At 39.9% G+C, this 288,358-nt stretch overlaps 2 protein-coding genes across 15 annotated transcripts; one reads left to right on the forward strand and one right to left on the reverse strand.

Annotated features, from left to right (window-relative positions):
* Positions 1 to 20,334: 20,334 nt before the first annotated feature.
* AUH (AU RNA binding methylglutaconyl-CoA hydratase) lies at positions 20,335 to 236,154 on the reverse strand. 14 transcript variants are annotated; one of them, XM_023539400.2, is made up of 13 exons: positions 235,900 to 236,010; positions 234,001 to 234,093; positions 224,590 to 224,675; positions 222,433 to 222,600; positions 216,335 to 216,402; positions 216,140 to 216,227; positions 179,339 to 179,425; positions 145,808 to 145,900; positions 144,057 to 144,113; positions 37,301 to 37,488; positions 23,795 to 23,845; positions 22,064 to 22,111; positions 20,336 to 20,966 (listed from the first exon to the last, which is right to left on the reverse strand). In XM_023539400.2, the coding sequence occupies exons 5-13, from the start codon at positions 216,335 to 216,337 to the stop codon at positions 20,889 to 20,891; spliced, it is 693 nt and encodes a 230-aa protein (XP_023395168.1). In that variant the 5' UTR covers positions 216,338 to 216,402; positions 222,433 to 222,600; positions 224,590 to 224,675; positions 234,001 to 234,093; positions 235,900 to 236,010; the 3' UTR covers positions 20,336 to 20,888. The 14 variants fall into 14 exon arrangements, 13 of the variants coding, with proteins under 13 accessions (XP_003420479.1, XP_064147106.1, XP_010598270.1 ...); XM_023539402.2 differs by lacking the exon at positions 224,590 to 224,675; XM_064291038.1 differs by lacking the exons at positions 234,001 to 234,093; positions 235,900 to 236,010 and adding an exon at positions 225,125 to 233,969.
* On the forward strand, positions 236,145 to 238,505 carry LOC111747782 (xylosyltransferase 1-like). The gene is made up of 3 exons (XM_064290956.1): positions 236,145 to 236,179; positions 236,230 to 236,580; positions 236,845 to 238,505. The coding sequence occupies exons 1-3, from the start codon at positions 236,145 to 236,147 to the stop codon at positions 236,852 to 236,854; spliced, it is 396 nt and encodes a 131-aa protein (XP_064147026.1). The 3' UTR covers positions 236,855 to 238,505.
* Positions 238,506 to 288,358: the final 49,853 nt, after the last annotated feature.

Below are 288,358 nucleotides of genomic sequence, written 5' to 3' on the forward strand. Positions count from 1 at the left end.
CCATCCTTGCTTCTAAGGAGCATTCTGGTTGTACTTCCTCCAAGACAGATTTGTTTGTTCTTTTGGCAGTCCGTGGTATATTCAATACTCTTTGCTAACACCACAATTCAAAGGCATCAATTCTTCTTCGGTCTAAGCTAGACCAATCAGAGATCTCCCCTGAGACTTTTTGAATTGGAATTAAGCGAAGGGAGCTCCCCTTCCTTTCTGGTGGCAAGGCATGAGTCTGGGGGTTGCCACTGGGTGAAGCCAGTCCACAGACCCAGGACCAGAGGATGGATGAAGCTGTGCATGGAGAATATGTGACAAGAAATGGAGAGTGGCCCTGAGCACTGAGACTCCAGCTCCACTTGGTGCTGGGAGTCAGTGAAGTTTCCTTGGCTAATTTTTTTCAGTTTCTGCCACTCACAACCAAGAATCTTTACGTACCAAGCATCGAAGGTATAAAACACTTCAGGCTGCACTCAACTGACAATATTATAAAATCTTAAACATAATGCAGAGTTTTAGTTTACCTTTTAGTTATATGCAATCCATAAGAACCTCACTGTAACTTTTCCATCATATGTGGGAGTGTGAGTCCCTGGGTGGTGCATTAAGAGCTCAGCTGCTAACCAGAAAGTTGGCAGATCGAGTCCATTCAGAGGTGCTTTGGAACAAATGACCTGGCAATTTGCTTCCAAAACATCAGCCATTGAAAACCATATTACGGAGCACAGTTCTACTCTGACACACACGGGTTTGCTATGAGTTGGAATCAATCTTGTGGCAGCTGGTTTTTCTTTTTGGTGGGGGCGTTTGAGAACGTCCTATTTTTGTGGCCCAAAAATGGTAATTCAATATTTAGTTCACAAGATGGAGCATTATAAAATAGACCTGATGTATTTCACAGCAAATTGAAATATACAGGTGTGAAGGTAAAACTAAAATACAGGAGAAGAGAGTGTTAACACACAAACCAAACCAAACTCATGTGAAAATCCCACTTCTAAAGAAAAAGAAAAATTCCAAATGGGTTTCCCTGTCTCACTCAGTGGCTTTAAAACCGTTGTTAATCAGCAACACATCAAGAAGCCAGAACACACTTCGCTGTTTCTGAAGCATATGATTTTGAACCTCTGTTTGAGTCTTCCGCATTTGTAAGATGAGAGTTATGTCACAAAGTTAATCATTCCCAGGATGCTTGCTTTCAGGGTAATGAGAAACTTCTTACGCCAGTGGCCATTAATCAGCCCGCGAGGCATTGCATAACGTGTCCTAAGCTTGTGCTGTGGGCTCAGGGCACAAGGCTGCAGCTGGAAGCCAGCGTATCTGCTGCATGCTGACCTTCCCGAAGCAGAACTGGAACCGTGTGATGCGGGCTGCTTGCCAGCACTCACTTATTGCCAATAATTAAGTTGGATGATATGGGGAAATAGAAATTTCACTTCCCTTGTAGTTCGAAAAAGAAGACACTTTGAAGCCCCTGGCCCCTGGCACAACGTTGTGGCTGGCTTGGATCTATTGCTCTTGACCATTGTACAAACTGTCCATTAAAACTGAAATCAAATTTTTTGCTCAAGTGGTTCCTGGCATTTGTGGTAGAAACAATAGACATGGCCCCTTAATAAGATTATTTTATACGTAAGAAAAGGCAAAGGTCAAAGACGCTAGGAGCCAAGGATGAACGCGTAATACATCAAATCTCAATTCATCATATTTGCTGTTCTTGAGCAATAACGTTAGCGAGAAGCCATAACTTAATCTTGCCAGTATTATTCAAAGAGAACACTTGCGAAATACTTAAGACAAATATGCTGTAATTATTACATGAATAAAAAGCTTGTGTAACAGAAAGTGTTTTTGTAACTCAATACAAACTCTAGTGGAGCCAACTGGTAATTAGCCACAGTAGCAACAATGGACACTGCGTTCGATATGCTCCTGTGCACAGCTCCTGGGCTAGCAGTGCCGTGGGTGTGATGACCAACTGCCATCTTCTGACTCATGGGGACCCCCTACCCCCAAAGTGGCCTTGCTGTGGAGGGGCTACTTTCAATGACTTTTCTTCAATCACACCTTATCCTGAAACTTCTTTCGTGTCTTAACCAAGGGCCAGTTACACGTTCACATAATCAAATAGAAATGTATCGTATCTGGTTCCTGAACATATTTTGGAAATAACAAATCATCAATTTTTTAAAATAACTTATTTTGTTACTGTTGAGAATATATACCAATTGAACAATTTCTACATGTACAATTCAGTGACATTGATTACATTCCGTGGGTTGTGCAGCCATTCTCATCCTCCTTTTCCGAGTTGCACCTCTGCCATTGACATAAACTCACTGCCTCCTAAATTTCCTGTGTAACCTTTTGAGTTGCTGCTGTTGTCAGTTTGATTCCATGTAGACAGACCTTAAAAGAGCACAATGCTCAAGGCCATTCTTTACTAGTTAAGCTAAACTTTTGTTTGCTTTTAAGATGATTTCAGGGGATGTTTTTGGTTTAAAGTTAAACATTATTTTAAGGCAATAGTATCAGGTGTTCATACAGCCCTCCATGGCTCCAAAAAGTCTAGATTCTGTGAGAATTTGAAATTCTGTTCCGCGTTCTATAGAAGATCAGGATTCTTCTATAGAATCTTTGCTCAAAAACAGTAATGGTAGCTGGGCACCATCCAGTTCTTCTGGTCTCATGGCAAAGGAAGCAATTAGCAACATGTTCCATTTCCTTCTCCTGTTCTTGACTCTCCTTCTTCCTTTGCTGGTCCAGGCGGATAGAGACTAATTATTGTAACTTGGAAGGCTGCTTGCAAGCTTTCAGAACTCCAGCTACTATGCAATAAACTAGGAGGGAGAATAGAGCACTAAACATGTTATTAAGCCAATTAGCTGGAACATCCCATGAAACCATGACCCTAAACCTCTAAACCACGAAACCAAATCATATGAGGTTTATAGTTGTACATAAGCAGCCCCAGCAGCTACTCTTTTTTTTTTTTTTTTTGTCATTGTTGTAACTACACCCACTTCTCACTTATTCACATGATTAGGTTCCAAAGACAAGGTCATTATGTGAAAATTGGAATTATGCAAAAATGGGGGCCACCACATCAGATCACAAAATGGAGGATGACCACATCATTATATAATTGCCAAATTACATCATTACATAACTGCCAAACCACTGAGGATCATAGCCCAACCAAGTTGACACATAACCTTAACCATCCCAGCCAGTGTTACTCTCACCTCTCACCTTGGAGTTCATTACTGCCAGATGTAACGTTGTTAATGTGCAAAATAGATAGTATGTGTTTTACTATTGTTGTAAATGCGAAATGTTGGATAACGAGATAGTCAATAAGTGAGGTAACTCGTTGCCGTCAAGTCAATTCTGACTCACAGCGACCCTACAGAGCAGAGTAGAACTGCCCCATAGGGCTTCCAAGGAGCAGCTAGTGGATCTGAACTGCCAACCTTTTGGTTAGTAGCTGAGCTCTTAACCACTGGGCCACCAGGGCTCCTGTTAAGTGAGGAGTAGGTGTATATCTATCACACAACTTTTGCCAATTCAACTTTTTTTTACAGGTGTACAATTTATTGACAATAATTACATTAATTTGCTGTGCAAACCTAAGTTTAATCAATTCACTTTTCCATCAATGCAAACTGAAACTCAGTGCTCCAGAAGTAATAATCCCTGTCTTAGGCTGGGTTCTCTAGAGAGGCAAAACCAGTAAAGTATATAAGTATATATAGAGACAGATTTATGTGAAGGAAACAGCTCACTTGGTTGTAGAGGGTGGAAAGTCCCAAGTCCCTGGATCAGGCTGAAGGCTTCTCCCCACTCACGTAGCTGCAGGGGCTAGTGAAGCCAAGATCAGCTGGTCACACAGCAGGGCTCTGGCTCACAGGCTGCCAGAGACCAACAAATCCCAAGATCAGCAGGCAAGACGGCAAGTAAGCTGCTAGCTTGAGTCCCAAGAATGGGAGATCAGATGAACAAGAGCCAGCTGCAGGATCTAGAGCAAGAAAAGCTCATGAGCCTTGCCAGAAAGTCCACCTATATTGGATGTAGGCCACATTCCCAAGGAAACTCCCTTCCAACTGATTGGCTGCTCACAGCAGATCCCATCCTGGAGGTGATCACATTATATCAGAACTCATCATGGAGGTGATTACATCATTATACAACTGGCAAACTACATCATAACTGTCAAACCACTGAGAATCATGGCCCAGCCAAGTTGACACACAACCTTAATGATCGCAACCCGCCACTTGTTTGCTCCTCCTTCCTGCCCCTGGTAATCAATTTCTAATTAACATTGGTCTCTATACATTTGCCTGTTCATGTCTTTTTATATGACTGAAGTCATACAATATTTTTCCTTTTGTAAATGACTTATTTCACCCAGTATAATGTCTTCAATTTCATCCACATTGTAGCATGTATTAAGACTTAATTTCTCTTATTGGCTGAGTAGTATTACATTGTATGTATGTACTACATTTTGCTTATCCATTCATCTGTTGATGGACATTTAGGTTGTTTCCATCTTTTGGCTATTGTGAAGAGTACGGGCACACTATATTGAATAGTACTTTGGTATACACGTATCTGTTTGAGTCTGCTTTTAAGTCTTTTGGGTATACACCTAGGAGTGGAATTGCTGGGTCACATGGTAGTACTATTTTTAGTTTTCTGAGGAACGCCATGCTGTTTTCCACAAAAGCTATACATTTTTGCATTCCCATCAGCAATGGGTAAGAGTTCCAGTTTCCCTACATCTTCACCAACGTTTGTTATTTCCTGTTTTTATTTATCTTAACCATTCTAGTGGGAGTAAAATAGTATCTCATTGTGGTTTAGATTTGTATTTCTCTGATGGCTAATGACATTGAGTATCTTTTCATGTGTTTGGTGGTCATCTGAATGTCCTCTTCAGTGAAACGTCTATTCAAGTACTTTGCCCATTTTTTGACTGGGTTATTTGTCTTTTTATGTTAAGTTGTAGAAGTTTTATATACATATATATCCCCAAAAACCCATATATATATGTATGTATATGTTATTAGATTCTATCAGATATATGGTTTCCAAAGATATTCTCCCAGTCAGTAGGTTGTCTTTTCACTTTTTTTTGTAAAGTCTTTTGATGAACATAAGTTTTTAATTTTTATGAGGTCCCATTTATTTATTTTGACTTTTGCCATTTGTGCTTTTGTTATTGTATTAAATAATCCATTGTTGAAAGCTTGGCCTGACAGTGTTGCTCTGCATTTTCTTCTGAGAATTTTAAGGTTTTAGTTTTCACATTTAGGCCTTTAATCCATTTTGAATTGGTTTTTGTGGATGGTGTGAGGCATGGATTCTGTTTCATTTTTCTGTATGTGAATATCCAATTTTCCCAACACCATTTATTGAAGAGACGCTGCTTTCCCCGTCGAAGAGACTTAGCACCCTTGAAAAAATCAGTTGACCATGGATGTGTGGGTTTATTTCTGGGCTGTCAATTCTATTCCATTTGTCTGTGTGTCCATTATTATACCAATACCAGGTTCTTTTGATTACTGTAGCTGTATAATATATTTTAAAAACAGGAAGTATGAATCCTACTTTGTTCTTCTCCTTCAAAATTTCTTTAGCTATTCAGGGCCACTTGTCATTTCATATAAAGTAGAGAATTGTTTTTTCTATCTTTGTAAAGAAACCTGTTGAATTTTTGATCAGGATTGCATTGAATCTAGGGTAGTGTTGACATCTTAACCATATTAAGTCTTCCAATTCATGAACACAGAACATCTTTCCATTTATTTAAGTCTTCTTTAATCTCTTTTAGCAGTGTTCCATAATTCTCATTGTATAAATCTTTCACATCTCATAAAATTTTTAAAAATCTTTAAGATTTATTCCTAGGTATTTTATTCTCTTAAATGCTACTGTAATTGAAATTGTTTATCTAATTTTTCTTTCAGATTTCTCGTTGCTGGTGTATAGAAAACCAACTGATTTTTCTTTGTTGACCTTGTACCTCACAGCTTTGCTAAATTTCTCTTACTCTAGAAGCTTTTTAGTGGATTTTCTTTTTCTACATATAGGATCAAGTCATCTGCAAATACAGATAATTTTGCTTCTTCTTTTCCCATCTGGATACCTTTTATTACTTTTTCTTTTCTTATTGCTCTGGCTAGGACTTCTAATACAATATTGAATATAAGTGGTGAGAGCTCACACTGTCATCTTGTTCCCAATATGAAGGTGAAAACTCTCAATCTTTTTCCATTAAGTATAATGTTGGCCATTGCTTTCTCATATATGCCCTAATCATGTTGAGAAACTTCTCTTTATCCCAATCTTGTTGAAGGTTTGCATCAAGAAAGGATGTGGATTCTATTAAATACTTTTCTGCATCCACACAAATGATCATGGGCTCTTTTCTTCTATTGATGTGATGTACTATGTTGACTGATTTTCTAATGTTGAACCATCCTTGTATTCCTGGAATAAATTCCACTTGGCCACGGTGTATGACTATTTTAATATGCTGTTGGATTCTGTTCACTAATATTTTGTTAGTGTTTTTGAATCTATATTCATAAGGGATATTAGCCTGTAGTTTTCTTTTCTTGTGGTGTCTTTGTCTTATTTTGATACCAGGGCTATGTTTGTTTCATGGAATGAATTAGGGAGTATTCCTTACTTCTCTATCTTTTGGAAAAGTTTAAGCAGGATTGGTGTCAATTTTTCTCTAAATATTTGGTAGAATTCCCCAGTGAAGCCATTTGGTCTAAGACTTTTTTTTTTGGTTAGGAGGTTTTTGATCACTGATTCAATCTCTTCACTTGTTATGGGTCTGTTGAGATTTTCTATTTCCTCTCGAGTCAGTTTGGACAGGTTGTGTGATTCTAAGAATTTGACCATTTCATCTAGGCTTACCCAGTTTGTTGCTGTACAGTGGTTAATAATATTCTGTCATAATTCTATTTATTTCTGCCAGGCCAGTTGTAATGTCTTCTGTTTCATTTCTCATTTTGGTTATTTGTATCTTTTCTCTTTGTCAGTCTAGCGAAAGATTTGTCAAATTTGTTGTTCTTTTCAAAGAATCAGCTTCTGGTTTTGTTGATTCTATTGTTTTTCTTTTTTGCAAATCATAAATTTCCTACTGATTATTTTTATGTTGTTTTGATTGATTAATTGATTGATATAGAGAAAGGACTTTCGGATTCCATCACTATTAAACTCCTACTGTACTTGATATCCTGCCCAAGGTCTGACAACTTCACATTGACAAACAGTTTTGTCATTATAGTCCAAGCGTCTAACAGTGGAAATGAATTAAACAGTGGAAGAAAAGTTCATACTTTTCCTGAAACATAAAAGACTTACAAATGCTAGCAGTTCAATAATTAATTCTTTATTTTTACTACTTGAGTGCTGTACTTACGGATTGATTTGCTTTGGTTTATAGCTATTAATTTAGCCTCTAAGGGTTTAAAGAGCACAGATCTCTCATAAATCAACCCAACCTCATGATGAGGCAGAGGAAGCCTCAGCTGTAGCAGCACATTTCTGCTTCCTGGGCCTGTCTTCATGGGTCCTTAGGTACTGTAAACAGTTGAGTGCTCAGCTACTGACCAAAAGGTTTGCAGTCTGACTCTACCCATAGCTGCCTCAGAAGGAAGCCTGGTGATCTACTTCCAAAAGGTCACAGCAATTGAAAACCCCAAGGACTGAAGTTCTACTCAGACACACGTGGGGTCACTATGAGTCACAATCGCCCGGTGACTACTGATTTGTTTTTGGTTGGGCCTATCCTCAGAGTGCAAATGCCAAAGACCACACAGCAGTAAACCCTGGTCTTCTTTGATTGCGGCTAACCTTGACATTGCTTCAAAAGACCTCCTTAAAGTGGTAAAAAGTGAAGATGTCACTTTGAGGACTAAAGTGTGCCTGTCCCAGGCCATGGTATTTTCAACTGCTTCGTGTGCATGTGAAAGTGGACAGTGAATAAGGAAGTCTGAAGAAGAATCGATGCCTTTGAATTATGGTGTTGGTGAAGAATATTGAATACACCATGGACTGCCAGAAGAGGGAACAAATCAGTTTTGGAAGAAGTACAGAGAGAATGGTCCTTAGAAGCAAAGATGGCGAGACTTGGTCTCATATACTTTGGACATGATATCAGGAGGGACCAGTCTGTGGAGAAGGACATCATACTTGGTAAAGCAGAGGGTCAGTGAAAAAGGAAGATCCTCAGCGAGATGGATTGACACAGTGGCTGCAACAATGGGCTCGAATGTAGCAAACATCGTGAGGATGGTGCAGGACTGGAGGAGGCCTGGTGGTACAGTGGTTAAGCACTTGGCTATTACTGAAAGATGAGTGGTTCGAACCCACCACCTGCTCCATGGGAGAAAGATGTGGCACCGTGGCATCACGAGGGCTGATGTCACCCAGTGCAGTAAGCCATGGTGTTATCCCCCGCATGGACCTCCTCCCGTACCAAACCATACAGAATCCTTAGTAATTTTTTTTTTTTACTAATGTCACTCATAACTAGTAATTTCTGTATGTTACTCCTTCTTTTCCTTTAATTATTACTTCCTTCTCAAAAAAAGTTATTGCTATAGGTTCACAAATACTAATTACCACAATATTGTAGCCAAAACACCAGAAAATTTGACAAAATCATTGACTATAAAAACACTGGCAACATGCTTTTAGTGCCTGCAGATGGAATCACGTGATTTGAAGCATCCTTGTATTTGGGTAAAATGATAGTTCTGGGAATGAGCCTAGATGTGCAATTGCTGGGTCACATGGTACATAAGGAAAACCTGGTGGCTAAGTGGTTAAGAGTTTGGCTACTAACCAAAAGGTTGGCAGTTTGAATCCACCAGGCGCTGTTTGGAAACCCTATGGGGCAGCTCTACTCTGTCCTACAGGGTCACTATGAGTCAGAATCGACTCAACAGCAATGGGTTTTGGCTTGGTTTATGGTGTAGCTACTTTGAAAACCAGTTTGGCAGTTCTTCAAGTTAAGCATTGAGTTACCATTACAAAAAAAAAAAAAATCCACTGCTGTCGAGTTGATTCTGACTCATAGCGACCCTATAGGACAGAGTAGAACTGGCCGATAGAGTTTCCAAGGAGCCCCTGGTGGATTCGAGCTGCTGACCTCTTGGTTAGGAGCTGTAGCACTTAACCGCTACGCCACCAGGGTTTCCTTGAGTTACCATATGTCCCAGCAATTCTACTTCTAGGTACATAGCCAGAACTAATAACATATGTCCACAAAGGAACTTGTAAATAGATATTCACGGAAGCACTATTTATAATAGGCAAAAAGTAGAAACCAACCAAAGTAAATTAGTTGTTGAGGTGGAGTGAGGAGCTGGGGTGGGCGGGGGGTGGGGGGGTGGGGGGGTGGAATGGGGGTGACTGCTAATGAGTATGGGTATTCTTTTTGGGGTGAATAAAATGTTCCTTAATTAGATAATGGCGATGGTTGTACAGCTTTGTGAACATGCTAAAAACCTAAACTCTACACTTCAAAAGTTTGAATTTTATGGTATGTGAATAATATCTCAAAAAATCACCTGAGTGGCTTTTTCCTCAATCCCTATTCCAGGGCTCCAAATCCAGAATCTTCCAGGAATCCAATTCCAGGATCTTCCTTTACGGGTACGGAATGGGATCCGAGAATTTTCCTGGGGCTACCTCTTCCAGGTGCCAGCATCCTTAGGCATCCCTGCTCTCGGGCTTGAGGAACAGACCAGATTAGGTCTCTTTATAGAGTCATCTTCCTTTTGCAGGTGCTCAAGGTCATAAAGTGAGAGAGGCAGGTCCAGGGCCAGGACTTGGCTCTTCTTCTGGTATACTTAACCACTGTGAAACTCCTCACATCTAATCTCCAAAGCTTGCTATCACTGGGGGAAACAGGATACAGTTAAAAATGTCAGGCCTGCCCAGGTTTTCAGGAAATTTAACATACATTTCCATATCTTCACATGCAAATGTTTTTAAACACACATGCAGAGTATGTGGGAGTACGTCATGGTAACAAAAGAGCACACATTGCTTGGGGTTTTGAGGCGACCAGTTCATTCTAAGCATGGACGAACAGACGCAGCCAGAAGCCACAGCGTCTAAACGAGCACAGGAGGCCAGGGCCACGGAGGGGCTGTTCAAACACCTGCTTTGCTAGTCTGCCTTTTTTAGAAGAGTGGTTTAGCAATCACAAGTCACATTATACATTGCCACAAATATCAGAGGAAAAGAAAGTAACTTTTCAGTTACATGCAGACCCATATTGGTGTTAAGCAAACATATAGCAGAACTATTGATAAGTATTGAGAATAAAAATACAAATCATACCTCTTCAGTAATTAGAATTTCTTTCCACCTAGTCAGATGTGGGCTGCTATCTCTCATAAAACCCCATTGCTGTTGAGTCGGCTTCAACTCATAGCAACCTATAGAACAGAGTAGAACTGTCCCATAGAGTTTCCAAGGAGCAGCGCTGGATTCAAACTGCCGACCTTTGGTTAGCAGCTGAAAGCTCAACCACTGCACAACCAGAGCTCCAATTTCTCATACCATCTATATATTTTTTGTATTTTTAAAGCATTCAAATTATGGCCATTATTAAGTATGTTTTAGGCTTCCAAAAACGTATATTTCAGAAAAGCTTTGCTAGACAACTCAAAGGAAATGTTACTCAATGCAGAAGAGGCTGTCAGGAATCTGAACTTCTCTCGCTTGCCAAACAGTTCTTCACTTTCTGTAAATTGCACAGTTCAGAGGCTGAAAGTGAAAGTGGTTCAATGCTATTTTTGAAAAGGCCAAGAGAGTACACTTGCCAGTTTTCAAATTCCTCTGAAACCTTTTCTTGTGAACATTACAACTAGAGGAGAATAATCCCCGAGCGGCAAGCGGATGACACGGTCATTTTAATACTTCTCTCCAAAGTGTTCATTTACTTAATCTGTGAAATGGGTACATGAGAGAGGGTATTTACACAGCATTTTACAAATCAGTCTTTTAAAGGCATAAGGGGAATGAGCTATTTAAAGGAACCTTGGCAGCAAGATGTTGGTGATGAGCTGAAGTCTGGGCAGGAAGCCTGCCCTGTTCGTGGTGTGGCCATGGCTCGCCGTAGGAGGCCCAGATTCTGCCAGGGCTTCACTGACAAGGGAAGACATCTAGGTGTCACATGAAACCTAATAAGGTGATGAGAGAATGGTGTGCTTTTCTCAGGGCAGTTCCCCCAAACAGCCCCCAAACTTGGTACTATAAGCATGGCATTCAGGCATGATGAAGGTTTTTCCTAAAAGATGAGAAGAACTAAGATGGCTTAAGCTACGGCTTATCCAAAGGGCCAAGGGAGACAACCAGATAAATCTTTGGCAGGTACCTGTTCTCTTTGCCTCCTAAGACCAACTCAGCAGTGACCAGCATTTGTAATGAGACCCTATAGTTCATATTTAAGGGGGTGTGATTTGGTATCATGTCACAGACGAAGAACCTTCAGGTTAGAACAGCTGCACCCCCCACCCCCAAATTCCCAGCGTAACAGCCCAGCCCCAGGGTAGCCTGATTTGTCTCTAACACTTTGGCGGCAGGAAGCAGTTTCTGGAGCAGAAACACTCAAAACAGCTCCCACGCTACTGACTTCAGCACTTATCTCTTGTTTCTCTGGACTGAGCCCAGTCTTTCCCCGGAGACACCTCAACGTCCGAGTTCCTCAGGGAAGTGCAGTAGCAAGGAGGTTCAATGGGAGCTGCAGGCAGAGTGGCAGTGGGCCCTCATGGCTTCCTCAACCCACCTGGCGGCCTCTGTGGCACCTTTGAAGGTCCCAGTTCCAAAGACTAAACTGGGACAAAGACTGTACTGAAGACAGCTACCACGCTTCCTTAGACTTCTTGTTTTCAGGAGCTCAGCTCAGGCTCTTATGCAAGTCCCTGCTCTAGACATGGTGGCGAGACCTGCTTCCACGTCCCAGCTGGTCTCTGAATGTATGAAATAAATAAAACACTCCCTCACGTCTGTATTAGGTCTTGCAAGTTACAGAGAGAGATACATCACATCGAATCTGATTGAATCTTTGCAATGATTGTCAACAACTAGTAAATTCCTTCACAAATGAAGACAGGCTCCAAAGGATGAAATGCTTTTCACAAGGCCTCACTGCATTTTGGAGGAGTTGAAACTTGACCAGAGAGCCCCCATGTGCTTTCCAGAAAACCACAGAGCGAGCCTATGACCACATAAAATTGTGACTTTGAGACCAAATACAAGAGTCTAGGTGAGATTGCTCATACAGAATGGAGCAAGACACTTGAATTTCCCCAGAAGTAGCCTGGGATCACAGTGTATTTCTGGAAGCTCCCTCATGCACTCACCTTCCGTGGAGTTTACACTTGTTTCTCTTTTTACAGGTCTTGCAATCAAAGCACAAGTCCTCATACTTAAACTTAGGAGCTGGCATTGGGGGAACTAAGACTAAAGGTCATACACTGATCACTGCGACCATCCTAACAGATTTGATGCGGCATTCACACTTGCCAGGGTTATCTCTACATAAACTACTGGGTAGTCATTAAAAACGGGCCCTAGATGCAGGATAACCCATACCCCACTTCCATCAAGTAAATTCTGACTCATAGCAACCCTATAGGACAGAGTAGAGCTGCTCCTAGGGTTTCCAAGGAGTGGCTGGTGGATTTGAACCGCCAACCTTTTGGTTAGCAGCTGCTCTTAACTACTACGCCACCAGAGCTCCATGCCTGGCATAAATTTAGCTCTCTGCCTCAGTTCCTTAAACTATACTTCGATGGCCTCTTTTCTTCAGGTTTCTGTGAGTCTCAGATGTGAACACACATGTGCAGTGCCTTGTACAGAGGAGACCTCAGTGGGTGTTGGCTGTAACCATTACACTGCCCGGGGCTAGGTCATCAGATCCTTTGATAAGCATACTTTCAATATCTTTCCAAATCACAAGAACATAGCTGAAGAAACCAGGGAAAAGGACATTAGTCCCTCTGGGTTGAGGACACACAAGTCGCTAACCTTTGGTTATGTTGTTCAGCCATTTTTAAGCTGAACAGCAATCAAAAGGTCATTAGGCCTGGGTTCAAATCCCAACTTCGCCACACATCTGCTATAGGGCTTTGGGCAAGTAATTAGTCCCTGCTCCAGTCTCTACCTCTGTAAAACGGGAATAATAATAGCACCTATCCTCCCAGGGATGTTGTGAAGATTAGTAATGCATGCAAAGCCCCTAGCAGGTATTAAGGGCTTCATCTACGTTAGTGTTATCATAATACCCAGTCCTTACTCCTTCGTCTTATTCACAAGGGTATCTTCAGTGACCTTGTCAAAATGTTCCTTAAATCAAAACTGCTACATGTCCTAGTTATCTAGTGCTGCTGTAACAGAAATTCAAGAAGGTGGCTTTAACAAATAGAAAAGTATTTTCTCACAGCTGAGGCCAGGAGTCTAGAATCCAGGGTGCTGGCTCTAGGGGAAGGCTTTCTCTCTCTGCAGCCTCTGGAGGAAGGTCCTTATCTCTCTTTTGAGCTTCTGCCTCCTCTGCAATCTTCATGTGGCTTGGTATCTAGCTTCCCCCTTCTCTGCTTGCTTAATCCTTGCTTAATCTGCCCATTTATATCTCAAGAGACTGATTTCAAACACACCCTACACTAATACTGCCTCATTAACATAATAAATAAAACCCATTTCCAAATGGGATTATATAGAGGTTAGGATTTACAACACATATTTTTGAGGGACACAATTCAATCCATAACACTGCATAATAATGTGTTTCTATATTGAAACAGGCTTGTTCCTGTGAACTCCCTTTGCTTCCACCCCAGGAACTGTCATTGCCTGAACCAGCATTACAAGGGCCAGTCCTGGAGAAGGGGTGTGGGTCTTGTTTGTCCTGGGCACCCAGTTCTCTCAGGCTGTCCTAAGACTTCTTCTGAAAAGCAAATACCGCACGCAATGTTGCTTGAGGGTTATGTACTCTCCCTCTAAAGGGCACCAGAATTTGTGGAGTTTCCCCCCAAAAAAGAACTACGAAAATACAAAGACAATGAAAGCAGTAGATCTTTAGATTTCAGACACACAGATATTTTAAGCAGAGGGTTTGATACTTTCTCCCAAAATACCCCAAATCACAATCTGTAATCTAATAAGTAATCTACACAGAAAAGTGGTCCTTACATTATTTCAACAAAATATTAACAACTGAGTAAGTAACTTTAAAAAGCTTAGGTATTTTTCTTTTGTGACACTATTATTCAAATTTACCCACCAATCACTAGGGCCAAAGATGAAGAAACTGAAGATTTTTACCAACTTCTGCAATCTGAAATTGAACAAACATGCAGTCAAAATGCAATGATAATTACTAGCGATTAGAATGCAACAGTTGGAAACAAAGAAGGATTGGGTAGTTTGAAAATATGGCCTTGATGATAGAAATGATGCTGGAGATCACATGATAGAATTTTGCCACACCAATGACTTAGTCATTTCAAATATCTTTTTTCAACAACATAAAAGGCAACTATTCATGTGGATCTTGCTGGATGGAATACATAGGAATCAAATTGGCTACATCTGTGTAGAGAGACAATGGAGAAGCTCAATATCATCAGTCAGAACAAGGCCAGGAGCCGACTGTGGAACAGACCATCAATTGCTCATATGCAAGTTCAAGTCGAAACTGAAGAATATTAGGACAAGTTCACAAGAGCCAAAGTAAGACACTGAGTATATGCCACCAGAATTTACAGACTGTCTCGAGAATAGATTTGATGCATTGAACATAAATGAATGAAGACAAGTTGTGGAATGACATCAAGGACATCATACATGAAGAAAGCAAGAGGTCATTAAAAAGAAAGAAAAGACCAAAATGGATGTCAGAAGAAACTCTGAAACTTGCTCTTGAATGTAGAGTACCTAAAGCTAATAGAAGAAACGATGAAGTAAAAGAGCTGAACAGAAGATTTCAAAGTTCAGCTTGAGAAGACAAAGTAAAGTATTATAACGAAACGTGCAACGATCTGGAGTTAGAAAACCAAAAGGGAAGAACACACGTGGCATTTCTCAAGTTGAAAGAACTGAAGAAAAAATTCAAGCCTTGATTTGCACTACTGAAGGATTCTATGGGCAAAATATCGACTCATGAAGCATCAAAAGAAGATGGAAGGAATACCTAGAGTCATTGTACCAAAAAGAACTGGTCGATGTTCAAGCATTTCAGGAGGTGGCATATGATCAAGAATCGATGATACTAAAGGAAGAAGTCTAAGCTGCACTGAAGGCATTGGCGAAAAACAAGGCTCTAGGAATCGACGGAATACCAGTTGAGATGTTTCGACAAAGAGATACAGCGTTGGAAGCACTTGTTCATCTATGCCAATAAATTTGGAAGACAGCTACCTGGCCAACCTACTGGAAAAGATCCATATTTGTGCCCATTCCAACAGAATCTGGAAATTATTGAACACTATCATTAATATTACACACAAGTAATATTCTGCTGAAGATAATTAAAAAACAGTTGCAGCAGTGCACGGACATGGAATTGCCTGAAATTCAGGCCAGGTTCTGAAGAAGATGTACGAAAGGATATCATTTCTGATGTTAGAAGGATCCTGGCTGAAAGCAGAGAGTACCAGAAGGATGTTTACCTGTGTTTTACTGACTAGGCAAAGGTGTTTGACTGTGTGGATCAAAACAAATTATGGATAACATTGTGAAGAATGGGAATTCCAGAACACTTAACTGTGCTCATGAGGAACTTGTACATAGAATAAGATGCAGTCGCTGGAACAGAACAAGGGGATACTGAGTGGTTTTAAATCAGAAAAGGTGTGCATCAAGGTTGTATCCTTTCACCTTACTTACTCAATTTGTATCTGAAAAAATAATCTGAGAAGCTGGACTATATGAAGAAAGGTCAGTGTAAAAGAGGAAAACCCTCAACGAGAAGGATTGACACCGTGGCTACAATGGGCTCAAACACAACAATTGTGAGGATGGCTCAGGACCATGCAGTGTTTCGTTCTCCTTTACATAAAGTCACCGTGAGTCAGAGCCGACATGAGGGCACTTGACAACAACAGTGTAGACTTAGTCTTTAAAATACTGTGGGAAAGAATTATCAGTGCTATTTTGATCCCAGTGCCATTGAGTCCACACCGACTCACAGCGACCCTATAGGCCAGAGTAGAACTACCCCGTAGAGTTCCCAAAGAGCGCCTGGCAGATCTGAGCTGCCCATAAAGCCCAGTAAATACTGACATACATATTAGTTACTATTTAACTAGGTTGGTACACAAACAATAATAGTTTGGTTAAATATTTTAAAAAGAAGTCTGCCTGCCGGGGTTTTTTTGACCCCAAAGAAGAGAATATGTAAGTCACTCACCAGAAGTGGGTGAAAAAGTCAGGTGAGGAAAAGGGTAAATGGCCGACCAGTTACAAACTCACAGGAAAAATATAGTTTTCTCTAAGTATCACGTCCGTGAATTGACACTTCCCTACCTTGGCCCCATGTACAAAGCCTCTTCTAAGGGCTTTTAGAAAAACAACACTTGGTGCCAAGCCAATTTTGTGCTAGCTAGGAGAGAGCAAGAAGGGCTTGATTCTTGGGAAAACCAGGCCCATTTACCGTTGAAAACAAACTGTCACTGAACTATATCACAGAAAACCTAATTCTTATTCTGCCTGTTAGAACTTTTCTCCTCTCAGAACCTTAGTAACTCAGAAACCTCTCTCTTTCCAAGTTGTTGTTGTTGTTAGGTGTCGTTGAGTCAGTTCCAACTCATACCGACCCTACGGGACAGAGTAGAACTGCCCCATAGGGTTTCCAAGAGCCCCAGCTCTTAAGCACTGTGGCATCAGGGTTTCCTGAAATAATTTAGTGCTGGTTAATTTATAACTTCTCTACAAAAGAGAATCAGAGCCCTGGTGGTGCATCGCAACCGACTTGATGGGAACAGGTTTGGTCTTTTGGTTTCAATTATTTCAGGAGGAGCCCTGGTGGCACAATGGTTAAGGGCTTCGCTGCTAAGTGGAAGGTTGGGGGTTGGAACCCACCAAGCTGCTCCATGGGAGAAAGATGTAGCAGTCTGCGTTTGTAAAGATTATGGACTTGGAAACCCTATGTGCCAGAGGTGCTCTGTCCTATAGGGTTGCTATGAGTCGGAATTTGACTGACGGCAATGGGTTTGGGGTTGAAATTACTTCAAGACCAGTAGGTCTCATGCTCTGATAAAGCAAACTGTTTTTCTTCTTTATATTTAGCTTTCATCCTCTGAATTACATTCTGCTCAATTAGTTCTTCTCCCTGAGAGTTTTGTTTACTTTAATCTGGACAAGTGAGTCTGTCCACCACATCCTGGCTCTGCTGGCTTCTGACATGGTCTCAGCATAAGGATGCTGGAAAAGCTGCCCTGGCTGACGCACCCCAGGCAGGGGCAGAGCCACCTCCAAAGCCCCCAGCTGCCAGCCTTGGGGAGAGAGTGTTAAGCCTATCCTGTATCAAAGGGCTGTCTGTGCTGAAAGAAGATCAGACATTTATACAGACAGTTGGGCAGACACTTTCCTTCTCGCTGTCTCTGAGGTCACTATAGGATGGTGTCTTAGCCTCCACGTGCTCCTGTGACTTAGTCAGAACTCATTGGGAAATTAAGTGGTGCTCAGTCAGCAACAGTGGACCAGAGGATGAACCCAAGTTAGGAGGGACGGACCATTCAGCTCACTCTTAGTATTTCCCCCCATGAACATAATTATTTCCCACTCGGTTAAAATGGAAATGGCATTTTAACATGTTGCAGACAAAATGGCCCTGAAATCCTTAAAAGACTATCAAAACAAGTGTCAGCATTTTATTTGCAAAATTATCATGCCTGAAATGAATAGCTCAGCGAGGTTATCAGCTAACAATTGTGGGTGCCACCAGACAGGATCACCAATGAGCCGAACGTAAATTTTAATAAGCCCCTTTGATAGTACGCTGACCAGCCGAGCAATCATCATCAATCTGCATAGCCTCAGCGGCTACGGGGAGAGAGCAAGCTGCACTCTCCATTGAGTGTGCTGTACACATGTATTAGGGAAGGCAACCGGGCCGCATCAGTTAGGGTAAGCTCATGTTTGTCATCTTGAGAGCTTAATTTCCCAAATTGAAAAAAGTTCCAGTGATTTTAAAAACTAAAAGTCCATACGCTTTCAAACAGCAATGAAATCACCATGAGTAGAAAACCACACAGTAAAACAGGCAGTCGCTCAGTGTTATGGATGGAATTGTGTCCTCCCCAAATGTGTGTCAACTTGGCTAGGCCATGATTCCCAGTACTGTGGGGCTGTCCTCCATTTTGTGATCTGATGTATTTACCCTACATGTTGTAAATCCTAACCTCTATGATGTTAATGGAAACCCTGGAGGTCAAGTGGTCAAGAGCTAAGGCTGCTAACGGAAAGGCTGGCAGTTCTAATCCACCAGGCACTCCTTGGAAACCCTACGGGGCAGTTCTACTCTGTCCCATAGGGTCACCATGAGTCGGAATCGACTCAACAGCAACTGATTTTTGTTTTACTGATGTTGATGAGGCAGGATTAGAGGCAGTAATGTTAATGAGGCAGGACACAATCTATAGGATCAGGTTGTATTTTCAATCAATCCCTTTTGAGATATAAAAGAGAACTGAGCAGAAAGGAGAGGGACCTCGTACCACCAAGGAAGAGGTGCCAGCAGTACCTCCTTTGGACCCAGGGTCCCTGTGCTGAGAAGCTCCTAGACCAGAAGATTTATAACAAGGACCTTCCACCAGAGCTGACAGAGGAAGAAAGCTTCGCCTGGAGCTGGGGCCCTCAATTCAGACTTCTAGCTTCCTAGACTGTGAGAGAATAAAGTTCTGTTCACCAAAACCATCCACTTGTGGTACTTCTGTTATAGCAGCACTAGATAACTAAGACATTCGGTATGCCAGCATCTGAGAGGAGAATAATTTATTAGTGTGTGTAGACATCACAGGGATGAAGCACGGCTGCAGTGTCCAGGCTGACCACGGGACACCAGGGACTAACACATGGGTGAAGCGCAGGTCTGCAGTGTCCAGGCTGACCACAGGACACCAGGGACTAACACATGGGTGAAGCGCAGGTCTGCAGTGTCCAGGCTGACCACGGGACACCAGGGACTAACACATGGGTGAAGTGCAGGTCTGCAGTGTCCAGGCTGACCACGGGACACCAGGGACTAACACATGGGTGAAGCACAGGTCTGCAGTGAGCTGGGCTTCTCCAGGGCTGCCTGGCTCACATTTGGACATATGCCCCAGAAGATGGTCTGGTTTGAGAAGATGCACAGAAAACAAAGGTATCTAACATCATTCCAGGAAGCTGTAATACTCTCTTCCTTTTCACATTGAATTTACACTTCACCATCTCCCACACGCTTCAGAGCTGTTTTGCCTGGTCAGCGGCATTCTGTCAGAAGAGGAAGAAAGCATTCTAAGCTCCTCTCCTCTCACTGAAATCAGGTAAAAACGGCTGGGGTAAGGAAGCAGAGAACTCTACTCTTATCCATGGTCCTAGGACAATTCTCAGGGTCCAACCTTGGCTGCAAGGAGCCCTGCTGGTGCAGTTTAAGCACCTGGCTGCTAACCAGAAGGTTGGTGGTTCGAGCCTACCAGCTGCTCCATGGGAGAAAGATGTGACAGTCTCCTTTTCTAAAGATTATAGACTGGGAACCCTATCGTTCCCTATGAGTCAGAATTGACTAGATGGCACCAGGGACCTTGGTTGTATCATTTTCTTCCTTCCTTTTTGAATCGATCTGGCTCTTGGTTAAGGAGCCCTGGTGGTGCAGTGGTTAAGAGCTTGGGTGCGAACTGAAAGGTCGGTGGTTTGAACCCACCAGCCACTCCACAGGAGAGAGATGTGGCAGTCTGCTTCCATAAAGACTTACAGCCTTGGAAGCCCTATGGGGCAGCTCTACTCTGTCCTATAGGGTTGCTATGAGTCAGAATCGACTTGACAGCAATGGGGGGCAACGAGGCGTGGAGGGACCCTTGGTTGGAGTAGAATGCTAGGTAAGCCCAGGCCACTTCCTAGGAGGAAGTCTCAGAAGTACAACAGTTCTGGGCTTCACAAGCCTACTGGCACTAGTCTCTGACTGGTTTACATCCTCTCCTCGGCCATCCTGTATTCTAGCACTGACTATGTAAAGAAGTTACCTGACAGAGGACGGGCAAGGAAAGGTTGTTTCTTCTAAAATCCAACATGCAACCATTCATTCAATTCAAAAAGGAGAAAAGAAAAAGTTTCAAGTTCGTTTTCTTTTCACTAATTTTATTTATATTTGGTAATTTGCACTCAGAATCAGGTTGAGATGTATACATGTAAATGTCTGCATATGTGTGCGCATGTGTATGATCCTCTGGAAACTTTATTTGGTATAACTTCACATTTTTGGTATACAGAAATCATGTTTGTTTTCTTAATGCAGCACAGTAGACATATAATCAATATTATTTCCTAGAGTGTGCAATGTATAAATTATTCACATTAAAATATTAAAAGTAGAAAGCTTCATACGCAGGAAATTTTTAAAAACATACAGCGAAATCTGAACGTGTGATTTTGACAACATACACTACTAGCTTTATACAGCTGCAAGAACATGGCATGATATGCTTTTGGACAAAGTACACAACACAGGGGTCCATTCCAGAAGTTACCACACTGCAGGAATAATTCGCATTTCACTTTGGTTGGTGGAATTCCATGTGCTGAGGCATATAGGGCATCCGAAAGATACTTCCGCAAGTACACTTATTATGTTGGCATTTTAAAGATCTCCGTTTCTTCTATTCTCCTTTAAAACGAGGGGGTCTTTTCTCTTTAAAGGCAAGAAGACCTTCAAGTCTGTCTTTTGTTGGAATGGTCTAAGAAAAAGAAAACAGTACTTGTATCAAAAATTGAAAACACCTATAATAGTTTAACATGCTTTATTTGAGAAAATAAATTAGGAGCACAAAAAAAAAAAAAAAAAAAATTTTTTTTGTTTTTTTTTTACTAAAGGTCAGTGGTTTGAACCCATCGGTGGCACCGAGAGAGAAAAATGTGGCAGCCTACTCCTGTAAAGATTTATAGCCTAGGGCACCCTATGGGGGCAGTTCTACTCTGTTGTTGGGATGGACTTGATGGCACACAACCACAACAACTAGTCATTTGAACAATCTTCCTCATTATGTTACCAGATTTATCATTCTAAGTCCAAATACCCTTCTCAAATTTCTCTTCGGACTCTGAGGCTGTCCATTTCTAAGACACTTGTAACGTACTTCATTCATGGCACGTCTGCACTAATGACAGGTGGCGATTTATCAGCACAGACTGGGCATGGAGTGGAAGTCTGGACGGTGCTCACGATTTAGGACTCCTCCATGCCTGAACAGGAACAGATGTAATTTCCAAGTCTTAGGGAAGGTAAAACAAAACTCTTTTGCTACTCTGGATGCCCTAAAGCAAAGTTACATCTTTCAGAAAAATAAATAAATGAAAGCATTGTGTTCCTCTACAGAAAGCCTTAATGCCTACAAAAACAAAGCTGTGTACTTTAATTGCTGAACTTCCAGGGGCAGGAGATGAGGCTCAGACCTCAGGAAGAGCCCACAAGCCTCACACATGGAAGCATGCACGAGGCAGCCACACTGTTCACGGCCTCCTCCCACCAACACTCTACCATGGAGTCAGGACTCAAGACTACACCACAAAATACAAGGGCTACAGCGAATGGCACTGAAGCAATTACTCTCCTAGTTCTCTCAATTATGTAGACAAGAGTCGCTGGTCTGCTCTGTGCAACAAATCTGTCATTAGCACTGTAGCTGTCAACAGCAGAAGCAACCATCTGCATGACTCTGGAATGGGCATGAGGGAAGTTTGCTCAGGCCACAGAATTCATCTGGATTACACAGAAGGTAAACATTATCCATTTCTAAGAGTGCATCCTCACTGAGCCTGTGATTATTTTACATACCTGAGTATAACAAGCTTCTTCTATGGCTAATCCTGTTACCAAATCAACCTGAGGATAAAAAAAAATTCATTTCAGCAGGAAGTACCTTTAAAAAGGTGGTATATACAATATGGAAACCCTGGTGGCATCGTGGTTAAGAGTTACGACTGCTAACCAAAAGGTCAGCAGTTCGAATCCACCAGGCACTCCTTGGAAGCTCTATGGGGCCGTTCTACTCTGACCTATAGGGTCACTATCAGTTGGAATTGACTCGATGGCAATAGGTTTTATACAGAATATGGATTCAAATTTAATAACCCTATTCCAAAAGAGTGGAAACCCTGGTGGCATAGTGGTTAAGTGCTACAGCTACTAACCAAAAGGTTAGCAGTTCAAATCCACCAGGCACTCCTTGCAAACTCCATGTGGCAGTTCTACTCTAACCTATTGGGTCACTATGAGTCAGAATTGACTTGAAGGCAATGGGTTTGGATTCCAAAAGAATGGACCCCTTTGATGTGGTATGGCAGATCAGAATTATGACCAGTACCAGAGGCTCTGGAGCTAGGCTGCCTGGGTTCAAATCCTGACTCTATCACTTAGAAGCTGTGAAACTTTAGGTAAGTTATTTAGTCTCTCTGTGCCTCTCGGAATCGACTCGACAGCAGTGGGTTTTTTTTTTTTTTTTTTTGGTGCCTCAGAGAGGCATGTCTGAATATCTGGCTAATGGTAATACCTACCAAATAGGGGTGCTGTGAAGATTAAATGAGATAACCCAGATACAGGCTTTGTAAAAACACTTAAGATATAAATACATACATATATATATATATATATAACCTGGTAATTATCAAGAGCTATATAAGGTGTTTGTTATTTTAACTGTTACTATTATGTAAGCATTAAAACAAAATCAACTACTTTGTAAAATTATAAAACTATATTTATTGCTAACAAATGAAACCTCTTTTTACTGCTACGGAGGCCGGAAAGATACAGTAGCTCTTAGATCTGAAAGAAACAGCTTTCTTCAAAATTCCCATAGCCCTGGTGGCACAGTGGTTGAGAGCTGTAGCTGGTAATCAAAACGTCAGCAGCTTGAATCCACCAGCCGCTCCGTGGAAACCCTATGGGGCAGTTCTACTCTGTCCTATAGGGTTGCTGTGAGTTGGAACTGGCTCGTTGGCAACAGGCTTGTTGGTTTTAGTCAATGGGTGCCTGTGGTTCTCCCTTTCTGCGCCTGCCTCTGCCCTGGCCTGGGCTCCAAGCCTTTGGAGTCAACTCCCTGGGAACCTAGGATCCCTACAGATTTGCCTTGTCTATGTGGGTCTCCCTGCAGAAAGCACACTGAGATGTTAAAGGGGAGACAGCTAGAGTCGGCTCTGAGCGAGGACGTTTTCCTTGGTATGTTTTTAATACTATGATACCCGTGCTGAGAATACACAGAATGACTGCTGTTTTCTATGAACTACTAACTAATAAATCTATTAGCTCAATGGCAAAAATAACAAGCATGTTATAAACCACAGGGTACCTGTGAAATTACCAAACTCTGTAACTATGACACTGAATCAACAACACCATGAGCAGAATGAAATCAGCGATGTAGCTAAGAAGAACCTCAGTGGCTTTCAGTAATAGCAGCAAACAGCTATACCTTAAAACATTAAAAAAATATGTAGACATTTTAACAGGGTTCATTTAAATCACTCTCCGTTCCAAAAATAAAAAACAAGTGATACGGTAACTTACCTCCATCCCTTGATTAATTGCTAACTTTGCCACTCTCATTGCAACTGGTCCCTAAAATTCAGATTACAGAAACACAGATTTTCATTACTACTTATGCAAATTATGTTGTATATGCCAGTATCATTCAGAAATTCCCACTGCCGGATCCACGGCACAGAACCAACAATGGTTGTGGGGCAGCAGGTGAAGAATTTCCACGAAGTGGCAATTGTGAAAATGGTATTGCACAGCAAGTTATTTAGATTCCACAGGCATTCTGCTAGGCAGCGAGCTCTAGACTCTCCAAGGTCAGCAGGTAGTGCGTGTCCCCTAGAGGACTTACCATTCTCGAACGAACAATTCCCCCTAGAAGTTAGGAAGGGAAACGAAAAGGGACAGAAGACTGTTTGATCAATACCACACTGCTGAGTGATTACGACAGAAGCTTCGGCTGGAGGCGAGGCTGATGCTGTTGACTGATATGAGGTTCAGAAATAACCTATTCCAACACTAGTTCTGTATCCTTCCTCCATGAACATCAATGCTCAACTGACATGATGGTGTATTGGTAAGGATGTGTTGTACAGGCAGTGCTCCACATTACAAAAAAGCCTAAGGTCTAAATAAGTTCTTTCAGGATGTATAAAATCGACAGAGGAAAGACCTAGGATAGCCTCTGCGAGAAGAAAAACATCACTCTGGTCTTGTGGAAGCTGAACTGTTACCAAACTATCCTACAGAAAACCACAACCTCCCAGATAGAATCAGCTATTTTGTAAGTTCCTAAGAGTTGTTTATGGGTAGTAAACTTGAATTCAATGTCATATTTTAAATAGTCTTTTGAATTAAAATACAAAGTGGGCTTAAATAGCAGACCCAACAAAAGTCTCTAATGCCTGCTAGGTGAACAGATGAATTACTGAATACATGAAGCATGCCATGTTTTCTCATCTAGGGATTCCTATTCTCAAGTCTGACCTGTGTAAACGCTCCTCTTCAATCACATGCTTAAACATCCTTCCACAGGCCACAATTTTCCAAGGCTATGTTACTTTGACAAGAATCTCAGTCACGAGTCTTCTACATATGGTTGCGTTTTTTCAGGACCATCAATCCTTTTTAAACCATGCGCTCCTCTGCATGAGGACTCTTGTCCACTCGCCTATGATCCAAACAAAGAGCTCACCCACTCTCTCATGCACAGAATCCTGGAGCCCTCGTTGAAGTGCAGATCCTGATTTAGGAGGTCTGGGGTGGGGCCCGGGACTCTGAGTTTCTGTTAAGTTCCCAGGGGATGCCTGTGCTGCTGCTCCACTGTGGGTAGCAAGGTTTAGAAAACCTTGAAAAAACAGCAAAATGAAAAACACTACAGTAGAGATAACACTCGATTTCACTAGCTTCCCTATTAAAACGTAAAACTAATGCCTCTTCTTCATGGCCCTTTCTTAAAATGTAGAAGTAATATAACACAGAAATCATCTAGGAATACTAATTTTATAAGAGCTTTTTTTTTTCTAGTTATTTGGAAAGATAATCTCTCAGTGACAAACTAATGGTTATAAAAATAAAGACTATTCCATCTCAACTCTCATTTTGTAACTTTTACATATAGCTTCTCAGTTACACATTTTCTGAAGTCATTTAACATCTTATAAACCTGTTTGACCTGGAGAAAGCTGAATGTTAACAATTAGGAGTTCTCGGAGCAATATCCTTGAGATGAAAGATGATGAACACATGAACCAGGATGGATGTCAGCATGCGTTATCACATGGTGGAGGGTGGCTTGATGTCAGCTTACAAGTGGCAGAGGAGGAGGAAGGGAAGGAGATGCCACTGGTTCTCAGGCAGGGTGATGTTGTGGACACTGACGTCATTAACCACACTGAGGATCCTGGACAAAGAGCAAGTTCACAGAAATGAAGATAAATCTGAACTCCAGACGTGCTAGGGGGCTGGTGAGCTGTCTATGTGCAGCTCCAAATACGGGAGCTGAAAACTCAGGTAGGAAGATCAGGAGGGGCCATGAGTAATCAGAATTGGAATTATGCCACAACCTTTCTTAAACACACCCTTTTATTTCAATTGAGATATGTTTTGGTAATAAAGTTTTAAGGCAAGGGATGTCACTAAACCAATATTTAGTTAAACACTTAATTCTCCTGATTTAGTCTCTTTTTAGGTATACATTTTGCTAGTATTTTGAGGATAATACTAAAGCTACAGTGAATCTCTGTTTTTTTTTTTTTCCCTAACCAGTGAAAATCTTTATTTGCTCTCTCTACATTCATTCAACAAATCATTCCTGAACCCCTACTACTGAATGTAAGGCTCTGTCAGCTTATATAGGCAATAAATTATATAAGCTTCCTGCCCTAAAAAGCTTACAGCTTGTAAGTTAATTAAGAAGGACCAAAGTAGGGGCAATACCAGGAGATGTGGTTTTAGAAAACAAACTCAACAGTGAGCTCCCAGTCTGAGAATTATCAGGGACTGGCTGGATCATGGAAGAACTCGGTCTTGTCTGATTCCAAAAGGTGGCAGTGGGTATGGGAGGCAAGTATCAAGCCAGTGGTCATCACAAGGTAAGCCAAAGTCAGGAAGCCATTGACAGTTCAGCTGGCTGAAGTACAGACTTTCCAACTACGGTCTACGAAGCGCTACCTACCATCCCAGGAGATTTGAAAATGCTTGTTAGGAACTTAACTCTTCATAAGCTAACATAAAACGACCCAAAACGCTTCTGCTACATGGAAGTACAATGGTATTCGAGAGCACCACTGAGCAGGTAGGCACCCATAATGTACTAAGTCAGGTTACCTGACTGACAGGCTTTAGGATAAATGGCATAAATTCAGGCTTAAATATTAACAAAGCAGCTTTATCTGTTGGGGCTCCACATACAGTATCATCAGTAAAAAGGGAAGACTCTTTAGTTACTATTGGTTTAATGGTATACCAGGCACTTTTGATGCCTCTGGACCTCGTAGGTAGTAAATAAGTCTGGTTTCACCGCATTTAGCGCCAAGGTGGGTCCCTTTTGAAATGTGTGTAGCTCAGCAGATCAGAGTTAGAGCCTCACTGTTGTGTAGGTTGAGCGTTCTATTAGGTGATGCTTCCTGGATGTGTTAGTTTTGTAAACTTTATTTCTGTAAGATAAGGCTTGCAAGCATAATTACGGCTTTCCTGTGTAATAGTTAGGGTGCCACGATGGGTTTGTTTTGGCTTTTGTGTCATACTTGGAAAACCAGAGGTTCCCCACATAACCTAATGGAAAGGTGCCCACAATAAATTCTCTATGTAGTTCTTAGTGGTATATTGTCATAGCACAGATCAATGGCACCAGAGTGCCACTTGTCTTATTGGTGGCTTGTATTCCCAGATTATACTTCTCGAAATTTCTATTACCAACTACGATAGTTAAGGCTGTATGTCAACCTCGCTGGGCCATGATTCTCAGTGGTTTGGCAGCTGTGTAATGATGTCATTTGGCAGTTATGTAATGTTATAATCAACTCCATGATCAGATCTGCTATGAGCAGCCCATCAGTTAGAAGGGAGCTTCCTTAGGGGTGTGGCCTGCCTCTAGTATGTAAATGGATGTTCCTGCAAGGCTCTCGTTCTGGATCCTACATCCGGCTTGTCATCATCTGACCTCCAGTTCCTGGGGCTTCGGCCAGCAGTTTACCTGCCAATCTTGGGATTCAGCAGCCTCTGCAGCCTGTGTGCCAGTGGTCTGCCATATGACATGCTGGTCTTGTGTTTCTCATCCCCTGCAGCTGTGTGAACCTGGAGAAGCCTCCAGCCTGACAGCTGACCCACAGATATGGGACTTGCCAGCCTCTACAACCACGTGAGCCATTTCCTTGAAATAAATATCTCTCTCTGTATATACACACATACACTTCACTGGTTTTGATTCTGTAGAGAGCCCAGCCTGACATTTGGTACTGAAAGTAGTTCTAGAGAAAGAAAATTCTAAGGATGAGTTTTCTAAATTGGTTCTCAAGTCTTGTTAGTTTTAAAAGTGTTGATGGCTCTGCTTCCAATAGATCAAGTATTGGTGAGAGACAAGGCTCTGGGTGATCGTATGTTTGAAACTTTCCTACAATTTTGTTGGAATGAGAAGTATAAGGAAGCAGGTCGATTGGCCCTACTTTTGCTAGACAAAGTGGTGAAAGAAAGAGATGCGCTCAGGGCTTCAGAGTCCCAGCTCAAGCACTACATAAACAACTTCATACTTGCCACTTGTGGCCTGAAAGAAAGCTTTATCTCTTGTAGCAGCAGAGCTGATACTGCTGAAAGCCAAACCCAGACTCTTACTGTAAGAGGGGCTGAATTACAGCACCAATTGAATTCCCAACCTCAAGTGGCATCTGAAGTCAAAGTGAGAGCATTTATTAGGAAGAAATGGGATCCTGAAGCTTGGGATGGAGATATATAAGCAGATAATCAGGAAGCTGGAGACACTGAGTCGCTAAACTCCATTGAATGACCCCTGCCAACAGAACCAGGCCTCTCACTCCCATCTGAAGAGATTACTCCATCTTTGTCTACTAAGCCACCCTTCCCAGTAAAACCATTAGTCTCCCCACCCCCAAGTGATATTAACCCAGCTGTGTCTGAAGAGCCTTTGTGTGAATCATCCCTTGTGCAGGCTTCCGAGTCATAGCCTGCACCATCGCCTGAGGCAAAAGTCTTACAAGACATTGATTGATGTTCTCAGAACACATTCCCACCACTGATTTTATCTTCTAAACCTACAACTGGACCTAAGTCCCAGCGAGCCCCAAAAGGTGAAGTACAAAGCGTGGCCAGCAGGAGGTACACTACATTCTGAAAGAACTGCTTGACTTTTCTAATATGTACGAAGAGAAGCCTGGGAATATGTATGGGAATGGCTATTAAAGTAAGATAATGGTGCAAGGAACATAAAGTTGGATCAGTCTGAGTTTACTGATATGGGCCTACTAAGCACATATCCTTCACTTGATGTTACAGCTTAAAAGGTTAGAAAAGGACCTAACAGTTTATTTGGTTGGGCTGCTGAAGCATGGATTAAGTGGTAGCCTACACTAAATAAAGTTGAAGTGCCAGACCTGCCTTGCTGTACTGTAGAAAAAGGTATCCAAAGGCTTAGGGAAACTGGCATGCTAGAGTGGATTTATCAGGTTAGACCCACAGACCCACACAGAGAGTACCCAGAGGACACATCTTTTATCACAAAAGCAAGGTACAAACTTGTGAAGGGACCCTCAGCACCCTTGAAGTCTGTGATGATTGCTATTTTATGTAATTCAGATATGACAGTGGGAACTTCCTCAACCGGATTAAGACACCTAACTACAATGGGGCCGACTGTGGTAGGGGACAAGTGGGAGCACTCAATCGACAAAGACAAGGTGGGCACGGTTACCATAATGGACAGTGGAGTCAAAGCAGTAATCAAAACAGGCTGACTCATACGGACTTAGGGTGTTGGCTACTTAGTCACAGTGTCCCTAGGGGTTAAAGAGATGGGAAATCTACTAAACACTTATTTGATCTGTACAAGCAGATGAATTCTAGGTCAAGTAAATGGCACTGTAACTTCAACAGCCAGAATAGACAGTCATGGCCCCTCAATCAATTCCCAGACTTGAGCCAGTTTACAGACCACAACCCCTTGGATGAAGGACCCCATTGCACTGCCAAAATTTTATACTGTCTCCCAATCTTCCCCATCTACAGTCTTTTATGAGTGCAGTTCATCAGGGAAAATGAAATTAGACTCTCTTGGGATTACTGGACATTGGCTGTCTTAGTTACCCAGCACTGCTCTAACAGAAATACTACAAGTGGATGGCTTTAACAAAGAGAATTTTTTTTCTCTCAGAGTCGAGTAGGGTAGAAATCTGAATTCAGGGTGCCAGCTCCAGGGGAAGGCTTTCTCTCTCTGTCAGCTCTGGAGGAAGGTCCTTGTCATCAATCTTCCCCTGGTCAAGGAGCTTCTCTGTGCGGGAACCATGGGTCCAAAGGATGTGCTCTGCTCCCAGCACTGCTTTCTTGGTGGTATGAGGTTCCCATGTCTCTCTGCTTGCTTTTCTCTTTTATATCTCAAAAGAGATTGGCTCAAGGTACAATCCAATCTTGTAGACTGAGTCCTGCTTCATTAACATAACTGCTGCTAATCCCATCTCATCAACATCATAGAGATAGGATTTACAATACATATGAAAATCACATCAGATGGCAAAATGGTGTACAATCACACAATACTGGGAATCATGGCCTAGCCAAATTAATACATGTATTTTTGGAGGACACAATTCAATCTATAACACTGGCTCTGAACTTACACTATCCCAGGAGACCCAAAGAGTCAGTGTGGCCCACCAGTCGGAGGGGGGGAAGGATAGAAATCAGGTTATTAATGGAATCTTAGCTCATATCCATATCACAGTGGGTCCGGTGGGTCCCTGAACTCATCCTGTAGATTTATTTCCCCAGCTGCAGAATGCATAATTGGAATAGCTATACTCAGCAACTGGCAGACACCCCACACTGGACCTCTGACATGTGGATAAGGGCTATTATGGTAGGAAAGGCTAAGAGGAAGCCATTAGAACTGCCCCTACCTAGGAAAATAGTAAACCAAAAGCAATACTGGTTTACTGGAGGAACTGCAGAAATTACTGCCACCATCAAGGACTTGAGGGATACAGGGGTGGTAATTCCTACCACATCCCCTGTGCAAAAGACAGATGGATCTTGGAGAATGACAGTAGATTATGGAAAACTTAACCAGGTGGTGACTCCAACTGCAGTTGATGTTCCAGATGTGGTTTCACTGCTTGAGCAAACTAATACATCTCCTGGTACCTGGTGTGCAGCTGTTGATCTGGCTAATGCCTTTTTCTCCAGGCCTGTTTCAAAGGAGCATTGGAAGCAGTTCGCCTTCAGATGGTAAGGCCAGCAATACACCTTCACTGTCCTACCTCAAAGCTATGTCAACTCTCCAGCACTGTGTCATAATTTAGCCTGCAGAGACCTTGATGGCCTTGTCTGTCCACAAGACGTCACACTGATGATATTATGCTGACTGGACTTATTAGGGAAGAAGTACCAATGACTCTAGGCTTAATGGTGAGACATTTGTGTGCCAGAGGGTGGGAAATTAAACAAGAAAAATTCAGGTGCCTTCCACCTCAGTGAAATTTCTAAGGGTCCACTGGTGTGGGGCATGTTGAGATAGTCCTTCTAAAGTGAAGGACAAGTTGTTGCATCTGGCCCCTCCTACAACTAAAAAGAGGGCACAATTCTTGGTGCCCCCTTTGGATTTTGGAAGCAGCATATCCCTCATCTGGGTGGGCTACTCTGGCCTATTTATCAACTGACTTGAAAAGCTGCTAGTTTTGAGTGGGGCCCAGAACAAGAGAAGGCTCTGCAACAGGTTCAGGCTGCCAAGCAAGCCACTCTGCCACTTGTGTGATATGATCCAGCTGATCCAATGGTGCTTTAAGTGTCCAAGGCAGACAGATGCTGTTTGGAATCTTTGGCACACCCCTAGTGGTTAATCATAGTGCAGACCCTCAGGGTTTTGGAGCAAAATCCTGCCATCCTCTGTATATAATTACTGTCCTTTTGAGAAACAGCTTTTGGCTTGTTACTGGGCTTTTGTGGAGAGTGAACACTTACCCATGGGCCATCAAGTCACCATGAGGCCTGAGCTGCCCATCACAAACTGGGTGTTGTCTGACCCACAGAGCCATAATGCTGGATGCGCACAGCAGCACTCCATCATTAAATGGAAGTGGTGTATACGAGATTGGGCCCCAGCAGGGCCTGAACGCACAAGTAAGTTGCATAAGGAAGTGGCCCAAATGCCCATGGCCTCCACTCCTATCACATTACCTTCCATTTCCCAGTCTGCACCTATGGCCTCATGGGGAGTTCTTTATAAGTTGAGTGAAGGAGAGAAAATTAATGCCTGGTTTACAAATGGTTCTGTGTGACATGCAGGCACCACTCAAATGTGGACAACGGCAGCACTACAGCCTATTTCTGGGACCTCCCTTGCAGTGTGATCGGTTACTTTTGTGTGGCCTTTCTCACCATGGGCTTGTAACACCCACCCAAGTGACTGGGTGGGACTTTGTTAATAAGGCAAGTGTGGCCCACCAAACGGGCTGGTCAGTTGTGCCATTCTGCTCGGCTTGAAATGAGCCATCCCAGAGGTGTGAGGAGAGGATCTCGCCACCACCAAGGAAGAAGAGCCAAGAGTGGAGCATGTCCTTTGGACTTGGGATCCCAACGCTGAGAAGCTCCTGGAACCAGGAGGCCCAGAGAGAGAGAGAGAGAGAAAGAGAGCTGTAAAACCGAAGATGGTGAGAAGCAGTGGAAGAGAAACAGTGGCAGGAGAGACCAGCAGGAGATAGCGTAATGGGCTTCTGGGCCCATGGAGCGAGAAAGATGAGTGCCTTCGGGCAGGAGGCATGCTGGTGGAGTAGGGCACCTCCAGACACTGGGTAGAGCTGGGTTTGCTGACCTGTGGAGCTAGCGCAGAGCACCTTCAGGTTGAGGCTCACTGGCAGAGTGGAGTGCCTCAGGGCACTTAAGGGCAGAACTAAAAGAGCTTTGTGACACTTACCCAAGCAGGGCAGAGGGCTGAGGGCCAGAGAGGCAAGCCTGGAAGCATAATTGAGAAGAAGCTATCTCAATGGAAGAACTGTATCCCAGGACATCCTGAATCTGAATTGTAACCAGTTACTTCTCTAATAAACCCCGTAACTGTGAGTACAGTCTGTGAGTTCTGTGGCCATTGTAATGAATTACCAAACTCAGCAGAGAAGTAGAGTGCTGTGGGAGGGACGGTCGGTGTCAGAACTGGTAAAAAAAATGCAGAAAGGAGGCATGTCTGACTTCTGCCTCATAGGAATCAGCCTTGGGCTGTTATCTTGATTCTCCGTCTCCCTTGTGAAGAGAGAGGTGGTCAGAAACCGCCTCCATGCCATTTTTACATCCCTGAAAGACAATGGTGAAGGGAAATCCTCCCAATGGGCAGAACTTCAAGCAGTGCACCTGGCTGTTCACTTTGTTTGGAAGGAGAAATGGCCAGATATGTGACTGTATACTGATTCATGGGCTGTGGCCAAGGTCTCACTGGATGGTCAGGGACCTGGAAGGAACGTAATTGGTAAATTGGAGACAAAGGTTTATGGGGAAGAGGTATGTGGCTACAACTCTATGAATGCACCAAAGAGGTGAAGATATTTGTGTCTCGTGTGAATGCTCACCACAACTTGACCTCGGCAGAAGAGGATTTTAGCAATCAAGTGGATAGGACGACAAGTTCTGTGGAAACCAGTCATCCTCTTTCCTTAGCCACCCCTGTCACTGCTCAATGGGCTCATGAACAAAGTGGTCACGGTGGCACAGATGGAGGTTATGCCTGGGCTCAGCAACATGGACTTCCACTCACCAAGGCTGACTTGGCTACAGCCACTGCTGAGTGCCCAGTCAGTCAGCAGCAGAGGCCAACACTGAGTCTCTGATAAGGCATCATTCCTTGAGGCTATCAGACAGCAAGCTGGTGGCAGGCTGATTACATTAGACTGCTTCCATCAAGGAAAGGGCAGTGTTTTGTCCTTACTGAAATAGACACTTCCTCTGGATATGGATTTGCCTTCCCTGAATGCAATGCTTTTGGCAAAACTACCATCCACGGACTTACAGAATGCCTTATCCACCATCATGTTATCCCACACAGCATCGCCTAGGATCAAGAGACTCTCTTCACAGCTAGTGAAGTGCAGCAATGGGCCCATGCTCATGGAATTCACTGGTCTTACCATGTTCCCCAACATTCTGAAGCAACTGGCTTGATAGAATGATGGAATGGCCTCCTAAACTCACAATTACAGTGACAGCTAGGTGGTAATACCTTGCAGGGTTAGTGCAGTGTTTTCCAGGAGGCTGTATATGCTCTAAATCAGTATCCAATATATTGTGCTGTTTCTCCCTTAGCCAGGATTCATGGGTCCAGGAACCAACGGGTGGAAATGGGGGTGGCACCACTCATTATTACCCTACTGATCCACTCGCAAAATATTTCCTTCCTGTTCCCACGACCGTATGCTCGATGGGTCTAGAGGTCTTAGTTCCAAAGGAAGAAGTGCTTTTAGAGACACATCACTAATTCTGATGAACTGGAAGTTAAGACTGTCCTCATATCTCTGGGTCAAGAGGCAAAGAAGAGAGCTAGCATTCTGGCTGGTGTGACCGATCCTGATTACCAAGAGGAAATTAGATTGATACTACATAATGGTGGTAAAGAAGAGTATGTCTGAATACAGGTGATTCCTTAGGACATCTCTTAGTACTGCCATGCCCTGTGATTAAGGTCAATGGAAAACTACAACCCAATTCAGACAGAACTACTAATGGCCCAGACCCTTTAGAAATGAAGGTTTGGGTCACCTCACCAAGCAACGAACCACAACCAGCTGAGGTGCTTCCTGAGGGTAAAGGCAATATAGAATGTGTGGTGGACGAAGGTAGTTCTAAATATCAGCTACTACCATGTGACTAGTTGCAGATATGAGGACTGTAAGTGTTATAAAGTATTTCTTCCTTGTATCACCAACCAAACTCGTTGCCATCGAGTCGATTCCGACTCATAGTGACCCTATAGGACAGAGTAGAACTGCCCCAAAGAGTTTTCAAGGAGTGCCTGGTGGATTCGAACTGACAACCTTTTGGTTAGCAGCCGTAGCACTTAACCACTAGACCACCAGGTCCTTGTTTGTATGCATCAAATATTTTTGTTTTCTTTACTTATAAAATATAAGATGTAAATGGGGCTAGTGTGCTTTCAATTGTATGCATGTTAGCTGTATTATGTTATGCACAGTTTTAACTTTATAACTATATTTACAGATTATGTATGGTTTAAGGAGATATGTACAGGTGCCAAGTTGACAAGGGGTGGAGACTGATGCTAAAGGTTGTGTGTCAACTTGGCTGCATCAACATGATTCTCAGTGGTTTGGCAATTATGATGTAGTTTGGCAATTATATAGCGATGTAATTTGGCAGTTATGTAATGTTATAATCAACTCCACGATGAGATCTTATATGAGCAGTCAATCAGTTGAAAGGGAGTTTCCTTGGGGGTGTGGCTGCCTCCAGTACGTAAACGGATGTTCCAGCCAGGTTCTTGCTCTGGATCTTGCATTTGGCTCATCATCTTTGACCTCCAGTCCTTGGGACTTGAGCTAGCAGTTTACCTGCCAATCTTGGGTTCATCAGCCCCTGTATCTATGTGAGTCAGGAGAAGCCTCCAGCCTGACACACCTGACCCACAGACTTGGGATTGCCGGCTTCAACAATCGGGTGAGCCATGAGCCATTTCCTCAGGATAAATCTCTCTCTCTCTGTTGCTGTGTGCTGTCGAGTCAATTCTGACTCACAGCGACCCTACAGGACAGAGCAGAACTGCCCCATCGGGTTTCCAAGAAGTGGCTGGTGGATTCGAACTGCCGACCTTTTGGTTAGCAGCCTGAGCTGTCAACTACTTTGCCACCAGGGCTCCCTTCCTCTCTCTCTCTATGCTTTTTTGGTTTTGCTTCTCTACAGAACCCTGCCAAAGACACCAACCCAAAATTTAAACACACTTAAATAGTAAGTATACATTCTACACTGAAAACACATGCCATGAAAAAAGTAATAAAAATTTGGTAACTAGAGGGTTAAAAGAACTGAAACTCTAGGGCGGAGTCCGTCCAGGCTGTGGAACAGCCTGGGACAGAGCTATGTGGGGGCTGAGGTGAGACTGCAGGACCCGTTGAAGGCCAGGTCAGACCCCAACACTGAACTCGCTATCAGTGAGAAATGAGCACGGATTTTTTAAATTGAAATTTAACTGCACAATTTGATGAGTTCTGACAGATGTATATACTGCATAGCCATCTCCTCAATCAAACATTTCTATCACTCCAGTATGTTCCCTTATGCCTCTTTCCAACAAATCCTCCCCCGCCCCTGTAAGTAACCACTGACCGAGCTTCCATCGCCATCGACAATGTGGGCTTATCACGGGTTTTGGAGAATGGAAGTGGTATACTTTGCAGCAGTCTTGCAAAAAGAGTAATGTGACAGGAATGTACAGGAAAGACTTGCGGCAGAGAGAGCAGAGGTAAGTTGGGAGGCAGCCGGCACAATCAGGCAGGCAGCATTCCTCCACAATGGAAGGCATGTTGTGGTCAACTAGAAGACAGTGCTGCCACTGTAGGATACAGAAGATGGCAAGGGCTTCCTGGCACCCCTGTTTTTGGAGCCTGATCTCTGTCTAACGATGTAGTTGTGCCACTGCACAAAGATACCAGGGATGGTTTGGCAGTTTTGTGTGCACTCAAGCATGTGAGATCAATAAACTCAAAGGGCAGGTGTGTGGGATGTCACCAGCCCCAGAGCCCTGGTCTGCACCGTGCCCCTTTCTGAGCACCTCTCGATGCATGCCAAGGTTCTCACGCTGAGGTGCAAGAGAATCTTCTGAAAATGGAGCAACACTTTGAACAAATGGGTGACTATATCAGTTTTTCAAGGGAGACATTTCATTAGATTCTCAAAGGGATCCATGGCTTAAAAATCAAGATTACGAATCCTGTTTGAGTAAGTGACCCTCAGTAAGAAAGGAAGTTATTCTGAGTCCAGAAATGGGTGAGAAGTTTATAAAACTTCAAACCCCATGAGGGGTGAAGAGAAAGCACTAATTTCATAGCAAAAGGCTCCTCCTCCTCTCAAGTTAAAATCCTTTAATCCATGATTTCAGACCAAAGGAGTATCTGAAAATACACCTGAAAGCATGACAGAACAAGGGAATCCTTAAAAAAGGACCACCAAGGCGCTGTGACTAACATCAATCATTGGCGTAGTCACGCTTGAGTCAATGGGAAGCGAGGTCTGGATTTTCATGGTGTGAATGTGATAAATATGCACAGAGGAGCTGACAATACCGATAACACCATAAAAACACACAAAGTAAAACAAGCAACTCCTGCTTTTCAAGCAGATTATCTCAAATTAAGCCACTGTAATGAAAGGCCACTTCGCCGTAACAGATTGGGGCCTCCTTACTATTAGAAAACAGTGTATTCTCAATGTGTTTCAACTTGGGGATGGTCCAGCACAAGGGCCCACCCACCAGTCTCTCTCCATGTGCACGACTCAAGTTGGAGGTTTCAGCTGATGAACCATTTAAAATAATTTTCTAGGAAGTTTTGCCATGTGTGATAAATGCTGTTCACGTGATGTATTGTCAAAGCACGGCTACAGGAGCCCTCAGGTCATCTTCAAATCTTAACTTTAATCCTGCAACATCTTAATGTTAATCTAATATGATGTGTCTAAAGTCTTAGAGCTACCATATATTCCTTTACCTGTAACAAGCCAAGGAGTTCTCAGATATGTGGGATGATTTTTTTTTTTAGGTCAATTTGTTATTGACAAAAGGAAAAGAGGGATAAAAGGAAATATGATTATAAATACCTGAGGTAAAAATTCTCTTGCTAGGTCCAAGGCCTTCTTGTAGGCAGCATCCCCCTCTTTGTTCTGTTCTAGAACGTGGCTAATCAAGCCTATTGCTTTGGCTTCCTGGCCATCTAGCACACGTGCAGAAAAGATGAGCTCCTTTGCCAGCGACATTCCAACAGTGCGTGGCAATCTCTGCGTCCCCCCTGCAGGGTGGAGAAAACAGAAAATGCATGCAATGATTTCATACCTGACTAGCTTTAACACTTCAGTGTGTCATTTTTTTATTTACAAAAATATAACAGGGCCAAAAGTTTACATGTCAAAATCAGTAACTGGAAAACTACTTTGAAATAGATCTAACTTTGTAATTAAAGTGGACAAAATTAGTAACACCAAAAAAGCACTTGAGAATCCGACATCATCACTAAGCGATTCCGACACTGAATGTTCCCTGCAACAGCACTGGTATATTCCCGAATTCAGTCCTCAATCGTTACCATGTCGGTGACCACAAGATGAACAGAGCAGAGAAGCAATGCTGGCCATTAAGACCACTTATCATAGAGAAGCAGAGTTCTCTCCAACTTGCATTTGTCTTTTCAGTTTACATAAAACTTAGCATGTCTGAGAAATTTAACTTAAGTACTTTTAAAGAATAATTTATGGTGAATGGATTTTAATAAAAACAAAAGCAGATAATGAAAACAGCATGAAGACAGACTTTGTCCAGGTAGTATTTATTTTCAGGAGATGCTCTCTCATACAGAGACATACTTTCCTTCCAGTCACAGGGGAAAATCCACTGCTTGAGGAATCGGAAGCCAGGAATTTGGCTTTGACGTTTCCACTTACATTTTTGGACTCTGAGAATTGGTTAACTCTTAAATATCAGTACTCAGATTTGTTGGACAGGGGCAATAACTACTTTTAAAGAGAAGTAGTAAGAATCAATGAAACCCTGGTGGCATGGTGGTTAAGAGTTATTGGCTGCTAACCAAAAGGCTGGCAGTTCAAATCCACCAAGCACTCCTTGGAAACTCTATGGGGCAGTTCTACTCTGTCCTATAAGGTTGCCATGAGTTGGAATTGACTCGACGACAATGGGTTCGGTTTGTTTTTTATTTTTTTTAGTAAGGATCAAATGAGGATATGCATGTACATTTGGAAGGTACTACATAAATACGTGAAAGGCTATAACCGGTACAAGCACAACCACTCTCAGATGCCCAGATCTACTCTGCTGATGATGGGCCTGAGTTCTTCCATGTATGCCTAAAGCCACAAGGGAATACAGTGGTATATTAGCATGGTTTAGGGTAAAGCTAGGTCAGCACAGTTCTACAGCAAAACATATCCGTTCTGTTGAAGGCTGCCTGATCAATTACGTCCACCTATCTATGTCTGGAAACCCTGGTGGCATAGTGGTTAAGTGCTACGGCTGCTAACCAAAGTGTCGGCAGTTTGAATCCACCAGGCGCTCCTTGGAAACTCTATGGGGCAGTTCTACTCTGTCCTATAGGGTTGCTATGAGTCGGAATCGACTCGACGGCAATGGGTTTGGTTTGGTTTGGTATCTATGTCTATGTATGCACTGCAGTTCCTGGGTGGAGTAAATGGTTAATAGGCTCAGCTGCTAACTGCAAGGTTGGCAGTTTGAGCCAATCAGAGGTGCCTCGGAAGAAAACGCTTGGTCGCAAAACTTCTACTTGCAAAAAAATCAGCCGTTGAAAACCCTACAGACCACAGCTCTACTCTGATATGGGGTCACCGTAAGTCAGAATCAACTCAAAGGCAACTGTTTTTTTTTTTTTTTTTTTAATTTATTCACTATAATTTCTCCTAGTGACAAAGCCAGGATCTCATTAAACAGAAAGTGGGACAGAAACAGGTGATACAGGTATAGTCTCAACGTCTACCAGTAAGAATGTAAAAACAGCACAGGATCTGGGTTAGTCTCAATGTTGCCCTTAACATGGCTGCTGAGCTGCCTGGGGCACTTGGTGGGCAGGGGGCAGAAGACCGGTCAACTGTCAAGCTTCAGAGAAGAAAAAGCAAACTGGTGGCCCATGGTTCACACAGCCCACTGCAATTCATTTGGCTCACAAAGTCTGAACTGTTTTTTGTTTTTTTTTTTCTGTATGAGTTGCCAACATTTAAAAACTGGGTGATTTCATGTAAAAACCAATTTCTGCCTGGGAGTCAGCTGTAGCTGTGCCTCTTAAATGCAGTGTTCTCTATCCAGATGGCCCCAGTCTTCACCACTCTCATTCCCAACACCATTGACTGAGCAGGTTTGCTTTCCTTGAAGCATACTTTAGAGGAAAGTGAATTTTTTTTATTCACATCTCTATCAAAAGTGGGAAAGTGAAAAAGGAAGAGAAGTTTCAGGAAAGCATGTCTCTTCGGTAGTGATGCACATTCCTACGTTTAACAAACCAAATGTTCCTGCATTAGGAACACAGCTTAAGATGCTGCTATTAAACCAACCACATTAATAACCATGACCGATATTTAGAAAACATGGATTAAAAAAAGATACACAAAAAATGAAGCCTCAGTGAATTAGAAAAGGACTGACATTTTAAATGGAGAGTGTTTTCAAACAAATAAAATGAGGGTTTCCATGAAATGCAGTTATTATTAAGTGTTTAAACTGCCCACGCAGTTAGAGATGGTGAGTTTATAAGGATGTTTACTAAGTATGGCAGAAAAAAAAAGTGTCTACAAAGGAAGGAGCATTGACAAATTTAAATCAAATCGTAAACACTGATTTTGCTCAGGGCAGTAAAGGTGTGTCTGAGACCTTAGGCAAGCTGCATGAAAAAGATAAGTTATTTATGATGTTTCCAGTGGCAGCTGATGAGAACGCAGGTATAAATAATACAACCCAGGCAGCTATATTTATTCAGAGTTGAGCATTTTGATGGGATTGAAAAACTTATGGATATAGTATTAATAAGCACAATATTAGGAAATGATTCCTATCTTGTGTACTGTGAAAAGTTTAATGGGAAAAGTAGGCTGGGCAAAACCAGTAAGTATGAACTTCAATGGTTACACTTAATGTCATACTTGTCATTCAATTAAAACGCAATGTTCCACAACTCCATGAGGCTGAGGCCCATTCATCCTATCGTTCAGTTTATACTATCATTCTCCAGGAATGAGGATTTTGCAAAAAGATAACAAAGGAACAGATCATGTAGATGGCAATTAACACCAGGAAACAGATCCACTCCCTTGAGCTGAACAGCACTGCAATAATTAACATTATGTGTCAGCCTGGCTAGGCCATGATTCTCCATAACAGGTAATTATCCTCCATTTTGTGATCTGGTGTAATTATCTTCCACCTTGTGATGTAATGTAATCACCTCCACGATGTGATCTGATGTGATCAGCTGATCACTCTTAAGGGGATTTCCCCCAGGGGTGTGGCCTGCACCCAGTGTATATGGATGTTCTGGGACAGCTTGCTTGATTGTGCTCCGGATCCTATTTCCACCTCCTCATCATCTGACCCCCAATTCTTGGGACTTGAGCCAGCAGCTTATTGTCTGAGCTGCTGACTTTGGGGTGCGCCAGCTCCGCAGCCCTGTGACACAGCAGCCTGTCATTTGATTTGCCAACTTTGGGACTCAGCAGTTTCTGCAGCCCCGTGAGCTGGCAGCCTGCCGTCTGACCTGCAGATCCTGGGCTTGTCAGTCCCTGAAACCTATGAGTCAGGCGAAGCCTCCAGCCAGTACCTGAGCCACAGACTTTGGAACCTGCCAGTCTCCATAACCTCCCTCTCTATGTGTATATATCCATACACTGCACTAGTTTTGCTTGTCTAGACAACCCAGCCTAAGACAAGCACACAGTTCAACACTGCCAGATGAACTGGATACACACCACGATAATTGAGTCGGCCAGGCGGCACGTGGGGGAGGTCAGGGCTGTGGTGCTTGGCGAGCTTTCTCACCTAAGAACTGAGGAAAAGTCCTCAACCTCGCTCACCAGCTCACCCTGGATGACATCCTAAGTCATCTTATCATTCTGAACATCGCTCTGCAAGGGCATTCCTAAACAGTTAGACAAATACATAATCTGGTTCATTCATTTCTCCTGCAATCATATATTCAGGGAACCTGTTTGGTAAGAAATTATCCGGCCTACTTTCCTACGTGGAAATCAGTACACAGAAATCAAAGATTGATGACCTGAATGATTACTTCTACATTTGTGGAATTGAAGGTAACTGTCCCCTCCTAACTCCAGACACATAAAACTTGTGATCTCAAACTTTATAAAAAGGATATGTTTAGTTTGCTTTTCTCAATTAATACTGATAGTGTAAGCAAAGAGCTCCAGTTCAGTAACTGAGCTGCAGTGCAACATGACAGCACACGGCTCGTGATTCACGGGGCATCCCAGAATTCTACCAATATCTCAGCAATGGTCATCCTAAACTAAAAAATCTATTATGTCAACATTCTACTCAGTTTGGAAGTACTTATGCTTGTGAACAGCTATTTTCTATTATGAAATTAAAATATTACTGCCCGTTAAAGGGCATCAAGGTTCAATTCAGCCTTGCATCCTACAACCTGAAATCCAAGATGTGACACTGAAATCTTGGTGTAAAAGAAAAAAACATCAGCTTTTAAATTTCAAATGAAAGGAGAAGTAGTATAGAAAATTTATTTCAATTGGTGTTTTATTAATTCTGAATATTTAAATTAAACTATAATATTAAAGTTAGGTACAAAATGAAGACAATACACCGTATTTCTGCCAGTGGATGTTCTTATACCAAGCTTTCTTTACTAGTTCACATTGTCTGCCTTGTTCCCTTAGGCATTTGAGTTTGGGATCCCTAAAGTGTCATCTCTAGACACAGTCCTGGAGATTGATAAAAATAACGCTGTCCATGTGACAGCAGCCCTCATTCAGGACGATGGAGCTCAACACTATTCAAATAGTCACACTATTATCTATCCCAACAGCTTCCAACACTGAGCCCTAGTGCTTGGCTGGTGCTGTTCTGTGAAATTTACATTCCTGCCATGGGAAGGTGCAGAACCCCATTTTACAGATAAGAAAACTGAGGCACAGAGTTTTAACAATGTGCCCAAAGCAACATTGTTAGGGTGCAGAAATCTAACTCAAACGCATCTTATTTACTATGTGGTAAGAAAATAAAAAGAGCAACTTACAAAATGAATGCATGGCTTGAGCCTATTTTGTTTCAAAAAAAAAAAAAAGGTATATGTGTGGTGTATGTAAGTAGGTACAAACATATGCCAAATGTATTCAGAAAGTTAATGCTCACTACTTTTTTTTGACTTTGCAGTATTTCTAAAACTTTCTGCAATGTATAGATAATATCCCATTGTACCAAGAATGAACGTGTGTTAATTCATTCATCCTACTGAGCACTAAAGCACACGTTTTTGTTGTTAGCTGCTGTTGAGTCCATTACGACTCATGGCAACCCCATGTGCGCACAGTAGAACTGCTCCACAGGGTTTTCAAAGCTGTGACCTTTTGGAAGCTGATCACCAGGCCTGTCTTTCAAGGCACTTCTGGGTGGGTCTGAACTACCAACCTTTCAGCTAGTAGTCTAGCACTTAACCATTTGTACCACCCAGGGACTCCTTAAAGTGTTAAAAAGCAAAGATGTCACTTTGATGACTAAGGTGCACCTGACCCAAGCCATGGTCTTTTCAATCATCTCATATGCATGCAAAAGCTGGAAAATGAGAAAGGAAGACTGAGTAAGGATTGACACATTTGAATTGCGGTGTTGATGAAGAATACTGAATATACCATGGACTGCCAGAAGAATGAACAAACCTGTCTTGGAGGAAGTACAACTAGAATGCTCCTTAGAAGCAAGGATGGGAGACTTTGTCTCACTTACTTTGGATATGTCATCAGGAAGGATCAACTGCTAGGGAAAGACATGACATTACGCGTGGTAAAGAAGAGGGTCAGCGAAAAGGAGGGAGACCCTCAATGAGACGGACTGACATAACAGCTGCAACAATGGGCTCCAATCTAGCGATGGTTTTGAGGATGGTGCAGGACTGGGCGACATTCTGTTTGTTACACATAAGGTTGTTGAGTTGGAGCTGACTCAGTGGCACCTAACAACAACAACAAGAATAAAAGTACTAACACATTTGGAGACCACATGACAGACAGTCAAAGAGCCAAGACACCAAGGTGAAAGCATTCCAGATAAGCTCCTGTCCCTGTTTCCAGAAAGCTTTCTAAGTTTTGGAAGTCTCCACTTTCCTGGACTGTAGTAGTCTTACTCAGTGATCATGACACCAGCAAGTAATACATTCAGTGAGCAATCCAGCAGGGACTCCATCAAACAAAAAAAAAACCAAACCCACTGACACTGAGTTAATTCCGACTCATAGCTACCCTATAGGACAGGGTAGAACTGACCCAGAGTTCCCAAGGAGCGCCTGGTGGATTCGAACCGCTGACTTTTTGGTTAGCATATTTCTTAACCACTGTGCCACCAGGGTTTCCATAGTACTAGTGAATAACAAGAGGAATATGCGTGTGAGACCAGGATTCCAGGGTTTGATAATCACCAAACTCACAGCCTTCTGCTAAAAAATAAGTACCTCAAACTTTCCTGGTATCAGTGAATTTATAGCATGCTTTTCTTCCACAAAAAGCAACTATTTCTGAGTCACTTCATCACCTAGCAGAAAGTGGCATCCTGTGTGTTCTAAGACTCTGCAGCAGGGCACACCTGAGCAACGAGCATAAATGAAGGTCCAAAGCCATATTCCTATACCATGAAGAGAACGAAGCATCACAGCCACTGACCCTTTATAATGTGGGAATGTGCACAGAATGCCAGACTACCTCCCAGGCCTTGCTGTATTTCTCTCTCTTTCTTGCTCAGTTAACAAGCAGATTCTGAATGAACTGATCTGAGCTGGGATCTAAGTTCTGCATTTCTGGCAGGCTCCAACACTCAGCTGAAGAGGCAGTGAGACCAGCTGACCTGCTGCTGTAAAACATGAGGTGGGAGATGATTCTTTTTAAAATATATCAACGGAATTTACAGAACAAAATGAGTATTAGTCACACAGAATAGTCACGTCAAAACTGTGTCCCTGGTATTCACGGCCATTTTGGAATTCTTCTTTTAGAACTAATTTCAAAGACTACAGCACATCTGTTCGCTCATTTAACAAGTATTTATTGAAAACCCACCATGGAGGGGCCATGTTTTTGGTATGCAGATACAGCTAAGAAACAAATAAAGCCCCTGCCTTCCTGGGACCTACATTCTTGTGGGGAAGCCAAACAATGAGCAAGCAAATAACCACTGTCAGACAGTATGAGACAGCAGAGTGACTGGAGGTGGGGCTGGAAGGTCAGAGTTTAGATAGGATGGCCAGAGAGGGGCTCTCGGGCCAAGGTCAGGATGGAGGGAGGGAGGGAGTCACACACAGGGGTTTCCAGGAGGCGTGCACACAGGGCACAGGTTTTGTGGGGGACATGTCTCACTCACTTGAGGACCCAGGAGGCCAGTAAGGCTGGAAAGCACGGAGCAGGAAGGTGAGAGCAGCAGGAAGTGTGGTCCCAGGGAACAAGGTCAGATCCTGTGGGTGCTAGGAGCCAGGAAGAAGCTGGGCTTACTCTGAGGGTAGCAGGGAGACACTGAGCACCCGAGAGCATCTCCTACACAGCACTGGGATGGAGAACTGTTGTTCTTTAGTAGTAGATTCGGATTTGAGGAACAGTCACAGCCATTATGAGTCCAGAAGATGAAGGTAGTTGGGAGATGTTCATGTGGTTTTTGGGAGGCCTCCAACTGGCTCAGAGAGAAATTTCAAAACAAGTTCCCCAAATGTTTTTAATTTCTGTCATATGTGGCTGCCCAAGACACCCTGCCCCCGTTAAAATCATGGTTTTACTTCTGGAGAACGCACTACGGTATGCAGCCTTGGACAGTCGAGGATACCTCTAACTGAAGAGGCCAAGGGGGCAGATCCTCCTTTTCTCTGCCCTGGCACAGCTGGGCAGGCATCTAGGTCAACCGGTCAATTGGATGTTATTTCCCAGAACTGTTTTTTTAAGTCCTGAATGTTCTTGTATCGGGACTGCTGCCACAGTGTGTACTGTCTGGCTTCCAGGGGTCCTGGGTTCCAAGTTGTACTCTAAACCTAGGTCTCTAGCCATCTATTAATTCTGGGACCCTCTCAGTACACTTTTCATTTAGGGTTGTTGTTAGCTGTTGCAGTCAGCCCCTCACTCATAGTGAGGATCAGACTGTTGTGATCCATACGGTTTTCGTTAGCTGATTTTTTAAGAAGATTGCCAGGCCTTTCTTCCTAGTCCATCTTAGTCTGGACCTGTTCAACATCACAGCAACAACATGCAAACCTCCACTGACAGATGGGTGATGGCTGCTCCTCAGGGGCACTGGCTGGGAACCTAACCCCTGGAAGGCAAGAATTCCCTCACTGAACCACCACGTTTAGGGTAGCCAGGGTCAATTTCTATTGTTTGCTTTTCAAAATCATGAGTGATACAGTAACATAACTAGCAGTTGTATTGTCTCTCTCTCTCTATATATACAATAGTTAGATGAAGTCAATTGGGAGTTTTTTTTTCCAAATAAGATTCATTTGTCTAATCAGTAATTGTTGGTTGAATGACCTAACATACACCGAGCACTGTCCTAGGTGCTGAACATACCGTGGTGAACAAGACAGGCCACCCCTGAGATATGACCATCTTAGAGGTAGAGAAGGGAGAAAAAAGGCAATAAACAAGCCAATGGACAAGAGAGAAAAGAGAGAGTAACAAGTGTTATGGAGAGAAGTAAGGCAGAAAAGATTCTGAGACAGTAAACTAGATGGCTAATTTAGACTGCGGGTAGGGGAAGGCCTCTTGGATAAAGGTAAGGCCAATGTCTGAACGATAACAAACCAGCCATCTGACCATCAAGAATATGCCCAGTGATAAAATCAGGGGCTGTAGAGCCATAAGGGCAACCTGAGCTCACCATGTTCAAGGAAGAAAAAGAAGGTCACTGTGCCTAAAGGGAAAAGGGTGTGAGTGGAACGGTAGCAAAGGAGGGTGAACAGAAAGGCAGGTTCAGAACCCAAAGATGCAGGTAAGAGTTCACGTCTGACTCTACATGTGATGCCTAGGCACTGGAGGCTCTGCGGTGGTAAATGTGTATTTCAGAAAGATCCTCTGAAGCTTGGTGGAGAACAGATCATAGGAGCAAGATCGAAGCAGGGTGCTCAGCAGCAGCTACAGCTATCGTCTCAGTGAAATATGATGATGGCCTGGGACAAGCAAGGTGCAATGTAGGCAGGGAGAAGTGGGGGGATTTTGGGTAAGTGTTGTCCAAAACTGCTGATGAAATGGGTGGGGGGAGAAAAGAAAATCAAAAGAATGCCTAGACCTCGGGTATGAGAGAGTAAGTAAAAGGTCAGTGCTGTTCACTGACACTGGAAAAACTGGAGGAGAAACACGTGTGTTTTGGTCATGCTGGGCTTGGGGTGTCTTTTACGTATATCTGTGGAGCTACCAAGCATGTACTTGGATACACAGTCTAAGGTTTATTAATGATATCATACAGATGGCAATCACAGCCAGTGTTCCAGATACGATCACCTAGGGGTCTCATCCTCTTGGACAGAAAGTGGCCCAGGTTGGAGTTCTAAGGCTTTTAAAAAAATTAGAGGCTGCAGAGGGGGAGTCAGCAAGACCCTGAGACATGCCCACTGAGGTAGGAGAAACGGAGGAAGAAGGTGATGCTCAGAGGTTACAGCCAACCACTTCTGCACACCTACTCAACCAACATCCACCCCATTTTCCCTTAAATGAAGTCTGCAGGGGTCTCCTATGAAAGACCTTCTTCACCAAAACAGAGAAACCCAGGAATAAACAGGTCTTCTTCCCCATGTTGTCATGTCTGCATGTGACACCTGGAGCTATGGCAGCCATCATGTCACCCTGATGGAAGCCAGCAAGGGGAAAGTCTTCATACTGAAGATGGCACAGCAGAAAGATGCCACTAGCTGTTGACTTTACCAATCCTGAAGCTGCCCTACTTCGTGACTTCTAGTGACATAATATTTTCATATTGTTTAAGCCAGTGGAAATAGTTTATTTGCAGCCAAAAACATCTGCAAGTGTAGATGGATTCAGGAAACAGATCTGAAAGACACATTTTGGAGACAGGAAAGGCAAAAACACTCCAGAGGCATAGTAGTATGCTGGGCCAAACTGATTACACACTTGAGATGTGTGGTCATGAGATGAGTTAGCATAGTTACATGTTTTTTCCAGCAATGTCTAACCATTTGGGGCAGGAAGAATAGGCAGATAAGCCAGGTTTAACCAAAATAGGACTCTGCTGGACAAGCACAAGGAGAGAGGGGATTCTAACTAATAGAAACAGTTGACATTTCTTAAGCAGATATGACATAACAAACTATTCTAAGCATTTTAAATGTGTTAACTCATTTAAGCCTTACAATTTCCCTACGCAGTTGGGGCAGAGGTAGTTGAGGTCTTTTGTAAAGAAGTGATTATCACAAATGACCATGAAGTCAAAGCTGGGTGAGGATGGAGGAGAAGTGAGGAGAGAGATGACTGAGAGTGAAAGTGTCCATGGACTTGAGGTCTAAGGAGAACTAGAACGTTAGGATACTGCAGAGTGAGACACAGGAAGCCTACGTTCAGGGTGAGGCAAGTATTAATGACATAGAAGTCTAGGGTACAACCGTGGCGGGTGGGGGGGGTGCTGGACTAAAATGGGAAGGAGAAAAAGACCCCTGGAGGTACAATCCCAGAGAGGTGAAATTCAGTTCGGTGGATGGTGTGAAATAATGTACATAAAGTACATATCACAATTCCTGGCATGGATTTTCTGTGTTCTAACACTTATTAAATAGTAAATACTTGGAGAGTGGGAACTTATCATTCTAATGGGAAAAATAATAATGCACTTAGCTCATCTAAAAGCTCCAATTTTCCCAAATATTAGTAAGTTATGAAAAACACTCAAACTATTATATAATACTCACAATTTTTATGTAATATCTAGAATTTTTAATACCAACTACTTAATATTTAACACTTAATGTGAATAAGCAATAAAATATGCTAAGGTAACAACAAATGCCCATAATGCTTAGCAAAACAAACAGATCTAAAACTGTTTACGTATCAAATGGGAGGCTGAGTGGTGAGAGGAGGGAGGTAAAGGCTGAAGTCCTGTTGTTGCTGGATGATGGACTGAGGGTGAGCCAGAGTGTGCTGGTGCACGGTGAGTGAAACTATAAAGATCCATCCTGCACTCATATCCAAATCTAATTCTCTTCTTGGCACTTCAGATTCTTGAACTTAATGGTTTTGAGCTAGTATCTGAAGCCACAGACCAAATAACAAGATTAAACACACACACAAGATGGATGTCTTTGTTCCTCTTGCTTGTGATCATATTAAAGAAAAAAAAACAAAAACAAAAGCCACTACTGTCGATTCCTACTCATAGCAAGCTAATAAAAACCCAGTGCCATCGAGTCGATTCCAACTCATAGCAACCCTATAGGACAGAGTAGAACTGCCCCGTAGAGTTTCCAAGGAGCGCCTGCTATTCATAATATAAAAATGAACTTAGAGATGTTAACATATTTGATGCTGGCAGTGGGAACTTACTCAGATTGGCTCTAGAGTCCTTCTGACAACGACCCTTAGAGTCTGACAGCTTCGTTGGTAACCGGTATGACACAGATTGGCTCTAGAGTCCTTCTGACAACGGCCCTTAGAGTCTGACAGCTTCGTTGGTAACCGGTATGACATAGATTGGCTCTAGAGTCCTTCTGACAACGACCCTTAGAGTCTGACAGCTTCGTTGGTAACCGGTATGACACAGATTGGCTCTAGAGTCCTTCTGACAACGGCCCTTAGAATCTCTGACAGCTTCGTTGGTAACCGGTATGACATAGATTGGCTCTAGAGTCCTTCTGACAACGACCCTTAGAGTCTGACAGCTTCGTTTGTAACCGGTATGACACAGATTGGCTCTAGAGTCCTTCTGACAACGACCCTTAGAGTCTGACAGCTTTGTTGGTAACCGGTATGACACAGATTGGCTCTAGAGTCCTTCTGACAACGACCCTTCGAGTCTCTGACAGCTTCGTTGGTAACCGGTATGACATAGATTGGCTCTAGAGTCCTTCTGACAACGACCCTTAGAGTCTCTGACAGCTTCGTTGGTAACCGGTATGACACAGATTGGCTCTAGAGTCCTTCTGACAACGACCCTTAGAGTCTCTGACAGCTTTGTGGGTAACTGGTATGACACAGATTGGCTCTAGAGTCCTTCTGACAACGACCCTTAGAGTCTCTGACAGCTTCGTTGGTAACCGGTATGACATAGATTGGCTCTAGAGTCCTTCTGACAACGGCCCTTAGAGTCTCTGACAGCTTCGTTGGTAACCGGTATGACACAGATTGGCTCTAGAGTCCTTCTGACAACGGCCCTTAGAGTCTCTGACAGCTTCGTTGGTAACCGGTATGACATAGATTGGCTCTAGAGTCCTTCTGACAACGACCCTTAGAGTCTGACAGCTTCTTTGGTAACCGGTATGACACAGATTGGCTCTAGAGTCCTTCTGACAACGGCCCTTAGAGTCTCTGACAGCTTCGTTGGTAACCTGTATGACACAGATTGGCTCTAGAGTCCTTCTGACAACGGCCCTTAGAGTCTCTGACAGCTTTGTTGGTAACCGGTATGACACAGATTGGCTCTAGAGTCCTTCTGACAACGACCCTTAGAGTCTCTGACAGCTTCGCTGGTAACCGGTATGACATAGATTGGCTCTAGAGTCCTTCTGACAACGGCCCTTAGAGTCTCTGACAGCTTCGTTGGTAACCGGTATGACATAGATTGGCTCTAGAGTCCTTCTGACAACGACCCTTAGAGTCTGACAGCTTCTTTGGTAACCGGTATGACATAGATTGGCTCTAGAGTCCTTCTGACAACGGCCCTTAGAATCTCTGACAGCTTCGCTGGTAACCGGTATGACATAGATTGGCTCTAGAGTCCTTCTGACAACGACCCTTAGAGTCTGACAGCTTCTTTGGTAACCGGTATGACACAGATTGGCTCTAGAGTCCTTCTGACAACGGCCCTTAGAATCTCTGACAGCTTCGTTGGTAACCTATATGACACAGATTGGCTCTAGAGTCCTTCTGACAACGGCCCTTAGAGTCTCTGACAGCTTTGTTGGTAACCGGTATGACACAGATTGGCTCTAGAGTCCTTCTGACAACGACCCTTAGAGTCTCTGACAGCTTCGTTGGTAATCGGTACAACACAGATTGGCTCTAGAGTCCTTCTGACAACGACCCTTAGAGTCTCTGACAGCTTCGTTGGTAATCGGTACGACAAAACGTTCCAGGCTCATCCTGCACACTTCCTCCTCCTCCGACACGGAATCAGCCATTTCCCAAAGTCTCGGTGCCTTTTGGTGGAGCTGCACTTTTTATGGAACACTTCTGCTCACATCATGACCTGTTTACATATAACACCCATGGTTTCATATGCAGACCCTAAATATCCCTTTAAAAGACTTGGATTCAGTTTCATGGCTCCTCCTCTCTCAATGAATGATAAGCATCAAGAAGTAAACTCCTTGGTAGTCAGGACTTCACTAAGTGATATTACCAGATCTTTTTAATGGTTCCTGTCGCTAAATCCAGTCTCTTTAACAAGACCTACAATTTTATTGCTTTGATTTAATCACTTCGTTGAATTCTTGGAAGTGAACAACAACATTTTGGGACCAGTGTTCTCAAGGCTGCATGACTTAGAGATCACAAGTGAGCTGTAATGGGTGCTCTATGAAGTTAGAACCCAGGTTCCTTCCATCTTTCTCCTTTGCTGTCCTCAGCCTGCATCTTCTATCCCCCAGGTTATTTCATGGCCCCAAAAGGCTGCTCAAGTCTTGGCCATCCTGTCTGCAAACTAGGGAGCAGGGAAGAAGAAAAGAGGGCAGGCGAGAGGGTGCTCTGTTTCTGGATCCACAGATTAATAAGTCCTAGCCCACAGCTTCTGCTTTCATCTCACTGTAGAATGCAGCTACGTGCAGTTGCAGGGAGGCTGGGAAATGTAGTCTTTGTGCGCAGTGTTTTACCACGGCATAAAGAACACAATGGAGACTTACTATTGCCAAGGGAAAATGAAAACGGATGGGCAATGGGCAATTGGCAGTCACTACTACATTTTTACTACAGGTGGCAAAACTTTTCTAGCCGTGGAACAAAAATGCTTTCATATTTATGTATTATTTGGATAGAAAGAAAAATACACTTGAAATGTCATATTCCTGTTCATACTTTTCCCATCATTCAATTTAATATTGTGAAATGGTATCAAGAAAATTATTTCCCTAGATAACAGTCTTCTGAGATTATAATTAAAACAAATTACTCTGAAGTACCACTTTTTATATCAGCAGAGGCTTAAACATAGTCAGCTTGTTTTTGTCAGAGAAGGCAAGAAATGACATTTTTAAAACCATCTGGTGACCTTCTTCTAGGAGGGGTGGACCTAGATGACACTGCCCCCCAGACTAACCTCCCACCCCTTGGCATTCCCTGCTGCCTCTGGGGCACCCAGACCTTCGCTGCCAACTACCACTGGCCCTTCTCCCAGACCAAAATCCTAAAGTGTGACGCACCCCAAATACAGGCGCCTCTTTCCTTTTTTTACACTTATACATATTAAATCAGTGTAAAGCAAGCTTTGACACTTCACAATCAATTATAATGTAATACTTAAATATCTGGACATAAATTATGATCTTGGATTATAATTTATGCCAAGCTGTTTTTTTTTTTTAGCCTGTTTTTTCCCTTCTCTTATGACTTCACAAAGAAAGAAGCCTACTAACAGTGGAGTCATAGCAAATTCTCTAAGTTTAAATTCACACAGACACTGGCTCAAGGGCATTTAAATGATGTGATCAGGAGTGACCTCTGGCTTCTAGAATACCATTTTTTAATTACTTAGAAATAGAAAGCTCACAAAAGGTTATTTTTTCCTTGAACTGTGGAGGAAACATTCAAGTAGAAATGTTAGTTCTGGATTATAACGTCCTTTGCAACTGATTACTATGGCACTCTGTCAGAGGCTGCAGGCAAGGGCTCTCTTGATAGCTCAGGGCTGGACGCTTAGAAAGCTGACTTCCTCGCACTTCTACAACAAAAGCATTAGGGGCGCTGAGGAGGTTAACTAGGAGACAAACATGGCATGTTTATGGGCCTCCTAACAGGCTGTGTCACAACCACAGAAAAGCCATAAAAGTATTTATCCTTAAATATGCGGCCAATGTTTAAAGTGCTACAATACCTTCTATTCCCTGAGGCTTTTCACATGTTTGAAAGCACTAAAAGTATGTACACACACACATACACACACGCACAGAAAATGAAGGAAACAAGATAGGTGAGTATGTGCGGACAAAACCTAACAGGCCAAACCCTAAGAGAACCTGCCTGAAATGTCAATTTGAGTTCTACATGGTATATGGTAAAGGGGTATTTGGCAACAACTTAAAAATTTGTAATAGAGAACTGGGGTGGAGGAAGAAGGTTTGGACATCAAATTTTTCCCCCTAGAGCAAAATAAACTGACTGTAACTAATTAAAGCCTCTGTGATACAGTTTTCATTAACATTATAGAAAGCTTTCTCAACTATCATTGAATTCACTGTTAGAGCAACAGATATGCCAACATTACATTCATTTTAAACAAAATTATATACACTTAAAAAATGTTTATATTCACTTTTTACACCAAATATTTGCTGAAGCATTATAGTTTTTAACTTCTGAAAAATAAACTAACTTACGTATACCAAAAAACAAAACATATCTGTTGCCGTTGAGTCGATTCTGACTCATAGCGACCCTACAGGACAGAGCAGAACTGTCCCATAGGGTTTCCAAGGAGCGGCTGGTGGATTTGAACTGCTGACCTTTGGTTAGCAGTCAAGCTCTTAACCACTGCGCCACCAGGTCTCCATATTGTTATATCCTGGATGAAAGACAAAATCTTACTTTTTAAACTATTCTAAAGGCTGTTGTGGTATGCGTCTGTTCATTCTGGGTCACCCAGCGTCTCCCAACAGCACAGCACTCCCCTCTGGTGTGAGCCCAGGTGCTTGCCTTTCCACTGGCTGGGTCCAAGGGGTTGCTGAAGACTTGTCCTGTTCCACACCCCCATACAGCCAAGGGATGGGTAAATGATGTAAGCCAGACCCAGCAAACACTTTTCTTGCAACTTGGATCTTGAATGAAGTGATGTAAGAATAACAGAAATGACTGGAGTTCATAAATTCATGCAAAGGCTTTCAGGCAAGACTGTCTAGAGTGATGCTGACAAATGGACCTCTCTGTGAAGACTGAAGCACACCGTATCTGCGCTGTTCAGTCCACTGCTCACTAGTCACATGGGGCTGCTGAGCACTTGAAATGTGACCAGTGTGCTAAAGGAACTCAAGTTTCCATTTTTTTTAGTTTTAATTAATTAAATATAAATTTAAAAAGTTTCCCGTGATTGGTGGCTATGGCATAAGATGGCCCAGGTCTAGAGTTTCCTGCCACAGAGAGCCTCTGGAGTGGCCTCTTCAGTTTCCCATCAGCTCCCCCTTTTGGTTGCAACATTTGTTTCATTGTAAAAAAAACCAAAGAAACTTTGATACCATCTACGGTTGATTTCAACATTTAAAGTGTCTTAGTCAGTGCTGTGGAGTCCCTGGTGGCACAAATGGTTACATTAGTGCTTGGCTACTATCCAAAAGGTTGGTGGGTCAAATCCACCTAGAGGCACTTCGAATGAAAGGACTCGTGATCAACTTCCAAAAAATCACAGCCACTGAAAACCCTATGGAGCGCAGTTTTACTCTGACATGGGTCATCGTGAGTGGGAACTGACTCAACGACAACTGATTTGTTTTTTCGGTTTAGTAAATGATGTAGCCAGCGTGAAGAGGACTGCATGACCCTTCCCACACCCAGTTCACCTGTCTCAGTAGGTGCTTGCTGCTTGGCACAAAAAGGGGACAGAGAAGAAAGAGTCAGCAGACATCCAGTGATAAGAGCTGTGTTCTACAGTCTACGTAACCTCTGTCAGGCCAAAACCAACTGGGGAGAAGGGAGACGTTCCTACGCCAAATGGCTGATCTGGTCTCACAACACTGCTGCCCCTACACGCAGAATGAGAGCTTTCTAGCAGCCTTCAATGTAAACCTACACCAAGTTTGCCTGAAGTCAAATATGGCCACTGCCCAAAGAAAATAAAACTAATAAAAATAAATGATCTAACAGACTCTTCTATATTTCAATTTCGACCTAGTGGCATACGTGTATCAGAAATACTACTGCTGCATTAACGGAAATTTCCTACATATACTAAACATTTTGTAAAAGCCACAATATGCTTTTACAACTGTGTCTGTTTCATATATGCTGTATTGTTTCCCTTTTAATCTCTAGCTATTTATATCTAAATCTTACATGTATTATATATACATATGGGATTTAAAGTCATATTACTATCTGTAAGTATATCCCAGGATTAAGCCTAGGTAGATTATTTCCTTACTTTTGAGATTTGTCTTTTGGTACAAATATACGTATGTATTTGTGATGTGATACATGTATATATATGATAGTCTTAAAAGAAAATCTTGATTAATTTATTTTACTACAGTTATATTTACTAAAAATACAATGTTACATGTTTGCCTCGCTGAATAAATCATATAATTACTAAAGCAAGCTGACAAAACTTAACAGCTTCATATCTGTAGGCATCAATAGTCTACCCCTTCATGAACTGTTTACTGTTTTATACTTTTCTAAAACATTTTCTGATAATTTCTTTACTGTCAATTTATCTTCACTATCCTTTGCAAAGGGGCAATGGGATCCTTTGCAATGGTATCATTATGAAGAAATGTTGAAAGCAAACCAATCATGCAATGATTATTTCCCAGCCCAAATGGATGTTTATGTACATAAACCATACAGCCCGTGCTTTGGGAATAAACAGTCTGATCACCTCTAATGATTAAACACTAAGGTCCGTATTAGTTATCTATTTATTGTATGTTACAAATTACCTCAAAACTTAGTGGCTTCGAACAACAAACATTTATTATCTCCCAGTTTCTAAGGGTCAGGAACGCAAGAGAGCTTGGCTGGGTCTCTGGGCTAGAGGTCTCTCGGGAGGCTGCAGTCCAGCTGTGGGTTGGGAGTGCCCTGCCATGCCGGCCCACCTCCACCTTCACCTGGGAGAGTAGGCCCAGTACTGCAGGAAAAGCCAGAGACATGCAAGGTGTGGAACTGAACACGAGTGCACAAACCCTGCCAGGAGGGTGCCTGAGCCAATCTGGTGATGTTCCTATCCTGGCACTTTTGGGGTGTCTCCCAAAGAAGATAGGCCCTGTGGCGTACAGCCCACTTTTTTTTTTTTTTTTTTAATCTTTTTAAGACTTTAAACAGAAACCAAAAAACAAAGTAAGCAAAAATAAAACACGCATGGTATTTCACTGTGAGTGAAACCATAAAGATGAATGTATCTCCTTATTGGGAGAACTATCAAACATTTTGTGAAATGACAGTGTAAAAGGATTTTGTTATTTAGGGAGCCAGTAAACAACTGTTGCATATTAAGACCCATTCTTCAGAGCATATCCAAGTGAGATTAAGCAACTCTAATTTACTGGAAACAAGTTAGTCTCGTTAAATATGTCCAACATCCAGTTAGTTTTTCAAAACTCTAAGCCATGTCGCAATAAAAACAGAAAACCTGTCAAATAGAAATAATCGCCTGTATACTCAAAACAAATAATAAACACATCCATAAAACAACTAAAACCCCTACCTAAACCAGCATATTATGACAACATGAATACATTCACACTTATTGCTTTTTTCATGTTCAGTTGGCTCATTTTATAAAAAGCACCTCATGTGTACTATTCAAATGTACGCTGTATAGTATGTTAATACAATAAAGCAACATTGGCCAAAATTATAATAAAATGTTGGGAAAAAAACCCCACAACACTGGCCACATGCAGACTTCCCAGTTACTCCAGTTTGCTCATAAATGAATAGAAACTGAAGCTGCAGATTTAACCCACATATTTTGTATATTTTTAGAGTTTAGTACTTCAAACTACTTAAAAGGCATGGCAGGAAGTAAAATATATTTAAAATTATTTCGTCTGAATTACTGATGTTCTTTTTTCTTTCTCAGCAGCGTATCATAACTAACTACCTGTTGAGTGTTTGGGCAAATACGTGAGGTTACCTACTTCCTCCTTCATCCCTTTTACCAGTGTCCTGATGGTTACAGAGGATGTATCCAGGAGAATATCTTAAGGGAACTTTTGGACATGACAGGTATTAAAGGTCTACAGGTATTACTTTAGCAAGAACAACGGAAGTTCTGTCACCATCACTATACAAAATACAGCTTACGTCAACAATGGATCTATAAAGGTGTCCCTCTGAAAAATTAAGTTTGAGATATTAAAACCAAGCCATTTTTTAAAAATTAAGCTATAGTGGGTGTATTTTAAATGGAAAACTCTAAACACCGAAAACATAATATGCATTCATTGTGAATTTAAAATGTACATTCAGATTTTTCTGGGGTAGGTATTTAGCTTTTTTTTTTTTTTGGTATTTAGCTAGTTCACAGTCAATTCCTAGATTCAGCCTTTAAACCCAATAAAATTAATAAAAATTATTCAAAAAATCAATAGGGGGGTGGGAAGGGGGAAAGGAAGGAGCAGCGAGCAGAGGAAGTGGCACAAGTTAGCTTGTGACATAATCACAGGGGCACAGCACAGTGTCAGTCTGAACCTATCCCGCCCCCAGGAGTCTTCCTGGGCACAGGGAGTGCACACAGCAGGGGCCAGGTGTGGGCACAGCATGGTGTCAGTCCTCCTGGGCAAAATTCCTAAGTATCACCACTACCACAACTCCCTTTCCCAGTGAGGAGAAAGGTGTGCGAAGACAGTCCAATGAAAAACAACAAAACACTTTTTGAGAGACAAAGCCCCTTTTCTCATCAGACTGTTTCACAAAATGGGGAGACAGCCATTTCCACTTCTGTTTTTATTTGGTAAGAGGAAAGTCAAAGAAAGAAGGCAGAAAATATCATAATCATCTAACTACTTATCACTCCTAACAATTAACAAGGATTTAGTAAAAAGGATGGCAGATTAGGACAACAGGGTAGAAAAAGCACAGGAGTGAGTGATGTATGAAACATTAATGCCTGGAGCCAACATCTCCTGAGAGCAGCAAAGTCAGGGATCCTGTGATTTACAGCTTTATCTTATTTAATAACCACCTTAGGACTGTAGGAACTATCATTTTTCCACACAGATATGGAAACTGAGGTCCAAAGAGGCCCAAAGTCAGGGCTAGTAAGGCATAAAGCCAGGACTGTGACCTAGTAAGGCTGGCTCCAGAGTCTGCTCTCTTACTCTACGTGACAGTGCAACCTTAATCCCCAGTCCCTTCCCAAACATACATGCTGGCACACACATGCACACATGTGGCTTTCACCCACCCTTTCTATCCAAAGCTGGAGGCAAGTATAAACAGCTGCCAGAGGAGGCAGAAGGGACTAGAACAATCTGTTCTCTGAACATTCCATTCCATGAGCTAGGGAACCCTGTGAAGCAAAGGTACTTATCATGGAAACGGATATGACCCTACCTAGGTGGAGGGAGCCTGGAACAGGGCTTTTACAAAAGTGCCTAATGGGCTGCATCCAGCTCCCCAAGTGATTCCTGCCTCTCCACCACCAATTATCTCAGGCTAAAAAAAAACAAAAAAAGGAATCCCTAGCCCTCAAACAGAACCTCACTCATTGTGCAATGGAAGAAACAGAACGTCCTGATAGAAGCTCATGTTAAAAAACACGTGGGAGATAAAAAGCCATGGTAGAGTAACTCTACAAAATTATGACAACTTCTTCACTCCTGCAGCCAAACACACCGCCCACTTCACCAAGTAAAGGAACATATCTTGTGAAAGATACAGCCCGTTATTTAAGGAAGCATAATGCAATAACTAAAGACAAGTTCCCATAGTGCTTTTACTATAAAATAATTTAGAGACTACAAGAAATCAAAGAGTCAATGATAAATCAAGAGACTGAAAAGAGACTGCAGAGCTTAGAAAAACACTGAGGACCAAAACATCATAACAGAACCAATAAATGATTTAGAAACAGCATCCTAAAACATGTGAGGCTGAAGACAGAAACCTTGCTATAGGCAAAATACTTACAAAAAAGGTAGCATATGCACCGAAGATAGAAGTAAATAAACCTAAGGGAACAGATACGGAGGAGAAACAACTATTCTGCCAAGAAAATTGATGTTCCTAAAGTAGAAAATCCAACAAATTGTAGGAACATCAGGCAACAAGTCTAAGGGTGAAGATGACAAACAGAAGGCTGGAAAGAGTTCAGGCACTTCAATGTCACCCCTTAGCAGCTGAATCAAGGCCAGCAACTGCTTCCCCCAAATTTCTTCTCTTGTGAAAAGCTAGCCCCTTGTTTAAGCCATAGTTAGTGGACTTTTCAGTTACCTGCAGCCTGCTCTGCCTCTCCCCCCGCAATCCTTCACCAGATCATCCTTCTACTCCCCCTTTCTGTTCATCCTGTATATCCACTGCTGCAACACTTTCACCATTGTCTTGCCAAAACCAAACCAAACCCATTGCTGTCAAGTTGATTCCCACTCACAGCAACCCTATAGGACAGAGTAGAACTGCCCCATAGGGTTTCCAAGGAGTGGCTGGTGGATTCGAACTGCCGACCTTTCGGTTAGCCGCCTTGGCTCTTAACCACTGCACCACCAGGGCTTCATTTTCTTGCCAATACCCTTAAAATCTCATTTCCTTAATCTTTGTTGCACCCAACTGGCAAACTCTTCACTTTGCACTTAATGGCTGGTTCGCTTTCTCTGATCCTTCATCTGGACAGTACAACACTGCTGCAGGAAATCATAGAATCTTATCCAGCGGCACCACCCTGAATTCAGTCTCCAGCACCAGAGAAGCTCTGGTGGGCAGCTCACTCTCTCCACCCTAAGGTTGTTCTACATCGTAGCACTTTCCTCATGCCCAAGACCAGCAGCGTGGGTTCCCATTGCTGTCTCCGCCCCAGCCCCCAGCCCCTTGGCTCTCACACATGTACCATCTCAACTCCCAGCTTCTCCATAACCACAGCTCCCATCTGCTCCTGTCCCTTTCCTACCTCCCCACACCCCTGGGCTCAGGGGGAGAAGTGTCCCTTCTCCAAAAACAAATTCCCACCATTTCCTCCAGGACCAGAGACCTGGGTTCACCACATTCTCATCTTTTCTACTGTATACAGACCCCTCCTGCTCACTGGCTCTTTCTTCTCTGTCTGTACGCATGCGCCGCTTATTTCCACAGTTAATGATTCACTAGAACACTCTTCTTCCACGACAGGAAACAAAATGTAACTGTGCAAACTGGCAATTATTTCCAGAATGATTTTGGGTTGTCTAGCTGCAGCAATATGACACATCCCCGTTTACGTGAGCTGAACTCATGAAAACTAAATTTATACTTTTATTGTTTTGAATTTAGTTAATGATTTGTCGTGATAACAAGATGTATGAAATACTTTAGGTTGAAAATGACTATTTTGGGAGGAAAGAAAATATTGGGCGGGAAATAGTTTTCTCCAGATACATTCTGCAAGTTAATTCTAAAAAGGTTTCCCATAAAACAAAGAAATATAAAATAGCCAGTTCTGGACTAAAATCAAGAATGGTATAACAAAGGGATTTTTGGGAAAGGTGTGTCTAAGTAAAACAGAAATTAAGGCTGACCACCTGGCTGTCCAGAGAGCCCAGTGTCAGTGAGCCTTGCTGCTAGTCCACCATCAGGGCTCCTACAGCCATCACAAAGCTGCCAGGAGTGGGGGCGGGGGGGGGGGTCCCTAGACAGCTACATTGTTTTAGTCAAGACACATAATTTCAACAAATGGGTGCTCAACTTTGAGCTATTCTTGAAGAGGGGTCAGACATATGAGTCCCTTACTATTTTCTTCTTTCTGAGTTCAGGAATAGATACAAACTGTACTTTTAGAAATATCTGACTGCATCACAGCCCCACATCTTCCTCCTGGGTCCCAGAGTGGACCTGACTATGTCACAGCCCACGTCTTCCTCCTGTGACCCAGAGTGGATGTGACTACATCACAGCCCCATATCTTCCTCCTGTGTCCCAGAGTGGACCTTGCTGCACCACAGCCCCACGTCTTCCTCCCTGTGTCCCGGAGTGGACCTGACTGCACCACAGCCCCATGTCTTCTTCCTGTGACCCAGAGTGGATCTGACTACATCACAGCCCCACATCTTCCTCCTGTATCCCAGAGTGGACCTCACTGCACCACAGCCCCACGTCTTCCTACCTGTGTCCCAGAGTGGACCTCACTGCATCACAGCCCCAAGTCTTCCTCCCTGTGTCCCAGAGCAGATCTGACTGCACCATAGCGCATCTTCCTCCCTGGGTCTCAGAGTGGACCTCACTGCATCACAGCCCCACGTCTTCCTCCCTGTGTCCCAGAGTGGACCTCACTGCACCACAGCCCCACGTCTTCCTCCCCGTGTCCCAGAGTGGACCTCACTGCACCACAGCCCCACGTCTTCCTCCCTGTGTCCCAGAGTGGACCTCACTGCACCACAGCCCCACGTCTTCCTACCTGTGTCCCAGAGTGGACCTCACTGCACCACAGCCCCACGTCTTCCTACCTGTGTCCCAGAGTGGACCTCACTGCATCACAGCCCCACGTCTTCCTCCCTGGGTCCCTTATTGTTGTAAGCCACTGAGTTTTAAGAGTGGTTTTATTACACAGAATAACTCAAATACACATAAAATAAAATTTAGGGGGAAAAATCACTAGAGATGAAGAGAGCACTGATGTGTTTTATTTTTCTTAAAACATGTGAACCTGTCAACAAATCCTGAAAAAATAAAGAGCAAAACCTGACCGGCTTACAAACAGAAACAGACAAATCCACACTAAGGGAAGTTTTACTACACTTTTATCAGAAATTATGAGATGAAGCAGACAAAAAATTGTTACGGATATAGACCAGAAGTTGGCAAAATGGGGCCTGTAGATCAAATCTCGCTTGCCACCTGTTTTTGCAAACAGAGTTTTGAGACGTGGTCACACCCCTCACTTGTGTACTGTTTAGGGCTGCTTTCACACTAGAGGGACAGGTAGTTGCAACAGAGCCATGTGGCTTGTGAAACTTAACATATTTATCATCTGGCCTTTTAGAGAAAAAGAGTGCCCACCCCTGATATAGGCTATTAGAAGCATACGAATGACAAGCTTGATCTAAAGAACCCCATACCTCATCTACTACTGTTGTTAGGTGCTGTCGAGTTGATTTCAACTCATAGCCACCCCATGTGACAGAGGGGAACTGCCCCACAAGGTTTTCTAGGCTGTAATCTTTACAGGAGCAGATTGCCAGGTCTTTCTCCCCAGGAGCTGCTGTGTGGGTTCAAATCTCCAACCTTTCGGTTAGCAGATGAGTGCTTAACCATTGTGCCACCAGGGCTCCTAACCTCATCTATTACTTCTAAGTATACACAGTGAACTCGATGGACTGCCTTGTGGACTGCCTTGTTTTTCTGGGTCTCGCAAGTTTTCTGCCTTTGACAGGATGCATTCTTTCCACTTTATCACTCTCTAAAAAAAAAAAAAACTTTTAGTTTTTTTTTATTAGTGGGAAATATTTGACTTTCCCTTCTTTGACAGGTTTCTACCGTAAACAGGTTCCAGCTTTTGCAGGTTTCACTGCACATGCAACATATACGAAAACTAACTATATGCTAAGTCTCAGAGGACATCTTGACAAATACAAAATAGCTTGTCTACATACAAATAAATAAAAACCAGATACAAAACAAAATATCTCCAAAGCCATCTGTTTCAAAATTAAAAACATTTCTAAACAACTGACTTATGAGAAAGTAATAAACATGGTAAATATCTCAGTTCTTCTAAATTTATCTATAAATTTAATAAAAAACAAATAAGTCTAATAGGTTGGCTGTAGTTCAGAGACAGGAAACCCTGGTGGCGTAGTGGTTAAGAGCCGCATCTACTAACCAAAAGGTGGGCAGTTTGAATCCACCAGGCGCTCCTTGGAGACTCTATGGGGCAGTTTTACTCTGTTCCATAGGCTCACTATGAGTCAGAATTGACTCGACATCAACGGGTTTGATTTTATAGTCTAGGGGCTAGGTTATTTGGATCAGACAATTCTTCCACTGGAAACAATAAAAAATGTTGGATTTAAGGATTCGAAAAGAAGTGGACACGTTAAAAAGTGCTGGGGATTCAAAAGGACAGTAAGAAACTCCCACGTCATTTTAGGGATGGAATCCAGTACTCACAGCTATAGGGTTGCTATGAGTTGGAATCGACTCAACGGCAACAGGTTTGATATTTGGTATAGTTGTTTATATCCTGAAACAATTTATGAATACTACACATTAGGCTCTCATCCTGAGATTCCAAGGTCACAGGGACAGAGAAGAACAGAAGTCAAGGCACAGAGCCTAATCAAGGCGAGGTTACAGGACACCCACTCACTATTAAGTTGAGACTTCAAAGGGCTATATATTCTAAGGAAAAGGGTAAATCAGATCTCTAGCCTCATAACCTGAAAGGGGTACAGAAAAGTCTGCCTTGGTACTGAACCGTGCAAGAGGGAGGGGAAAAAAAGAATGAGAAAAACTCCCTGAGAAGTTGTGGCCACAGAACTGCCATGTGTAGTTTTGCATAACAGTTTTGCATAGCCTGGGTACTCCAGAGACCCTCAAGAACTGAACTTGATCTGATGGCTTCAAACTAGTACTGCTTGCAGGCAAATGGCACAAATGCAAAAGCTCTCTGGCGGAGGGTGCATTCATCCTAGATCAGGGAACCCCCATGAATAGTTTCCCAAGGGTAATGACTAGCAAGCAGTCAAAGATACTCAGACACAAAAAGAAAAAGATAACATGAACAGGAACCAGTAGAAACAACAAACAGAGTAAAAAGGTCCAGGCAGACTTCAGAAACTGAATGATCAAGGAAAAATTTTAAAGCAACTATGTTTACCGCATTTAAATAAATGACAAACTTGAAGATATCTGCAGGGAACAGAAAACTAGAAAAAGTGATGGCAGATTTTAAAGTGAACCAAATAGAATCTCTAGAAAGGAAAAACAGAATAACTAAAATAAAAACTTGACAAATATATTTGACAGCAAACTGAACACAACAAAATAAGGCGTAAATTGGGAGATAGAGCTGAAGAATTATCCAAAATACAGCATACAGAGAAAAGATAGGTAAAATAAAAGAGAGGTTAAGAGACATCGATAGAGTGACAAGGTCTAACATACATTTGATCAGAGACTAAGAAGAAATAAAAGAAGGAAAAGGCTAAGGTATTATTTTCAAGATAATGGCTGGATATTTCCAAAACACTGAAGGACTCCAATTCACATATTAAGAGTGCCAATGAATTAGAAGGTAAGTAAAATGAAATCTACATCTTACTAAGCTATAATGGAACTTCAGGAAGCCTAGGACAACAACAAAAAAAGACATATTACCTTCAAAGGAACAAGAGTTACACTAAAGCTGACTTTTCTGTAGCAATACTGGAAGACAGAAGAGAGTGGAATATCTTCGTTGTGGTGAAAGAAAATAAATGCCAACCTAGGAGTACACAACCCAACAAAAATATCTTTCAAGAATGAAAGCAAAAACCATGAGAAGATAAAATAGTTAAATTCAAAATAGACTGAGATTTAAAATATAAAGATGAAGCTATACAAGTATTAAAAAAAATGTGATGAATTTTTAATAACCTGGGTTTATGTCTCAAAATCTAGAGTAATAAAAAAGATCAATACATTTTTATGTATTAAAAAACTTATGAAGTAAAACAGAGAGGAAGGCGAGACAGCAAACAAAAATAACAGTAAAAAAAATTTGAAAAAAAGAATCACAGATAAAGAATTAATTCATAACATATAAAGGACTAATAAAAATTGAGAGGAATAACCCATGAAAAAAGGAAACAGGGCAAAATATATGAACAATTAAAAATGCTCTTAAACATGAAAATTATCAACTTTGCTTATAGAGAAATGCAAGCTGTATAACCCCCAAGATAGCCCTTCTCATCTGTCAGACTGGCAGATATCTCACAGTTAAACAACGGGTCTGTTAGTGTGGCTATGGAGAAGTACGTAGTCTTATACACTGCTATTGGGAATGCAAACTATTACTACCACTGTGAAGCAAAGTTTGGCAATACTTCAGAAAATTTACACTTTGGCCCAGAAATCTCACTTCTGGGAATCTAATAAAAGATGTTATTTTGTTGTGGTTAGGTAGTCTTGAGTCAACTCCAACTCATAGCGACCCTATCTATGCATAACAGAACAAAACAACGCCCGGCCCTGTCCCAGCCTCACAATGATTGTTGCTTTTGAGCCCACTGTTGCAGCCACTGTGTTAATCCATCTTACTGAGGATCTTCCTCTTTTTTTGCCACCGCTTTACTTTACCAAGCATGATGTCCTTTTCTAGGAACTGGTCCCTCCTGATAACCTGTCCAAAGTACAGAAGACGAAGTCTCACCATCCTCGCTTCTAAGAAGCACTCTGGCTGCTAATTCTTCCAGGCTACAAGCGTTCGTTCTCCTGGCAGGCAGTCCATGGTACATTCGATGTTCTTCGCCAACACCGTAATTCAAAGGCATCATTTTTCTTTAGTCTTCTTTATTCACTGTCCAGCTTTCGCATGCATATGAGGTGACTGAAAATATCATGACTTGGGTCAGGTGCAGCTTAGTTTTCAGCGTGAAATCTTTTTTTTTTTTTTAACACTTTAAAGAGATAGATTGGTAAAGATGTGAAATAACACATGCACAAGGTTTTTCACTGTGACGTTATTTGTAATAACAAAAGAATGAAAACAAGCCAAATATCTATCAATAGAGTATAAGTTGAACAGAGAAAAAAGAAACGAGGAAGATACTTACGCAGTTGTAAAAATAAATAGATATATATAAATCGCTACTGCGTTTTCCTACATGCTTACTGTATGGGTCACATGGTAGGTGTATATTTAACTTTTTAGAAAACCGTTTGGTTGTACCATTTTACATTCCTACCAGCTGCATATGAGAGTTCCAGGGGCTCCACATACTAGTCAACACTTGGAAGAGTCAGTCTTCTTAATTTTAGTTATTCCAATGGGTGTTATAAGTTCCTGGGCGGTGCAAGCGGTTAGGTGCTCAGCTGCCAACCCAAAGGCTGGCGGTTCAACTCTACTCAGAGGCACCTCAGAAGAAAGACTTGGTGATTTACTTCTGAAAAATCAGCCTCTGAAAACCATATGAAGCACAGTTCCACCCTGACACACGTGTGGCTGTCAAGGGTTGAAATCAACCCAGCAGCAATTAGTTTGGTTTTCTGGTTTACTAAGTGTTTAGTGTTATCTCACTGTAGCTTTAATTTGCATTTCCCTAAATGATAAATGTTACTGGACACCTTTTCATGTGCTGACTTGCCATCAGTGTGTCTTCTTTAAGGGGACCTGGTGGCACAGAGGTTAAGCACTGAAGGATTAGAGGTTTGAACCTGCCAGTTGCTCTGCAGGAGCAAGACACGGCTGTCTGCTTCCATAAAGATCACAGCCTCGGAAGCCCTGCAGGACAGTTCCCCTCCGTCCTGTAGGGTCTGCCTCGGAAGCCCCGCGGGACAGTTCCCCTCCGTCCTGTAGGGTCGCTACGAGTCAGAATTGACTTGATGGCAATGGGTTTTGGCATCTTCTTTGGTAAAATGTCTGCTCAACTGTTTTGCCCATTTTTTAAGTTGGACTGCTTGTTTTCTTACTACTGAGTTTTGAGAGTTCTTTATACATTCTGGATACAAGTCCTTTGCCAAATATTTGATTTACAAATATTTTCTCCCAGCCCATGGCTTGTCTTTCAATTCTCTTAACAGTGTCTTTTGAAGACCTGTTGTTGCCAGTTGCCATCGAGTCAGCTCTGACTCATGACAACTTTATGTGTAACAGATTGAAACGATGCCCAGTCCTGTGCCATCTTCATGATCGCTGTTATGCTCGAGTCCATCGCTGTTGCTCTTTTGAAGAGCGGATATGCTTAATTTTAGTGAGGTCCAATAATTCACTTTTTTTCTTGTATGGGTTGTACTTTTGGTATCTTATCTAAAGAAATCTTCACCTAACCTAAGACCACAAAGATTTTTTCCCCTAGGGTTTGTTGTAGAAATTTTATATTTTTAGGTTTTATATTTAGGCTGATGATCTGTTTTGGGTTAATTTTTACATGTGGTGTGAGATATGAATCGAAGTTCCTTTTTTTTGCACATGGATGACCAACAGTTGAAAAGACTATTCTTTCTTTAATGAACTGCCTTGGCACCAGTCTTTATGTTAAAATGCTTAAATTTGTTATTATTTGTTATTGTTCTCTTTAAGGGGCCTACTAAGAATCTGCCTCAAAATAAAGAGCATATATGTCTTCTTCCTGAAAAAAATGCCTAAAATTATTAGGAGAAAAAAAAAAAGGGAGAGAGAGAAAGAGGACAAATTTTTAATGATGGTGGATTTTCTGACAAAGGCATCTATAGCCTAAAAGGTACCACGCGAGAATGCCTGCGGAGGGCAGCAGCAGCTATAGAAGCCTTGGATAAATGGCCCAGGGGATTGTCAGGGCTATGGCTGAGAAACAGGAATTTACACAGCTGTCAGGTAAGCCTTACACTTTGACTGCCTCGCGTTTATATAATACTAGTTTTTACCCTCATTGATTCACATTAAAAAATAGTAACATACACACATCTGTTACAATTAGCAGGCGATTACAATGGTGTTTTTTGTTCCTGGTCAAGAGTTTAACAAAGCCTTCATGTTTGCAGTGACAGCACCATGTAAATAATGAAAGAGAGAACACTAGAAACAGCAGAAGAGTACAACATTTCTAAACACTGACCTTGAGTTCAGTAATAGCTGGCTTTGGGAATACTAGAGCCACAGTGTTTCTGTGACACAACTAAGGAAACAATATTTCATAAATCATCTTGTCAGGCTCCTTTTTACTGTAAACTTACCCCTGCAGCTGTTCTTTCAGCTGATTACACAAAAGTTGTTTTTTCAATAGACTTTTTCTCTAGCAGTGACATAAGGTCAGTGTACTTAATGCTAATATATCCTTTATATCTTTGTTCGTGATTATTAATGTGACAGACAAAAGTTTACTTAAAGGTGGCGTTCAAAACATGTTTATAAACTAAACTTTTTTTTTTTAATTTAAACAAAAAAGACTATTTACATAAAAAAAAATCCGTTTTCTCTGAAAGCTGTAGTCTCCACTAACCTCTTCTTTTAGAAAGAAGAAAAAAACTAGAGAAATTTAAAAACAAAAACAACCTGAGTCAGTAGAGATGGAGACCCTGGAGCTCCAAGGTGCACACACTCTCCCCACTTCACTGGACCCAGGGCATCCTGGAAATCCATCCTCCCCACTCGGCTCTGCCACCCCTCGGCTCTGCACCCTGGGGACTCTACCAAGCCCAGCTCGTCACGCACATCACTGGAGGGTTTTATATTTAAGGTGTGTATGCTGTTCTCACTCCTCTGAACAATGCTTTTAGTATCACGACCTTATCAAACCATTCTGGAAAGGGCCACAAAGAACACTGTATCTCTCAGCAAACATTTATCACGTTTTTAAAGCTCCTCTTCTGTGCCAGGGCCTGTCCCAGGGTCAGGAACAGCAGGAGAATGTTCCCTTCACAGTTTCCACACGTGAGTACAGTGGGATCTCCTGTATTCCAAGGAGCTGCAGGGTACCTGACTCACTGTTTTAAATGGCATGTTTCACTAGTTTTTGATTCTAGATCACTATAGAATATTTTTGTCACTGCTACATATTTGTAGCTATCTAATCATTCTTCTTATTCTACTGCCAAAGAAAACTAGTTAAAAACCTAAAAAAAGAAAAAGTTTAAAAAATGCTGGACACATACATTATGTTTTCTTCTTTTTGGAAAACAGCACCTATAATTTTAAAATCATTAAATATGAGAAAATTTCCAGTTTCCAAAATATTTTTAATCACTGATCTTTGCTCCATGCTTTGACAGTAGATGGAGCCACCCCAAGACAAACATTTTATCATAAGGTGGATGGCTGAGATGTGTTGATCCACGATCCAAAGGCTCTTTGTTTCCTTCAGCTCAGAAGGGGACAGAGATTTGTGTTCTAGAAGATCCCTAGTATTATTTCATCAACATACCCTCTGGGTGTTTGAAGGCAAGTAAGTGCCGGATAAAGAGAAATCAGCCACAAACAGATCAGTGGCTTCCCTCAGCACACAGATCAGCTGTCTGCACGTCAACACGTCTGGTGTGGCAAAACAGGAAGTGGACTGTCCCAGGAGTCAGAAGGCGTGGGTTTGAGACTCGGCCCTGCCACTTCAGTTGCTGTGCTACCGTAGGGATGACATTTCACCACATGTGTCATAGTTTCTCACCTATCATGTGAGGAAGATGGAATGAGCTTCCAGTTGCAAATATTCTGTGAGGGCAACACTGTCCACTTCTTACAGTGTCCTCTTATGTGGCAGCAACAGTGCCCTGAGGCCCCCCAAAACGGTGAGACTAATGGGTCTTTCAGTCTTTGGGATGCACTGACATCAGTTTAAGTTCAGGGTTCTCAAGCAAAAAACATAAAAATGAGTTCTCATCTTCCAATTTTAAATCAATTCATCTCCAGTAAAGAAGTTTCTCTTCCTCTCATAGGTCCTTCTACAATGTAGAGGTTGCCAGGGTGGTATTTATGCCTATGTTATGTGTTATTGGGGTGTAACTACTCATATAAGATTTTACTCATGTTGTCTTTACTACTTACAAAGTAGCTGGATTTCTGAGAGGAGTCACTGGAGAATGGTAAATATAAGTCAATCAGTGGTTGATCATGTATTCATTATAAAAGCCAGAAGCTGTGGTTTCCACTGACATAAGCTCCCAATGAGCCTGTAAAAGAAAAAGGAAAAGGGGGCCAAATGTCGACTGCATGTCGGGATAGAGTAAAATTTCCATTTACTCCTGCTCTCCTGAACATTCTATTTCATTCTCTGTATATTCCATTCAGCAACTTCCAATAAACTCCTACAACTGGTCAAGCAAAGAAAAATTCACTTTGCCCCTCTAAGTACTGTGATTATGTAATGTGGTATGGGATTATGTAAATATTTTCTCTACTCCAGTTCCTTCGATGTCCTCTCTACCCTTAAATTGCTCTTTATGTGTACCTGAGCCAGAAGAGCTGTTGATCTGGCTGTCTACCAACCAATCTTCCTTCCTTCCTTTCATTCTTTCTTTCAGAACAAGTAGAAATCATTTTAAAACACTTTTACATGCAATCAAAGAAAAGCTACAGGACAATAATGATGCCTGGGGCAGGGGGCAGGGACATGAAGCAGCAAGTAGGGGACACTTCTCTGGTGTTTTTTATGTGCCAGGCCCTGGTTTAAGTATTTTATAAACTCATTTAATTCTTACAACTCTTTGAGGTGGGTCCCACAATCCCCACTTTACAGATGGGGAAACCAAGGCACAGAGAAGTTAAAGTGGCTTCCCCAGGCCCCAACGGCCCTTTCCAGAGCTAGGTATTCATACACAGGCAGTCTGACTCTGACGTCTGTACTTGTCACCATGACGCTGCTCTACTGTCTCTTACGACAGCAAAGATTATGTGTGGTGGTAACACTGCTGAATCCCAGCTCCATCAGGCTGGGGAGTACCAAGGGCAGAGGGTACTTGGATTATGAAGGAAGTAATATATGCCAAACAAAACGCAGGGGATCTCAAAAGAAAGGATATTTGAAGTATAACACCATGAAGATTAAGATATCATTGGCTGTGGCTATAATACAAGTTTTGACTAAACTGAAACAAAGGTATCATGACATAGCAAAGAAACGAAGTCATTAAAATTGATCTTTTAATATAAAAACATCAAAATGATCTTTTTTACTTTTATTTTTCAACAATAAATTAATCGCATTTGGTAGAGTTGTATAACTAAAATAGGCAAATTTTTGCTTCTATGCCAGTTATTATTAGTGTGTGTGTGTGTGTGTTTAATTGGGGTAAGTATATACAGAACAAACCATTTTTTACGTGTATGATTCAGTGACATTAATTACGTTCATCACATTCTGCAGCCAATACCACTATCTGTTATTACACTAGTGTTTTTTATTTTTTTACTTTAAATCCAAAGTATGATTTACAATTTTAAAGGTAAGCTACAGTCCATTACTCCTTAGGAAATAAAGTCATCATGCAGTTCCTTAAAAAAGGTCCTTTCATTATCTGAAATGATTCAAGTTTACAAACATACGATAACAACTACTCAGAAATACAGAATGAAAAGTAAGCTAGTACTTAATAAATATTTCAATCTCAGACTATATAAGCGAATTCTGTCACTTAAGGAAAAGTTGGGAAATTAATTTGGCAGTTATCATTCTCATGTTTCATAGAGGATGCAAACATTAGGGCTTCCACAGGGTATAATGTGAAATCAGTAAATGACTAGATCTCTCAGAATTTCAGAGCAAAGGAGAATGAAGAAAACCAAGGACACAAGGAAAATATTAGCCCAAAGGGCTAAAGGACCACATGAAACACAGCCTCCACCAGTCTGAGGACAGAACTAAATGGTGCCCAGCTACCACCACTGACCGCTCTGACAGAGATCATAACAGAGTGTCCCAGACAGAATGGGAGGAAAATGTGGAAGAGAACTCAAATTCAGGAAGAAAGACAAGACTTACTGGTCTGACAGGGATCAGAAGAACCCCCAAGACTACACTTCCCGGACGCTCTGCTAACTCAGAATTGAAACCACTCCCAACGAAGATTAGACAGGCCTATAAAACAAATAACACATGCAAGAAACACACTTTCTAGTTCAATAAAGACCAAATGGGCAACTCCTGCCCAAAAGCAAGATGACAAGGCAGGAAGGAACAGGAACTGGAAGAATGGACAGAAGGAACCCAAGGTGGAAAGGGGGACTATGCTGTCACATTGTGGGGACTTCAACCAATGCCAAGAAACAATATGCATATACTTTTTAATGAAATATTAACTTGAGGTGGCCAGGATGGCGGAGCAGTCAAACACTTCCTGTGGTCCCTCTTACGACAAAGACTTGAGAAAACAAGTGAATCAAATATATATGACGAGCTACAAACCCTGAACATCAAAGGCAAAGTTGAGGAATCGAACTGAGCAGCAGGGGGAGGGAGAAATGGTTCAGAAGCAGTGAGGAATTGCCAGACCTGACCTCGCGGGAATCAGCTCCCCGCGGGCCAATTCTGACACTGCCACAAGCACAGTGAGCCAAGCACAGGCATTCAGGACACGTTCTCCACATTGGCAGAGGCTGAACAGTGGAGAGTCTGCTCAACCCTCCAGAACAAGTGAGAAGAAGCCCACAATCGGCAAACGATAAGTACCTGTGTTTAACCTACCGCAACCCAAAAATACCCCTTCAGGAAAAACCTCTCACCCACTTACCTGCTCCCTTCCCACTCTGCACTGGGCCCCAGATGGCGGCATCCCCTGGGCTAGTAGAAGGATCCTACACTCGCCCTGAGCCATTCTCCCAGCCTTGAAGAGGGAATAAATTAACAAACAGGGAAAAAATAATCTGTCGGCTCCCCTAAACGGGGAAGTCAGAGCAGAAACAGCTCCTTTGCCTAGGCACAGGCATAAGGGGTCCACGAACTCCAAATGCCATCCATCCCTGCACAGACCTGTGTGGGCCCATTTCAACAGCGTAGGCCCTAATTAATTAGCACAGTACCACAGGGTATATACCTAAAGTCTAAATTCAACTGTTACAGGTACATGGTGGAGAGGCAACTTTGTGTCATTTGACAGCACTCTGCCTAGTAAGCAAGGTCCTCACTTACCCACATCAGGGGCCTGAGGGCTAGTGGCTCTATCAACAACACCTAGCCACTTGTAACAGGGGTCCAAGGATAAGTGTTGCTTCAAAGTCCTTTAAAGCCAACAGCATTTGGTGCTCATGGTCTGGCTGTAAAACCCACTAGGGAACAGGGACATGCTTTCCTCACACACTTTCAGGGGCTCCTGTCAGCCTCCTGGCTGGCTCAGGGTATGACCCCCTACTGTAGCCAGATACCTGAGCCTATACCAATCACCCCTGCTCGTCTAAGACTGCAAGTGAGATACTGCATCACACACTTGATGACCAACTACCTGGACACCTGAGCTGAATCCACACAAGAAAAGTAAATGGGCTCTTGGGCTTACATACCTAGTAACAGCTCTAACCATCTGGTGACAGGATGTTAGCGCTTCAAAGGCACCAATAATCAAACTAGCTCACTCGGGCAACCTATTTGGGCATATCAAAACAAGATGCTAAGACACAGTAAGCAAATATAAAATAAACAAATACAATAACTTATTGATGGCTGAGAGCCAAGAGTCATTATCGAATCACATAAAGAGACATGCCATGATGGCTTTAGCAAGCCCCCAAAACAAAGAATCAAGAAACCTTCCAGATGAAGACAACTTCCTAGAATTACCAGAGGTAGAATTCAAAAGATTAATACACAGAACTCTTCAACAGATCAGATAAAATGTAGAATAAGACAAGGAGCAGGCAGACAAAGCAAAGGAGGAGCTTAAGATTAGACAAGGGCTTAATGACAAATTTAACAGGCTGCAAGAATCCACAGAGAGAAAGCAAACAAATTCAGAAGATTAACAATAAAATTCTAGAATTAGACAATTCAATAACAAGTCATACGAGCAGAACTGAGGCAATGGACATGAAAATTAGTGAGATTTAAGATAAAACACTCGGCACCAACATATTAGAGGAAAAACCAGATAAAAGAATTTAAAACAATGAAGAGGCCCTAAGAATTATGTGGGACTTTATCAAGAGGAATAACCTAAGAGTGATTGGAGTACCAGAACAGGAGAGGATAACACATAACACAGAGAGAACTGTTGAAGATTTCTTGGCAGAAAACTTCCCAGATATTGTGAAACATGAGAGATATCTATCCAAGATGCTCATCAAATCCCAAACAAGGTAGATCCCAAAAGAAAGTCAACAAGACATATTATAATCACACCTGTCAAAACCAAAGATAAAGAGAATTTTAAGAGCGGATAGGGATAAACGAAAAGTCATCTACAAAGGAGGCTCAGTAAGACTAAGCTTGGACTACTCAGCAGAAACCATGCATTCAAAAAGGCAATTGGATGACACATGTGAAGACTTGAAGGAAAAAAAATGACAGCCAAGAATTATATATGCAGAAAAACTGTCTCTCAAATAAGATGGCAGAATTAGGACATTTCCAGATAAAGAGAAGTTTAGGGAATGTGCAAAAACCAAGCCAAAACTACAAGAAATACTAAATGGAGTTCTCTGGTTAGAAAATCAAAACCATCAGATAACAACCTAAGACTAGAACACATGACAGAGCAACAAGATATCAACCCAGATAGGGAAGTTGCCAAAATAAATCAAGGGCGGGGAGGGGGGAACCATAAAAACAGGGAAACAGCTACGTCATTATGTACAAGATGAAAACATTCAATCAATAAAGAGGGATTAAAAAATGTAGTCATAGAATTTTCATATGGAGAGAAAGTCAACGAGACATAAATGTTTAGTTTAAATTTGGAAAATTAAGAGTAAATATTAAGGTAACCACAAAGGAAACTAACAATTCTACACAACAAAATAAAAAACAAGAAAAACATAAAGACTCAGCAAATACAAAATGAACAAGGAATAAGAGGAAAAAATATATATAAAGAAAAATGACTCTACACAGAAAATTAAGTGGAACAAAGAAACTGTCAACAACACACACACAAAAAGGCATCAAAATGGCAGCATTAAACTCATACCTAACTATAATTATGCTGAATGTAAATGTACTAAATACACCAATAAAGAGACAGAGAGTGGCAGAATGGATTAAAAAACACGATCCATCTGTATGCTGCCTACAAGGGACACACCTTAGACTCAGAGACACAAACAAACTAAAACTCAAATGATGGAAAAAAATACAGCAAGCAAACAATAATCAAAAAAGAGCTGGAGTGCCATATTAATTTCTGACAAAACAGACTTTAAAGTTAAATCCGCCACAAAGGATAAAGAAAGACACTATATAATGATTAAAGGGTCAATACATCAGGAGGACATAACCATAATAAATATTTACAGACTCAATGACAGGGCTCCAAAACATATAAAACAAACTCTAACAGCATTGAAAAGAAAGATAGTAGGAGATCTGAACACGTCACGTTCGATGAAGGACAAAACATCCAGAAAGAACCTCAAGAAAGACATGGAAGATCTAACTTCCACAATCAAACAACTTGACCTCATAGACATATACAGAACACTCCACCCAACAGCAACCAAGTATACGTTCTTTTCCAACGCACATGGAACATTTTCCAGAATAGACCACATATTAGGCCATAAAGGAAGCCTTAACAGAACCCAAAACATCAAAATATTACAAAGCATCATCTCTGACCATAAAGCCATAAAAGTAGAAATCAATAACATAAAAAGAAAGGAAAAAAAAATCAAACACATGAAAACTGAACAACACCTTGCTCAAAAACTATGGGTTACAGAAGAAATTAAGGACAGAATTAAGAAATTCATAGAATCAAATAAGAATGTGAACACATCCTACCAGAATCTTTGAGACACAGTGAAAGCAGGGCTCAGAGGTCAATTTATAGCAATAAATGCACACATCCAAAAAGAAGAAAGGGCCAAAAATCAAAGAATTAACCCAAGAACTCGAACAAATAGAAAGAAAACAACAACAGAAACCCTTGGGCACCAGAAGAAAGCAGACAGTCAAAATGAGAGCAGAATTAAAGGAAAAATAGAATAGAAAAACAACGGAGTTAACAAAAGCTGGCTCTTTGCAAAGATCAATAAAATCGATAAACCACTGACCAAACTGACAAAAGAACAACAGGAGAGGAAGGAAATAACCTAAGTGAGAAATGAGATGAACAATAGTACAGCAGACCCAACTGAAACTAAAGAATCATAACAGAATACTATGAAAAACTGTACTGTAATGAATTTGAAAACCTAGAGGAAATAGACTTCTAGAAACACACTACCTACCTAACACAGAGGTTAAAAAAAAAAAGACATAGAACAACTAAATAAACCTATAACAAAAGAAGAGATTGAAAAGGTAATTTAAAAACTTCTAACAAAAAAAAAAGCCCTAGCCCTGATGGTTTCACTGGAGAATTCTACCAAGCTTTCAGAGAAGAGTTAACAACGCTACTACTAAAGGTATTTCAGAGCAAAGCAAACGATGGAATACTCCCAAACTCATTCTATGATGCCAGCATAACCCTAATACCAAAACCAGGTAAAGACACCACACAGAAAAAGTTACAGACCAATATCCCTCACGAACATAGATGCAAAAATCCTCAACAAAATTCTAGCCAAGAGAATTCAACGAGGTATCAAAAAAAGAAAAAAAAAATTCACCATGAACAAGTGGAATTCATACCAGGTATGCAGAAAAAAAAAAATTTTTTTTTTTATGCAGGGATGGTTCAACAATAGAAAAGCAATCAATGTAATCCACCACATAATTAAAACAAAAGAACCACATGATCCTATCAATTGATACAGAAAAGGCATCTCACAAAGTCCAACACCCATTCATGATAAAAACTCTCAGCAAAACAGGAACAGAACGGAAATTTCTCAACATAGTAAAGGGCATTTATACAAAGCCAATAGCCAACATCATCCTAAATGTAGAATCTGAAAGCATTCCCCTTGAGAAAAGGAACTAGACAAGGATGCCCCTTATCACAACTCTTATTCAACATCATGCTGGAGGTCCTAGCCAGAGCACGTAGGCTAGAAAAAGAAATAATGGATATCCAAATTGGTAAGGAAGAATTAAAAGTATCTCTATTTGCAGATGATACAATCTTATAGACAGAAAACCCTAAATCCACAAGAAAACTACTAGAAGAGTTCAGCAACGTTATCAGGATACAAGATAAACGTACAAAAATAAGTTGGATTCAGCTACACCAAGAGGAAGTCAAAGAAGAACTTACCAAATCAATACCACTTAGAATAGCCCCCAAGAAGGTAAAATACTTAAAAATAAATCTAACCAGAGATGTAAAAGACCTGTACAAAGAAAACTACAAGACACTACTGCAAGAAACCAAGAGAGACTGACATAAGTGGAAAAACATACCTTGCTCAAGGATAGGAAGACTCGACAATGGAAAATATCTATTCTACCCAAAGTGATCTACAGATACAATGCAATCTTGATCCGAATTTCAATGGCAGTTTTTAATGAGATGGAGAAACAAATCACCAAATTCATATGGAAGGGAAAGAAAGAGGCCTCGGATAAGTAAAAAAAAACTGAAAAGGAAGAAAAAAGTGGGAAGCCTCATACTACCTTATTTTAGAATATATTATACCATCACGGTAGTCAAAAGAGCCTGGTACTGGTACAAAAACAGATATACATAGACCAATGGAATAGAATTGAGAATCCAGACATAAGTTCATCCACCTATGAGCACCTGATATTTGACTAAGGCCCAAAGTCCATTAAAGGGGGAAAAGTCAGTCTCTTTAACAAATGGTACTGGCATAAATGGATATCCATCTGCAAAAAAAATGACACAAGACCCCTGCCTCACACCATGCACAAAAACTAACTCAAAATTGGTCAAAGACCTAAATATAAAATAAAAAATTACAAAGATCATGGGTGAAAAAATAGGGACAAAGCTAGGAGCCCTAATACATGGCATAAACAGTATACAAAATACTACTAACAATGCACAGACTCCAGAAAAGAAACTAGATAACTGAGAGCTCCTAAAAAATCAAACACTTACGCTCATCCAAAGACTTCACCAAAAGAGTAAAAAGACAATCGACAGACTGGGAAAAAAATTTTGGCTGTGACAAATAAGTGTCTAATCTCTGAAATCTACAAGATACTGCAAAACCTCAACAACAAAAAGATAAATAACCCAATTAAAAAATGGGCAAAGGGATATGAACAGGCACTTCACCTAAGAAGACATTCACATTCAGGTAGCTAACACATACATAAGGAAATGCTCACGATCATTAGCCATTAGAGAAATGCAAGTCAAAACTACAATGAGATACCATCTCACCCCAATAAAAAAAAAATAGGCTGGCATTAATCCAAAAAACACAGAAGAATAAATGTTGGAAAGGTTGTGGACATACTGGAACACTTATACAACGCTGGTGGAAATGTAAAACAGTTCAATCGCTTTGGAAATCCATTTGGCGCTTCCTTAGAAAGCTAGAAATAGAACTACCATATGATCCAGCAATCCCACTCCTTGGAATATATCCTAGAGAAATAAGAGCCTTCACGATATATGCACACCTGTGTTCACTGCAGCACTGTTTATAATAGCAAAACGATGGAAACAACCAAGGTGTCCACCAACAGATGAATGGATAAAACAAATTATGGTATATTCACACAATGGAATACTAGGCAACGATAAGGAACAATGATGAATCTGTGAAACATTTCATAACATGGAGGAATATGGAAGGCATTACGCTGATTGAAATTGGTCAGTCACAAAAGGACAAATATTGTATGAGACCACTATTATAAGAAATCAAGAAAAGGTTTAAACACAGAAGAAAACATTCTTTGATGATTACGAGGGTGGGCAGGGAGGGAGGGAAAGGTGTATTCACTAATTAGATAGTAGACAAGAATTATTTTAGGTTACAGGAAGGACAACACACAAAACAGGGGATGTCAGCACAACTGGACTAATTCAAAAGCTAGTAAGTTTCCTCAATACAACCAAACACTTCAAGGGACAGAGTAGCAGAGGCGGGGGTCTGGGGATCATGGTTTCAGGGGAAATCTAGGTCAACTGGCATAACAAAGTGTATTAACATTCTAAAGCCCGCTTTGGTGAGTGGTGTCTGGGGTCTTAATAGCTAGGAAGCAGCCATCTAAGATGCATCAATTGGTCTCAACCCACCTGGAGCAAAGGAAAATGAAGAACACCAAAGACACAAGGAAAATATGAGCCCAGAAGGATGAAAGGGCCACATAAACCAGACACTCCATCAGTCCGAGTCCAGAAGAACTAGATGGTGCCCTGTTACCACCAATGATTGCCCTGACAGGGAACATAACAGAGAATCCCTGACAGAGCAGGAGAAAAGTGGGATGCAGACCTCAAATTCTAATAAAAAGACCAGACTTTACGGTCTGTCTGAGACTGGAGGGATCCCAGACATCACATGGCTCCTGGACTCTCTGTTAGCCCAAAACTAAAACCTTTCACAAAGCCAACTCTTTAAAGATTAGACTGGACTATAAGACATAAAACAATACTGGTGAGGAGTATGCTTTTTAGCTCAAGTAGACACATGAGAATAATTATGTGGGCAGCTCCTCTCTGGAGGCGAGATGAGAAGGCAGAGGGGGAGAGGAGCTGGTTGCATGGACACGGGAAATACAGCATGGAGAGGAGTGCGCTGTTTGTTACATTGTAGGGAGAGCAACTAGGGTCACATATTAATGCATATAAGTTTTTGTATGAGAAACTGACTTGAATTGTAAACTTTCACTTAGAGCACAATTAAAAAAAAATTAACTTGAGCTGTAAACTTTCACCTAAAGCACAATAAAATTAAATATATATAAATCAATATAAAAAAAGAACTCTCAGAATTTACCAGATATTCATATTCAAAGTAAATCATGTCATATCCTAAATGCTAATTTTGTAAATAATATCTTCCTTTGTATTATGTGGAGCCCTGGTGGTGAAGTGATTATGAACTCAGCTGCTAACCAAGGTTGGCAGTTCGAATCCACCAGGTGCTCCCTGGAAACCCCATGGGGCAGTTCTACTCTGTCCTATAGGGTTGCTAGGGGTTGGAACTGACATGATGGCAACAGGTTTGGTATTTTGGTTTGTATTACGTAAGTTTACAAACATACTCCACAGAACTTTTGTGCAAACGGAGAACAAATTACTGGATACAATCAAAAACTCAAGATAAATCTGCAATACTATTTAACCAACTGAGGCCAAACTGAATGGCTCATCACAGTAGGTAGGCCTCTCTGCCCAGAAGAAGCATCTCCCTATCTAAAATGAACCAAATCCTTATCAAGTTTTAGTGAAGAGTTAGCTTCCATGGATTTGTGGCTCTTCTGAGGTCCCAAACCTTGTTATTTGGACAGCTAAAGAGGAATGAAGACAGCAATAGCTCTGTGAGCTGCTCTCATTGGACAGTTTCCTTGTGCCCACACGTGGATCCATGCAACCACAGCATGCTTTCTGAGCTCCTAGAACCTCTTTTCAGATTACACAGTCCATCAAGGTTATCTAAATATATCACTATGTAGTGGATAAGCTTTATAAGCCTTATAATAAAATGTTAAGACAAGTAATTCTGCATATAAACCATATTTTAATAGTATTAAATATAGCATGATTCAAAGAGACAAAATTATAAATATGTAAGAAGAAATTAACATAAGAAACTTAAGTAAATAAGGTAAGTGAAAATGAACTGCATTCCTACCTAATTAAAATGTAATTAAAACTAAAGTCACTTTTGGCATACTTAAAGATCCATATATAAACATATTTTTAGCATTAAGAGGAAATAATGTAACAAAGTAAATTTGAATTAAGTCTTGAGCCCACAGGCTTATATCAGAAATCAGACGTGAGAAAGACTGCAAAAATTTGAACAGAGTAACCTTTGGGTAGTGTGCACATAACTTACTCTGTCATCTTACCTTCCTAGATTTTGTGATTTGGGACTAAAATTAGGTGCTGGAAGAGAGGTCTAAGTATAAACAAAGTGCTACAGGAGTGAGTTTGGGGGAATCTTCACGGAGGAGGAAGCATTCAAGGTGGGATTCGACTGCCGTGCAGAGGTCTGGGAGCAAAGTAAGAGGCCCTGCGCACAGACTTCAGATCAAGGGCATGGAGGCAGGATTTAGGCCCTTCCAACAAGGAAACTCTGAGGGCCTAGTGGTTAAGAGCTATGGCTGCTAACCAAAAGGTCAGCAGTTCAAATCTACCAGGCACTCCTTGGAAAATCTACAGGGCAGTTCTACTCTGTCCTATAGGGTCACTATGAGTCGGAATCGACTCGATGGCAACGGGTAAAACAAGAGCAAGGGGCCTTGCATAGCTGAGATAGGACATGGATATGGGGTGGGAAGGACAAGACTGGGAAGCAAAATTAATGAAAGCCTGCAATGCCAAGGATTACTTTATGCTTTTTTGATTAGCAATGTGAGTCACTGAAGGCTCTGGAGTAAAGTTGATCTGGCAATCATATGGACATGAACATTCTGTAGAGAGGGTAGAATCCTGGAGACTAACTAAAAGGAGATAGCTTAGTTCAGGTGGCAGGTAATGGAAGTCTGAATTAACAGAGCGGCATTAGAAAGAAAAATGAATTCTAAACATGAGAGACGGCTGATCTAAACTAGCAAATTTCCCAAGAACATAGCTGTCTCTTTACTTAACACAAAACATCGAAAGCCACCTTATTTTGGCAACCATTTATTTATGTGTCATCAACACAGTACATTTACATGGTGAAGATTATTTTCCCAAAACCAGAGCATTTCTCTTAACTAGCAACAGTTCTGAATGATAAAGTAGAGCCATCGACAACCCTAGACTCAAATATAATTAGCTATGAGCCTTGGAAAAGGTTCTAAGACTCTTAGGCTTGATGGCAAAATAAGAGACGACAGAACAACTCCTATCCCAGGACCTGGCATACAGCACAGATTTAAAGGTTACTTGAATTTGATGTTTCAACGTGTCACACAAAATTTCAAGTTTGAGAGGCGGAGCCAAGATGGCGGAATGGACAGCCGTTTCTTTTGGTCCAGCCTTCTTTACAACAAAGACCCAGAAAAACAAATGAAAAGAGTATATTTGTGACCAGCTGGGAGGCCTTAGCTTCAAAGGCAAGCTTAGAAAACGAACTGAATGGCAGGGGGAGGAAGAGACCGTTCAGAAGCAAAAAGGAGTTACTGGACCTGAATCGCCGGTAGCCCTCAGGCACCATTCCCAGAGCGGTGGTGGCGCCGGGCTGGTGCTAGCGTTCGGCTGCAGTTTTCCCATGGAGAAGCAGCCAGCCACACAGCCTACTCACACCTTTGGAACCTGAGAAGAAGAGCACCCTCCACAAAAGCTAAGTACTTGTGCATATCTTAACGCCCTCCCCACACCCAAGCTGGCTTCAGCGACTGAATCCCTGGTCCTGAGATAGGCACTGATGAGCACCTGGAGTCATCCTCCTGGCCTTGGGGAAGGAAAAAATTTGCAATTGGGGGAAAAGATAATTCGCTAGCTCCGCTAACCAGGGGAGCTCAGGACAGAAGTGACTCCTGTCCAGGCATAAACCGTCTGTGGACTCTGAGCACCTTTTCCTTCTGCATGGACCTGTGTGGGCCTATTTCAGGAGAAAAGGCCCCTCTTGGCAGACTCCAACTGTTTCAACTGTGTGGTGGAGAGGTGGGTGTTTGATGTTTGACATTGCTTTGCCTATTAAACAAGATCCTCACCTACCCACATCAGCGATCTAAGTACTGGTAGCTCCACTCAGGTCACCCAGCCACCCACGACAGGGGTCCAGAGATAACTGGTACCTCTCAGTCCTTACAACCAAAAACTTTGCGTGTCCGTGGTCTGTCTACAAAACCCACCCACCTGCATGCTCTAGAGAACACAAATGCGCTTTCCTCAGAGACACTCGGGGGTCAGTTCTCAGCCCCATGCAATGTTCAGAGCATGACCCCCTGCTGCAATGAGATACCGGTATATACGCCAATCACCCCCACCACTCTAAAACTGTAGGACAGAGCCTATACCACACACTTGATGATCAGCTACCTGGAAACGTGAGCTGAATTCATACAAGAAAACTGAATGGACTCCTAGCCATCTGGGGACAGGACGTCAGAGCTCCAAAGGTGAAAATAATCAAGCTAGCTCACTCAAGCAATCCATAGGGGTATATGAAAACAAAACAAAGCAAGAAGCTACAACACAGTAAGCAAGCATAAACTAATACAATAACTTATAAATGCCTCAGGGACAAGAGTCAATATCAAGTCACATAAAGAAACAGACCATGATCACCTCAATAGGCTCTCAGAACAAAGAATCCAGGGATCTTCCAGATGAAAGTGAATTCCTAGAATTACCAGATGCAGAATACAAAAGTTTAATGTACAGAACCCTTCAAGACATCAGGAACGAAACGAAGCAATACACAGAACAAGCCAACAAACACACAGATAAAGCAATTGAAGATGCTAGAAAGATTATTCAGGAACATAATGAAAAGCTTAATATGCTAGAAAAATGCATAAACAGACAGCACTCAGAAATGCAGAAGACTAACAAAAATATTAAAGAAGTAGACAACTCAATAGAAAGTCAGAGGAGGAGAACTGAGCAAGTAGAAGCCAGAATTTCTGAACTCGAAGATAAATCACTTGGCACTAGTATATTTGAAGAAATATCAGATAAAAGAATTAAAAATCATGAGGAAAGCTTAAGAATCAAGTGTGACTCTATCGAGAGAAATAACTTATGAGTGATTGGAGTACCAGAACAGGGAGTGATAACAGAAAATACAGAGAGAACTGCTCAAAATTTGTTGGCAGAAAACTTCCCTAATATTGTGAAAGATGAGAAGATATCTATCCAAGATTCTCATCAAACTCCACATAAGGTAGATGTTAAAAGAAAGTCACCAAGAAATATAATCAAACTTGCCAAACCCAAAGGGAAAGAGAGAATTATAAGAGCAGTGAGGGATAAAATGAAAGGTCACCTACAAAGGAGAGCCAATAAGAATAAGCTTGGACTACTCGGCAGAAACCATGCAAGCAAAAAGGCAATGGGATGACATATTTTAAAAATTGAAGGAAAAAAACTGACTGCCAAGAATCACATATGCCGCAAAACTGTCTCTTAAATATGAAGGTGAAGTTAAGACATTCCCAGATAAACACAAGTTTAGGGAATTCGTAAAAATCAAATCAAAACTACACAAAATGCTAAAGGGAGTTCTTTCGTTACGAAATCAATAATATCAGATATCAATCCAAGGCTAGAACACTGGGCAGAGCAACCAGAAGTCAACCCAGACAGGGAAATCCAAAAAAAAAAAGAAAAAAACAGAGCAAGATGATTAAAAAAAAAACCTCAAAACAGGGTAACAGCGATGTTATTTTATAAGAGGACAACATTAAAATAATAAAGAGGGACTAAGAAATGTAATCATATACCTTCCACATGGAGAGGAAGATATGCCAATACAAAGCAATAAAAGTTACATTTAAATTTATAAAAATACGAGTAAATACTAAGGTAGCCACAAATGAGATAAACTATCCTAGTCATCGAAATGAAATAGAAGAAAAAAATAAAGACTCAGCAGAAACAAAATCAACAACAATATGAAGAAAGGACAATGCATAATCTATTCAGCACATAAAGTTAAATGGGAAAAAGAAACTCTCAACAACACACACAAAAAGACATCAAAATGAAAGCACTAAATTCATACCTATCCATAATTACCCTAAATGTAAACAGACTAAATGCACCAATAAAGAGACAGAGAGTGGCAGAATGGATTAAAAAGCAAGATACGCCTATATGCTGCCTACAAGAGACACACCTTAGACCTAGAGACACAAACAAACTAAAACTCAAAGGATGGAAAAAAATATATCAAGCAAACAACAATCAAAAAAGACTAGAAGTGACAATATTAACTTCTGACAAAATAGACATTAAAGTGAAATCCATCAGAAAGGATAAAAAAGGACACTATATAATGATTAAAGGGATAAAAACACCAAGAAGATATATCCATATTAAATATTTATGCACTCAATGACAGGGCTGCAAGATACATAAAACAAACTCTACCAGCATTGAAAAGTGAGACAGACAGCTCCACAATAATAGTACGAGCCTTCAACACACACTTTTGGTGAAGGACAGGACATCCAGAAAGCTCAATAAAGACACGAAGGATCTAAATGCCACAGTCAACCAACTTGACCTCACAGACATATACAGAACACTCCACCCAACAGCAACCAAGTATACTTTCTTTTCGAGCGCACATGGAACATTCTCTAGAATAGACCACATATTAGGTCATAAAGCAAACCTTAGCAAAATCCAAAACATTGAAATATTACAAAGTATCTTCTTTGACCATAAAGCCATAAAAGTGGAAATCAATAACAGGAAAAGAAGAGAAAAGGAATCAAACACTTGGACACTGAACAATACCCTGCTCAAAAAAGACTGGATTATAGAAGACAGTAAGGATGGAATAAAGAAATTCAGAGAATCCAGTGAGAATGAAAACACTTCCTATCAGAACCTTTGGGACACAGCAAAAGCGGTGCTCAGAGGTCAATTTATATCAATAAATGCACACATCCAAAAAGAAGAAAGGGCCCAAATCAAAGAATTATCCCTACAACTTGAACAAATAGAAAGAGAGCAACAAAAGAAACCCGCAGGCACCAGAAGAAAACAAATAATAAAAATTAGAGCTGAACTAAATGAAATAGAACACAGAAAAACAATTGAAACAATTAACAAGACCAAAAGCTGGTTTTTTGAAAAAAAAAAAATCAACAAAATTGATAAACCACTGGCCAAACTGACAAAAGAAAAACAGGAGAGGAAGCAAATAACCTGAATAAGAAATGAGATGGGGGATATTAAAACAGATCCAACTGAAATTAAAAGAATCATATCAGATTACCATGAAAAATTGTACTTTTAACAAATTTGAAACCTAGAAGAAATGGATGAATTCCTAGAAACACACTACCTACCTAAACTAACACAGAGGTAGAACAACTAAACAGACCCATAACAAAAGAAGATTGAAAAGGTAATCAAAAAACTCCCAACAAAAAAAAAAAGCCCTGGTCCGGACGGCTTCACTGCAGAGTTCTACCAAACTTTCAGAGAAGAGTTAACACCACTACTACTAAAGGTATTTCAGAGCATAGGAACGGACGGAATACTACCAAACTCATTCTATGAAGCCACCATACCGGATACCAAAACCAGGTAAAGACACCACAAGAAAAGAAAATTACATATACCTCATGAACGTAGACGCAAAAATCCTCAACAAAATTCTAGCCAATAGAATTGAACAATACATCAAAAAAAATTATTCACCATGAGCAAGAGGGATTCATACCAGGTATGCAAGGATGGTTCAACATTAGAAAAACAATTAATGTAATCCACCACATAAATAAAACAAAAGACAAGAATCACACGATTTTATCAATTGATGCAGAAAATGCATTTGACAAAGTTCAACACTCATTCGGGATAAAAACTCTCAGCAAAATAGGAATAGAAAGGAAATTCCTCAACATAATAAAGGGCATTTATACAAAGCCAACAGCCAAGATCCCCCCAAATGGAGAGAGTCTGAAAGCATTCCCACTGAGATCAGGTAGCAGACAAGGATGCACTTTATCACCACTCTTATTCAACGCTGTGTTGGAAGTCCTAGCCAGAGCAATTAGGCTAGATAAAGAAATAAAGGACACCCAGATTGGCAAGGAAGAAGTAAAAGTATCTCTATTTGTAGATGACATGATCTTATACACAGAAAACCCTAAGGAATCCTCAGGAAAACTACTGAAACTAATAGTTCAGCAGAGTATCAGGATACAAGATAAACATACAAAAATCAGTTGGATTCCCCTATATCAACAAAAAGAACATTGAAGACGAAATCACCAAATCAATGCCATTTACAGTAGCCCCCAAGAAAATAAAATATTTAGGAATAAATCTCACCAGAGACGTAAAAGACTTATACAAAGAAAACTACAGTACGCTTCTGCAAGAAACCAAGAGACTTACTTATATAAGTGGAAAAACATTCCTTGCATGTGGATAGGAATACTTAATATTATAAAAATGTCTATTCTACCAAAAACGATCTATACATTTAATGCAATTACGATCCAAATCCCAACAACATTCTTTAATGAGATGGAGAAACAAATCTCCAACTTCATATGGAAGGGAAAGAGGCCCCAGATAAATAAGGCATTACTGAAAAAGAGGAACAAAGTGGGAGGCCTTACTTTACCTGATTTTAGAACCCTGTTATACCACCACAGTAGTCGAAACAGCCTGGTACTGGTGCACCAACACATACATAGACCAATGGAACAGAATTGAGAATCCAGACATAAACCCATCCACATATGAGCAGCTGATATTTGACAAAGGCCCCAAAACAGTTAAATGGGGAAAAGACAGTCTTTTTAACAAATTGTGCTACCATAACTGGATATCCATCTGCAAAAAAATGAAACAAGACCCATACCTCACTCCATGCAGAAAAATGAGCTCAAAATGGATCAAAGACCTAAATATAAAATCTAAAACGGTAAAGGTCATGGAAGAAAAAATAGGGACAACGTTAGGAGCCCTAATGCATGGCATAAACAGTACACAAAATATTATTAAGAATGCAGAAAAAAAACTAGGTACCTCGGAGTACCTAAAAATCAAACACCTATGCTCATCCAAAGACTTCACCAAAAGAGTAAAAAGAGTACCTACAGACTGGGAAAAAGTTTTTATGTATGACATTTCTGATCAGTGCCTGATCTCTAAAATCTACATGATACTGCAAAAACTCAACTACAAAAAAACAAAATAATAAATGTTGGAAAGTTTGCGGAGATACTGGAACACTCATACACTGCTGGTGCAAATGTAAAATAGTTCAATCACTTGGATATCCATTCAGCCCTTCCTTAAAAAGCTAGAAATAGAACTACCATATGATCCAGCAATCCCACTCCTTGGAATATATCCTAGAGAAATAAGAGCCTCCACAATATATGCACACCTGTGTTCACTGCAGCACTGTTTACAATAGCAGAACGATGGAAACAACCAAGGTGTCCATCAACGGATGAATGGATAAATAAATTATGGTATATTCACACACCGGAATACTACGCATCGATATAGAACAGTGAGGAATCTGTGAAACATTTCATAACATGGAGGAACCTGGAAGGCATAATGCTGAGTGAAATTAATTAGTTGCAAAAGGACAAATATTGTATAAGACTACTATTATAAGAACTTAAGAAATAGTTTAAACTGAGAAGAAACATTCTTTTGTGGTTATGAAAGGGGGGAGGGAGGTAGTATGGGAGAGGGGTATTCACTAATTAGATAGTAGATAAGAACTACTTTAGGTGAAGGGAAAGACAGCACACAATACAGGGGAGGTCAGCACAACTGGACTAAACCAAAAGCAAAGAAGTTTCCTGAATAAACTGAATGCTTCAAAGGTCAGTGTAGCAGGGGCAGGGATTCGGGGACCATGGTTTCAGGGGACATCTAAATCAACTGGCATAATAAAATCTACTAAGAAAACATTCTGCATCCCACTTTGGAGAGTGGCGTCTGGGGTCTTAAACGCTAGCAAGTAGCCATCTAAGATGCATCAATTGGTCTCAACCCATCTGGATCAAAGGAGAATGAAGAACGCCAAGGACATAAGGTAATTACCAGCCCAAGAAACAGAAAGGGCCACATGAACCAGCGACTACATCATCCTGAAACCAGAAGAACTAGATGGTGCCCGGCTATAACCGATGACTGCCCTGACAGGGAACACAACAGAGAACCCCTGAGGGAGCAGGAGAGCAGCGGGATGCAGGCCCCAAATTCTCATAAAAAGACCAGACTTAATGGTCTGACCGAGACTAGAAGGACCCTGGTGGTCATGGCCCCCAGACTTTCTGTTGCCCCAGGACAGGACCATTCCGGAAGCCAACTCTTTAGACATGGATTGGACCGGACAGTGGGTTGGAGAGGGATGCTGGTGAGGGGTGAGCTTCTTGGATCAGGTGGACACTTGAGACTATGTTGGCATCTCCTGCCTGGAGGGGAGATGAGAGGGTAGAGGGGTTTAGAAGCTGGCAAAATGGACACGAGAAGAGAGAGTGGAGGGAGACAGTGGTCTGTTTCATTAGGGGGAGAGTGATTGGAAGTGTGTAGCAAGGTGTATATGGGTTTTTGTGTGAGAGACTGACCTGATTTGTAAACTTTTGTTTAAAGCACAATAAAAATTATATTAAAAAAAAAAGGTCAGGTTTATAAAAGAGCTTATATATTCCAAAAGTTCCCACTTGGGGGTTTAGAATTAGTGTTCTGATAGTCTTAGAAGTTGAGAAAGTGACTAAATTGTATATATTTCTAAGCATCTGAGCAAACTAATTAAATATCGGCATGTTAACCCTCAGAATAGTAACTATATAGTTAAACCCAGCATAATAAGTTTCGCATACTTTAAAAACAAACAAAAACCCACTATTGTTGAGTTGATTCCTACTCAGGGCACCATGAATACAAAATAACACAAGAGTGATCATCTACAGTACCGACTTTAACTTTTGTTATGATTGAAAAAGTTTTATTACCTTTATTTTAAATTGTTTCAAAGAGTTTTCCTGCTAAGGTATCATGAAACAGTGATGTCATATTCATTTAGTTCTATAGTTTAGTTTACCTGCTTTTAATTTCCCGCTCAAACATACAGTATGTGAGAGATGGTAGTACTACAAAGAATGTAGTTTTTAAAGGAAAGAGCTTTGTGCAGCTGCTTGTAATAAAATGACCAAACCTTGCAGCAAGGGCTGATTAAGATAAAAACAGTAACAGATACGTAAGTCTGAAATAAACCAAAAAAAAAAAAAACTCATCAAGTCAATTCCAACTCGTAGGGACCCTATAGCACAGAGTAGAACTGCCCCATAGAGCTTCTAAGGGGCACCTGGTAGATTCAAACTGCTGACCTTTTGCTTAGCAGCTGTAGTACTTAACCATTGAGCCGCCAGGGTTTCTGAAAAAGGTTTGAGAAAAAACGTAGACAACGTTTCTCGTAGAGAACATTTCTACAAGCTGCTGAGGAAACTGACACGCGATTTCTAATGGTTAAAGGTGCCTATGCATGCATGTGTAACTTTTTTTTTTAATGAAAGCTATTTACAATGTCATCTTACAAATACAGTCATAAAATTGAATTTTTACTTTATACTTCCAAATCCAAGTTGGAACACAGTAAAGTTATCATTTAGAAATGATCTTTACTATTTAAAACCAAAAGTAAAATGTGAATTAACCTGGAAACGTTTTTTGTTTAATTTAAAAAAATAAGCTAACTGCTTACGAACCGGGGCAGTGTAGGATACGCAGCTCTATTTTAAAAATAAGTAAAGGATAAATTTTAAGTTCTGTCATTTTATCTTCTGCTTTACAGAAATTAAGTATGATTAAATTGAAACAATGTCATATACACATTTTATTTTAGCTTTACTTTATCTTAGAAACAACAAAGAATGCTCATTTGTAACATATGGAAGTATCTGAAATTGCTCTTGGCTAGTCTATTAAATCACTTAGTGAAGCTTAAACTGGAAAACAAATACACATCTACCAGACTGCAGTAATTACGCTTATGGTTTATTTGGTGGCATAAAATAACACTTAATGAATGTGGTCCTAAAATAGCATTTGGTAATAAAAATATGACAAAGATTATTCTGAAATTCTGATATTTCTCCTCGTGGAAAGATGACAAGTGGGATTTTCATTACTGCCCTCAATCTGGAGACTGGACTCAGCTGAGTGTGCAAAAAATGTTGGATACCCCAGATTCCAAAGAACCTGCAAAGACCTGAAGCCTGACCTTCCTGTAGGTCTTATGAAGAGATGGCCCCACTACCACCCTGGGGAGAGAAGACGGAGGAGTGAAATCACTGTGGTCTTCATAAGGGCGCTCTTGACTTTCCTTGTCCTCTCCATGCTCCTTCCTCACTCTAATGTGAGGTGGGGAGGGCTCCAGGAAGTCTCCCAAAACAAGCTGCTGAGGAGACTGGGGTGCCTGCAAGACTGGCAAACTGACACCCCTGTCACCCATGGTACACGTTTGGGTAGTGCACTTACTGAGTGACCCCTCCATCTACCCAAGCATGGGAAAAGGGAAGTGGGGGTCAGGAGGGAGAGAGATGGTGGGAGGTGTACACTGGTCGGGCAACCTATACTCCCACTATCAGGGGTTGTTAGGATACAAGAGTCTCCTGGAAGAGTTACAGGCCATCTTGCTGGTATCCTTAAGCAAAGACATCTGGTTTATATTTCTTCAGCTGATGAAAAGGATACTGGCTTAAAGAAGACTGAAGTTGATTTCATCTTTTAAAAAGTCCAAACTGCATCCCAGTTAATGGCCTAATACCATGTTTGGTGAGTTTGTTCTACTTAGAATGTTGTGTGGTGCCTGGGGTCTTAAAAGCTTGCAAGTGGCCATCCAAGGTATGACAATTGGTCTCTATTTGCCTTGAGCAACAAAGAGGAAGTAGAGTCATGAACAGGAGGGGGAAATGGAAAGTGTGGCTCATTGTCTCCATAAGCCATCTCCTTTGCCATGAGACCAGAAGAACTGGATGGTGTCCTGCTACCACCAGTGAATATTTTGATCAAAGATTCTACAGAAGAACCATGAACAAATGAGGGAAAAATGCAGAAGAGAATTTCAGATTCTCATGGACTTCAGACTTTCTGCAGCCATGGAGGCGGGATGAACCCCCGAAATGATTGCCCTGAGATAATCTTTAAACCTTAAGCCACAAATATCCCCTGAAGTCTTCTTAAAATCCAACAATAGTTTAACTTAACTAGTGAAGAATATTGCCTTGAGCATTGTGCTCTTTTAAGATGTCTCTATATGGGACCAGGAAACGCTGGTGGCATAGTGGTTAAGTTCTATGGCTGCTAACCTAAAGGTCAGCAGTTCAAATCCACCAGACGGTCCTTGGAAACTCTATGGAGCAGTTCTACTCTGTCCTATAGGGTCACCATGAGTCGGAATTGACTTGACGGCAACGGGTTTGGTTTTGGTTTTTTTATATGTGATCAAACTGACAAAAGAAACTCGAAATCCTAGATAGCAAAGTTATAAGGAAACGAGTTTATGTTAATGGAGGAGGAACAACTTGGAAAAAGGAGGGTGAGAAAGGCCGCACAACTCAAAGAATGTTACCAGTGTCACTGAATGTACATGTAAAAGCTGCTGAACTGGTGTATGTTCTGCTGTGTATGTTCTCAACAAAAAATATATATATGAAGAAGAATGCGGTATCAAGACTGGAGGAAGACTCATTAACAACCTGTTCTATGCAGATGACACAACCTTGCTTGCTGCAAGTAAAGGGAACTTGAAGCACTTACTGATGAAGATCAAAGACCACAGCTTTCTGGATAGATTACACCTCAACATAAAGAAAACAAAAATCCTCACAACTGGACCAGTAAGGAACATTATGATAAATGGAGAAAAGACTGACGTTGTCGAAGATTTCATTTTACTTGCAACAACAATCAATGCCCATGGAAATAGCAGTCAAGAAATCAAACCGTATTGCTTCGAGCAAATTTGCTGCAAAAGACCTCTTTAAAGTGTTAAGAAGCAAAGATGTCACTTTGAGGACTAAAGTGATACCTGACCCAAGCCATGGTATTTTCAATCACCTCATATGCATGTGAAAGCTGGAAAAGGAATACGGAAGATGGAAAAATTGACACCTCTGAATTGTGTGTTGGCAAAGAATACTGACTGCCAGAAGAACAAACATACCCGTCTTGGAAGAAGTACAGACAGAATGCTCCTGAGAAGCAAGAATGGTGAGACTTCATCTTAAGTACTCTGGACATGTTACCAGGTGGGACCAATCCCTGGGGAAGGACATCATGCTAGGTAGAGGGTCAGCAAAGAAGAGGAAGATCCTCAACGAGATGGACTGACACGGTGGCTGCAACAATGGGCTCAAACATAACAACTGTGAGGGTGGCACAGGACTGGGCAGTGTTTCGTTCTGTTGCACGGGGGGTTGCTATGCACCAGAACCGTCTCAATGGCACCTAACAACAACACACACACACATATATATAAAACAAAATCTTTTCATGTACTCCCAAAAAATTAAAAGGCAAAAAATAAAAGGATTGATTAAAATGTGTTAATTTTTTTCCTTTGGGGGAAAATATTAGATATAATCATTATTATTGTTGTTATTAATGGATTCATGGCAAAACAATAACTACAAAGACAGAGTAACAATAAAAATAAAGACCAAAAGAAAAAAAAATCCCAACTGGTAGGTATTCCTGGCTTGTCCAGGGACCCAGGATTCTTCTTTTGTGTTTTGCTACCCACCCCCCAACACTACCTCCCTTATCAGTGTGGTTGACAATAATGTTCATCGCCAAGTCCACATTGCAGCCAGTCATGTGGGCTTGCCCCAGAAACTGCACACATAACTTCTGCATAGATCCTGTTGCCAAGAACTTTGTTCCAGGACCGTACCTATGCTGCGAATAAGGTAGTCTTCAGCTAGCTGGATATGGGCCTAGGAAATATTGCTAAAACGAAGAAGGGAAGAATGGTTATTTGGGGATGGCTAGCCATCTCTACCACAGAGATTCAAAGCTGAGTGGCTGTCTCTACCACAGAGATTCAAAGCTGAGTGGGAGTGTAAGAGAAGGGGTTCCAGACAGATCTCCCATCTCGGGGAGGTATACCCACTGGAAGAAGCCACAGGAGAGCCAGCACTGGACAATTGCCACCAGGAGAACATCAGTAAGAGGTACGCCCTCAATTCTGCCTACTCCCTGCCCTGACGTGGAGAAGTTAGGATCCAGAAAGGAGGGAGCTGGGTTACAGAGGAAAATTACCACCCTCTCAAAGATGAAGGAGTGGGCTAATAAAAACAGAGACCACAGCCCCTTCCCTATTTCTGTTCCCTAACCATATATATGTGTGGGTCCATTTCTATAACCTCTATTCTGTTCTGCTGCTCTGAATGTCTGTTCCTATACCAATAGCACACTGTCTTGACTTACAGTAAGCCCTGAATTTAGCCAACTTTGTTTTCTTTTTGCATTTCCATAGAAATTTTAAAATCACCTTGCCATTTGACACACACAAAAAAGCCAGTAGCATTTTAATTGAGGTTGCATTGAATCTACACATCAATTCAGGCAGAAACTGACATCTAAACAACACTGTCTTCTGATCCATGAACACGTTATGTCTCTCCATTTATTTAAGCCTTCTTTACTTTGTCTCAGCAACATTTCATAGTTCTCAGTGTACAGATAAACCAAAAGAAAAAACACATTGCCGACGAGTCGATTCTGACTCATAGCGACCCTAAGGACAGAGTAGAACTGCCCCATAGGGATTCCAAGGAGCAGCTGGTGGATTCGAACCGCCAACTTTTAACTACTGTACCGCGAGACCTCCAGTGTACAGATAATGTCCATATTCTGTTAAATTTAGTCATAAATATTTTGTTTTTTGATGGTATTGTAAATGGCTGTTTTTTTTTTTTATTTCAATTTGCAGTTTTCATTGCTAGTACAGTGAAACCTATGAAAGCCAGAACTCGATAGGACCACCTTGCTTTTCTGTGTCTTTTGAGTTTTCCACCTTTACAGTGTGCAGTTTTATACTTTTTTTTATCGCTCTCTATTAGTGGAAAATATTTGAGTTTTCCTTCTCTGGCAGGTTTCTGCCTTACACAGGTTCTGGCTTTCACAGGTTTTACTGTATATAGAAAAAAAATTTATTTTTAAATAGTGACCTTGTATCCAGAGACCCTGCTCAATTATGCAGTTCAAATGGCATTTTTGGTAAATTCCTTAAAGTTTTCAGTGGGCACGATCACGGCATCTGTAAATAAAGACTTTAGTTCTTCCTTTCCAACCTGAAAGTCTTTTATTTCTCTTTCCTGCTACACTGCACTGCCTAGACCCTCCAGTACAATTTGAATAAAAGTGATGAGAGTGGACTTCTTGCCATTTTACCATTAAATATTTTTTAAAAATTAGCTGTAGGTATTTTATAAGGGTTCTTTATCAGGCTGAGGAGGTATCATTCTGATCAGAATTACTGAGAGTTTTTTTTTTTTTTTTTAAATCATGAGTGGGTACCGGCTTCTGTCAAAAGTTTTTCTGCAAGTATCAAGATGATCACACAATTTTTCTTCTTTTATTTTGTTCAGATGGTGAACTATAGTGATTAATATATAAATAAAATAAATCCCACTTAGTCATGATATCTTATCATTTATATGAATATTTTATTATTGAATTTTATTTGCTAAAATTTTAAGATTTTTTAGTCTATTTTCATGAGGAATACTGGTCTGTAGAATTCTTGTAATACCTTTGTTTGGTTTTGGTAGAAAGGTAATGCTGGACTCATAAAATGACTTGGGAACAGTTCTCTCCTACTCTTATTTTCTGAAAGTGCTTAGGTGTGACTGGTAATATTTTTCTCAAATGGTTGACAGAACTCACCAGTAAAATCATCTGGGCCTAGACTTTTCTTTATGGGAAAAACTGTAATTATAAATTTGATTTCTTAAACATGCATAGATGTATTCCAATTTCCTATTTCTTCACATGTCAGTTTTGGTAATTTTCTGTCTTTCAAGGAATTTGCCCATTTTAACTAAGTCGGTGAACATGCTAGCATAAAGTTGCTCATAATAGTTTATTATCCTTTACATGCGTGTAGGATTTGTAGTGATATTCCATCCTTCCATTCTAATATCAATCCCCCACCCCCTCTTGCCTTGATCAGGCTAACTAGCTAGAAGTTTTACACATTTGAGGAGAGGAGATTTTCAGAGAATCAGCTTTTGGCTTTACTGATTTTTCATATTATTTGTGCACAGACTACTTCACTCATTTCTGCTCTTCTTTTAAGATGAAAATTTAGATAATTGATTCTAGACCTTACTTCTTTTCTAATATAAGCTTTTAAAGCTATAGTTTCCCTCTAAGCTTTGCTTCAGCTACATTCTGTAAATTTAAATATGTTGTGTTTTCCTTTTCATAAGTTCAAAATATTTTCTAATTTCTCCTTTGACCAATGGGTTATTTAGAAGTGTATTGTTTTAATTTCCAAGTATCTGAGACTTTCCACATATTTATATTATTTATTTCCAACTTAATCATGGTGGGGTCAGAGAATATATTCTGTATAATTTCAATCTTTTAAAACGTATTGAGATTTATTTTATGGCCTGTTATTCTGTCTATTTTGATGAATGTTCCATGTGTACTTGAAAAGAATGTAAATTCTGCTGTTGTTGGGCGGAGTGCTCTGAAAATGACAACTAAGTCAAATTAAGGACTGTTAGGTATTCTTGGTGAATTTACCCTCCTGCCGTTATGAAATGCGCATCTTTTCCCTAGTGATATTCAGTGTCCTGAAACCTAGTTTGTCTGGTATTAATACAGCTACTCCAGCTTTCTTATATATTGTTAACAAGGCTTATCTTCTGCCTTTTGATCTATCTGTGTCTTCATATTTAAAGTATGTCTCTTATAAAAAAAAAACAAAACAAGGCTTATCTTCTGCCTTTTTATCTATCTGTGTCTTCATATTTAAAGTATGTCTCTTATAAAAAAAAATGTCTCTTATAGGCAGCATATATTTGGGTCTTTTTTAATCACTCTAACAATCTCTGCCATTTAATATAATGATCAATATGATTGGGTTTAAATTTACCATCTTGCTATTTGTTGCTCATTTTCTTATCTTTCCTTTTCTTCTTTTCCTGTCTTCTTTGGAACTGAGTATTTTATAATATTCCATTCTATCTTCATTACTGGGTTATTACCTATATTTCTTTAATTTTTTAGTGGCTGATCTAGAGTAATCTTTCTCAATTGGGGTTGTGTGAGAAAATAAACCCTACAGGAAATGATGTGAATGAGTATTTTAAAATCTCCCAGTGATAATACACAACTTTTAGATGCACAGGACAGAAGTTCATTCACTGTGTACAAAGGATGTTTTAAGGTATCAGGCCTTAATCTAGTTCTTGTTAAATCTGGAAGAATTTCAGCCATTATTTTTTCAAAACTCTCTTTCTTTCCCCGCATCTATGGCTGACACTGGGGCTCTAATTTTACAAACACGTTAGGCCATTTCATGCTGCTCCACGGCTGGCTGAGGCCCCACTTACATATTTATCTTGGTCTTTTTTCTTTCTGTGCTTTCATTTTGATAGTTTCTTTTTGCCTTCAAATTCACCAGTCTTCTCTTCTGAAGTATCTATTATTTGCTGTTAACCCCACCCAGTAAATTTTTCATTTCAGTGACTGTAATTTTTAGCCCTAGAAGTTCCACGTGGTTTTGTTTTATATTTTCCATTTCTCATTAGGTTCTTTTTTTTTTTTTTTTTTTTAATCCCTGAAGTCCTTTTTTCCTAATTCCATTACCTCTGTTTCTTTTAACTGTTTTTTCTCCTGGTCAAGGAACAAATTTTTCAGCTTCATCTTATGTCTGTATACTAATTTCTGACTGGTTGTCAGATGTTTTGGGATTTGGTTGCATGAAGGGATTCTGTAATATTGCTTTAAAGAGTATTAGGCTTTGTACTGGGGGATAGTTAGCTTATTTTCAGAGCAGGTGTATCTTTCTGAGGCTTGTTTCTAAAACTCTTTAAGGCTAGTTTGGCCCTACTACTTAAGTGTAATCCTTCTGGGGTTTCTACTGAATTCACATCGTATCCTACGAAGTCTCTCTACTCAGAACTTGAAAACTTCCAGTCAGTTCTATGTAATTCTGGGGCTTATTCTGCTCACAGTTCTCTGGTCCTTCTTTGCCTGGTCTTGTGGGAGTTTTACTATGTAAGCACATCTCAGTATTCAGCAACAGATTCACGGTCAGCCCCGTGCAAATTTCTGCAACTGTCCCTCCATGTAGCTACTTCCTCTCCTGTGCTGTATCCCACACATTCAAGCCATTTCACCCTCCCTAGAGAGACCACGACGAACTGCTTGAGTTCTTCTTTCTTAAACGATGGCCTGGAAAATGCCTCCAGGTAGAAACGTGCAGTGATTTTAGGACTTTCCTGTTCAATTATTTTCTCTCAGGAGTACAACCCCCTTATTACCTGTAATCCTATGTCTACAAATAGTTATTTCATATATTTGTCCAACTTTCTAGTTATTTGCAGCAGGATAGCAAGTCTGGTCTCTCTTATTCCAATATGGCTGGAAATAGAACAAGGGTACACTTTTGAATTGGACATGAGATTGAAATTTTAACTGGGCTAAACTGAGTTTTTGTTTGTTTATTCATTTCTGCCCCTTCTCTTAAGAAACCAAAAGAAACTAGGAAGTTATTGGATCAGTCAAGAACTCATTCATGGATGGAAAAAAGAGATTTTAAAAACCTCACTTAAAGGCAGTCCTGGAGAAAAATAAAATCATTTCATGTTTATGCTTCATTAAGTTCAAACTGTTCAACAAACTACCTGTATTCTCTAAATATATTTTTGCAAAATGTCACCAAAATACGTTAGTGATATGAAATATCATTACTTGCCAACCTTAAATTTACATTAGTTATGTTCCCGTAAAATCCAGGGTAACTGGAGAAAATGTGATTTGACTGTATTCTCTCACAGAAGCATTTTAATGTAGTGTTCTACTCCTAATCATGAAGAAGTTACCTCAGGATGGCAAGATCATTTGTAAGAAGTAGCAAGGACATACCTCCTTTCGCCCTCAAACAGGTTAATTAGAGGCACTGTTTCCACCGAACGTGCACATAGCCCCCGACACTCTCACAGGCTGAGTGAGCACAGGAGGGCAAACCTACTTGCGCCCTATTTCAGTAACAAGTAAAACGTAAAGAGCGGTCGCTATGAACCAGGCAGTCTCCTTGAGCATTTTACATATTTTACCTCATTCAACCTTCACCAAACTCTGCTGGTGGGCATTTCCATTATCTTCATATTAAAGATAAGAAAACCGAGCCCCACAATTAGTGGGAGACCGAGATTCAAAGCTAGGAGGTCTAAATCCAGAGCCCCCATGTCAGGGGTCGGCACATTATGGTCTGTGGGCCATCTGATTCTGTAAATAAAATTTTACTTGAAAGTAGTCATGCTCATACATTTATGTCTACAGCTGCTTTTGAATCCTATTTATCCCTCCCCAAGCATATTACTGGGGCAACTGCAGCAGAGTAGGTGCCACACAGACTACATGGCCCAAAAATCTAAAATATTTGCTATCTGGACCTTAAAGAAAAAGTTTATCAACCCCTGTACTACATAATGCTAGTTGGATTCAAATGACCAAGCATGGTCAAATGACCACAAGATTCCATTCAAGTAACCATGTAATTTTTTATTAGAGATGGGAGGTATAATGCTTATCAAACTGGAAAGAACTTCTGAGTAAGACAGATCAATCTTCAAAATGTTTTTATGGAATGGTTTATTTGCTGCTGTTGTTAGCTGCCGTCAACTTGGCCCAACTCATGGTGACCCTATGCATGACACAAGGACATGCTACCTGGTTCTGTGCCATCCTCATGATGGGTTATAGATCAGACCGTTGTCATCACAGAGTTGTCGTTGGTTGATTTTCAGAAGTAGATCGCCAGGTCTTTTTCTAGTCCTACTCTTAGTCTAGCAGGTCCACTGAGATCTGTTGGGCATCAAAGCAAGCCTGCACTGAGGGAAGGGCTGTGGCTGGGCAGGAGGTGCTTTGGCCAGGAATCAAACCCAGGTTTCCTGTAGGGAAGGCGAGGTTTCTACCACTGAGCCACCAACGCCAATAGTTTATTTAGATTATTTAAAAACAAAACAGATACATTCTATTTCTAATCTAAATGGTAAAAAAAAAAGAAAAAAGCTCTTGACAAGCGTAAAAGGTCCAACCAAACCCAAAACCCACTGCCGTCGAGTCGATTCTGGCTCATAGCAACCCTATAGGACACAGCAGAACTGCCCCCATAGAGTTTCCAAGGAGCACCTGGCAGATACGAACTGCCGAAATCTTGGTTAGCAGCCGTGGCACTTAACCACTACGCCACCAGGGTTTCCAAGGTCCAACAGTGACCTTGATAACAGCTGTATCAGAGACCTGTAAAACAGGAATCAGCAAACTATAGCCCTTGCAAATAAAGTTTTACTGGAACACATACCCATTCATTTATATATCACCTATGGCTGTTTTTGAGCAAAGGCAAAGTTTGTTAGTTGCAAAAGAGAAAGCTTGGTCCACAAGCCTAAAAGTCTAACCAGCCCTTTAAGAAAAAGTCTGCCAATCCCTGATGTAAAAACAAGGCCAAGGGAACATACATAATACACACAAATGGGCCTTGAAAGCTAATGTAGGGTAGATATATTTGTATTTAATATAAGAAAAAGATATGCTAAACATATTTAGACTTAGAGGAGTTGGTCAAAAGATAACTGCCTAAAGCTGAAAGAAGTTGTCTCAGCTATGTTAAGGGAAAACGGAACTTCTGGAAACCGTCACAAAGAAAAACCCATTGCCACTGAGTTGATTCTGACTCACAGCAACCCTAAAGGACAGAGGAGAACGTCCCATAAGGTTTCCAGGGCTGTAAATATTTACGGAAACAAAGACTGTCACATTTTTCTCCCATGGAGCTACTGGTGGGTTTGAACTGCTGAGCTTTCGCTTAGAAGCCAAGTGCTTCAACCACTGCATTGCCAGGGCTCATCATATAGTAGAATCCCCCTCCCCCCAAAAAGCAAATCTGTTGCTGTTGAGTCGATTCCAACTCATAGCGACCGTATAAGACAGAAGCAGAATTGTCCCACAGAGTTTCCAAGGAGTAGCTGGTGGGTTTGAACTACCAGCCTTTTGGTTAGCAGCCGAGTTCTTAACCACTGTGCCAATATGCTTGGGGAGGGATAAATAGGAATCATCAACCCTACTTGTTGTTGTTAGGTGCTGTCGAGTTGGTTCCGACTCACAGTGACCCTACAGGACAGAGTAGAACTGCCCCAAAGAGTTTCGAAGGAGCAGCTGGTAGATTTGAACTGCTGACCTTTTCATTAGCAACCACGCTCTTAACCACTTAGCCTCCAGGGCCTCAAAGAGTTGAGTGGCCATGGCTACAGGTATCTTGGATATAAGGGGCCCTTTGGTTTTGCTGAAGTTACTTCACCAGTGTTTTTGTTCTGAGGTACTCTACATGTGATATAGGTGCTGTTCTTCTGGCTCATTCTACTAGGGTTTATCTTCAAAATGGAGAAAGAACAGTATCAAAATTGAAAATAGATTTTCACTCTTGAGTTAACTCCAAATGACTGTTTAATGCCTATTAAATGCCTGGAATACTACATTGGAAAGGATTCTGAAGACCCATCCACACTTCAATACCATGGTTTATTGTGTCATCAATGTACTTAGTTTACCAAATACAAGGCTGAATTTCAAATCTATGAAAATAAAAGTGAACTGGATTCACTTATATTCTATATACACAACTGATGATATAGAAGCACAAATGTTTTGAGAAAAAAAATGTTAGGTGTAATGATGGAAAAAAAAAGAACAGCTCATTTCACCTTTTTTGCTGTTTTTGTTCAAAACAATGGCTCATTTTAAAAAGCTAAGAACAGAGGAGACGTTTACACAATTAGACAACTGCTTAAGTTGTTACGTCACTTTAGTAAAACCTCATTATATCGAAGTAATAGGTTTGGATTAAAGAAACACTAAATTAGAAATACTTTTAAATCTTCTGTTTTCTCAAAATATGTGCACGCAGAACAAATCTAATCACACAAAAGAACTTATGTTTCTACCCTCCCTCCTTACTCATTCTCAAGAATACAATTTTTGACTATCCTTGTTTTTTGTCCTGCTGGTTGTTACCTCTATTCCCCTAAAATAACAAACTTATATTTAGGTTTCTGGATTTAATAACTTTATATAATGTCTACTGTCTCTTATTTAAAAAATAATAATTTGGCTCACCTACAGCACCAAGACACCACAACTGAAGGAGGACTCTGACAACCTACAATACACAGATGACACAACCTTGCTTGACGAAAGTGAATAAGACTTGAAGTACTTACTGATAAAGATCAAAGGCTACAGCCTTTAATATGGATTACATCTTAACAAAAAGGGAAAAAAAAAAAATCACAACTGGGCCAACAGGCAGTATCATGATAAACGGAAAAAAATACTGACGTTGCCTGGAGCTCTAAGTAGGCATTGGGATTAACTGCAAACAGGCCTGAGGGAATATTCTGGGGGTGATGGAAGTGTTCTAAAATTGGATTGTGGCAATGGTTGTACAACTCTGTAAATGTATCAAACTCATTAAACTGTACAATTAAAATGGGTGAATTTTGGGAGAAAAATGTGGAACAGATTCTCAAATTCCTCAAAACAAAACAACTTGGTCTACTGGACTGGTTGAGGCTGGAGGACTCCCTGAGACTCTTGCTCTGAGATACTCTTCAAACTCTGAACCAGATTAACCTCTGAGATCACCTTATGGCTAAGTAACAGATTGGCTCACAAAATAATGAATAGCACCTGTAAGTACTGTGGTCCTTTAAAAAAATCACCTATATGAGACCAAGTGGTCAATAATTTAAAACAAAGATGAGAATGTAAGGGGGCAGGGAAACAAAATTAATGGAAACAGAACAACCAGAATGGAAACGGTGAGAATGTTCACACATTATTAAGACTGTAAGCAATGTCACTGAATACTCTGTGTAGATATTGTTGAATGGGAACCTGAACTGCTGTGTAAACCTTCACTGAAAATAGGATAAAATACTATCTGAAAAATATATATATACTGAAGTTGTCAAGGATTTCATTTTACTTGGATCAATAATCAATGCCCACAGAAGGAGCAGTCAAGAAATCAAATGACATATTGCATTAGGCAAATCTGCTGCAAAAAACCTCTTTAAAATCTTAAAAAGCAAAAATGTCACTTTGATGACTAAGGTGCACCTGACCTAAGCCATGGTATTTCCAATCACCTGATATGCATGTGAAAGCTGGACAATGACAATGGAAGACTGAAGAAGAATTGATGCATTAGAATTATGGTGCTGATGCCGAATACTGAATATACCAGGGACTGCCAGAACATACATATCTGTCTTGGAAGAAGTACAGCCAGAATGCTCTTTAGTAGTGAGGATGGTGAGACTTCGTCTCATGTACTTTGGGCACGTTATCAGGGAGAACCAGTCCCTGGAGAAAAACGTCATGCTTGGTAAAGTAGAGGCTCAGTGAAAAAGAGGAAGATCCTTAACGAGAAGGACTGACACAGTGGCTCCAACAAGGCTCAAACACACCTACAACTGTGAAGATGACACACAACCAAGCCACGTTTCGTTCTGTATACATAGGGTCACTATGAGTCAGAACTGACTTGACGGCACCTAACAACACAACCACACTGATCTTCAACTGCCCCTCCTAATTATAGTCCTTCTACTAGCTATGATTGTAAATACATATAATAAAATTAAATTCCCTGTTCTACCAAGTTGACACTGTATCTCAATTCTCATACATTGGAAACATAACACACTTTTCCCCTGCCCTTTCACAAGGTGCCTTTCGTAAGCTATACTTTAACGTCATCAAGACTATAATAGCAACCAAGATGTTTACATCACAGACTGGTTTTGAGTACGGAACGTCACCAACCAGCTTCTATTATGATCCCCAGTACCGTCAAGTCGATTATGATAGATATTATTTAATGCGGGGCCCAGAGGTGTGCTAAAACTACATTTCATTCCTTGCAAACTCAGTATCATCATCTCTTGACCACTCCAAGAAAAAAAAAAATTCTAGGTTTAACATTAAATGGATCTACTTTCCTACTGTTTGCAAGCAAGCCTTTACTTCAGTGGCCTTTTCTCCCAAATTTAGGTCACAACTGGAGTTTTCCCTGGGGTTTCTAATTGCTTTCTTCTTGGGAGTAGTGGTGGGAAGAGCCAAAAAAACACCAAACCCATTGCCGTTGAGTCACTTCTGACTCATAGCAACCCTACAGGACAGACTAGAACTGTCCCATGCGGTTTCTAAGGAGCACCTGCTGGTTTTGAACTCCCGACCTCTTGGTTAGCAGCCATAGCTCTTAACCACTAAACAACCAGGGTTTCCAGTGGTGGAACAGATAGAGGTTACTTCCAAGCTGTCAATCCTTGCTTTCCTTCAGGAGTCTTGCACTCTTGCTCCAATTTTGAATGGCTGTTATCTGAATCTATTTTACAGCCATTATTCCTGGATTAGAGTTCAGGTGGTGTATTGAGCTTGGCTGCTAAACAAAAGGTCAGCAGTCTGAATTTACCAGGTGCTCCTTGGAAACCCTATGGCGCAGTTCTACTCTGTCCTATAGGGTTGGTATGAGTCAGGATCCACTTGACAGCAATGGGTTGTTGTTTGTTGTTGTTGTATTCCTGGGTTTGCTTTGGTTGCCCAGTTAGGTTGGTCTCTCTATTTCCTGAAGGCCAAAACTCTCTTTCCTGGTTAGTCCCTCGTTTTGCTAGAGTACATGCTCAACTACCTTACTAATAAGGACCCTTGGGAGCCTAACTTTTCTAGTCCTTGCACATCTGAAAATGTCTTACTCTTCTCTTACGATTGAACTGTAGCTTGTCAGGTACAGAATTATAGGCTAAAAAATGTATTTATCTCTGAGTTTTGTAAGCAATACTTATAGCATCCATTGTTGCTGATAAGACCATCAATGTCAGTTTGATATTTCTTCACCTAGAGACCAGTTGTTTTTCTTCCTCTCTGGAAACTTTTACAATCTCCTGGCTGGTGCAACATGCTCAGCTGCTGCACCTCAGAAAAAGGACAGGGTGATCTACGTCCAAAAAAAGTCAGCCACTGAAAACCCTATGGAGCACAGTTCCACTCTGACACACAAGGTCACATTGAGTCGGAGTCAACTCGACTGCAATTGGTCTGGTCACAAATATATGCCCACAAGTGACTCTCTGTCATTAAGAGTGCTGGCTCTCAGTGGGACCATTTCATTTAATATAAAGACTTGTGTCTTTTCCATCACTGGGAAATTATCTTCTCTTACTTTTTTTGATCATTTCCTCCCTCCCGTTCCTTTTACTCTAACTTCCGTATGTTGAATGTTGAAGTCCGTGGATTAATTTCCCAGGTATCTTTTCTTGGACTTTTTTTGTCTTTGTTCTACATTTTGGAAGATTTCTTCACCTTTATTTTCTAGTATTTCTAATTTCAGCAATCATTTTTTTAAAACAAAAAAAAGAACCAACCGCTAACAGTCCTTCCTCGTAATATTGTTTCTGCATTAGCTGTTTCCTCAGGCTGGGTTTTTTCTTTCATGTTGCTCATAACCAGTGGCCCGTTGGTTGTCTGTTCACTGTCTCCTGGAAATTAGAGAGAGTGGGAACTGCTCTCCACTGCTCTGTGTCAGCTGGTCTATTTCCTGGGAAGGCCTATTCCCTGAGAAGGAATTCTGACATCCACATCTGACCTTACCTGATATGAACAGAAAAGAACCAGACTATTGAGCAGTGGACCCTAGAGAATGAGGAGGGCTTTATTCTGTGGTACCACATTCCACATAAGAAGCCTCAGTTTTCTGGATTTAGTTTCATTTCTAGAGAAAAGTCAGAATTTGACTGTTTAGCCTGACAATGAATGCTAGCTGTCCACGCTTTATGTGCATGTGTGCAGACGGTGGGGGTTTAATTTGTACTACAATTTTATAAACAGCTCTTTAGTTATACCCTTTTTTTAAAACCTTGTTTGTAAGTTGCACCCCATAAAATAACAGCTGCCTCTGAGCCCAGAGCTCCTCCAAGGTTCTGGAAAGACTGACTCCTACTCCACTGGAGGATGCCTTGCAATACATCTAGGCTACAGCTTTTTAATCTTTATCTGTCAAATTAACCCTACATTCCAAAAAAGAGCTGCTGATATGTCTTGTGTGTTGAGTTCTTCTCTCCCCTTCTTTGCTATTTACTGGTTTATGATTACACCTTTTTGGCCTGCTGCATCTATCAAATAAATCCTACATTCCAAAAAAGAGTTACTGATATCTCTAGTTTGTTGAGGTCTTCTCTCCCCTTCTTTGCTATTTATTGGTTTATGATTACACCTTTTTTCCCGCTTACAGTTCATGCTTTTATTTTAGTGAGGCCTTTTTTTTTTTTTTTTAAACGGATAGGAGGCAAGCAACAGAGCTCAGTGCTTAGTCCGCTTTCCTGATCCAGGGCCTTAACGATTTTTAAGCTTATAATGGAAAGTTACAATCACACATAAAAATAAAGAGAACAGTCTAAATAACCAATGTTCAAGGAAATTTTAAAGAAATAAAATTTGATAATTGGAGGCCTCTATAATAATAAACTGTGTTGAGCAAATCCCTCTGTTCTTTGCTTATATGTGTAAGAGTTACACAATTCTAGAAACCGTATTATAAAATGAGTGCAACATAACTTGATTTTGTAACCAGGTCAAGAGTTCCTTGCAATATCTGTTACACAGCATTTCACAGAATAATTGCCCAGAGGGGGACAGCAGCCATGACAGAGTTCAATCCTTCTCTTTAACAGGTAAGAAGAGTCAAAGAATTGGGTGTACGTATCCTTAGCACATGTGTGATCCTTAGCACATGTGGTGGGGAATGCTAGGGGCACGTGAAGCCACACGCTCAAAGCAATCATATCTTATCAAGCAATTTACATAACACAGGCCCTCCCTCCTACCTTTTACTATCCTAATCATAGTCCTAGGCAAGTTTATCATAAGGTACAAATAGCTGTAAATCAAGGGTCAAAAAATATGTAATGGCTTTATAGAACCCTGGCCAAGTGGTGGCCTGTGCAGTAAAGAATTTGGCCTTGCCCAAAGAGAAGGCTTGGCCTTTGCCCTCCCTCAACTTCTGGGAGGTAATCTGTGTCATAACTGCTAGGAATAATTTTTGTTTAGGGCGGGGGCTGGCCACCCCAGATATTAGGGTGGGTCCAGCCACACTTGGTAGTCTTAGGTGGGGTCTGGCCATGCCAGGAAAAACAACCACTTAATTTAGGGTGGAGCCTTTGGATCACACAGTATCAGTCAGCCTGGAGATTGAGATCAACCATGTGGCCAATCAATCTGTCAATCAATCATGCCTAAATAATGTAGCCTCAATAAAAACCCTGGACACCAAAGGCTGGGTGGGCTTCCCTGTCTGGGAATCTACTCTGACAATATACTCTGTGCACACACTGCCACAAACAGGTAACAAGAGGATAACGTGCCCTGACTCCAGGGGCAGGACAAAAGACGCTCTGCATCTGAACTCACCCAGACTCTGCCCTAAGTGCCTCTTCCGATGGCTGATTTTAATCTGTATCCTTTCCCTATAATAAACAGTAACCGTGAGTATAATAGCTTTCAGTGAGTTCTGAGTCCTTCTAGAAAATTACTGACCCTGAGGGTAGTTTTGGGAAGCTGCTGAAATTTTAATTGGTACCAGAAGTGGGGGCGGCCTTGTGGAGGACTGCGTACCCTCTAAACTTGATAGCTGGCTCTAAACTTTGTGGTATGGCTAGCTCCAGGTAGCACGCCTTTCACCCTTGGTAGTGACTGCAACTGTAGAGATAAGAGCATTCAATTGAGATGTCCCATCCTTGCTTTTAGTGACTCAAGGGTCCTAGGTCATCTTGAGGATGAGCTGCTTCTTGTCTGGAACCCTGGATGCCCCAGGTAGGCACAGCAGAGAGGTGGCAGAATGAGTTCATCTCTCCCTTCCTATTCTCTTTTCCCCTACTCTGTGAATACTTTCCTTCCCCTAAGGCTACTACCACTACCACCTTTTCCATACCAGTTCTTGGAAGAAAGATAAACAGTATGGATTAGCTGGCTCCATTCCCTTCATCCACAGATATCTCCCACTCAGAACACCTGTTCCTGGACTCACAGATATTCCCCATTAACTGGCTTCATCTACACTCTGCTCTGGTCTTCAAACACTGTGAGGATGCTCTCCATTAAGGTAAAATGAATAATCTGCCTAAAATCCATGGAGCCAACTTCCTTTCTCAAGGACCGAGATCATAACAAATCACATTCCAAATACAATTTACTGTTTCACCATTAAATTTTTATTCACAGAGAAAGTTTCATTTCCCTTTTTAATTGAAAGCAAAGCATTTCATCTACATTTTGTGTTAAATTAGGCTTTAGCACTATCCCATGGGCCTCCTCATCCCACTTAACAGTTTCTATGATGAAAACACACTCTGGGTTAGAGTAAACTCACTCCAACATAACTCATTCCTATGTCGGGAAGGGCATAAAATTTACAGTATTTGCAAACCCAGTGAATGTGAAAAGAATATAACCATATGTGTATACACTGGGAAAAACATGACTCTCTATGTATATGTGCATATACGTACATACATACGTGCACACACACACAAGTCCCCCAACATCCAACTTTTCAAGTTCCGATGAACCACATTCAGAACCACGAGTTTTTTGTTGTTGCTACTGTACATCTTATCATTAGTAATGTGTACCACATACATCGCTGCAGTATGTAATCTGCTGATGTTATCGTTCTCAGGCGTTCACGTACAGATGTTCAGTTTATGACTTACTGTTCAAAACACTGCTGTATTGATTTAGTTCTCGAAACTAAATCAGGGGCTTCAGTTGCTTGAAAACATGGACCCAAACGCTGATTGCCTTGCTAAGGATGAGAGGCAGACTCGAAAAGCAGGGAGATGTTACCACGAAATATATGAAGAAAAAAAAAAAAGGATCATACAGACAACCGTCACTGATTTCTGACTAGAAACACCATCACCATTCAACAGGGTAATCCAGACGACGCAGAACCTTCCACAAGTGGAGTTATTACTACAACTGAAAAAACGCCAACGTTGTCCACCTCTTCTTCGTCATCTAACTTTTTACGATTTGTGTATTTTTCATGTATGCATGTTATGTACTAAGATATATCTGTAAGTTTATACGTAATGGTTCCAATCCCTGAAGACAAACATACATATATTTTTCAAGTATGTATACACACATATATATGACATCTACATATCTCTGAAACTCATATTTTTATGTTAATATACCAGTTGCAACTATTTCACTGTCTTTTTTTGAGATAAATACATATATATTCAATTGTACTAAGTCTAAATATGCTGCCCAGACATTATGCCTAATACAATATCTAAGCGTAGATTTAACAGACAAGAATGCAAAACAAGATACTAGTGTGATTACTCTTCTACCAAGGTTTACCCTATCAAAGCCGTATGATTCAGATGATTAACATTTTTGAAATGTCTGAGAAACTATTCTGCATGAACTCCCTTGTAAAAGATTAGCTTACAGAAATACTTAACTGGCTAGAAGGCCTAATGTGAAAAGATGTGAGAGAGTCAGGCAAACAGTGATCTAATACAAAAACTATGTAGCAACAGATCTAAAAATAAACTCTCACATTTTCCATTTCATTAGCTTATAATCAGACTGAACGAAAAAACTTCTTAATTTCTTTTCAATGAATAATTCTTCCAGAATATTTTAATTTCAATAGGAAACAAGTGCTTTCAATGGTACAAGTATATTTTATTCTGTCTGAGGGAATTTTAAAGGATAATGCTTCAAGTTCAGTCACCTTTTACTTCTAGCCCTAAAACTGTCACTTTAAAATTACAAAAAGGAAAACCAAACCAGCTGTTGTGGAGTCGATTCTGACTCATGGAAACCCCGCGTGTGTCAGAACAGAACTGTGCTTCACAGGGTTTTCGATGGATGATTTTTTGGAAGTAGACTGCCATGCCTTTCTTTCAAGGTACCTCTCTCTGGGGGCACTCAAATCACCAACCTTTCATTTAGCAGCTGAGCACATAAACTGTTTGCACCACCCAGTGACTCCTATTTTAATGAAACTGTATTACATACACCTCCAGTTGAAGGAATGTTTTATTTCCGCTACCCCTTTCTACCCCTCTGTGACACACAGCATCCAGTGAGAAACCATGTGCTTTAACCGCTGGGTCAGCGTGACGCATCTCCAAAAATGTCACATACGACTCAGCAAAACAGAAAAACACTGCCAAATCCCTTTATGAAAAGCTATCCAGAGCTGTTCAAACCGTATCTATAAAACCAAACTACAAAGAGAAACACCAAAATAACTACCCTGGGTCTACAGGGTGACTGTGAGAACTGTCTGCCTCCCAGCAATGGAGTTTACAGCTGGCAATACGAGCCAGCAGGACACTTTTACTAAAATTAAAATTTCACTTTAGATTTAAAAAGGATACGCTTCGTTAGCCAATTAAGTTCTTGTGAAGGCTGTAAGCAACTAAACTTGACTCTGGTTAGCATAAAGAAAAAGGGGATTTTCGGAAGGCTCTCAGAGAGAATCAAGGGGAGGCTCTGAAAGATGACGGCAGCAACCTGGAAAGACCAACTGGCAACGTCCACAGAAAAGGTTAGGCTGTAAGATCTTCAGAGAGATAAGACCTGGGCAGCCGTTGCCCCTGCTGTTGAGCTCTAACTTCCCCTGGCAAGTCCTACAGAAGAGCCTCTGAGGGGAGGTCAAAGTTCCAAAGGAGGAAAAGGATCTAGCTGCACAGACCCAGAGCTGTGGCCCCAGTAATGTGCCCTCTGGTCAAGACCATGCACCCAATGGTAGAGGAGTGTTCTCTTCATACAAACTGGGGTGCTTCCAGGAAACTGGGTGGATGCTGGGCAGCTAAAAAGCAACGAATGTCTCCCGCAGATCCTCAACATTCTGTTGTTGTTGAGGTTAACTGTCCTCAAACTGACCCAACTCATCGTGACCCCATGTGTGCAGGGCAGGACTGCTCCATAGGGTTTTCAAGGCTGTGACCTTTTGGAAGCAGGAGCCAGGCCTGTCTTCAGAGACACCTCTGGGTGGGCTCAATTTTTCAACTAGTAGTCGGGCGCTTAACCGCTTGTGCCACCCAAGGACCCTTCCTCAACAATCTAGCGATACTGAAATATTCCTCAGTATGAACAGATGAATTTAAGCCATATTCACACTATTGTGGACTACTGTAGGACTCAAAACATACACTGCTCATAGGGCAATAAAGGAATAAACACCTTCTGCTGAGGGTCTACTTAGAATCCTTGTTCAATTTTAGGCTGTGATCAGTATGAATACAGAACCAATATTTAACCTACTCTGGTCCAGCCTGTCCAGTGACAAATATGACACCGGTCAAATTTCTGCAGGTATTCACCCAGGAAAATGTAGCTGTACACAATCCAAATAAATTCACAAACTGGTATTCATTACTTTGATAAAGAAAATAATAAGTTTGTGTCAATGCTTTTTAAAAGACCTAAATTTTATGAAGATTAAATAGGATTTATAGAAAATACAATTGGAGGTGCCTACCTTCAATTAAAAGGGATGAGCAAACAGCAAAAGTAAAGTTCTAATATGAGCAAATTACATTATTAAAAAAGACTACTGTATAAACTGAAATTCATATATCCAGAAACTGTTCAATATTAACAGTTCAAAAAAAGTAGATACATAAACCATCAGAAACATGTTTCAAAACACTTATTTAACATAATAGCTTATAAGCTCTCCTTTTCCAAAAAAATTGAAAATATCACTTACACAGAGGTACTTAGGATTTAGGAAAAAGGATTTTTTGTTTGCTGAAAATGAGACACAAAATAATTCCGAACTTACAGCAGTATTAGCACAAATGCAATCATAAAACATTTCACAAAAAATGAAATACAAAAGAGCAGCTTCCGTGTGGTGGCTGCAGTGTGTGCACTCGCTTGCCAAGGAGACAATTAATGCACGCAGCTGGTGTCAACCTTCAGTAAGTTTCAATCAAAGCTTGACAGCTACCAGCTATATTTCACACACGGTAATTACAGCAAACGGCATTTAGGCTTAATGTTCTGCCTTTTCTGTCCCCCCTCCTTTCTGGAATGTAATCAACAAGATATTAAGATTGCTTTGGCGTGGATTTTTTAAATCTTCACGCTGACAAAAATAAATATCCAGTCATACAGCATTTAGTGAAAACTACAGTTGAGGAAAGACGACTCAGGGTTCGGTAGGATTTTTCCTGTGACAATTACTTCAACAAATGATGCAGTTTTTGTACATAATAAAATGTTTTATTAGTCCTTTCATAATGAAATCCTAAGTCTTCAATACACTTCTAACTGTGTATAACTCTTAGACTTTTCATCTTTTATTAGCTTACGAGTATCAGGTATCAAGTGCTTCTGTATGTTAAATAAGGAAACACAACCCCAGCTCCCCTGGAGACTATGTTATTCTAAAACCTTGCACTCCTACACATTCTTTTGTGTGTGGTATGACAGCTAAAACAGACATTAGGATAGCAAGCATATGGACCAGATTTAATTGGCCATGTGCTTAAAATTTTACAGTATTTAAAATGTTAATTCTCGTATTTTTAATGTACTTTTTAAATCACATTCTACAACAACTGCATACTTAATAACATTTCACCTATACTTGGTGAAGTAAATTCAGGCTGCACTTCTGCTGATTTCTGCTTGCTGCTTTTTAAACTGCTGCTTCTACATGTCCTTTGTAACTGCACTGGGCCGAACAGCACATCTCAGGAGTCAGAGGGGGTCCAGAAGCTCTGAAGACTTACCTTGGGATCTTCCCGGGCCTCCCAATCACCCCAGCAGAACTCCCCCATCTCTGTCATGAGAGAATCAGACTTCACTTCATTACACTCAACCAGACCACCCTTCACCCTAGGTCTAACGTGCTTTAGCTTCAGTACTCCTTCTCCCCTTCCTTGCTTAACATTTTTCATCAGCACTTTTACCACCATCCAACATACAACACCCACCACCTGTCGGTCAGCCTGTCTTACCGGGTGGCGTGCGTATTGCTGTAATGCCGGAAGCTATGCCACCAGTATTTCAAATACCAGCAGGGTCATCCACTGTGGACAGGTTTTAACGGAGCCTCCAGACTAAGATTAGGAAGATTTGGTGACCTAATTCTGAAAACCAGTCAATGAAAACCAATGGATCACAGAATACTGTCTGAAACTTCTACCCCCTTACTTTGAATGCACCATGCTGGACATTATGTTTGGCAGAGTGGACGGCCAGCAAAGGCGAGAGAAGCCCTAAATGAGATGAACTGACACCACAGTGGCAACAATGGACTCCAACACACCAACAATTATGAAGACTGTGTAGGATTAGGCAATGCTTCATTTTGTCCTACATAAGGTCACCATGAGTTGAAGCCAACTTAAGAGCAACTAACAGCAACAACGTACTACATATTTTATATATTTTTATGTATCGGTTCCCTAGAATGTAAGCTCCATGAGGGCAGCAATTTCCATGTATTTCATTTACTACTGTAGTCCCAGCTGCTACAACAGTGTCTGGTGCATAAAAGGTACTCAATAAAATACTTGATGAAAAGTTAAATAAATCTCAAAGATCTCTATATGTACTTTACCAGAAAATTAAAGAATACTAGAAAATCAGGTAAGAACTATCTAATATAATCTAAAGAAAATGAAGAGCAAAACTTATGAGCACGGAACACTCGTACTTCTAACATCAAGTACTACACTTCATTATTTTGGATTTAGGAGGGTAGAATACCGGTTAGCTGTATCAGTCAGGCTTCTTAGCAAAAACCAACTTTGGCTGATTTACTCAGAAAATGAATTTACCTCAACGTTTTTGGGTGACTCCAAGAATCACTAGGCATGTGTCATAAATTGAATTGTGTCCCCCAAAAATATATGTATCAAGTTGGCTAAGCCATGATTCCCAGCGTTGTGGTCATCATTCTATCATCTGATGTGATTTTTCTATGTGTTGTAAATCCTATCACTATGATGTTAATAAGATGGGATTAGTGGCAGTTATGCTGATGAGATCTACAAGACCAGAAATGTCTTAAGCCAATCTCTTTTGGGATATAAAAGAGAGGATCAAGCAGAGAGACATAGGGGACCTCAAACTACCAAGAAAGCAGCACCAGGAACAGAGCGTGTCCTTTGGACCCAGGGTCCCTGTGCCTGAGAAGCTCCTGGACCAGGGGACTATTGATGACAAGGACCTTCCTCCAGAGGCAACAGAGAGAGAAAGCCTTCCCCTGGAGCTGGCACCCTATATTTGGACTTGTAGTCTACTCGACTGAAAGAGAATAAATTTCTCTTTGTTAAAGCCATACATTTGTGGTATTTGTTATATCAGCACTAGACAACTAAGACAGAATTCTGAAGAATTATGTTTGGAAAAAAAGGCAAGAACCAAGAGACACCATGACCTGGGATCCCAGCCCAAACCACACGAGAGAGGTGTGGGCTCTACTATGGATCCTGCTGCCAACAGACAGGGATGTTGACCCTGGACAGGGACATGCTGGCCACTGCTCACACCCCACTGTAAGAAGGAAACCTCGGCCTTCCCAATCTCTCTGTGCCATGTGCTTCACACTCAAAATCTTGGGCACATGCCTGAGCTAGCTGCCACCCACCCAAAGCAATACAACAGGAGACCCAGTACAGCAGGGGATTTGGAAAGAAGGGTTCAGATGCCCCCAAAGTCAAAAAAACAACAAAAAAAGTTCAGCATGGTAGTACTATACATACCAAAGAGAAAGTTCTTCCCTGAATACTATCCTTTCCTCCTAATATGTGCATTAGAAAAGAATTCGACTATAACTAACAATAGAAAAGTGTTGGTTACCTGGCTCTTAATCAGCATTTGTATGTGAGAATAACTGAAAAATTATTTCTAAATTTCACAATTGAACAGCAATTTTGATTTCTGGAATATCAACTGGCTTTAGAAATGTTATATACTTATTTAGTTTACACAAACTAAAGCTACCAAACTGAAGTATTTACCTCTAAATCTCTGTAACTCTACTGAAATGTGTTTTTTGAAGGTGTCAAAAATAATGTGCATGAGTGCACATTCAGGAGAAAAATAAGCAAAAAATAAAAATTACAAAACCAAAAAACAAACCAAACCCACTGCCATCAAGTCAATTCCGACTCATAGCGACCCCACAGGACAGAGTAGAACTGCCCCGTAGAGTTTCCAAGGAGCGGCTGGTGGATTCAACCTGCCGACCTTTTGGTTAGCAGCCGAAGCATTTAACCACTACGCCACCAGGGTTTCCAAAAAATTACAAAGTGACCCAAATAACAAGAATTAGAAGGAGGCATCTGTTCTAGTTACAGAGCAATCCTGGATTCATGAAAATTCATTTGTTTGCATTTAAAAAGGGCCTGAGCTCTTTTACTAACAGTCTGGTTCTTTTCATAGCTTTACTTCTGTTCAGTCACAAAACAAAAATAGCTCCTAAATCTTAACCTATTTTCTTTTCCCTTTTCTCAGGTGTGAAAGGGCCGGCCAGGTATACTTGAATTAGGGAAAGAAAAGTCTGTTTCTCCCTTATATAGTCTAAGGAACAAACAGTGGGCACATGAAGTTCTCTGAAGGTCTACTTTACTCAGAGCAGGGAAGCAGTTGGACATGTCCCCAGAATCTGAATAATTCATTTCAAAACACATTCAAACAATGCGTATTTACAAACAACAACAAGAGAAATACAAATGGGCTAAGCACATATTGTCCAGCAGAATATAGTCCAAAGATGTAAACATAATCCTAGAAAACACAAAACTTGGAGAAAATCACTTGATTTCATTTAACAAACATTTACAAAGCACCTATCATCTAACAAACACTAGGCAAGATGCTGATAATACAGGAATCAACAAAACGGTCTTGTTTTTTTCTCTCATAGCACCTAGAAGCTATACCAAGAACAAAACCAAACCCAGGGTGGTCGAGTCGATTCCGACTCATAGCGACCCTATACAACAGAGTAGAACTGCCCCTTAGAGTCTCCAAGAAGCACCTGGCGGATTCAAACTGCCGACTCTTTGGTTAACAGCCGTAGCACTTAACCACTATGCCACCAGGGTTCCACACCAACAAACAGAGGTACTTGCAACCTGAAAGGACACAGGATGCCAGGAGGAACCATTATTCAAATGAGTTTTTTCTCTTATTTCAATACCTAATGAAGGTGTTACACTAGGTTGTTTATTTTTTATTTTTTATTTTTATTCTGCTTTAATGGAAAGTTGACAAATCAAGTCAGTCTCTCACACAAAAACTTACATACACCTTGCTATATACTCCTAGTTCCTCATTCCCTAATGAGACAGCACACTCCTTCTCTCCACCCTGTAGTTCCTTGTCCATTTGGCCAGCTTCTATTCCCCTGTGCCTTCTCATCTCCCCACCCCCCACGTAAGAGCCATACACATAGTCTCATGTGTCTACTTGACCCAAGAAGTTCACTCCTCACCAGTATCACTTTCTATCTTATACTCCAGTCCAATCCCTGTATGAAGAGGTGGCTTTGGGAATGGTTCCTGTCTTGGGCTAACAGAAGGTCTGGGAACATGGCCTCTGGGGTCCTTCTAGTCTCAGTCAGACCATTAAGTCTGGTCTTTTTAGGAGAATTTGGGTTCTGCATCCCACTACTCTCCTACTCCCTTAGGGGTTCTCTGTTGTGTTCCCTGTCAGGGCAGTCATCAATTATAGCTGGGCAGCATCTAGTTGTTCTGGTCTCAGACTGATGTAGTCTGATTTCTGTGGCCCTTACTGTCAACTAGGCTCATAATTGGTTTATGTCTTTGGTGTTCTTCATTCTCCTTTGATCCAGGTGGGTTGAGACCAATTGATAAATCATCTTAGATGGATGCTTGCTAGTGTTTAAGACCCCAGATGCCACTCTCCAAAGTGGGATGCAGAATGTTTTCTTAATAGATTTTCCTATGCCAATTGACCTAGATATCCCCTGAAACCGTGGTCCCGAAACCCCCACCCCTCTACACTGGTGATCAAAATGTTCGGTTTATTCAGGGAGCTTCTTTCCTTTTGGTTTGGTACAGCTGGGCTGACCTATCCTGTATTGTGAGTTGTCTTTCCCTTCACCTAAAATAGATCTTGTCTACCATCTAACTAGTGAGTCCCCCCTCCCTGCCTCCCTCCCCACTCTCGTAACCAGCAAAGAATATTTTCTTCTCTGTTTAAACTTTTTTTAATTTTTATTGTGCTGTAAGTGAAAGTTTATAAATCAAGTTGGACTCTCATATAAATATGTATAAACACCTTGCTATATTACTCCTAATTGCTCTCCCCCTAATGAGATAGCACACTCCTTCCCTCCATTCTTTCTTTTTGCGTATATTCGGCCAGCTTCTGAACCCCTCTACCTCTCATCTCCTTACAGACAGGAGATACGAATGTAGTCTCACGTGTCTACTTGACGAAAGATGCTTATTCTTCACCAGTATCACTGTCTATCCCATAATCCAGTCCGATCCCTGACTGAAGGCTTGGCTTTGGCAATGGTTCCTGTCTTGGGCTGACAGATTCTGGGGACCATGACCCCCAGGGTCATTCTAGTCTCAGTCAGACCATTAAATCTGGTCTTTTTATGAGAATTGCGGTTCTGCTTCCTACTGCTCACCTGCTCCCTCAGGGTTCTTTGTTGTGTTCCCTGTAAGGGCAGTCATCGGTTATAGCTGGAAACCACCTAGGTCTTCTGCTCCTAGGCTAATGTAGTCTCTGATTTATGTAGCCCTTTCTTCCCCCACATGTCTGTCAGTTTGTCATACTGTGGGGGCTTGCGTGTTGCCCTGATGTTGGAAGCTATGCCGCCGGTTTTCAGATACCAGGAGGGTCACCCACGGAGGACAGGTTTCAGCTGAGATTCCAGACTAACACAAACTAGGAAGAAGGACCCGGCAGTCTACTTCTGAAAAGCATTAGCCAGTGAAAACCTTATGAATAGCAGTGGAACACTGTCTGATATAGTACTGGAAGACGAGCCCCCCCCGGGATGGAAGGCACTCAAAAGATGACTGGGGAAGAGCTGCCTCCTCAAAGTAGCATTGACCTTAATGACGTGGATGGAGTAAAGCTTTCAGAACCTTCGTTGGCTGATGTGGCATGACTCAAAATGAGAATAAACAGCTGCAAACATCCATTAATGATCGGAACCTGGAATGCACGAAGTACGAATCTAGGAAAGTTGGAAATCTTCAAAAATGAAATGGAATGCATAAACACCAATATCCTAGGCACTAGTGAGCTGAAATGGACTGGTATTGGCCATTTTGCATCAGACAATCATATACTGTACTATGCTGGGAATGGAAACTTGAAGAGGAATGGTGTTGCATTCATCGTCAAGAGGAACTTTTCAAGATCTATCCTGAAGTACAATGCTGTCACTGATAGGATAATATCCATATGCCTACAAGGAAGACCAGTTAATACGACTATTATTCAAATTTACGCACCAACCACTAGGGCCAAAGATGAAGAAACAGAAGATTTTTATCAGCTGCTGCAGTCTGAAATTGATCGAAGATGCAATCAAGATGCATTGATAATTACTGGCCATTGGAATGCGAAAGCTGGAAAGAAAGAAGAAGGATCAGTAATTGGAAAATATGGCCTTGATGACAGAAACAATGCCAGAGGTCGAATGACAGAATTTTCCAAGACCAACGACTTCTTCATTGCAAATACCTTCTTTCACCAACATAAACAGTGACTATACACATGGACCTAGCCAGATGGAACACACAGAAATCCAACTGACTACATCTGTGGAAAGAGACAATGGAAAAGCTCAGTATCATCAGTCAGGACAAGGCCAGAGGCCGACAGGGGAAAAGACCATCAACTGCTCCCATGCAAGTTCCAGCTGGAACTGAAAAAAATCAGAGCCAAAATATGACCTTGAGTATAACCCATCTGAATTTAGAGACCACGTGAAGAATAGATTTGACCCATTAAACACTAGTGACCGAAGATCACTTGAGTTGTGGAATGACATCAAGGACATCATCCATGAAGAAAGCAAGAGGTCATTGAAAAGACAGGAAAGAAAGAAAAGACCAAGATGGATGTCAGAGGAGACTCTGAAACTTGATCTCCAACGTTGCGCAGCTAAAGCAAAATGAAGAATTGATGAAGTAGAAGAGCTGAGCAGATTTCAAAGGGCGCCTCAAGAAAACAAAGTAAAGCATTATAATGACATGTGCAAAGACTTGCAGAGGGAAAACCAAAAGGGAAGAACACGCTCAGCATTTCTCAAGCTGAAAGAACTGAAGAAAAATTCAAGGCTCGAGTTACAATAGTGAAGGATTCTATGGGGAAAATATTAAACAACTCAGAAAGCATCAAAAGAAGATGGAAGGAATACACAGAGTCAGTATACCAAAAAGAAATAGCCGATGTTCAACCATTTTAAGAGGTGACATATGATCAGGAACTGTAGTACTGAAGAAAGAAGTCCAAGATGATCTGAGGGCACTGGGGAAAAACAACCCACCACTTGACAGAATATCAATTGAGGTGTTTCAACAAACAGATGCAGCACTGTAGGTGCTCACTCGTCTATACCAAGAAATATGGAAGACAACTTCCTGGCCAACTGACTGGAAGAGATCCATATTTATGTCTATTCCCAAGAAAGGTGATCCAACCGAATGTAGAAATTATAGAACAGTATCATTAATGTCAAATTGCAAGCAAAATTTTGCTGAAGATCATTCAAAAACGACTGCAGCAGTACATTGACAGGGAACTGCCAGAAATTCAGGCCGGTTTCAGAAGAGGACGTGGAACCAGGGATATCATTGTTGATGTCAGATGCATCCTGGCTGAAAGCAGGGAATACCAGAAGGATGTTTACCTGCGTTTTATTGACTACGCAAAGGCATTCGACTGAGTGGATCATAACAAATTATGGATAATGTTACAAAGAATGGGAATTCCAAAACACTTAATTCTGCAAATGAGCAATCTTTACATACATCAAGATGCAATTGTTCAGACAGAACAAGAGGATACTGAATGGTTTAAAGTCAGGAAAGGTGTGCATCAGGGTTGTATTCTTTCACCATACCTATTCAATCTGTATGCTGAGCAAATAATCCGAGAAGCTGGACCATATGAAGAAGAACGGGGCATCAGGATTGGAGGAAGACTCATTAACAACCTGCGTTATGCAGATGACACAACCTTGCTTGCTGGAAGTGAAGAGGACTTGAAGCACTTACTAATGAAGATCAAAAACCACAGCCTTCAGTATGGATTGCACCTCAACATAAAGAAAACAAAAATCCTCACAACTGGACCAATGAGCAACATCATGATAAATGGAGAAAAGATTGAAGTTGTCAAGGATTTCATTTTACTTGGATCCACAATCAACAGCCATGAAAGCACCAGTCAAGAAATCAAAAGAGCCATTGCATTGGGTAAATCTGCTGCAAAGGACCTCTCTAAAGTTTTGAAAAGCAAAGATGTCACCTTGAAGACTAGGGTGTGCCTGACCCAAGCCAAGGTATTTTTAATCGCATTGTAACCACGTGAAAGCTGGACAATGAATAAGGAAGACTGAAGAATTGATGCCTTTGAATTGTGGTGCTGGTGAAGAACATTGAATATACTGTGGACTGCCGAAAGAATGAACAAATCTGTCTTAGAAGAAGTACAGCCAGAATGCTCCATTGAGGCAAGGATGGCAAGACTGCGTCTTACACACTTTGGACATGTTGTCAGGAGGGATCAGTCCCTGGAGAAGGACATCATGCTTGGCAGAGTACAGGGTCAGCAGAAAAGAGGAAGACCCTCAACGAAGTGGACTGACACAATGGCTGCAACAATTAGCTCAAGCATAACAACTGTAAGGATGGCTCAGGACCGGGCAGTGTTCCGTTCTGTTGCGCATAGGATCGCTATGAGTCGGAACGGGCACCTAACAACAACAATTCTGCCTCCTGGGCTCATAATTACCTTGTCTTTGCGGTTCTTCATTATCCTTTGATCCAGTCGGGTTGAGACCAACTGATGCATCTTAGATGGGCGCTTGCTAGTGTTTAAGACCCTAGACGCCACTCTCCAAAGTGGGGTACAGAAAGTTTTCTTAATAGGTTTTCTTATGCCAGTTGACTTAGGTGTCCCCAGAAACCACGATCCCCAAACCCCCGCCCCTGCTACGCCAGCCTTCAAAGCATTCACTTTATTCAAGAGACTTCTTTGCTTTTCATTTAATCCAGTTGTGCTAACCTCTCCTGCATTCTGTGTTGTCTTTTCCTTCACCTAAGATAGTTCTTATCTACTATCTAATTAGGGAAAACCCTTTCCCTCCCTCCCTCTCTCCCCCATCTTGTAACTATCAAAGGATATTTTCTCTGTTTAAACTATTTCTCCAGTTATTATAATAGTGGTCTTATACAATATTTCTCATTTGAACTTGACTAATTTCACTCAGCATAATTCCTTCCAGATTCCTCCATGTGATGAAATATTTCACAGATTCATCATTGTGCTTTATCAAGGCGAATCATTCCATTGTGTGAATATACCATAATTTATTTATCCAGTCATGCACTGATGGGCACCTTGGTTGCGTCCATGTTTTTGCTACTGTAAACAGTGCTGCAGTGAACATGGATGTGTATAAATCTATTCATCTAAAGGCTCTTATTTCTCCAGGATGTAGTCCAAGGAGTAAGACTGCTGGATGGTATGGTACTTCTATTTCTAGCCTTTCCAGGAAGCACCAAATCGACTTCCAAAGTGGTTGTACCACTTTACTTTCCCACCAGCAGTGTATAAATGCTTCAGTCTCTCGAGAACCACTCCAACATTTATTATTTTGTGTTTTTTGGATTAATGCCAGCCTTGTTGGAGTGAGACGAAATCTCATTGTAGTTTTGATTCGCATTTTCTAATGGCTAATGATCGTGAGCTTTTCCTCATGTATCAGTTAGCTATCTGAATGTCTTCTTTAGTGAAGTGTCTGTTCATATCCTTTGCCCATTTTTTAACTGGTTTTTTTTGTCTTTTTGTAATTGAGTTTCTGCAATATCATGTAGATTTTAGAGATCAGACACTGATCGGAAATGTCATACCTAAGAACTTTTACCCAGTCTGTAGGTAATCTTTTTATTCTCTTGGTGAACTCTTTGGATGAGCATAGATGTTTTATTTTTCAGAGCTCCCAGTTATCTAGTTCCTCTTCTGGGGTTTGTGCATTGATAGTAATGGTTTGTATACTGTTCTAGTGTTGTCTCTATTTTTTCTTCCATAATCTTTATCGTTTTAGAATATATATTTAGGTCTTTGATCCATTTTGAGTTAGTTTTTGTGCATGGTGTGAGGTATGGGTCTTGTTTCATTTTTTTGCAGATGGATATCCAGTTATGCCAGCAACATTTGTTAAAGAGACGGTCTTTTTCCCGTTTAACTGATTTTGGGCCTTTGTCAAATATCAGCTACTCATATGTGGATGGACTTATGTCTGGATTCTCTATTCTGTTCCACTGGTCTACGTATCTGTTGTTGTACCAGTACCAGGCTCTTTTGCTTACCATGGCAGTTTATAGGTTCTAAAATGAGGTAGTATAAGGCCTCCCACATTTTTTTTTTTTTTTTTAGTAATGATTTACTTAACTGGGGCCTCTTTCCCTTCCATATGAAGCTGGTGAATTGTTTCTCCATCTCATAAAAAAATGCCATTGGAATTTGGATCATAATTGGATTGGCTCTATAGATCGCTTTTGGTAGAATACACATTTTTATCATGTTTAGTCTTCCTACCCATGAGCCAGGTATGTTTTTCTACTTATGTATCTTTTGGTTTCTTGCAGTAGTGTCGCGTAGTATTCTTTGTATAGGTCTTTTCTGTCTCTGGTAAGATTATTCCTAAGTATTTTCTCTCCTTGGGGGCTACTGTAAACGGTATTGATTTGGTGACTTCTTCTTCGATGTTCTTTTTGTCAGTGTAGACGAATCAAACTGATTTTTGTATGTTTATCTTCTATCCTGATACTCTGCTGAACTCTTCTATTAGTTTCAGTACTTTTCTTGAGGATTCATTAGGATTTTGTGTGCATAAGATCATGTCATCTGCAAATAGAGATGTTTTTACTTCTTCCTTACCAATCTGGACAACCTTTATTTCCTTATCTAGCCTAATTGCTCTGGCTAGGACCTCCAGCACAATGCTGAATATGAGTGGTGGTAAAGAGAATCCTTGTCTGGTTCCCGTTCTCAAGGGGAATGATTTCAGACTCTCTTCATTTAGGATAATGTTGGCTGTTGACTATATGTAAATGCCCATTATTATGTTGAGAAATTTCCCTTCTATTCCTATTTTGCTGAGAGTTTTCATCATGAACGCGTGTTGGACTTCGTCAATTCCCTTTTCTGTATCAACTGATAGGATCATGTGGTTCTTATATTTTGTTGCATTTACATGATGGATTACATTAATTGTTTTTCTAATGTTGAACCATCCCTGCATACCTGGTATTAATCAGGGTGAAAAAAAATTTTTTTTTATATGTTGTTGAATTCTATTAGCTACAATTTTGTTGAGGATTTTTGCATCTAAGTTCATGAGGGATACAGGTCTGTAATTTTCTTTTTTTGTGATGTGTTTGCCTCATTTTGGTATCAGAGATATGCTGGCTTCATAGAATGGGTTTGGGGGTATTCCATCCTTCTCTATGCTCTGAAATACCGTTAGTAGTAGTAAACTCTTCTTTGAAAGTTTGGTAGAACTCTCCACTGATGCCTTCTTGGCCAGGGCTTTTTTTGCAGGGTGGGTGGATGCGGGGGACTTTTAAATTACTTTTTCAATCTCTTCTTTCGTTATGGGTTTATTTAGCTGTTCTACCTCAGTTCGTGTTAGTTCAGGTAGGTAGTATGTTTCTGGAAATTCATCCATTTATTCTACAATCTCAAAATTGTTAGAAAACAATTTTTCACAGTAATCCGATATGATTTTTTTTAATTTCGGTTGGGTCTTTTGTGATATTGTCCTTCTCATTTCTTATTTGGGTTACTTGCTTCCTCTCCTCTTTTTCTTTTGTTAGTTTGGTCCATGGTTTATCAATTGTTGTTAATTTTTTTCAAAGATGCAGCTTTTTGACATGTCAATGCTTTCAGTTGTTTTTCTGTTTTCTATTTCATTTAATTCTGCTCTAATTTTGATTATATGCTTTCTTCTGCTGCCTGAGGGTTTCTTCTGTTGCTCTCTGTTCACATTGTATGGATAATTCTTTGATTTGGGCCCTTTTTTCTTTTTTCTATGTGTATTTATTAATATAAATTGACCTCTGAGCACTGCTTTAGCTGTGTCCCAATGGTTCTAATAGGAAGTGTTTTCATTTTCCTTAGATTCTATGGATTTTTTTACACCATCCTTAATGGAGTAAAAATGCTTTTAATGTCTTCTATAACCCAGTGGTTTTTGAGCAGGGTACTGTTCAGTTTCCAAGTATGTGATTTTTTTCCATGCTTTTTGTATTATTGATTTCTACTTTTCTGGCCTTATGGTCACAGAAGATGCTTTGTAATATTTCAATGTTTTGGATTCTGTTATGCCTACGTTTGGTGGCAAGTGGTTAAGTGGTATGGCTGCTAACCAAAAGGTCAGCTAGTTTAAATTCACCAGGCACTCCTTGGAAACTGTGGGGCAGTTCTACTCTGTCCTACAGGTTGCTATGAGTCGGAATCGACTGGATGGCAACAGGTTTGGTATCGTTTTTGGTTTTATGGCTTCCTTTATGACCTAGTATGTGCTCTATTCTAAAGAATGTTCTATGTGTGCTGGAAAAGAAAAGTATACTTGGCTGCTGTTAGATAGAGTGTTCTGTATATGTGTATAAGGTCAAGTTGGTTGATGGTGGCTTTTAGATCTTCCGTGTCTTTACTGAGCTTCTTTCTGGATGTCCTGTCCTTCACGAAAGTGGTGTGTTGAAGTCTCCTATTATTATTATGGAGCTGTCTATCTCACTTTTCAAAGCTGTTAGAGTTTCTTTTATGTATCTTACAGCCCTGTCTTTGGGTGTGTAAATATTTAATATGGTTACATCTTCCTGGTATATTGTCATGTTAATCAATATATAGTGCCCCTCCTTATACTTTCTGGTAGATTTAAAGTCTATTGTGTCGGAATTTAATATTGCCATGCCTGCACTTTTTTCATTGCTGTTTCTGAGATATATTTTTTTCCATCCTCTGAATTTTAGTTTTGTGTCATTAAGTCTAGGGTGTGTCTCTCACAGGCAGCATAGAGACGGAGAGTGTTTCTCCAACCCACTCTGCCACTCTGTGTCTTTCGTACTGCATTTAGTGCATTTATATTCAGCGTCATTATGGAGAGGAATGAGCTCAGTGCTGTCATTTTGATGGCTTTTTTTGTGTGTTGTTGACAATTTTTTTTCCCACTTACTTTTTTTGTCTTGGATAGTTTATCTTTATACATTGTCTTTTCCTCTTATTCATTGTTGCTGATTTTGTTTTTGATGAGTATTTTTTCTTGTATTTTATTTTAATCAGTAGGATTTTTACTCTCCTTTACAGTTACCTTAATATTCATCCCTATTTTTCTAAGTTGAAACCTCTTTTATTTCTTTATATTGCTTTCTCTTCCTCTCCATATGAAAGATCTATAACTACATTTCTCTGTCCCTCTTTATTGTTTAATGTTCTCTTTTTTAAAAATAATGACATCTCTGTTTTCCTGTTTTGAGCACTTTTTTATCTGGATTTATTATTATTGTTGTGATTTCCCTATCTGGGTTGACTTCTGGTTGCTCTGTCCTGTGTTCTAGTCTTGGGTTGATATCTGATATTATTGGCTTTCTAATCAAAGAGCTCCCATTAGTATTTCTTGCAGGTTTGTTTTGGCTTTTACAAATTCCCTAAACTTCTGTTTCTTTGGAAATGTCCTAATTTCACCTTCATATCTGAGAGACAGTTTTGGTGGCTATATACTTTTTTTTTTATTATTGTGCTTTAAGTTTACAAATAAAGTCAGTCTCTCACACAAAAACTTACAGACACTTTGATACAGACTCCCAATTGCTCTCCGCCTAATGAGACACCCCGCTCCCTCACTCCACTCTCTCCTTTCCTGTCCATTTCGCAGCTTCTAACCCCCTCTACTCTCTCATCTCCCCTCCAGGCAGGAGATGTCAACAGAGTCTCAAGTGTGTACCTGATCCAAGAAGCTCACCCCTCACCAGCATCCCTCTCCAACCCACTGTCCAGTCCAATCCCTGTCTGAAGAGTTAGCTTTGGGAATGGTTCCTGTCCTGGGCCAACAGAAGGTCTGGGGGACAGTGCCACCGGGGTCTACTCTCAGTCAGACAATTATGTCTGGTCTTTTCATGAGAATTTGGGGTCTGCATCCAACGGTTCTCCTGCTCCCTCAGGGGTTTTCTGTTGTGTTCCCTGTCAGGGCAGTCATCGGTTGTAGCTGGGCACCATCTAGGTCTTCTGGTCTCAGGCTGATGCAGTCTCTGGTTTTTGTGGACCTTTCTGTCTCTTGGGCTCACAATTACCTTGTGTCTTTGGTGATCTTCACTCTCCTTTACTCCAGGTGGGTTGAGACCAATTGATGCATCTTAGATGGCTGCTAGCTAGCATTTAAGACCCCAGAAGCCACTCTTCAAAGTAGGATGCAGAATGTTTTCTTAATAGATTTTATTATGTCAGTTGACTTAGATGTTCCCCTGAAACCATGGTCCCCAAACCCCTGCCCCTGCTAAGCTGACCTTCGAACCATTCAATTTATTCAAGAGACTTCTTTGCTTTTGGTTTAGTCCAGTTGCGCTGACCTCTCCTGTACTGTGTATTGTCTTTCCCGTCACCTAAAGTAATTCTTATTTACTATCTAATTAGTCAATACCCCTCCTTCCACCCTCACTCCCTCCCCCTTCTCGTAAGCATCAAAGAATATTTTCTTCTCTGTTTTCACTATTTCTCGAGTTCTTATACTAGTAGTCTTATACAATATTCGCTCTTTTGCAACTGACTAATTTCACATAGCATAATGCCTTCCAGATTCCGCCATGTTATGAAATGATTCACACATTCATCATTCTTCTTCATTTATGTGTACTATTCCATTGTGTGAATGTACCATAATTTCTTTATCCATTCATCTACTGATGGACACCTTGGTTCCTTCCATCATTTTGATACTATAAAACGCGCTGCAATGAACATGGGTGTGCATATATCTGCTTGTGTAAAGGCTCTTATTTCTCTAGGATATATTCCCAGGAGTGGGATGGCTGCATCATATGGTAGTTCTATTTTTAACTTTTTCAGGAAGGGTCAAATCAATTTCCAAACTGACTGTGCCATTTTACTTTCCCACCAGCAGTGTATCAGTGTTCCAATTTCTCCACAGCCTCTCCAAGATTTATTATTTTGTATTTTTTTTGATTAATGCCAGCCTTGTTAGAGTGAGATGAAATCTCATTGTAGTTTTGATCTGCATTTCTCTAATGGCTAATCATCATGAACATTTCCTCATTTATCTGTTAGCTACCTGAATGTCTTCTTTAGTGAAGTGTCTGTTCATGTCTTTACCCCATTTTTTAATTGGGTTGTCTTTCTGTAGTGCAGTATCGTGTAGATTTTAGAGATCAGGCACTGATCGGAAATGTCATAGCTAAAAACTTTTTCCCAGTCTGTAGGTAATCTTTTTATTCTTTTGGTGAAGTCTTTGGATGAGTATAGGTACTTGATTTTTAGGAGCTCCCAGTCATCTAGGTTTTCTTCTGTATTGGTAGTAATGTTTTATATACTGTTTATGCCATGTATTAGGGCTCCTAACGTTGTCCCTATTTTTTTCTCCATGATCTTTTTCATTTTCAGTTTTATATTTAGGTTTTTGATCCATTTTGAGCTCGTTTTTGTGCATGGAGTGAGGTATGGGTCTTCTTTCATATTTTCGCAGATGGATATCCAGTTATGCCAGCACCGTTTGTTAAAGAGACTGTCTTTGCCCCATTTAACTGTTTTGGGGCCTTTCTTCAAGTATCAGCTGTTCATATGTGGATGGATTTATGTCTGGTTTCTCAATTCTGTTGCAATGGTCTACGTATCTGTTTTACCAGTACCAAGCTGTTTTGACTACTGTGGCAGTATAATACATCCTAAAATCAGGTAGAGTGATGCCGCCCACCTTGTTCTTCTTTTTCAGTAATGCTTTACTTATCCGGCGCCTCTTTCTCTTCCATATGAAGTTGGTGATTTGTTTCTCCATCTCATTAAAAAATGTCATTGGAACCTGGATCAGAATTTCATTATATCTATACATTGCTTTTGGTAGAATAAACATTTTTATAATCTTACATCTTCCTATCCATGAACAAGGTATGTTTTTGCACTTATGTGGGTTTCTTTTGGTTTCTTGCAGAAGTGTTCTGTAGTTTTCTTTGTATAAGCCTTTTATATCACTGATAAGATTTATTCTTAATTATTTTATCTTCTTGGTGCTACTGTAAATGGTATTGATTTGGTGATTTCCTCTTTGATGTTCTTTTTGTTGGTGTAGAGGAATCCAACTGAGTTTTGTATGTTTATCTTGTATCCCGATACTTTGCTGAACTCTTCTATTAGTTTCAGTAGTTTTCCTGAGGATTCCTTAGGGTTTTCTGTGTATAAGATCATTTCATCTGCAAATGGAGATACTTTTACTTCTTCCTCGCCAATCTGGATGCCCTTTATTTGTTTACCTAGCCTAACTGCTCTGGAAGGTCCTCCAGCACAATGTTGAATAAGCGTGGTGATAAAGCCAATACTCGTCTGGTTCCCAATCTCATCGGGAATGCCTTCAGGCCCTCTCCATTTAGGATGATGTTTGCTGTTTGCTTTGTATAAATGCCCTTTATTATGTTGAGGAATTTTCCTTCTATTCCTATTTTGCTGAGAGTTTTTATCATGAATGGGTGTTGAACTTTGTCAAATGGGTTTTCTGCATCAATTGATAAAATCATGTGATTCTTGTCTTTTGTTTTATTTGCATGATGGATTACATCAATTGTTTTTCTAATGTTGAACCATCTCTGCATACCTGCTGTGAATTCCATTTGGTTATGGTGAATTTTTTTTTGATATGTTGTTGAATTCCACTGACCAGAATTTTGTTGAGAATTTTTTCACCTAAGTTCATGAGGGATATAGGTCTGTAATTTTCTTTTTTTTTCCTGTGGCGTCCTTCCCTGGTTTTGGTATCAGGGGTATGGTGGCTTCTTAGAATGAGTTTGGGAGTATTCTGTCCTTTTCTATGCTCTGAAATATCTTTAGTAATAGTGGTGTTAACTCTTCTCTGAAAGTTTGGTAGAATTTTCCACTGATGCCGTCTAGGCCGGGGCTTTTTTTTTTTTTTTGGGGGGGGGGGCAGTTTTTTGATTACCTTTTCAATCTCTTCTTTGTTATGGGTCTTTAGTTGTTCTACCTCTGTTTGTGTTAGTTTAGGTGGGTAGTGCGTTCCTACGAATTCATCCATTTCTTCTAGGTTTTCAGATTTCTCAGACTACAATTTTTCATAGTAATCTGATATGATTCTTTTAATTTCAGTTGGGTCTGTTGTAATATCGCCCACCTTATTTCTTATTCGGGTTATCTCCTTCCTCTCCTGTCTTTTTTTTTTGTTAGTTTGGCCAATGGTTTATCCATTTTTGTTGATTTTTTTTTTCAAAAAATCAGCTTTTGGTCTTGTTAATTCTTTCAATTGTTTTTCTGTTTTCTATTTCATTCAGTTCTGCTCTAATTTTTATTATTTCCTTTCTTCTGGTGCCTACGGGTTTCTTTTGTTGCTCTCTATTTGTTCAAGTTGTAGGGATAATTCTTTGATTTTGGCCGTTTCTTTTTTCTGCATGTGTGCATTTATTGATATAAACTGGCCTCTCAGCGCTGCTTTCACTGTGTCCCAAATGTTCTAATAGGAAGTATTTTCATTGTCATTGGAGTCTATGAATTTCTTTATTCCATCCTTAATGTCTTCTATAATCCAGTCGTTTTTAAGCAGGGTATTGTTCAGTTTCCAAGTGTTTGATTTCTTTTCCCTGCTTTTCCTGTTATTGATTTCCTCTTTTATGGCCTTATGGTCAGAGAAGATGCTTTGTAATATTTCAATGTTTTGGATTCTGCTAAGGCTTGCTTTATGACCTAATATGTGGTCTATTCTAGAGAATGTTCCAGGTGCATTAGAAAAGAAAGTATATTTGGTTGCTGTTGGGTGGAGTGTTCTGTATATGTCTATGAGGTTAAGTTGGTTGATTGTGGCATTTACATCTTCCGTGTCTTTATTGAGCTTCTTTCTGGATGTCCCATCCTTTACTGAAAGTGGTGTGTTGAAGTCTCATACTATTATTGTGGAACTGTCTATCTCACTTTTCAGTGCTGACAGAGTTTGTTTTATCTATGTTGTGGCCCTGTCATTGGGTGCATAAATATTTAAAATGGTTACATCTTCTTGGTGTATTGCCCCTTTAATCATTATATAGTGTCCTTCCTTACCCTTTCTGATGGATTTAACGTTAAAGTCTATCTTGTCAGAAATTAATTATTGCCACTCCTGCTCTTTTTTGATTGTTGTTTGCTTGATATATTTTTTTCCATCCTTTGAGTTTTAGTTTGTTTGTGTCTGTACGTCTAAGGTGTGTCTCTTGTAGGCAGCATATAGATGGATCATGTTTTTTTAATCCATTCTGCCACTGTCTATTTATTGGTGCATTTAGTCAATTTACATTCAGCATAATTATGAATAGGTACGAATTTAGTGCTATCATTTTAATGTCTTTTTTTGTGTGTTGTTGACAGTTTCTTTTTCCCACTTAACTTTTTGTGCTGAGTAGATTATCTTTATATGTTGTCCATTCCTCATATTTGTTCTTGTTAATTTTGTTTCTGCTGAGTCTCTATTTTTCTCTTGTATTTTATTTTCATGTGTACGATAGTTTGTCTCCTTTGTGGTTACCTTATTATTTACCCGTTTTTCAAAATTTAAACCTAGCTTTTATTTCTTCGTATCGCCTTCTTTTCCTCTCCATATGGAAGATCTGTGACTACATTTCTTAGTTCCTCTTCATTGTTTTAATGTTGTCTTCTTTTCATAATAACATCACTATTATACTGTTTTGAGTGTTTTTTTATTTTGATTTATTTTTTTGATTTTTCTGTCTGTCTGGGTTGACTTCTGGTTGCTCTGCCCAGTGTTCCAGTCTTGGGTTGATACCTGATATTATTCATTTTCTAACCAAAGAATTCCCTTTATTATTTCTTAGAGTTTTTTTGTTTTTATGAATTCCCTAAACTCATGTTTATCTGTAAATGTTCTAATTTCACCTTTATATTTGACAGTTTCACTGGATATATGATTCTTGGCTGGCAATTTTTTTCCTTCAGTTTTTTATATAAGTCATCCCATTGCCTTCTTGCCTGCATGGTTTCTGCCAAGTAGTCTGAGCTTATTCTTACTGGCCCTCCTTTGTAGGTGACTTTTCGTTCATTCCTAGCTGCTCTTAAAATTCTTTATCTTTGGTTTTGGCAAGTTTGACTATGTCTTGGTGACTTTCTTTTAAGATCTACCTTATGTGTAGTTCAATGAACATCTTGGGTAGTTATCTTCTCATCTTCTATGATGTCAGGAAGTTTTCTGCCAAGAAATATTCAGCAATTTTCTCTGTATTATCTGTTATCCTTCCCTGTTCCGGTATTCCAATCACTTGTAGGTTATTTCCCTTGATAAGAGTCCCTCAAGATTCTTAGGGTTCCTTCACTTTTTTAAAATTCTTTTATGTGATTTTTCTTTGACTATATCGGTACCAAGTATTTTATCTTCATTCTCCCTAATTCTGCCTTCCACTTCCTCAATTCTCCTCCTCTGACTTTCTATTGTTTAATTGTGCAATTTTATTTTTAATCCCCTGTATTTCTGATTGCTGTCTCTCTATGCATTCTTGCAGCTTATTAAACTTTTCAGTATGTCCTTGAATAACCTTTTTAATTTCTTCAACTGCTTTATCTGTGTTTTCCTTGGCTTGTTCTGCATTTTGCCTAATCTCACTCTTGATGTCTTGAACAGTTCTGTATATTAATCATTTGTGTTCTGCATGTGGTAATTCAAGGAAGATACCTTCATCTGGAAGAGTCCTTCATTCTTTGCTTTGACAGCTTGCTGAAGCGATCTTGGTCTGCTTCTTTATGTGATTTGATATTGACTGCTGTCCGTGAGCCATCTATAATTTATTACATTAGTTTATTTTATGTTTGCTTACTGAATTGTAGCTTCTTGCTTCATTTTGTTTTGAGGTACCCAAGTAGACTGCTTGAGTGAGTTAGCTTAATTATTTTTTCCTCTGACGTTCTAATGTCCTGTCACCAGATGGCTAGAGCTCTTACTAGGTATATGAGCCTAGGAGTCCATTCACTTTTGTTGGATGGATTCAGCTCAGGTATCCAGTAGCTGGTCATCAAGTGTGTGGTACAGGCTCTGTCCTACGGTCTCAGACAGGCAGGTGTGACTGGCATATGTACAGGTATCTGGTTGCAGCAGGAAGTTATACTCTGAACGCAGGGGGTTGAAAACCATCCCCCGAGTATCTGTGAGGAAAGCGTGTCCCCGTTCTCTGGAGTGCACAGGTGGGCGTGTTCTGCAGCCAGATTATGGGCCCATAATGTTTTTGGTTGTTAGGACTGCGAGGTACCACTTATCCTCAGAACCCTATAGCAGGTGGCTAGGTGACGTGGGTGGAGGCATCAGTTCGTAGACCCCTGATGTAGGTAGGTGCGGACCCCACTTAATAGGCAAAGTGGAGTCAAACATCAAACACTAATCTCTCCACCGCACAGCTGAAACAGCTGCAATCTGCCAACAAGGGCCTAGAATCCAAAAATGGGCCTACACAGGTTCACGCAAGGGTGAAAGGTATTCAATGTCTGCGGACCATTTGTGCCTGGACAGGAGCCACTTCTGTCCTGAGTTTCCCAGCTTAGTGGAGCTGGTGGATTATCTTTTCCCCCAATTGTGAATTCATTCCTTCTCCAAGGCCGGGAGAATGGTCAGGATGGTTACCAGGGCCTATCTCAGGCCCAGGGAAATCTACAGCCACTGAAGCCGTTCTGGGGGCTGAGTGCATAGTAAAATAAATGCAAGTACTTAGCTTTTGCCACGAGTGTCATTCTTCTCTGGTTCTGGAAGTGCCGAGTAGGCTGTGTGGCTGACTGCCTCTCCCTGAGGAAACTGCATCCAGAATGCCACCGCCAGCCCCGCCGCGGTCACTCCAGGGAACGAATGGTGCCTGTGGGTTCCCAGAGACTGAGGTCTGGCAAATCCTTGCCGCTTCTGAACAGTCTCTCCCTCCCCCGGCCCTCGGTCCATTTTCTAACTCTGACTTTGATGTTCAGGGCTCCTGCCCTATCATATGTATAACCATTTCACTTGTTTTTTCGGATCTTTATTGTAAGAGGGATCACCAGAAGAGTCTGACTACTGTGTTATCTTGGCTCCGCCTCCATTAGGTATTATCTTAATACACTTGGATAAAAAAACCCAAAATGTTTCTGATTTTCTAACACTTATTTTTTATGTAATTTCGAATAGTTTTGTGACATTTACTAAGATGGGCAAAAATTTTATAACTGCAAAGTGCATGAAAATGAAAAATGATATAAATATTAAATTGGGAATTCAATATAATTTATCTTACTGAAAAACAGTATGACTTAATTCATACTTAAACAACTCCATGTAAGTAAACAAAAATAAGATGAAAGTGAATTTTAGATTAGAATTTTAGAAAAGCATCTAGTAAATATACAAATACATGAAACTGAAGCAGAGAAAGGGCCCCAAATCCATACAACTTCCCCAACAAACATTACCCCTTAATTCTACAATGTAGAAAAGTTCTTGCTCATTCATACTATATGCACTATTGGCTATACGGCCAATCCTACCTGGACTGCACTTACTCAGCAGGCCAAAATGACAGTGTTCAAAACTATGACTTCTTGGGGTCATTAAATGGAAGTAGTTACCCTTGATCACACAGGTTACAATTAACTAGGCAAGGAAGGGCAGGAAGGGATAGTAATAGAAAAAAGGGAAATTTATGAAACACTGAAGTACATTAAAGCAACAGAAACAGGGACAGCAACCACTACCACATACATGGGCACCCACTATGCACGAGAACCTGCGGTAACCGCTGTGCATGCATTAATTCCTTTAATCCTTGCAATCCAAGAAAGAAATAGGAATGATTATTATCCCATGTTACGAAATATCGCACTTCATCAAAGAACAGAGAATCAAGTCATTTTCCCAAGATCACAGAGCTCGTAAGGTGCAGAGCTAGGATTAAAACCCAAGTACCCCAGCTCTAAGGAACCCTGGTGGCATGGTTAAGTGCTCAGCTGCTAACTGAAAGGTTAGCGGTTCAAACCCACCAGCCGCTCTGCAGTAAAAAGATGTGGCAGTCTGCTTCTGTAAAGATTACAGCCTTAGAAAGCCCACGGTGCAGTTCTCTTCTGTCCTATAGGTCGCTATGAGTTGGAATCAACAGCAGTGGATTTGGTTTTAAGGTTAGCCCCAGGGACTGGACTTTATTCAAATAGCCACAGAGAGGCACGAGAGTTCTGTGGTTTTAAAATAGTTCTTTTTTTTCCTCCAATATTCAGTGTTTTTAAAACAATGAACTTATACACGACTGATTTCGAAGTGGAAACCCTGGTGGCATAGTGGTTAAGTGCTATGGCTGCTAACCAAAGGGTCAGCAGTTCAAATCCACCAGGTGCTCCTTGGAAACTCTATGGGGCAGTTCTACTCTGTCCTATGGGGTCACTATGAGTCGGAATCGACTTGCTGGCACTGGGTTTGGTGGTTTTTGGATTTCAAAGTAGCTCATTTTAAACATCTGTTATTGTAGGACCTATAAATAATCTTACAGAAGCCTTATGATTTCTCCCTACTTTTTAAGTGCTTATTTCTAGATTGTGAAAGGAACAGAGAACTCCCCTAAACGTTTTAAACTGGCCACATCCACTGTCACTGCGTTGATTCCTAATGATAATGACCCTATAAAGACAGAGTAGCACTGTCTCATAGGGTTTCCAAGGAAATAATCCTAGAAGCTGGGCAATATGAAGTAGAATGCAGCATCAGGATTGGTGGAACTCATTAACAACCTGCAATATGCAAATGACACAACCTAGCTTGTGGAAAAGAAAGAGGACTTGAAGTACTTACTGATAGAGATCAAAGACTACAGCCTTCGGTATGGATTACACCTCAACATAATGAAAACAAAAATCCTCACAACTGAACCAATATGCAATATCATGATAAACAGAGAAAATACTGAAGTTGTCAAAGATTTCATTTTACTTGGACCCATAATCAATCCCCATGGAAGCAGCAGTCAAGAAATAAACAATGTACTGCATTTGGGCAAATGTGCTGCAAAAGACCTCTTTAAAGTGTGGAATAACAAAGTCATCACTTTCAGGACTAAGGTGTGCCTGACCCAAACCATGATATTTTCAATCACCTCATAGGCATGCAAAAGCTGGACTATGAAAGACGAAAATTGAAGAATTGATGCCTTTGATTTATGGTGTTGGTGAAGAATATTGAATATACCATGGACTGCCGGAAAAACAAATAAGTCTGTCTTGGAAGAAGTACAGCCAGAGTGTTCCTTGGAAGCGAAGATGACAGGACTTCATCTCAAGTACTTTGGACGTGTTATCTGGAGGGACCAGTCCCTGGAATGGGACATTATGCTTTGAGAGGTAGAGGGGACAGCAAAAAAGAGGAAGACCCCCAACAAGATGGACTGACTCAGTGGCTGCAACAATGAACTCAAACTTAGCAACAACAGTAGTGAAGATGACACAGGACCACGCAGCGTTTTGTTCTATTATACGTGGTGTTCCTATGAGTCTGAACCAACTCGACAGCACCTAACAACATAACAACAGCAACAGCAACACACTGACCCGAATAAACCTTTAAAAATCTAAGATCATATCATTCCTCTGCTGATAATACTGTTTTGAGTCCCCTTTTCACTTAGGGTAAAAACTGAAGTCCTCACAATGGCTACTGTATGGCCATGATCTGAGGACTCTATTCTTTCTCTGGCTTTATGTCCTACCACTCTGCTCCTCCTTCTCTCTGCTCCAGTTCCAGTGTTACCACTGAATGCTCCAAGCATGCTCCCAACTAAGGTCTTTTTACTGGGTATTCCCTTTGTCTAACACAAAATTTATTATTTACTATGTTTATATTTCCTTGAGCTAGAATGTAAATTGCATGAGGGCAGTGATCTTGTTTTGTTCACTGGTATGTCCCCATTGCTTAGATCAGTATTAAAAAAAAAAACCAAACCCAGTGCCGTCGAGTCAATTCTGACTCATAGCAACCGTACAGGACAGAGTAGAGCTGCCCCATAAAGTTTCCAAGGAGTGCCTGGCAGATTCGAACTGCTGACCCTTTGGTTAGCAGCTGTAGCACTTAACCACCATGCCACCAGGTATACAGCTCAAAAAATAATTGCTGAATTAAGTGAATAAGTGATGGATCTGGGACACAGTACATGAGCAAGGGAAGCAGCGGCAGGAGATGAGTTTGGTGAAGTAGCCAGGGACCCATCTTGCATGCCTTGTGAACTAAGATTTGTTGATTTCTCCTTCATGGTAGTTGACAGAATCCAAACTGTTCTCTCTAAACAGTAATTTCTGCTCTTAAACTGTCTTCTTACTGTTCTATTTCAATAACTTTATAATAATAAGGCAGTTGTGATACTTGTACTGATGATGTTTAATCTCTCTTACTAGATTTAAGGTGGTCAATTCCTAGGAAGCATCACTGAGTCCTACATACATTGTTTCTTCCACAGCAACTAACAAAATGGCCTGCACACAGTGGGCAGCACATAATCAAAACACATTCCCAGAATGAATGCTAACTCCCAATCACCATGATCACATGTAAAGAAATGGTCACTGAATTACATATTAGTGAGTAAAGAAATGAGACTTTGCAGCACGTGCGTGCGTGTGTGAGTGTATATTAATAAATACATTAAACTTCAGAGAACTGAATGAGTATTAGCCTTGGAGGAAGTCACGTTAGGGAGCACTATAGTCACGTTAGGGGACACTATACTAAATCCAACAACGCTGCCCAACGTTCACAACATTTGTAAAACGTTTGACATTATATAAGCCTCTAAGAAAATTAATCTTGTTTTTGTTGTCAAACTTTTCTTTTTCCTGAAATAGTATGACTTTATTAACCAGATTTGGCACAGAAAGATCTTTTGCTATTTATGAAAATCAAATTCAACCTCATGGGACAAAGATGAGTCATGGCAGAGGATATTGAAAAGAACAAGCTCAGATTCTGATGTAAATTCTAACAGGATTTCAAAAAAGGTTATGAGCAAAGCTTTCCAAAATGACTACTGTGTTCAGGACAACACCCACTCACAGGGCTTAAAGAGCAGTTATTACTTCATAGACACAGCTTGAAATACAATTCCTGAAGAACATGCCAACAGTCTGTCTTACTGCTAAACATGACCTACAATGTTCAGTGATGCCCCAAACTTCTCACCCTGGTGAGAAGAAAAGAGAAATCTGGGAACTTTTGTTCTGGGGTTCCATGAAGCCAGGGAATGGTCAAAGACAGCAAAGTAATGACTAAAGATTCTTTTCTTGAAAACTTTCTAACAAGAGAATGCTAAAAGTGTATCCACCTTAACCAAGTGATCAAAGTTATCATTGTCAAAGGCTGCAATTTTTACAGAAGTAGGCTGCTACATCTTTCTCCCACAGAACTGCTGATAGGTTCACACCTCTGATTGTCCAGTTAGCAGCTGAGCGCTTAACTACTGCACCAACAGGGCTCCTTATAAAACACATTAGATACATAAAAGGGAATATACAGCATCACTCTGTTAGTGTTCTTGGCAAAATTTTTTTTTAACCTAAACCCAAACATGAGGAAATCTTAAGTCAAATCTAGGATGTGTAAACCTCAGGAAGGTAATTTGTAAAAACTCCTCAAAAATAATGTTACAGAAACCAAGAGATGGAGGACTTGCCTAGATTACAAAAAAAAAAAAAAAACCCAGACATAACTAAACGTAATATCACATTTAACTGGATTGGAAAAGAAAACAACAAAGAAAAACAAGTACCAATATTTTGAAACAATTGAGGAAATCTGAATATGGATGTATATTAGATGATATGACTAAATAAATGTTAATATTCTTGGATGTGATAAGAGCGTCATGGTTACTTTGGTGAGTGGTGTCTGGGGTCTTAAATGCTAACGAGCAGCCGCCTAAGATGCATCAATTGCTCTCGACCCACCTGGAGCAAAGGAGAATGAAGAACACCGAAGACACAAGGTAAATATGAGCCCAAAAGACAGAACAGGCCACATAAACCAGAGACTACATTAGCCTGAGACCAGAAGAACTAGATGGTGCCTGGCTACCACCGATGACTGCCCTGACAGGGAACACAACACAGAACCCCTGAAGGAGCAGGAGAGCAGTGGGATACAGACCTCAAATTCTCCTAGAAAGACCAGACTTAATGGTCTGACTGAGACTAGAAGGACTCCGGTGGTCATGGCCTCCAGACCTTCTGTTAGCCCAGGACTGGAACCATTCCCAAAGCCAACTCTTCAGACAGGGATTGGACTGCACTATAAGACAGAAAATGATACTTGTGAGGAATGAGCTTCTTGGCTCAAGTAGACACATGAGACTATGTGGGCAGCTCCTGTCTGGAGGCAAGATGAGAAGGCAGAGGGGGACAGAATCTGGTTGAATGGACACGAAAATACAGGGTGGAGAGGAGGAGTGTGCTGTCTCATTAGGGAGAGAGCAGCTAAGAGTACATAGCAAAGTGTGTATAAATTTTTGTATGAGAGACTGACTTGGTTTGTAAACTTTCACTTAAAGCACAATAGATAAAATAAAAAACTACTTTCAGTATTAAAAAAAAGTCATGATTATATTACAGAATATCCTTATGATTAGGAAATATATGCTGAAATATTTAAAGGTGAAGTGTTATGGCAATGTAACTTATTTTGAAATAATCCAGCAAAAAAAAAAAAAGGTGCGTGTCCATAAGAGGGAGTTAGGGGAGTGGAATGAGGGAGGGAGAGGTCTTGGTAAAGGTATAAAAGCATTCATTTTACTGTCTAGCAACTTTCTTAACTTTGGTATTTCCAAAACAGAGAGCTGGAGAGAATTAAAAGAGAATCCACAGAGCAGTAGAAATAGTAGACATTTTGAGCATGGTGGTGCATAACCAAGCAAGAAGCCTAACAGTTATCTCAGCTATAATGAGGTTCCTTGACACAAATCCCAAATCCTCCAGTGAAGGAGAGAAAAACAAAGGCCAAGACTGAAAAATCTGCCATTATTTTCAGTATAAATTTAAAGAAATTTTCTAAACTGTCAAATACAAAGATCCTATTCCTTTTAACTTGTTTTATTTAATTCTTATAAATGTCAATTTGTCAGATTTATAACACATATACTTTGTAGACTGGAACATTCTATCTTAAATACTTCATAATATTAAAAAGAAAAAAAAAGAGAGAGAGAAAGCGTTTATTTTTTTCCACAATACTCTCCCCATATTTGGATTTTCCCCCAAACATTTTCTATCCAGCTTTTGGCTGTCCACAGCAGCTCTTGGTTAAAACAGATGAAAAGCTAAGGCTGCTGACAGTAAGGAGCCCTGGTGGTGCAGTGGTTAAGAGCTGGACATCCACTTGTACAAAACTGAAACAGGACCCATACCTCACATCACACACAAGAACTAACTCAAAATGGATCAAAGACCTAAATATAGAACCTAAAACTATAAAGATCATAGAAGAAAAAAATAGGGACAATGCTAGGGGCCCTACTATAAGGCATAAATAGAATGCCAAAGTAACTAAAAATGCACAAATACAAGATGAATTAGATAAAATGGGGCCTCCAAAAAATTAAACACTCACGCTTATCAAAAGACTTCTCCAAAAGAGTAAAAAGAGAACCTACAAACTAGGAAAAAAATTTGGCGACAACACATCCAACAAAGGGTCTCATCTCAAAGATTTATAGAAAACTTTAACACCTCAATAACAAAAAGACAAACAACCCAATTAAAAAATGGACAAAGGATATGAACAGACATTTCACCAAAGAAGGCATTCATACGGCTAACAAAAATATGAAGAAATGCTCACAATCACAAGCCACTGAACTCGAAAAATTTGTTGCCATTGAGTCAATTCCCACTCATAGTGACCCTATAGGATAGTGGAGAACTGTCCCATAGGGTTTCCAAGGAGTAGATGTTGGATTCGAACTGTCAACCTTTCAGTTACCAGCTGAGTTCTTAATCACTGAGCCACTACAGCTCCCATTAGCCATTAAAAAAAAAAAAAAAAATTTTTTTTTTTTTTTTTTAAATGCCATTAGAGGGATGCAAATCAAAACTACAATGAGATACCATCTCACCCTGCCATTACTGGCACTAACTAAAAACTAAAAGAAAATAACAAATGTTGGAGAGTTAGTGGGGGAAACTGGAACTTATACACTGCTGGAAGGAATGCAAAACGGCACCATCACTGTGGAAAACAGTATGGTGCTTCCTCAAAAAGCTAGAAACAAAATACCATATGGTCCAGCAATCCCACTCCTAGGTACATACCCTAAAGAAATAAGAGCCGCGACACAAACATAGGCACACCCATGTTCACTGAAGCATTAACCAGAACAGCACAAAGATGGAAACAACCTAAGTGCTCGCCAATGGGTGAATGGATAAACAAACTGTCGTATATACACACAACGGAATACTACACAACAATAAAAAATAATGACAAATCTTCAAGACATCTTACAACAGGGATGAATTTGGAGGACAGTATACTGAGTGAAAAAAGTCAATCACAAAAGGACTGATATTATGAGACCACTACTATAAAAAAACAAGAAACAATTTACACACAGAAAAACAAAATTCTTTGATGGCTATCAGGGACAGGAGGGAAAATTACCAAATAGATAGAAGATGTGGTAATACTGATAAAGGGAAAAGCAATACACAATACAGGAGAAGTCAGCAAAACATGACCAAGGCATGGGAGGACACTGAGAGGAATGCCAAGAACAAAGGGAAACAATGGTAATAACTATATCATAGACAATCCTGCAACAATAGTATTAACAAACACTAATTTACATATGGAAACACAGGTAGACAGATATTCCAAGAGGTATGGGAGGGTATAAGGGAACACACCCGCCTGTAGATACAGGTTTGGTGGTAGATATTTCTACATAGATAACCATATGTGCTGCTTAATATTAACACAGACAATAAAGCACACGAGGGCCATAGTCAGGGTAACTTCTTAGACATAACCAAACACCTCATGAGACTAAGTTCCTAGGCTCAAAGGTGAAGGATCTCAGACTCAGGGGACATCCATGTCAACTGGCACAACATAATTCAAAAAGACAAGATTCTGCACCCTACTTTGGCAAGTAGCGTCTGGGGTCTTAAAATCTTGTAAGGGACCATGAGAAGATACAACTATTGGCCTCTTACTGTGTGGAGCAAAGGAGAGTGAAAAAAACCAAAGACTCAAGGCAGCAGTTAGTCCAAAGGACTAATAATGGACTACATGAATCACAGCCTACACGACTCTGATACCAGAAGAACTACATGGTGCCTGATTACCACTACCAACTGCTCTGACTAGGATGACAACAGAGGATCCCGGAAAGAGCAGGAGAAAAATTATAGAACAAAATACCAAATTCACAAAAAAGACCAGACTTAACTGTCTCACAGAGACTGGAGGAACCCACAAGACTATGGACACAAGACATCCTTCTGAATTGGAACTGAAGTCATGGCTGAAGACCACCTTTCAGCTAAACCACAGATCGGGTCATAAAAAAACAGTAAAACCTGAGAGGAGCGTCCTCCTTAGAACAATCAATTATAAGATGTCAAAAGGGCAACATTTGCCCAAAAGCAAAGATGAGAAGGCAGGAAGTGGTGGAAAACCAAGGTAAAGGAAATGGGGAACCTAAGACGGAAAATGGGAGAGTGCTGACACACTGTGGGGAATAATACCAATGTCATGGAACACTTTATGTATAAACTATCAAATTGGAAACTAGTTTGCTCTGTAAACTTTCACCTGATGCACAATAAAAAAAAATTAAAAAAACCTTATTTACAACAAACTGATGTTTAAAAAATCAGGCTTTACCTAGAATACTTTAATAACCATAATACTAATATAGAAGTGAAAAATTCTGTGTACATCTCTTTTAATCTAAATGTGAATACGTGGCCTCCTATGGAATCAAATTCATTTTTAATTAAAAAGTCCATATGCCATATAGATACATAAGCTATGAGCTATGACCCTGAAAGCTTCATGATATTAAAGGAGCGACTAAAATATATTTCTTTGGGCTCATTTGAAAATAAAATAAAAAGGCAGAAAATCATTCTTTACAAGTAGATAACATATTAAAGCATTCAGACGTTTATGACAGAGAAATTTAGTTAAAAAATTAGAAAAACAACTGCATTTGTGAGAATACAAGGTCAAAATTCAATCAAATTAAAAAAAAATGGATCTAATTAATGGGTCTACTATTGTGAACCATAAAGAAATTTAAACATATTTGGAAGAAAATTGTAATTTCTAGACATCATATAGCAAATAAGAAAAGTTGGAAGGAGCCAAAGCTATCACTCTCATTTCTACATTAAAGCCATCTGATCGAACCAAACAGTACTCTCATACAACTGTTCTACCTTCCAGTGGTTTTAATACTTAAAACATTTCATATTCAAGACATGCCAAATATCCAAATTAGCAAGTTCATCTTCCGCCCACCCCCGACCTCTGCCACCTACTAATCCCTTGTTCAGAAATTACTTAAACATCATCAAAGTCCATTCTTTCTTTAGGACTAGTTTATTCCAGCTATATAAAAGTTAATCTTAAGTACCAATGATTGCTTACTTCTTACAAGAATCTCAGAAACGTGTCATGTTATCCTTTGCCTAAATTTTGTTTTGTTTCACATATTCATTATCTCACAATTCTTTTCAATCGGATCCATTTTCTTTCAAATGCTTCAAATTAGTCAATGAAAAAGATAGTTATTAAATGCTTTTAGCCCACAAAATTAGCATTTTCACAGATTACTGAAACAGAAAATGTATTGAGTCCTACGCACTATTAGGGTAGTCTTCAATTTCACCATAACTTATATTTTAATTTCCACCTATATACCCTAATAAGGAGACACCAGGCAGTCCACACCCACCCAGTGGCTCTGAGAGAAGACCTGACGGATCTACTTCTGTAAAGATTACAGGCAAGAAAACCTTATGGGGCAGTTCTGCTCTGTCACATGGGGTCACTATGAGTCAGAATCAACTTGACAGCACCTAACGAATATCCTAATGAGGATAAATACCCTATATAATGATAAACTTAACCACACATTTTTATCCCATTCATATACAAGCACCTCCGGAATGTTCTACAATGTCTTTAATTACACACATTCTTAAACGAAGCCTACTTTTTAAAAGAATGACTTCAGAAAAGAATATCTCCAAATTGTCTGAATCAGACAAAATTATAAAAGATTTGGATTTACTGGGTGAGAAAAATTTTGTTATAAATGATGAAAAAAGTGCTTTTTTAAAAGATTCTTCCAACAGAAGCAGCTCACATATCTTTTCTGTAGTAACCTCTTCAACTCCAAATTCAGGCTACTCCCTACCATGCATGACCTTTGTCCTGCCTCAGAGAAAAACAAAAGGTGGCATCAGGCATCACGCTCCTTTCTGATTGCGTGCACAAAGGACTCTGCAGGGCAAACGTATTTACATACACACATACAATTATCAAAATATCTATGAGATTCTTTAAGAAAACAGATCCAGCGATAAAAACGTCATTTGTACAATAATTACAAAATTAAGAATACAGAAAAGCACAGGGAGAGAGCAGGAAAGAGAGCAGCAACCAGAGTACCTGTCATCTATACCACCCTCCTGATCTAAAAAGGCACATATCTGAATAAGGACTCCGCTAGGGCACAAACAATATAGCATTAGTCTCTTCATCCAAAATGTTGTAAGTTTTGGAAATAGCTGTTTCAGTGAACACCCTTTTGGCCTATACCCTGCTTTTGAGAACGAATTGAGAGATGCTGTTGTTGTTGTTAGGTGCCATCGAGTCGATTTCAACTCATAACAACCCCATGTGATGGAGTAGAACTGCCTCATGGGGTTTTCTAGGCTGTAACCTTTATGGGAGCAGATTGCCAGGTCTTTCTCCCACAGAGCCTCTGGGTGGGTTTGAACTGCCAAACTTCTGATTGGCAGCCAAGTGCTTAACAGATGTGCCACCAGGGCTCTTTCTAATTGACAGACAGGTGTAAACAATTCATACCTGCACCAGGAATAATTGCCAGCTTTGTTTCCACCAGGCCCATTTTTGCAGAGGAGGCTAAAAAGAAAGAAAATTAATGAGCATCCGTATCATCAAAATAAAATACAGTGACTTGGAAGAAGTTAATAAAATAAAATGTATTTGAAATACCACCTACTGATGGAACTTGTGTCACGATTTTCTTTTTTTCTTTAATCACTTCAGAAGGCATTTAGTGACGGAAATGCGTAAACATTCTAAATAACACTAAGGGCATCACACAATGTTTTCTGTTAAAAATGGCTTGGCAGTGAATGAGTTTTTCAGACAGCAAGGCTGTAACTATATTACTACTACTCATAACAACCCTGCTATCACCAAGCCACGTTTGAGGGCTCAGAGCCCATTCATTACTCAGGGTCAGAAGGCTCAGAGGCTGTTTCTGAGAAGCATGAATTCTTCAACTGCCTGAACAGCCCCCTAGATCAAACAGCTTCATCTATCCCATCACATACGGCAACTTTTCAAGACCAGAGCTCTAGTTACTTTCTGACAAATGGTTTCACTGTTCTGACAGCTGGACAGAGTTCCTCTCTCCATGTTTGTTTTTCTTAAAACATCATAATTGCTTATTTGCATATCCAAATACATTTGAACTACTTCCTATAGCTTAAAGCCTAGAATCTGCATTCTTTCAGAAATGGATACATATACTTTACATGTTCAATTTAAAACCTACTGATTTCAGAGAAGAAAATAGGAACCTAAAATAAAGGAGAAAAGGGTAAAAGCATATACGTGGATTACAACTACAAATCTCAGGAAAGTCACCACAAAATTATTTTAAAAAATGTAATTATGCTGACTCGGCTTTCAAGAGGCAGCTACATCAGAAGAGATAGTGAGAACTGGGGAAAGAATAGTGACAAATATTTTCTGCCTGCTTCACCTAGTACTCGACCCCAGAGCCTGTCTTAGGTCCCACCTGATGAGAAAGCGAGGACGCGGACCAGAGTTGAGACTACAGAGAACAGTGAGGACAATCAGAACAGCAGCTCTGTCAACAGCACTCTGGCAAGGAGCAAGAGTAGGGGCTGGGAAGCCAGAACGCCTGGGTTAAAGCCCGGCCTCGGCCACTTACCTTGGGCATGCTACTTAATCCCTCTGCCCCAGTTTCCTCGTGTACAACCAAGTTCCTACCTCACAGGCTGTTAGGGAGACTAAGGGAGTTAACGCCCGTCAGGTGCTTAGAACAGCGCTGGGCATCTGGTCAACACACTTGGGTAGCACTAATTGTTTTCATTATTATTTTCATAATCACCTTTTATACAAGCCTCAAAGAACCATGCAAGAAAAAGTGAACCTCAAAAACACTGATTTATTATTACCGTAAAAAAAAAAGTAGCTAACAGTAATTAAATGCTTGTGCTAGGCACATGCCAAAGGTTAATTCATGTACCGTTCACAGCAGCAACTGTCATTTTCCCCATTCAGAGAGGAGGAAGCTAACCTGAAAAGGCCAGGGCCTAAGATCGAAACAGTTCTCTCTCGCCCAAATCTTCCTCTTTTCCTACTGCTAGGATTGCGCAAAAGACTGCAACGACTGCTTTTACTGGGAATTTTAAATACACCACATTAAGCCCAAAAGGTGATTTTTTTCTAAGTGTTCTACTCAACAAAAGGAAACAGAATAAAATATTTGGAATTATATGAAGAGTCAACACAAACCTTATCTTTTTAACAATTATGTTTTTTATAGGATTAATTCTCACCTGCCACTCGTATATCACATGCTAAAGCCAGTTCGAGACCACCGCCTAATGCCAGTCCGTCTATGGCTGCAATAGTTGGCACTGGGAGGTTAGCTGAAACAGAAGGAAGAATTCTGTGCTTCTTACTGTGCATTTCCTTTCAGTTTTTCTTGGTAAATATATGTTTAAATGGAACATATATCCCAAGATAGAGTTTTAACATAAGCATTTCCTCCATCATTATTTCTCTAAAGCATTATTTAATGATTGTACAGCATTCCCTCAACGAGTGTACAATATCTCTAAACCCTCCCTCACTGAATTATTTTCATAATTATTTCATAAATATTTTTTGTTTAATTAACAGAATCACAGTTCCTATGACTCCTTAGAGTCTGAAGTCTTTTATGGCATGTTTGGTGTACATAAATTTCAAGTTGAAAAAGAATGAGTAGGTATAATTGCAAAACTGATGATTCTTTATGGGCTTTGAATGACAGAGAAGTGACATCAACTCAAATGAAAAAGAAGCAGTCCAGGTGGTCACCGAACCAAAAAAAAAACACTAACCCACTACCGTGGAGCTGATTTCTACTCATAACAACCCTCTAGGACAGAGCAGAACCACCCCATACAGTTTCCAAACAGCACCTGACCTTTTGGTTAGCAGCTGAGCTCTTAACCCTATGTCACCTTTAGCGAAGTCTACTACAAAAAAGTAGGGTAAATTTGTTCTGTTGTACATGGGGTCACTATGAGTCGGAACCAACTCGATGGCACCTAATGACACATAACAACAACAACTATAAAAGGGACCTAGAAAATGATCACGCTCTACAAAATACCACAAGTCAGTAAAGAGTTTCTAGACGGAAGAGGCTCTGAGCAAGAACAGAAAAACATGACTGCGAAGGAAAGGTTAGCTAATCACAGAGCTGAAAACTAGTCTGCTTTGAGTACAGAAACAAAATGTTATTTTAACGAGAATTTTGTGAATTATACACATTTTATCTATATAACTGGTTCAAGAAGTGACTGTTATTATTAATTTGATTAATTTTATTTTTAACTATAGGAATGTAAAACTAGGCTGGTCATATTTAATACATAAATTGTTGTTGTTAGGTGCCATCGCGTTGGTTCTGACTCATAGCGACCCTGTGCACAACAGAACAAAACACTGCCTGGTCCTGTGCCACCCTTACAATCGTTGTTATGCTTGAGCTCATTGTTTCAGCCACTGTGTCAATCCACCTGGTTGAGGGTCTTCCTCTTTTCTGCTGACCCTGTACTCTGCCAAGCATGATGTCCTTCTCCAGGGACTGATCCCTCCTGACAACATGTCCACAGTATGTAAGACACAGCCTCGAACGTGGATATTAGGCAGGTATCATACTCCAAAACCTCTCTCTCCACAAGCATTTTGACTTGTCAAACTCCTCAGTCAGAGGTCCATTCCTTGATCCCTTTTAAAATACATACATTTGCGGAACTACACTGAGTCTTACTCATTCAGACATAAATGAATTTTGTCAGATTTATCTATTCTGAGATGAAAGAGCCCTGATGCTGCAGTAGCTAAGAGCTTGGCTGCTAACCCAAGGTCAGTGGTTCAAACCCAGCAGTTACTCTGATGGGGCAGTTCTATTCTGTACCACAGAGTCACCATGAGTTGGAATCCACTTACTGGTAATGGGTTTGGGTTTGGGTTACTCTGAGATGGAAGTCTGAAGAAATTGGGTGGAGCACGTGTAAGAAGCTAACCACCTGAGGCAGAAGCAGCACCAAAGGAGGAGAGGTGAAACGGCAGAGATGGACGGTGCTTTCGCATGGTACGTATTTCACTGCCTGTGCCTGTCTGAACATTTGGGGAGAAGTGGGTGCAAAGAGAAGGGTAAATTCAATGTGCTTCACAAAATGTACTTTGCAGTATGCTTGGTGAAAAAAAATTAACAGTTATGTCAGAGCTCGTAAACCAGGAAATTAATGTACACATAATGTCTACTTAAAAAATCAAATAAGTCATACAATGGCAAATTAATCTGCATGGTTCCCAAGGTCATCTCAAGCTACTGCAAGTGAAATGGGACAGTTCTGTTACTAGCTCTTAACCCTTCTTCCTTCTCAAGGCCCTTGATTTATAGATTGTATTTCTAGACCCCATCTACTACCTCCCCAATCTCACATCTCTCCCATCAAAAACCTTCCCTCTAGCTAGTCTCCCTGTACAGACAAGCTTCTAGGGGGAGCAGAGTGAATGCACAGCCACCCATACCCACTCACCTCCAACTTCCGGCAACATGAACCTGATCCCCTCCAACTCACTAAGACTTCTCTTGTTCAGGCTACCATCAACATTATAATGGGCAATATTCAGTTCCAGTTAAACTTGTTTTAAACCAGAATGCTCCCCCGGAGCAAGGGTGGCGAGACTACGCCTCACATACTTTGGACATGTTGTCAGGAGGGATCAGTCCCTGGAGAAGGACTCCGTGCTCCGGTAAAGAGGAGGGGTCAGCAGAAAAGAGGAAGGTGCTCAAGGAGATGGACTGACACAGTGTTTGCAACAATGGGCTCAAGTGTGACAATGACTGTGAGGATAGCACAGGACTGGGCAGTATTTCGTCCTGTTATACACAGGGTTGCTTGCTTTGAGATTCAACAGCACCTAACAACAACAACATTAAGCTTGTTGCCTCTGACAACCAGAGACATTATTCCTGGACAGTCTCATCCCTCTAGAACTTGTCTCTTCATTTGCCTGCTGGGTCCTCGTCTTTCCTGCCTTACCTTCTACCTCTGGTTCTTTCTCAGCCTTGTCTCCCTCCGAATCTAAGATCTGCCCAGGAGGTCTCATTCGTATCCATAACTTTACCACTGAAAATACCAATGGTTTTCAAATCTTTACCTCAAATCAAAACTGCTCTCTAAACTTTATAGCCACCTGCCTGTTGGACATCTCCACTTAAATGCTTTATCATGTTCAAACAACTGCCTCTCAATCCTTCTTCTAGATTCTATCTCACAGTTAGTAGCACCTCCATTCACCAAGTCATCCAAGTCAGAAACCTAGAAGTCACCCCAGATGCCCTCTTTTCCAATTCCCTCACATCCCACTGTTTTCTAAGTCCTGTCTAAAGTTCACAAATCTGTAAGCTCCCCCACCATTCTACTGCCAGAGCTCTGGGTCCCATCATTTCTCACCAGCAGACGTCCCAAACTGATCTACTTCACCTGCAGTTTACCCCCCTCCAATCCATCTTCCACATTCCTGCAGGATAATCTTTCTCAGATGCAAACCTAGTCATGTTATCCCCCTAATTAAAATTGCCCAATGATTTATACCAACTTTAAGATAAAAATGGAGTTTTAGCATGGCACGTAAGGCACCTGATGAACTAAGTTCTGCCTACCCACCCAATCTCTTCTCCAACCTCAGACACATACCCTATGTTCCACTCCCAAACCACTTAAAGCACCTCTAGAAGGGATTCCCACTCAAGCCCTCCACACCTGGGCAAAGGCTCTTCTCTCTGCCTAGAATGCCTAGTTAGCCCCTACTTCTCTTTCAAGGCGCTGCTCCAGTGTCCCTTTCTCTATGCTTCTGTGACACTCTGTAGGCACTCTCTGATTAGAGCATTCACTACAGTATTGCTCATTCTGAAACAAAGATTAATGTCAGTCACATCGCTGCTGGTTAATAACATCCTTCTTATCACTCTGGGACAAACCACAAGAAACCACAAGGTTTTTTACTTCCTTGTCCGTCTTTATTACCTTTAACCAGTTATCTTACCTACTTTTCTTTAAAATATCTTTCTGTTTATATGCAGTCCTACAAAGTTATAAGGAAAAAAATAAAGACTGGAAAGAGCTCCTAAGGCTGGAGAGAGCAACAAAGAAGAGAGCGTCAATTCTCTCTCTCTCTGTTGTGTGAAAATGCTGGTCGTGTGAATACCAAAGGCACTCATTAAATACTTGCTGGAAGCTGGCTATTCAAGAACAACAAATAGAAAACAGAGTTAAAAGGGCCTCCAAAATCAAAACCAGGCCTGAAATATCTGTATTACTGAAGCTAAAAGTGAGTTTCAGCTTCTGCAAACTCCCAAGAAATGCCTAATAAACAGGGTTATTTCATATGTCTTAGATTTTTCCCTAAACATGGAAACAAACTGATGCAATTTATACAGAAAGAGGCATTTTTGGCAATACCAAATTGTGCACTGAAAATATACACTAGAGGAAGGGTTGAAGGAATAAGCTGACTAAAAATTACCGTAATAATATTCCATGGCTTCATAAGCCCTGAAGCACAACAAACAGAAACAAATAGGAGGATTTTGCTTAGAATTTCTGGTAACCTACAATTTTCTTAATATAGTAACACAAAGGAAACCACTGCCTTAAAAAACACTTGACAGGTTTTGCTCCACATTTTTATTAGTTAATATTCTCAAATTTTATACTTAAATATGACAATGAATAGAAACTTAAAAAACCATTATATCTTTAGAAGTATAAAATTTTACTGAAATAAATGAACATGCCCCCTCTCATTGTCAGAGGTAGTATAAAAAAGAAATGTATTACATTGACAAAATAATATGATGGGGGACGCGTTCAGTAGACAGGCCTCAGGTACACAGGGCTTTGAGTGTGGGATTACATGGTGGAGTAGGAGATGAGGAAACACATGCCAAGTGTAAGAGGGCTGACCTGGGAGTTGGGGGGCTAAGTAACCGCAGCAGGACCGCCTGGCGCTGCTCACTCTGCCCTGAGTCAGCTCGTGCTCAGGCTCTCTTAATTCCAAGCTGGAGAATTAACAATTTTCCCTTATATGTTTCTACTTCTTCGAATTAATGAATTTTTTGAAATTTGATAGTTAAGAACTAGGAGTCCCGGTGGTGCGGTCACCAGCCACTCCGTGGGAGAAAGCTGGGGCAGTCCGCTCCCATAAAGACCTACAGCCTTGGAAACCCTGCGGGGCAGTTCTACTCTGTCTGTATAGTTGCTGTGAATTGGAATAGACTCGAAGGCAATTGTTTTTTTATAGCCAAGAACTGAGATTTTACGTTTCTAAAGGGGAAAAAAATTTGTTATTACAACATATATTTCATATAACATGAAATAAAGAAAGCTGGGGTCTTCATATAAAAAGAACGAAGAATATAAGATACTAACATTCTCAAATCATTAAATAGGTTAACAACACTTCCAAATATTAATGCAAATTACCATTCTAGAAAGCAGTCTGCAATTTTTTTTTTTTTTTTACTAAAAAAATTTTTAGGACCTAAATGTGAAAAGTAAAACCATAAAATTCTTAAAACAAAATGTACGGGTGAAGTTGTGGGACCTAATGTTCAATGACAGATATGACAACAAAAGCTCAAGCTGCAAAAGAAAAAACAGATCACCAGGACCTCATAAACATTAAATACTCTTGTACATCCAAGGACTTCATCAAAAAAGTGAGAAGACGACCTAAGTTGGGGAGAAAATTTTCAGAAACCATATATAAGGACCTAATATCCAAAATACATATAAAACATCTACAACTTATCAACAAAAAGACAAAAAAAATTTTTAAACGGGCAGAAAACTTGAAAGGACAGTTTACCAGAAAGGATATTCAAATGGCCAACGTGCACATGAAAAGATGCTCAACATCACTAGCCAGTGGGGAGATCTAAATCAAAACCACAGTGAGATATATCACCTCACCCCCATTAGAACTGCAATGATCTAAAAACTGAAAAACTATAGGTGCTGGCAAGATTGTAAAGAAACTGGAACCATCATCCATTGTTGGTGGGAAAGAAGAGCCACTGTGGAGAAGAGTGGGGCAGTCCCCCAATATGTCCAATACAGAACCACCATATGACCTATCGATCCCAATCCAAGGTATATACCCACAAGAAGTCAAGGTGGGAGTACAAACAGAAACCTGTACACCAATGTTTACTGCAGTACTTTTCACAATAGCCAAAAGGTGGAAACAGTGGAAATGTCCATCAACAAATGAATGGATAAACAAACTGTGGTATATACATATAATGGAATACTACTCAGCCATAAAGAGAAACAAAGTCCTGCCACAACATAGACGAACCTTGAAAACATTATGCTGAGTAAAATAAGTCAGTTGCAAAAGGACAAATACTGTATGATCTCACTTATATGAAATAAGTAACTATATAGAAACCAAAGATTATGAATGTTTACCAGTGCTAAGAGTGAGGCAGAAAACGGACGTTTTTGGTTGTGAGGCACTGAGTTTATATCACAATGGTGAAATACTTTGGAAAAGGACAGCGATAATGGTTGTATAACATAAAAAATGTTAGCCAACAGTATTAATTATAAAGGTGGAAGTTGCTGTCTTGGCAAAATGTTTTAGTGTGTACATTTTCACCACAATAAAAAGAACTGTTTAAGTAGAATAGCTTTATTATTATCCAATGAGTAATTAAATATTAACCGTTTTACAATGTTATAAATCCTAAAGCTACATTTTACCTTTTCAAATAATACTAATTTTTCCCTAAGATTTTTTTTTTTTGGGGGGGGAAATCTTTTTCAGGAAAATATATATATAATCTCAAAACATATGCCAGCTTCACAGTTACCTCATATGCTTGTTTTTACATGAAATGTTTCTTTTTCTTGGTGATACTGAATAATCTTTAAAAAATTCAAAAAACACCGTTATAATGGTAGATTACCAATTTAAAAGAGCTGAAGAAACAGCAAAATGGCAGCTGTAGAGTGCAACTTCATAAAATAATAACTGCAAATCCAATGAGCAATGTGCATTCCCAACAGCAATACAAAGAAATGATGACTCAAGCTGTTATGCAAGCCACAGCAGGATTAGATGCTATTTAGAGTATAGTACCAGGAAATGAACCAGGTATGACAAATAAAATAATAATCCTTTGAAAAGCTCCTGAAAATATAATTACAGCAAACAGTTTTGCTATTTTAAGAAGAAGAAGAAAAAAAAAAAAAGAAACCTCTGGTATACTTCGAGTAGTCTGTAAGAGAACATCACCCTGCCTAAGACAACTGGAGTCCGAGGGGAAAAATCAAAATATCTACTTTCACTTCTCAGATACGACACATAATGTAGGTAAATTAATTTGTATGCTTCTAGAAAAATATAAACCGTTCAATTATTAAGAGAAAAATACTAGTGTCAGTCACATGATTTTTAAATTTGGTTTTATTTGAAGACTAATGTCCTTAGGCAAAACAGAAAGATCAACTATTTCAACAGACTGGATCACCGCCAGGACCGAGGAGAACGACACGCATTCACAGTGGTGTGGTCTGCAGCCATCTTTAAGCACCTGTTTCTGCCCTGGGCAAAATCTGATGGGCAAGAGATTTGGTTGCCATGCAACGTGTATGCTGTCTTTGTTTTCTAAGAAAGTGGTTAAGTTACCAGCGGGGCTTCAACCCATAATTTTTCCCGATCTGGCCTATTTTGGTGTTGCTTCCTCAGCCACAACTGAACCTGGAAGAATTGGTTTGAAGCCCTGCATAAAATAAGCAATGAAGAGGGGGAAAAGAAGTTTCTGCTCTTAGAAACGCAGTTCTCACCCTTGAGTATACAACGGAATTACCTGGGAGCTCAGACTTTTAAAAATACTCATGCCCATCCCTGAGATTCTGATTTAACTGGTCTAGGCTGCAGTGTGCAGCCTAAGTGCTGGGGTTTTTAAAAGCTTCATGGTCACATTAACTCTCAAGCTCCATAACCTTGCTATTCAAAGTGCGATCGGTGGGGCAGCAGCATTATCACCTGGGAGCTTGATGGGTAAGTAGAATTCCAAGCCCCCCTACCAGACCTGATGAACCAGAATCTGCATTTTATAAGATTCCCAGATGATTTATATGCACAGTAAAGTTTGAGAAGTACTAGATGTCAAAAACAACTGATACTTTCACCATTCCGTAGGATAACATCCTAATCCACTACATTGACTATGATGCTGATAGGAGGAAGCAAAGAACCTTAATGCTTCGGTTAAGACCCATACATATTGGCAAAGACTTGCACACAAATGTTTGTAGCAGCTTTATTCATAATAGTAAAAAACTAGAAACAATTCAAACATCCATCAACAGGTGAATGGACAGTCACATTGTGGCATATCCATTCAGTGAAAAAATACTCAGAAATAAAAAGTAATTAATTACTGATTATATTCAATTTATATAAAAGTCTGAAAATTGGAAATTAATCCTAAGTGATAGAAGGCTGTTCAGCAGTTGCCTGGGGACAGGTGGGGGAATAAGGGTGGGTTGGAGAGGGATTACCAAAGAACACGTGAAAGCTTCTGGGGGTAATGGATATGTTCACTATATTAATCGTGGTGACGGTTTCACAGGCCGAAAGTTATTAAATTGTACACTTTAATATGTACAATTTATTATATGTCAATTATACCTCAATAAAGTTTTAAAAAATCATATAATCTTATTAATATGAAAATGATAAAATCAACAAAAGAGTATACTAATTTCCCCACTTTTTATAAACAGGAGTTAAATCAAGAGATATAATTTAAAACTGATAAATCAAGTAATAGATGCATAAATTTAACTCTTTGGTGACCCAATTATTTTCTGCTTTGAATTTTTTTTGTTTGATACCATGTGTTCTCATTAATGGAGGCACGCTGAATCACTGAGTGTGTCTGAATTTTTGGTTGGTAGCATGGATTTTTTTTCTTGCCCTCTCCCACAAGCTTACCCTTATTATCCCAAGGTACGTATGTTATACCACTAACTCTACGCTAGAGTCTCCACACGATCCACTGGTACATATGTGTGCCACATAAAATTTTTCTTATTTTCTATTTTTCTACGCACCAAATAACACAGCAGCAGCATCGATAAAGCAAAAGCATGATAAACGATAAATTCAAAACAATACATTGCAATGTCACAGCCCTTCTCTGACCATTATGCAACAGTCATGAAAAGTACAACAAATAACATAGCCAACTGAGAAAAGACTAATGTGGATGGCCTGGAGGTACATTTCTTCCCCCTTTTGGTAGCTTAGCAGAGACAGCTGGCTCAAGAGGTGAGGATAAGCTCAGTAGTGGTACAGGCTAATGCCACCAGCCTCTTTCTAGCATGGCCACTTTCCCAATCAGAAAGTGTCTAGTGTACATAGCTGTAGAGACGCTCTCTTCGGGCCCCTCTCTCCTGAAACTTTGGGCCTCAAAATTTTTTCTACCCTATTGGATTCCATATTTGTCTGACTGGCAAATTTAAAAACAAATGTTTTCCTCCTTCCCTGCCCTTTCCAGTGCCTATGTAAATGGCATGCTGTGAGTTATATCAAGGGTCAGCCAGCCTCAGCGGAGTCCAGTGCTGCTCAGACTGGGTAAATTGGCCTAACCCTGGAGATCTGTGTGAGCAAATCCACTAAGTCAACAGATTCGAAGCCACATCTTCAGCATAGTTATTATTTGTAATAAAGGAAATATTTTGCCTTTTTTTTTTTTTCCTGCTTTACTCTCTATTTTAGAACCTGAGAGGGAAGGAGGATTTCTATTTATTAGGATACTCTCAAAATCCCAGTAATAAAAAATTATTTCCAGTAATATATACAATAATATTTTGTGTATCATTGTTTATAACAGCAAAAAACCTAAAAATTACCTAACTGCCCATCAATACATGGACAGTTAAATACATTATGGTATGTCCATAGCAAAGAATACTATGAAATCATTGAAAAGAATGTGGTGGTAAAAATCCACGCTAAAGAAAACAAGACCTCAAGTTACTCCCAGAAATAAAATTTCATATGCAATGTCCATCACAAACACACAGTAAAAGACAACCAGATGTACAAGGAAATAAGTACAGTACGAGTCAGCAGAAAGAACAATAGGAAGATTCACATAAAATTAAAATCTATAATCATCACTGACTCTGCAATAAAGAAATGAAGCTAAACAGGAAACTATAAATAATAAAAAGTGGCAAAACAGATTCTAAAAAAGAACCAGAAAGAACTGAAAAAAAAATTTTTAATGCAATTACAAAAGTGATGTTTGCAATTAACAATAAATGAGATACGGCTTATGAGAAAATAAGTCAGCTGGAAGGCAAGTGAGAAGAAGCTATTCAGAGAGAGATAAGGAGACACAAACTGCTGGAAAAAACAGAAAAGCGGTAGAGACATAAAGGATACAGTAAGAAGAAAGGATGATGTAAGTTTAATTGGCAGAAGAGAAATGATACAGGCATCATTTTAATGAGTTTAAAATAAAACAGCAAATTACACCCGAAGAAAGGAATTATTAAAAATTAGAATAAGAATTAATAAACGTTATCAAGGATCATCAAAGATCCAAATTAATTTTTCAAAATGTCTAATAAAATTGATAAGCCGCTGATGAGGAAAGAAAAAAAAAAGACACAAACAACTAACATCAGAAATGAAAAGGGGGCATCACTGTTGACCCCATAGGCATTAAACAGGTAAGAGAACATTTTTAATTACTTTATACCAATACTTTTGAAAATGTAGATAAAATGGACAAATTACTACAAAATTATAAATTTCTAAAAATAAAACAAGATCTAGAAAATCTGTTTATGTTGTTATTTTCATATATATATTTGCACCTAAGCTATATACCAATGTGTGTAGAACACATAAGGGGCCCTAGCAGCACAATGTTTAAGCCGGCAATCTGAACCCACCTGGGGGCGCTGCGGTAGAAAGACCTGACTATCTGCTTCCACAAAGATCACAGCCTGAAACTCTATACGGCAGTTCTACTCTGTCACATGGGATCACTGTGAGGTGAAAATCAATTCAACGGCACATAGCAACATAGAATATATATTCAAGTAAAAGCTGAAGAAAATCTGAAAATATACATGTTAAATTAGCAAACTGCCTACTCATATGGAAGAGAAACGGATGGGGAAAAGTCGCTGAAAAGAATTTTAGATTTTTACTGTACAGACACACGTACAGACAGTCTCCAGGCTACGGACAAGATCCGCTCCTAAGTGTGTCTTTAAGTCGAATTTGCGAATTTGTAGGTACATCGGGACAAGTGCACATAGCTCTCGTTTAGCCTCCTGTAAGTGCAAGGACAGGCTGAAACCTTTTCCAGGATTCAAAAGCTGTATGTGCAGCAGGTGAAGGTGACTGTGGCCGAGATTTGCTGGGAGTAGGGGCTGGCTGGCTCACTCGTCTCAAAGTGAGGGCAAATTCACGTAACATTAAAAGGCAAGCATGACTCGTCCCTGATTCGGACGTTCATAACCCAGAGACTACCAGGTAGTCCTTGTGGAATTAAAAACAAGCACAGAAAAGCTAAGAATTATTCAGGTGAGTTCCGATTTTGGTCTTTTCAAATTCTAGAATATCCTAGGGTAATATTCTGGAGTGAGTGACAGAGCTTGGTTGACAAACCCATTACTGCTGTTATATTTAGCACAAAACAGTACATAGTACAGTTTTCATAAAAGTTGGCAAAAGTCATAATGTGATTAACATCCAGTGAAAGTCAGCAGAGAGCGATGTTAGCAACACATAAGGGAAAACAACTGACTCTTAGATACTTGTTTTCATTTTTCATCATTCTTGGCAAGAGGATAAAGAAAAATAAAATTAAGGTCTGCAAGCCAGTACTCGGAAAACTAATTAAGATGGTTAATTAGAGTGTTTCATCAACCAATCTTTCACATACCATAATTCAACACTGCTAATTTCTAGTTACGGTACCAAATTAGAAAAATAAAGAAGTAACGTACATGCTGAATTGTATCCAATTTAGCAACATTACTTATTTAAAAAGTGGACAGTGAGCATAAACAAACTTTTCACGTCAGCTTGGCAGACTGACAAACAGTTCTGCAAACCTTAAAAATGTTCTTGATTAAGCAATTCTCAACATCTAAAATAAAAGCCAAATAATTATTTAGGCAATACCAAACAAAATATGACAGGTGCATATAAAAAAAAAAAAATTTTTTTTATATTCTCTGAAGTTACATTACAATAACAAATACTGTGGAACCAATTAAATATTATTAGAATAAGCTATGCTTTATTTCAGATAAACAAGAATGAAACACCTGAAAAAGCTCTAAGGCTTGTATAAAGTAGTGGTAAACCATTAAAATCTTAAAAAAAAAAAAAAAACCTCTGGCTTTTTGTGAAAAAGTATCATATACCTTTAAAATCAAACAGAAAGCTTAAAAGGGATATACCTTGAATTTATGCACATTTTTTTTGCATTCATTACTCCAGACTGCTCATTTCTAATTTGAGGTGGTAGAAAGAATTTTAAATGCATTCATACTTTATAAGCACATTTCTTTAACATTTTATGTAATTAAAAAGAATATAATTGACTAAATGTGTTAAGTGACAAATACAACACTTAAAACTTTGATAAAAAATTCATGCCTTATGCATATTCAAAGATACTCAATCTTACATCAGAGACTATTACAAAACCATGATAAAGCAAATGTTATGCTTCATAGAACCGTATGTACATATTTTTGAAAAAAAGACATTTAAATACTATCTTACATAGCATCTACATTTTGATGACTCCCAAATTTACATCTCACGCCTGGATTACTGGCCTAACTCCCAACTCATACCTAGTTATCATCTACCTGACATCCCCACTTGGATGTCTACTAGGCATAGTTACCTTCACATATCAAAACTGAACTCCTGGTCTACACCTCCCACTCTATCTAGCAATGGGATGGCTATCACAATTTACTATCACAATCAACAATCAAACAACTCTATCCTCGGTTATATCCTACGGATAACTTGGGCAGCAAGTACAGGCAGGCAGAAAGGAGTTCCAGAAGAGGGTCCAACCTGAGGATGAGAGGAAAACACTCGACAGAATGTGGCTTCCAGTCAATTCCTCTTTCAGCCGGATACCTGCCATGTGGCAGTTACTACACTAAAAAAAAAACTAGATACTGGATATAACCAAATCTTTAACGGTTTCCCTCGAGTCAATCCCAACTCATGGTGAATCCACGTGCGTCAGAGCACAACTGTGCTCCAGAGGGTTTTCAATGACTGATTTTTCAGAAGTAAAGAGCCAAGCCTTTCTTCCAAGATACTAGAAATAGACGGAGAAACAAACAAAAAGAACTCCTGTGGTTCCTACAACAGGGAGTAGAGAATAAAAAGTAGTGTGTAGATCAAGAGCAAGAAGACTGGTGTGAAACTGACGGGATGTCAGAACAATCACCAGGAGTCCCAACTAGATCCCTACCCTGGAAGGGATCAGAATACTAGAGGGAAGCAGAGCACAAATGGAATGGAAATACTCAAGGCAGAGGCCTAATTCAAGTAGTCGAGTGGGAAGAGGCAAATGAAAACGAGGCAAAGGCAGCGACAGGAAGCAAAACTATAAGCAGAGTGCTCTGTATTTGAATCTGATACATGAGATGACTGGTTAGCTGGCAGCAAGAAGGCAGAGGACCTGAAAGCCCAGCAGAAATGACGGTACCACGAGTCTCAGATACGGTGAACATGCAATTCTAAGACCCAGTGGATGGTGGAGTCAGAGTCGTTTTCTTCCTGAATCATCTAGGATAGAATTGTTTTTTCACTCAGGAAATCATCGAGTACGTTCTACACACAGTGTCTTGGAACAGAGCAGTAAACAAGACATAGAAATCCCACGCTTGTAGAGTTTACAATATTGTAAATTAAAGACTCCAAGAAGGATCATTGCTGAACTGATTGTGAACAATGGAAACAAAGTACAGGCTCACCCAGGAATTTGCTCATGGTGAGACACCTACCAGATGGCAGAGCAAGGACTAGAACTCACCCTTTCTCACTCCGCATCAAGTGATTTTCAACTGGTGTGCCTAAACAATTCATAGAAGCTCACTACATTTTGATAATGAATAAAATGTAACTTTTCTACAACCAAATAGATATCATTTAATGGCAATAACTTTGGGAAAGAATGTTAAGCTGAGCATATACCATGACATCCTAAGAGCGACTTTACATTATAAGATACACAACTAAAATATTTAAGATAAAAATGACAGAAAGATCATGCAGGAACCAAAACATTAGAGAATACTGTTGCACAAAGACAACTAGGCTGGAATCGTTAAGAGACCGATTCTAACAACAAAACTGGAGAAGGGCACTCAAGAAAACAGTTCAAATCCAACAGCGGCTCCTTGGAAACTCTATGGGGCAGTTCTGTTCTGAGCTACAGGGTCGCTATGAGTCAGAATTGGTTTGGTTTTCATATTAACGACTTATGTTGTGTTGCTTTCAGCCTTTAATCACTTCAAGTGTGTCCCAATTCTAATATTCAACAGCATACTAACAAATGTAAAATGAGAACCACCGTTTGATAGGAGGTTTACTCTTTACATTTCACGTAAGACTTTTTTTATACAGTATTTTTTCATTCCCTTGTAGAAAAATATTTTCTATGTATTTGACCAGGAGAAACAGCTTTCTGTGACAGAAAAATGCATATAAACACAGGTTTTCAATCACATGAATAAAAGCTAATTAGAACATTTGAGAATTTTCGAAACTCAATTATTTTATAAAATTCTATAGAATAACAAAATCCTAAGGAAAAAAAAAGACATTAAATGGATAAAAATTTTGTAATCCAGTTATTCCAACATAATTACCTTGTATTTCAATACGAACTCTGCTTTGCATTTAAAGGGCTAAATTAAAGCTTCTGCAATTGTATTTTATCAGAGAAAGGAAAAGGAACCTGGAAATTCCTGGCATTTTAAAGGATTCCTGTGAAAGTCCATTTACAAAAACATCATCCATGTTACACTGGATTCTGCAAGCTAAAATTCTGGTGACTCCCTATTTTAAATATTTCCTATCATTACGTACTAATTCTTTCTTTGATGCCTTAACTTGAGAGAACTGAGTTTGCTCCCTCAGAGTTTCTAATTAAGACAGAATTCCAAAAAAAATGTTTGCTAGTTCTTCATGAAATAATGCCTAATTTAAGTCTCTGTAATTTTTTTAAAGACAAGACTAGCCATCAGTGAGGTAATTAACATCTCTGTATGAGCCGGAATAGACTCAAGGGCAAGAGATTTTGTTTGTTATCCTCACATACTACCACTCCTCTATCAGTCTATCATACTGTGGTGGCTTGCATGTTGTTCTGATCCGGGAAGTCATGCCACCAGTATTTCAAACACCAGCAGGGTCACCCATGGTGTACAGGTTGCAGCAGAGCTTCCGGACCAGGACAGACTAGAAAGAAGGATCCGGCGGTCTACTTCCAAAAAGACTGGTCACTGACCACCTGAAGAACAGCAGCGGAACTCTGTCTGATATGGTTTCTGGAGATAAGCCCCTCAGGATGGAAGGCACTCCAACTGTGACTGGGGAAGAGCTGCCTCTTCAAAGCAGAGTCAAATTTAATGACATGAATGGAGTAAAGCTTTCCAGACCTTTCACTGCTGATGTGGCATGACAAAAGGAAAATAAACAGCTGCAAACATCCACTTATCATCAGATGTTTGCAGTTGTTCCTTCTCATTTTGAGTACAAAGCAGTGTACGAAGTATGAATCTAGAAAAATTCGAAGTCATCAAAAATGAAAAGGAATGCATAAAGATCAATATCCCAGGTATCAGTGAGCTGAAATGGACTGGTACTGGCCATTTTGAGTCAGACAATAATATGGTCTACTATGCCAGGAATGATCAATTGAAGAGAAATGGCGTCGCTTTCCTCATCACAAAGGGCAATTCATGATTTATGCTGAAGTATTAATGCTGTCAGTGGTAGGACAGTATCCATACGCCTACAAGGAAGAGCAGTTAATGTTATTCAAATTAATTATTCAAATTAGTGCACCAACCACTAAGGTCAAAGATGAAGAAATTGAAGATTTTTAGCAACTTCTGCAGTCCGAAATAGATCAAACATGCAATTGAGATGCACTGATAATTACTGGTAATTGGAATAAGAAAGTTGGAAACAAGAATCGGTAGTTGGAAAACACGGCCTTGGTGACAGAAACTACAATGGAGATCTCATATTGGAATTCTGCAAGGCTTAGTCATCGCAAATACCTTTTTCCAACAATAAGCGGGGACTATTTTTATACACGTGGATCTCGCCAGATGGAATACACAGGAATCAAATCAACAACATCTGTGAAACAAGGCCAAGCTCTGACTGCAGAACAGACCATGAATCGCTCATATGCAAGGTCAAGCTGAAGCTGAAAAAAAATTAAAACAAGTTCACGAGAGCCAAAGTATAACCTTGAGCATACTTCACCTGAATTCAGAGACCATCTCAAGAAAAGATTTGACGCACTGAACACTAATTATTGAAGGCCAGAGGAGTTGTGGGATGACAACAAGGACATCATACACGAAGAAAGCAAAAGGCCACTAAAGGCAGAAAAGAAGAAAGGTCTGGCTGTTGTTGTCAGGTGCAACTGTTCCGACTCATAGCAACCCTATGAGTAACAGAACGGAATAATGTCCAGTCCTTCACCATCCACTCAATCACTGTTACACTTGAGCCCACTGCTGCAGCCACTGCGTCAATCCATCTCATTAAGGGTCTTCCTCTCTTCCTTTACCAAGCATGATGTCCTTCCCCAGGGACTGGTCATTCCTGGTAACACTTCCAAATTACATGAGATGAAGTCTCCCCATCCTTGCTTCTAATACGCATTCTGGCTGTACTTCTTCCAAGATAAATTTATTCCTTCTTCTAGCAGTCCATGGAATACTCAATATTTTTCACTAATACCATAATTCAAAGGAATCAATTCTTCTTCTGTCTTCCTTATTCATTTATCCAGCTTTCACACGCATAAGAGGCAACTAAAACAGCAGGGCTTGGGTCAGACACACCTTAGTCCTCAAAGTAACATCTTTGCTTTTTAACACTTTAAAAAGATATCTGTTGCAGCAGATTTACCCAATGCAACGCATCGCATGATTTCCTTTTTTTTTTTTTTTAGTTCTTTTCTTTTACTGTACTTTAGATGAAGGCTCACAGAGCAAATAAGTTTCTCATTAAAAAATTAACACACATGTTTTGTGACATCGGTTGTCAACCCCATGACGTGTGAACACTCTTTCCTTCTCAACATTGGGTTTCCCGTTACCAATTTTCCTGCCCTCTCCTGCCTTCTCGTCCTTGCCCCTTCGCTGGTGTGCTCACTTACTCTCGTTTATTTTATGGGCCTGTATAATCTTTGGCTAAAGGGTGGAACTCAAGAGTGACTTCAGTGAGTTAAAAGGCACTGATTCCATAATTTAAAGGCGTCAATTCTTCCTCAGTCTTCCTTATTCATTGTCCAGCTTTCACAGGCATGCGAGGCAACTGAAAACATCATGGCTTGGGTCAGGCACAACTTAACCCTTAAAGTGATAGCTTTGCTTCTGAACACTTTAAAGAGGTCTTCTGCAGCAGATTCGCCCAATGCAATGTGTCCTTTGATTTCCTGATGGCTGTTTCCATGAGGGATGACTGTGGATCCAAGTAAAATGAAATCCTTGACAACTTCAATCTTTTCTCCATTTATCATGATGTTGCTAACTGGTCCAGTTGTAAGAACTTTTGTTTTCTTTATGTTGAGGTATAATCCATACTGAAGGCTATGGTCTTTGATCTTCATCAATAAGTGCTTCAAGTCCTCTTCATTTTCAACACGCAAGATTGTGTTATATGTATGATGCAGGTTGTCAATGAGTCTGCCTCCAATCCTGATGCCCCATTCTTCTTCATATAGTCCAGTTTCTAAGGTTATTTGCTCAGCATGCAGACTGAATAAGTACGGTGAAAAGACACAACCCTGACGCACACCTTTCTTGACTTTAAACCACACAGTATCCCCTTGTTCTCTTGCACCACTGCCTCTTGATCTACACACAGGCTCCTCAAGAGCACAATTAAGTGTTCCAGAATATCCAGTCTAGAACATTTTTGTTCCCTTTTCAATGTACTGCTGCAACTGCTTTTGAGTGATCTTCAGGAAAACTTTATTTATATGTAATATTAATGATATTGTTCAATAGTTTCCACATTCTGTTAGATCCCCTTTCTTTGGAATGGGTACAAATAGGAATCTCTTCCAGTAGGTTGGCCAGGTAGCTGTCTACAAAATTTTTTGACACAGACGAGTGAGCACTTCCAGTGCTACATTCGAAAACATCTCAATTGGTATTCCTGAAGCCTTGTTTTTCCCCAGTGCCTTCAATGCAGCTTGGACCTCTTCCGTCAGTACCAGTGGTTCTTGATCATATGCTACTTCCTGAAATGGCCGAACATCGACCAATACTTTCTGGTACAGTTACTCTGTGTATTCCTTCCATCTTCTTTTGACGCCTCCTGTGCAGAATCCTTCAATATTGCAACTCAAGCTTTGAATTTTTTCTTCATCTCTTTCACCTTGAGAAATACCAAATGTAGTCTTCCTTTTGGGAAGACCAACTCTTCTGGTCTTTGGTCATTAATGTTCAATGAGTCAAAATCTATTCTTGAGATGTTCTCTAAATTCAGGTGACATATACTCACGGTCATATGTTGGCTCTCATGAACTTTTGTCTTCAACGTGACCTTGCATATGAGCAACTGATGGTCTGTCTCACAGTTGGCCCCTGGCCTCATTCTAACTGATGACATTGAGCTTTTCTATTATCTTGTTCCACAGATGTAGTTAATTTGATTCCTGTATATTCCACCTGCTGAGATTCACATGTATACTCGCCATTTATGTTGTTGAAAAAAGGTTTTTGTAATGAAGAAGTTGTTGCTTTTGAAAAATTCTATCATGCAATCATGGCTTCGTTTCTATCACCGAGGCCATGTTTTCTAGCTACCAATCCTTCTTCATTGTTTTCAACTTCCAAATTCCAATCACCATTAATTATCAATACATCTTGATTGCACGTTTGATCAATTTCAAACTGCAGAAGTTGGTTAAAATCTTCAACTTCTTCACCTGTGGTATTAATGGTTGGTATGTAAATATGAGAAATAGTCATATTAATTGGTCTTCCTTGTAGGTGTATGGATAACATCCTATCACTGACAGCGTCGTACCTCAGGGTAAATCTTGAAATGTTCTTTTTGACGATGAACGCGATCCCTTTCCTCCTCAAATTGTTATTCCTGGCATAGCAGACTGTGCAATTGATTCAAAATGACCAATACCAGTTCATTTCAGCTCACTAATACCTAGGATATTGATCTTTATGCATTCCATTTCATTTCTGACGACTTCCAATTTTCCTAGACTCATACTTCGTACATTCCATGTTCCGATTATTAACGGACATTTGTAGCTGTTTCAGAAACCCTGGTGGCACAGTGGTTAAGTACTACGGCTGCTAACCAAGAGGTCAGCAGTTCAAATCCGCCAGGTGCTCCTTGGAAACTCTATGGGGCAGTTCTACTCTGTTCTGTAGGGTCACTATGAGTCGGAATCAACTTGACGGCAGTCGGTTTTTTGGATTTGTAGCTGTTTCTTCTCAGTTTAAGTCCTGCCACATCAGCAAATGAAGGTCCCGAAAGCTTTACTCTCTCTACGTCATTAAGGTCGACTCTACTTTGAGGAGGCAGATCTTCCCCAGTCATATTTTGAGTGCCTTCCAGCCTGAGGGGCTCATCTCCCAACACTTTATCAGACAATGTTCTGCTATTCATAAGGTTTTCACAGTCCACTTTTTTCAGAAGTATATTGCCAGGTCCTTCTTCCCAGTATGTCTTAGTCTGGAAGCTCTACTGAAACCTGTCCACCAAGGGTGACCCTGCTGGTATTTGAAATACCAGTGGCAAGGCTTCCAGCATCACAGCAACATGCAAGCCACCTCAGTACGACAAACTGACAGACATATGGTAGAAGGCCTGCCTATCTACTTCCGAAAAAACAGCCACTGAAAGCCCTATGGAGCAGTTCCACTATGACACACATAAGCTCAGCTATCACCAGTTAGAGATGACTCAACGGCAACTTTTTTTCTTCTTTTATTCCAAAATCAATAATTGCTGTGCTCATAATTATGCACAGACTTGCATAGAGTGGCAAAAAATTGGAACCGCCTAACATGCTCATTCTCAGCTGAGGGCTCTGTGTTCTTTTTCAAGTTCTCACACAACAAATATCTTTTTCGGATGTGTACATTTTTGTCATATTTTCTTATATTTTCGTGTTTTTTTCTTGATGATTTTGGTGTTTAAAATGACCCCTAAGCACAGTGCTGAAGTGCTATCTAGTACTTCTAAGCTGAAGGAGGTAGTGATGTACCTTAAGGACAAAATACATATGTTAGATAAGCTTTGTTCAGGTATGAGTTATAGTGCCATTGGCCATGAGTTTAATATTAACGAATCAACAGTAAATATTAAAGGGCCTGTAGGCAGAAGTACACATAAAACAAGATTATATACTGATAAGTTGAGAAAATATCGTGACCAGAGGTTTGCAGGAAACTAATCCTATATTCCCCTAGAAGTGATGACTCAGTATTTGCTAATTCACTGTTTGCAGTGACTTTACAGAACATAACTGTTGTAAATAATGACAATTGATTGCATTTCTATTTGAAAAATCTCCCGATTTCAGAACCCAACATATTTCAACAACAACAAAAAAAAAATCAGTATTTGTGTTTTACTCACTTTACACTTGTGTTTGCCTAATCAGCATTTTAAATGCTGTGAATTTCTACTTTTCCTAGAGGGCAGGAAAAAAAAACTAAGGTAATTTAATCATAAGCATTCTTGTAAGAACAAGGCCAGGGGCCAACTATAGAACAGACCATCAACTGTTCATATGCAAGTTCAAGTTCAAGCGGAAGAAAATTAGAACAAGTACATGAGAGCCAAAGTATGGCCTTGAGTATGTCCCACCTGAATTTAAAGACCATCTCGAGGAAAGATTTGAGGTGATGAACACTAATGATCAAAGACCAGACGAGTTGTGGAATGACCGCAAGGACATCATACATGAAGAAAGCAAGAGGTCATTAAAAAGACAGGAAAGAAAGAAAAGAGAAAGACGGATGACAGAAGAGACTCTAAAAGTTGCTCTTGAAGGTTGAGCAGCTAAAACAAGCGATGAAGTAAAAGAGCTGAACAGAAGATTTCAAAGGGTGGATCAATTAGACGAATAAAATATTATAATGACATGTGCAAAGACCTGGAGTTAGAAAACCAAAAGGGGAGAACAGGCTTGGCCTTTCTCAAGCTGAAAGAACTGCAGAGAAATTTCAAGCCTTGAGTTGCAATACTGAAGGATTCTATGGGAAAAGTATTCAACGATGCAGGAAATTTCAAAAGAAGATGAACGGAATGCACAGGCACTATACCAAAAAGAACTGGTCAACATGCAACCATTTCAGGAAGGAGTATATGATCAGGAACCGATGGTACTGAAGGAAGAGGTTGAAGCTATACTGAAGGCATCGGTGAAAAACACGGCTCCAGGGATTGACGAAATACCAATTGAGATGTTTCAATAAACAAATGCAGCACTGGAAGTGTTCACTTGTCTATGCCGAGGAACCTGGAAGACAGCTACTCGGCCAACCAACTGGGAGAGATCCTTATTTGTACCCGTTCCAAAGAAAGGTGATCCAGCCAAATGTGGAAATTATCAAACAATATCATTAGTATCAAACACATGCAAAAGTTTGCTGAAGATCATTCAAAAGCAGCTGCACCAGTACACGGACAGGGAACCGCCAGAAATTCAAGGTGGATTCAGAAGAGGAAGCGGACAAGGGATATCACTGCTGATGTCAGATGGATCCTGGCTGAAAGCAGAGAATACCAGAAAGCTGTTTACCTGTGTCTTATTGACCATGCAAAGGCATTCTACTGTGTGGATCATAACAAATTATGGATAACACTGTGAAGGATGGAAATTCCAGAATACTTCATTATGCTCACGTGGAACCTGAATATAGATCAAGAGGCAGTCATTCAAACAGAAAAAGGTGATACACTGCATGGTTTAAAGTCAGGAAAAGTATGCACCAGGGTTGTATCCTTTCACCATACATACTCGATCTGTATGCTGAGTAAACAATTGGTCCAAGACACTGGACTATATGAAGAAGAACAGGGCATCAGGATTGGAGGTAGACTCATTAACAACCTGCGTTATGCAGATGACACAACCTTGCTTGCTGAAAGTGAACAGGACTTGAAGCACTTACTAATGAAGATCAAAGACCATAGCCTTCAGTAAGGATTACACCTCAACATAAAGAAAACAAAAATCCTCGCAACTGGACTAATGAGCAACAACTTAAATGAGCAACATCATGATAAATGGAAAAAAGACTGAAGTTGTCAAGGATCTCATTTCACTTGGATCCACAATCAACACCCATGAAACAGCAGTCAAGGAATCAAACAACCCATTGCATTGGGCAAATCTGCTGCAAAAGACCTCTTTAAAGTGTTAAAAAGCAAAGATGCCACCTTGAAGACTAATGTGCCTCTGACCCAAACCATGGTGTTTTCAATTGCCTCGTATACATACAAAAGCTAGACAATAAATAAGGGAGACGGAAGAAGAACTGACGCCTCTGAATCGTGGTGTTGGCAAAGAGTACCGAATATACCATGGACTGCCAAATGAACAAACAAATCTGTCTTGGAAGAAGTACAACCAAAATGTTCCTTAGAAGCAAGGATGGCGAGACCACGTCTCATATACTTCAGACACTTTATCAGGAGGGATCGGTCCCTGGAGAAGGACATCACGCTTGGTAAAGTAGAGGGTCAGCGATGATGAGATGGATCGACAAAGTAACTGCAACAATGGGCTCAAACACAACAATGACTGTGAGGATGGTGCAGGACCAGGAAGTGTTCTGTTGTGTAGTACAGAGGGTCACGATGAGTCGGAACTGACTTGATGGCACCTAACAACATTCTATTATCAGTATTTTTGTCCGCTTATGTGAATATAAGGCCTGTGACTCTTTGCTTTGTTGTGTTTTTGGTTTTGTTTGTGTGCATGGGTGTATATGTATGTGTATTTGATTTTGCTTTGGTTCTTGCAATCCAAATATACAGTCATACATTTAGCTATTATTGTCTTTATTTTTCGAGTACTTGACTTTAGTAATTGTTCTTACCTAAGAAAAAAAAGAATTAATTCAACAGTGGTGAATACCTGAACTTAAAGGAAACCAAATCAAATGATCTAATCCATTCAGTTCCTCAATTTGAAAGGGAATGTTTAACTCACTTTCATTGTTCGTGTTATGTTGGGGAAGCCCGACTGGTTGAAAAAAATCAAGACTTTTGACTTGATTTGATTTTCCAACGCAGACAGAACTTAGACAGTTTTAGAACATTTCAAGAATTAAATCTCAGTCAATAAAGGAAAGATTTTACTGACTGGCTTATACAGGTACAATTCTTTTTGAAAGGCTTAAAATAATGTGAAATATAGTCATTTGTCTTTAAGCTACTAATATTACATCAATAACTTGTTACAAAATTTAGTGCCTTCCACTTCATACACATTTACATATGTACTGGTTGGTTAGCAGGGGTGCGAAAGCAAGTGATTTTATCTTGTTCTTGTTCTTTTGCAAGAATAGTGGTTTTTAAAAGGAAACCATTTATATTATTTAACTATTTTGGAAATTCATTACTTTAGAAAGAAACCTTCCTTGAAATTAAAAATAAAGAGAGAGACGAGAGAAAGAAAAGACCAAAATGGATGTCAGAAGAGACTCTGAAACTTGCTCTTGAATGTAGAGTAGCTAAAGCAAATGGAAGAAATCACGAAGTAAAAGAGCTAAACAGAAGATTTCAAAGGGTGGCTTGAGAAGACAAAGTGTTATAAGGCAATGTACAAAGACCTGGAGTTAGAAAACCAAATGGGAAGAACACATTCAGCATTTCTCAAGCTTAAAGAACTCAAGAGAAAAATTCAAGCCTGAAGTTGCAATATTTAAGGATTCTATTAGCAAAATATTGAATGAGGCAGGGAGCATCAAAGATAAAAAGAATACACATAGTACCGAAAAGTTGATCGGCATTCAAATATTTCAGAAGGTAGCATATGATTAAGATCGAACTGTACTGAAGGATGAAGTCCAAGCTAAACTGAAGGCACTGGGGAAAAACAAGTCTACAGGAACTAATGGAATACCAAGTTAGATGGCTCCACAAATGGATGCAACGCTGGAAGCACTCACCCGTCTATGCCAAGACATTTGGAATACATGTACCTGGCCAACCCACTCAAAGAGATCCCTATTTGTGTCCATTTCAAAGAAAGGTGACTCAAGAGAATGTGGAAACTATTGAACAATATCATTAATATCACGAAAGAAAAAAAAAAAGACCAAACCTATTGCCATCAAGTTGATTCCAACTCATAGCAACCCTGTATGACAAAGCAAAGCTTCCCCCACAGGGTTTCCAAGGAGCAGCTGGTGGATTAAACTTCTGACATTTTGGTTAGCAGCCAAGTTCTTAACCACTGTGCTACTAGGACCCCACGTTAATATCACATGCAAGTAAAATGTTGCTAAAGATAATTCAAAAACATTTGCAGCAATCTATCAACAGGAAACTGCCAGAAATGCAAGCTAGATTCAGAAGGAGGCGTGGAATAGAGAGATATCATTGCCGATGTCTGGTGGACCTTGGTTGAAAGCAGAGAATACCAGAAAGATGTTTACATGTGTTTTATTCACTACACAAAGCCACTCGACTGTGTGGCTCATAACAAATTATGGATAACGTTACAAAGAATGGGAATTCCAAAACACTTAATTGTGCTCATCAGACCTGCACACAGACTAAGAGGCAGTTGCTCAAACAGAACAAGGGAATACTGCGTGGTTTAAAATCAGGAAGGGTGTGTGTCAGGGTTGTACCCTTTCACCATATTTATTCAATCTGTATGTTGAGCAAATAATCCGAGAATCCATACTATATGAAGAAGTACGCAGCAACAGGATTGGAGAAGACTCATTAACAACCCACAATAGGCAGATGACATGACCTTGTTTGCTGAATGTAAAGAGGGCTTGAAGTACTTACTGATGAAGATGAAAGACGCCAGTCTTTAGAATGAATTACACCTGAACATAAGGAAAACTCGCCAGCCATTCCACAGGAGAAAAGCCCTGGAGATCTGCTCCTGAAAAGATGACAGCCTAGGAAACCCTATGAGGCAGTTCTCTCTGTCCTACAGGACTGCTGTGAGTCAGAATCAACTCCACAGCACGCAGCAACATTCATTCATATTTTACACTGCTGATCTGCACACTGTAGGCCCCAATGAGGGATATACACACTGCTACAACTAGAAAAGGAGAGTAAGGTAGATGATGTAACTCTATGAGGGCTGCCAAAAGTAAGGAACAACAGCTGTTACCAGGTCCTAATAATTTCATGTCAGGGCTTGTGGACTTACTGTTGCCTGATATTTCCAAATATCTAGCTTTCAACCTAGACATCCCACGCTTCACGGGGGGACAGGAGTTGTTCACAACGATTAACATTTTCGAAATCTACGAATTTACTATTCTGTCAGAATGGAACATTTCAAAAAGGGCCATATGACTTTTCTCTTTCTAAAAAAGAGCAAAGGAACTAATTTTGTTCTAGGATTTTGAAATAACTTTTCAAGAAGAGAATTTCTAAGAAACTAGGAACACTAAAGTAAGGAATTCAGCAACTCTGAATGTAATATAGTACTCCTTTAAAAGCCCTGGTGGCGCAGTGGTTAAGTGATATGGCTGCTAACCAAAAGGTCGGCAGTTCAAATTCACCAATCGCTCCTTGGAAACCCTATGGGGCAGTTCTATTCTGTCCTATAGGGTCGCTATGGGTCAGAATCAACTCAAAGGCATTTTTCTTTTCCTGATAACTATTTTAATAAAATAGAATAGCTTTCAAATAAGTTTAGTACCTTTAAGGTCCTTACAAACTCTTTCATTAAAGACAGAGACAGCATAGGAAGTCACTATGGTCAAATAGCCCATTTGCCCTTCAACACCCAGGAGAGAAATCCTCTAGCTATGGAGGATGCAAATGTAACAGGGCAGGAGGAGAAGTGGGAGCAAACAGGCGATGTGCCCTGCTCTGTACTATCACTGACACTGCTATACTGGCCAATTTCAAATGGCCAACAGACACACAAATTCCCTGACAATTTAACAATCATCTTGACTCAGTATGAAACAGTCCTTTAAGTACAGTGTAGGGTCCCCCTCTACCAGCATCCATTAACATTCATCAGCTAAGCCATTTCCTAACAGGAAAAAAATAAACCTAGGAACCTCTTCTCTATAGATAATTGACGAAACTTTGTGAGAACCAGTGGTATAAAGGCCAAAAAGAAAGTTAGAGTCCTATGAAAAACATTTGGTCCATAACCCATTTTTTTTGATATGCTGAGGTTCCACCCTCCTTGAAAAACCTTAAGACTGAGAGATATTGTCTAAATATCTAAAATTCTGCCTTCTCCAGAAAATAAGAATATAAACAAAAAATAAATAATTTGAGAAATAATGTAATAATGTTTGCAGAACTCAACATACATGAATTTTAAAAACTTTTTGATCTAATTTGGTACATGTAAAGAATATAAGTAGCATATACATGTAGTGAGGAAGAAAAGCCTGGTGATTTTATTCCAAAACTCAACGAATGAAAACCCTAGGGATTACAATGAATCCAATCCATAACCGATAGTGAGGATGGTACAGGAGCAGGCACCATTTCATTCCATAAAACCATCACTCAAAGGAAGAACTAGGTGACAACTAACGCAGGATCTACCAGCGTGTTCACGTATTGTCCCACCTGCCTTCTGGAACTCAAAGTAATCACCACCATGAATTCTGTGTTTTATCATCACCATACTTCTTCTGTGTGAACGCATGTGAGTCACTACACGCATATGCATCCCTACACTATAAGCTGCTTAATTTTCCAAGCTTTTAGTTTTATAAAAATGGTACTGCTTTTAATTTGAAATTATATTTCAGTGTTTATCCATGTTATTACATGTGTATGTTATTCATTTATTTGCCATGCTGCCTACTATCCCACTGTACAAATACATCAAAACATAAATTTGGTTGTTTTCAACTTTTTGCCATTAACGATATTGCTATTAAAAAGTTTTTTTCTTGTTTCCCAGTATGTTCCTCTAGGATACACATGCAAAATTTTCTACAGAATACTGTATTTTCAAACTCCAAGTAGCAACCCATTCATTAGTAGGCCAAAATCAGGAATTTTTTTTAAAATTGTAATAAAACAGAAAATATCAAAATGCAATGCCAAAGAAAAAGGGTGTTACATTATAAACAGTTGACACTCAGCCATCCTACATGTTTACTGAGCAAAACTGTAAAAACAGGCATAAAGTTACCCCCCTAAAGTATTTAAAATCAATAAATAACTAAAAATTGATGTTAATTCTGACTCATGGCGACTCCAGGTATGTCAGAGTAGAACTGTGCTAAACAGGGATTTCAATGGCTGAATTTTTTAGAAGTAGATTCACCAGGCCTTTCTGCAGACCTCTAAATACATCCCCTCTAAAAAGAGAGCAGAAACCCTGGTGGCACAGTGGTTAAATGCTATGGCTGCTAACCAAAAGGTCAGCAGTTCGAATCCACCAGGCGCTCCTTTGAAACTCTATGGTACAGTTCTACTCTGTCTATAGGGTTGCTGTGAGTTGGAATGGACTCAATGGCAACAGGTTTGATTTTTTTTTTTTTTTTTGGGTAAAAAGAGAAATACTGAGTCTTATGGGATGTGGATGTTGAACCTTGTAAGGCAATGCCAAATTGCTTCCCTACAGGGCTATACCAATTTATATTCCCACTCTTGTTGTTAGTCCACTCACACTCCCGTTAGAAGTGTAGAAAGCTCCCATGCTGAAAAAACAAGACTAAAGGGGCTCACCATCCTGGGACAGGGACTGGAAGGCAGGGGGGATCAGGAAAGATGGTAGTAGGGAGCCCAGAGTTGAAAAGGGAGAGTGTTGACAAGTCATGGGGTTGTTAACCAATGTCATAGGACAATGTGTGTACTAGCTGTTGGATGAGAAACTAGTTTGTTTTGTAAACCTCAAACAACATTGCATTGGGCAAAAAAAGAAAAAGAAAAGTGTATAAAGCTTCCTAGTGATTCCCTTTCTCACTAATCCTTGGTATTATCAGATTTAAGGATTTTTCGTTAACCTGGTGAATGTAACACAGTGCTCAGTATGGTCTTAAGAGGCATTTCTGTGATGACTCATGTGGTTGATCATCTCTTCTTGAGTTTACTACCCATTCCTCTTTCCCCTCGTCTGAAATACTTATTTTCCACTTGTGTTCTTTTCCGACTGAAAAGACGTATGTATGCTTGTCTGTATTCATGTATGCGTGTATATATACAGCAATCTTTTATCAGCTATGTGTCTCAAGTATTTTCTATCAGTTTGTGGGTTTGTTGTTTTCCTACTTTCTTAAGTGTCTTAATGAACAAGTTTTTCTAATTTTAATTTGGTAGAATTTATCAATCTTTCCTTTTGTGTATTATATTTTGTGTTTTGATTAAGAAAATCTTCACTCCCTTAAGATCACGGAAGTTTTGGTTTCACTGTTGGCAACATCAACAAGCTCAGTGACCAACTTCTAAAGAAAGTTCCCACTCTGCCCTGAAAGTCAACTGAACATGAAGCTGAAGCTGAACACAGAAACAGGCAAGGGCCTTAGACAACACCCACACAGAATAAAAAGCAGCAGACAGGTGACTAAGTCAATAGCCATCCAAGAAATCAAAAACATTTTTTAAAATCTAGTCCTGAAATAATCATAACAAATCTATATACAATCTCAAAAAGGTTTAAATGGTTAAATTCTTCTAATCTTTCAAATAAATTATTTTTCAGTGTTTAACCTATTCCATAGCACAAAACCCAGTACCGCCGAGTCGGTTCCGACTCTGGGTTTATAGCACAAAAAATACTCTTCATCTCATTCTCTGAAGGTAATATAACCCTGATAGCAAACCAGAAAATGACGGCACAAAAAAGAAAATTAGAAAATGAATCTCATGTATAATAAAAACAAAATATTTTTTTAAAAAGAATCCAGCAGTGTATATTAGAAACAACTACCACCACTACCTACCACAATGAGCAAGTCAGGGCTCATTCTAGTAATACAGAGCCAGTTCAACATTAGCTGCTGCTGCTGTTAGGTGCCACAGAGTCGGGCCTAATTCATAGCAATCCTACGTACAACAAAATGAAACACTGCCCAGTCCCGTACCATCCTCACAACCATTGCTATGTTTGCACCCATTGTTGCAGCTGTCAGTCCGTCTTCTTCAGGGTGTCCCTCTTTTTTGCTGACCCTCTACTTTACGAAGCATGATGTTCTTCTCCAGGGACTGGTCCCTCCTGATAACATGTCCAAAGTACGTGAGACAAAGTCTCACCATCCTCACTACGAAGAAGCGTTTTGGTTGTACTTCTTCCGAGACAGATTTGTTTGTTCATTTGGCAGTTCATGGTATATTCAATATCCTTCACCAACACCATAATTCAAAGGGATCAATTCTTCTTCAGTCTTCCTTATTCATTGTCCAGCTTTCCCATGCACACTAAGTAATTAAAATACCATGGCTTGGGTGAGGCACATCCTTAGTCCTCAATGTGACATCTTTGCTTTTAAACACTTTAAAGAGGTCTTTAGCAGCAGATTTGCCCGATGTGACACGTCATTCAATTTTCTGACTACTGCTTCCATGGGCGCTGATTGTGGATCCAAGTAAAATGAAATCCTTGACAACTTCAATCTTTTCTCTGTTTATCATGGTGTTGTCGATTGGTCCAGTTGTGAGGATTTTTGTTTTCTTTATGTTGTGGAGTAATCCAAAATGAAGGCTGTGGTCTTTGACCTTCAAAGTAAGTGCTTCAAGTCCACTTCACTTTCAGCAAGCAAGGTTGTGTCATCTGCATAACACAGGTTGCTAATGAGTATTCCATCAATCCTGATGCTACGTTCTTCTTCATATAGTCCAGCTTCTTGGATTATTTATTCAGCATATGGACTGAATAAGTATGGTGAAAGGATACAGCCTTGCCACACAACTTTTTTGATTTTAAACCATATAACATCCCCTCGTTCTGATCGAATGGCTGCCTCTTCACCTATGTTCAGGTTCTGCATGAGCACAATTAAGTGTTTTGCAATTCCCATTCTTCGTGATGTTATCCATAATTTGTTATGATCCACACAGTAGAATGCTTTTGCATAGTCAATAAAACCCAGGTAAACACCTTTCTGCTATTCTCTGCTTTCAGCCAAGATCCACCTGACATCAGCAATGCTTTCCTCATTCCACGTCTTCTTCTGAATTCGATTTAAATTTCTGGTATTTCTCTGTTAAGGTATGGTTGCCACCATTTTTTAATCACCTTTAACAAAATTTTGCTCTCATATGATATTAACGTTATCATATCCAAGCCAAATTTTGCTAAAGATCATATGTTGTTCGACAATTTCCACATTCTGTTGAATCACCTTTCCTTGGAAGGGGCACGAATAAGGATCTCTCCCAGTCACCTCGCGAGGCAGCTGTCTTCCAAATGTCTTAACATAGGTAAGTGAGCACTCCCAGCGCTGCATTCCTTTGTGGAAGCAGCTCAACTGGGATTCAGTCAGTTCCTGGAGACTTGTTATTCACCAATACCTTCAGTGAAGCTTGGACGTCTTCCTGCAGTACCATTGATTCTTGATCATACGGATGAACGTTGATTGATCCTTTTTGGTACAATGACTCTGTTTATTCCTTCAATCTTCTTTTGAGGCTTCCTGCTCATTCAAATTTTTGTCCAAAATAAAAAAAAAAATTTTTTTTTTGTCCATAGGTCCTCTGATATTACAACTTGAGGCTTGAATTTTTTTCTTGAGTTTTTTCATCTTGAGAAATGGCAAGTATGTTCTCCCCTTTCAGTTTTCTAACTTCAAGGCTTTGCACATGGCATTATAATACTTTATTTTGTCTTGCTGAGCCACGTTTTGAAATCTTCTGTTTACCTCTTTTCTTCCATTTGTTTTAGCTATACTAGTTCAAGAGCAAGTTTCAGAGACTCTTCTGACATCCATTTTGGTCTTTTCTTTCTTTTCTGCCTTTTTAATGACCTCTTCCTTCCTTCACGTATGATGTCAACCCACAACTCTTACGCCCTTTGACCATTAGTGTTCAATGCATAAAATCTATTCTTGAAATGGGGTCTAAATTCAGGTGGGACAGACTCACCACAGTACTTTGGCCCTCATGGACTTGGTTTAATTAGTAAACTTGTTTTTGTTAGTAATTCTATTAATACAATTTAATTTACAAAGGCTAAACAAGACAAATTATAAGATCCTCTTGACATATTAAAGGAAAAAAAAGCATTTGATAAACTTCAACACTTATTCCTAATTAAAAATAATAGCAAACTCCTAGCAAGTTGACATAGAAAACTCTCCTAAACTTGATAACTGGCAAAAAATTACAGCCATTCACCAAAGTCAAAAGAAAGATAAGGATGAACACTCCCATCTCAACAAATTAATTTTGCACTGAGGGCCTTAGTTAGTCGATGTGAAAAAATATGAAAAATATTAAGATTAAAATGTTGGGAAAAGAAAACATAAACACTTCAATATAATGAACTTTTCATATGGAAAGCAAAAGAAAATTGAGAAAGAAAAATAACACAAGTAACTAGTAAGCTGGCTTGACGCAAAATAAGCACATCAAATTTAGTAACTTTCCTACAGACCTACAATAATCAGGCTGAAACAGAAATGGGAAAAAAAAGACTCCATTCAAGGGACCAAACACTACAAAATAGCTAAGAATAAATTTGAAGGAAAAGAAAATACAAGATGAAGACCAGTGTGAAGAAAACTATAAAGCTTTCTTGAAGGACATTAAAAAAATGAATGACGACGCTCACCCACAAAATGAAAACCATGCACACCATAGATAAAAAGATATAATAAGTATGTCACTCCAATCAGAGTTCTAAAAGAGTACTTTTTTCCCCTTTGTTTAAAAAAACAAATTTTAAATTCATTTGGAAGAATTGATACATGAGAATTGCCAAAAAAATTGTTCAAGGAAAAAACAGAAAAGAATAATGAACAATACGTAGTACCCTCTAGATACCAAATTTTTTTAATTTACTCTAAAGCTGCAGAAATTCAATTAGGGTGGTGCATTAAGAGACAATATCTGCAACATATTTAACAAGCATAGATTTAATTTAAAAAAAATGCCTCTTAAGTAAATAAAAAAAAACCTAAACCCACTGCTATTGAGTCAAATCTGACTCATAGTGACCCTATGTGCCTTTTAAATAAGTAGTTATTAGATAATTCTATAGAAAGGAGGAGAGAAGATATGAAAAGACCATTTACGGAAGTAAAAGGCAAGTCTAATTTGCAAAGATAAAATATCTTCCAAGCATTTGGGGAAATGCAAATTAAAATGCTGACAAACATACTTTTTACCCTGGCAAAACTTAAAAACTAACAACATTAAATGCTGGGAGGAGTATGAGAAAACAGAGGCTCTTATATAATTGATGGGAATATAAAATACCACAATCCTTTTGAAATACAATCTTACAGGAGTTATTAAAATGTGAATCTTAAAACTGTAACTCCATGTTTAAGAACTTATCCTATAAACACACATGCTTAGATAGGAGCATAAACCAAAACCAAACCCATTGCCATCAAGTTGATTCCAATTCATAGCAACTCTATACGACAGGGTAGAACTGCCCCATTGGGTTTCCAAGGAGTGCCTGATGGATATACGACAGGGTAGAACTGCCCCATTGGGTTTCCAAGGAGTGCCTGATGGATATACGACAGGGTAGAACTGCCCCATTGGGTTTCCAAGGAGTGCCTGATGGATTTGAACTGTCAACCCTTTGGTTACCAGCTATAGCACTGAACCACAGTCACTGCTTAATTATAAATAGAAACAAGAGCAGGAAAAAAAAAAAAACACAAAAACTAAACCAACGAAACCCAAAACCTAAATGCCCACCAATAAAAAAATAAATTTAAAAATTTGGATAAGACTATGTTATAGATCACTGTGTAACAGTAAATTGATATCTCTTGACATGTCAAAATTCCCACAATTTAATTCTAAGTATATAGTATGATCCTATTCATATAGAAGAAAATTCAAATCTGTAAATACATGTTTGTGTGTACAGTTATTCAAGTATTTTAAGTAAATACTTATGCCAATTACATCCTATTTTCTAATAAAAATCTCCATATGCCATGTTACCATACATAGGAGGCATACACCTAAATATACTCTGTTTTAAAACAACCAGCTATGAGGCACGACTGTCTCATTACATAAACATTTTGGTCAAAGTTTACGTATCAAGATGGTGTACAGCTTTTTAGAAGCGACATTTAAGGTCCTCTTCAGCATGGTGAAATAAGAATTTAAACTGTGCTCACCTATGTCATTGACCACGGCTCTTACTCTGGAGACAAAAGGACCAACTTCACTGGGATGCATTTTGACTCTTTCCTTAAGGTCAGCACCTGCAAAGTATTTTACATATAAATATAATCTAGTCACAAACAACATTCCAAGTCAGAAAATGGAAAACTTACTTGTGAAAGATTCATATATAACTTAAAGATCAACTGAATTCACCTGTTAAAGGAATTATATTACCTAAGTTTTCCTTTTCTCTGAACTATCAACACGAAATATCTGTTCATAAATTAAACATACTCTTAAAACAGCGGTTCTCAAACTTTTTGGCCTCCCTTTACACTCTTGAGCAAGAGGTTTAGTTTGTGTGGATTATGTCTAACGATGGTTTCTGTATTAGAAGCCAAAACTACTTGTCTATTCTGCCCCAAGCAATCTACAGACAGAACGCAATCCCGAGGGAAACAAATCACCGACTTCCTACGGAAGGGCAAGAGGCCTCAGGTAAGTAAGGCATTACTGAAAAAGGAAAACAAACTGGGAGGCCTCACACTACCTGATTTTAGAACATGTTATACTGCCACAGTAGGCAAAACAGCCTGGTACAACAACAGATACATGGACCAATGGAACAGAACTGAGAATCCAGACATAAATCCATCCACATTTGAACAGTTAATATTTGACAAAGTCCCCAAAACAGTTAAATGGGGAAAAGAAAATCTTTTCAACAAATGGTGCCGGCATAACTGGATATCCATCTGCAAAAAAGTAAAACAAGATCCATACCTCACTCCATGCACAAAAACTAACTCAAAATGGATCAAAGACCTAAATATAAAATCTAAAACAATAAAGATCATGGAAGAAAAAATAGGAACAACGCTAGGGGCCCTAATACACGCCATGAACAGTATACAAAACGTTACTAGAACTGCACAATCAGCAAAAGAGAAATTAGATAATGGGGAGCTCCTAAAAGTCAAACACCTATGCTCATCCAAAGACTTCACCAAAAGAGTAAAAAGATTACCTACAGAGACTGGGAAAAAGTTTTCAGCTATGACATTTCTGATCAGCAGCTGATCTCTAAAATCTACATGTTACTGCAAAAACCCAACAACAAAAAGACAAATAACCCAATTAAAAAATGGGCAAAGGATATGAACATGCACGTCACTAAAGAACACATTCAGGCAGCTAACAGATACATGAGGAAATGCTCACAATCATTAGCCATTAGAGAAATACAAATCAAAACTACAATGAGATTCCATGTCACTCCAACAAGGCTGGCATTAATCCAAAAAACATAAAATAATAAATGTTGCAGAGGTTGTCGAGAGACTGGAACACTTATACACCGCTGGTGGGAATATAAAATGGTACAACCACTTTGGAAATCGCTTTGGCGCTTCCTTAAAAAGCTGGAAATAGAACTACCTTACGATCCAGCAATCCCACTCCTTGGAATGTATCCTACAGAAGTAAGACCTGACACACAAACAGATAGATCCACACCCATGTTCACTGTAGCACTATTTACAATACCAAAAAGATGGAAGCAACCAAGGTGCCCATCAACGGATGAATGGGTAAATAAATTGTGGTATATTCACACAATGGGATACTATGCATCAGTAAAGAACAATGATGAATCTGTGAAACATTTCATAACATGGAGGAACCGGGATGGCATTATGCTGAGCGAAATTAGTTGCAAAAGGACAAATATTGTATGAGACCACTATTATAAGACATCGAGAAATAGTTTAAACAGAGAAGAAAATATTCTTTGATGGTTAGGAGATGGGTGGAGGAAGGAAGGCGGTATTCACTAATTAGATAGTAGACAAAAACTAATTTAGGTGAAAGGAAGGACAACACGCAATACAGGAGAGGTCAGCACAACTGGACTAAACTAAAAGCAAAGAAGTTTCCTGAATAAACCAAACACTTCAAAAGCCAGCAGAGCAGGGATGGGGTTTTGGGGACCATGGTTTCAGGGGACATCTAGGTCAACAGGCATAATAAAAACTATTAAGAAACATTCTGCATCCCATTTTGGAGAGTGGCGTCTAGGGTCTTAAATGTTAGCAAGTGGCCGTCTAAGATGCAACAATTGGTCTCAATCCACATGGAGCAAAGGAGAATGAAGAATACCAAAGACACAAGGTAAGTACGAGCCCAGGAGTCAGAACGGGCCACAAAAATCAGAGATTACATCAGTCTGAGACCAGAAGAACTAGATGGTGCCCAGCTACAACCAATGACTGCCATGACAGGGAGCACAAAAGACAAGCCCCGAAGGAGCACGAGAGCAGTGGGATGAAGACCTCCAATTCTTATAAAAAGACCAGACTTAATGGTCTGACTGAAGACTAGAGGGACCCTGGAGGTCATGGTCCCCAGACCTTCTTTTAGCCCAAGACAGGAACCATTCCCAAAGCCAACTCTTCAGACAGGGATTGGACTGGACTATAAGACAGAAAATGATACTGGCGAGGAGTGGGCTTCTTGGATCAAGTAGACACATGAGACTATGTGTGCAGCGCCTGTCTGTAGGGGGGATGTGAAGGCTGAGGGGGACAGAAGCTGGCTGAATGGACACGGAAACACAGGGTGGAGAGAAGGAATGTGCTGTCTCATTAGGGGGGGAGCAACTAGGAGTATATAGCAAGGTGTATGTAAGGCTTTGTAAGAGAGACTGACTTGATTTGTAAACTTTCACTTAAAGCACAATAAAAATGTAAAAAGAAAAAAGATACACACTTTGAGATTCACTATATGAATCTTGTAAAAGCAACTGTCTTTCATTTTAAAAAATAAGTGTTCAAGGGTTAAAAAAAAAGAAAAAACAAACTGAAACTAAGAAATTCTTAAAATATTTATTCACTCAAAAATAACAAACCCATTAATGTTAAGAGAAACCACTACAGATTGGTGCCACTATCTGCAAAGGCTTTTATCCCACACTGCTTTTGCCAACAGTGCAAACGTCAACACAGTGAAAAGGGCAATGTCTTAGTGTTACGAAAATCATTTTTTTACTTCAGGGATGCCTGCCTTCAAGACTGCAGACCATATATGAGATTCACTGGCTTTAAAGCATATACAAACTGGCAATTTCATAATTACGACTTCATCACAGCATCACAACTTCTGAACAGAGAAAAAAAAAATTTAACATATGAATTCCCTAGGGGATCATTTGCTTTTATGACTCAACAAAGACATTTGTTTTGATAAAAATTAAACCTATCTGAAAAAAAGGAGATCTTTTTTTAAATTAAATACAGCAAAATATAACTATGGTATAGTAATATATATACTATATACAAAAAACTTATGGTACATATATAGAAGCTTTACAGATGTGGAAATCCTATGGGTCACTTTTTTCTACTCTGTCCTGTAGGGTCACTATGAGTCGGAATCGACTCAAAGGCAACGGGTTTGTTTTTTTCGGTTTTTGGTTTTTGGTTTTGTTTTGCTTTAAGCTTATACTCAGCTATTTAATCTCTAATTTAGCCTATAATAAATTATTTTATATATATATATATTTGCTACACAAGTACTTGCTAGGACTGGAGCATCAACAATTTCACACAATTCTAGTAGGAGTAAAAACTGAAGTTGAAAAAGCACATATTCTGTAATTCATGAATAGTTCAGTACATGTACTCTAGAAAATCTCTGAAACAAGGCAATACGTACAATACCATTCACTGCAGCATTTATAAAAGAGCAAAAAATTAGGAGTAACCTAAATATCCAAAACAGAGAATGGATAAACCTGGGGTATATGTATACAACAGATACATAAAAAAAATACATACGTACACATGTAGCATGAAAATAAATGAATTCAGAGTATAAACATAGATAAATTTCACAAACAATGCTGAAGGAAAAATATAACCGCAGAAGGACATACAGGCTAACAACACTTATATATATTTGACAAAATAAGAACGCTGTTAAGGGGTATAAAACATGCTCTGAAATGATACACACCCAATCCAAGTTGGCTATCTCTGGGGAAAGGGAAAAAGACGTGTGATTGGCAATAGGTACAAGAGGACTTCAATTTTATTTATAATACTTTAATTGCTTAAGTTGTGTGGGTACTATTGCAATAGTCTTTCAAGTTTTTATATGTCTGATACATGTCTTCATGGTTAATTTTTTTTTTCTATGAAGAATTCAAATTTGGCAAGAGAGTCAGTAAGGCCCCCAAATTTTAAAATAGTAGGGTGCATTTAAGAGCTGTAAAAAAAGGACTCAAATCACTTCCGTTTAGAAGTGAGAGTATAATTTTAAATTGAGAATGCAAGATTTTACCTAGCAAATGTTGATTATTACATGTTGATTACTAAAAGTAGCTACATGTAGTGAAATATGGGGGAAGAAAAGTGATGAAGAAAGGAATGAAGAGGAACCCAAGCAATGAAGGGAAGCAGGCCTGAAGGACAAGGACGGGGAGAGGGGCTCTGGACCAGGTCCTGAAGTAGCCCGCCCCTTTAGCTGTAGCCTGATTTCCAAGAACTCCTGCAGCCTCAGGGTGGGGGACACCCATCACCCTGCCCTGACTCTACATCTAGTGCTTCAGTGCAGCACTTCCAAACGTTTTTTTTTTTAACTTCACAGCATACTTTGAAAATTTGTAATATCCTTTTTTTTTTTTTAACTTTGGAAAAATACGCTGATATATCAAACATTCTGAACCTAAAAATACCATTTCACTTCCATTCTTTCTGAGGCTGCAATTTTTTTATTTGATAGTATCCAAAGTTTTCTTTGAGGCCTAGTATTTCTCTGTTCTATTACTTTTTTAAATTGAATCCTTTAATTCCATGACCACTAACCTCAAGTGAGCCCTTATGCTGCCTGGAAGCCTACTGTATTTCCCCAGTCAAATCATTCTTCCCTCTCCCCTCACTTGATACTAACTTACTAACAAACAGAAATGTTCAGAGGAGAAATGCCACCAATAAAAAAAAATACTCATGATCAAATCCATATACTCCACCCTCCCTCTGTTACTGTGGCCCAACTGATTCATGACCAGACACAGCAACACTGTAGTGTATTTCCCTTCTCTGTAGCATGCATTGGCATGCTACAACTTTAGTTGGTCTCCATTGTCCTCAGCCAGCTATCTTATGTATTTCACCCAGTATTTGGTGGACTAACTGGTCTGATACAAGCTATTCCATCATAGTTGGCCATGACAGTCCAATCAAGCTTTTTAAAGATGGATAGTATTACAACATCCTTGTATGCTGATGGCAATGGTTCTGTAAAGAGGGATAGTAGTGATAATACCAGCCAGAGAAGGGATAACTGCTGAAAAGATGTCCTTGAATAGACAAGAAGGGATTAATTCTCGTGCACAGTGAACGGGCTGGAAACAGGCCGAATGCCACCACTTTTCCCCCCACAAAGCATGTGATGAGGCGCACACTGTGGAGGCTAAAAAGCCTAGAAGAAGGCGGCAGCTCAGAACTCTCAGCAGTCTCATGGAGCTAAGGAGATAAATACTGGAGTTCAGGGCTACTGAGTCAGCCAACCAAACCCACTACCGTCGAGTTGGTTTCGACTCATAGCGACCCTATAGGACAGAGTAGAACTGCCCCATAGGGTTTCCAAGAGGCAGCTCGTGGATTTGAACTGCCAATCTTTTGGTTAGCACCCAAGCTCTTAACCACTGCACCACTAGGGCTCCCACATACCCAAGAGAAATGCATAACATGTACTCCAAAAAACATGAAGATACTCACAGGCGTGTTATTCCTAATATCCAGAAACTACAACACCGCAAACACCCACCAACAATGGAATGGACAGACCGTAGGGCATTCCTACAATAAAAATGACTGTAGTTCTCCTACAAGCAGCCATTAAGAACTGAATCTCACAAATATTCTGAGTAGAAGATGCCAAACTTAAAAGAGTATATGCTGCATAAAGTTGGAAAAGAAGCGAAATTAGTGTTTGATGACAGAAGTCAGATTATTCCCCATATCTTTAGGAGAGGTTGTTAATGACTGGGAGGGAGGGGTGACTGGCATACTGAGTAATGTTCTATTTATTAATGTGGGTACAGGCAACACAGGTGGGTTAACTTTGTAGAAATTTACTGAATTACCCACTTGTGTGCAATTTTCTTTCTGTAAGTACATTATTTCAACGAAAATTTTCCATTAAAAAAAAATCCCTGCCTCCATGTCCCCTACCCACTCAAACTTCAACAAATTTTTCTCCTCCTTTTCAAAGCCAAAATGCCTTAAAAGGGATGGCCTTTCCATCTCCCACCGTGTCATCTTACACTCTGCCACTAGGCAAGAGGGACCAAAAGACAGACAATGAAAAATAAACATAATAAATACCTTACATACAAGATGGTGTGATGGATTGGACTGTGTCCTCCAAGAATACGTTTACCAACTAGACTAGGCCATGATTCCCAGTATTGTGTGACTGTCCACCATTTTGTCATCCAATGTGTTGTAAATCCTATCTCTATGATGTTGATGAGGTGGGATTAGTGGCACTCATGTTAATGAGGCAGGACTCAATCTACACGACTGGATTGTGTCTTTTCAGATATAAAAGAGAAAAGTGAGCAGAGACACAAGGACCTCATACCACCAAAAAAGCAGCACTGGGAGCAGAGCATGCCATCTGGACCCAGTTCCTGCATGGAGATGCTCCTAGTCCAGGGGAACATTGATGACAAGGACTTTCCTACAGAGCCAACAGAAACAGAAAGCCTTCCCCCCGGAGCTGGCGCCCTGAATTTGGACTTCTAGCATCCTAGACTGTGGCAGAATAAACTTCTGTTTGATAAGGCCATCCACTTGTAGTATTTCCGTTACAGCAGCACTAGATGACTCAGACAGACGGTAATCTTTTTTTGGGGAAAAAGAGAACACAAAGGGTGTATCTAGAGTGCAAGGGGGATGAAGGGTATGGACCATGTTACACGTAAATATTAAAATACAGTATTAAACAACATTAAATGGGATCACAAAGGTCTCAGTCAGAACTTACAATAAAATTGAATAAAAGCCCTGTATTTTGTATGTTTCAACTAACATATTTGTCTCTAAGTCATTCTAAGTGAACTTCAAATCTCCTGTTACATATTTGTAATTACATGTATTGTTTTGTCAGTAGCTAACACAGAATTTCATCCTAAGTACATGAAGTTAATATAGTCACAATTTTAAGAAACTATTACCCTCTATAATGGCCCTGTTAAAATTTTTGGGCTTACTATTATTTAACATAAATTCCTTCTTTTAAATGTGTTTTAGAATTATTAATTAAATTTCTACTTATTTATATTTGTATTGGGCTAGTCCAGTGCGACTTTAGAAAAGTTATGGGAAACAATGGGACTATCCTTTGTTGTAAAATCCAGGATGTCTAGCGTCTGTTGCCCCTCCTAACAAAATGTCAGTAAAGCCCCCCAAACATTGTGACAACCAAAACTGTCCCCCAAAATTCTATCTGTTCCCAGTGAGTTTTACCATTTCCCTTGAGACCTAATGCCTTAAGCCAATGGTCTTCAACTATTTTTGTCCCTATTACTGCTAAAAAAACAAAAACCAAACCTGTTGCCATGGAGTCGATGCCAATGCATAATGACCTACAGGACAGAGCAGAACTGCCCCATAGGGTTTCTAAGGAGAGGCTGGTGGATTCGAACTGCCAACGTTCTGGTTGACAGCCACAGCACCTAACCACTGCCCCATTACTGCTAAAAGAATTTTTAAAAACAATGTGCTCCCTGAATACATGATGTTTTTAATGCTAACATCTAACTATTTTTATCATACACTTAAATGGTTGCAAGGATATAATTTCTGGTGCACTGTAAACACTGATGTTTTAAAATAAAACTCGCATATCATTGTCAATGTATCCAGTGGAATCTACACACCAGTGATTTTTCAAAATCATCCATTCAAAAACGTAGAAACTCTTCCCTAAAAATAAGAAATCTCTCATCTCATTTTGTATTTCCATTTCACTTTCACATGCTTTTTCCCGAGATAACAGGTGTTTATGCTTGAAAAGTTTTACTGATCACCCTGTCATTATTTCTTTGTGATAAAATATGTATATAAATAATCTTAATTTTTACTAAATTCCCTGTAACTATCCAGTACAGCGAAACCTGTGAGAGCCAGAACTCGACAGGACTGCCTTGGTTTTCCGGGTCTCACAAGTTTTCCACCTTTGATAGGGTGCAATCTCACCACTTTTCTATCACTCTCTACTGGTGCAAAATAATGGAATTTTCCTTCTCTGACAGGTTTCTGTCTTACACAGGTTCTGAATCTCACAGGTTTTACTGTACTAAATTTAAGGTTTTTCTTCTGGATTGAATTTTTATTACAAGTATTATTAGCACAGAGCCGATCAAAGCATAAATAATTACAAATCTGATTAACTACTAAATATTAAAAGTAAACGTTCATTAGAAATTTGTCTTGAGACAGATGGGACTTCCTCGTTATTTCCTATATCCATGCATGAAAATCTTTTATTGCTAAAATGAGGCAGAGTTCATCGTCAATTTTACTTATGCTGAGACAACTTTTCACATGAACAAGAAGTATTATGGCAATGTCGCTCAATTCTTTCAACCTCTTCAAAGCTGTAACTGTTGAAAATCATATAATAATCAAGAAATATTTAATAACTCCCTGACAACTCTTTTAAGTTGCCTTTAAATTATGTTACAGCAAAAAACTGAAAACTGCCAGAATAAGAAAAGAATCCCAGTTAAGTTTTCAACATTAATATTTTAAAATGTCCCTGTTTCGGCAATTCAGAGTTTTTTCCCCGCCCTGGAACAATGAAGCAGAGTAAGATCAAGGACGACTTTCTGTTGCAAAAGGCAGGAAGAGAACTATAAAAGGGAAGGTAGAAAAGAACAATCGTAACCTGCAGATCAGCCTGAATGGATTCACTGAAGCTGCGGATCAGGTACTGATTCCTTTCTGACCAGAGCGTACCTCCTAAACCCGTAACCACCCATTGCCGTAGAGCCGATTCGGACTCAGAGCGGCCCTATGTACTCCCAGACACCCAGAAATATCCCTGCACCAGTCTGTGGGCCAGCATTCTTGGTAATTTCCTTTGGAGTTTAATTCCTGGGACATATGGAATGTCAATGATGACCTTTAAAAGCTAATACCACATTATTTTCCAAAGTGGTTCCACTTAAATAACCCCCACCAGCGCCTGAGTGCACGGCCCCACATCATCACCAGCACATTCCACTGCACACTGACTAAACAGGTCAATCTAGTAGCTGTGAAACGGAGTTTTAAGTTACATTTCCCTCTGCAGTAAAAAGATGAAATGCTTCACAAATTCGTAAGGTGTTACCGTGCAGTGATCAAACCCATCTTTTCAGTATTGCTACAGTTTTTGTTCATGTGCCAATTCACGCACCCATGCTTTCTTGCTCTCACTCCAATCAGGCTTTTATTCCCTTCATTCGACCCAAACATCATGTCAAGATACCCAATGATTTCCGTGCTGCTAAATCTGCATCTTAACCTGCAAGCAGCGATGGTTGGAGCTGATTCTCCCTGTGCTCCTGAGACATTTCCACCTGTGATCAGGAGACGAGTCTGTTTTCCTTTTCTGTACGGCTCTTCTATGGTTATATCAAGGTTTCCCTAGTCATAAAAGGAGCTGGGACAGGGTCTCCCCTTTTCTAGTTTCTGGAAGAATTTACGTAAAAGTGGATTTGTTCCATGAACAGATGGGTAGAGCGTTCCTCTAAAGTCATGGTAGCCAGGTGCTTTCTGTGTGGGAAGGTTTTTAACTATTGATTCATTCTCTATAAACCAAAAAACCAAACCCACCGCTGCCGAGTCGACAGAGTACAACTGCCCCATAGAGTTTCCAAGGAGTGGTTGGTGAATTCAAACTGCTGACCTTTTTTGGTTAGCAGCTGTAGCACTTAACCACTATGCCACCAGGGTTTCCTCATTCTCCATAGTGTTCTCAAATTACTCAAGTTTTCTATTTAAGATGGTTTTGATTAAATTATATTTTCTACTAATTTATTCATTCCATCTAAAATTTCAAATTCATTGGCATAAAGTTGTTCTTAATATTATCGTACCAGCTTAGTCTCTGGAATTTATAGACACAGACTCCTTTAATATTGTGTATTTGCTCCCCCATCCTTGACTGATGATGCCAGAAGAATGATTATTAGACTTTTTCAAGGAAGCAACTTTGGGCTTCATTACCCTTACTATTGTAACTGTGTTTTTTAAGTCATTAGTTTATGCTCATCTTCATTTCCTTCCATTTGTCTATTCTGTAGTTATTTTTGTAACTTCTTAAGTTGAATGCTTAGTTTATTAATTTTGAGCCTTTCTTTAAGTACCACTTTAGCTATATCACACAACTTTTAAAGTATTTCTGTTAACATTTAGTTCTGAGTATTTTCTACTTACTATTAAGAGTCCTTTGTTAGCTGCAAGTTATTTAGAAGTGATTTTGAATTTCCAAATGTAGGGGATATTTCGTAGTTACCTTTTTGTAAATGACCCCTAACTTAACTGCCTGTGGTAAGAGAATGTGCTCTAATGACCGCAGTCCTCTGAAATCTGTGCAGGTTTTATGTCCTAACAGATGGCCAATTTTCATAAATACTCCACGTGTGCTTGAAACACAACATAGTCACCAACCACTGAGGGCAATGTTCCATTTAAGTACATTACATTAACCCTCAGTACACAGGAAAAACAGTCAAAATCATTCATCATCTGGATCCAGTGGACCCTTTTTATATTTAGAGATCACTTTACAAATAATTTGTATAGAAAAAATAAAAGGATAATTTTTAAAAGCTTTATTAGAAATTTTTATAAAAATTTAAACATAGCAAATTCATATTTTTATATTTTTCTGGTATGTGCATTTATGTTTATATAATCACCTCTACACACACACACACACACACACACACACACACCTGAAATGGAGTATATCTTTTGAATGAAACTGTTCATCAACTGGCATGCACCAACCTGGAACATATAGTCTTACAAATATCAATTTTAGATTTCAAATACATCTCTAACTAATTCTAGCTTATCATGACTTCTGGTTCTTCGTCACACATGCACTGTGGAAAAGCAAAGCTTTTAAACACCCTGATGGCTCATAATTTGAGAAGACAGCCATATTCTTCGCTCCGTAACTGCAAAATGCTTTCTATTTTTAGATTTAAGTCAGTCAGAATAATCAAGTCGATAATTTGTTACTTCTGCCATCTATCTCCTTCCTAGCACTTTTGTATACACACCTGCCTTCAATGTTTTCCACTTACAAGTTATAATCAAGTAAATGTTTATGAATAAATACTACATGAAAAGCAAAAATACTGTCACACATCCTTGTAGCAAAATGGGATGGTCCAGGTTCTTGTCACAAAATACTGCATTGCAAAATTCTTCCTGATGAATGACAGGATGTGAATTCCATTCCTCCTTTTTGTAAACCACAGAAATATGTTGTTCACTCATCGATTCCCGAGTTTGAGAAAATTCACACAGGATACTGTCAGCACTGATTAATTTCACCACCATCATTAGGGCCTAGAGTACTTGCTGTCTCTTTGCATTCATTGTATTATCTATCTAATAACCATGAAACGTCTCCCTCTATCACTCTTCTTGTCTTTGCCATTATAAGTTGAAAATGAAATATTCTGAATTCTCAACTGTGTGCAAACAAAGCTAAAAGAAAGACCACAAATATAATATCGCCAGACTTCTTTTATATCTTCTTAAAAGAAGACACAAGTCTTTGGACAATATAGTAAGAAAACTGAAAGGTGACATACTAGTAATGATTTGACTACTGTATCATCCTTCTAGGCGATTCTATCATTCTTCCATTTTCTTATTTTAGCTCTTTTTTAACATAGTTGGGAATAATTGAGGAATAATGATAAAATCACTCATTGGATGAGGAAATTACCAGAATGTTTTAAGACAGGGATATATGCAATAAGATCCCGTAATTTATCTTAGATTCATAAAAGAATCCAGTGGATCCATATGGCCATCAGAGAAACGCAAATCGAAACCACAGTGAGGTACCATTTAACTCTCACTACTGGTGGCACAGTGGTTAAGAGTTCAGCGGCTCCTTACCAAAAGTTCCGGCAATTGCAAGGGAGGACAAATTTTTTTCTATTTTTTTTTTTAAATACTGTATTTTCTGTTCTTCAGACCTCTAAAAAAAATCAAAAGTCATGAAATATCAATCTATACAAGAGAACTGTTCAAAAAAGAACTACAGAAACTAAAAATGGGTCCAGTGGGCTCTGATGGTATAAAGGTTAAGCTTGTTAACTGGCTTATTCAAAATCTTCCACAGCAACGACTTTTTCCTGTTTAATCTATTAATTACTGAGAAAGGTGTGATAAAAACTACCGTTATGATGGTGGATCTGTAGGCTTTTTCTTATAGTGTTATATTTTTGCACTAGGTATTCTGAAGCTGTTTCTAATGGCATAAAAGTTTGAGAATTAATATACCAGTCTGGGAAACTGAATTCTTTATCATTATGTAGTAACCCTCTTTTATCTCTAATAATTACTATATCTAATTAAAATTTTTACTTTAATGTCTATTTTACTAATATCTCTTAGTTATATTTACTAAATCTATTTTATTAATATTGCTATTAACACTAATATCAATATAACTACCTTTCCTTTAGTTAGTATCAAACTAGTACCTTTTCTACCCTTTAACTTTCAACCTATGTCCTTACATTATAGGTGTTTTTTATAAGCAACACAGTGATGATTTTTTTTTAACATAGCTGTTACTTCATTTAAATTATATTAACTGTGAATTTGAATTTATTCTACCATTTTATGTTGGTATATTTATCCTGTTGGTTCATTTTCTTCTCTCCCTCATATTGCCTTTTTTTTTTTAAACCATTTCCTGGATGAACTCTTTCTCTTATTCATTTGGAAGTTATTTGCTCTTTGTCAATTATTTTAATAATAGTAATATTCTCACTATTTTAACATGTGTACTTAACAAAGTATCAAGTCAATCAATATTTTTATTCTTCTCTTAACTAATACAAGATTCCCAGAACGCTTTCGTTGTGATCCTCTCCCACCCAGGAACACGCTCAGGTCACGCAGCGCTTTGGTTTCACCCCTTTTCACCCCTAACAAATCCGCAGCCGGCACTATAACCACTGCACCGCCGGGGCTCACTGCCCAACAAATTAGTATTATTTGCTTACTGAATTCTGATGAGGATTCATTTTCTTTCTGCTTTTATTTTCTAGAACTTTCTTTACTGAGGTCTACTGAAGGTGAACTTTTCTGTCTGACAACATTCTCATCTTGCGGTCTTTGCTGAGAGGCAGTGTATCTGAGGACAGAATTCCGGGCCGAGAGTTACGTTCTTGCCTTACTTTTGAGGGTCTATTTTCACAACCTTCAGAACCGTACTGTTGCTTCCGACAAGTCGGCTGTTGGACTTACCATTATTCCTTTATAGACCTACTTTTCGTTTTTGTTTTCACTGGGGGCAGCGCTCCCTGTTCCAAGTGCTTTTCTTCTTGTGCTGTTAGTTGCTGTGCAGTTTCACTACCACGTTTCTACACGAGGTTTCCTTTTATTTATTATACGTATAAATTGTGGGGGCATCCTCTCTCTGTGATTTTGTACCTCAACAATTCTGAAAAATTCTCAGCCATAATCTCATTCTCCCTTTCATCTCCTCCCAGAGCTACGATTAAATGTCAGTAAGTCCTTCTCAGGGATACTGGCGGCCCAGGGGCAGAGTTCTCACCTTCCGTACGGGAGAGCCAGGTTCGATTCCTGGCCCAATCACCCCGTGAGCAGCCACCACCCATCTGTCAGTGGTAGTTTGTATGCTGCTATTACGTTGAACAGGTTTCAGCCGAGCTTTCACACCAGAACTAGGAAAAAAGCCTGGTGATCTACTTCTGAAAATCAGCCTATAAAAACCCTATGGACCTCATAAAAGTTAATACTTATGTTCATCAAAAGACTTTATCAAAAGAATAAAGAAACAACCTACAGTCTGTGAAAAAAAAAAAAAATCTTTGGGAACAATATAACCAGTAAGGGTCTAATATCTAAAATACGTAGAAAACTTCTACAGCTTAACAAAAAAAAGACAAATAAGCCAATCGGCAACTGGGTAAAGGACATAAACAGACGCTTCATCAAAAAGATATTCAAATAGACAACAGACACATGAAAAGAAGCTCAACATCATTAGCCATCAGAGAAATGCAAATCAAAACCACAATGAGGTACCATTTAACTCTCACTACTGGTAGTGTAGTGGTTAAGAGTTCAGCAGCTCCTTACCAAAAGGTCTGCAATTCAAATCCGCCAACCACTCCTTGGAAACCCTATGGGGCAATTCTGCTCTGTCCAATAGGGTCGCAATGAGTTGGAACCAACTCAATGCCAGTGGGTTTGACTTTTGGGGGGGTTTAGGAAAACCAAACCAAACCAAACCCAGTGCCGTCGAGTCGATTCCGACTCACAGCAACCCTATAGGACAGTGTAGAGCTGCCCCATAGAGTTTCCAAGGAGCACCTGGTGGATTCGAACTGCTGACCCTTTAGTTAGCAGCCAGTAGCACTTAACCACTACACCACCAGGGTTTGGTTCAGGATAGGCAGGATTCAAAAATAATAACAATAACACGTGTTGGAGGGAATGTGGAGAAATTGGAACCCTCATCCTTTGCTGGTGAGAATGCAAAATGGTACAGTCGTTGTGGAAAACAGTCTGGCAGTTCCTCAAAAAACTAGGGGTAGAGCTGCCATATGACCCAGCAATCCCACTCCTAGATATATACCAAAGGTGTCTAACAGAAGTGATACAAAGACACATATGCACACCTAGGTTCATCGCAGCACTATTCACAACAGCAAAACAATGGAAACAATCTAAGTGTCCATCAAGTAAAACCTGGTACATGGATACAATGGAATACTGCTCAGTGATAAAGAAAAACGAGTTCCTAAACATCTTGGAACGTGGATAAACCTGAAGAACACTATGAGGTGCGAAATAAGTCAACCAGAAAAACCAAATATCGTTATGTTCTCACTTTTATGGAATGACACTAATAGGTAAACTATACAGAAAATACTGTTCATCAGTGGTTACCAGGGGGATTTGCTATCTGGGTAGTAGACACTTACTATTTTTGGTGCTGGGAAAGGTGACGTTAAGTGTACACAACCTGACAAAGAAAAATGATGTCACTAAAAATACACAGGAAAAAAGGACTTGGTAATTTCTATTGCATATATAATTTTTAAACAATGGCAAAAACAATTAAAAAATATATGTGTGGGTATATACGTAAGCATATTATGTGTATAGGCATGTATACGTGTGTGCAGACATAGGTGTATACATATGTATATGCACCTATGTGACCGTATGCACACATATTCACATACACGATAAAGCACATGGGGGCACAACTTTGAAAACTTCTTAGACATAACCAAATAACCTCACGGGATTGATTTTCTGGGTTTAAAGCTTTTGGACCATAGTCTCATGGGACATCTCAGTCAACTGGTATAAATACAGTTCATAAAGTTATGTTCTACACCCTAGTTTGGTGAGTAGTGCCTGGGGTCTTAAAAGCCTGTCAGCAACCATCTATGATACAACTATTGGTCTCTACTCCTCTGGAGCAAAAGTGTAAGAAGAAAACCAAAGACTCAAAAAGAAACCAGTCTACAGGTCAAATAGTCCACACAAACTATGGCCTCATTTACCCTGAGACCTGAAGAACTAGATGGTGCCTGGCTACCACTACTGACCCATTCTAATCAGGACCACAATAAATGGATCCTGATAAAATCAGAGAAAATGTGGAACAGAACCTCAAAATACTAAAAAAAGAAAATACAAAACCAAACCTCCTAACTGGTTGAGACTGGAGGACTCCAGGAGGCTACTGCCCTGAGATTCTCTTCAAATCTTAAACCAAAACTAATCCCTGAGGTTGCCTTGTAGGTAAATAACAAACGGGCTCCAAAAAATAATGAGTACCACCCATGACTACTGCATTCCTTTAAAAAAGTCACCTATATGAGTCCAAATGGTCAAAAATTAGTTTAGAACAAAGATGAGAATATATGGGGGCAGGGAAGAAACTGGATTATTTGAAACAGAACAGTCAGAATGGAAATAAACAGAATGTTCCCACAACGTGAAGACTGCAACCAATCTCACTGAACAATCTGTGTAGAAATTGTTGAATGGAAACCTAAACTGCTGTGTAAAGCTTCACCAAAAACACAACAAAATATTATTGAAAAAAAAAACCCTATAGATCTCAATAATCTAATAGGCAACCAGTTATGGGGATGCTGTAGGACCGGGCAGCACTTCATTCCACTACGTGTGGGGTTGTCATGAGTTGAGGGCAAACTAGACACCACCTAACAACAACGAAGACTTTCTCTCTTTACTCTCATTGTCTCTTAAATTCTTCTTCAAACGTCCCATCACTCTGGGCAACATCTTCGGTAATTTATTTGCAATTCTCTTCTAATCTATTAATTTTTTTATGCATAACATACTTTCATCATTAGTCTACATTTGGCCCACTTTTATTTAATAAGTCATTTTGTTACTTTTAATGATATAATAAGCACTCATGAACTCACAAACAGATGCTAGGAGTTTGGCAATAGCCATCTAATTTCTTGTATGCCCTTACTTTTCCCCACAAAGGTAACTATCTTCCTGAATTCTATGTTCAAGACCAATTTCTTTTACACTTTGTTTAACTGTAAACATGATCACGTTCCTTTTCATAGGTTTTTCAATTAAATTTTTAATTTCCAGAGGTTTTTTTTTTTCAGGCTTGTCTTATTGCTTGTTCTTTGTTCATATTTCCAAGCTTTTATTTCTTTAAACACATTAGTTTGTTGTTTTTTTTTTTTTAAAATATTCTCTTTGTAAAATTCACTATCTGTAATCATTTCATTTCTCATTGTGTTCTCTATTACCTCTGCTGCTTCTCACTTGTGGTACTTCGCTTTTGTTTTGTTTGTTATTTTTTTAGAAATGGCTGCTCATTTTCTTTTGAACTTTATCTTTGGCAAGTTCTGTGAGGCCCATGTTCAAGTTGCATTACTCCAGAAATCTGTGTTTACTTTTCCCAATAATCTGAGACCACTAATAACCCTGGACCACTTTAGATAAAATTCTTTGCTTGTGTTTTTTCTAGACCACACAGATTATAAGAATTTCCACTAAAAGCATGTTTAAGGACTAGCTTGAGATCATTAATTCTCAGAGGAAATTGTTCTCCTTTCCTGCCATGCATGCTAAAGTGGAGACAGAAAAATTCATTTCTTGTCCCCTCTAACTAAATTGTTTATTATTCATTTACTCTTACATTAAGATTGTAGCCCCCTGGTGTCCAGCTTTATGAAGGGATCTCACGTTAGACAAACTTCCTTGGACAGACCATAGGTTTTATATCCTATCCTTTGTGCTCCATATAACCTTCCAGACAGAAGATCAGAGCCACTAAGTTCAGCAAAAATGCAGACAGAAAGCTGGCCTTAGTGCTAGTTTTTCCCAAGTTTCTTATCTGATATCGTTTTGGTCACTATGAATTCCATCCTTCCTTCCCAGCTCAGGAACACATTGTCAGGCTTCAAAATATTTGTTCTGCTCTTTTAGTAGTTTCAATCAGGAAAAGTTGATCTGTGTAACAAATTACAGCAGCAGAAACTAAAGACCACTCCCTCGTTCCAGAAACATTTTCTTCGCTTGGCCTCCAATGAACTATTGCTTACTCTCCTGCCTTAACAAGCTCTTCTTCTCAATTTCCTTTGCTGTTCCTTTTCATCTCCCTGCTCACTAAACGATGGATCACCCCAGTGCTTAGTCTTCAGATGTCTTCTCTAACTTCACTCATTCCCTGGGTGATCTCATCTAGCCTCCACTTTACTACCTGTACACCAATTATACCCAAATTTTTACCTCAACCCCAGACCTTTACCCTGAACTACAAACCCGTAAATCCAACCACCTACAAGACATAGCGAACTAGATAAATAATAGGGATCTCAAACTCAAAACCCTACCCCCGCCCCCAACAATTAATGATATTCCTCCTCCAAAACATGTTTCTTCTATAGTCTTCCATGCCTCAGTTAATGGTAAAACTCAATACTGAGGTTAAAGTAGTCCTCCTTGATTCTTCCCTCTCATTCACTCTTTTCAATAAATTCTATTGTCTCTACCTCCAAAATATATGTAGAATCCAACAATCTTTTTCCACCACCTCCACTACTACCACACTGGTCCAAGTACTATCTTCACCAAGTGGAGAGTAGTATGGAGAGTAGTTTGTTCTTCACACACAGCCAGAAAAAGCCTTTTAAAACAGGTAATCTCGGATCACTCCTTTGCTTGAAATATCCCCAACAGACTCTCATCTCACTCAGTGTAGAGGCTAAAATCCTATATGACTTGGACTACCACTACTTTTGTGATGTCACTTCCTAGCACTCTTCCTTTTGCCTAGTCCTGCGCCATCCTCATAATCCTTGCTATATCTGAGCCCATTGTTGCAGTCACTGGATCAATCCACCTGATTGAGTGTCTTCTTTTTCGCTGATCCTCTACCAAACGTGATACCCTTTCCCAGAGACTGGTCCTGTCTTAAAACACGTCCAAAGTATATGAGATGAAGTCTCATCATCCTCACTGCTAAGGAGCATTCCAGCTGTACTTCTTCCAAGACAGATTTGTTCATTCTTCTGGCAGTCCATGGTATATTCAATATTATTCACCAACATCATAATTCAAATGCATTAATTCTTCTTGAGTTTTCTTTTTCACTGTCCAGCTTTCACACGCATGTGAGGTGGCTGAAAATACCATGGCTTGAGTCAGGCGTACCTTAGTCCTCAAAGCAGTATCTTTGCTTTTGAACACTTGAAAGAGGTCCTTTGCAGCATATTTTCCCAATCCAATACCTCACTTGATCTCCTGACTACTGCTTCCATGAGTGTTGACTGTAGATCCAAGTACAATGAAATCCCTGACAACTTCAATCTTTTCTCCATTTGTCATGATGTTGCTTATTGGTCCAGTTGTGAGGATGTTTGTTCTCCTTATGTTAAGGTGTAATACATACTGAAGGCTGTAGTCTTTGATCATCATCAATAAGTGCTTCAAGTCCTCTTCACTTGCACCATCTCATATCATAGGTTGTTAATGCAGCTTCATCCAAACCTAATGCCCAATCTTCTTCATATAGTCCAGCTTCTCAGATTATTTGCTCAGCACACTAACTGAATAAATACGGTGAAATAATACAACCTTGACGCATACCTTTTCTGATTTTAAACCACTCAGTACCCCATTGTTCTGTTCGAATGATTGTCTCTTGGTCTACATACAAGTTTCACATGAGCACAATTAAGTGTTCTGGAATTCCTGTTTTCCGAAACATTATCCATAATTTGTTATGATCCACACAGTTGAACGCCTTTGCATAATCAACAGAACACAGATAGACATCTTTCCGGTATTCTCTGCTTTCAGCCAAGATCCATCTGACATCAGCAATGATATCCCTTGTTCAACCCCCTCTTCTGAATCTATCTTGAATTTCTGGCAGTTTCCTGTTGATGTACTGCTGCAACCATTTAATTATCTTCAGCAAAATTTTACGTGTGTGATATTAATGATATTGCTCAATAATTTCTGCATTCTATTGGATCATCTTTCTTTGAATTGGGCACAAATATGTATCTCTCCCAGTAGTTAGGTAACCATCTTCCAAAAATCTTGGCATAAATGAATGAGCACTTCCGGCATTGCATCTATTGGCTGAAACATCTCAATTGGTATCCTGTCACTTTCTGGAGTCTTGTTTTTTGACAAATGCCTTCAGTGCAGCTTGGACTTCCTCCTTCAATACCATCAGTTCCTGATCATATGCGACCTCCTGAAACGGCTGAACATCAACCAATTCTTTTTGATACAGTGTCTTTGTACATTCTTTCCATCTCCTTTTGATGCTTCCTGCATCGTTCAATATTTTGCCCACAGAATCCTTCAATACTGCAACACGGTCTTAAATTTTTTCTTCAGTTCTTTCAGCTTGAGAAATGCCGAGTGTTCTACCTTTTCTGTTTTCTAACTCCAAGTCTTTGCATATTTCATTATAATACTTTGTCTTCTCCAACCGCTCTTTGAAATCTTTTCTTCAACTCTTTTATTTCATCGATTCTTCTGTACAATTTACCTACTCGATGTTTAAAGCAAGTTTCAGAGTCTCTTCTGACATTTATTTTGGTCTTTTCTTTCTTTCCTATCTTTTTAATGGCCTCTTGCATTCTTCATGTATGATGTCCTCGATGTCATCCTACAACTCGTCTGGTGTCTGGTCATTAGTGTTCAATGCATCAAATCTATTCTTGAGATGGTCTCTAAATACAGGTGGGATATACTCAAGGTCGTACTATGGCTCGTGTGAACTTGTTTTAATTTTCTTCAGTTTCAACGTGAACTTACATATGAGCAATTGATGGTCTGATCTTCAGTCTGCCCCTGGCCTTGTTCTGACTGATGATATTGAGCTTCTCCATTGTCTCTTTCCACAGATGTAGTCAATTTGATTCCTGTGTTTTCCATCTGGTGAAGGCCACTTGTATGGCTGCCATTTATGTTGTTGTAAAAACTTATGTGCTATGAGTAAGTCACTGGTTTTGCAGATTTCTACTACATGATCTCTGGCATTGTTTCTCTCATTGAGGTCATATTTTCCAACTACCAGTTCTTCATCTTTGTTTCCAACTTTCATATTCCTTATCACCAGTAATTATCACTGCAACCTGAACGCATGTTTGATCAATTTCAGACTGCAGAAGTTGGTAAAAATCTTCAATTTCTTCATCTCTGGCATTTGTTGGTGTGTAAATTTGAATAACAGTCACATTAACTGGTCTTCCTTGTAGGTGTATGGATGTTATCCTATCACTGACAGCACTGGACTTCAGAGTAGATTTTGAATATGATGCCATTCCTCTTCAATTTGTCATTTCCAGCACACAGTAGACCATGTTATAAGTCTTTCATATCTCTGGTTAAATTTATTCTTAGGTACTTTATTCTCTTAGATGCTACTGTAAATGCAATCATTTCCGTAATTTCCCCTTTTGATTTTTTCACTGCTGGTGTACATAAACCCAACCGATTTTTGTTTATTTACCTTATATGCTGAAATTTCGCTACAAAGACTTTTCATGGATTCTTTGGAGTTTTCTATATATACGATCAAGTCATCTGTGAATAGGGATAATTTTACTTCTTCTTTTCCAATCCAGATACTGCTTATTTCTTTTTCTTGTGTTATTGCTCTGGCTAGGACTTCTAATACAATACTGAATAGGATTGGCAAGTGTGTGCACCCTTGTCTTTTTCCCAATTGCAAGAGGAAAGTTCTCAATCTAATGGAGACATTAAGTATAATGCTGGCTGACGGTTTTTCATAATGCCCTGTATCATACTGCCCTGTATCATACTGAGGCTCTTTCCTTCTATTCCAATATTTTTGAGGGTTTTCATCAAGAAAAGGTGTTGAACAACAAATGCCTTTTTTGCATTAATTGAGATGATCACGGGGTTCTTTTTTATTTATTTATTTATTTATTGTTTCTATCAATCTGGTGTATTATGTTGATTGAGTTTGTAATCTTGAACATCCTTGCATTCCTGGCATAAATCCTACTTGGTCACGGTGCATGCCTCTTTTAATGTGCTGCTGGATTCTGTTCACTAATATTTTGTTCAGGATTTTTGCATCTATATTCATAAGGGATATTGCCTTGTAGTTTTCTTATCTCTGGTATGTTCAAACAAATTAAAATTGAAAGAACTACAATATTAAATGCTTACATTACAAAGGGAGCCTTCATATCAATGATCTAGGTTTCTACCATAAGCGGCTAGAAAAAGAAGAGCAAATTAAACCGAAAGCAAACAGAGGAAAGAAAATAATAAGGAAAGCAATGGAAAAAACAAACAAACAAAAAAAATATTAGTGGGGAAAAAAAATCAATAAAACCAAAAATCACTTCTTTGAAATGATCAACAAGAGTGATAAATACTTTGCCAGAATTTTGAAGAAAACAGATACAAATTATTAGCATTAAGAAAGAAACATCAATACATTGAATCACTATAATTTCATAGATAGTAAAAGAATAAGGAAATATTGTGAATTTTATGCCAAAAATTTGGAAACATAGATAGGACAAATGCTTTGAAAGAAACAAATTCCCAAAGCTCTTTCCAAAAGAACTAGATAACCTCAGTAGCACAGTATCTACTGAAGAGATTAAATTCATAGTTAAAAACCATCCCACAAAGAAAACTCCTACACAAGATTGTTTGTGAATTTTACAAAACAACTAAGCAAGCAATAATACCAATGCTATGTAAATTCTTCCAGAGAAACAGAAGAAAGAAACACTTCCCAATTAATTTTATAGGACCAGCATTATACTGATACTAAAAACAAAGGCATTAAAAGAAAAAAAAAACTGCAGACCAATTTTCTTCTGTTCATGGATGCAAAAATCCTCAACAAATTTTAGCTAATCAAATCTTGCAATAAATAAAAAAGACAATACATCATGTCAAGTGGGGTTCATTCCAGGAATACAAGCCTATTTAGCATTTAAAAAATCAATCAGCAATTCACAGTATTAACAGACAAACCATCTAAAAAATGCCAAAAAAAAACCTGACAAAATTCAACACCTATTCATGATTAAAAAAAAAAAAAAAAAAACCTCAGCTAACTAGGAATAGAAACTTCTTCAATCTGATAAAGGGCACCTAGTAAAAAAAACTACGGCTAACATCATACTTGTAGTCCCTGGGTGGGGCAAACATTTAAGCACTGAACTACAAGCCGAAAGGTTAGCAGTTCAAGCCCACCTAGAGGCACCTCAGAAGACAGGCCTGGCAATCTGCTTCCAAAAAGTCACAACCTTAACCCTATGGAGCGGTTCTACTCTGTAATATGCTGCCTACATGGGTTAGAACTGACTCAATGAGCTAACAACAACAACATTATACTTAATGGTAAAAGAATGGATACCTTTCCCTTAAACTGGGAGAAGACTTTTAGTCAACATTGTAATGAAAGTCCTACCTAATGCACTTAAGATAAGAAAAAATAAAGAAAAGGCATATATATTGAAAAGGAAAAGCACAACTGTCCTTATCCACAGATAACATGACAGTCTATGAATAAAATTCCAAAGAATCTCAAAAAATGTTTCCTAGAACTAATAAGTGAGTTTATCAAGATCACAGGATACAAAGTCAATAAACAAAAATCAGCTGTATTTCCATATATTAGGAATAGAAAAATTGGGAATACAAATTAAAAAGAAATGCCATTACAAAGGATATGAACACGCACTTCACTAAAGAAGATATTCAGGCAGCTAACAGATACATGAGAAAATGCTCTCGATCATTCGCCATTAGAGAAATGCAAAGTAAAACTACGATGAGATTCCATCTCACTCCAACAAGGCTGGCATGAATCCAAAAAACACAAAATAATAAATGTTGGAGAGGCTGCGGAGAGATTGGAACTCTTATGCACTGCTGGTGGGAATGTAAAATGGTACAACCACTTTGGAAATCTATCTGGCGTTTTCTTAAAAAGTTAGAAATAGAACTACCATACAACCCAGAAATCCCACTCCTTGGAATATACCCTAGAGAAATAAGAGCCTTCACACAAACAGATATATGCACACCCATGTTTATTGCAACACTGTTTACAATAGCAAAAAGCTGGAAGCAACCAAGGTGTCCATCAACGGATGAATGGTTAAATAAATTGTGGTATATTCACACAATGGAATACTACACATCGATAAAGAACAGTGAGGAATCTGTGAAACATTTCATAACATGGAGGAACCTGGAAGGCATTATGCTGAGTGAAATTAGTCAGATGCAAAAGGACAAATATTGTATAAGACCACTATTATAAGATCTTGAGAAACAATATAAACTGAGAAGAACATATACTTTTGTGGTTACGAGGGGGGGAGGGAGGGAGGGTGGGAGAGGGTTATTTACTGATTAGTTAGTAGATAAGAACTACTTTAGGTGAAGGGAAGGACAATACTCAATACACGGAAGGTCAGCTCAACTGGACTGGGCCAAAAGCAAAGAAGTTTCCAGGATAAACTGAATGCTTCAAAGGTCAGCGGAGCAAGGGCGGGGGTTTGGGGACTATGGCTTAAGGGGACTTCTAAGTCTACTGGCAACATAATACTATTATGAAAACATTCTGCATCCCACTTTGAAAAGTGGCGTCTGGGGTCTTAAATGCTAACGAGTGGCCATCTAAGATGCATCAATTCGTCTCAACCCACCTGGATCAAAGGAGAATGAAGAACACCAAGGTCACACAATAACTATGAGCCCAAGAGACAGAAAGGGCCACATGAACCAGACACTTACATCATCCTGAGACCAGAAGAACTAGATGGTGCCTGGCCACAACCGATGACTGCCCTGACAGGGAGCACAACAGAGAACCCCTGAGGGAGCAGGAGATCAGTGGGATGCAGACCCCAAATTCTCATAAAAAGACCAGACTTAATGGTCTGTCTGAGACTAAAGGAATCCCGGCGGTCATAGTCCCCAAACCTTCTGTTAGCCCAGGACAGGAACCATTCCCGAGGACAACTCATCAGACATGGAAGGGACTGGATGATGGGTTGGAGAGAGATGCTGATGAAGAGTGAGCTACTTGTATCAGGTGGACACTTGAGACTGTTGGCATCTCCTGTCTGGAGGGGAGATAGGAGGGTAGAAAGGGTTAGAGGCTGGCAAAATTGTCACGAAAGGAGAGACTGGAAGGGCTGACTCATTAGGGGGAAAGTAAGTGGGAGTATGAAGTAAGGTGTATATAGGCTTATATGTGACAGACTGACTTGATTTGTAAACGTTCACTTAAAGCTCAATAAAAATTATTAAAAAAAAAAAAAGAAATGCCATTTACTGTAGCTTCAAAATATCTAAAATATTTAGGAATAAATTTAACCAAGTATGTCCAAGACCTGTACACGGTAATCAAGACAGTACGTTCTTGGTGTAAATAAAGATATATAGATTAATGGAACAGCATAGGAAGCCCATAAAATCAATTTTGGCTCATGGCAACCCCATGTGTGCAGAGCAGAACTGCTCCATTCGGTTCTCAAGGCAGTGTCTTCCGCGGTATATCTTGGTGAGTTGGAACCACCAACCTTTCAGCTAGTAGTACAGCACCTGTTTGTGCCACTCAGCCACCTGAGGTTTTGGTTTTTAAAGACCTCTTACTAAAAGTGCCAACATGCTGTGCTGAATAACATGAAATGATCATTACGTGGATAGATATGTGAGAGCCTCTGACTAATGAAGTTATCTGGCAAACAGATAAACAGACTGTGGTATATCCATATGATGGACTACGATTCAGCAGTAAAATGAAATTACTAAAACAGGGAAAACATGGGTGAACCTCAAACCATTATGTTGAAGTGGAAGAACAGACACAAAAGGCCATATACGATAAGCCTAACTCCTTGCCATCAAATCCATTTGGACTCATAGTGACTATATAGGACAGAGCAGAGCTGCCCCATAGTTTTCAAGGAGCGCCTGGTGGATTCGAACTCCCAACCTTTTGGTTAGCAGCCACAGCACTTAACCACTATGCCACCAGGGTATGACTCCATTTATATGAAATTCTAGAAAAGACAAAACTATAATAACAGCAAGGAGATCAGTGTTATAAGGGGCCAGGGTAAGGGAAGAAGATTGACTACAAATGGACACAAGGGAATTCTTAAGTAATGGAAACGTTCTATATCATTACTGTGATTGTGGTCTGTACAGCTGTCAAAACTCATCAATTATACACTTAAGATTGGTAAATTTTAGTATAAGTAATTCTACCTCAGTAAAAACAAATTTCCTTTTTAAAATTTCAGAAAAGGAAACAACCGAAGAACATGACAATGCCATGCTCAACTAATATTAATTCATGGGTTGCCAGTACTTCACTTTATTTACCAAAACTCTGTAAGCGACTAATATTCAAATACACAAATATAATCTCAGATTCCAAAACAATTATGAGTAGGTAATTCATTAGTCAGAGGCTCCCACATACCTACTCATATAATGACCACTACATGCATGACCTTCTATATTCATTGGAACAACACACACCATGTTCAACAAGCATGCTGGCAATTTGAGTGAGAGGTCTTTAGTCATAAGACGATTTACTAGAATTCAAAAGCAGAAGCAAAACCACCTTCACTTCAAAAAAAAAAGAAACACCCACACTAGTGTAATTCAATTTACAATTATATATACAGAAATCAACTACTAAGAATTGTTTATATCTTTGGAATTTCAAAGGAAAACATTCTCAGTCTCAGTAATTTCTCATTAATTTTCATATCAAAAAATTTATAGTAAAAACAGTATGCATATACTTCAATAAAGGCAATATATTAAAATTTTACTACCTAAACATTTTGAAATAGAGTTATTTCAGTTTCCCCCTCCTTTTTTTAGAGAAAGAGACAAGACAAAATATAAAAAGTAATTTCTAGAATATGCTAGGAGAAGCAGAATATATTCAGGCCAATCTCTTATATAATCTATACAGTCAGTGTCTCACAATGAGCTTTGACAATCACAATTATATTTCTTACAGGCAAGCCATGAACCCAGAACCTTTGTTCTAAACTACAGGAAACAGTACACAACAGTGATTCCTAACCTAAAGCCTAAGGTTATGGCATGTTTCTGAAAACACACATTGCAATGGATTGAATTGTGTCCCCCAAAAATATGTGTTGTAAATCCTAACCTCTATGGCTGTTGTTGCCTCATTTGAGAAGGAGTTGTCTCTGTTATGTTCGTGAGACAGGATTAGTGTAGGGTGTGTCTTGAGTTAATCTCTTTGGAGATATAAAAGAGATTAAAAGGCAAGCAAGAGGAGCAGAGATGGGGAAGTGAGATGCCAAACAACATGAAGATCCTTCAAGAGCAGAAGCTTGAAGAGACATGGATCTTCCTCCAGAGCCAAGACAGAAAGAAAGCCTTCCCCTAGAGCTGACACCCTAAATTCGGACTTCTGGCCTCCTAAACTGTGAGAAAATAAATTTGTTAAAGCCATGTACTTGCAGTATTTCTCTTATAGCAGCACTAGATAACTAAGACAGAATTTGGTGCTGGAAGAGTGGAGTGCTGCTCTAACAGATACCTAAAATGGAGAAGAGGCTTTGGAATTAGATAATGGGTACAGGCTGGAAGAATTTTAAGGTGCCTAACTTTAATTTTGTTGTTGTTGTTTTTGTTGTTTTAATGATAACAGGGTCGCTATGAGTCGGAATCAACTTGACAGCAGTGGGTTTGGTTTTTGGAATGGGTAAAAGCCTAGATTGCCTTGAAGAGACTGTTGGCAGAATTATGGATATCAAAGGCAATTCTGGCGAGGGCTCAGAAGGAAGTGAGGAGAGCTACAGAGAAAGTCTCTATCGTCTTAGAGAATACATATGGTGCCAGCAACAGAATGTTGCTAGAAATGTGGATGTTAAATGTGCTTCTCATGAAGCTTAAAAAAAAAATGATAAACACGTGATCTTGAAAGTGGAGGAAGCATGATGCTTTTTATACAGTGGCAAAGAGCTTGTCTGAATTCAGAAGTTTGGTGGAAGGGAAAACTTGTGAAGGGATGAGCTTGGATATCTGGTTGATGAGATTTCTAAGCAAGATCTTGAAGGGCCCGCCTGGTTTCTCCTTGCCCTTTAGAGTAAAATGGGAAAGGGAAGAGATAGATTTAAAAATGAACTGAGCGAAATGAAAACAGAACTTAAAGATTTGGAAATTCTGTTGCACATACTAAGGACATGTGCCTTAGAATGTTCACCAAAGACGTGGTAATACAATCTTTTGATAAAGCGATTAAGCCTATGACTGATGGATCTAACTAACTACCACAGAAAACCCATCAGCTTAGATGGAAGAGGACAGAGAAAAGAAGGAATGCTGTCTGCCTCTTGGAATTCTACAGGCAAGAAACAGGTCAAAGGAGCTACATCTGTTGTCCTCCAAGAAAAGAAAACGACCATCCCTGGAGCAGCTCAGAGATGAGCAGAACTATTGGAAGGAACATGGGAAGCCAGGCCTTTGTGGTTTCAAATGGATGTCTCCTGGATCTCAAAAAGTGGGGCTGCAGCCTCCTAGGTTTCAAAGAGGCAGGTCTTCACCAACTTGGTTCCAGAGTGTGGAGCTGTCATTAAGATGTGCCAGGGGAATTGGGCCGCCACCCAAAACTGAGGTGGCGGAGCTGCCATGCCCAAGGGGCAGAAGAACAGAGCCTCCAGGACTGAGAGGATGCAGTCGCCATTCAGAAGGACTAGGAGAATGGGCTGCCCAAAGTGGAGGAAACAGAGCTGCTGTTCTAGTGGGCCTGGAAGGCAGAGCTAAAGCCCAAGGCCAAGGAACCTCCACTAAGAATCCAGACAGCATGGCCAATACCCAGAGTCTGGAGGGCAGGGCCATTACCTAGATGGTCTCAGAGAACAGAGGATTATTTTCAAACCTTGAGAATTAATGTAATTTGTTCTGCTGAGTTTGGAACTTGCTTGGTACATGCTTCCCCTTCTTTTCCTCCAAGTTCTTCCATTTGTAATGGAAATGTCTACCTTGTGCCTGTTCCACCAATGTACTTTGGAAGCAGGTAACTTGTACACTAAGAGCCCTGGAGGTGCAGTGGTTAATAGATTGGCTGCTAACGAAAAGCTTGGCATTTCAAATCTACCAGCCGCTCCTTGGAAATCCTACGGAGCAGTTCTACTCTATCCTATAGAGTCGCTATGAGTTGGAATTGACTCGACAGCAATAGGTTTTTTAGGTTTAGCTTTCACAGGTTCACAGATAAAAGAATTCTGCCCCAGGATGGGATCTGGACTTGGACTTGATTTAAGACTTTCAGAATGATGTTATGGGGTGAATGTGTTTTGCATGTGGTAGGTACGTGAATTATGAGTGGCCAAGGCATGGAATGTTAAGGATTGAGCTGTGTCCACCAAAAATATGTGTTGTAAATCCTAACCTCTATGCCTGCGCATATAATCCAATTTGGGAATGCGTTGTCTATTATGTTAATGAGACAGGATTAGTATAGGGCGTGTCTTCAGTCAATCTCTTTGGATATAAAAAAAAGATTAAACAAGCAAGCCAGAAAAGCAGAGATGTGGCAAGAGAGATGCCAAGTCACATGAAGATCACCCAGGAGCAGAAGCTCACAGAGACTAGGATCTTCCTCCAGAGACATCAGAGAGAAAGCCTTTCCCTACAGCTGGCACCCTGAGTTTGGTCTTCTAACCTCCTAAACTGTAAGAAAATAAATTTCTGTTTCTTAAAGTTTTCTGTTGTAGCAGCACTAGGTAACTAAGACATATATGTATAGGAAACACTGTCTACAGCCTTGATAACTATGACATATATTTTTATCTGTATCTAGATATCGCTGTGAATGGTAACAGAAAAATTCATTCAAATACATTACTATAAACACAGCGGCATTCTGACTTTACACATCTTCTTAATCAACACAGGGCTGCTAAGATGTGTGAAGTGTGTAAACTTTTCAGACCTTAAAAAAGGAAACCTCAGAGCGCAGCAAGATGGCAGAATGGACGCTCCCACCTATTCCCCCAGCAACTTAACACACAGAACAAGGAAAAAAAAATAAGCATAGCCTGAGATCTCAGAACTCCAGACAGCAGCTGAGGAACTGGAGAGCCAGGGTGAGTCCAGAAGCAGGGGAGAAGAGGAACAGGGACAGTACAGAAGCTGAGGGATCCTACCTGCTACCGTCAGGAGCGTGAACTCATCACAGCCATTTTGGGACAGGACTACGTAACACCCTAGGCAGGGAACTGCCTGAGGAAGCTTTAGGTGGATTTTTTTTAAGGTGTCGCAAATTGGCCGGGAGTTCACAAGCTGCACAAATGGGAGGGGGCAAAGGAAGACCTTAACACTGAGTAGGAGTACTGATGAACCTCACTGAGGCCTGAAACTAACTGGCACTAAAACAGGGAAGAGCTGCAAAGGCAACAGGGTGAGGGGAATGGTCCAGGCTGACAGGCAGGCAGGAGATGGCCCCCAACGAGACACCGTGGGTAGTGGGAATGCCTCTCCTGGGGTGCTGGTAAGCGGGACTAAAAAAAAAAAACCTCACAGTCCCCACAACAAAGTTGTGATCAGCCTTTCTGTCAACACCGTGCATACAGTGGAGGCATCCAGAGAAACCCCTCTCCCGTGCAATCATATTGAATCCCAGAGACCAAGTATACAGATCTCTTGAATTTTCCCACAATAAACAGAATAAAAAAATCAAAGATAACAAAATGGCTCAAGTTCAACAAAAACTACTAAAAAACACAAAAGCGCAGGAGAGGAAGGAACACTCTAAAGCAAAACATGAAGAGGAGGAAATCTCTCCTATGGAGGACAAAATAACACAAAGAATTGATAACTGATAATGTCTGAAGAAAGCAAAAAACACACAGAAAACAAACTAGCAGAGATCAGGATGCCAACAGAGGAACAAAATGAGAGATTCAACAAGGAATCTGAAAACATAAAAAACAAAAAGAACTACTAGAACTGAAGAATAAAACATCTGAATTAGAAAAAGCAAGAGAACAGAATAAGAGAAAAGAACACAGAAATGTGAACAAACCCAAAAAGAAATGTGGGATTCAATTAAGAAATCTAACATTAGAATTACTGGAATCCCAGAGCACTACAACAACAATAGAGGCATAGAAACAATTTTCCAAGAGATAGCAAAAAAGGATTCCTAGACCTGAGCAGAGAACCAAGCCTGCAAACACAGGAAGCTACATAAACGCTAATCAAAAGAGACATAGAAAGATAACTCCATTAACATATCCTAATAAAATTTTTGAACACCAAAGACAAGAAAAGAATTTTGAAAGCAGCAGGAGAAAAATGCAATTTAACATACCAAGGGTCTTTCATAAGAATCAACGTGGATTTCTCCCCAGAAACTCTAGAGGTCAGAAGACAATGGAGTAATGTATATAAAATACTTAACCAAAACAACTGCCTACCAAGAATACTTTACCCAGCAAAGCTGTCATTCAAAAATGAGGAGAGCAATCAAGGCATTCCCAAACAAACAGAAGTTCTGGGAATTTGCCACTACCAGACCAGCTTTGCAAGTATTACTCAAGGGAATACTCCAAATAGAAAGGCAAGAACATTAATAAATAAGCACAAAATAAATTTAGCAAATATAGGTTGTACATTGATGTTAATGGAGACACACCAACAGAAATGGGAGAGGGAAGAGCTTCTCAGGAAGAGATTTATTATGTTAAGGTTATATGTTAACTGTTACTCATATGCTAGATGCTGTAGTTATTTTAAGTCATGTAACGTATGTGGTAGTCACTAAGAAATCACTAAGAAACACCCAGGAGAAAAAAAGGAAGTTGACAAAAAGACTGATCACAAGAAAGTATCCAAATACAAACAAAAACAGAAAAATCAGTATAATAAACAAGATACCAAACATTCAAAAAACAAGTAACAAAAAGAGCAATTCATTTTCAGTAATAACCTTAAATGTAAATGGTCTAAACATCCCATGCAAAAGGCAGACAGTGGTAGAATGGATAGAAAATCACGTGATCCATCCTTTAGCTCTCTATAAGAAACCTACCTTAGACACAAGGACACGAACTGAGTGAAAATAAAAGGTTAGAGAGAAAAATATTCCACGCAACCAGTGAACAAAAAGAGCAGGAGTGGCCACACCGATATCAGATAAAATAGACTTTAAATAAAAATTTGTTACAAGAGATAAAGAAGGACATTACATAATAACAAAAGATCAATTTAACAAAAAGACACAATCATAAATATATACGCACCTAATAGAAATGCACCAAAACACATGAAACAAATTCTGACTAATATGAAAGATGAAATATACAACTCCACCATAATAGTAGGGAGCTCCGACACACCATTTTCAATTATAAACAGAACATTTAAAAAGAAAATAACTAAAAACATTGAGGATTTAAATAAGATCATAAGTAAAATGGACCTAACGGACATATATAGAACACTCCATTCAACATCAGAACAATATTTATCTCCAGTGCCCATGGGTCGTTTTCCAGAACAGACCATATGCTGGGATAGAAAACAAGTTGCAGCAAATTTAAGAAGCCTGAAATCATACAAAGCATCTTCTCGGAGCATAATGGTACGAAACTAGAAATCAACAACAAATAAGGGGAAAAAAATAATTACATGGAAACTAAATAATACACTACTAAAAAATTATCAGGTCTTACAAGAAATCTAAAGCAAAATTTAAAAATTCCTAGAATCAAACAAAAATAAAAACACTACATATCAAAAACTTTGGGTCAAAGCAAAAGCAATACTCAGAGGGAAATTTATAGCAATAAATGCCTACATTAAAAAGGACAAATCCAAAATCACTAACTTAAACCAACAACTTGAACAAATAGAAAAGGAAGAGCAAAAGAAGTCAAAAACAACCAGAGAAAAAAAGAAATAATAAAAAATCAGGGCAGAAATAAATGAATTAGAAAACAGAACAACAACTGAAAGATTTAACAAACCAGAAAGGATCAACAAAATATACAAACCACTAGCTACAATGACAAAAGAAAAAAATCCAGAAGAGGCAGATAACCAAATTATGAAATTGTTGACATTACAACAATTCTTCAGAGATAAAGAAGATCATAACCGATTACTATGAAAAATTACACCGCAATGAATTTGAAAACCTGGAGGAAATGGTCAAATTCCTAGAAACACACTACCTACCCAAATTATCAAAAATAGAAGTAGAAAATTTAAACAGACCCATCACGAAAGAGGCAACCCTGGTGGCATAGTAGTTAAGACCTACGTCTGTTAACCAAAAAGTCAGCAGTTCGAATCCACCAGGCGCTCCTTGGAAACTCTATGGGACAGTTCTACTCTGTCCTATAGGGTTACTATGAGTTGGAATCAACTCAATGGTGACGGATTTCATTTGGTTTTGGTGGACATACATGTATACACACATTTATGTATGCTGCATACATTTTCAAGTATAAAAGAAAGCACAAAGGGAGCATAGTCATGGATATGCCCTACAGAAAACCAAAAACACCTCATGAGATTGGTCTACTGGGTTTGAGGGCTCAGAACCACAGTCTTGTGGGGCAACTCAGTCAACTGGCATAATACAGTTCATAAAGACAATGTTCTACCATCCTAGTTTGGCGAGAGCATCTTGGGTCTTAAAACTTTAGAAGCGGCCATCTAAGATAGAACTATTGGTCTCTACTCATCAGGAGCTAACCGGAAAGAAGAAAACCAAAGGCTCAAATAAGAAATTAGTCTACAGAACCAAGAGTCTACACAAACAATGGCATCACCTACCGTGAGATCAGAAGAACCAGATGGTGCCGGCTATCACTACCAACCATTCCAACCAGGGACTCAATAGATGGTCCCAGAGAGGACAGGAGAAAAATGGAGAACAAAACTCAAATTCCTTAAAAAAAAGGCAACACTTACTGGACCGGTAGAGACTAGATGAACCCCTGAGACTACTGCCCTGAGATACTCTTTAAACTTGGAACTCAAACCATTCCCAGAGGTCACCCTTCAGCCAAATGACAGATTAGCCCATAAAATAAATAATATCACCCATGAGTACCATGTTCCTCAAAATAATTGTCTAGATGAAACCAAATGGTTAACATTTATCCTAAAGATGAGAAGGCTGGGGTGACAGGGAAGCTAGATTAATGGAATGAGAACAACCAAAATGGAAATGATGAGAATGCTGATATATTGTGAATATAACCAATGTCACTGAACAATATGTATAGAAATTGTTAAATGAAAATCTAATTTCCTGTGTAAACTTTCACCAAAAACACAATACTAAAAAAAAGGGGGGGAGGGGCTCATACTCCAAGAAAGTAGAAACAACTGGTACAGTAAAGAAAAACTCTGCCCTAGGAGTCAAAATAAGTAGTTCCAGCTAAGTCGCCACCTTTGACTAAGCTGTTAACCGCAAAGGGATTTCATAAAATCAAAGGATCTGACTTCTTCTATAGGCTTTTTTTACTCTAAAAATTTTCCTCTCAAATGTTGCAACGATACTTGAAAAACTCAGTTAATGCCCACAATCTTAGTTACCAAAGGAGAAAAATATACTAATATACTTAGCAATTTTTAAAAATTAACTTTCTTTTTATATATTTATACAATTTATTATTAATATAATTACAGAATGTTTCAAGACAGAGGAACAAAAATATCACCCATAATCCATGGTCTTGTTTGTAGAACTAGTTTACTTAACTATTGTCTTAATGGGCGTAACATTTTGTATACTGTTCTCTCTGCTCTCATGTGTTTTCCACACAGTAATACTGCCTTTTCAGTTATCACTTTAAATAGTTGCTTTTAGCAAGCTAATAAGCATTAAATTTACTGAATCACTCCCTTGCAACAAGGCTGCTAGAATAATCTAACAAACATTTTCATGCTGATAATTATTTCCATAATTTACATTATTTCCTTAAGACAAATTTCCAGAAGCAAGATCACTGAATAAACGGGTAAAAACATTTTTTTTTATAATTTTTATTGTGGTTCAAGTGAAAGTTTACAAATCAAGTCAGTCTCTCACACAAAAACCCATATACACCTTGCTACACGCTCCCAACTGGTAAAAACATTTTTATAGCTGGTTTTTTAAAAGAGCACATGACCATGGTATGACTGGTCTCTCTCCAGTTTCATAACCGCAAACCTCCAGTGGGCATCTATTAGTACTCGGCTTCACCAGTCATCGACCTCCCTCAACCTCCCACTTCACACCTTACTCTCTCCCCTCAAGCCTCTATCATTGCCTCTCCAATTCTCAAATCTCAATCTTAACTGAGTCCTTGCTTCTCATTTTACTGAAGAACAAAAAAAAAGTAATTGGATGTGCACTCCCACCAGCTGTCAATTATCTTCTGACTTACCCACGTCTACTTGTTACAATGAGTGAACCAACTGCACATGCTCCTAGCTAAAGCCAAGCCTCACACTCTTGCACTGGATTCCATCTCTTTGCACCTAAACAAGGGTGCTGCTCTCACCATGACTTCCTAATTCTCTGCTGGTTCATTCCCATCCACATCAACACATGCTGCTACTTCCCACATCTTTAAAAAACAAAAATAAAAAAAAACTGTTAACTTTGCTGCTCCCTCTCCCCAGTACCACCCATTTCTCTGTCTTCCTTTGCCACCAAACTCTAAGAATTGTTTATATATTCCCTGTCTCCAATTCTTCCCATTTTCATCATTGCCTCTATCACTCCAATTAACTGCAAACACTCTTAGCAAGGTCACCAATGACCCCCCCCCGCCCCATTCCTCATTCCAATGATAAATTCACAAGCCATTTTACTTGATCCACTGGGAATCTGATAGCACTGATTACGCCTTCCTCATTGAAATATCTCCCCCTCTGGCCTTCAAGACTCTAAACTCTAACGGTTTCCATCCTCCCTGGTCCCACAACTCCTCTTTGGGCCTTTCCTGCTGTAGTGCACAGAGCTCAGACCAGCGCATCACCTCTCTGCCTGCACTCACAACTTGGCTGGTCACCTTCGGTTTTATGGTTTTAAGTATTAATTATACAATGATCATTCCCAAATGTTTATCACTAAATCAGGCCTCTCCTCTGAACTACTAACCCTAAATACCTACTTGGATGTCTGTCAGACATCTCAAACTTTCTATGACCAAAACCCAACAGTTTTCACAGCTACCAATCTTGTCTAGGCCACCAGCATATCTCATCTGGATTACTGTCATGGATCTCTACTCTTCTCCCTGCTGGTACCGTTGCTCTCCTACAGTTATTTTTAATGCAACAGTCAGAGTGATGCCTTCAAAACCTAAGTCGTACCAAGTCAAATCTCTGCTCAAAATCCTTCCATGGCTTCTCATCCCTTCAATGACCTATGATCTGACCCCTTCATTCGTTCTCTGCCCTCATCTACCATTAGTCTGCCATGAGTTCATTCCACTAGCTTCACTAGTACCTGCTGTTCTCCCTACAACTCCAACTGTCTGCACAGCGAGCTCTCCCAAGTCTTTGCCCATATGTCATCTTTTCAGTGAAGCCCTGAGTTCAAACCTCCCTTCCCCTTTGTAAGAGGGTAGCTACTGCTAATCAGTTCAAGTATTTTTTGATCAACTGATAAATACAGAGCATAGTGCTATGGGTAGGAGACCCAATTTTTCATTTCCAGCTGATGTTCCATAAATGTTATACATGTACCACAAATAAATATTTTAATGGCTCAAAGTATTTTTTCAGCTTTCTCAATAATCCACATGTTGCAAAAGTTCTTTATAATGCTAACAGACAAAGCATACTTTTTCCTGAAAAACAATAATAAATGAAGAGGAATTGTTTGTAATACAGTACAAACCACAGGCTAATGGAAAATAGGTTATTACTGAAGAAAAACTAGAATGCAGTTTAATTTCATAATAAAATTTATTTACATACCAGCACAGAATATCCCTGGGACTTCGCTCCTGACTATTATGGTCCGTACTTTCTTATCAGATTTTAAAGCATCCACAGCTTTTGAAAGCTAAACAGAAACGGGGGGTAAAGAGGAAAAAAGGGGGAGATCATTTTCAGATTTATGTCAACATTTTACCTTAAAATTAGAAGCAAATTTTTTATTCTTACACTCACCATTTTTATGAGATTTTTACTGATTGCATTTTTGGCATATGCTCTGTTTATTCCAAGCACCACAATTCCTAGTTAAGGGGAGAAAGAAAAAAAAAAACCAGCACAAGCACTTGAGTTAGTGAGGTATTCAGGGTACACAGACTCCCAAAACACGCATCTCATTAATTCGGGCCCAGGACTTAATAAACCCGCCACCTCACTGAAGTTCATCGTGAGAGTGCTATCATTACTTTGTACATTTAACTTCCTTTTCAAAATAAGCATATTTTTAAATAATATGGTATTTATAACATACTTATAAAATCAAACTAAAATGCTTAATATTCACCCCTTTCTTTGGTATTTTGAGGAGAAAACTTTGTAATATCATATTCCCTTCGTCTCTTTTTAACCACCACCAAGGTGATCTGTTATATTTTACTAAATTGAAAGCCAACATGCACTGTGACAGCACTGAATCAGACTGGGGGAATGCCATGCTCAAATACAGCAATGTTCAAAACACGGCTTTGTCGTCTTCAATTACACACAGAAATAATGGCTAACGAAACCTTGTCACAAGCAAGTACTGCAGGATCAGCCTTTAGCTACAGTATCTACGGCTACTATCTCCTTTACTCTTTTTATCACACTACATAGTTTTCAGTATTTCCAGCCCAGCTTTCTCTCCTGGCCTCTGTTCCACTCGGTTAACAACCTGAGAGTACATCCATTTAGACGTCCAGCAGGCAATCCATACAATCATCTATACATGGTCTCCCCGACGAAGCCCAGCTCTCCCTCCAGCTTCCCTCAATTCATCCGAGACCATCTAAACCGAGCCTCTCATCCCAACTGTTGCAATCAGATCAACTTTTCAATAATAAAATCTACGTATAGTCTACTCCCTGCTTAAAATCTTTTAATTTTTTCCAAAAGATTCAAGCTGGAAGACCTTAATCTGATGTTCAAAGTCTTACACAGCTGGTACTCAACCTTCTTATCCCAAGAAAGCACAAATTTTTACTGTGTATCAGAAATGCTACTAAGTGGCAGTCTGATCCCACACTTCAAAGACTATGCTACACTGTTCAAGTTTCAGTTTCCTCAGGAAGAAAATTAAGTAGCTAAGATCTGATCCCATCATTCGCTCAAATTTACTGAGTATGTATTATAGTGCTCAGCCCTAAAGGAACTAGAATCTTGGCAAGAAAGACAAACATTAATAAAATAATCATAAAATATACAATTTAAAATGCTTTATGAGGTATAAATGGTGGTAAAATAACTTGCAACCAGATTTCATACGGTCTGGAACAAGGAGGGGGAGCCCTGGCGGTGCAGTGGTTAAGAGCTCAGCTGCTAACCAAAAGGTTGACAGTTCGAATACGCCAGCTGCTCCTCGGAAACCCTACAGGGCAGTTCTACTTTGCCCTAAAGGGTCATTATGAGTTGCAATCAGGTTTGGTTTTTTTAGTTGGGACGAAGAGGGGGGTCAGGGAAAGATTATCCAAGACTGTGCTATTTGACTTGAAATTAGAAGGACGTTGTCATGGTATGCAATCACGTCAATTCCAACTCATAGTGGACCTATAGGACAGAGCTGAACTGTCCCACAGGGTTTCCCAGACTATAATCTTTATGGGAGCAGAACAAAAGGTCTTTTCTCCCACTGAGCAGTTAGCGGGTTCAAACCACCAACCTTCTGGTTAACAGCCAAGGGGTCCTTTTAGGAGGCTGAGTAGGACTCAATTAGTCGGGGTAGGGGCTGGATTCCAGACAGAGAGGTATAGGAGAAAGCTTAAAATAGTCAAGGCTCCATTAAAGGACATGTGAGGAGGACCTGCGACTAGAACACAGAGAAGGAGGGAAGGAGTGGCCAAAATGAAAATAGAGAGGTCAGCAAGGCCCAGATAAGCCCTTACAGGTCCTGCTATAATACTGGTCTTTATCCTAAGCATAAGGAGTAACCATTGAGGTAAAATTTACATTAAGGAGATAACATTCCAGGAGACAGAGAACAACAAAAGAAAACCAAACAGAGGGTGGAGAAAGTAAAGTTCATGAGTTAGGTTTTAGATTAAAAGGAACCCGATGTGCCTTTGAGATATCCAAGGTGATAAGATGATAGAGGGTAGATGATAAGAAGGCAGGCTCTGCGATCTGAGTGCTGGAGTTAAAACCTCAGTCTGCAGCCTAGCTACGTGACTTTGGGCAAGTAACTCAACCCCTCTGACACCAGTTTCTTACTCTGCTAAGTGAAGGTGTTTTTGTTAGGTACTGTTGTTAGGTGTTGATTTTTGACTCACAGGGACCTCGTGTGATAGAGCAGAACTGCCCCATGGGGTTTCCTATGCTGTCATCTTTACAGGAACAGATCACCAGCTCTACCAGGTCATTCTCCCACAGAGCCACCCGTTGGGATAGAGCCATCAACCTTTGGTTAGCAGCCAAGCGCTTAACTACTGTGCCACCAGGGCTCCTTTAAGTGAAACTAAGTTCCAAACCATGGGACTGCTGTGAGGATTAAATGATGCGGTATTCGCAAAGCTTACATCAGCACTCTATTGGTATTGTCCCTGCTAACACGAACACTTTCGATGCAATAAGTACCAACATTTTATCATAATACACGCTAGATGAGATATTAATAGGATTACTACTCAAGTGTAAAGTGCCATCAAAATTCTTCTACCATAGTTACTATCAGTCAGTATTTTAGAGCTAGTTCAGAGGTTCTCATCCCCTTTTTGAGGCCTGATGTTCTAGGCATTTTCATCTCAAAGAGCTGAAGATTACCTCTGTAATTGAAAATGAATCTTCCAGTGCTTAACAACTGTGCCATCGAACACATCAGTCAGCTATTGCTACCCCATGGTAGAACAAAACCTTAATTTTATTCAGCACAGCCTGTTATTTTTTGTTTTGTAATTTTCCTATTGTATTTCACAATTCAACAGCTTCTCAAGAAATCAATTATCACACACCCTCCTCACATAACCTGGCGGAGACAGGCTTATTCAGGAAAGCCTAAATAGTGATGTGCTAACCTTAAAGACCTGTTTCAGACTTTCTCTGCCTTTTGATAAAACATATCATAAAAACCTTTGGAGAATCTGTAACAAGTTCACATTACAGCATTAAACCTGCTCTACAAGGTTCCCACAACTGAAAGATAAGCATAGTTGGTTTTCCTGGGATTTTACAAAAAATACACAATTACCTTTTGCTTGTAAAAAATTGCAATAATATACCCAAAGTGAAAGTCCTCCTCTTCTAGACCCATGCCAGTCACTCCCCAGAGGTAGCCTCAGCTATCTGTTGATATGCAGACTTTCAGAAAATGTTCAATAGATCTGTGTATAGAAACACATGCAGCCCCTAACTTACGCTGTGGGTTCCATTCTGACAACTCTACTGCCTTCTTTTTTTTTTTTTTTTCAGTTTCATTATTATTTCCTTTTATTTTCAGTATCTTTATAAATTCGATCTTTATTTGGCTTTGGAGGTTGGAAACATTACATATAAACTTACAGGTATACTTAATTGTATGTAGCACATATTACTAATAATAAGATGTATCAAAAAAAAAAAAAAGCCAGTCTTAAGCGTGGTTTGTCATAGCTCAAATATGTTGTAGGTCTGGGACTTCCTGGAAAGAGTTTTGTACCATAGTTTTGGTAGTTGTTGCAATTTTACAAAAATGGGATCATACAGCATTTTCTGTTGTTGCTCTTCTACGTAACATGTTCATACATATTTGTCTTTTTTACTTAATTTTGTCTCCAAGGATGTTCTATACCAAGTCATTCCTTTTAATCACTCCATAATACTCTATGAAGTGGATTTCCATTATTTAACCAGTTTCCTTTTGATGGGTATTTAGACTGTTTCTAAATTTTCCTAAACAGGCAATTCTGTGTGGCACTTTGTCTGGAACTAACAGATTTTGTTAGGACAACATGCATGATGTCTTAGTTATCTAGTGCTTCTATAACAGAAATACTACCCGTGGATGGCTCTGACAAAAAGAAATTTATTTTCTCAGTCTAGTAGGCTAAAAGTCCAAATTCAGGGTGTCAGCTCCAGGGGAAGGCTTTCTCTCTCTGTCAGCTCTGAAGGAAGGTCCTTGTCATCAATCCTCCCCTGGACTAGGAGCTTCTTCATGCAGGAACCCTGGGTCCAAAGGATGTGCTCTGCTCCCTGCACTGCCTTCTCGGTAGTATAAGGTCCCCCGTCTCTCTGCTTGCTTCTCTCTTTTATATCTCAAAAGAGATTGGCTCAAGACACAATCCAACCTTGTAGATTGAGTCCTGCCTCATTAACATAACGTGCCACGTATCCGCCTCATTAACATCATGGAGGTGGGATTTATAACACACAGGAAAATCAAATCAGAAGACAAAATGGTGGACAATCACGCCATACTGGGAATCATGGCCTAGCCAAATTGATACACATATTTTTGGGAGACAATTCAATCCATGACACATGAATATGCTAACACAGGCTCCAATACGTCAGGACACCTAAAACTTGAAACTCTGCACACAGACACACTTGCTCTTTAAATTGTGATAAATTCTATTTCACATGCTACTGCTCAAAAACGCAAATGAAAACAGGTACGGTAAGTCTGTAATTATATACCCCACATTTTCAAGTATATTCCTCATAGGAGGGAACTTCACTTTGACTTGGCATCAATTAGAACTGAATCTTACAATGTACTCTGCCATCACCCTTTCTCATTTCATAACAGAGAATTAAGGCAGAGTTCATGTGTGAGAATATCATTTTTGCTCAGTGGTAGTCTATGGTTTAGATTATATTCTTGTTCACTTATATACAAATAGGTTTGGTCTGCTACTACTAACCCAATACTAGTTTGTACTTCTTACACAGAATACCTTCTGGTCTTTTGACTTCTCTTAAATTCAAAATTATTTATCTTTAAATAATCACAGCTGAGAATTTACATACTGAAACAGATTATTTTACTATAATTTACTTTCCTTTTATTTCTAATTACAATTTTTTTTTAATGATGCATGTGAGCAGCTTATGTTAGCATCTCACTTCCGGATAGTAAAAACGGGGTATCCTCATCAAACATGTTACTAGAAAACAGCAAAGGCTCCAGCTCACTCATCAACAATGAATACTGTAAACTTCTGACAATGCATGGGGGCGCTGTCATTTTAAATAAGGTTTCTCCCATTTTCTGAAGATGAGTTACCTACATTTAATACTCATTTGTTACTCAGGAATGGTGAATGTAATCAACGTCCCTAGATTTTACAAATAAAAATGAAGTGAAATGAAAGAGAGAAAAAGAGAGAATAAAGAGGTGAACATTCTCTAAGGAGGCACATGAAAATAGCAGAACTGACAATCTGACAATGAGGAAATGAAAGACAACTCTAAAAAGCAGGGAGAAGAATTTTTTAAACTCCAGAGTCCAAGTCAATCTGGGCAGGAGTAAAATGGTTTTGCAGGTCTCAGTAGATGTCAATATTATACTAGTAAAGTAACTAATATTCACAATGATGATTTTAAGTCATCAAGATAATACAGGACATTCATAATAGTAGATGAAATTACACAAGGAAAAAAAAAGCTTCTCCTACCATCTCAGGGTATAAATGTCTTTCTATAAAGACAATCTGGCAAGCACTAAAAAACCCCCATACTTCACTTTATATATCCAAGGTTAGCTTTAAAAATAGGGTTTTTTAGTGCTTGCCAGATTGTCTTTATAGAAAGACATTTACATAGGGTCGATATGAGTCAGAATCGACTCAACGGCACTGAGTTTGGTTTTTGGTTTTCTGGGGGGTAAAGGTGGGAGAGAGAGTGACTTGCTGTGCATAAAAAAAGTAAAGGGAAGAAGTGACAGAGAAAAGAAGGGCCAACAAAAGAAGGGCCAACATGGGAAGAGACTAAAGCCCGACCTGTGGAAACAGATGAGGGACTAGGAATAGTGATGACCAAGACTCAATTTTTTTTAACTTTTTTATACTTTTCAACAGCTTTATTAAGGTATAATTGACACACAATATAACCTACAATTTCATAAGTTTTTACAAGTTATTAAATTACAGGCAGCCCCGACTTACAAGGTTCCATTCTGATGACTCCATTGTAAACTGGTTCCGATGTAATACCTTTTTTTTTTTTTACGTTTTCATTATTATTGCCTTTAGTTATTAGTATCTTTATAAATCCAATCTTCAGTTGTTTTTAGGGGTTGGAAACATCACATATAAACATCTGTGAGTGAACACCTGAGAGTGAGAACATCAGCAAATTATGTTCTATAATACTGTATGTGGTACATGTGACTAAGACGGACAAAAAAGCCCCCAACACCCTTTTGGCTCTGTAATGAGGTTACTCCTGAGGTTCACCCTTCAGCCAAAGATCAGACAGGCCCATAAAACAAAAAAAGACTAAATGAGCACACCAGGCCAGGGGCAAGGAGAAGAAAGCAGGAGGGGACAGGAAAGCTGGAAATGGGGAACCCAAGGTTGAGAAGAAGGGGAGAGAGTTACATGTTGTGGGGTTGGCAACCAATGTCACAAAACAATATGTGTATTAACTGTTTAAGGAGAAACTAGTTTGCTCTCTAAACCTTCATCTAAAGTACAATTTAAAAAAAAATGTCCGTAGTGCTGTTCGCGCTAACCTGAATACATCCTAAATCAGGGACTACCTGTATTTCCTAAAAAAAAAGCTATGCTGAAGTCCTAACCCCTGTTCCATGAATGTACCTATTTGAGAAGAGCTATTCCTGTTATGTTAATGGAGTCATATGGGAGTAGGGAGGATCCTAAGCCTAATGCCTCCTGAGTGGTGTTTTAGAAAAAGGGAAAACAGAGCAAGAAGGGACACAAACAGAATTCAAGTGAGGTCCAGCCTACAAACCAAGGAATGCCCAAGGCTACAGAAGTTGAATGAGACAGGAACTCCCTTTGACTAGAGCACAGCCCTACTCCCTACTGCGGACCTGAACTTGGACTTCTAACCTCCAAAGCTGTGAGGGGGGATGAGCAAAGGAGTTGAACAGACATTTCTCAAAGAAGATCTACAAATGGCTAACAAGCACATGCGCCTTTAGGGAGATGCAAATCAAACCCACAAGGTGATACCACTTCACTGGCCCTAGTTATTATCAGAAAAAGGGAACACAAGTGTTGGTTAGGATAAGGAGAAACAGACCCTCCTTCACTGCTGGTGGGAATATAAAAGGGTACAGCCAGGGGTGGTAACGCAAAATTACCATATGACTCAGCAATTCCACTCCTAGAATATACCCAAAAGACTTGAAAGTAGGGACTCACACTTGTGAAACCCACATGCCCATCAATAGACAAATGGATATATACAATATGGTATACATATAGAGAATGGAGTATTACTGAGCCATAAAGAGAAATGAAGTTCTGATACATGCTACCACATGAATAAACCTTGAAAACATTATGCTGAGTGAAGTAAGTCACACATAAAAACTATCATATGATCCCAATTATATGAAATATCTAGACTAGGTAAATGCATAAAGACATTTCAAGTCAGTGGGATAACTGCATAAATGGATCATTATAAAGGATCTACACCTCATACTACCAATTCCTTGATCCTTATAGTGATGGTTCCAAAATGGTGATTTTTATACCATTATTCCCATTCCTCCTTAAAAACAAGTTTTCCCCCATCACTTTTTTGAGTATCAGTATGGCTTCAAGAGTCTTTATTCAGTGTGTTACAACCCATTGCCGTCAATGATCTTTTTAATGCTCAGTTACCTGATATTTGGCCAGGAGGAGCCCTTCTAAGCCTGTATTCTATGTCCTTTCAGTATGTTCCCTTTAGTATTTGAGCACTTCCTTGCCTTCTGATCCAAAGAGATACTCCAGGTTCACCTTATACTTTTCCTGGTCCAGATCTGCAATCAGCCATTTCTCTGAAGAGGTCTGGTTTCTTTTTGTGGGTGAATGGTATTTAGAAACCAAGATCTGGGCAGGTGCAAGACCAGGCGACGTTCAGTTGTGATATACGCGGAGCTGCTACGGGTCGAAGCCAACTCAATGGCACCTAACAACAGCAATCTGGGCACTGGTTGTGCTCACTTCTACTGTGCTGTCCCATGGACGAGCTAGGGATGTGTATTATATATGACAAAACGCTTCAGGTTTTTAGATTTACTAAAAACCATCCTAAGTTCATCCTGATGACTCCAACTCATACAACACAAGAGGATTCCTCCTCACCTTCCTCCATTCCACATTTGCACTTCCCCCCTTCCACCAACGCCTGGTTCCCAAGAACATCAACACATTTTCTCATGTGCTTTATCCTACAATAAAAACAAAAAATATTCAGAATTACTGCATCCACACCACTGTTAACAAACCTTCTAAATAAATTTCAATATTCTTTTTGACTTAGTAATAGGTCCCAATGAAGGTATGTGGTCAGGCTACAAAAGCTACCCAAATTAGTTCTTTTTTTCTGCGTGGTTAGGAATCTGACATCCAATTCGAATCACTTGTTTCTGTGTATTTGTCATAAGCCACTGTTTCATTTTCCTGTCTCCTTAAAGAATGTAAGCTTTATGAGAGCAGGGACTCTGCTTACTTTTGTATCCCAATGCCAGAAACAGTGATGGCCCACAGTAAGTGCCCAACTGTTTTGCTGAATAAATGAAAGAATGAAGAAGGTTATCTCTAATCTACAAACTTGAAATAATCTCTAAGGTTGCCATACGACAAATGCTAACTCAGAAGGAAGCGAAGTCCTTCCTACCTGCTAATGAAAGGCTCATTTCCACAACCAAAGTTTTAGGAAGTATACCCCAATCTTTGCCAAACTTCTTCTCCTGATTAATCCTCTTTTAAGATTCCTTCAAAAAGGACAAAAAACACTGACTACTAAATGTTAAAGATGAAAAATTAATCTCCTCAAAATTGCAGGACATCGCACTTTTCTTAGAATTTGACGATTCTGTTTTTAATACTTTGTAATAAAATGGTTTCTTAAATCAACAGGAAAAAGGGTTTTAAGCACAGCTGTCCCGTCATGCCTACCCTTGCCTGAGACCTTCAGTCATTCACTAATCTCTGATCCGCACTTGCCTGCACAGAGAAAAGCTGTTTACAACCACACTGCTCCCATCAGTGTGCAGGAGTGGTTTTACACGCATTAAATTAGGAGAGCACAAATGCCTCCTACCTGCAGCCAACAAGCATCTCCTTCCTGCTGACATAATTTTATTATCTCAAACTGAGACCACGCATAGGCAGTTTAACTCTTAAGCTAATTACTGTGTGAGAGTAGTCTGTAGTAAACCGTGTTCTAAAGCAAAATTCTGGTTTTTGATAAAGACTGTCCAGCATATACACAAACAATAGCACACTATCCCATAAACAGATCAAATTCACCTAGCTAACTCAGGATGCACCCTATCGCTCCTCTCCCCTAAAACCCATTCCCCCTCATATTCGGACATTCTACAGGCCACTGTTAAGGCTCTTTTACGCGTGAACCCACCAACTGGTAGTAATTGTATTTACTTTCTTATGTTAGGACTGCTTCCTCCAAGGCACATGGCAGAGATTTTGCAGGTCTCAGTAAGCGTTTTGACAGCACTAAACTAAAGCACTATTTTGATTAGCCCACTGCTTCTGAAACTTTACTGTGCACGTATGTGAGTCACCTAGGGGTCCAGTTAAAATGCAGACCTGAACTGCAAGAGGTACAGGATACAGCCTGCAATTGCACATGTCTGACAAGCTCCCAGGTGATGCCTACGCTGCTGGTCAGCTGGGGACTCACACGGGTAACAAGGCCTCAGAGCTCCCCTCCACGAAAAATTTGGCTGTGGGACCCTTTACCTGGATAAGAACATAAATTTCACTCTAATGTTTTTTACAACAGTCATCATCTCTCCCTTCTAAGAGGGTATATGTATAGAGGCCTAGAGCTCAAGAGAGAAGACAGGTCTACAAAAGTAGAGATCTGGGAACCATCTGTACAGAGGGAATAATTGAAGCCACAGAAACAGATGGTATCCACAGGACAAGGTGTGGTAGAAGAAATAGACTAAATAAAAATCTTAAAGGTCCCCATTTATCTGACAGAGACTAAAGGAAGCCCCCAGGCTATACCCCCCCCCAGCACCCTGCTAATTCAGAACTGAAGCCACTCCCAAAGTCTACCTTTTAGCCATAGACAGGCCTATAAAACAAACAACACACATGAGGAAAGTGCATCTTGGTTCAATCACGTATATGAGACCAAAGGGACACCTGCCCAAAACCAAAGACAGGAAGGGACAGGAAAACTGAAGGAATGGACAGGGGGACCCCGGGTGGAAAGGGAAGGTGCTGACATATTGCAGGAATTGCAACCAATGTAACAAAGCAATCTGTGCATAATTTTTGAATGAGAAACTAATTTGCGCTGTAAACTTTGATCTTAAAGCACAGTAAAATTCTTCCAAAAGTTCACATTTAGAGGGTAAAAAGTAAGCCAAAGAAAATAAAGAGTAATATGTTAACAACTCACATTTCACAATTAAAAAAAAAAATTAGAGATAACAGTAGTAATAATAATAGGAATAAAACTGATGGCAATAATTGATTCTCAAAGTAATATAGAACCAATTCAGATTAGCTTAATCTTCCACCCCGCCCACACTCAGGATGTGGTAACACGTTTATAATCTCAAAACTAAGATCCTTGGGGCAGGAATCATCGCTTGCTCACCTCTATATGCCCAGCCCTACACACTATGCTTGATCTAAAAAACACACTTCATGTTTGCTGAATGAATGAGGTACCTTTTGAATCATGTGAAAGTATAAGGTTATAAATACTACTCTTAAATGTCTAGTATCCACTACAAAAAGTGGAATGATGTGTGACCCCAATATTCCCCAGCATGTTTTTTCATTTTTCAAAACAGACAACTGGGATCTTGATATAACTAATGCCACGATGAACCTATAAGTTCTTCTCTTTGCTCTGCCTGCCTCCGCCTTCACATACCTCTGTTAATGACTTTGTTTTGACCAAATGTTAATGACTTTGTTCTCTGGTTTAAACTGATGCAAATAACCTTTTGTTATATCCAACCACCTGTGGCCTACAACCCCCACAGGAAAATCAGAGCCCAGTTATCCTGGCTGCTAACCATAAGGGCCGGCAGTTCAAATCCAATCCGCCTGGCGCTCCTTGGAAACTCTATGGGGCAGTTCTACTCTGTCCTATAGGGTCGCTATGAGGCGGAATCGACTCGACGGCATTGGGTTTGGGTTTTGTTATCCTGATATGAATATCTTTAGCCTAATAAAGCAATGTCTGGCAGGGGACTACAAAGACACTTGTAACCCTTGTAAGATTCTATATAAGCTGTAATGTAAAACTGCTCTTTGGGACTCCATAGAGACAGCCTGTGTTGCTGCCTGGTCCCTGGTGATGTATATATCTCCTTAATAAACTTTCTCACTCTTTCTGACTTGGAGTATGTTTCATTGGCTCAGCTGCTCCAGGGCACGGGCCCTAATCAGGTAACAGATGAATTAGCAGAACTTTAGTTTTTGGTCTCCCTACGAGTAACAAAGTCTTCTTCCAATCATACACCAAAAAAAAAAAGATATAACTCTCCATTAATTACAAAATTCAACACCCCGACACCTCAAACCACATCAAACTCCAACTATTATATATTTCAGCTGCTTTCTGTCAGTTTGTTTTATGCTTGGAAAATAAAGTATACTACAAACACTGAAAAAAGGAAACATAAAGGTCTTTTCTAAACCAGGGCAACCAAAAATACTTTTGTAAGAGGTAGATCATTTTAGCTCCCTCCCTCAATATCAGCCTAGGAAACATCTTTCAAATAAGCACTTACTAGAATAATTTACTAAGAAAATAATCTAAAGGACCGCTATAGAGGTGCTAACTAAACTATGAAATGCCTGAAGCTTGCATGAGAACTCTAAAGCACTCCATAAGGTAAACTCTGTAACACAATGAGGACTTTTCAAAGTACAAACCACAGTAGCAATAATACAAATTACTAAAACTCCCTATGTTTAACATTTGCAGCATCTGGAAAAAAAGGAAAAGAAAAATTATAGAAAAATGATACATCAATGTAATTGTAAAGTAAATAAACACATAAAACAATGAACAGATTTAAAAGGGATCACTTATTCATCTTTAGACTGTCTAAAAACTCAAGAGTTCCTATTCAGGTGTGATCATTTTAATGATTTCAAGATAAGAAGGTGTGAAGGAACTGAACTCCATCTAAAAAAGCAAAGATGTCTGTCGCTTTGAGGACTAAGGTGCGCCATGGTATTTTCAACCACCTCACGTGCATGCAAAAGCTAGGCAACGAGCAAGGAAGACCTAAGAAGAACTGAAGCCTTTGAATTATGGTGTTGGCAAAGGATACTGAAAATACTACGGACTGCCAGAAGAATGAATAAATCTGCCTTGGAAGAAGTACAGCCAGAGTGCTCCTGAGAAGCAAGGATGACAAGACTTTGTCTCACATACTTTAAACATGTTATCAAGAGGGAGCAGTCCCTGAGAAGGACATCACGCTTGGGAACGTAGAGAGTCAGCCAAAAAGAGGAAGACCCTCAACAAGACAGACTGACACAGGGGCTGCAACAATGGGCTCCAACAGAGAAACAATCATGAGGATGGCACAGGACCAGGCAGTGTTTCCTCCTGCTGTACATAAGTTTGCTATGAGTCGGAACGGATTCCAAGGCGCCTGACAACAACAACATCTCTGGTGAAATGAGGTGTCCACTGCCGAAAAGCCCACTGCCATCAAGTCAATTCTAACTCACAGCAGCCCTACTGGACATGGCAGAACTGCCTCCCAGGGTTTCCAAGGCTATACATCTTTCTGGAAGCAGGCTGCTACATCTTTCTCCCGTGAAATAAGGTAGATGGGGTGTAAATAATCTTAAAATGTTAACTGGAATCTCAAAACATCTAGATTTCCTCACTTAAAAAAGAAAAAAGAATTCATTCCCAGGAAATGGAAAAGCAATACAAAAATCTTTACAGAAAACAATAACATTATTTAAATAAATGGTCACTCATAATTTTCTTCTGCAATTCACACCATAATAATGAACAAGTTTCATTTAAAGCACCGATACAATTTCTTAGGAAATCGAAAAGCAAAAGAAGTGATGACAATTTCAGATATAAAAAAGGAATAAAAAGCATTATTATCTAAAGCTGATTTTGGCCAATTTTTCCATCAGTTCTAAAATGCTGAAGTATATGTCCCTATATCTGCAATCTTGAAGCTTTTCGTCAATATATTTTGGCTATAAATAGTCTTCTCACCCAAGTCAATGTCCCCTAAATGAAATAAGCAAATTGGTGCCTTGAGTATTTTATTCCCAAGGATCTGACAATGTGTGAATAAGGGAAACCATAGTTGATTTCTACTAATTCTTTTTTGGTTGCTAGCGATTTCAATTTTTAATCCATGACTCTATTCTCTTATGCTATACTGAGAATATTAGTACTTTTATGAAAAAGATGCTCAACGCTGCTCATTAAAAAATGCAGATTAAATTCACACCAAAACACCACGTCTCAACTATCAGTTTGGCAAAAACCCAAAAGTTCAAGGACATATTCTGAGGCTGGTATGGGAAGGGGGAAAGAAGCTCTGTCATACACTGCTACTGGAGAGCAGAATGGTAAAAACCTGATGTAGGGAAATTTGGCAATTTCTAGCAAAAGTGCATATGCATTTTTCTTTGGACCTTGCTTTCCATTTCTAGGAATCTCTTCTACATGAAATACATGCACAGGGTATGTAGTGCCATCTAAAAGGTCACAGACTCCATAATGGGACCACATAGAGGAGTGTCACACAGCTATCAAAGAGAGGGACCACCCATCGATGGATGAAATGGATAAACAAAACATGGTACATACATACAAAAGACTACTACTCAACCAGTAAGAGAAATAAAGTCTCGATACATGCTACCATGTGGACACAGCTTGAAGACATTAAGCTGAGTAAAATAAGTCAATCACAAAAGGACAAATATTGTATGAACACAATTACAGAAAAACACATACGCACTTGCTGGAAATTGCCAAATGTATAGAGATCAAGGAAACCCTGAGTGGTTAATTGCTACGGCTGCTAACCAAAAGGTCGGCAGTTCAAGTCTACCAGGCGCTCCTTGGAAACTCTATGGGGCAGTTCTACTCTGTCCTATAGGGTCGCTATGAGTCGGAATCGACTCGACGGCAGTGGGTTTGGTGTTTTTTTTTTTTTTGGTTATAGAGATCAAAGTTTATTATCGGTTACCAGGGGCAGAAGCGAGGTGGAAAGGGGGGTTAATGTTTACGGCATATAGTTTCAGTTTACAGTGATGGAAAAATAGCACTGATTAAAGGTAGGGCTGCATGTCCAATCAATGCAATTGCTCTCAATAAGTTGTGTGCATTCGCAAAAGCCGTGTGATAGATGAGCCTCTGATTGAGACTACTGCCCTGAGATCATCTTCAAACCTCAAACCAAAAACATCCCCTGCCATCTTCTTAAAACCAAACGATAAAAAAAAAAAAAAGATAGCTTAGCTTAACTAGTGCCTTAATAAGGAATCAAACCGACAACAGCAACTTGAAAGATTAGACAGGACACACAGGGGGCAGTGAGTTTATGTCAATGAGGCAGAACGACTCAAAAGGAGGGTGATAATGGTTGTACAACTCGAAGAATGTAATCAATTAATTGAATTGTACATGTAGAAATTGCTGAATTGGTGTATGTTTTCAACAACAAAAGGAAAAATATTTTTTTAAAAAAGGAGAAGGACTAAGAGCCCTACATACTGCCCTAGAGGGATGGCCAGGATAGTTTGTGAAGTGGAGAAAGCTGGGCACAGAACAATGTTTACAGAATGTTCCGTTTTATCTAAGAAAGGGGGGTAATATGAAAATACACACACAAGTTTTATTTTGTAAAGCAACAACCGAAAACCCACCACTGTCGAGTTGATTCTGACTCATAGCTACCCTACCTATGCTACAAACAGGACGAATTCAGTCCATGCATTCTATTTGTCCTGCAGTGTTTTGTTTTTGTTTTTAAAGCAATGTTGAAAGCAAAGAACAAAGTAGGAGGACTCACGCTTGCCGATTTTAAAACATTACATAGCTAGAGTAATCTGGTACTGGTATAACAATAGACACACAGACCAAAGGAATAAAATTGAGAGTCCAGAAATAAATCCATTTACTATACATTCACTATAGATGGTGCCCCAGTGGTTAAAGAGCTATGGCTTCTAACCAGAAGTTCAGCAGTTCGAATCCCCCAGCTGCTCCTTGGAAACCCTACGGGGCAGTTCTACTGTGCCCTGTACGGTCACTACAAGTCGGATTTGACTCAAAGGCGAGGGATTTGGTTTTTCTGTTGGTTTCTCTATAGTGAACTGATTTTTTACAAATGTCCTAAGTCCAATCGATGGGGAAAGAAGTGTCTCTTCAGTAAATGGCTTTACGAAAACTGGATTTCCGCATGCAGAAAAATGAAACAGGATCTATGCTTCACACCATACACACACAAAAAAATTCAAAACGGATTAAGGCCTTAAATGCGCAATCTGAGACCATAAAATCCTTAGAGAATGCAGAGGCCGTGCTGCCTGGCCTGGCTTCTAACAATGGATTATCTAATACACAGGAGTCCCCAGCTTCCAAATGCGATCCCTTCCTAAGCGTGTCTTTAAGCCAAATATGTAGGTAAGTCGGAACAGGTACACATGGTTCTTATTTAACCTTACTTTAGTGTAAGAAAAGGCTCGAAGCCTTTTCAATGATTTAAAAGCTGCACATGCAGCAAGTGAAGATGACTGTGATGAAGAATGTGTCCTTAGTAGGGGTTGGTTCAACCATTTCAAAGCGAGGGCAAATTTACGTTAAAGGGCAAGTATGAGCTGTCTGTAAGTCCAATGTTCCTAACCTGAAGACTTACTGTAATAACAAAAGCACAAACAGCAAAACACAAAATTTAAAAAATGGGACCTCATTAAAACTTTCTTCATCAAAAGACTTCACAAGAAAGTGAAAAGACAAGCTACAGACTGGGAGTATATCTTTGGAAACTATGTATCCAATAAGAATCTAGTAACCAAAATATATGTAAAACTTCCACAACTTAACATTAGGCTAAGTGAAAGAAGCCATTTACAAAAGACCACAAATTATATGATTCGTTTATAGAAAATGTCCAGAGTCCACAAATCTACTGAGATAGAAAATAGATACTTTCTTAGGGCTAAGGGTGGGTTGGGGAAGAGGTGAGAATGAACCACTAATGAATATGGGATTTCTTTTTGCATTGATAAAAATGTTCTAAAATTGCATTATGGTGATGGCTGCACAACTCTATGAGTGTACTACAAACAATTCTATACTCTGAATTTTATGGTACATGAGGTATGCCTCAATGAAGCTGTTAAAAAATATGTACATATATGTGTTTCCAAGGAGCGGCTGGTGGATTCGAACTGCCAGCCCTTTGGTTAGCACCCAAGCTCTTTAACCACTGCGCTATCAGGGCTCCATGTATATTTGTGTATATGTACATACACACACACATACATATATAAAGCAATCAACTTGTTAAAAAGGGAAATCAAGTAGATGCAGGGAGACCAGTTACCGACTACTGGTGAGTAGCCCACTTGACAAATGATCCTGGTTTGAACTATGGTGTTAATAGAGAACAGTGGAGAGATTTCAAAGGCACTGAACAAAACTTGATGATAAACTAGAGGTGAAAGATGAGGAAGGAGCTCATATCAAAGATGGCTTGCATTCTAAGGCATGGCTTACAAAGATAATTTTTGAGATGGGTCACAATTATAAGTAGAAGCTTGTCAGACGGGGGTCGTGGGGAGAGTAAGTCCATGAAGTGAGTACAATAGCACAGAAATATAAAAGAACAGGAAAGGGCAGAAGCTCAGATACAGCTGAAGGGAAATGGGGTGAACTGGGAAGGCCTGACAGCTGTGAAGGCCTACTGGCAACTGGGAGCCTTAGAAGACTTTTAACTGAGCACAGAAGTGACTCTTTCGCTTTTAAAAAAGGCAACCCCAGCACCAAAACCAAACCTGTCGCCATCGACTCAATTCCAACTCACAGTGACCCCGTAGGACAGAGCAGAACTGCCCCACAGGGTTTCCAAAGAGCTGGCAACCTTTTGGTTAGCAGCCAAACAATTGCCCACTGCACCACCAGGGCCCAGCACAAGTGTGAAAAACAGACTGGTAAGGGGAATAACTGGAGGCCAGGAGACCTACAAAGGAAGCTACTGCAGTAGACCAGGAAAGATCTTTGTAAACCAACACCAGGACTGCTGCTTTAAAACTGAGTAGGTTGGATGACAGTGTGAGAAATCACATACTAAAATAATTATGTAACTGTGTTTCAGCAACAAATTACAAATACGGAACTCAGACAACGGATGAAGGCTGATATATTCCTACTCACCTGCCCATCCCACCAACCTAAAGAGGGCCTAAAGGGCTGTGAGTGCAGTTAGAGGTTCCTCTAACCCAGAAGAGTTTTCATATTCCTTGAAGGCTACTGAGACCACCAAATTTTGGGCTCACCTTTATGAGAAACAAAAAAGGCACCTGGGAGATTCCTTCACCTGTAATATCTTCACCTCATGTTTTTCTTTGTACCGCTTATTGCTAGTTCCACTGCAAAGGAAAGGTAACGTTAACTTCAGTCATCGTTCTTGTCAATCCTCAAAGGTGGCTCAGTCAACTTTTTCAAGAAGCCATGGTGCCTCAATAGCTGATTTTTACACTTCAGATATCTGAAAATGCCTGAGTTTATTAAATGTTTTTCTATGCACCAATTTCTTCTCTTTTGATCCATTAGGGTACTAAACTTAGGGACTTCCCAGGCATTTTTGCAAATTTACCTTCAGCTTGTATTTAGATCATAAAACCAAATACATATATATATATTCAGAATATGGTGCATATTACTATCTGTAGTTGCAATCCCTTTGCATCTAGTGTGCTGTTGGGGCACCTAACTGAAATTCCAGTGCCATTTACTCCACTGCCAACCTACCCTGCCAGCTGCATTTCTCAGGATTCTGCCTCTCTCTCACTCAGCACTACACCCACACCTGCCTTACGCTGGTTCCCAAATACAACACACATGTTCCTATCTCCATGCCTTTGACCACCCTACTGTCTATTGTCACTCTCTGGAATAATAAACAAACAAGGAATGAAATAACTTCATACTCCCAAGCGCCCACTATGAGCTAGGTACTTAGTAGGCAATTTACAACAATCTCACCTAGCCTTCACAGCAACCCTATAAAGTAGGTATTATTTTTCCTATTTTACCATGAGAATGTTGGGGCACAAAGGTTTCCCCAAAAGCCCTCCCTAATGTCAAATTCCACTGCATATTAAGGAATGCCTCCAATAACTTAAATCTCAAACTCTCCTCTCAGGTCTTCCAACCTCCCTAAATGTAACCTACCATATGCTCCTGGAGGGAGGGAAGGAATCACAGCCCTCTGCTCTCACCAAGCTTTCAAGTTAACATAGCCTATTAATCACTGTATCTTCTTCCTCACTACACTAAGAGCTCCCTGAGGATAGGAATCATGACATGCTCGTTTTTCCCTTCTGCTTAACGGATTATAGGTGTTCAATAAACGCTTGTCCAAATCAAATGGCCCTCCCGCTTCATGCCCTGGTAAACTGCTATTTCAGCCTTCACCACCCCTTTAGCGCTCCTTACTGCAACTGGAAGGAACTGACGCTTCATCAGCATTCCCTCCAAATCCTATCCTTTCACAACCCCTCCTCCCAATGTAAAGTATCGCTAATGCATCTGTCTCCTCCCACTGGAGGTAGCTCAAGGGCAAGATCAATATCATTCAGATTTGTGTCCCCAGAGCGAGTATCGCCACTGGAAGACAAAAAAAAGGGCTCAAAAATATGTAACTGAAGTGGAATATTCCCCCAAATCTAACTTTCTAGGATAAAATGGTCAAAAAAAAGTGTTACAGATGAACAAGCTTCAAATGTCTCTGAAGTTCCTCAGAAAAGAAAACTGCATTCATAATACAGCTTTCTGAAATGCCACCACTGATAATCTAAGATGACAGAAGGCAATTACAGATGAGAACAAAGCCTGGCAGCAAAAATAAAACACACATACAGTTTATTGACCTTGGCTCGTCTGGAGAGCGCAGTTATTTCTTCGGCGCCGTGTCTATTTTATACAGAAGCAACTCCCGATAGACATTTAAATATTAAAAGGGCTAAGTCAGGCGCGTAAGGAACAGTCAATGACGGGGGCCGAGGAGGGACCGGGCTCGCAGACCCGGACGTAAGCCCAGACGCCAGGCAGCCTCCCACCACTCCGCCAAGACGGCACCCGCCGCCCGTTCTTACGACTAGAAGCCGCCCGGGTGCCGTCCACCCCGGCGTCCCGACGGGCCGCCCCCTGCGCGCCCCGGCCCGGCGCCTCACCTCTATCTTCCTCCTGCAGGTACCGCACCCGCAGCTCGTCCTGCTCATTCACCTCAGAGCTGTAGCCCCTCCTCGGGACAGCCCCCCGGGCCGCGGGTGCCCACGCCGGTGCGGCGCGCGGGCTTGTCGCCGAACTGGGCAGCCCCAGCCCCAGGCCGAGGCGCGCACACCAAGGGGCGACCAAGCGCGCACGACTGGCCTGCAAGGCCCCCAATGCCCCAGACGCCGTCGCCGCGGCAGCCGCCATGTTGTCTGTTTACGGCGTGGGCCTGAGGCTGCGGCTCCGCCCCTGCCTGGGCGGCCGTCCCTGCTGCGCGCACGCCGCCTGAGCCGGGGTCGCGGGCACGCGCACGAAGCTCCACGCCCGGAAGTGGCGCCCGGCCCCGCCCCCGCCACGCCTTCTTTCTCGGAGCTGCTCGGACCTGGCGGCTCAGCCCAGCCCCCTCGGGCCGCTAGCGGAGGGCGCGGGCCTCCTTCGTTCCGGCTCCCGCGCTTCGCGCTGCATTGCCCCGGTGTGCCGAGGCCCCGGCAGATTGCAAACGGAATGCTGCTGGTAAACGTAGAAGGGGTTGATGGCTCGGCGTCTAACGTCCCAGAGGCGCGAGCGCGTCGAGGCGCGAAGGCGGTGCCTTGGAGTGCCCGGCGTCCCGCGGACGGAGCGCGGAGGTCCAGACCTTGCAGGTACATGGCCCCGGGAGCTGCTGCAAGGCTGTCCGACCCAAACGCTGCAGCCCGAGGGGCCTGGAGACAGGTGTGCCGACGACGGCTCTACAGGCCGGCCCCCGCCTCCTGCCCAGGGTTTGACGGAGTCGGAGAAACTACCTGGAGGCAGCCCCTCGCGGCCGCGTACGCAGCGTTCGCTGTCTCTGCTTCTCCCCGGGCTGTTCCCTTGAGTCCCTATGTTAACCTGCAAAAAAAAAAACTGAAATGCTTTTGTTTCCTTAGGTGTGGCTGAAAGTGGCAGACTGGCTTATTCGGCGGCCCGGAGCCATTGGTTGTCAGTTAACCCTACTTGATAAAATGGAGTTAAGTTTACTATATGGAGTTTATGGAGCGGCGGCGAACAGCATCCTCCAGCCTAGCAACGCGCGTACATGGCCTGGCCCCTCCTGTAGGCGACAGTCCTAGCTAGGCGCCATCATTTTAACAAAAGTTGTTCAGCCCAAACATGCGCTTGGATGGAATTTAGAGCTTATGGCTCCACCCTAAACCAGAAACTCAGAATATCAGTTTAGGTATTTGGGTGCTCATCCAGGAGGCCTGGTGGCGCAGTTGTCACGCGCTGGCGACTAACCGAAGGGTCGGCAATGGGAACCCACCAGGTGCCGGAGGAGAAAGATGTGGCAGCCTGCTTGCAAAGATATAGGGCTTTAGAAACCCTCCGGGACGGTACTGTTCTGTCCTTTAGAGCTGCTGTGAGCTGTAATCAGTCCTGTGGCAATGGGTTGGTTTGGTAGGGTTTGAGGTGCTCATGAAAACAGGGTTGTTTAGGATTTTCTGCTACCTAGCTTTTATTAGTAAGTTCCTGGGTTAACTTGACTACTAGCCAAAAGTTTGGTGGTTCAAACCCAACCAGAGGAACCGGGGAAGAAAGGCCCGACAACTTGCTTCTGAAATGTCAGAGCCTTGAAAACCCTGCGGAGCAGTTCTGCTCTGTACACATGCGGTCATTATGAGTCAGAATCGACTTGATAGCAACTAATGATAGCTCTTATCACATCTCAACTAAGATGTATTTGGAATACTTGAAAAACCTGCTGCTCCTATATTCTATATTCTTTTGTGCATCAATTTCTGTTATACGTTGACTGTACTGTAGAGTCCTAAGCACAACTTCTTTCAATACTTTGTTACACTCTCAATTTTTAGCCATAGTGGGGTGGGGGTGGGGGGAATGGAACCTGCAAGGTGAGGGCACCTTTTGTTGTATCCTTTGCAAAATGCCATGGGTGAAATTTCTCGTGGAGTGTACTATGAGGAAAAACTTTGCTTCCTTTTTTTTTTTTTTATATTTCTGAGAATATGTTCAATTTGATGCTAGGAAACTCAGAATTATATTTACAGCTCCACTCTTAACAATTTTGTGGAAACTTAGACTGCTTTATTTATGTTTCTGTTTTTCCAATTTTTTTTCTGTTATTTGTATTTTTCTGGTTTTTATTTCTGTTTTATAATTACATTTTCGTATTTTAAGTTGCCACAAAACTTTTTGAAAATGTAGCCAAGCATCTAGCACAGCTCTGGTACACAGAAGGCACTCAATAAATATTAGTTGCATTCACTCAAGTGAGTCGAAAAGTGATATATTAATACAAAGGGGTATTTATTTGATAATGAAAGAATTAGAAAACACTTTCCTGGAATCTTTATAGCCTTAAAACCTAATTTATCACTTCTGTAATTGCTCTTCACTTTGTATTGGTCTCTGTTTGTTTTTCAGTACCTTTACATTGCCTTTTCAATAGATTGTAAATTCAGGGGAAAGAGCTATAGAACACCTGATAGTGCCATTTAAAGTAACATAACCTCAGAAAATACTTACGATTGATTAGGACAACTGTAAACCAAAAAAAAAAAAAACCATTGCCCTCAAGTGGATTCCCACTGATAGCAACTCTATAGGACAGAATAGAACTGCCCGGTAGGATTTCCAGGGCTGGAATCTTTATGGGAGCAGACTGCCACATCTTTCTCCCAAGGAACTGCTGGTGGGTTCCAACCACTGACCTTTCAGTTAGCAGCCAGGCATTTAAACCACTGAGCCACCAGGGCTCAGAACAACTGCAGAGACTCATAAATTGCTTCAGTAATATAAGAAAACAAATTAAGAAAGACTGCCTGTGGTTTTGACGGGAAAACGCAACACGGAGGCAATGTCCCCTTCCCTAACCGTGACTTATTTAGATCAGTCATGCAGATATCCCAGACCTGTCAAGAAAGTTGATTCTTAAAAGTGAATGTTAATAACAAGCATCACCATTACAACATGTCAGGAAGGAGAACTAATAGAGAATTGCCAGATATCAGGAATTTAGCAGAAATTCCAGGTCATAGAGACATGGCTTTGGATCCTTGCTTCACTTTGAGACATCAGTGAGGTATTTAAGTACTGTGTGCTTCCACATCTTCACCTACATACTATAATACCTATTTTACCTCAAAAATCCTTAAACTTCAATTTTTTCATCTATAACGTGTGGGTAATTATGCCCATTTCGTAGGATTGATGATATAAGTATACAAAGCACTTGGCTCCAGGAAATGGGAACAGAATAGATAATATTAACTCCCATTGATCAACTTCCTTCTTAGTATATCCCAGGCATTTAGATACGCTATGTTACTTAATTTTCAAAACATGTTGAAGTTGGTATTATTATCCCCATTTTACACATGAGACAGGTTAAGTTACTTACCTGAACTTGCACGTAGTAACTCCTAGAGCTAGAATTTGAATCCTGACCCCAAAGCTCGTGTTTTTAGTGTTCTGCACAGCACCTTAATAAATGTTACGGTGTTCAGTAAACTTTAGTCTTTTTCAGTTCCATTCTGCATTTCAGGAAAAGACCATTGAGTGTGAGATAGGAGTCAAATTTCTTTTATCCTCTCTGGTTTGGAAACTTTAGTCTCTACACTGACTCCTGTGAGGTCATGATTACCCAGACACTACCTCTTACCCCAGCCAACACCGTAGTTGCCAGTTGCATATAGGAACATACAGCAGGCCCGTAAGATACATGCCATCTTTGTCAAGGGCTGGGAGGGATGGAGGTTTGTGGGATGATACCTAAAGGGTATTGGGTTTCTTTTTATGATGATTAAAATGTTCTAAAGTTGATGTGGTAATGGTTGCACAACTGTGAACATACCAAAAACGATTGCATTGTACACTTTAAATGGGTGAATTATATAGTATATCCTTGGAAATACGGCTAATTCTGTGTCTGAGAGAAAAATACAAGGTAAATCCAGATGACATTCTTGTGCCACAAAACAATGAGGTGCTCGAACACTGATGGAGATGTGTGAAAGACGCAGCTTGAAATGGAGCCCACTGGCCAAATTGGAACAATTAAAAAAACCAAACCCTTTACCATCGAGTCAGTCGTGACTTGTGGTCACCCTGTAGGACAGAGTAGAACTGCTGCATAGGGTTTCCAAGGAGCCGCTGTTGGATTCGAACGGCTGACTTTTTGGTTAGCAACTGAGCTCTTAACCACTGTGCCACTAGGGCTCCTTGGGACAGAAAGAGCATCAAAAAATAATGGCAGTAATACATGCTACCATTTAGAATTATTTTTAAAAAAATCAATCATCAATTAAAATAATTTTTTTTTTAATTACGTAAATAGCATATGGTGTGAGCCAAGTTTCTTCCTGTTGTCTTGGGAGATTACAGACAAGCAAGAGGAGGAGGCAAGAATGACCCACATGGGAAAGGATTAGCATTGGAGATATTAGTATGAACTCATGTTTAGCTTCACATAAAAAAAAATTTTTTTTTTATAGATACAGATAATTTCATTTAGAAATATTTAAAGATAGATGTGGTTATGGATTAAATTGTGCCCCCCAGAAAGATGTGTTGACATCCTAACCCCTATCCCTGGCAATGTGAGCTTGTTTGAAAATGGGTTGGGTTCTCTTGTTATCGGTTGAATTGAAGGCGATCATACTGTAGTAGCATGCGTCCTAATCCTAATCCCTTCTGAGTGGTGTTTTATAAAAGGGGAGAATGCACACAGAGTCACACACAAAGGAAAGAGACACCATGTGACAACCAAGGTAGACGCATCCACAAACAGCAAAGGAATGCCAAGAATTGCTGGCAGCCACCAGGAACTAGGACAGAGGCAGGAAACAGTTCCTCTTTCAAAGCCCCCAGAAGGAATCGACATGACCAATATGTTTACTGGGACTTCTAGCCTCCAGAACTGTGAGAAAATAAATCACTGTTTTTTGAAATCACCCACTCTGTGGTATTTTGTTATGGCAACCCTAGACAACTAAGGTGTATATACACAGGTTAGGGTACACGTATATATTCCCTTACTCTGTCAGCTGAATTAACCAAGGAGTAACAACACCCCAATAGCAACAAGCACACCTATTGCCCAGATGTTGGTTTCTAATACCATTCCCCAATAAAAAGGCTCTTGGAGAAATGACTGATTCTAGTACCAGGACAGGGCAAGAAATATGCAAGAAGAGCCTGGAGCATCTTGTAGTGCCAGAAAGTAAGGAAATGCTAAAACAGACATATTTTGGGGGCTATGTCAAAGAAATGGGAGCCAACTAAAAGAGCTGACAATGGCTAAAGCTGGAACAAATTGAACAACAAAGTAGTGTTGGATTATAACCCAAAGTATAAAGTATCTGCTTACACTGACATAAATAAATGATTGAATAAATACGTGAGGGAAAACAGACCTATCTCCCAAGCAGAATTCCAAATAACTTATGTACATACTGTGCCCAGAGATGGGGGAGCATAATTCCCAACTCTAAGCGTGAGCTACACGTGGTGGCTTCCTTCCCAGGAGTGCAGTATGCAAAGGGTAGGGGGTGGGGGGGTGGAAGAATAACTAGAACCCTGAGAAGTATCTCAACCACAGTAAGCATGAAAGGTGATAAGTTACATTGATGGAATGCTCCCTTGATGTGATGGGATGAAAGTGGTATTTCACCTATGTGGCTTCCTCCCCAAAATCCATAACCTCAGTCTAATCATGACAAAAATATCAGACAAATCCTGGTTGAGGCACATTCTACAAAATATCTGACCGGAACTCAAAACTGCCAACAGCATCAAAAACAAAGACTGAGAAACTGTCACAGCCAAGAAGAGCCAAAGGAGACTTGAATAATGAATATTATGTGGTATTCTGATTGGAATTCTGGAACAGAAAAAGGGCATCAGGTAAAAAGGAAACCTGAATGAAGTATGGACCTCAGTTAACAATGTATCAATACACATTTCTTAATTATCCACAGCAATGTAAGATGCTAATAATAGGGGAAACTATAGTATATGGGAACTCTGTACGGTCTTTGCAATTTTTCTGTAAAGGTATTTTTAATAAACTTTTAAAACCCTTGTTTTAAAAAAGTTACATGCCACCAAAAACCTGATATCTAAGTCCAAGCTGGTGGTTCTTTGCTGCGTTGAAAGCAGCGCCACTGCCCTGTCCTGCAGCTCTGAGCTGCCTGGTATACTTTTGTCATTCAAGCTTATGGAAGACATAAATGTGTATCATTAAGTCTCCTACGGGCCACCAGTTTACCCTCCTTTCCACCCCAAGATTCTCTGAAGTTCTGTTCCTGCACCAAGTACTGCCAGATAGACCCAGATAGAGGCGTAACAGTACCTTCACCACTAGGCCCTGCCTTTTCTCTGCTTTGAGTAGATATAGGATGGGAATTGACCATAAAATTCTAAGATTAAGAAGCCAACCGTATTGCTTGTTACCCCTTTTAGCTCTCAAAACCTGGGTAGCTCTCAAAACCTGGGGTCGTGGGACCTTCAGAGTTCCAGTATCTCCCTCCTACCCATTCAGGCATGTAAAGAGCATCTGCTCTGTCAAGTATAATTTTTTTAAAAAAGCCATTGAATTGATCCCAACATGGTGACCCTGTTTGTATCAGAGTAGAACGTGCTCCGTAGGGCTTTCCACGGCTGATTCTTCAGAAGTAGATCGTCAGTGCTTTCTTCCAGGGTGTATCTGGGTGGACTCGAACCCGCCAGTCTTTGAGTTAGCAGTGAGCAGCATTAACCATTTGCATCACCCAGGGCTGCCTCCTCTTTACCGCCTGAGGGTTTATTTTGTCGTGTCCTTAATGCACTTTTCTGCTATTGTGTGCCATCAGGTCTATTCCGACTCAGCAATCCTATAGGACAGAGAACTGCCTCATAGCGTTTCCTAGGCTGAAATCTTCATGGGAGCAGATCACCAGGTCTTTTCTCCCTTGGAACAGCTGGTGGGTTTGAACAACTGACCTTTTGGTTAGCAGCTGAGAGCTTAACCATTGCACCACTAGGGCTCCTTTGTACTTTTCTAGTGGGTGACAATTCTCTTCTGCCCTCTAAATCAGCCATCCTCTGGAATAAAGAAAATTAAAGGATTCTTCTTCTGCAGTGTCCTTTAACCAGCTCTGCTGACCTACAGGCCGCCACCGCCTTTAACTGTACCATCCTCTCAGTGTAATCATAGTACTAGCAGCCCAACCAAAAAAAACCCAGGCATCCCCTAATGCTCACAAGCATCCTCTGAGGAAGCATCTTTTATCAGCCTCGTATTGCAGTTGAGGACAACTGGTTCAGGAACGTTATTTCCCAAAGGTCACGTAACCAGTAAGCAGCAGAACCCTGTGCAAATTCCCTCTGGGTATTATGTCATAATCTTCTACCTCTCTGTCCATGTTCTGTTTCTCCTGGAGCATGTAGTTATTCTCATGGAAGTCTTCGTCATAGTTATGCATTGGGCACTGAACAGTGGAATACTTTTGCCGGAAGAGCAGGCATTGACTAATCCACTGATGATTAGTGTCTTCAGCAGCTTCAGACCAAAAAAAAACAACAGATGACAGTGCAGTTTTTCTCTCTGATTAGTGACTACCCAGAAACCAAATTAAAAAAAAAAAAAACAACAGAATAGTCTCTCCTCAAGACTACAGTCCTGTTCTTTCTGTACTGTTATATCAGAATCACAATTGTTTCTTTGAGTAAGGTAGTTTTCCACTTGTATCACGGAGAGAAAAATCACTTGAGCGTCGAAGGGAGCTACAGCCTTGCTGACTGGATCTAGGAAGCAAGATTCAGAACAGTTGATAAAGCCTTTAGCGTCATCCGAACATTTGTGAGACAAGCCATAAGCTTTTCAAGAGCTGAGTATCCAGTATGTTAGACATTGATTTTCTATCAGAAAATATTCTTGAATCATATTTGTTCTAGTAATACCTGGATATAAGCTCATTATAAAAAGTAAACCAAAGAGAAATCTGTAGTGGCAAATTCATACCTTATGTTTTTTTTCTACCTGCTGCTCTCATGAGATTAAGCTTTTTGAAAGAAAACATTTTCTTATTTTATTCTTACAAATATATGTAATATGTATTAATAGAAAAGTGTATATAAATATATTTTAATATATAAATAAAATGAAATTTTATATTTTTAGAATATATTTTAAATAATACAATAATGGAGTGATGTATATATTTTTAAATATATTTTAATATTTTTATAAATACTTTATAACTCTTAAAACACCTTTCTCATCTACAATATGGGAATAAAAACAGCTCACCTTTAATCTGCAGGGCTGTGAAGATTAGATAACATACATAAAGGACCTAGGTCACAGGCATTCAAAAAAGTTAGTTTCCTTTTACTTCTCCTACAGAGGTACTCTTATCATACAAGGTCCGTATACATGACCTCAGATTATAACTTAAACCGAAATATTGCAACAGATTGAATGCAGAAGCAGATATGAAAATCTTGGTGTTCTGTTAAGCCAAGCATTAAAGAGATTTGAAAATATGTAAACAACGCTACTCCTCTCATTAATTTTTTTGTTCTGTAAAATACTAATTTCTTCATTAAACATTATTTTTATTAACACATATTGGGTTTATTGTAAAAAAAAATTTTTTTAATAAATATTTCAAAATTTTGTTTTATTTTCTTATAAGGTAGATATCAATAGATAAAATAAAAAAGTAACAAAAGCCTTTTGGGGTCTTCAACAATTCTTAAGATTGTAAAAGCGTCCTCAGACCAAAAAAGTTTGAGAACCAGTGTTTTACTCTGGATATCATTTTTCTCTGTTCATATGTCTCATGATTTTGGACATTGTGTATGTATGGTAGGGTACAAAAACTCTGAATTCTCTATCTTATGTTATCCTTGAGAGCACTGATTATTCTGTTTTTAGCAAGCAGTTGAGCTTATCTGAACACAAACTCAGCCTCTCTTGCAGTGAACAGCAGTTGAAATTTCTGGTTGGTTCTTTCAGCCTTAGCTCTTATTCTTGGAAGGAGCACTAGGGGCACAATGGTTAAAGCACCTGGCTGTTAACTGAAAGGTGGGCTCGTTCACACCCACCAGGCTTTCACTGTGGGAGAAAGATGTGGCAGTCTGCTTCCGTAAAGATTGCAGCCTTGGAAACTCTACGGGGCAGCTCTACTCTGTTCTACAGAGTCGCTGAGTCAAAATCAACGCACCAGCAATAGTTTTTGTTTTTGTTTTTTGGTGTTTCTTGGAGTCTGCCACATATATGCATAATTCAGGGGTCAGCCAAAGACTTGGACAGAGTTTATACAGAACTTGGGCACCTGCCCTGTAGCTCTCCTCTTTCTGAGATTTCCAGTTATTGTGGCCGCCCTGAAATTTGTCCTCTGATTCCTCAACCAGTACATCTGCTGTTTTCTCTCTGAGTTTTAGCCACCACATAAACACAAACTGAGGCCTGCTGTCTAGCAAAAAGTTGTAAAAGCAAGAGACTTACCTAGAGTGCCATACCCTTCTGCCAAATGTCAACTCCCCTCTCTTTCTGCTTTTCATCACTCGCCAATGCCTTCAGATAGTTGTTTTTTTTTTATGTTTCATCCAGAGGTTACAATTTTATCTGTAGGAGGTTTGGTCCAGTATGAGCTATTCTGCTGTTACCAGAAGCAGAGCTCTGTGCAAGAGGCAAATATCACTCAGTTGTACTTCTGAGAAAAAACATTTCCTGTGGCCCAGTGGTTAAGAGCTTGCCACCAGCCACTCCCTGGAAACCTATGGGGCAGTTCACTATGAGTCGGAGTCAACTCCGCAACAACGGGTTTGGGTTTGGGTGTTTTGGTATGTTTGCTGTCAAAACACTTAGGATCTTTTGATAAGTCACTTAGAAAGTAGAGTTAGGAAAGAATGGAGACTTTTCCCTTTTATGCAATTTCATCTGGATTTTTAAATTTATATATAATTTGGTAATCTTAAAACCATAAAAGAAGTAAATATATCAACAATATATTGCAGAATATAAGATCACTTTTGCATTTAACCAAGTAGTAATTAAGAGCATGACCTCTGGATCCAAACCACATAAATGTCAGCCTCAACTATACCACTTACTAGCAGTGCGTGCTTGAACAGTTCACTAAAGCTTTCATTTATAAAATGAGGAAAATATTACTTGCTTTCTAAAGTTTGAGGATTAAATGATATACATAAGTTACCTAGTACAGTATCTAGTATATTATAAACAGTCAATAAAAGCTCTTATTATTATCACTTTTGAGGTACAACTTTAGCATAGAGCAGTGATCTCCAAGACAGTCTACACTGCAGTAGGGAGAAAACTATTAGGACTTCTGTTTATATTTTTACCTTTAACTTTGTATTTGTGTGCTTATATACATATATATACACATACATATATATTTGGAATTTCATGTTTTAAAATTTTTTACTGATAGAATGTATGATTTAAAATAATTGGAGCCCATTGGCTCAGAGATTTAATCAGAAACCAGAGATATATTTTCATAGCATTTTCATTCCTAAAGTGAAGTTTCTTTCATGCAGACCACAAAACATTTTCAAATCATAAATTATTTAAAGTCAACCAACCTGTAGTGAGGCATTTGAATATTCCCGTTTTAGACTAAGACCAAGAAGTCCTGTGTGTACATTTTTCCTCAAGACAAGCACTTAGTGAAAGTTCCTTTGTCAAATCACCAGATCAAGAGCGGTATATTGTCTAGGATGTTTGGTTTATATTAAGCAATCATATTTATAAATAATTCAGGAAACGAGTCAGACCTTATTTTAACGAGCAGCTTTACTGTAGATGTGTCCAGTAGAAAAGCTCTATATATGTTATCTTATGTCCCTTGATAATTATGTATCTTCAAATTAGAAAACGTGGTTAAATTAAATTGGAAGATGTAGAAGGAAGAACTCTTTGATTTTAAGTTCTTCTTAATAAGCAGCAGTGTAGGGCCCCTCTGTACTTACCTATCCATCTTCCGTGTGTTAAATTTTTGGGTGGCTACTATTCAAGAGGCTAGTATAGAGAACCCACCATGTTGGATCCTCTGAGTTTCTCTCTTAAAAAAAGGCAATATACAGTTTCACTTCAGGAGAAAATGGAGGCGATTTCAAAAATTTGCTTGAAATAGTAAATTAATCACTTTGAAGGAGTAGAAGGAGAAAAGAGAAGAAGAAAACCCAAGGATGATTCAATGTCAAATTATTTTTTAAGCAATAGAGACATCCCCTTCAAGTATTAGGGGTTTTGGAGTATGGAGCCTTTCTTATAGTAATCTAGTGCTGCTGTAACAGAAATACCACAAGTGGATGGCTTCTCAAAGAGAAATTCATTCCCCCACGGTATAGTAGGCTAAAAGACCAAATTCAGGGTGCCAGCTCCAGGGGAAGGCTTTCTCTTTCTGTCAGTCCTGGAGAAAGGCCCTTGTCATCAACCTTCCAGCACAGAAACCTCATGTCCAAAGGATGAGCTATTCTCCTGGCTCTTGTTTCTTGGTGGTATGAGGTCCCCATGTCTCTCTGCTCAATTCTCTCTTTTATATCTCAAAAGAGATTGGCTCAAGACACAATCCAATCTTTTAGATTGAGTCCTGCCTCATTAACGTAGCTGTCGCTAATCCCACCTCATCAACATTGTCATGGATTGAATTGTGTCTGCCAAAAATATGTTTATCAATTTGGCTAGGCCATGATTCCCAGTATTGTGTGATTGTTCACCATCTTGTCATCTGATGTGATTTTCCTATACGTGGTAAATTGTACCCCTAAGCCCTCCAGATTCTAGGTATTGGCCACATTCTCTGGGTTCTGAGTGGAAGCCCCTTGGCCCTGGGCTTCAGACCCTCCTTCCAGGCCCACTGGAAGGGCAACTGCTCCCTCACACTTGGCAGCCCCATTCTCCTAGTCCATGTAAGTGGTAACTCTGCCTTTTGACACTCCAGAAGTCATGGCCATAGCCTTTTGACACCGAGGCAGCTCTGGTTCCTGTATTCCTTGTCTCTTCAGCTTCTGCTTCCTGGCTCCTTGGCCTCTCAGCCCCTCAAGAGTACAGCCCCTGGACACCCTTTTAACTCAGTACTGAAGTCATTCCTGAGGTTCACCCTTCAGCCAAAGATTAGACAGGCCCATAAAACAAAATGAGAACTAAATGGGCACACCAGCCCAGGGGAAAGGACAAGAAGGCAGGAGGGGACAAGAAAGCTGGTAACAGGGAACCGAAGGTCAAGAAGAAGGGGAGAGCATTGACATGTCGTGGGGTTGGCAACCAGTGTCACAAAACAATACATGTGTTGTTTAATGAGAAACTAATTTGCTCTGTAAACCTTTATCTAAAGTACAATTTTATATATATATATGGAAACCCTGGTGGCATAGTGGTTAAGTGCTACAGCTGCTAACCAAAGGGTTGGCAGTTCGAATCCACCAGCTGCTCCTTGGAAACTCTATGGGACAGTTCTACTCTGTTCTAGAGGGTTGCTGTGAGTTGGAATCGACTCAACGGCACTGGGTTTGGTTTTTTTGGTGTGTGTGTGTATATATATATATAATATACATATATATATATGTATCCCAAACCAAACCCACTGAGTCGATTCTAACTCATAGTGACTATTTTAAGATATGATATATATACCTTAAAAAAGTGAGAGTACAAGTATGCATTTTTGACGAGCACTTCTTAGAAGTGTCTAAGTGGGGCATTTGGTGTAGTTTAAAAATGGCTGTTGGTTTTTGTAATTATTCATCAATATTTATAATTATCAATAATTTTTAGGAAATATATGGAATTTACTGTAATTTTACTCTAAGTTTAATTAAGGAAAATGTAATCTAGAGCCACATTTCAAATGTTTATATTTGGGGCAGAGCACTCTTATTATTAAGTTTGTAGCCCAAGACTGATTTCTAAATTATGTTAAAGAATTCCAGTGTCTTCTATGTATGTTCTCAGGATTAATGTAACTATTGCTAAATTGTAAAGGTCCATGAGAACAGTAGCCCTGTACATATTATTTGCTATTGTATCCCCAGGGTCCAGCGCAACATGTAACACAAATTAGATGCTCAATAATATTTGTTCATCTGGTTGAACAAATAAAAATAAGGTTTTTTTGTAGGTCTTTGGCTTTCCATGAAGTCAGTATTACGACAAAACCCCTCAGAATTACTACTTAATTTAGAAGTATGTCAAGTTCAGCATTTGGCTTTTCAGTTAGAATTGCAGAGAAGGTGGTATTTAATCTGTTACTGTTGTGCCAATTCTCATTAAATAATTAAATCATAATGTCTTAGTTTTTTAAACACATCATTCTTCAATGAAATCCATTAATTAAGCTTCCATATAATGACAATATTTAAACTTAAAAGACTCCTCCAAGTCTCATTTAAGTAAACAGAAAACCACCATTGCAAGCAAGGAAGTGTGGATAAACTTCCTATTTTAAGATATTTCTCAATGAAAATTTTATTTGAAATTAAATGTTTTAGTTTTAATATCAGAGTTTTACATGAAAAAGTGTGTCTAACAAAAACTTTTTAAGGGACTATTATAAATGTGTTGTTTTCCTGATTTCCTTTTCATTGTTCTCTTTATTGGTGTATAGGACTCCAACTGATTTTTATATCTTGATCTTGTACCCTGCTACTCTGCTGAATCTTTCTATTTGTTCCAGTAGTTTTCTCGTGGAGTCTTTTCGGTATTCTGTGTATAGTATCATATCATCTGCAAATAGGGACAATTTGGATGCCCTTTATTTCTTTTTCTTGCCTTATTCCTCTAGCTGGAACTTTCAGCCCAATGTTAAGTAGGAGTGGTGATAGAGGGCACCCTTGTCTCGTTCCTGTTCTCAAGGAGAATGTTTTCAGCCTCTCTTCATTACAATGGCCATTGGTTTTGTATAAAGCCAGTGCCGTCGAGTCAATTCCGACGCATAGCGACGCTATAGGACAGAGTAGAACTGCTCCAAAGAGTTTTCAAGGAGCACCTGGTAGATTTGAACTGCTGACCCTTTGGTTAGCAGCCGTAATGCCCTTTATTACGTTGAGAAATTTCCCTTCTATGTCGATTTTTTTAGGAGTTTTTATCAGGAATGGGTGTTGGACTTTATTGAATGACTTTTTTGTGTCAATTGAGATGATCATGTGATTCTCGTTTCGTTTTATTTATGTGGTGGATTACATTGATTGATTTCCTATTGTTGAACCATCCTTGCATGCCTGGTATGAATCCTACTTGGCCCTGGTGTATTATATTTTTGATATGATGCTGAATTCTATTGGCTAGAATTTTGTTGAGAATTTTTGCATCTATATTCATGAGAGATAAAAACCCAGAAACCCAGTGCCGTCAAGTTGATTCCAACTCATAGCGATATCATGAGAGATATTGGTCTGTAATTTTCTTTTTTTTGGGTGTCTTTGCCTTGTTTTGGTATCAGGGTTATGCTGGCTTCATAGAATGAATTCAGCAGCATTGCTTCCTTTTCTGTGTTCTGAAATAGTTTGAGTAGTACTGGCATAATCTCTTCTCTGAATGTTCGGTAGAATTCTCCAGTGAAGGTTTCTGAGCCAGGGCATTTTTTTTGTTGGGAGTTTTTTGTTTTTGTTTTTTTAATTACCTTTTCAATCTCTTCTCTTGTTATGGGTCTGTTCAGATTTTCAACATCCAACATCATTTTGTGTTAGTTTGGGTACATACTGTGTTTCTAGAAATTTGTCCATTTCCTCTAGGTTTTCAAATTTATTGGAGTACAGTTTTTTGTAATACTCCGTTATGATCCTTTTTATTTCAGTTGGGTCTGTTGAAATGTCCCCCATTTCGTTTCTTATTTGGGTTATTTGCATTCTCTCGTGTTTTTCTTTTTTCAGTTCGGCCAGTGGTTTGTCAATTTTGTTGATCGTTTCAAAGAATCAACTTTTGGTTTTGTTGATTCTTTCTATTGTTTTTCTATTCTCTATTTCATTTATTTCTGCACTGATCTTTATTATTTCTTTTCTTCTGGTGGCTGAAAGATTCTTTTGCTTTTCTCTTTCTATTTGTTCAAGTTGTGTAGCTAATGTTTTGATTTTGTCCCTTTCTTCTTTTTTGATGTGTGCATCTATTGCTATAAATTAACCTCTGAGAACTGCCTTTGCTGTGTCCCAAAGGTTTTGGTATCATGTGTTTTCATTCTCGTTTGATTCTAGGAAATTTTTTATTCCATCTCTGATTTCTTCTATTACCCAGTGGTTTTTAAGCAGGGTATTATTCAATTTCCATGTAATTGATTTTTTCTGCTTGCTCTTTCTGTTAATTTCTACTTTGATGGCATTTTGGTCAGAGAAAATACTCTTTATTATCTCAATGTTTTGTATTTTGTTGAGGGTTGCTCTGTGGCCTAAGATGTGGTCTATTCTGGGGAACATTCCATGTGCATTGGAAAAGAATGTGTACTTTGCAGCTGTTGGGTGGAGTGTTCTATATATGTCTATGAGGTCAATTTGGCTGATTGTGCCCTTTAGCTCTTCTGTATCTTTGTTGAGTTTCTTTCTAGATGTTCTGTCCTTTACCAAGAATAGTGTGTCTCCTACTGTTTTTGTGGAATTGTCAATTTCTCTTTTCAGTGCTGTTAGCATTTGTTTTATGTATTTTGGAGCCTTGTGATTGGGTGCATAGATGTTTATTATGGTTAAGCCTTCATGATGGATCATCCCTTTAATCATTACATAGTGCCATCTTTATCTTTTACGGTGGATTTTGTTTTAAAGTCTATTATACCTGATATTAGTATTGCCACTCCTGCTCTTTTTTGGTAGTTATTTGCTTGATATATTTTTTTCCATCATTTGATTTTTAATAAATTTACGTTTTTGTTTCTAAGGTGTGTCTCTTGTAGATAGCATATTGTGGATCCTGTTTTTTTATCCATTCTTTCACTCTCTGTCTCTTTATAGGTGCATTTAGGCTATTTACATTCAGTGTAACTATTGATAGGTGTGAGTTTATTACTGTCATTTTGTAGTTCTTTTTTTTGTGACGCTGACATTATCTTTGTTCCTCTTACTCTCCTGTGCTGAATTCCTTTTGTTTCTGGATTTCTTTTTCATTTATTTTGTTTTAGTAGATTTCGTTTTTACTGACTTTATGCTTTTCTTCATCATTTTGATGAGTAGGTTTGTTAACTTTCTTGGTGGTTACCTTGAAATTTACCCTTATCTTCCTAGGTGTGAACCAGTCTATTATTACTTGGTAGTGCCTTGCCTTCCTCTCCATTAGAAAGTTCTATGCCCACACCATTTATTCCCTTTTTTATTGTTCTGACATTGTTGTCATTTGGATTTAACCTCTCTGGTTCCCTGTTGTAATTCTTTTCGTTTGGGATAGTCCTTGAGAGTTCATTTCCTAGGGGGTATCTGGCTGGTACAATTTTGCATCCTAGAGTCAGGCTGTGATCTGATGTTGTTTATTCTCAGACCGAAGTTCTCCCTTTAATAATTATTGAAAGTTTGGTTTGGTGTTTATATATTCCTTCACTTTCTGTTTATCTGGAAATGCCCTAATTTCACCATCGTATTTGAACAAGGGAAACCCTGGTGGCGTAGTGATTAAGTGCTTTTGGTTGGCAGTTTGAATCCGCCAGGTGCTTCTCAGAAACTCTGTGGGGCAGTTCTACTCCATCCTATAGGGTCGCTATGAATCGGAATCAACTCGACAGCAGTGGGTTTGGTTTTTGGTTTGGTTATTTGAACAAGAGTTTTGCAGGATGTATTACTCTTGGTTGGCAACTTTTTTCTTTCAGGGTTTTATATATGTCATCCCATTGCCTTCTTGCCTGAGTGGTTTCTGCCGAATAATCAGAGGTTAATCTTATTATGCGACTTTTTGTTTTTCTCAAGCTGCTCTCAGGATTTTTTTCTTTGTCTTCAGTTTTAGTGAGTGTGATTATGATATGCCCTGGTGATTTTCTTTTGGAATCTATCTTATATGGGGTTTGTTGACCTTCTTGGACAGTCAGCTTTTCATCTTTCAAGGTATTAGTGAAGTTCTCTGTCAGCAATTCTTCAACAATCTCTCTGTTTTCCATTTTCTCCCTCTGTTCTGGAACTCTGAGCACTCACAAATTTCAGCTTTTGATTGTACCCCACATAATTCTCAGTGTTTCTTCATTTTTCTTCGTTCTTTTTTCTGATTTTTCCTCAAACAAGGTTATATCCAAGTATTTGCCTTCAACTTCGCTGATCCTGTATTCCATCATTTCAAACCTGCTCCTCAGTGTTTCCATGACACTGTCCATTTCTGAAATCTTGTTGTTTATCTTTTGGATTTCTAATTGTTGTTTTTGTTGATTTCTAGTTGTGAGTTTATTTAGCCATTTTGTTCCTGTTTTACTTTCCTGAATTCCTCCATTTTTTTTTGTATGTATTTTCCATGAATTTGTCTGCCTTTTCCATAAATTTGTATATTTTTTCCTCATTTTTGTGTGCTTTTTGCTTCAACTCCTGGATAGCTCTGCATATTAGAGATCTGAATTCCCTGTCAGGTACTTCTAGTGCTTTTTCGTCTTCTGCAAAGTCATCTGGTGTTTTATTTTGGATGCCTGCTGGAACCATCCTGTCCTGGTTTTTTTAAATATGTTTTGATATTGCCTGCTGTCTTCAGGACATTCAGTAGTTATTTTCTTTGTTCATTGATTGTAGGTCTATTTCTTTTGTCCTGCTTTTTTTGTTTTATTAGGTTATGTCTGACCAGGCAGGCTGTGCATTCTTTGTTGTTTGCTCATCTGTGGTTATGATAATTTTCACCTCCTTGTTCAGCGGGCAGGGTCAGTCACTCAGCTATGGTGCAGCACGGTAGGTCCAACTGAAGGGGAGGGGCTGGGATGAGTTGTTTGTGGCATGTATTAGGGCCAACAGGGCGGGCTGGGAATAAGTGCTGCACAGGTTCTGATAGGCTGTGCCCGTGCTGGTCAGGAGTGCGATGTTCATATGGTAGTTATATTTTTAGTTTTTTGAGAAACTGTCACACTGTTTTCCACAATGGCTGTACCATTTTGTATTCCCACCAGTAATGGATAAGGCTTCAATTTTCCCACATCCTCACCAACATTTATTATTTTCTGTTTTGTTTTATCTTAGGCATCCTAGTGGGAGTGAAATGGTATCTCATTGTGGTTTAGACTTGTATCTCTCTGATGGCTAATGACGATGAAAATCTTTTCATGTGTTTGGTGGCCATTTGAATGTCCTCTGGTGAAATGTCTATTCTAGTCCTTCGCCATTTCATGATTCTGTTATTTGTCTTTTTGTTGTCAAAGTTTTATATGTATTTTTCTCATTAAAATCTTACTGGCTACATGTTTTCTGAAGATATTCTCTCCATCTGTAGCTTATCTTATCACTTTTTTTGTAAAGTCTTTTGATGTACAAAGGACTTTAATTTTTATGAGGTCTCATTTATTTTGTCTTTTGCAGTTCATGGTATTGTTATTATATTAGATAATCCATTGTTAAAAGCTAGGCCCAACAGCCTTGCCCTGCATTTTTGTCTAAGAATTTTATGGTTTTAGCTTTCACGTTTAGGTCCTTAATCCATTCTGAATTTGTTTTTATGTATGATGTGAGGCATGGGTCCCATTTCATTTTTCTGCATGTGGAAATCCAGTTTTCCCAATGCCATTTATTGAGGAGACTCTGCTTCCCCCATCAAATGGACTTAGCACCCTTGTCAAAAGTCGGTTGACTGTAGATGTGTAGGTTTATTTCTGGGCTGTCAATTCTATTCCATTGTATGTGTGTCTATTGTTATACCAGTGCCAGGCTGTAATATGCTTTAAAATTAGGAAGTGTGAGTCCCCTTACTTTGTTCTTCTCTTTCAACATTGCTTTAGCTATTCAGGCCCTCTTGCCATTCCATATAAAGCTGAGAATTGGTTTTTCAATTTCTGTAAAGAAGGATGTTGGAATTTTGATCAGGATTGCATCTATAGATGGCTTTGGGTAGTATTGACATCTTAACAATATTAAGTCTTCCAATTCATGAACATGGAACATCTTTCCATTTATTTAAGTCTTATTTACTCTCTTTTAGCAGTGTTTTATAATTTTCACTGTATAAATCCATCATGTCACTGGTTAGATTTATTCCTGGTATTTTATTCGCTTAGATGCTATTGTAAATGGAATATTTCCCTAAATTCGCTTTCAGATTTCTCATTGTTAGTGTATAGAAACCCCACGATTTTTCTTTGTATATTATTTTTTAGTACAGTACATGCAGCCATTTAAAAAGTTGTTACTAGTCTGCATTCATCTAAGCTATTCTCTTTTTTAAAGTATCTAAAAGATTATTTAAAAATTTACTGTTAGAAGATGCTTTTTGCCCCTTGATGCATATATACAATAAGCTACTCTTGTCTTATAGTAAAGCAGTGCTTCTTGTCCTTTTGCATGTTATGGCACATGCAGAAATTGATGATATTTGCACAGCATACTGGGGGTCGCTCAATGAGGCTGAACAGAAATGACTAGCCTAACTGTTCCCAGTTTCCAAAGAACCAAAGGTGTCAGCGACTCAGCAAAACAGTAAGGAAGGCAGGCTGAGAAGCTCTGTTTTAAAGCAGCTATTTCAAACTGTTAGGGCCCTTTTGGTCAGGAAATATGTAAGAATCCTATTCTGCATCCTCTTCTGAATTATTGAGCGAGAAGAGTATCCTGGAACCTCATTTATGATCTGTACCCAGGATAATAAAACACAGAGCTATCCCCATAATAAAATTTCTGTATTCTTATGGTGCAGTGGTTAAGCATTTGGCTGCTAACTAAAAAGTCGGTAGTTCAAATCCACCAGCTGCTCATTGGAAACTCCATGGGGCAGTTCTACTCTGTCCTCTAGTGTCACTATGAATCAGAATTGACTCAATGGCAATAAGTTTGATTTACTCAATGAATAGGGCTCAAATCCTTCTCTTAAATAATTATTGAGCTCCTCATTTCCTGAACCTGGTGTGAGGCAAACCCATTTCACGGTAGATACAACTGAGGAACCATGAGAAAATAGAAGAGACAGTAGTGCACTGATTATTGATTAGATGAGGTAGTATGTGACCAAATGGTAACTCAATAGGTTTCTCCTCTCCACTCCCCAACTCCTTTTGGCTGCAGGGCCAGGGGAGAAAAATTATAGCAAAAATAATTGTATATTAGTTTGAGAACATGTAAGGTTTTTGTTCTTCACTTTTGCCAGAAGCAAAATTATTAGTCCTTACACTAGACAAAGAAACAAGAATTTAGATTGTGGTATTTAAAAATTTTGTGGTGGAAAAGTTCTTATAGGTAATAGGAGAAACTACACATATTTTGCTAAGAAATTGAGCCTCCATGAACATCTGTTTTATTTATTATTTTTTCTTTTTTTATTGAACTTTAGAGGAAGGTTTACAGAACAAACGAGGTCATTAAACAGTTAGTACACACATTGCTGTATGACATTGGTTAACAACCCCACATGTCAACACTCTCCCTTCTCAACCCTGGGTTCCCTATCACCGGCTTTCCTGTTCCCCCCCCCTTCCAGTCCCTGCTCCAGGGCTGGAGTGCCCCTTTAGTCTTGTTTTGTTCCATGGGCCTGTTCAATCTTTGGCTGAAGGGTGAACCTCAGGAGTGGCCTCATTACTGAGCTGAAAGGGTGTCCGGGGGCAATGCTCTCAGGGTTTCTGCAGTCTGTCAGGCCAGCAAGTCTGGTCTTTAGGATTTTGTTCTGCATTTTTCTCCAGCTCTGTATAGGACCCATTATTATGATCCCTGTCAGAGTAGTCGGTGGTAGTAGCCAGGCACCATCTATTTGTACTGGATTCAGTCTGGTGGAGGCCATGATAGATGTGGTCCATTAGTCCTTTGGACTAATCTTTCCCTTGTGTCTTTAGTTTTCTTCATTCTTCCTTGCTCCCAGAGTGGTGAGACCATTGGAGTATCCTGGATGGCCACTCACAGGCTTTTAAGACCCCAGACGCTACTCACCAAAGTAGAATGTAGAACATTTTCTTTATAAACTATGTTATGCCGATTGAGCTAGATATTCCCCAAGACCATGGTCACCACAGCCCTCAGCCCAGTAATTTGGTCCCTCAGGGAGTTTGGATGTGTCTATGGAGCTACCATGAACTTGCCTTGTACTAGTTGTGCTGGCTTCCCCAGTATCATGTAATGTCTTACCCTTCACCAAAGTTACCACTTACCTTTTGTCTATTAAATGTTTTCCCATCCCCAACCCTCCCCTCCCTCATAACCATCAAATATTGTTTCTTTTTGTATGTAAACCTTTTCATTAGTTTTTATAGCAGTAGTCTCATATGATATTTGTCCTTTTGTGATTGACCTATTTCACTCAGCAAAATGTCCTCCAGATGCATCCATTTCATGAGCTGCCTCACAGATTCATTGTTGTTCTTTATCGTTGGGTAATACTTTATTGTGTGTATGTACCACAGTTTGTTTATCCATTCATCTGTTGTTGGTCATCTAGTTTGTTTCCATCTTTTTGCTATTGTGAACAATGCTGCAATGAACATGGGTGTACATATATCTGTTTACATCTTTGTTTCTAAGGTGTGTATCTTGTAGACATCATATTAATGGATCCTGTTTTTTATCCAGTCTGTCACTCTGTGTCTGTTTATGGGTGCATTTAGGCCATTTACGTTCCATGTAATTATTGATAGGTGTAATTTTATCACTGTCATTTTGTAGTGCTTCTTTTTGTGGTGCTAACGTTTTCTTTGTTCCTCTTACCCTCCTGTGCTGAATTCCTTTTGTTTGTGGATTTCTTTTGTTTTTGTAAATTTTGTTTTTATTGAGACTTTATGTTTTTCTTCTTTATCTTGATGAGTAAGCTTGTTAACTTTCTTGGTGGTTACCTTGAAATTTACCCTTATCTTCCTAGGTTTGAACTAGTCTATTATTACTTCGTATCGCCTTTCCTTTCTCTCCATTAGAAAGTTCTATACCTATACCATTTATTTCCTCTTTTATTGTTCTGACATTGTTGTCATTTACAGATTAACCTCTTTGGTTCCCTGTTGCAATTGTTTTGGTTTGGGATAGTCCTTGAGACTTCATTTCCTATGCTGGTATTTGGCTGGTACAATTTTGCATCTTAGATTCATTCTATGGTCTGATGTTGTTTGTTTTCAGACTGAAGGTCTCCCTTTAATAATTTCTGTAAGTTTGGTTTGGTTTGGTTTTTACATATTCCCTTAATTTCTGTTTATCTGGAAATGTCCTAATTTCACCGTCATATTCGAATGAAAGTTTTGCAGGATACATTATTCTTGGTTGGCAGTTTTTTTCTTTCAAGGTTTAAATATGTCATCCCATTGCCTTCTTGCCTGCATGGTTTTTGCTGAATAATCAGAGTTTAGTCTTATTGTTTCTCCTCTGTATGTGACTTCTTGTTTTTCTCGAGCTGCTGGCAGGATTTTTTTGTCTTTCCTTTTAGTGAGTGTCTCCTGCTGGGAGTTCCTAGAAGCTGCTTTCCCGTGCTCCCGGTCAGCCGATTCCTGACTGGAGTCCAAGATGGCAGATCCGTGCTGCGTTAGCTGATGGGGCCCTCCACACGTATCTCTCCTCGCTCACTGTACTCTGTCAGCTTCTTATTCCATTCCATGCTTGGCTGAGTTCCCTATCTCTTCATTTGGCACTTTACATTCCAAGAATGACATTTGTCTCTGTTTTACTTAGTTTTTGGGTCTTTGCTGTGGGGGGATGGCATGGTGCTCCTGTCTATAGCACCATGTTGGCTGGAAGTCCCCAACATCTGTTTAGTTTAGATTTTGAGTTTTACAAACTACTCAGGCTGAGCTAAGTACAAAGTATTGTATAATCAAAATTTGGGTCTTCTTCCCACTTGGAAACCCTGGTGGCATAGTGGTTAAGAGTCTAGCTGCTAACCAAAAGCCAGCAGTTCAAATCCACCAGCCGCTCCTTGGAAACCCTATGGGGTTTTTGGTTTCCCATTTGAAAATCAGAATCTAGGTAATAAAGAGAGAAGATCAAAGTAGATAGATGTATATTTTTCTCTTGCCTCCTCTCTCATCTTCCATAAGGAGATTTGAAATTGAATTCAGGTAGAAGCTATGCGATGCTGACTTCCACCAATCCTGGAATTTTGACAATGGTGTTGGCACTGTGCCAAAGCTCTGGTAAAATTTTAACATGGAACAGTCTTTTTCTCCATACCTTAGGAAACCTGTCTCCTGCCTTTCTCCTCTCTCTATTCTTGACTCATCAAGTTTTGTTGTAATGTTCAAAACCTCTGTGCTCAGAGGAGCACTGCGCAGCTATAAAAACAGAGAAAATGTCTATGAACTGATGGAGTGATTTCCAAGACATACAGTTAAGTGAAGATAAGCAAAGTAATAATGAGCATATATAGTATACTACCTTTTTAGATAAAAAAGAAGAGGGTAAGAAAACAGTACATCTGCTTATCTTTACAAAAAGAAACACAGAAGGACAAACCAGAAAACACTGAGGTTGGTTACTCACAAGGGGTGGGGTGGAATGAGTGGAAGGGATATGGAAAATAGTGGCGTGATTCCTTTTTTATGCAGTTTTGAGTTCTAGAAGCATGTTAATGTTCTACATATTCAAAGAATAATATTAACTAATGAGAATGAAGATAACTTCCTAAAGCTAAAGAACCCCATTGTATTTCAAATGAATATCATAAGCACACTGAAGGAAGAAAAAAGAACTTATCCAAGTAAATTCTAAACACAGTAATTTATGAACACAGTCTTTGGAGGGTTGAGAGAGAACTGCAAACAAATCCTAAAATCTTTTTCTTAAATTAGCTTTTCGTAGTGCTGTGGCCAAAGCAATTCTGAAATTCTAAACTTATTTAGATACATCATTGGATTTAACCAATGGGTAAAACGTATTGATGTTGGTGGGAGCCAGGGTTCTTACTGTGGAAGAAGGGAGGTGCAAATAGGAATGGGAGGAGGCACAGAAGAACTCTGTGGAGATGAATTGGAATTGAAGGTATCAGCATGAACGTATGGTTTCTAAAATATGTATATTATGTGTGTATTTCCTCTCTGTCCACTAAAAGGACCTAGAAACAAAGAGACCCCATAGCAACAAGCACACCTAACACTCAGATTTTATGTTCTAATATCACTCCCTACCAAAAGGAACTCTGAAAAATAGCTGATTCCAAGACTGGGGCAGAGACGGTAGAAAATGATCTTGGGATATCTTGTTATGCCAGAAAGAAGGAAATGTGGGAAAAAAATGATGGGTGCCTGTCTCCAGGACACAGTGAAAACTGTAGGGGATCACACTGGCAATATCTTAGACAATTTGGGCACCAAAATCATTAAGGATGGTAATGAATTACAAACCATTGGAAAAAATGGGAATCCATGAGTCCATACTGATTTCAGATGATAACTAGATAGATAGATAATGTGAAATGAGTTCATTTACTTGGCCTTATTTGTCTTGGTTCTTTGGAAAAACAGCTTGAGAGATTTTCCTCCTAAACCCTGAGGAGTTACGCTTGTCCCAATTTTCTACCCTAGAGAGTTTGTTGCTTATTTCCAGGTTGGTTGACATTTCCTGGGTAAGCTCTAAACAAGGATGGTTTGATATTTTTTGTCTGGCCCTGGGCTGCAGCCTACCCTGTGATTGGTATGCACCTTCCAGGGATTGGTCAATAGACTATGCAAATGAGGTGACTACAAACCATGTAAATGAAGTGTCTGTAGCCTACTGTGCAAATGAAGTATCTATGGTCTACAGAGAAGAGGTTTGATCAGTTTGTGGCCCTGGTGGAAGGGCCATGCCTTGAAATTGACCATGAGTTTGTGTATATATGCAGCCAACCCCACAGAGGTTTTAGATAGGAAGTAGACAGAAGCAGATGAAAGAAAGAAGAGAGAAGAAACAGAGACAGAGGAGGCAAAGACCCTCTTAAAAGAGCTGTAACATGGGTCAAATGCCGTAAAACTGAAGATGGTGACAGGTCAGGAAGGGGTCCTATGGCAGAGTCAGTGGTGACAGACAGCAGGGACAAGAGGAACCTGTCCTCAGGGGGCTGAGAGGAGTGTGTCCTGAGGGGGCTGAGAAGACTCTGTCTTGAGGGGACTGAAAGGAGTGTGTCCTGAGGGGACAGAGAGGAGCCTGTCCTCAGGGGACTGAGAGGATGCCTGCATGGCTGAGAGGGGGCATGTATGGATGGCAGAGAGGAAGGCCTGTTTGCTTTCAAGGCTGAAGGAGCTGAGAGAGCTGTCCTGCACTGAAGAAGGGAAGGATGTGCTCTTCTCTTTGGGGGAGCCTTCCAGATTTTGCCTGCATGCTTCCTTATCCTGATCCTGAGTTGTAGCCTGTTGTTTTCTTAATAAACCACTTAACTCTAAGCACAGTTTGTGAATCCTTGGGACATTGCAATGGATTATCGAACCCAGCAGAGAAGTAGAGAGTGCTGTGGGAGGGACGGCTGGTGTCAGAATTAGTTAAAAGTTTGGAGAGTGGAGGTATGTCTGACCTCTACCTCATGGGAATCAGCTTCAGGCTGATGGTGATTTTCATTATCCCTCCTGAAGTTAGACAGGTTCTGACACCACTACTGCTACTATTACTACTACTAGCATTTTACAGATAGATAAGTAGAAGGAGGGATGGATGGGTAGATGGGTGGATGGCTGGGTGGATGGCTGGATGGCTGGGTGGATGGCTGGGTGGATGGGTGGATGGCTGGGTGGATGGGTGGGTGGATGGGTGGATGGGTGGATGGCTGGGTGGATGGGTGGATGGGTGGATGGATGGGTGGATGGGTGGATGGATGGATGGCTGGGTGGATGGCTGGACGGGTGGATGGGTGGATGGCTGGGTGGGTGGGTGGATGGGTGGATGGGTGGATGGGTGGGTGGATGGGTGGATGGGTGGATGGGTGGGTGGGTGGGTGGATGGGTGGATGGGTGGATGGATGGGTGGATGGGTGGATGGATGGGTGGATGACTGGCTGGCTGGATGGATGGATGGCTGGGTGGCTGGCTGGATGGCTGGGTGGATGGCTGGATGGATGGGTGGATGGCTGGATGGCTGGATGGCTGGGTGGTTGGGTGGCTGGCTGGATGGCTGGATGGGTGGGGGTCAATAGAAGGCTCTGGCTTACAGTAGGGTGCCAAGTGTTTAGTGGTAAATTTGGAGGGGATGATGGAGTTATAAATCATTATATTACAACATCCTAAGTAAAGATTGATTTCATCAAGCAGCATCAGTGAGTGCTAAATCTGGGGGGGGGGGCACTATAACGAGGAGACAGTTTTAGGTACTATTTTTTCAAAGAGTGCTTATTATTTGTTATGGAAAAAATAATTATACATGGGAGAAATTGGACAATACCTTGGCTGGATGATCAAAATTAACATCCCCAGGGACATTATGTGCCACCAGGTGAGAACCCTGAGAGGGACACATCGTTGTGCATAATACTCCAGTCAGGAATGCATGACTTGAGTCTAATCTTAGTGAAGTATCAGGCAACCCAAAGTGAAGAACATTCTAAAAACAAAGCAAAAAGGTCTTTGTTCTTAAAAAATACCAATGCCATACAAGACAAAGGCTGAAGAACTGTTGCAGGTTGGAGACTGACCTGACAACTCACTGTGATGTGTGATCCTAGACTGTATTCTCTATTGGAGAGCAAAAATGCTACGAAGGACATTATTAGGTCAACTGACAATATTGTTATATGGGCAGTAGATTAGATAAAATATTGCAGCAATGTAAATTTGTCAGTGTAAGTATACTATGATTATGAAAAAGAACATCCTTACTCCTAAGACATACACACTGAAAAAGTTCAGGGGCAGGGTCCAAGATATATGCGATTTACCCTCAAATGGTTAAAAAAATATATTTAAATAGATATATATTTAAATAAACATGTGTGTGTATATAGATATGTGTGTGTGTGTGTGTGTGTATATATATACCAGTTTCCATCAAGTTAATTTTGACTGGTGGCGATCCCATGTGTGTCAGAGTAGAACTGGGTTCTACAGAGTTTTCACTGGCTGATTTTTCGGAAGTAGATTACCAGGCCTTTCTTCTGGGACACCTCTGTGTGGACTTGAACCTCCAACTTTTTTGTTATCAGCCAAGCATGGTAACCATTTGCACTACCTAATATATATAGACTAATAGGATATGGAGGTGTTCTTTGCACTATTCTTGCAACTTTTCTGCAGGTTTGAGATTATCTCCAAATCAAAACATAAAAGCAAAACAAAAAACTCTGCTCAAAGCTGTCCTTTGTAAAATCTTTGGTGTTTGCTTCAAGTAATTGAAAAAAAAACCAAACCCGTTGCCATCGAGTCGATTCCGACTCATAGTGACCCTGTAGGTCAGAGTAGAACTGCCCCATAGAATTTCCAAGGAGCACCTGGTGGATTTGAACTGCTGACCTTTTGGTTAGCAGCTATAGCACTTAACCACTACGCAACCAGGTTTTCCAAGTAATTCCCAATGAGGTGTAGATTGTGCTTAATTTTCTCACGATGTGGTTGGATTTAAAAAAAAAACAAAAAACTTCCTTTTCCTGTGAGGCTTTAAGAAAAGAAAAGCCAGGGAGAGAAGTGTCTTACAAGAAACCTCTGCTTTTAGCATTTCTTTTAGCCTCAAAGCGTGTGACAAAGCTTACTTGCAGTTAGTTAGATCCCAGGGAGCAGGAGTAAGAGCCAAGGGGAACAAAACAGGGGAAAAGAGAAAGCAGATATAAAGACGCATAATTTAGTTGGCCAGCACAACAGTGATTGGTGTTCAGTCTCACTGGACCATTTGAGAAGACTCCTGAAGTGCGTCTCAGAACTGTCTGCCTGAGGTACAAAAATAGGAAGCATTTACCCATCGGTTCCCTTCCCTCATGGCATTAGCTTCTCTGCACTCCAGGCTGCACCTGTGTGAGTACCAAGGCAAGATGCTATCAAGTTGGACCTACAAAGAGCTGGTCACTGCAGCAGTGAAGCCAGGGTATTAAAAGGAGCATACATGCCTTTTAAGATCAACAGTCCCTGAACTGAAGGGCCAGCTATCTTCTCAAAGTAGGAGAGGGTGAAAAGCATAAATTAGTATCTTAAATATGTTCTTGCCATAACTATTTTTTTTATAATTTTTACAAAAATTATAAAAGTCAGCCTCTCACACAAAAACCCATATACACCTTGCTACACACTCCCAATTACTCTCCCCCATATGAGAGAGCCTGCTCTTTCCCTCCACTCTCTCTTTTCATGCCCTTTTCTCCAGCTTCTAACCCTCTCCACCCTCTCATCTCCCCTCCAGATAGGAGATGCCAACCTAGTCTCAAGTGTCCACCTGATCCAAGAAGCTCATTCCTCACCAGCATCCCTCTCCAACCCATTGTCCAGTCCAATCCCTGTCTGAAGAGTTGGCTTCAGGAATGGTTCCTGTCCTGGGACACCACAAGGCCTGGGGGGCCATGACCACCAGGGTCCTTCTAGTCTCAGTCAGACCATTAAGTCTGGTCTCCTTATGAGAATTTGGGGTCCCACTGTTCTCCTGCTCCCTCAGGGGTTCTCTGTTGTGTTCCCTGTCAGGGTAGTCATCAGTTGTAGCCGGGCACAATCTATTTCTTCTGGTCTCAGGATGATGTAGTTTCTGGTTCATGTGGCCCTTTCAGTCTCTTGGGCTCCTAATTACCTTGTGTCCTTGGTGTTCTTCATTCTCCTTTGATCCAGGTGGGTTGAGACCAATTGATGCATCTTAGATGGCTGCCTGGCAGCATTTAAGACCCCAGATGCCACTCTTCAAAGTGGGATGCAGAATGTTTTGTTAATAGATTTTATTATGCCAGTTGACTTAGATGTCCCCTGAAACCATGGTCCCCAGACCCCTGCCCCTGCTACGCTGGCCTTCAAAGCATTCAGTTTATTCAGGAAACTTCTTTGCTTTTGGTTTAGTCCAATTGTGCTGACCTCCCCTGTATTGTGTGCTGTCTTTCCCTTCACCTAAAGTAGTTCTTATCTACTATCTAATTAGTGAATGCCCCCTCCCACTCTCCCCCCTCTCATAACCACAAAAGAATGTTTTCTTCTCAGTTTAAACTATTTCTCAAGTTCTTATAATAGTGGTGTTAAAAAATATTTGCCCTTTTGCAACTGACTAATTTCACTCAGCATAATGCCATCCGGGTTCCTCCATGTTATGAAATGTTTCACAGATTCCTCACTGTTCTTTATCGATGCATAGTATTCCATTGTGTGAATATACCATAATTTATTCATTCATCCATTGATGGGTACCTTGGTTGCTTCCATCTTTTTGCTATCATAAACAGTGTTGCAATAAACATGGGTGTGCATATATCTGTTCCTGTAAAGGCTCTTACTTCTCTAGGATATATTCCAAGGAGTGGAATTGCTGCATCATATGGTAGTTCTATTTCTAGTTTTTTTTTTTTAAAAAGTGCCAAATCGATTTCCAAAGTGGTTGTACCACTTGACATTCCCACCAGCAGTGTAGAAGTGTTCCAATCTCTCCACAGCCTCTCCAACATTTATTATTTTGTGTTTTTTGGATTAATGCCAGCCTTGTTGGAGTGAGATGAAATCTCATTGTAGTTTTGATCTGCATTTCTCTAATGGCTAATGATCGTGAATATTTCCTCATATATCTCTTAGCTACCTGAATGTCTTCTTTAGTGAAGTGTCTATTCATATCTTTAGCTCATTTTTTAATTGGGTTATTTGTCTTTTTGCAGTTGAGTTTTTGCAGAATCATGTAGATTTTAAAGATCAGGCGCTGATCTGAAATGTCATAGCTAAAAACTTTTTCCCAGCCTGTAGGTAGTCTTTTAACTCTTTTGGTGAAGTCTTTAGATGAGCATAGGTGTTTGATTTTTAGGAGCTCCCAGTTATCTAGTTTTTCTTCTACATTGTTCATGATGTTTTACATACTGTTTATGCCATGTATCAGGGCTCCTAACATTGTCCCTATTTTTTCTTCCATGATCTTTATCGTTTTAGATTTTATATTTAGGTCTTTGATCCATTTTGAGTTAGTTTTTGTGCATGGAGTGAGGTATGGATCTTGTTTCATTTTTTTGAAGATGGATATCCAGTTATGCCGGCACCATTTGTTAAAAAGATTTTCTTTTCCCCATTTAACTGTTTTGGGGACTTTGTCAAATATTAACTGTTCAAATGTGGATGGATTTATGTCTGGATTCTCAATTCTGTTCCATTGGTCCATGTATCTGTTGTTGTACCAGTACCAGGCTGTTTTGACTACTGTGGTGGTATAACAGGTTCTAAAATCAGGTAAAGTAAGGCCTCCCACTTTGTTCTTCTTTTTCAGTAATGCCTTATTTATCTGGGGCCTCTTTCCATTCCATATGAAGTTGGTGATTTGTTTCACCACCTCATCAAAGAATGTCCTTGGGATTTGGATCGGAATTGCATTAAATGTATAGATCGCTTTTGGTAGAATAGACATTTTCACAATGTTAAGTCTTCCTATCCATGAGCAAGGTATGTTCTTCCACTTATGTAAGTCTCTTTTGGTTTCTTGCAGAAGTGTACTGTAGTTTTCTTTGTATAGGTCTTTTACATCTCTGGTAAGATTTATTCCTAAGTATTTTATCTTCTTGAGGGCTACTGTAAATGGCATTGATTTGGTGACTTCCTCTTCGATGTTCTTTTTGTTGTCGTAGAGGAATCCAACTGATTTTTGTATGTTTATCTTGTATCCCAATACTCTGCTGAACTCTTCTATTAGTTTCAGTAGTTTTCTGGAGGATTCCTTAGGGTTTTCTGTGTATAAGATCACGTCATCTGCAAATAGAGATACTTTGACTTCTTCCTTGCCAATCTGGATGCCCTTTATTTCTTTATCTAGCCTAATTGCTCTGACTAGGACTTCCAGCACAATGCTGAATAAGAGTGGTGATAAAGGGCATCCTTGCCTGGTTCCCGATCTCAAGGGGAATGTTTTCAGGCTCTCTCCATTCAGAGTGATGTTGGCCATTGGCTTTGTATAAATGCCCTTTATTATGTTGAGGAATTTTCCTTTTATTCCTCTTTTGCTGAGAGTTTTTATCATGAATGATTGTTGCACTTTGTCAAATACCTTTTCTGCATCAATTGATAAAATCATGTGATTCTTGTCATTCGTTTCGTTTATGTGGTGGATTACATTAATTGCTTTTCTATGTTGAACCATCCCTGCATACCTGATATGAATCCCACTTGGTCATGGTGATTATTTTTTTGATATGCTGTTGAATTCTATTGGCTAGAATTTCGTTGAGAATTTTTGCATCTACATTCATGAGGGATATAGGTCTATAATTTTCTTTTCTTGTGGTATCTTTCCCTGGTTTTGGTATCAGGGATATGGTGGCTTCTTAGAATGAATTTCATAGTATTCCGTCCATTCCTATGCTCTGAAATACCTTTAGTAGTAGTGGTGTTAACTCTTCTCTGAAAGTTTGGTAGAACTCTACAGGGAAGCCGCCTGGACGAGGGCTTTTTTTTTTGTTGGGAGTTTTTCGATTACCTTTTCAATCTCTTCTTTTGTTATGGGTCTATTTAGTTGTTCTACCTCTGTGTTAGTTTAGGTAGGTAGTGTGTTTCTGGGAATTCATCCATTTCTTCTAGGTTTTCAAATTTGTTTGAGTATAGTTTTTCATAGTAATCTGATATGATTCTTTTAATTTCAGTTGGGTCTGTTGTAATATCGCCCATCTCATTTCTTATTTGTGTTCTTTTCTTCCTCTCCTGTTTTTCTTTTGCCAGTTTAGCCAGTGGTTTATCAATTTTGTTGATTTTTTTTCAAAAAACCAGTTTTTGGTCTTGTTAATTCTTTCAATTGTTTTTCTGTTTTCTATTTCATTTAGTTCAGTTCTAATTTTTATTATTTGTTTTCTTCTTGTGCCTGTGGGTTTCTTTTGTTGCTCTCTTTCTATCTGTTAAAGTCGTAGGGATAATTCTTTGATTTTGGCCCTTTCTTCTTTTTGGATGTGTGCATTTATTGATATAAATGGGCCTCTGAGCACCGTTTTTGCTGTGAACCAAAAAAAAAATTTTTTTTTTCCAAAGGTTCTGATAGGAAGTGTTTTCATTCTCATTGGATTCTCTGAATTTCTTTATTCCATCCTTAATGTTTTCTATAATCCAGTCTTTTTTGAGCAAGGTATTGTTCAGTTTCCAAGTGTTTGATTTCTTTTCCCTGCTTTTCCTGTTATTGATTTCCACCTTTATGGCCTTATGGTCAGAGAAGATGCTTTGTAATATTTCAATGTTTTGGATTCTGCTAAGGCTTGCTTTATGACCTAATATGTGGTCTATTCTAGAGAATGTTCCATGTGCACTAGAAAAGAAAGTATACTTGGTTGCTCTTGGGTGGAGTGTTCTGTACATGTCTACGAGGTCAAGTTGTTTGATTGTGGCATTTAGATCTTCCGTGTCTTTATTGAGCTTCTTTCTGGATGTCCTGTCCTTCACCAAAAGTGGTGTATTGAAGTCTCCTACTATTATTGTGGAGCTGTCTATCTCACTTTGCAATGCTGATAGAGTTTGGGTGCATAAATATTTAACATGGTTATATCTTCTTGGTGTATTGTCCCTTTAATCATTATATAGTGTCCTTCCTTATCCTTTCTGATGGATTTAACTTTAAAGTCTATTTTGTCAGAAATTAATATTGCCACTCCTGCTCTTTTTTGATTGTTGTTTGCTCGATATATTTTTTTCCAGCCTTTGAGTTTTAGTTTGTTTGTGTCTCTAAGGCTAAGCTGTGTCTCTTGTAGGCAGCATATAGATGGATCTTGTTTTTTAATCCATTCTGCCACTCTGTCTCTTAATTGGTGTATTTAATCCATTTACATTCAGGGTAATTATGGATAGGTATGAAATTTTTTTATGAATTTAGTGCTATCATGTTGATGTCTTTTTGTGTGTGTGTTAACAGTTTCTTTTTTCCACTTGATTTTATGTGCTGAGTAGATTTTCTTTATATATTGTCCTTTCCTCATATTCATTGTTGTTGATTTTGTTTCTGCTGAGTCTGTATTTTTCCCTTGTATTTAATTTTGACGAGTAGGATAGTTTGTCCCCTTTGTGCTTACCTTATTATTTACCCCTATTTTTCTAAATTTAAAACTAACTTTTATTTCTTTGTATTGCTGTATCTTCCTCTCCATATGGAAGGTGTATGGTTACATTTCTTAGTTCCTCTTTATTATTTTAATGTTGTCTTTTTTATATAATAACATCGCTGTTACCCTGTTTTGGGCTTTTTTTTTTTTTTAATAATATCGTTTTGTATTTTTTGGATTTCCCTGTCCAGGTTGACTTCTGATTGCTCTGCCCAGTGTTCTAGTCTTGGGTTGATACCTGATATCATTAATTTTCTAACCAAAGAACTCCCTTTAGTATTTCTTGTAGTTTTGGTTTGGTTTTTATGAATTCCCTCAACTCGCGTGTATCAGGAGATGTCTTAATTTCACCTTCATATTTAAGAGACAGTTTTGCTGGATATATGATTCTTGGCAGGCAATTTTTTTCCTTCAGTTTTTTAAATACGTCATCCCATTGCCTTCCTGCCTGCCTGGTTTCTGCTGAGTAGTCCGAGCTTACTCTTATTGGCTCTCCTTTGTAGGTAACTTTTCCTTTATCCCTAGCTGCTCTTATAATTCTCTCTTTATCTTTGGTTTTGGCAAGTTTGATTATAATATGTCTTGGTGACTTTCTTTTAAGATCTACCTTATGTGGAGTTCGATGAGCATCTTGGATAGATATCTTCTCATGTTTCACAATATCAGGGAAGTTTCTGCCAACAAATCTTCAACAATTTTCCCTGTATTTTCTGTTATCCCTCTCTGTTCTGGTACTCCAATTACTCGTAGGGTATTTCTCTTGATAGAGTCCCACATGATTCTTAAGGTTTCTTCATTTTTTTTAATTCTTTTATCTGATTTTTCTGCAAATATATTAGTGCCAAGTGATTTATCTTTGAGTTCATAAATTCTAGCTTCTACTTGGTCAATTCTGCTCCTCTGACTTTCTATTGAGTTGTCTACTTCTGTAATTTTATTGTTAATCTTCTGAATTTCTGATTGCTTTCTATGGATTTTTCCAGCTTATTTAACTTTTGTTATGTTCCTGAATAATCTTTCTAATTTCTTCAGTTGCTTTATCTCTGTGTTTCTTGGCTTGTTCTGCGTATTGCCTCATTTCCTTCCCGATGTCTTGAATGGTTCTGTATATTAAACTTTTACATTCTGCATCTGGTAATTCCAGGAATGCACTTTCATCTAGAAGATCCCTGGATTGTTTGTTTTGAGAGCCTGTTGAGGTGATCATGGCCTGTTTCTTTACCTGACTTGATACTGACTGTTGTCTCCGAGCCATCTTTAAGTTATTGTATTAGTTTATGATTGCTTACTGTGTTGTAGCTGCTTGCTTTGTTTTGTTTTGATATTCGCCTAAGGGGTGCTTGAGTAATCTAGCTTGATTATTTTCGCCTTTGGAGCTCTGGTGTCCTGTCCCCAGCTGGCCAGAGCTGTTATCAGGTATATCAGTCTAGGAGTCTGTTCAGTTTTCTTGTATGAATTCAGCTCAGGTTTCCAGGTAGCTGATCATCAAGTGTGTGGTACAGGCTCTTTCCTACAGTTTTAGAGGGTCAGGGGTAATTGGCGTATATACTGGTATCTGATTGCAGCAGGGGGTCACGCTCTGAACAAGGCAGAGGGCTGAGAACCGACCCCCAAGTGTCTCTGAGGAAAACGTGTCTCTGTTCCCTAGAGCATGCTGGTTGGTGGGGTCTGCAGATGCAACATGGGCACCCAAAGTTTTTGGTTGTAAGGACTGGGAGGTACCAGTTATCTTTGGACCCCTCTTGAAGGTGGCTAGGTGACCTGAGTGGAACTACCAGTCTTTAGGTCCCTGACGTTGGTAGGTGAGGGCCTTGTTTAATAGGCAAAGCAATGTGAAAAGTCACACACCCACATCTCCACCGCACAGTTGAAATGGTTGGAGCTTGCCAACAAGGTCCCGAAATAGGCCCACACAGGTCCATGCAGAAAGGAAAGGTGCTCAAGGTCCATGGATGGTTTATGCCTGGACAGGAGCCGCTTCTGTCCTGAGCTCCCCCGGTTAACGAAGCTAGCAAATTATCTTTTCCCCCCAATTGCAAATTTTTCATTCCCCAAGGCCAGGAGGATGGCTCTAGGTGCTCACCAGAGTCTATCTGAGGCCCAGGGATTCAGCCGCTGAAGCCGGCTTGGGGGTGGGGGAGGCACAGCAAAACACACACAAGCACTCAGCCTCTGCCGAGAGCGCAATCCTCTCCAGGCTCCAGAGGCATTAGTAGGCTGCAGGGCTGGTTGCTTCTCCCTGAGGCAACTGTGGCTGAACACTAGTACCAGCCCACCGCTGCCGCCGCTGCTCCGGGCACAGTGCCCCAGGGCTCCCCACCACCCAGGTCGGCAACTCCTCTCCACTTCTGAACGTTTTCCTCCTCCCCCTGCCCCCCAGTCCTTCCTCCAAGTTTGCCCCTGATGCCCAGGGCTCCCAGCCTGTCAGAAATACACTTGTTTCACCTGTTTTTTCAGGTCCCCATTGTAAAGGGGGCTCATCGGAAGCGTTCTTCCACTCTGCTATCCTGGCTCTGCCTCTTGTCATAACTTTTTAATGTAAAGTCTTCCTCTACTAGGTCATAAGCTCCTTAAGGATTGTTATTACTGTTGTTAGCTGCTGTTGTGGATCAGACCACTGTGATCTCTAAGAGTTTTCATTGGGTGGTTTTCACCAGGCCTTTCTTCCTTGTTCATCTTAGTCTAGAAGCTCCACTGAAACCTATTCAGCATCATAACAACATGCAAGCCTCCACTGACAGGTGGCTACACGTGAAGTGCATTGGTTAGGAATCGAACCCTGGACTCCTACATGGGAGGGACCACAGAATATAGGCCTGGCTATCTATTTCTGAAAAATCAGCCATTGTAAACCCTGCGGAGCACAGTTCTACTCTGACACACATGGAACCGCCATGAGTTGGATTAGACTCTATGGCAACTGATTTATTCACTGAAAGGTTCAGATTGGAGTGACTGTTTGCCAGGCATCGTTCTAGCCTCTAAGGACACAGCCAAAAACCTCACAGCCCAAATCCTTGCTTTCATGGGGAATAGACAATAAACAAATGCCTAACATATGGTTCCACAGTGGTAAATGTGATAAAGAAAAGTAAAACAGAATAAGGGATTCGTGACAAAAGATAAGATATTCAAAAGAGGCCTCTCCGAAGAGGTGACCTTTGAGCCAAGGCTTGAATGAAGGAAATGAGCAAGTAATATTTTATTGCTATTATTCTTTGTTGTAACTGAGACTTCTGCAAAGAAATTTCTCGACAAATTTCAGTATCTGTTTTAAGACACTTACTCTGTGTGAAATGAATTCCTTTACGTGGTCTTTTTGTTGGTTCTTCAGAAAAAAGTTTGGGAGATTGTTTTCCCCCTAAGCCCTGAGGTGTTACTCCAGAGAGTTGGTTACAGGGGATTCCCTGGGTTGATTTACACTTCCTGGTTTGATATTTTGACATTTCCTGGTTTGGCAACTTGATGGTTTGATACTTTTTGTGTGGCTGTAGGCTGTGATCGGTCTATTTGAAGCACCTTTCATGGATTGGGCAATTTGCTATTCAAATAGTGGTACATAAAACACCTTGAAATTGACAATGAGTTTGCTTATATAAGGGCCAACCCCACAGAGGTTTTTCAGGAAAGAGAGAGAGCAGGTGAGAAACATCCTAAAAGAGTAGCAATATGGGTCAAGGGCTGCGTCATGGATTGAATTGTGTTCCCCCAAAATATGTGTCAACTTGGTTAGGCTATGATTCCCAGTATTGTGGTGTTGTCCTCCATTTTGTGATTGTAATTTTATGCTAAAGGGATTAGAGTGGGATTATAACACCCTTACCAACTCACATCCCTAATCCAATGTAAAGGGAGTTTCCCTGGGATGTGGCCTGCACTACCTTTTATCTTACATGAGATAAAAGGAAAGGGAAGTGAGCAGAGAGGGGTCACCTACCTCATACCACCAAGAAAGGAGTGCTGGGAGCAAAGCGCGTCCTTTGGACCTGGGGTTGCTGTGCAAAGAAACTCTTAGACCAGGGGAAGATTGATGACGAGGACCTTGCACTAGAGCCGATGGAGACAGAAAGCCTTCCCCTGGAGTTGATGCCCTGAATTTGGACTGCTATGAGAATATAAATCTCTCTTTGTTAAAGCCATCCACTGTGGTATTTCTGTTATAGCAGCGCTAGATGACTAAGACAGCCTGTAACACTGAAGGCAGCAAGAGGCTACCTTTTCTAACATATCTTTTCTGACACTGCTGAAGATGGTTTTGAAGTGACTTAGTTTCTTGACCCCTTTTGTACAATACTAGTATAGCCTATTGTGTGCATGTAAATTATAAAATGACAATGGGGGTGATCTTTCCATATTTCACTTTTAAGTTACATTTACAAAACATCCATTGAGCCAATTGATTTAAGCTTTATTTTTTCTCTGTATGTTTTTGACATATTCTTCTACTCCATTGTATGAGTATAGAGAATATTTCAGTCCTACAAGCTTCAAATTAATTTTAATTCCTAAAATAACTCAGCTTTATATCTCTGTTTGTTAGGTGTCTATTCATGCATTAAAATAATTTCCAAATACGTGCTAGTGGACATTATTGGTGCCTTTTGAAATCAAAGGTGTTCTATCCAGGTGGGCCTTATGGGTTTAATGTTTATCTGTATGGCATAAGGGGAAAATGCTTTTTTAATATGGTAAATACTTGAACTGAATAATCTTCCTCTCACCCTAAACCCCAAGGAAAGCTGGTAAAAGCAGATAAAGATGTGAACTTTAAAACTCTAATGTACCTTTTCAAAGAGAAGTTGTGGCTTCTGTGGCCTTTACAAGGGCCTCTTGATAGAAGAAAGCTTACCTGGCTTGAATATTTCTACATTTACTAAAACAGCAGCTCAAAGGTGTGTATCTGCTATTGCATCTCAAGCCAGTGTTTTAAACTTAAGTGTTAAAAAAAAAGAAAAAACCCTCTTTTTTTTTTTGAAATCTAGAAAAGTAAAGATTCTGTTTATGGCTTACACAACTTAAGAGTAGCTGATAACTACTCGTAGTTGAGCTGCTTTTTCTTATTTTTGTAAATAAATTGTTTCCTTTGAAGAGAGGAAAAAGGGATGTGATTCTAAACAGCAGTGGATTCTTCTAAGAAACTATGATAGATTTTGGTAATGATAGGATCGAAAAAAACGATCAACCACAAATGCTAAAATTACATAGTGCAACAATTTCAAAAGTGGTATTTTGCACCCCTTTTAGGAGAAATATAAGACTGTAATTTGAGTGTGAGATCATATTTTAATTTCAATTTATATTTTTATTCTTTTAGAATTTCTATGTTGTATATTTTATAATATAGCTAATAGTAGAGTGGAGCACGTATAGAACGCATATATATATAAACTCATTGCCATCAAGTTGCTCGTGTGGCCTGGTATCTAATTTCCCCCAGCTCTGCTTGCTTGCTTAATCTGCTCTTTTACATCTCAAAAGACATTGATTTAAAACAAACCCTACACTAATACTGCTACATTAACATAACCAAGAAAACCCATTCTCAAATGAGATTATAACCACAGGTAGAGGGGTTAGGGTTACAACACATATTTTGGGGGGGACATAATTCAATCCATAACGGCATAGTAATAAGTAAGTTTAGCTTTTTAAAAATGAGAGACTTCTGTGAAAAATGATACAAGAAATCAGTGCAAAGCCACGAAGAGATAACAGCCCCTCAGAAGGTTGACTCGAGGGGAGATAAGAGTTAACTGGAGTTTCGTCTTCCAAAGAAGACACAGAACAAAAATTTCCCCTTCTTTTCTTTAAGAGCAGATTGTATATTTGAGGGTCAAAATAATCTGTATCTGAATTATTCACCTTATTTTTTATTATTCACAAGCTTTCTCAGTTAAATACATTTAATATACTTTTAAATGCATTTTTATTTACATATACCCAAAATACTTAAGTGGTTAGGTAAAAATTAAAAGATTAAACTAAAGCTTTTTAAAATAAATTAACCTTATGAACATACTATGTAAGACAATAGCTATCACATAAATTTACCGTCTTACTTGGAGCTGTGTAAACAGCAAGTATCTGGGTGCTACATCACTTTTGTAATTTTTGTCTTTATTCATTTTCATCACCAAAGAGTTCAGGTGACAGTGCTATTCTTTGATTTAATTTTAGTCAGGAGTCTTCAAGTCAGTTAAGGATCTCAGAAATTTTATTTGAAATGTAATATAATCATTGTTGATTTTAAAAATCAAAGGGATGACATTTAAAAATCACATGCAGATAGCAGAAGTGAAATAATCAAGTCAAAATAATTTGCACTACTATTTGGAGTTTACAAGAATGAACCCTTTTATAAAACAACAGTTATTTTTATTTAATTTTGTTAAATACATGTGTTTTTATTTCCATTGCTTTAAATATTTTAGATAACGAATGATAACTTATCTGACCCATAACACCAACGGGAGCTTTATAAAGTTTAAATTAATGAGGTTAGAGAGAAGTATCACTGTTTTTGAGCCCAGAATTGCCAAACTAATATAATTTGTCCAAGGATTCACACTGTTTTTAATACAATTTATAAACCTGCATTTAAAGACCAAATTTTAAAGAATATTTAAGTCAAGCTTACTATAATTAACTTCTAAGAGTGTTTTTCCGTGTTTTGGTTTATGTAGTTATCTAGCTCTTTAGCCATTATTATGACCTCTCTCTTTCTTAAGTTGGCCATTTCTGTAAGAGACGGGCTTATCTTGAAAGACCAAAAACAAAAAACCAAACCAGTTGCCTTAAAATATTGAAAGTATATTTTGTTACCCACCCTATTTTGGCACTTCTTATGATCTTGAAGGGAGCCCTTGTGGCGCAGTGGTTAAGAGCTCACTGCTACCGAAAGGTCAGCAGTTCGAATCCACCAGCCACTCCTTGGAAACCCTATAGGGCAGTTCTATTCTGTCCTGTAGGGTCACTCTGAGTCAGAATCAACTTGATGGCAATGGGTTTTTTTTTTTTTTATGATTATGAAGATGGCACAGGACCAGGCAATGTTTCATCCCGTTGTACGTATGGTTGCCATGAGTCAGGGTCCATTTGATGGCACCTAACAATGACAAATCTCTATTGGTCAAATCAGTAAAAGGATGTCTTCTAATTCCCTGGCTTATCAGAGAGGTAAGCATGAGTGCACGTCCCGCTGGACCTTCCTGGACTATCTTCGTTGCAAGTGTGTTCTTTGGTAATTCACCATGCATCAGAAGGTGCCATTCCCAAGAGGCAGTTGTGGGCCTGGCATCTGCATAACTGGTGGGATGGCAAATGCTGATCCTGAGTTTGTTTTTATGGTCTGCAACAGTGGTCTGTGTAACATCTGCCTGGAGCCTGTGTCCATCTTTGGCTCAATTCCTGTCTGACAATTTACTTTCTCCCTTGATGAATGAAGGGTTTACTTCGTTGGCATGGATCACAAATTTGAATAGCTGTTAAAACAGCTTCGTTGTTTAAATGAACATGTCTTTGTTTAGCCCTTGTTGTCAGAGATTTTGTTCTCGAGTGTACTGGAGTGTCAAGAACCCAGTTTGCTATTTTCTGTGAGCTAATTTTTTTTTTTTTTTAATTTGTTCTTATTCAGTTAGTTACTGAATCACTTTGTCCTTTGTCTCCTGCTGTATCTTTAGATATTTCCTTTATTGTGTGGGTTGGGTCATCCAAAGATTATTTGGATTTTGTGTGTTTTTTGTTGTTGTTGCAATCGTTTTTGTAAGAATTCTCTATCCTATTGCCATAAATTTCCCAGTTTGTAGTCTGCAAATTTGGAGACCAAATAGTTACACGACTTGTTATTGTTTAGAAATCAGTGTAAAATGCATCACCAGTCATGGATTTTAGCATATCTTGTAGTTCAGCAAATTTGATACATTTCCCTACCTTTGGTTGATTAAAGTCTTGCCAACGGTAGGTGAAGAGCTGGGACCTTCTGGGTAATCCATTTGCATATCGGCATAGCACTTCAATTAGTAAAACAGGCTCTTTGATGTCATGTTTCTGAGAATTTTTAACAGGGAAGATCAAGTCTCCAGTGGCTTCCCTGCAAACATCTTCTCAGACCTGCCCCTCCAAGATTTATCAGACCCCAGAAAACCCATTTTAAGGTGGGGGGGGAGTGGCGGTTTTAATGGTAGAAATTCTCAACTTCCGTGCAGGAGACCCAGGTTTGATACCTGGCCAATGCACCGAATGCATACCTGTCTGTCAGCAGGGGCTTGCGTGTTGCTAGGATGCTGAACAGGTTTCAGCAAAGCTTCGAGGCTAAGGCAGTTTAGGAAGAAATGCCTGGAAAGCTACTTCCAAAAACTAGCCAATGTTTCTATGGATTACAATGGTCTGATCTGCAGCCGATCACAGATATGGCGAGGGACCAGGCACTGTTTCATTTCATTATGCATGGGTTTGCCATGTGTCAGGCTGACTCAATGGCAGCTAACAACAACATATCCCCACACAGGTATCATGAACCTTGCCATTCTAGTTTGGCCGTCTGTGTGATGTACCTCTTCATTTCACACAGGTAGAGATTGTTGGATCACCTATTTAGTATGGTCTAGGGTAAAGCCAGCACATTGCAATAGTAGTTTTAAATGGTTCTGGCTAGTTTCCAGTTATTAACAAAGTTTGTTGTAATGCCCAAAATACTACCAGTGTGTATGTTAAATTGCTGTATACTTTGATTCAAACTCAGACAGGTTTTTAGCCCAAAAGCCTACTTGTTGATGTGAAACAGGTACAGTAAAACCTGTTTATCCAAAATAGTGACTTCCAGTTAAATGGATGGAGAACACTGGAGTGAGGTGTGAATGGTTTGCTTCAGTTGTTCAAAGGCATGATGTGAGAATCCTCATTTAAGGTCCCTAGATTTTCTAGTACCTGAAGTTACCAGAGGTTAAAGTATATATCTCCAGTATTTGAATGTATCTATTGGCCTTTGTGTGGCGATCTTTTTACCATTATTTTTACTTTTCCTTTATAACATCTGGCACTAAACCACTTCTGATGATGATGCCTAAACATTTTATTGCCATTTTGGCTGTCTGGATTTTTTTTCTCAGCAGCTTTTCATCCTTTCTCTTTCAAGAGTGCAGTGACAATGTTTTTTATGGTCAATTAATCCCTAAAGTTTCCCAAGAAAGAGAGGGGGGAAAAAAAAAAGAAAAAAGACAAGGAACCACTACATACCTATTTGATTAAAAAAAAAAAAACAAAAAACTGGTGTCTTAGGCTGGGTCCTGTAGAGATGCAAAACCTGTAAAGCATATAAATATATATAGAGAGAGATTTATATCAAAGAAACGGCTCATGCGATTGTAGAGGCTGGAAAGTCCCAAGTCATTAAAAAAAAAAAAAGTCAATAGATTAGGATAAAGGCTTCCCCCAGTTCATGTAGCCTCAGGGGCTGAAGAACCCAAGATGGGCAGGTTGGAAAGCAGGGTTCTTGCTCACAGATTAGTGGGCAAGACCAAAAGGCTTATCCAGATTCACGTAGCTGCAGGGACTGGGGAACACAAGATAGGCAGGTCAGAGAGCAGGGCTCTATTCGCAGGCTGTGAAGATTGACAAATCCCAAGATTGGCAGATAAGCTGATAGCTCAAGTCCCAAGAGCTGGAGGTCAGACAAACAGGAAGCAGCCACAGGATCCAGAACAAGCAAAGAGCCAGAACTTCTGCACGTATACAGATGCAGACCATATCCCCAAGGAAACTCCCTTTCAACTGATTGGCTACTCACAGCAGATTCCATCATGGGAGTGATCACATAAAAACACTGAGAATCACGGGCCAGCCAAGTTGACACACAACCTTAACTATCACAACTGGCAATACAAAGTGTTGGCAAGGATATGCCAAAATTAGAACTCATGCATTGCTGGTGCAATGTGTAGCACTCTGGAAAGTGGTTTGACAGTTTCTTTGTGTCTTCGTCTCTCTCTTTCTCTGCCTGTCTGTCCGTCTCTGCCACATTAGCAGTCCCTATAGATGATGTTATGAGGATGAGTTGAAGTTTGAGCAAGAAGGTCCAATCATAGAAGGTGCCTGGAGCCAGTAGGCCAAGAACATCTGGCTCTGGTTGTATGTTGCCAATTAGCCTGCTGAGCAGTTATGGGTTTTATTTGCGTTTTTTGGACAGAGAGCATGGGGCCAGAATGGGTATGCCTTAATTACTTACTGCTGCTGTAACACAAATACCACTTTAAAGTACAGAAATTAATTTTCTCACAGTCCTGGAAGCTAGAAGTCCACTCAAGTTCTCAGCTGTGTCAATTCCTTTGTCAGCCCCAGGTGCTCCTTGGTTTCTTGGCTTGTAGAAGATGCTCACATGGTATCTGTCTCCCCCCCACCTCCAGCCCTATATGTGTCCCTGTCTCTGTTCTGGTTTTTTATAACTCAGAAGTGATTACATTTAGGACCTACCCTACAATGCTGTGTTCTAATTACCACAACAAAAGACAAACCCTATTTCCAGACAAGATCACATCTACAGGTACTAGGGCAAGGAGTTCAACACATATTTGGGGGGACACAATTCAATCCATAACAGGGTGTCACCCATGTGGCTGAATTAAAACCTCATGTATGTTTAGTGCTATGAATTTTGGGTATCTCTTAGTCTCTCCATCCCTCTCTATCTGCGTTTAACACACATGTTGTACTTGTTAACTACTTACCTTTATTTAACATAATTCAGGCACGTTGCCTACGTCTTACAAGCTACATGCTTACTAAGTACTTATCTATACTTAATACATCTTAAAGTTTCATCCTTTCCATTTCTGTTCTAGTATTCAACCGCAGAATGGAATATTATCAAACCATAAAAAGAATGCACATTACACTCTGCTACCCCCACGGAACCTGTTGAAAAAATGGGGATGGGGAGGGAGAGGGAAGCAATATTCATTTCTGTGTTATTTTAGAGTCTTACCCTATCACCTTTATTACTAATAGGGCTGTCAGTGAGTGTAGCTTTAGGCCTGCAGGCCGAGTGGGCTTGCTAATACTGTACTCCAGAATGAGACATACTTACTCAGTCATACTTACTCTGTCATGGACAGAATTGGCCACTGTTACAGTTGTTATAACTGTTTGCCTCCCCATCTTTGGGGGAACCTGGTCCTGTAATACTCAAGGCATAGGGGGGAAGAGAATATGCTACTGCAGAAAGGTGGATCCCAAAAAGAGATGGAAAAGGAAGGGAGCTAAGCCACAAAGGGCTGCCCTGGGTGGGCAAAAGGTTAATGCACTCAACTGGCAACTAAAAGATTGTAGGTTTGAGTTTACCCAGCGGTACCTCAGAAGAAAGGCCTGGCAATCTACTTCCAAAAAAACCAGCCACTTAAAACCCTGTGGAGAACATTGTACTCTGAAACAGGTAGGATTGTCATGAGTCAAAATTGGTAATCCACAAAGGCTAAGTTCCTTGTCTCCAAATGGCAATCGGATAAGTCCGTCCTCCCTGAGAAGGAAAGGGAGGGGGGAGGGGAGAGATGCCAGAAGGGTTATTCCAGTAGAGATGCCTCCACATGGAAGAAAGAGGGGTGCAGAGTAAATGTTTCTTTCCAACCTTTTGTTTGTAGCTACCACTGAGTCTTTATTTGGGCTTATTATTCTAGTAAGGTATTTTGTGAGCCCCAGTGGTGCAGTGGTTAAGCACGTGGCTGGTAGCTGAAAGGTCGGCTGTTCAAATTTACCAGCCATTCCACGGGACAAAGATGTGGCAGTCTGCTGCCATGAAGCTCACAGCCTTGGAAACCCTATGGGTTCTACTCTGTCCTATAGGGTTGTTATGAGTCAGAATCAAAGTTTAACAGCAATGGATTATGGTATTTTGTTAATTGCTATTTTGGTTTAATTTTTTAATTTATGGCCTTAAAATGGCACAAAAATCCTTATTTTTGGCACTTAAAATATCTTCAGCTTTTTTGCTAAGAATAGTAGCATTAAGTATCTTTCTAAATTCACATGCACTGCGTAATGATGGCCCCCTTTCTGGCACCGCGCCTCTTCACTGTGTTTGGGAGAAGCACTTGTTTCCTCACATTGTCTGTTATTTCTGGCTGATGCCTGGAGGTCATACAACAGAATTAATGTGCTTTCCCACCTCCAAATTCACTCTTTTCTGAAAAATCTGCCCCTTAGCAACATATCTACGCAAGAAACAAAGTTAGTATGAGCAAGAGAGAAATATAAGCTCAAAGAAAAAGGAAATAGCTTTAAAATGAACTGCACATAATACATGTATATTTATAGTCATTTAAAAAAATAATTGGAATTAAGTACCTAAATGACTTAATCATTTCATTTTAGAAATAGTTTAATGTAAACTATAGACATGATATTTTATCCTAAATATTTTGATATGTATTTCTATAGGATACACCCCCCCCCCCCACCACCGTCTTTTTTTCCCCAAGGTATTGAAATGTGAGTTACCATCATCAGGACACTTAACCCCTAGATACCTCAGTAAGCATTTCTTTTTAAAAAGGGCCTTGCCCTTTATTATCACATGACCATTATCATACCTAACAATATTAAAATTCCCTAATATCTCAATATCCATTCATATTCGAGTTTTCTAATTATCTCCAAATGTGACTTTTTGCGTTCACACCAGGATCCAGTCAAGGATCTACTTTGCATGATGATGTCTGGTGGAATTTCTCTTCGTTTAAAGTAGCTCCCTCCTGTGCCCTCCACCCCTTTTGAAATGAACTTAAGTTGTTTAAGAGACAGGACCAGGTGTCTTACAGACTGTCTCACCTTCTGGGTTTATCTGTTTGTTTCCTCCTGGCAACATTTGACTTCTTTCTTTACACCCTATTTATCCGTAAGGTCGCTGGGTGGCACAAACAGTTTTGATTGGCTGCTAACCTGAACCTAGCCAGCAGCACCATGGAAGAAAGGCCTGGAGATCTGCTTCTGTAAAGATTACAGCCATGAAAACCCTACAGAGCAGTTCTACTCTGTGACACATGGCTCGCCATGAATCAGAATTGATTCAACGGCAACAGGTTTGGTTTTATTTACCCATAAACTAGAAGGTAGGTAGAAAGGCTTCATCCAAACCAGGTTAAACGTCTTTGACACGAACGCTTCATAAGTGATACTCTGGAGCTCACACTGTGTCACAGAAGCAGGAACTGCTGCCCGGCTGCCCCGTCTCAAGGCTGATCAGGGGTGACAGCCAAGCCCTTCCAGCCAAGGTTACATTTTCCTCCTTTCAAACAACAAGTAATCTACACAGTGATATTTTGGCACCGTGCCTGTTCCCCAGAAAGCATCAGAGAAAAACATTTTAAGGAGCAATATTAATTTTTATTTGCAACTCTCCCAGGCAGTGAAATTCTAATATTAAAAAATGATGAAAATTAATCAGTCAGTATAGAACATTGACTGGGTTTCTAAAGTTAGCAAAAGGCCAAGCCCAAATTCCACTGAAAACACTGTCCTTCCATTCTTCTCACGTGGCGTGGTTGTGTTCTGGGCTTTTGTGACACTCTAGTATCTTGCTTTTGCTTCTCCCCATCTGGCTTCTTCTTCTGGCCACTGTGTACAGACGTCTCCCTGGCCCTTACCGTGTAGTTCTTCAAGGCCCCATTCGAGGTGCTGCCCTCTTCTCATGGGGAGAAGTTCACTTCCACGGACACACACCTCGGAGTACCTGACCACTCAGCTGATGGGCAGGCTTCTTCTTCCTCAACATGTTGAACGTGATGTAGTGCTGCTGCAAACTCAACCCGCTGTGCAGCCTGTGCCGACTGCTGTCCTTTAAACATCACATTTAATCACTCAGGTTTTTCTCTCAAGTTTCCTTCTGCTGAGAACCAAAAATCAAACCTGTTGCTGTCGAGTCGATTCCTACTCATAGTGACCCTATAGGACAGAGAGAACTGCCCCATAGGGTTTTCAAGGAGCACCTGGTAGATTCCAACTGCTGACCTTTTGGCTAGCAGCCACAGCTCTTAACCACTGCACCACCAGGGTTCTGTGCTTACTAGTACAAAAAAAACCCAGGGCCGTCGAGTCACTGCTTACTCATAGGGACAAAAAATTAACCAAATATCTAATCCATGTTAAACTTAGCCTGATCCAATAATTCAGTCAGCTGTTCCAAGTAAACCGCCAATCTTTCTAGGGAAAAAATTCTCAGCATCTGAGATTGCCCTCTCCATTCCGAAGGTAATGTCTCAGTCTGGGGAGAGACCTGAAGACCCCGTGGCAGAGGAAAGCTCTGCAGCCCTCAGTTCTGGTGTCTCCTGGTATCTAGAGCTGTGTTTTCTTCTCCCACGTCGACTGGTGCCCCCACTGTATGTTACCCGGGTGGCTTCATGTAGCTCGTTAGTTCCTTCTGAACCAGAACACAGTCACACCATGGAGCAGCCACACCTGGAAGACCTGGTCGGGGGTTGCCCGACCTCATCCAGGATATAACAGTTGCTGTCAGTTGTCTTGGAGTTGGCTCCGACTCACGGTGACCCCACATACAACAGAACGTGGGGTCTTGCCCCATGTTCACAATCATTGGTGTGCTCGAGTCCACTGTTGTGGCCACTGTGTATTTTGAGTTTCTTCTAACCTCAGTGGTTCATTTTATAGCGCTATACTGGACAACATTCTGTTATGATCCATAAAGTTTTCATTGACTAATTTTCACTAGGCCTTTCTTCCTCATCTGTGTTAGTCTAGAAGCTCTGCTGAAACCTGTCCACCATGGGTGACCCTGCTGGTATTTGAAGCACCGCTGGCATAGCTTCCAGCGTCACAGCAATGGACAAGCCCCCTCAGTACAACAGACTGACAGACGGCGTGACAGTACAACAGACCGACAGACGGCGTGACAAGGCTCAGACGCCGCTGCTGTCGCTGCTGTGCAGTCGGCTCTGGATCCCAGCGACCCTGTGCACAACGGAACAAATGCTGCCCGGTTCTGCGTCCTCTTCGTGTCTCTTTGGTCTCTTTTAATCTAAAACAGTCATCACCCTTTTTTTTTTTTTTTTCCTTTTTAAGACACTGTCTTGTAGAATTTCTGAATTCCAGATTTCTCTGGCTATTTTCTATGGTTAGATTCAGGTTAAATATTCTAGGTGAGAATACTACATAAGTGATGTCATTTGTTTACTTCCTTTTGCTTCATATCAGGAGAAGGCACATACATTAGTTTGTTCTATTCTTGGTGCTAAGTTCAATCAGTTGATGACAGTTGTTGCATATTTGCTTTGTTACTGTTGCTGCTAGATTGGTGTTCCTTTGATAGACATTGTAATGGTTAAAGTTGTGTGTCAGCTTGGCTGGGCCATGATCCTCAGTGATTTGATAGTCGTACGATGCTGTCATCACTTCCGTGATGAGATTTGATAAACTGTGATCTCCTCTATGAGGGGATCTGCTTGAGTAGCCAATCAGTTGAAAGGGAGTTTCCTTGGGCACGTGGTCTGCTTTGAATAGAAATGGATATTCCAGCAAGGCTCGTGGGATTTTGCTGGTTCTGGATCCTGCAGCTGGCTCCTGTGCATCTGACCTCCGGCTCTTGGGACTTGAGCTAGCAGCTTACCTGCTCTCCGACCTGCCAATCTTGGCTACGTGCATCAGGAGAAGCCTGACCTATGGACTTGGGACGTTTTAGCCTCTACAGCCACGTGAGCCATTTCCTTCATATAATTCTCTCTTTCTGTATGTATATGCTTTACTGGTTTTGCTTCTCTAGAGAACCCAGCCCAAGACAAACGTATAAACATTTCTCTGCAACGGGATGTAGAGAAAAACAACAGAGCAGATCCTGTCAAGGGACAGAGACACAGCAAAGCCAGTTTCACCAGAAGCACAGCACTTGGGCAGGTGTTTTTTCCAGCTGCTGTTTTGCCACCCCTACATGGGCTGCTTGGCTGCTAACCATGGAAGGAAGGGCCTAGCAATCTGCTCCGGTGGAGATTATAGCCTGGGAAACCCTACGGGGCAGTTCTACCATGTCGTATAGGGTTGCTGTGAGTCCGAATCAACTCGACAGCACGCAACAACAACGTAGGCTGAGAGAGCACCTATAAAATGATGAGGAGGGAGGTGGAGGGGAGGAAGGAGGAGAAGTGACGGATGCAGGTTGCTGCTGCTCCTGCCTACAGCACTATCACCTCCACGTACATACCCTATACCTGTTTTGGTGACAGTGATTGGACTAGTGAGAACATTGACTAAATTGACTTGTCGTCCTCTTCAACTTCATCCTATACATCTTGTCAATTTGACCAGAAAAAGACAGTCCATTCTCAGCTCTTGTCTTTCCTTCATTTTCACTTTCAACGCATCAGTAAGATACATCAGACCTCTCAGATTCACTTCTTCAACACGATGCTTCTCTCTTCACTGCCAACAGTATCAGTATAGAGCTCTGTTTTTCTCTCTCCTACTCTACTGCTGTAGTAGCCTCCTAACTGACCTTCCTTCTGGTCTCTTCCCCATCGCCGCCCCTCTGGTTCATTTTACATGCTGTTTTGGGGGGGACCACATCACTCCCCTGCTTAAAAATCTTCAATGGCTCTTCACTTCTTACAGGATAAAGTTCAAACTCTTTGCATAGCACACAAGCCTCCCCTCTGCTGTTTTTAACTGCGTTTTCTTTATTAATAAACTATTGTTCATTGGAGTATCAAACATGTAAAGTGCAGAATAATAAATGCACAGCTCAATGAACCTTCACACCTACATCCCAGAAGCCTTCCTCATACCTTCTCCCAATTGCTACCTCTCTCTCCTCCCCAAATGTAACCACTTTCCTGACTTCTAATGCCACAGAATTAAAGAAAAAAGAAGTTTTTGAATTTTATGTAAATGGAATCACAAAATATGTGTCCTTTTGACTCTGGCTTATTTTGCACAATATTATGTTTATAAAATTCAACTAGGTTTCTCATGTTTGTTTAGGCTGTCCATGTTCTGTTGTATAGAATGCCATTGTATGAACATACCATGATTGAGTTTTCTATTCTTCTATTGCTGGACACTGGGTTGTTACCAGTGTTTAGCTAATATGAATAATGCTGCTATGAAGATTCATGTACAGGCTTTGATGTGGACATATGTATTCATTTCAATCAGGTACATACCTAGGAGTAAAATTCTGGGTGATAAAGTATGCACACATCTAACTAGATACTGATTTTTCAAAGCGATTGCACTGTTTTACATTCCTACCAGCAATGTACGAGAGTTCCAGTTGCTCTATATCCTCATTACCATCTGGTATTCTCAGCTTTTTAATTTTAGCCATTCAGTTGGATGAATAATGGATCTCATTGTGGCTTTAATTTGCATTTTTCTGATAACTAATAATGTTAAACACATTATCTGCTTATTAGTCAATCGTATATCCTTTTTTTTTTTTTTGAAAGGTTTCTTTTTTTTCTCATGGATTTGTAGGAGTTTTTAGTATGTTCTGATTATGAATATTTTGTTGATCATATGCTTCAGTAGAGATCTTCTTGCCATTTCATTCACATAATGGTATATGAATAGAAGTTCCTAATTTTAATGGAGTCTAATTTCTCAGAATTGTCTTTTGGATGTCAGAGCATGTCTGCAGTTTTCTTGGCCCTTCCTTCCATGCATGATAGCCTCGAACAACTTTAATGACCAAAAAGAGGGTTGTATCCATCTGTCCTTTTACTACAGAAGAGAGACATCTTAGAAGTCACAGCAGAGTTTCCCCTACCCTTCACTGACAGATTGGGTCACATCTCCACCTCTGGCTGCAAGGGAGGCTAGACAAATGAGTATCTCTAATTTCCCTGCCTCTATATTCTGGTGATGGCAAGAAAGAAGGGTATCAGAAATGACTGTTAGGTACCCAACCAACAACATATGCACAAGAAAGGAACTGAGCACTGGGGCTTCCTGCTATCACCAGCAAAGGGAAGGCATGTTATTTGCCCTCCATCTATTAAAAGGAAACCCTGGTGCTGTAGTGGTTAAGAGCTACATCTACTAACCAAAAGGTTGGTAGTTCAAATCTACCAGGCACTCCTTGGAAACTCTATGGGGCAGTTCTACTCTGTCCTACAGGATAACTGAGAATCGGAATTGACTCAATGGCAGTGGGTCTGGTTTTGGCTTTATCTATTAAAATGTGTTGAATATATGTAATTCCAAGCTGTTCAATATAATTCCACTGAATTTTCATCATGAAACAGACATTCTGATTGGTTAGTGATAACAGTAAAATAGGTGTGAAAAATACCTCCATATGGAGTCTCCATATGTGCATATGTTTTAGTGTATGCTTGCATATACGCAAGCATTTCTAATATGGAAAAATACACACTAAACCACTTAACCCTGATTATCTTAGGAGGATCAGATTAGGGGAGGGGAAGTCAAAATTTTCTTTCTATGCTTCTGTAGTATGTTTCCTTTATATTTTTATAACTTAAAAAATATAGTAAAAGCCTCTTTATCCATTTGAGTCAAGTCCCATTTACCAAATATGAACCCCTTGGCTCATCATTGTTAATTTAATGGTGCATGCATTTTTTAAATGGCCTACTGTTAGAAAAAATTGAGACCCCTAACTGGCTGGATTTGTGGAGTGGAAAAACATGTAGGAGGTACCTTAGCTTTATTAAAACCCCACCAAATAGTTACTATGTAAAGTTAGATAAGTCACCTAGTACACAAATATGATGTGACTTCATTCTGATAGAATGTTATAGAATATTATCACCTTGTGTTTATGTTTCCAGCAGTTGTCTGTCAGTTTGTTGTACTGCAGTGGCTTGCATGCTGGGGTGCTGGAAGATATGCCAATAGTATTTCAAATACCCATGGTGGACAGGTTTCCGTGGAACTTCCAGGCTAACACAGACCAGGAAGAAGGACGAGGTGATCTACTTCTAAAAAAAATTGGCCAGTGAAAACTTTATGAATATTAGCAGAACATTGTCTGATATAGTGCTGGAAGATGAGCCCCCCCAGGTTGGAAAGCACTCAAAATATGACTGGGGAAGAGCTGTCCCTTCAAAGTAGAAAACCAAACCAAACCCTTTGCTGTCAAGTTGATTCCAACGAATAGCAACCCTACAGAACAGAGCAGAACTGATCCATAGAGTTTCCAAGGAGTGCCTGGTAGATTCTAACTGTTGACCTTTTGGTTAACCACTTAACCACTACACCACCAGGGTTTCCTTTCAAAGTAGAGTCAACCTTAATGACGTGGATGGAGT

The sequence above is a fragment of the Loxodonta africana genome, chromosome 9 (assembly GCF_030014295.1).
Source record: "Loxodonta africana isolate mLoxAfr1 chromosome 9, mLoxAfr1.hap2, whole genome shotgun sequence".
Classification (NCBI taxonomy): domain Eukaryota; kingdom Metazoa; phylum Chordata; class Mammalia; order Proboscidea; family Elephantidae; genus Loxodonta; species Loxodonta africana.

What these genes read in the sequence shown, in the direction of transcription:
- AUH (XM_003420431.3), bottom strand. Translation starts at nt 236,146, where the DNA reads ATGGCGGCTGCCGCGGCGACGGCGTCTGGGGCATTGGGGGCCTTGCAG. An exon ending in AGCCGTGGTCAATGACATAG is followed by an intron (nt 145,901 to 179,338) that starts GTGAGCACAGTT and finishes CTTCTGTTTCAG; the next exon opens with CTAACCTCCCAGTGCCAACT. An exon ending in ATGTGATATACGAGTGGCAG is followed by an intron (nt 144,114 to 145,807) that starts GTGAGAATTAAT and finishes CTTTCTTTTTAG; the next exon opens with CCTCCTCTGCAAAAATGGGC.
- LOC111747782 (XM_064290956.1), top strand. Translation starts at nt 236,145, where the DNA reads ATGTTGTCTGTTTACGGCGTGGGCCTGAGGCTGCG. An exon ending in GGCGTGGGCCTGAGGCTGCG is followed by an intron (nt 236,180 to 236,229) that starts GCTCCGCCCCTG and finishes ACGCCGCCTGAG; the next exon opens with CCGGGGTCGCGGGCACGCGC.